Below are 277,763 nucleotides of genomic sequence, written 5' to 3' on the forward strand. Positions count from 1 at the left end.
CCTGCGTGGGGCTGGCTGGTGGCCTTTACCCGGAGCCCCTGCGCTGTGTACCGTGGCCCCAGGTCACTGACTGCGTTGTTGCGGCAGAGCGCGGGGCTGCCCGTGTCCTGCCTGCGCTGCGCTGCGCCGCGCCGGGAACCCCCGCCGGCACAGAAAAACTGCATTTCCAATACCTGTTCCTGATCCGCTCCGCTGCTTGTCTCATGAGGATTTACTGCAATGGTTCAGCGTAGTTGGGTAGGTACTCCATGTGTCTTTGACCCTGTCAACGGTCTCTTTGCCATCTCTGCCTTGTTACTGTCTCAGGGAAAGCCATCCTGTCATTGAAGCGAGGTCCGTGTCGGTGGCGTCTCTTGCAGCGTGCGGTGGCCGCAGTCTGACACCGCCTGGTAGGATGCTGGAGCTTTTACGGCCTGTTGTGCCTGCCGTTGGTGACGGAGTGCGCCTGAAGCATCCTGTTTTTGGAATGGTGGGCTTGCTGTGTGTTGTGACACAGGAGCACAACTGTTCTGTGGGGTTGAACAGTTCTGTGCCTTGGAGAGGCTACTGAGATTGCTTGCAACTGGGAGCCCTCCTTTCCTCAGGCACTCTCTGCTTTCAGCTGGCCTTGTGCTACTGTACATTCACTTCAATTGATTTCTGTAGTGCCTAGCTCGTGCCCCTCCTGTTCCCACACATTCAGGTGTGGAGTACATATCATCTTGCAGTTTGAGGTCTTAGCTGCTGAGATACTCCATCCTTGGCGAACGTCAGCGTGGCTTATGCACAAGCCTGTTCCTCAGAGGCTGCTCGTGGTGTGGTGGATCACGGCCCTGCCGCCTGTGGCTTCCTGTCCTGTTCAGCCTGTCAGTATGGGCACCACTGGCCTTGGGTGATGCTAAGATGCTCTGGCATCGTACACCCGACAAGTCCTTTGTATCTGCCAAGTGTTCCAATGATGTTGCACGCTTAAACTTGTGTGGGACAGCCAGAATCTCGCTCATGTTTGTAGTTATTTAGCTCATGTAAGTATTGGTTTCTTGTGAGATCTTTTAATGACACGTAGCTGGTCTGTGCATCCAGTGGGGCTGATGGAATTTGCCTGTGCCGGAGATGAGTCATTACTCTTTCTGCCTTAAAACTGCCTTTTTTTCCCAGGGCAGTTCACCCAGGATACACTCCCAGTGATAATGCAGCTAAATTTGATGTTTTATTGATCATCTGCGCTTGCCCGTTGCTCTCAGATGCGGACATCTCCAGCATCTGGGTGCACTTCTGACTTCAAACACTGCTGTTGAGGTGGCTTCTGGGCCCGCCTTGCAGTGCAGCTGGAATGGTGCAGGCAGCGGGTCGGGAAGCACTGCTGAACGCGCAGCGACTCCGCCTGCTCGCTGTGCAGCGTGGGCTGAAGGTCTCCGTGCCTGTTCTGTGTCTGTCGAAGTCCTTCTGCAGCACCATCCTTCGCCACTTCTTGCCAGTGATCTTCTCTGTCTGTGCAGTTGCTGTGCTGTCTTTGAGAGGTTTTTTTGGTTTTGTTCTAATCTGCTTGTCCATAGCAGCGGAGCATAACCTGTTTATTTTCCGCATCTGTCATGTTGCTACCTATGGACTGAACCCTTTGCATTTCACTTACAACAGCGTGTGTGTTGGATGGTGGTACCTGCGCCGCTCTGTCATCTCCCCTGCTGAGCGCCTGTGCACTTACGGTGAATTACTGCCCGGTACCGTACTGACCCTTGTCTTGGGGAGCTGGGCTTCAGAATCTCGGGAGGCATTTCTGTGCAGGATGAAGTCACTGGGTCTGGCACACAGTGTTTCTTGCTGGCTGGCACAGTATATCCATTGAATGGTCTTGTCTTTTGCTAGGGAGTACTTAAAGTCTTGAAATTAGGTGTAGATATCAGAATTCTCAGCCTCTTCATGTAAGTACCAATTTCCACTTCTGATTCTTGATTTCGGGGTGTTACGTTTTGGGGATTTTTGTTGGTTAGTATGTTCTGTTCTAAATCTTCAGTCTGCCTGTAAGGGAGCGCTGTGTTCATTGAATGCGGTCAGTCATTTGATGGTTTTTCAGGCATTACTCCGTGCAAAAGTGTCTCTTGTATATTTTTTTTCCCTTTATTTGTGTTGGAAGAAGGCTTTATTTATCCTGTTCTTACCTCCTGTGGCCAACTCGGCATATGGATTTCTAGGCAAGAAAGCCTAGCAGCCAACGTTACTGGCACGGTTTTGTCGCAACGTCCTGCCTTCCTGCTGTAGCGCTAGAGAACGGTTGTTACGCATCCCGTTAACTTAATGAGCTGCCAGAGTATTTCACTTAAAATACACCAGATAATGTGGTAGGACTCTATAAGTGCAACTGGCTTTTCTTATGTACCAGAAAACCTCAACTGCGGCACATCCACACAACTGAAAAAACTGTGCATTAGACGATGTGCATCTTTCGTGTGCTTTTGCACGGACGCTGTCAGTTTGGGCGCTGGCGTGACCCCCAGTGGAACCTCATCCTTGGTTTTCAGCGCTCTACCTACAGTACTGTTTAAACGGTGGCTGTCAGGACTGTATGCAGGTTTGGTTTTGTTTTCCTTTCTCAGGGCGCTGTGGACTGTTGATATGATCAGCCTTCGTCTGCAGTGAAACCAGAAGCGTTAGCGTTTGGAAGCCCTTGGTTCTGCCCTGGCTGCTGACAGTGTGTGGTCTGAGTTGCCGTTCTGAGGTGACCCGGGCAGCACCTGCGCTGCTGAGAGCAAGGGCTGCCCTAAGGGGTTTTTCTGCATTTGTAACCCTTGAACTGCTGTGTGATCGGTCGGGAGGATGGGAAGAGCTACAGGGGATTTCTTAGCAGTGTTTTAAAGAGAGGGAATTGAGACAGATGGTAAGGGAAAGAAATTTTGTGATGAACCTTGACGTAATTAATGTGTAGGTATACCTGAAATGAAAAGCAAGACGTAAACTGATAATGAATGGTAAGAGTGTAACTTCTTCCCTGAGTAAGACAGAACCCCAGCAGGAACCAGGACGTGGTCTCTGTAAAAAATGCTTGGCGCTCCGAAAAGATGCACATCTCAGAAATGCAAAAGGGGAAATAGTCGCATGGGAGTTAGCAAACCATATGGAAAAAGGTGACTGCACTTAAGAGTTCTACTAATACGATTTCTCCATGATTTTGTCTCTGGCAACGGAGACAGAAGACAAGTTGAAGAGCCCTGGGAGAAGCCCCTTCAAAAGGCAGCGTAGTCAGCCCTGCGAGCAGGAGGCTCAGAGAGCACCCGTCAGCAGGTGCTGTCCGTCTGAGCCGCTGCCAGCCGGGGCGGCGGGGTGCCCGCACGCCTTGGTGGTAGTGCCTGCGGCTGCCTCTGGGAACGGGGCAAGATGGGGAACCTGAGAGTTGAAGAACAACTTCTGGGTCAAGGGTTTTGGTGCAGCAGAAGCCGGGTGGGTGATGTGTGAAGACTGGTAACCATGGAACAAGAAGGACGGAGTGAGGGAGATATTACTCCAAAGAGGAGGCAGGTAAAGCCTTTAGTGTGTGTAACTGGCTATCAGTAAATAAATATAAATCAGAAAACAAATTAGCTCAGGCTGAAGATAAGTAAACTGGCAGGAAAAACATGGGAAGTTTAGAATATTTTGTGATTAATCCAATTTTGCCCTGATGCATTGTAAGTTTAGACACTTTCCATGGTATTCAGTGTATACTCTTTAATTGTGCTAGGCCAAGTATTTTGTGTATTGATTTTGATGTAAAAATCCGTAGACCTAGAGAGACGAGTGGTTTACTGGTATCACAGAGACCGACAAAGGCAGCTCGCTGAAGGTGCGCCTGTTGGGTCCCCGGGCTGGAGAGGCAGACGTGTTGGGAGGGATAGAGTCAGGTGGCAGAGCCGATTCTCCTCTGGCTGATACGGCTTCTGTCGTCGTGCTTGTCTGCCAGGCTGGGAGACAGAAGGAGGTGCCCTGGACTGCATCTTTGGCTGGTGTTTATTGTTGAAGCCTCATTTCAGAGAAGTTCCACAGAAATCCAAGTGACAAACAGATCACAAATGGAGATGGAGGGGAGAGGCTTTCTATCCTTACAGAAACAAGTGTGCTCTAATCCTGGGAGAGGGGGGTATTTGTGGGCTGGCTTTGAGGTAGGCTGTTGCTAAGTGGAGCCCATTGAGATCTCTGTGGCATGCACAATCCATCCAGAGCCTTGGGAGAAGAGACTGGTGACTCGCAGGCAGCGGTGGGGCTGGTGGGGCTGTGCTGTCAGCAGACAGACAGACAGACAGACACTGCGCTCGCCTCAGCAGCAGCCGGTACGATGTGGACGTTGCTTGTGCCGAACTGCGGCGTTTCATCAGCTCGCTTCTGCTTTGCACAAGTGACGAGGCGGGAGAATCGCGTCCCCAGGATGGTGGGTTTGTGTCCTTCAGTGGCCAAAACGAAGGTTGTGAGCTTTTTAGAGAGGCCCGGGATGGCTGGCGTATTCGGAACTTGTGGACCAGTGGTTCTTAGCACTGATTTAGGCCACGTACAACTTTTTGCTGGTGTGATCTTATGCTTTTATGGAAGAAATGTCAGCTTGCTTGTTCTGTTACTTTTGGGAATCCATTGGCCCTTGGCCTCAGGAGTCTGCGGTCTGTGTCTTAGAGTTGGTGTTGCAGACGACTGTGACTGGGTTGGCTGTTCCTGGGGGGCACCAGTTGTGTCAAGTGGCAGAATTCATAGACATTTTTATTGTGCATGTGGAAAATTATATGACTCTTAAGCTAGAATGGGGAAAGTAAATAATTTAGGACCATGTTATTTTAATGCACTGAAGGTGTTCTACGGAGCAGTGAAGCGGTACAGTCAAGTAAGCAAGTGTAGCATCTCCATACTATGTATACAAATTACCAGTCAAACTTGCACTATGCTAGTTAAGACATGTTTCATATGTTTGCTAAGGGACTGTCATATTTTATTACAGCAACAAAGCTGAGCTTGAGAAATGGTTTTTAAACCTACATCAAGTTTTTTTTGAAACTTAAATTCAGGAGTTACTAAGTTTGCCATTGCTAATGTGACAGTACATGACAAATAGCGGCAGTATTGCTGCCCCTTAGAGAGAATTGAGAGAGCGTGGAGTGGGTTGGTTATTGCTTGACCTTGGACATGGGAGGGGAACAGAATCTTTTTTGAGCTTGGACTATTGCTTTGGACTGGACTGAATTCCTCACTTGAAAGGACTGAGCGAGGAGTGGGAATGGGCAGTGACCTGAATAAAGCAGAGCACGTCACGTAACACGCTGAATGGATGAGTCAAGCAGAGGCTAAACTGGGTGGGTTTATAGATGTTAGAAGGAAACTGATGGAATTCTACTTCCAGGTTTGGAAGTCCAATGCTGAAAGGCCTGGTGAGTGGCGAGGTTCTTTGTTGTCGCTGAAGAAGAGGCACGTAAAAAATGAGCTGCTGTTCTGTAGGAGAAAACCGTACAAATGTGGGAAGGGCCACTTAAAGACAGGCCTGAAGAGCTGTTGCAGTATGCGAAGTTTACGTGCCGCACCCCGCAGGAGGCACCGGGGACGGTGCAGTTTAGGGAGATCCCGGCCCCGCGCAGCTGGGATGGCCGGTGCCGCTGCCCCGTCACCTGGAGCGCCGGCCCGTGACCACAAAACCACGGGGGACCGACTGTGGAGGAGGAAAATGAGGAGTGTAAATCGCTAGAGGAGCTGTAATATCCTTGCTTTTCTCCCTCCTGTCTCTGCCTGTGTAGGAAGTTTGTGTGCCCCGGGCCGCTTACCAACGAAGTGTTGGGTGTTTTGCTCCTTGTGGGTGACGGCCGATGGGGCTAAGCAGGCCCGCGGTGGGTGTACGGTGGCGATGGTCACACTGCCGTATCTGTTCCGTGTCTGGGCGCTGCAATGAGGGGACGGCGCTGCCACTAAAGGGTTATGAAAGCAGGAAGAAGCAGTTTTAAAGGGACTGAATGCTCCGGTGGTGGTAGGGTCAGATGTGTACACCTGATAGATTACACAATAAGAGCTTCCTTAAAGAGCATCTACAGATCCATTTTTTTTCCTCTGCCAAATAAACATAGATGACGGAATGCAGACAACCATTACAAATCCGGCAGGCCCTTTTGTCCTGCGTCTTTTGCTGGCACGGTTGTTTTGGTTAAAACGATGCTTAGGTTCAGGTTTTGCCTGTGGAGCCTGAAGTACCAAGGGCGCGTTTTCCCCGGGCAAGGCCGCGCTCACCCGCACGCGCGTGCCGGTGTCCCTCGGGGTGTAGGTGGCTGTGCTGGGCTCGCAGGGAGCTCGCCGTGGGCTGGGCAACGCTGGCTGCTGCAACTCTGGCTCAGCTAAAGCACTTCAGGGGTGAGGAGGAAGGTTGGGGTGTTTCTTGGCATGTGGCGTGTTGTCAAGGAGGAACCCGTCACGCGGCTGTGTGTATTTTGTTTGGTGGTGTGTTGCTTTGTTGTTGTTGTTAATAGCATCTCTCCGTTAGGAGAATGAGCTCAGAAGGGACTCAGAGAAGCTGAATTTTCGGCGCAAAGCTGGTGGTTGTTCAGAGCCTCTCTCCTCTGTCTCGTGGCTGCTTGGTGGGATGACGGGCCTGACCCACCGTCCAGCTGAGCGCGTCTGGCCGCAGACTCCACGTTGTTGGCCTGGGACGCAGATATGCGGATGAGCCGTCTGTAAATGTTTAATGAAAGGGGTCACGGGGGAGGTTTGCTCTGACAGTCAGGCCATATGAGGTGTTTGTATCGCGCTTGGGGTACGAGCTCTGTGGTTTTTTCTTTTTTCCTTCTTTGTATTTTACTTCTCCCGGGTTTGAGAAGAAGTGTATTCAGTTTTTAAAAGCCCCTGATGGTAGATGGAGAAATGTTTAACATAAAGCACAGCTTCTTGAAGGGAACATTTGTCCAAACTTCTCTTTAGCGAGAAAGTTGATTTTTGGAGTTTTTGTTTCTCTGCAGCAGAAGTGACCTCGTGAGGGGCAGAACCGGCCTGTCGCTGCCTTTGCAAAGATTACTTTAGGATGGTAGAACCGGGATTTTTAAGATAATAAGATGAAAGATATACTGCAAATGTAAGTCATGTGGAGACAAATGGCCTTTGTTTCTGAGAATGCATTGCTACAGTATTTGCAGATCATGTCCGTCAGAGCTCTCTGCTCAGACGCTCTGCCCGCGAGGGCTGGGTACGGTCGGGTGTTACCGAGGGAAGGACAGGGCGGTTGTGACTTGCCTGTAGTGGATGGTTGATGGTGATTCCCGTGGAGCAGCGCGTGCTTGTGGCCGGTGCAGAGCTGCCCTGCGCTCGTGCCGCCCGGCGGCTGTGGCACACGGCTGAGCGCGGTGTGCCCGGTGCCATCCGCAGCAATGCCGACAGGACGTGGTTTATCGCTCTTCACCTTCGTCCAAAGCTGAATGCTGTGCGAGTTAGACAGCAAGCTCAGAGGCAGTAGAACTTGTAGCATTTAAGGTTGTATTTATTCTAGGAACTTAAAAGTAGCTTTGCTGAACTGTGGATTTGTTTTCATAGAACAGGCTCCATCGAAAGAGTCGCTAATTATATTTTGGCCTAATCAGAGGGTGGCTTGAGTGAACTAATATGTGCTTGTAGCACAGAGTTTGCTATTTGCAAAGAGTTGTATCGTATCTGTTAGGAAGTTAGCATTTTCCTTGTCTTCTTCGTTTTGAAGGGGACCTGCAGCCTTTGTAATCTTTTCTGCAATTCCATCCTCCTGAATCCTTCAGCTTTTTCTTCTTTTTCCATTACTTGATGGCTTTGCCTGACATCTTCATGGAATTTGGCCTTCTGGGATCCAGGTGGTTGTATCTCAATATCTGATGGTGGGAACTCTGCCAAGGGACACACCGAGCACTTCTTGCTGGAGATGTTCTTCTTTTGTGTGCCACAGATAACATGGTGCAATCGTGGCCGGGCAGTTCCCCATCAGCTCGAGTAGATGGTGGGTACCAGCTAGGGCTGTAGCAAAGGGAGCGACATTCTCATTGAGTTTGCTTGAGCTTTGGTGGCAGCTCGTGTTTTTATGTGTCTTACTGTTGGGTTTGTTTTCCAGAATAATTTGGGAAAGCTGGTTGTTTTTTTTCTCCCGGTCCAGGAACAATTGCTCATTCTTTCCCGTCACTGCAGCTGCTGGCTGGACGTAGACAAGATTTCTCAGCCTGTAGAAGCCAACAGTATTCTTTCCTTGCTGAGAGCCCACTTACCATCTTAGAAGAAAAAATCAGCCTTCGTTAACGTGCTTCTTTTCATTGTTTTCTTGCACTGCACCTAACCAAGTGCAGTCCAGGATCATCCTTTACTCTTGCTGGAGGGCTTTGTGTGATGGGATCTACCTCTGCGTGCCTTTGTCATCGGGGATGTCATCTAACCCGCTCGACACTGTCAGTGCAAACTGTGGGTCTGTTTCCTCAGCCTTGCTTAGGTTTGCAAAGCACTGTTTGTGTGTGAGCCTGTGCGGTGAAGTCCCTGGGCTTTCAGAAATTCCCCCTGCCCGAGCCCCCTGGAGGTTTTGCTGTGTTCTGCATGGGCTTTAGAAGGAGGTGTTGGGTGCTGAACCGTTGATGGGAGAAGTGTGCCTGCAGCGTCCAGCACAGCGTGTAGCCAGCCAGTGACTCCAAACAGGGTTATTGCTCTGTAACCACACACAACATAGTTACTGCTCGGTAATCGTAACAGCTAATTATGGTTTCAGTTTTTGCTGTCATGTAGTTCCCTTTCCTGTAATGTCTTAGTATGTGGCATTGGCTTTTGGTTTTCTTACGCAGAAAGATTCTCTGAATGTTCTGTGCTGTGAAAGTCCGGCCAGTCTGTGTGGGTCCCGGCCAGCTGAGGACCAGCGGGTGTCATGGCACGCGTGCTGCTCCCTGGGCCGGCTCTGCTGCTGAGAGCGGCCCCGACGTCTCTGCGCGGCCGCTGCCACGTGTGCGGGCAGGCGCACCCTGCGGCTCTGCTGCCGCTGCTGGGGAGGAAGTACCTGGTATTGAGAGTTTCACCTTGTTGATTCGCAGCTGCAGTAATCGGGTACCCCACCTCGCAGCAAAGCATGGCTGCCCACCCGGGGCACTGCAGCGCCGGAGGAGACTGAAGTGAGGAGCCATTCCAAGGTTGTTCAGAGCTTTGGGGCTTACCGAACTGAGTTCGAGCTGTCCCAAGGTGAAAAGGAAAGATGGAAAGAGGCAAAGCTGTTTGTCTCAGCCCCGTGTGTTGCAAGCCTCCAGAGCTCGTTGTCTGTTACAGGGTGGCTAACTGAGGCAACTGTGGAGGGGAAAATCGTGCCCTGGGCTCCTTGCAGCTCACCTCCACTCCTGTTGGGGCTGCCAATTTCTTAATTGACTTCCTACGTGAATAGATTGTCAAGCTGCGGAGCTGCATATGTCCCTGTTTGGCCAGTCCTAACCTAAGACAAAAATCTTGTGTGTGTTTTTGAATGCCAGGCTAGTTTGCTGCTAGTTTCCATGGCAGTGCTTTCCATTGTGGTTGTCTGGTGAGCTGCAGTGGTTTACACGATGTCTTTGGTGCAAAGAGAGCACACTGCAGTACTGGTTAAAGGCTCACATCCTCCTGTTCTCCCCTGCTGCGTGTGCTGTACGGCTTCCTGCACAGGACACGGAGCAGGCGAGGTCCCCGGAGCTTGCCAGGCCGCCCGCGCCGCTGTGGTGCGCAGCACCACGCCAGCTTACCGTGCCGGAGTAGGGAGCTTGGGTAAGGCAGCGAGATGGGCAAGCCCGGCAGTAACTCCTGAGCCAGAAGATAGCTCTGTGTTTTGCTTGGTGTAAGCAAGCGTTTGAGACGCGTGGCAAAACGGGCCCTGCAGCCAGGTCCTGCGTGGTGAGGGTGCTGGAGGGGGCACAGGGTGCGCTGGCTCTGCGCCTGGGGCAGCGCTGTCATGGCGTGCTCCTGAAATGGTTCTCATGCTGACGTACTGATCCTTCCCAGAACTGACCTTGCTGTGCAGCTCCTGCATTTCCCAGGTCTGGCCACAGGCTGAACGGTTTTGGTTGTGTGCAAGTGTGTTGTGGTGGGTTGTGGTGTTGTTCTAATTGGCTCCTGCAGCCTTAGAGCTCTCTTGAACATTCACTTCTCACTTTTTCCACTGAGTGTGGAATTTAGGAGTAGACTATTCTATTTAGGAATAGACTGGCTAATCTGATGCTTTAATGTCGACCAAAGTAATCTTGGTATCCCTGGTCACTGTTGAAGTTGTAGTGGCACAAAGCACCTGATACATCGTTCTCCCTGAGAGTCCCTCACACCTTTCCTACTTGTGAAGAAAGGAGGGGAGAGCATTTGCTTTTTAAGCAAGGACAGGTAGGAGCAGAAGCCCTGTGCTTATCATAGAATAACGATATAACCGCCTTAAGTCCTGCAGTTGCTTGTCTTGGCCACACAGAAGGAACACCGCCGTGGTGTTCTCTGGTAAGCTGGCCGGGTGTCCTGGCGCGAATCCGCCTTGCGCAGAGCCCCCGGGCCTGCGCGGCTCATGGGGAGGGGTTTTCAGCTGAAGCCTGGCTGAAAGGGCTGCTGACAGTATCCCTGGCCACTAACAGCCCTTTTCTGTGCTGCAGTCAGGCCCTGGGCCCTGTCAGAGGCCTCTGGGCACAGATAAATGATTTCTTTTGTTTGTCATAGGCACCTGTACAGCTCCTGCTATGGCTGGCAGTACCCGAGACTCTTGCAATCCTCCGGTGTATGGTGCTGTAAATCTGGAAGGTGACCTATTCCAGAAGGAACCAAGAGCAAGCAGGAATGTGTCAAAGGTAAAGCAGGAAGTCTGTGGCCATGGCTGTGGCGGTTTCCTTCTGACCGGTCCCCAGCCAAACGTGTGCTTCGGCCGTGCACACAGCTTGGTTCCTGGGCTGGGCACTCGGGGCTCACGGTTGTCTGACAGGAAGAGAAGCAGGCATTGGTTCTGTGGTGTCAAGGCAAGCAGGCGTCCTCCAGCGTGCCCAGGAGGCGGCTGTGGGCTGAGCCGGCCTGCCCTGCGTTGCAGACGGGTGGAAGAACCTCGAGGAAAGCGGTACTAGGCTCTGGGGCTGTGCCGTGCCCGAGGAGTGCCGCAGGAGGAAAGGAAAAGTGCTTCCTGCAGAGTGTCAAATGTGGTGGTGACAGTGGGACACTGTCCATGCTACTGTTGGAAACAGGTTTTAGCTCAGAGACCTGTCGGCATTTGATTACAGCTGACTTTTAAACAGCCTTTCGTGTAGGTAAAAGAACATCTTAGTATTAAATCTGCACTTACCTTCGCAGACTCAGGAATGCTGAGTGCTTGAGTGTGTTGCAGAGGCAGTTAAACATCTAAAACCCTTTAGAGGGATCCCCATCATGCCAGTTCTTTCCAAAGGAGGGGTGCACAGTGTTTATTCCTGCTTTTTATCCAACTGACATTTGTGTTGGGGGGGGTTGCCTTTTTTCTTTTTTTTTTTCTATTTTTTTTTCAGTGGTCCTTTGGCTCAGGTAACCAAAGCTGGGCTCTCTTGTTCTGCTGCCACAGCCCTGTGACTGTTGCCTTGTAAGGCACCTGGGAGAATTTAGTCTGTGATCTTCCTTGAACACGTTGTTACATTACCCATGACAAGATCAGATAACCCTTTGCCCTGGGTAAATGACAGAAAGCAGAGCAGCATAAGCAAGCTGGAATAACTGTTTCGCAAAAACAATGCGTGGGCTGGCTCGGGAGCGGGCTGGGTGACCCGGAGGCGGCTTACCTCTCGGGCAAAGGAGGTGTCCACCGGCCGAGTCCAGCCTTTGAAACCAGAATTCCCAGAAGCTCAGGCTGGTTCTGCTTAAGCCTCGGTGGCCTCCTGAGGCTGTGTCGTGAGGTGGAAGCAGGGAGAGCTCCCCAAGTTAAGCTGCTGTTTAAAGTTTCCCTTGGTGACAGCTGAGGTGAGCCGTGCTCTCCTCACGGCTCTGTGATTGCCGTGGGAGCAGACACCTGAAGACGTGTGCCTGGGCGTTCACCGAGGTCTGGGAAGGCTGACCCGTGCGCCTGGTGAGTGCTGAGTACCGCGGTGCTCGCGGTCTGCGGGGAGCGCAGGGTGCTCGGTGCTGTGCAGGCAGAGGCCCCGGGGGCTGGCGGGGCAGCCCGTGCGTTCTGCTTCAGCCTCGAACCAGCTGAGCCCAGCACGCCGCCTGTGCGTTAATGCCATCTGAAAATCAGGGTGTTTGTCTTGAAACGGGAGTGCTGCAGTGTGCTCTGTGGTCTGAAGCACTTTGGGACCAGCAGATGGGAAATGACCCATTTGAAGTGTGTTCTGGCTCTTTCAGCTTTTTATCTGGTAAGCAATGTGCAAGTTGCCTTGGTCACCAAGAGGTTTCAGATCAGTGGCCCTCAGTGCTGAAGGGAGCGGCTGACACTTAGTGCTGTTGGAAGCTGGCTGATCTGCTTTTCGTTAACTTCATTTCTGGGTGTTTATGAGTGTACATTTTAATATGGGCTTAGGTTTGTCAGTCAGTGCTGGATTGTGTAAAACCTGGAGCTGTGCAATCAAGTAATATGAGGAGATGCCTCACGTTGCGTGATTTGCTTTTTTTAAATATAAACAACTGTCAATGCATAGATTCACTTAAATTATAGTATTTTTTCCCTGAAACTTGTTGTTTGCACATTATTTAACAACAATATTGCTGTGCAGCCCTACTACCGACTACAGGTGGCTCACAAGCATTTGGCTACGAAGCCTGGTTGTTTCTTGAAGAACATGGAACCCCACTGTCCCAGGTTCATATGCAGCTCTCTCTGGCAGGTTCTTGCTCGGAGACTGCTGACAGCATGAGAGAGAAAATACATAGTACAAGGGGTATCTGTAGAAGGCAGTTGCAATGATGTTTGCAAACAAGAGGCTCCTACAGTTTCAGAAGTGACCATCATCTGTGGTGACGTGTGTTGGTGCAGCTTGTCCCCTTCAGAAATGAAGTCTCACTTTTTTGGGAAATAAACTACGGGATTGAAAGCGGTGAGGTGAAGCCCCTTGGTGTCCCTGAGAAGCGCTGCGGCAGCCTGGCCGGGTGCGCGCCCTTTGGGAGTGCGGGGAGTTCACAGCTCCCACAGCCTTGAATGAAGAAGGGACCGCTGGGCGGGGCTCTCGTCCTGCGCTTGGCCAGCGTGGAAAGCGGTTGCTGAAGGGACATGACTTGGGCTGCTAAGGAATGCCACAAGAACACTGGTAACTTTTCAAGTTAAGGAGGCTGGGATTCACGACTGAGAAGCATGGTGGTGATGTGTAATAAAATGATGCCATTTTTTGAGACATTTATGTCTTTGGTTAAGAAGGGAAGTTGCAGTAGTCTGGCCAGTCTTGAGCTTTTGGGTGATCAAACAGGAAAGCAACACCACCATTCTGGATAAGAGCCCCAGCGCTCAGAGGCAGTAGGTGAAGGTTTGGTTTAACGAGATGTCTTGGAGCTTCCACTAAGTTTTACATTTTTATTTCAAATAAGCTGCTCACCTGAAAAACGGAGAAGCGATGAGGAGTTGAAAGGAAAGGAGAAGTCAGCAGTCGCTTTAGGAAGACAGCTTATCCCAGAGAACACGAGTGAGCCTGCGTATCCACGCATCGCAGGAGGGAGTCCACGCAGGCTTGTCTGGAGGTAAGGAGTCCTCAATCCAAAAGGCAAGCTACAGTGTGTACAGGGGATGTAGTTACTGAGCTCCGAACAGCAGCATTTCCCAGAAGCACAGTGCTGTGCTCTGCGAAGACGGGCATGTCTGAATTCATTCCTGTCCTTGCCCCGGAGGAGCAGAATTGCAGTTTGAGCGTCAGATCTGCTGAGGCAAACGCTGTTGGGGATCACACAGGGTCGGGGTTCGAAGCAACGAGACCAGGTTATTCTGTCTGGTGCTGGGTGGTGGTTTGAAGCTGTGTCCGGAAGGAAAGTGCTTTTTAGCAGAAGGGTTTCTAAACCGAGTTTGCTCTAGGGTTGAGACAAAGGTGTTGATCAAGAGGGGTTTTCAGTACGATTGGTTCTTTGAGTACCGTTGTTTTCAGGCACACAATCTCAGGTGTTTTAAGGGATCTGTGCTTTTGTTCTCTCTACAAGTGAAGGAGAGAAGACTCAAAACCTATTCATGTTTAAAAAAAAAGAAAAAGAGGCCAAGTGTAATGTTTGACTTGACCTTTGGGCTTCCTTGAACTTCAACAGGCCACTTTATATCATTTTTATCTGCCTTTTGCTATGTTTAAAATAGTGTTATTGCTAGTTGCCTGCCTGGTAAAGCGGTAAAATTAAGTAGTGTTTGTGATGTACTGTACAAGTTTAAGGCATGGAGTTCTGTCAGAGGAAAATACTAGAATTAGCTTCCAAATTCCAGTTTAAGTAACCTGTGTGTCACTTCAGAAAGGAACAATTTCCTCCTTCATTTTGTTGCTGTTCTCATTAAAAGCAATGTCTGCGCATATATGCCTACCTACCTGAACGTGCCCTGTTTCGTCAACGCTTTCAGCAAGGTTTTAGCGTAGTGATTGTTGTGGCCTCCGAGCCGTGAACTCAGGTTGAAGAATGAACTGGTGTGAGGATTGAATTGCCCCCTCTTCCCTCCCCCGTTTGCACTCGCTATCTGCACGTGAATCCCAGCAGCGTTTGTGGAGCGTGAGAGGACAGAGGGTTAAGCGTTCTCTGCAGGACCTGGGCGTGAGCTCCTTGCCCGAGATGATGCTCAGAGGCAGCGGCCCTTCCAGCGCTTTGCTTTCTCAGCAGAAGCTGTTGAGGATGTCATTCGTGGCTGTTCTGCCTCCTGGCATTCGGGGAAGAGCAAACTCTGCCTTTTCGGCTCACAGCCCTGGCATTCCTCGTTAAAAATGCCTGACTCTGGCTACTCAAAGCTTTCCGTGTTCGTGTCTGTGCAAAGATTTAACCAAGTTAGTAGAAGGTAGCGAGAGCCAGAGGCTGGATGAGTAGATGGTGCCAGGTGTCACTCTTGGTGCTTTTACAGTGTGCTACTGGCTGTTTTGCCTGCATGGTGGCGTTTGGACCAGACACGGCGCATTCCCCTACAAGAGGGCAGTGCTTAGTGGTACGAGCAGTATCGTGTTATTTATTGCCTAAGTTTTGTGTTCTCTGTTCTCAAATGAGAATCTTGGGCTATGTGTGGTGTTGTCACTCTGCCTTTTGTGACCTTGTAAATAGAGTCAGCATGTCTAACTACAAGAGAGCGCCTTGAATTTGCTGTGGGAACACATACAAAGTATGGTGTGTTCGGACTAGCAGCGGGATGGTAAAGATTCTACTCAGCCAAGCAGAAATACTGATCTCACAGGAGGGCAGGTTCAACCATATAGCTATGAGCTCGTTGTGCCTTCTGGTGAAAGAATTTCAAGTCGTTTCACGTTTAGCTGGTGCCTGAAAGATAACGCTGAGTAAGGAAAGCAGCCGGAGTGCATCAGGATGTGCGGTGATGGCCGCGCGTTTCTGTCTCCGTCGGGGCAGGGGGTGTCCGTGCTGTACGGAGCAGCCTCCCAAAGCCGCTCGGGCTGCTGCGTGGGGGCGGAGAGGTGCTGCTGGTGCAGTGGTGAGGAACTGAAGGAGGATGTGGGTCACATTCGTTGGAAATTCTGGATCGCATATGGCTTCTGGCATGATGCCACTGGAAAAGTCGACAGCGCTTCAGGTTTAGTCATGCCCTGTGCTTATTATAGCTCTGTTGTGGGATTCCAGCAGCGTGCCAGCTGCGAGCAGCTCTCACGCGCCATGGCTCCAGCGGCAGAGCACCGTGCCCCGTGGGGCTGAGCTGGTGCGCGGGCAGACACGCCGGTCCCGCAGAGGTGAGGTGGTTGCCAGGCAGGTGTCCGCAGACCTGGTGGCTACACAGAACAAGTACTTCTCTGCCTGAGTCCTGGGCTTGCCCAAAGGAGTAAGCACCTGGGGAAAGCATGGCTAGAAATAACATAGCTGGGAGTCTAACTCCGCGATGCTTAGGTGCGTAGGAGCATCCTCGGGAAGGTTAATGCGGTGTTTTTGCAGCGTAAGCTGTGTGCAGGAAAACTCTTCGCCCAAATTCCTGCTTGCTTGCTGAGCTTTGACTGCAGAAAGAGCTGATAGAAAGCTCTCCAGGGAATGAGCAGCAGGACGGGCTTGGAAGGAGGAAGCACAAGGCTGAAGCTTGGCTTTCAGCAGCAGCATCTTCTGATATGAAATTACAGCCCAAAACGTAGACAAAAAATACAGAAATACAGTGGTGAAAGTAACTTTTCGATGCTAACAGCTAGTTTTGCTTTCCATGTTTAACTCTGTCCAGAGATAACTTGGAATTTACTTACTTGATGAGCACATCGTAATTGCCTATTTGGAGAATGAGACTTGCGTTTGATCATCAGTTTAATTCTACTGATGTAAGCGTCATGCACAGTATTCTCACCAAACTGTTAGAATTTCCTAGTAACTGTGTTAATTTATGGCCAGCTGCATTTCAGAATGAGCTCTTTCTTATATGGTATTTAGTGACTCTAATTTGTTTTCTAGCGTTTTAGTAGATAAACTGCCGAACGTGGTAGTATGAAATCTGTCTTCCTTGCACAGTATCATAAAACCCCATTAAAACGGAAAGAAACCCGTAACTATTTGATAATTTTGATTTATTAGCTTGGAGTAGTTACAAACTCTTCGTGTCTTAATGCTGATAATGTTTGTCATTAAATGAGCTGCTGGCACATAGGTATGGGTGACCTGTAGTAAGTGCAAAGCCCCTTAATGTTTAAGGCCTCATTTACATTCTGTTCAACCTTTAACACATCCTTCAGTACTATTAAGCTGAAAATGAAGCAGATCCGGGAAAACAGCTTAAAATAAGTCTGGGAAACTCCGTTCATTACAGAAAAGGGAAATGAGGTTCTAAGACAGCGCAAACCATCTCGGTGTTACCTTACACCATTTGATTCATCGGCAGGCACTTCACACAGCAACACTTGGAATGGCTGAGACCAGAACAAGCTGAACCATTTCTGGCTGGGCCGTCCCCTGTCCCCCTCTCCTGCCAGCCCGGCTGGGCCGTCCCCTGTCCCCCTCGCCTGCCAGCCCGGCTGGGCCGTCCCCTGTCCCCCTCGCCTGCCAGCCCGGCTGGGCCGTCCCCTGTCCCCCTCGCCTGCCAGCCCGGCTGGGCCGTCCCCTGTCCCCCTCTCCAGCCAGCCCGGCTGGGCCGTCCCCTGTCCCCCTCACCTGCCAGCCCGGCTGGGCCGTCCCCTGTCCCCCTCTCCAGCCAGCCCGGCTGGGCCGTCCCCTGTCCCCCTCTCCTGCCAGCCCGGCTGGGCCGTCCCCTGTCCCCCTCTCCTGCCAGCCCGGCTGGGCCGTCCCCTGTCCCCCTCTCCTGCCAGCCCGGCTGGGCCGTCCCCTGTCCCCCTCTCCTGCCAGCCCGGCTGGGCCACCCCCTGTCCCCCTCTCCAGCCAGCCCGGCTGGGCCGTCCCCTGTCCCCCTCTCCAGCCAGCCCGGCTGGGCCGTCCCCTGTCCCCCTCACCTGCCAGCCCGGCTGGGCCGTCCCCTGTCCCCCTCACCTGCCAGCCCGGCTGGGCCGTCCCCTGTCCCCCTCTCCTGCCAGCCCGGCTGGGCCGTCCCCTGTCCCCCTCTCCTGCCAGCCCGGCTGGGCCGTCCCCTGTCCCCCTCTCCTGCCAGCCCGGCTGGGCCGTCCCCTGTCCCCCTCTCCTGCCAGCCCGGCTGGGCCGTCCCCTGTCCCACTCACCTGCCAGCCCGGCTGGGCTGTCCCCTGTCCCCCTGGGCCACCTGGGCCGGGCGGGGGCCTCGGCGCTGGCCGTGGTGCTGAAGGGCGGCGGTGGCGACTGGTTCAGCCCTCTTCTCCCACTGGGAGGGACGGGGAGATGGGGGCAGGCTGGCTGGGTATGGTGGGTGTCCGTCCCGGAGTCATCTTGAAGGGAACCTCTTGGTCTGCCTGAGATGCCTTTGCCAAGGATCCATTTCCTAACACGGACCTGCGGCAGCAGTGAGAGCCTGTGTCCCACTGGTGGTCAGAGCTGCCTTTGGAGCAGTGAAGCTCCAAGCCGGGGGCACACTGACATGTGGTTATGACACTGGCTAATGACACCAAGAGTGTTCAGAGCAGCTCGAAGGAATACAGGGCTGCTTCCTTGTACGTCTTGTTTCCTGCTTTTACTTGAAGTTTTGAGAGAGATCCTCCCTCAAACCCAACTAAAACCTACTGCTCTTGTGAGTTGATAGCACAAGGTGCGAGTGGTTTACACAGAAGGATGATGGGGTGGAAGAGGATCCTTTCAAAGAGATGTCCAGGTTTGTTTTCCACTTCAAAACCATCTGGGTAGGTTCAGGTGAGTTTATAGCAAGCAGGAGAACATACCTATAGTTCTTGAGCCTGCAGGACTGTGAACACCTGATATCCATGGTCACTGTCGGGAGCTCATGGAGCAGCTGCGGTCCTCCTGTTGTACAAGGCTGCAGTACGATCAAGTGACTGAGTGAGCAAGAATCACCCTCCCTGCTTCAGTTACCTTTGAGGTTTTTTTAACTGGTACTTCTCATGCTTGTAGAGCTCTGCTGGTATCACAGGGGAGCTGTGCTGTGCTCATGAGAACAGTTTGTGGCAGGTTCTGAAAGGGCTTGACGCTGGTATTATCCCTATACCTGTGGCGGGGTGCTGCCATGCAGAACGTATCGTGCCTATAGCTACCGGTCTTTGTGTCACGGCTCAATGTACGTGGTGGTGCTGTAGTTTTTATCAAATCATCCAGGGACAGCACAGATTCTTTATGTTTTCCTGCAGAACTTCTGCAGTCTTTGTTTGACCATGGTGTTCTTTATGGCTCTGTAGACTCAGAGGAGCTTTTCTGAACCCAAACGTAAAGGGTTTTGGTCTGCCTTTTACGAATGCGCAATGGAATGTGGTGAGCACATTTGGATTTTACTTGGTGTGGTTGCCATGTAGTGTCTTCTGTTCCCACTCTTCGGATTTGTAAATGGTATTGCGTGGCCATCATACATGAAATTCTATGGGTTGCAATGCGTGTGACACATTCTTTTTGCTTCCTGGTATTCAGGAAAACCAGTGGACTCGAAATAAATAATGTTCAACTGCTCTAATTTTAGCGTAAAATGAAGCGAACTTGTTGGCTGGCATTATTGTTCTAAAGAGAGTAACACTGCCCAGGAGACCAGCAGGACTCATAGACGTGTCCTGCTGGAGCGGGTTCACACAAAATTCACCATAAACTGTTGTCTGTTGCTATGATACAATCAGAGATGATCAGATGGTGGGTAAACATTGCGTAACTCATCAAAGAGATCAAGTAACCTGTATAGGTAAGGGATGGCAGCAGTTGTGGCATTGCAGAGAGCTCAGGCTGGAGAACGTTCTCAGAAATACCTTGTGCTGGGGGCACAACCAAGGTAGATACCTGACAGTAGAGGAAAAGAGGACGACAAAGCGTTAAAGCTGCATGTGCAGGATGGAATAGACATCCTAGTTAAAACAGTGGCAGAAGTTCTTGTAGGGCATCTATGCACGGCACTTTTGTTTTTATCCCATGTTACCTTAGAAGGATTTCATCTGCTTCCCACACAAAGGAGTCTGGAGAGCTTCCTCAGGAAATATTTATGGGATATTTTTTATTAGTATTTGGAATAATTTTTCTTAGTTTATTCCCTCTTCTGTTTAGTCAGGTGCTTCTTCATCTTAAGAAGGTGACCACTCTCTGTGTGCTGATGTGAATTCTTCACTGTGCCAGAGCAGCCACTTAGCAGCAGAGTCATCTTCATTTCCCAAATCACCTCATTCTCCTGACAGTTGTTTGGTTCTTTCATGTATTGATGCAGATTTATTACGTCCATTCTTGTCTTCCCTTAGTAGAAGATCAAACAGAAGATAAGCAGCCGTGCCTGCAGCGGTGCTCCCTCGTTGCCTAAGTGTTCTCATTCTTCCTCCAGCCGCACCTCGCTGCATCCCACGCTGTAAATGGATCAGCTTGGTGCTGTGTTCTCAGGGTCAACACGTGGGGAGGCTGGCAGGCTGACCCAGGAGGGAGGACAAGCTGATAAATCACCACTGGGAATGTCTTGCCGCTCAAACCCAAGTACGAGGGAGTCATCTGTACTCTGTGGCTGATTAGTAAGAAAAGGGTTGGGCAGGTTTTTCAACCTGGTGCTTCCCTGAGTTAGCAAAGAATTTCGAGTGATTTTGGAAGAAGTGAATTCGTTCCCCCACTCCGAATTTCACCTGACTCTGCCAGGTCAGGCTTGGAGAAAATGCGTATTGAATTGAGTTAAACTTCACTGCTTTTCAGTACAGGAAGGAGGAGAAAGATCTCTTAAAAACCTGCGGAGACCAGTTTAGAGCTCTCGTTTCTGGTGACCTTTCAATAATGCACAGCAGGACTGAAAGTAGCAGTGCTCAGGTACCCGGGATTCAGGAAAATGAAACCTGTTTTCCAAGGCTGGGCAACTTCAGCCAGTCACGTTTATGGCGTGTAACACTTTACAGCGTCCTGGTGGCAGTTCCACAAGTGTGACAACTGCGTGCCAGCTCAGAGAGGAAGAAGCCTTTTGGATGCCTTTGCATCACAGATGAATTCCCCTGTTTGAGCTTTGGCATCTTTAGTTGATTACTCACATTCAAGTGTGAGAAGAGATAGTACAGAGATAATAGTTTTAAAGTAGATCCTGCAGCAACTCCTGCAAAAATTTTAAAGAGACAAAATCTACAGGACCAACAAGGACAGAGTGAAGCTTTGTACCTGTAGCTACAAGGGAATTGAAAACAAAGGTAGAAAACAGTAATACTTGGTGTAGAGCAGCACAGGAGTGCGATATGGATGGGACACACAGAGGACTGGAGATGGCTAATGGTGCACAGGAGGTGCTGTTTCTGTCTCTTCCTGCATAGCCCCAGAGGTCCGTGTGCTGAGGTGAGAGCTGCCTCTGCCGTCCCCTCCGCACGCGGCTCCGCGCGGCTTTCGGTGCTGAGCTGACCGGGAGGACGGCGGCTGGGCCGACCGGGAGGACGGCGGCTGGGCCGGGAGGACGGCGGCTGGGCTGACCGGGAGGACGGCGGCTGGGCCGACTGGGAGGACGGCGGCTGGGCCGACCGGGAGGACGGCGGGCAGTGTGCTGGTGGCGCACGGCCTCACGTTGCACTGCCCGTGGGTAACCTGAGACCTGGAAGCGGAGGCAGGCGATGTGGCGATATTACACCAGAGCCACTGCGGTGAGGACAGCTCATTGCTATAAATACAAGCTGCAGATGCCTGACCCTAATGGGAACTCGAGCAGTCCCTATAGTCCATAAGGGATTCTGGTTGTTTCTGAAGGGCTGGGAGAAGTCTCTCCTTTGGCAAGCACAACCTGTCACTTGGAGTCTCAATGTTCTTCTCGTGTCCTTTTCTTTGAATACCATTTTCCCTCACCAGTACTGATTTTGGGGCCTTATGTCCCTGCTTTCTCTCCTCCCAGCTGCTTCCTTCGCACCTCTTTCGCTGCTGGGGTGGGAACCGGCCGGGGTGTCTGAGTCATCTCCAAAGCCTAACTCCGCATCCTGTCGCTTGGAGCTGTCTCTGATGGCGACGGGTCCTCCTTAGAGCTCTTGGCAATCCTCACCCTAATACTGACCAAGAACCAGATGAATGGAATATGTTCAGGAAGTGCATGGTACAAGTCTTCAGACTTGTAGACTAGAGTGTGTATAAACTAGTAATTTTATAACATACGCGTGTAATAGTGCATTTTAAAGAGATTCCCAGTGCTCCCTCAACACTCAACAATGACAACAGATGAAACAGATAATTTTTTTCTTTTTTGAACACCTCTAAGAGGACGAGAGGGACACGGGTGGGGTGTCTTGCGCGGCTGTGAGCAGAGCGGGTGGGCGGCTGTGCCCGCCGCTCTGCCCGTGCGTTCCAGCGCCCCTTGTCGTGGTGGCTGTGAGCAGAGCGGGTGGGCGGCTGTGCCCGCCGCTCTGCCCGGGCGTTCCAGCGCCCCTTGTCGTGGTGGCTGTGAGCAGAGCGGGTGGGCGGCTGTGCCCCCAGCTCTGCCCGGGCGTTCCAGCGCCCCTTGTCGTGGTGGCTGTGAGCAGAGCGGGTGGGCGGCTGTGCCCGCCGCTCTGCCCGGGCGTTCCAGCGCCCCTTGTCGTGGTGGCTGTGAGCAGAGCGGGTGGGCGGCTGTGCCCCCAGCTCTGCCCGGGCGTTCCAGCGCCCCTTGTCGTGGTGGCTGTGAGCAGAGCGGGTGGGCGGCTGTGCCCCCAGCTCTGCCCGGGCGTTCCAGCGCCCCTTGTCGTGGTGGCTGTGAGCAGAGCGGGTGGGCGGCTGTGCCCCCAGCTCTGCCCGGGCGTTCCAGCGCCCCTTGTCGTGGTGGCTGTGAGCAGAGCGGGTGGGCGGCTGTGCCCGCCGCTCTGCCCGGGCGTTCCAGCGCCCCTTGTCGTGGTGGCTGTGAGCAGAGCGGGTGGGCGGCTGTGCCCGCCGCTCTGCCCGGGCGTTCCAGCGCCCCTTGTCGTGGTGGCTGTGAGCAGAGCGGGTGGGCGGCTGTGCCCCCAGCTCTGCCCGGGCGTTCCAGCGCCCCTTGTCGTGGTGGCTGTGAGCAGAGCGGGTGGGCGGCTGTGCCCCCAGCTCTGCCCGGGCGTTCCAGCGCCCCTTGTCGTGGTGGCTGTGCCGCAGCCCTGGGCCCACGGCCCGGCACAGCAGGACAGGTCTGTGCGTCCCGCGTGGCAGAGCGGGCTCTGGAGCGGAATTGGCTTTCACTTAACCTTTTTATCTCCTCCTGCCATTTACCTTTAAAGACACAGCTCAAGCCTTCAGAGCCACTGTGCTTCGGTGTGTCCTCTTACTCGTCCGAAAGCTCTGCTAGCTGTAGAAGACAGAAATGTGTATTTTAACATGCAGCTAAAAATAGCTTTTTTGTTTTAAAGCACTCTCCCCTACCTGGTATTAATTTCCATGGAGCTGAAGAATTTCAAGTTCTCTTGGTTCTGTGATGGCAGCACGCTGAGTTTGGAACATTAGCGCTTCCCAGCAGAGTTTTAATGACATCGGCAGTGAGTTGTTTCCAACACACTGAAATCCTCCCAAACCACTGTGTCTTCCAGCAGAGGTAACCGCTGAGTACTCTGCCATGGGGTTCCTCTGTGTTTTTTCATTCTTCTTCTTTTTGCATGTTTGAATTGAACACAATTCAGTTCTTGACTAGGTGTTCTTGGGCTGGTAGCGGTACTGCTTTGGCTTTCTTCCTAAGTAAAAGTTAATGTAAGGGCACCACAGCTTTCCAAAGGGAAAAAATGAAACAGACTAACCCGACAGGCTAGTGATCAGGCTGTGGTTACGTGCGCAGGTCTGTCAGACCTGTGCGTTAGCGGATAATTTGGCAGTGCCAGCTTCTTCTGGACCAGGTGTGAAAATGCAGCCGTGTTTCTGTCCCATAAACCAGAATGTGTTAGAGCACACGGCAGCTGGGCCGGCTGCAGGGGAACAGGTGGTGTCTTGTCAGCCAGAAACACGGTTCTGCGAAATGCTGAAGAAGTCGCATTGGTAGGGCCAGCTTGTGCACTCTGGAGCTTTGTGCTGTGCCACGTGCCACAACGCTTCCCAAAAATGCTGGTTTGGCACTACAGCTCCTGTTCCTGGTTCGCTCTAGGTTGACAAGTTTAACCGTTTGCTTGGAGAGCTTGAAGCAGGGAGATGTAGTGATGGTGTTGAGAGAAACCTCCTTGGAGGAAGGGCGTGCATGTGAACAGCTGCGTTAGATCTGAGGTACGCATAAGGACCCTGTTAAAATGTGTTGGGTAAGTAGGCTCTGGGAGATGAGAGATACTTCTGGGTGGCTATGGCTGCACATCCAGGCTTGGGGAGGAGCTGGAATGACTCTGACACGTATGGCGACTGGCCTAACAAACTGCGGAAATGAGAAAATAAAAGGATTCGGAGTGTCTGCAAACTAGGGACACAGCGAGGCTACCAGCATAACCAAGTGCTGAGCCGGTGGTGGGCTTGGAGCTGGATAGAGTGACCTGTGAGGCTGACGGGCAGAGCTGCTCGGCGCCAGCTGCTGTCTGAAGGACACCGCCGGCTCCAAAGCTGCCTCCTCTGGTTGGATTCTGCCGTGCTTAGGGGAGCCACGTGTTGAGTGGCTTGGTCAGCGAAAGGCCTTGTAATCACAGTGTTCGATCCTGTTCCATGTTTGTCTTCCTGCAGAAACTATCCGTTGGTTAACATCTTGGGGCAAAAACGGCCAGAGTTTTCTGCACTGCACAGTCAACATGCTGCTCTGAATGTTACTGCTATCGCTTGTTACCATCCTTCAAAGCAAAAACTTGGAAAAACGTTTAAAACTTGATTCCTTCTGTCTCTCAAAAGTCCTAGCAAAAAGGAAAGAAAGAGAAGGAGAGGGAAAAAGTGTTTTGAAGAGTTAATTATGGAAGAAAAATCTCTTCTCAGGCTTAGCTGGAGGCTACTGATGAGTTCCTATTGCCCGGAGCTATGTCGGGATATACTGGACAAGAAAATAGTTAAGGCACTAGAGTGGGGCTCAACGTGGTTTTGTTGTATCCCCATTGCAGATGGCAGATAAGTAGGTCAGTTCCTCTTTATACCTTCATGTGCAAGTCACAGATGATGGCCCCTTCTCTATGTGCCTGTTCCACTCAGATACTGAACGTTTTGGAGCAGAGGCTGTCTCTGAATCGGTCTTTGTACGGCACAGCGGGGTCTCAGCCAGAGCAGGATGCTGCCAAGTGCAGCGCAAGAATATCCAAATCCCACAGTCAAAGCTGTCGTTACCACAGCTACGCTTGCTACAACAACTTCAAAAAAATACGTGATCCCAGCTCATTAATGCTGGGAATGAAATAATTTCCAGAAGGCTTGCAGTGTCCAAGATGGAGGGGAGAACGGATTTCCCTGGGGACAGCTTTTGGGTGTTGTATTTTATCTCGTACGCTTGCCTTGAGAAGGAAGGCAAATGTGCTCTGTTCGTGTGTCTACCTGGAGAAGTCACTGCCAAGTGAGGTACGTGATGCATTTAGGCAGAACTGGAAGTCGGGTGTACTCAGGGTTCTGAGGGACTCGTCCGTGGGGAGTTAGAAAGTATTATCCATCCTAGCATCTGTGACACAAGTTTTATGGGGGCACACCTCACTTTTTGGGTGAGTAGTAAAGACCTTGCTTTTGGGTACAGAACCACGATGAGGATGCAATTAGGAGTAAGTGAAGTGATGTAAGGGAGGAGCAGGGAACCCAAAGGGTGCCAAGGTGTTCAATGCTTACTGGGGACATCAAGAAACAGGGAGGCTCTTCACTTGCTCCTTGGTTGTGAAGACTCCTGCTGCTCGTCTCCTGGGGTGGAAACAAGGACGCGCACGTGTCAGGGTTGGCTGGGCGGCAGGCGCGCTGTGGCCCGGCTGCTGCGCGCTGCGGGGAGGGTGGGCAGCGCGTGGCGGCCGGCACTGCTTCCTCCCCAGCACCCGGACCGGCGAGCTCAGGGCTCCTGGCTTCACGTCCCAGCTCTGCATCTTCCTCTCCTTTTTTTCTTTGGTGGCAGGTACGGTCTGCTCTTCATCCAGAGCTGGACATGGCTCTTGCTTCTCGGCACAGCTAAACTGGTTATTGTTTCTGGCTACGATTGCATTCTGTGGTTCGAGGCAGGAGTATGGGTTGGGGATTAGAAGTAAGTTAACAAGAAGTTGCTTGTTAAGGGAATGTGATTCCAGGAGAAGGGATTAAATGAGGTGAGTGGGATGAAGGGTCAGGTGGAGGGATGGTTCTCCAGTCAGCCCCAAGATGGGAAGCTTGGACCACAGACAGATAGCTGACTCGTATTAGTTACAGCGTCACTAGGTGAAGGGCTCAGCTTACACCCAGATACGTGCAAGGCAGATTGTAGTAGTGGGATACTTGTATTTGTTGTGGACCCCACGCCCTCTCTCCTGGCAGCAGAAAGGTTAAGCCTTGCCAGTGTTGCCCCTGCTTTTGTGCTCGCCCCGATGCTGGCTGGCATCCCCGCTCTTGCCTGGCCCCGGTGGCTTTAACCGGGACGCTCCCGCAGTCGATTGGTCAAATGAAGCAAAATGTCACAGGGGGGAACTATTTTGATCCCTTTCACTGGGGGGGCAGAGGGGAGGGATAAAGGGGGCCATAGTAAATGTCATAACAGACCTGAGGTTTAGAAAGTGCTGCTCCAAGCGCAGACGATGTTTGCAGGGCTCTGCCTCTCTCCGTGAGCCGGGTCGAATGTGGAAGGTGAGCTGCTGCAAAGCGCCGTGTCTCGTGCTGCGCGGGGAAGCCGATGGAACAGGTGGTGCTGTGGACAGACTGGAGGTAGGTCTGGGCAGCACGGCGCGGGGCGGCCCGAGGGGCAGCCTCCCTCGGGAGGTGCACTGGCCTCCGCTGGGCCCTGACGCTGCCTTTTCCTGCTGCGGCAAACCGGGTATTTCCCAGAGATTCCGCTGTGGTTATGGGACAGGAGGAGTGGAGACCTCTCAGGTGTGACGCGTTTTGCACCAGGTTCTGTTATTGTAGTGCTGGAGAGTTTTCTAGGAGTGGGAGAGTGCTCAGCAAGCGAGCTCTGGGGGTTTCCTGAGCGGCTGTAAGATCCCGTGTCTTGCCTTTGAAAGAGTACAAATGTCCAGTGGGAACCTGTCCACTTTGCCCCATGTTATTGCTTGCTTGATGGATGCTATGTGGGTGATTACAGAGTGATTTCGTGAAAACTGGCTTTATCCTGCGTGTGATCTGTCTAGCCTGTGCTAGCACATTACGGTTACTTCTTGGATAACATCAGCATTGTGGTTTGTTGTCAGTGGCAAATGCTCTTGCTGAGCCAACTTTTTCATCTGTTTAAATCGTTAAGATAAATGGCATAACATCTCCCTGGAACGTTGCGATAGCCAGATAAACTGCGTTCGGTGTTAGGAAAAGAAAGGTTGTATGTTTGCCTGTATCTCTCGGAAACAGTTGAATGTTTTTAGGCCTTAATCTGCAGCCATAACTACCTGGCTACAACCTGCAATTATTAATTGGGAGCAGAGCCAGTAAGTGCTGCCGAGCTGGAACTGGTGTTCTGGGAACTGTGGAAAACAAAGCTGGGGAGCGAAGCAGCACAAGGAGTTGGTTGTGAAAACTGCGTGTACAAGAAGCAGTGGGAGACGGAGGAGGACAGGGGCTGCACGTCAGGGCTCCGTGTTTGTCAGACCTAGTTACAACGGAAAGATGTGGAATAAGAGTCCTTGAGTCATTCCCTTCTCCATATTGGAAAGCTTGCTAATCATGTCATCACAAAGCATTTGCATGGTGAAGATGTGCAGCTTGATAAGGCCTGATAGATTGTGTTGTAAGTGTGACAATGATAAGAGCATGTCTAAACACGCAGCACATCTTTTCTTCTCCTGTGGAAAACGTTTACATGTAAAAGCAGAGTTTAGGTTTTGTGAGCCAAAGTGGTAGATGATGATAGCAAGAGCCGATGCCTCTAGTAAAGTTGATTTAGTAAAAAGTGAATAGCTGGTTTGTGCAAACGTACAGGTGGGAGGAAAAATGTAGGGAGTCTGTTGCTATCTCTGCAAGAGTACTGTAACTCACTAGTGCAAGAAGGTGAGTGACTTTGCCAAATGCGAGTCGGTGTGCAGCCAGGTAAGAAGGAAGCAGCTGGTGATGGTTAGTTTTCAATTGGAGGAGCAGCTGGTGGTTAGTTTTCGATTTAAGAAGCAGCTGATGATGGTTAGTTTTCGATTGGAGGAGCAGCTGACGGTTAGTTTTTGATTCAAGAAGCAGCTGATGGTGGCTGGTTTTGCATTGGAGGAGCCCCACTGGGTGCTCAGGCCCAGCCAGCGCTCCTCGGGGAGCCCTGCCCCGTCCCCTGCTTCCACCCTGCGGCGCGGAGCGGCGCGGAGCGGCACGGCGCGAGGCGCGGGCTCCGGGCAGAGCTGCCCTAGCACCAAGCCCGTGCCTCCCCGGGAGCGGCCTGTGGAGCAGCGACTCGATCTGCGCGCGCGGGCTGCTGGCGCTGCAGCACAGGTGAGAAAGCCAGAGGCATAGAGCTGGCTTCTGGCCAGGGGCATTGCTTCTTGCCATTCTTCCTCCTTTCATTTTCTTTCCCCACTCCAAAGCATGGGAATGTGGTAATTGCATTTTGACCCAGTTTCCAAAATCACTGTAGTATAGACTTTGAAAGGGAAAAGAAAGACAGGGACTTAAGAATGAAAACCAGCCCTGAGCTCGTACCAGTGGGGCAGGAATGTGAGCACGCTGTTAGAAGTACGCACTAACGGGCCGGTGGAACAACTGCTGTCCTGCATGTTTTTACGGGGGAAAAAAGTAATTGCATTTACAGTTCTTGATATTTGATCCCTGCTATGCAAACCTTATAAGACTGAGCTCGGGTTGTCTTCAGATGAAGTGCTCTAAGCATAGGTGCTTGTGTAAAGTGCTTGGATTTTCAAAACTTGGCCGAAGATCCATGGCAGCCTTTCTTGTGGTTATTTCTGGCAGCTCTGGCTGCCAGTTGGAACGTGGGGCTGGAGATATGTGTGGAAGTGGAGAGGAATGGGTGCGAGTGCTTGTGTGGAGTAGGAGCCTTTTAATAGAAACAGGCTTGATTTAAGATGGGGTTTTGAAATTGCTGGAGCAAAGACTTGGGGAGCAGATGTAAGTATGAAACCCAAACCCGTTTCCTCATTCCTGCTATTAATACAAGGGGGGAAGTGGTCCTTTGAAGTGATTTCAAACGCCAATTAATTGCCCTTGGAATCTCCCTGTCAGTTTGCTAAGAAGTCTTGGTGTGAGGAGGAAGCTGGAATGAAAGCAGGGCAGGGAAGGTAGAGGGACAAGGCCTCAGACACTGTCCTGAGTGAGGGGAACGCAGGATGCTCCGACCGGCGCTGCACCTCTGTCCTCGCTGCCTCTGCTCTCCGGGACCGGGGGCTGCCCTGGCCCTGGCCCCGGCGACAGCCCCTGCTCCTTTTGGGCACGGAGGGGAGGAGCAGCGTGCTCAGAAGTCTCCTGACCGAGTGGTGGGGCCTCTCAGCACAAGTGTTGTTCCCCTGCCCTCCTGGTGGAACAGGCAGCTCAGAACTTGGTGTTGTCTTTGCTCGTTTCTGTTTGCGGGCCTTTCTCTGGCTTGGGCTGCCCCTGGGCTCTGTGTGCGCGGGTTGTGCCAGGAGGGGGTCCCACGAGTGCGTGTTCCAGGTGGAGGATTTGTTTCTGCAGTTGTACGCGTTGTTCCGCAGCGTGACCCCTCACCCTTTGGGGTTCTCGCCATAATATACTCCACGTGCCGATACATTTCAGGGGAAAAAGGGTTGAGCGAATGCTGCTTGGAGGGTGTCGGTAGCGCCTGGAATAGTTGCACCGCAGGCCCAGGAATACCAGGGCGCTTGGGTGTGTGTTGGGCTGCAGCTGCTGCGGAGGGGAAACCGGGGATGTCAGGGCACTGGAGGCTGGAGATGAAGAAAAAAATGATGCGCTGGAAGGCAACTGCAGATGGTAGCGTGGTAAGAAAATGCTCTGTTCTCAGAGGAAGAGCTACTCGGTGCCGTGAGGGTGTCCTCTCCACGGTGGGGAAGGAGAGCAGCGTTTAGATGGGACCGTGAGCGTGGGGAGGAAATGCCGGTGAAAAGTGCAGGGCTCTAAGAGATGGAGATGATCTCTGTGTGTTTGCAGGATTAAAACGACGTGTGCGATTCTCCAAAGGAAATATTTTATTCTGGTGTTGTATAAGCACAAAATGAAAGCTTGCCCTTTGACAGCATTGCTATTTTCTTAAAATGCTCCACCAGAACACGCGGTGCCTTCATATCTGTCAATACTCCGTCGTGCCCTGAGCCCCGTAAAGCACACAGAACAGAATGTTGTCTCAAGACAGTCGTCTCCTGTTGCTACATAAATGTTGAGGTGAAGCCTGAGTTTATTAGTTTTTAAGGCAGAAGATATTGTTTCTGCACATTTTTACTTCATACAGTGCCTTAATTTCTATTAGTCTTAAGCTGATATGGCTTGGAATTTATTTTGCTTACTGGAAATTGGTAGAAGTTGAGTCCAATTGCATACTTGGTCTCTTTTCCTGTACGTGGGGGCCTAGCTGCCTGAGCTGTTCTTGCAGATGGGAGGTTCTGACGTGCTCAGGCTCCCCTCTCTCCACACTGGTTCTCGCAGGGCTCCAGGGGGTCCTTGCCCTTGCACTGTGGACCAGTTGTCTCCTTCCCGTGGAGAGCGGACAGGGGTTTGCTCTGCCGTGGGCCGTTGGCTGCATCCTTCTCAGGGATTGCTGCTGGAGGAACACGAGCTGCTGTGAGCAGGTCCGTGGGCAGACCTCTCCTCCGTGCCGTTCTCTGAACTCGCTGGTGGGTCCCGTGAAGCACATGGGAGCAACGGTCAGGGTTGGTCAGGGGCGGTTTTCATACCTGAGGGCATCTCTCCAAAGTTCTTGGGATGCAGGGCACTGCCTCTGGGTGATGGCGGGCCTGGCCGCCTCTCCCTTTGGAGCGGTCCCTGCGGCTGGGGCTGCACACGGGCTGCTCCCCGTCCGCCCGGGCTGCTCCCCGTCCGCCCGGGCTGCTCCCCGTCCGCCCGGGCTGCTCCCCGTCCGCCCGGGCTGCTCCCCGTCCGCCCGGGCTGCTCCCCGTCCGCCCGGGCTGCTCCCCGTCCGCCCGGGCTGGCCAGGCTGCCGGGCGGGAGGGCGCTGGCAGCGCCCGCTCTGCCGCTGTCCCCGTCCAGCCCCGCGGCTCTGGAGCAGCCGTCTGGCCACCAGTGTTCCCTGAGTTCTGCTCCTCCCGTGGCTCCTGCCCGTCACGAAGCGGCGTTCTGGTCAGAGAGGCCTCTGACAGCCGCGCCGCTCGCTCGTGCGGTGCCGTGGTGAGGAGGGGCGGCTGTCGGCAGTGTTGTCAGGACTGTGCCATGGCAGAGGTACTTGGCACCTGAACTTGTGGTGGGGACACTGCCTGCAGTGGGAACAAAGGTGTCCATGGCTTGCGCGAGGGGACGGCAAACCCTTTGCTAGCAACGCTTGTGGTTGTGTCTGCTGCCATTGTGTGTGATCTCCAACTGGAAGAGCAAGGGCTTTCTGTGAGCAGTTGGGGTTTTGTTTGGTGGTGTGTGTTTGGAGTTTTTGGCCCTGTTTTGGCTTGGACAGCACATTTCTCCAGTTTCACTTTCACTCTGCTTTTGTCCCCAAGACACTTTGCTCTTCAGACTGTCCTAAGAGGCAAGGACCTTTTGGAGTTGTGTGCTGCTGGGGAACCGTTGTTTGTTATGAAATTGTCTCTTTCTTTTGGAATTGCCCCAAACATAATTTAAAAATCATTATGTCCTCAAAGCTTTATTTCTAGAACACCAATTTCTGGCTAAATATGATCTGCCCATGTTTGGTTTTCAATGTTTTGTTTAGGATATGTTTAGATAAAAGACTAAAGAAACAGCAAGAGATGTGAAAATCTAAAGTAGTGAATGATAATGCTGCTTAATTATTTGGAAAGAAAAGCAAACTTTTCTGATGACCCACAGCAGAGCATGGGACAACACACTGAAGCCTTTCCCGGAGGGAAAAAGGTGAACAAACCTTTGGTGTGTGGCTTTAGAAATCGTATTCCACATGAAAATGGCCTGGAGTTGAGAAATGAAATGAGAGAGGGGAAAATATGATGGAGTTAGTGGAGGTTTATTGCAAGTACCAGTTGTTCCTGTGCAGCCTCTTTCTCCATTTCAAAAGAGGTGTCCCCCCAGGGAAAAACAGGCAGCCCTGGAAAAGCCCATCAGTGGAGCAGCTGCTGCTCGCTGCCAATGAACAGTATGTGTTAGTGAAAATAGGAAACGGGTGCAGGCAAAGAGCTGAGGTGAACTGAGAAAAGAAGACATTTTAGATGATTATCTGTTGGTTAAATTGGCTCAGTAAGGGAAAAACAACGTTCAAAGAGCAATAACCCAAACAGTATTGGATATCATTTAAGGGCTAATTGTCTGGAGTGAGGTAATGTAGGTCTCCATGGACTTTACTAGGTGGGTTCTTGTTTTGGTAGTTTTATAGCTTTTTTTGCAAATATCTGTCCCAAGATAAGGCCTGAGAAGGACAACCAGGTGCACTTGTGGGGGGATTAGAGAGTTTTGTAGTTTATCAATATCGCACCCATATCTTGACTTCATGGTTGCTGAGATGGCAAACGTGCTTATCACAGGCGTTTCCTATAAATACGCAGTTTGTGGCCTGTACTGTCCGAACAGCTTTGTCGGTGTGATCAGGGGAAGCCGTGAGCAAAGCCTTTGAGGTTCCGCGGCGCAGGTCGGGCTGCGCTCGCCTCGTGAAGAGGGCGCTTCCCAGCCCGCGGGGCTTCACGACGGACTCGCCTTGCTGTGGTGTTCCGGGCGTTCTGCTGCTGCCGTTTGGTGTCTCCAAAGCCCTGTGGAGATGTCCGCAGAGCATTTCATCTTGATGGAGGCTGTCAGATAGAGGACGCTTTTTGAAGACGTTAACGTCTGATCTGGGCTGTCAGCAGCTGGAGAGCTGTTGGATCAGGATCCCTCAGCACAGCGCAGAGCTGCCCTCTACCTCTTGTGAACAACTGCACTGGGAGGAGAGTCCTGGTGCACAGCCACCTTGTCCCGTTCCGCCTTGGAACCAGGAACTTGTTTGTATCAGGAAAAGATGGAGTCTGGGATTAAGAGGATCATCGTGACCTGCTATTCAAGGTACTCTTTCCTGCTCGATGCTCAAGATGAGATGCCATCTGTGTAGGAGAGGCAAGGGTTAAGTTTTGCAGAAGCAGGCAGTTTGTTTTCCTGATGTACGCTGCCTCCCAACACCAATGCCCGTCACCATCTGCTCGTTGGACGGTATCTGCAACCAGAGGGTGAGAAGGTTCATTGAGGGCGCTGCTGCTGTTTTGGTAGCAAGTTGCAAGCTTTGCCCGTGTCCGTGGTGCTGGTGGCCTTGGCCGTACACTGAGAGTGGGGGAGATTTCTCCATGTCCTTCCAGTCAGTGCTAAAATATTAGAGGCTTTCCGAAGGTGGCGCACCCTGAGAAGGATTTTGATAAAGGTGACGGTCAGTACTTTGTGAGGATTTGGTGCTCAGACAAATGGGTCTGGGCCGCTGTACCGGTGCTGTACGAACGGACCGAAGGGCCTGTTGGCCCATGCCTCTCACCTTTCTTTTTTCCTTTTGGCCTTGGATGGCAGTAGCTGAGGAATGAGGAAGCCAAAGAAACACATCTTGATGACAGCTGGAGAGAGACTGGGGAAAACCAAACCCTCCTGACAACAATACCGCCCCTCTCCTGAGCAGCCTGTCCATAGCACAGCGGGGAAGTGCTTCCGGTTCTCTACCCCATTTCGTGTAGACACAACCAGCGTTGAGCTAAAGGGGGTTGAATTTAGCCCTGTGATTTCTCTCCCGTCCCGAGAAGTGAGAGAAATCTGCGTCCCTGCTGACCTGCCGTCTGTAGGTACTCGCTCTGAAGCCAAGAGGCCGTGTGTTCAGAAGCGCACAAGTGCTTCAGTCGGCTGGGCTGCTCCGTTCTTCTCTAGGCCTCTCCTCCTTCACTCGGTCTAGGGGGGTGAGTAGCTGTTGTTTCAATATCCCAACAGTTGTAGGAGGCAGAAGTGTGTGTTTCAGCATCCTATGCTCTGGAGCTTCTGGTGGGCGTATAAACAAACCTACTTTATTTTGACACAGCCCCGTGTTTTTGGCTCTTTGACCAAAGACGGGTTTGGCCTCTCGCCCTCCAGCACGGAGCAGGACGCAGCGCAAGGCGTGTGGACCGAGGTGGCTCCCTTGGCCTGGGAGGCTTCGGGAGAGGGTCTGGCGCGGCCGCCGCCCCGGGCAGCCCCCGTTGCTGCCAGACAGGCAGGGCCGCGCGTGGGGAGCTGCTCTCACTGCAGAGATCAGGGCATGGTGTTGGAAGGGAGGATGGGATCCTGGACGTGGTAGCTGGTAAGGGGCCGGCAGGTGTTCTTGCAGGTCTGTGCGAAGCACAAACTTGTGCTGCTTCGCAGTCAGGTAGAACACAACACTTAGTTTTTATATTCTGGTCTCCTGGTGGTTAACCTTCCAACCTGAACTAGGGATCTGTTGAAAAAGCTTTTGAGGAGAAGGCACTGTGCTATCAGAAGTGATGGGGTGAGGTACCAGAAGCGACTGGCCCAGACTCCGAAGTTCTCATAGCGCTCTCCTGTTTTGGATGTGCATGAAGAGTCTTGTGGCCTGCATGGCTGCCCAAGTGATCCAGGATCGCTCATTGCTCTCAAGCAGACTTGATGTATTATTGATGATAAGCACATCTAGTGCATGTTGCAAAATAAAAACCCAAACCTCGGTCCTCCGGCATTCAGATGTGTCACCTCGCACAGTGCTGTTCAGCACCTCGTGTCTGTGCCTCCTTGGGCAGGAGCCGCCGCGGGGAGCTCAGCCGCAGCTGGGCCGCGGGGCGGAGGATCGCAGGGGGCTGAATGAGGGTGCCTTTGGGCTCGGGGAAATCGGCTCCCTGGTGAGTGCTGTTAGCACAGCTGAGGCAGGGCTGTTAGAGAAATGGAGAACCTGCTGACCCAGCTTCAACAGCCAGCAGGTTTACTTACACTAGATGTTCAATAACCAGGTTATCTGGTAATGCTTGCTGAGGTGTTATGTTCTGTCCAGATCTCCTGGGGAGCGCATGGAAAGGATGGCCAAGTCCTGATTCTTGGTGACCTGAGTGCAAGGAGGGAATACAAATGTGAGAGCTACACAAGTGGTGTTTGTGGCTGCCCTTAGAAATCGGTGCTAGTGGATGAGCCCAACTCTAGTGGAGGAGTTTGTTGCATTGAGGTCAACAGCTAGAATGAGCCGCATAACTCTATCTTTTTGAAACAAAACAACCCAAAAAAAACCTCAAAACCAGAGGTCCTTCGGAGTAGCCACGGTCAAGGATTGGGTCCTGAAAATATGCAGGCTTGATTTTGTTGATGTAAAGAGGATTACTTGGATGCACAAGTGTTTTCAGGGTTGAGCCTGCTTTTGTAAGTGATGACTTGGCACTGACCGTTTTTCAACAAAGGAAGAAGATATAAAAAGAATCTGAGACAAGCATGACTGTGGTCTCTCTGCACCTAGTTCTTTCTGTTGAAATAGCTTTATCCTCTGAAACTTCCTGACTTAGACAGAATTACTCCCGGCCTAATCCAGTGCAAATATTTTATCATTCGGTAGTCTGCACAAGCCCCTGGAAGTGCAGGAGCTGCCAGTTTCCATCTAGTTCAGTGTCATCTGTGACAGTGCTGTGGTCAGCAGGAGCGGCTTCCGAGGCGCCTACCAGAAACGCTGCGAGATGTATTTATGGAATAACGGGCCAGCGGGGCAGTTTTGCCCTACCCATTCGGCTGAGCGTGTGTGTTTGTTCTGTAGTCCTTATGGTCTCAACTTGGGCTGTTCTCTTTAGCCGTATACGTGCCAAAAGCTGTCACTAAATACCCGGTGGGACGCGCAGGAGGAGCGCGCGCCGGCCGAGGAAGCAGAGCGCTGACGTGCGCGAGTGCCGAGGCAGGGCCCGTCGCGCTGGTGGAGCCGGGGGCTGGTGTTCGGGGAGCCCGCTGGCACCCCTCTGTCCTCTGAGTCGGGCACCCAGCTGAAGCCAAGGGACTCAAGGACAGCCAGAGACTGCCCCAGCAAAGCTGTGTCTTCAGCAGCCGTTCTGTGAGTGGAAAGTTAGCGGGCTTTGGGTCCTGAGTGACGAGCTGATCTCTGTATGTTACATCCAACAGAAGAGTACTGGAAGTGACTGGATAATTTTTTTAGAGGGACTGTGTGGCCCAGGTGTGTAAGTCACGCCGAAGTACATGTATGCGGCGTGTCGGACGAGTCGGCTCCTGCTGATGGGTTTTATTTTGTCAGTCACAATGACAGGGTTGCCAGGTCACGTCACTTAGGCATTTTCTGTATGCGAGGTTCGCTGACTGTCAAACTTGGCTGAGATAACTGCCCTGGCTCTCGATTTAAGGACTCCTGGAAGTGATTTTGGTAGGGTTTTAGATCATGATGTGTAGTGATGGTATATTTAAAGACAGACTTAAAATCATGCATCCTAATGTAAAAACATTTATTAGGTGGAAAATGAAATGCATAGGTTTAGGATGACAGTGGTTTGAGTTAGAATGAATTGTGAGCAAATGGAATCGGTATGGGAGTTATTTAGATGCGTTACTGAAGTAGCGAGCTAGGAGCCAGCTGCTGAGGAGCATCCAAGAGATGCTTTCACTGCGGAATCCGAACGCTTGGGAGGGATCCCGGAACCCCCATTAGTTGTCAAAGTGGCAAGAAGCAACAGCGATTTTCTGAAGGAGCTCATATGTTTTCCTTCAAGAGCTTCCCAGTTGATTTATAAATACAAGTGAAGTTGAAAGTATGAACTAACCAGAACGTCATTAAACCATGAAGAGAGCAGTCCTTGATCCTGAGCGCTGCGTCCGTCTTTGGAAGAGGGGTAGGTGTGTAGTTATCTGGGTTAGTTGACTGTACCAAGCTTCTCAACTGATTTAGTGTTCTGCTTTTATGGGGACTGCCTTAGTTCAAATGAAATATAGCTCTAAGTGATGAAAGTCATTGCTATGCTGTCAGTGTCACACTGGAAACCCACCAATTATTTAACAACAGGGACTTAAGGCATGTGATTTATTAGAGGAAGCAGAGGAGCCCAACTCCTGACCAATTTTGTCCAGAGTGTAGCTCTGAGGTGTTTCACGAGCACAAAGAGATGAGGGGACAGCAGGTGAGGGCAGCTCCCCGTGCCCGGGGCTGGGGAGGCGCGGAGGTGACGGCGGCAGAAGGGGAGGGGGCTCTGCGGGGAGGTCACTCCTGCAGCGCCGTCCCCCCCGTCTGCGAGCGCTGTGGTTTCTGGTGCTGCTCCTTTTTTGTGCCTGTAGAAAGGGTTGCACGTTATTGTTCCCTAATACAGAATTTGGCCGGGTGACAGAAGTGGAGCTTGGCAGTTGAGTAGCTGAAGAGGCAGTTGCCGTGTGGGTAACCCTAAACCTTGCTGAAGAAGTGGAGCTTTTCCTCCACAGACCTGCGTACAATAGTCACCTTTGTTCCCTCGGGCATCCATGTCCTTTCTCTGGATGGATCGCTGCTCTGCCGTGTTCCTTGTGAGCTGTTTGCAGAGTCCTGTTGTTTGAAAGTATTTTGTGTGTCTTGTGACCCTGACCTGGACAGTCGAGCTGGGCACAAGAGCCCCAGCCTGCTGCACGACGTTGTGCGTGTTGGTGTTGGTGCTCTCCTCAGATACCAGCCTGGGAAGAGCTCTGGAAGGGCAGGTGGTCAGGAGCAGAGTGTGTGAGAAACGGGAACTAAGCTACGCATGTGGACAGCAACGACTGTCCTGTAAATAATTGGTGACAGGTGAGCCTTGTCGTGCAAGAAGATGAGGAGGAGCACCACCTGAGCTGTTATTTCTGTGCAAAATTATAATTAACTGATGTTTTCTGTGCTTTTTCCTGGGTTTTTTTGTTGGTTTTTCTTGCTCTGTAGTATTTTGTTTGGTCGAAGGTGCTACCGCTGTGGTGTTAGCACAGGCGGGGCTGGTGCCGCGGGAGCACGGTGTGCCCGGTGCGGGGCCGCAGTCTGCGCTGAGCCGCGCGGGAACCCCGCTCGCGCTGGCCCGCGGGGCCGTCCCTCCGCGTCCCGGTGCAAGCGTCCGTGCTGGGCATGGCCTGGGCTGCGGAGCAGGGGAGCCGGGGAGGCGCCGTTTGCCTGCGGTGGCTGGAGAGGTAGCTATAAAAAGCCGGCCAGCGAGTGCAGACCTGACGGAAAAAAGGTGACTCGGCTGTTGGGGAGCGCGCCCTCAGCCCCCGGTGCGGCGGGCGGGCCGGTGCGGTTCCCACGGGGACACCTGGCAAACCCTCCGCGGGCCTTCCTTGTCGTCCCTCCGCGCCCGGGAGCCGCCGGCCGTGTCTCCCCGACGCACCGGCCCGCGAAGCACCTGCCTCGGCGGGGCTCGGGGCGGCCGGTGCCGGGCAGCGGGGCGGGGACAGCGGGCGAGCCCGGAGCCCCAGCAGCCCCGGCCCCCGCAGGCTCCTCCTCCGGTCTCCCCGCCCCGGGGCCCCGTGACGCCGAGCGGCGGCCGAGCTCCCGGGGAGGGGAGCGGGGGCTGGGATGGGACGGGATGGGAGCGGGCGAGGGGACGTCCGAGCCTGCGGGCGGCTTTAAATGCGGGCCGGGGCGGGCGCCGCCAGCAGAGCCGCTCCTGGCTGCCGCCGCCCGGCCGTGGGGGCTTCTGGCGGGCGCTGCGCTCCCCGGGGCAGACCGGCGCCAGCGGGTAGCGAGGCAGGCAGGCGAGGGTGCGCGCATACATAGATATATAGACGGATAAACAGGTGTATATACATTGTGCGGGCGGGCAGCCATGCCCCGCACCGCCTGCTGAAGCCGCCGCGCCCAGCCCGCTGCTCCCCGACTGGTCCGCGTCCCCCGCCCGCTGCTCGCCGGCTGCCCCGCAGCCCCCGCCCGCCGCCAAGCTGGAGGAACGCCGCAAGCCCGAGCCCCGGAGGTGAGCGGGCCGGGGGGCCGGGGAGCGGGAGGGTCAGCGGGGGCCCCGAGTCACCTGCCCGGCCGCCCGCCGGTGCCTTCGGCTCCTTCACGGGTGCTCGGCTGAGCATCCGCGCCCGCGGCGGTCTGTCCGCGTTCCCGGCCGGGCCGGGAGTCCAGCCGCTCCGCCTGGCGTGGCGGCCGCCGGGGTGAAGTACCGCCAGCTTTCGGGGGGAAGTACGTTTCCCGCCCCCCCGCCTCGATTTTCTTTCATACAGCTTAAAAATAGAGCTTGTCCCGATAAGCGTCCTTATCTGGTGCTTGGTGGTAACTTTAAAAACGCTTCACCGAGTTTGAAAAGTTTTTGTATGGTTTCAATTTCTCTTTAGTTTAGTAAATTGTCAGCAGCACCCGGTTCGAGGAAATTCTATTTCCTCTGGAGTTGTTAATGTTCCACCTGGTAGTGGCCGCATGGGGATATTTTCCCAGCTGAGACGAGCTCCTTGCCTTTTGTGTTCCCTGTTGTGAGCTTCCTGCTCGGCGCTGCCGTCCGGAGCGAACGTGGAAACGAGAGTTAATCAGCCTTTGTTCGCATACCCGTGTGTTTTTTCTTTTCAGACAACGTTAATAATTGATGTATTTCCCCGTCGTTAGAAGCGCATCCCTGTAGTTCTTGTATTCGGGAGGCTTTCCCGGTGCTGCACGACTGAAAGAGGCGCGGGCTTTGTGCTTGCAATTGCTGCCCGAGCGCCCGTTCGCGCCGCGGGCCGAGCCGCGGGTCTGTGCGCAGCGAGCGCTCTGCGCGGCGCAGGGCAGGGGGCAGGGGCCGAGCCGCGGGTCTGTGCGCAGCGAGCGCTCTGCGCGGCGCAGGGCAGGGGCCGAGCCGCGGGTCTGTGCGCAGCGAGCGCTCTGCGCGGCGCGGGGCAGGGAGCAGGGGGGCAGGGGCCGAGCCGCGGGTCTGTGCGCAGCGAGCGCTCTGCGCGGTGCCGGGCAGGGGGGCAGGGGGCAGGGGCCGAGCCGCGGGTCTGTGCGCAGCGAGCGCTCTGCGCGGCGCCGGGCAGGGGGGCAGGGGGCAGGGGCCGAGCCGCGGGTCTGTGCGCAGCGAGCGCTCTGCGCGGCGCAGGGCAGGGGGCAGGGGCCGAGCCGCGGGTTTGTGCGCAGCGAGCGCTCTGCGCGGCGCCGGGCAGGGGGCAGGGGCCGAGCCGGGGGGCAGGGCCCGGGGCACGACCCGCGTTACAGCTCCACGGGAGAAGGGCGCACGGCACGTAGGTGCTCGCGCTTTTCTTTCGGGGAGGCGCAGTTTACTTTGCATCTAAAAATGACTTTGTGCTGAGGCTGCTCGCTGCGTAGCGGCTGAAGCTACATAGCCGCTGGTTAGTCCCGAAATGTACATGTTCTACTTTTTTTTTTCCTTTTGAAAGGAAGAAACTTGGCTAGCAGGGTTTAAGAAAATGTGAAGAGCTGTGTATTGTGTGTGGGAATAGAATTTGCTACTTAGTGATTGGAGATGTGATAGTCAGCAGAAATACGCCTGGTTCTTATTTTGGTTAATAATCAGAAGGCAATTTTTTGAGCATTAAAAGTGAGGTACAGAGATGCCCCCTGCCCCGAGAAAAACAAACCTGACCCAAATCCCTACTTAAGGCTCTGAAACCCCAGCAACTGTTTTGTGATAGACTTAATTTTGTTGTAGTAGTTACCACTCAATATGCAGAATGATTAAATGTGATTGTTTGCATCTGTACGTGTGCTTGTTCCCATGCTTGTGCGTGTGAACCAACCCGTTGGTAATAGTCTGTGTCCTGGTCTGTCGTTCAGTGCTGAAGCAAGTGCTGAAAGACCTTTCCTAGGGACTTGGATGTCTCAGAAGAGGTTAGAGTTTGGTTTTGCAAGGCTTCGTTTGAGCTGGTGATGTTAGTCCTCAGTAACTCACCTGCCCGTGAGTGTCAGTATCCTCTGAAGGGCAAACATTAGTACAGTCTGCAGTGATGCTGCTCTGTGATTCCCCCTCGCCCCGTCAAATGCGAATGTGGGGTAAAACCAAACCTGGACATTTCCAAAGAAACCAACATGGGCGGGATTTGCGTGTCAGTTGTGCTCTGTTCCTGCCCAGTGTGAGTTTCACGTGTAGAAGCAGTGGCTGCACTTGAGGGCAGAGGCTGCTCCAGGCTGTGTTTCCCGGGCCCCCGGAGCTGGCGGCCCCGGAGCTGGCGGCTCGGGGCGCTGCCGCCGGCTGCTGCCGCGGACCGCGAGGAACAAACCTCCCAGCAGGGCCCGGCTGCTTGTTTCTGCAACTCGTAACTCTGAAGATCTTTCTTTTAAACTTGCATGCTGTTATTTTAGATCTTGAAACTTCTCTGCAGTCATAAAACACCCTCAGGTAATAGTGTTGTATTGTGGTATTCCTCACAATAAGTTGTTCAAGGGAGTTCTATAGGGGAACTTTCATGTGCTTTCACAGTCCCACTGTCAGTGTAGGGCAAACGCTTCAGTTCCTGATGTCTTAGGTTGATAACAGAATGTTGAACTGGTGCACAAGGGCAGTGCAGAGAAAAATATCCCTGTGAGGAGGGAAAATCCGTAACTCCTTTTGTTTTCTGATCTGCCTGCTTATGAGAGAGGGCGCCTTGCTCGCCGCACAAGTGTTCTTGCACAAGTGTTCTTGCACAAGTATTCTGCAGCAGCGGTGGAGAAGCCGTTGTGCTTGTCTGAAGGATTTTTAGCAGCCACCTTGAAGAGCCATGATAAACAAGCCTGAAGGAGTTTTGGGCAAGGCTGTGAATGAAAATTGCAGTGTGGAAGGGTAAAGGGAAGACGTGTGTTTATTTTTATGCCGCTAAGTTTGCGAGTGGCGATGCTCAGGTAGCGGTTCTTAGAGATGGTGCTCAGCCAGAGAGAGCCCATCGCAAGGCGAGGTGTTGGTGAAGCAGCCGCCGTGTGAAAGTGCTCATTCCTTGGGTTCACAAGGGGCTGCTCCCGTGTGCCTGCACGTGGTCTGTTAGCATGCATTTACCACTCATCTGATTTTAAAAAATACCCCGTTTTTTTCCCTATTACTGTACTGCAGAGTACGTGTCCCTATCAAAAATAGCATAGCTTTTACTGGTTGCACTCTAATTCCTTCTAACAGGCTGAGCACACTGGAGGACTTTAGGCGGGGTTTAAAGACGCCTCGTTGAAGACGGGGTGCTCGGTGCTGGAACTCTGCTGTGGGATCAGGTTGTCTCTCCTGTGGCCCTGGTAAAAGCGTCTTGATTGCTTTGTGAGATAGCATCCTTGTCATGCTCCAGTGACCCGCCTTGCACGTGTTTTCTGTGTGCATTAGACTTCGAGTTGGAACGCTTTCTTTGAGCAAATTAAAAAGGTTCTGATAACTACTGTCATGTTCTCCGGTTCTAAGTCAATTAGCTGCTTCCAGCCTCTAGTCCATTTAGAGGGCTCAAAAGGGAGTGCTCTTTAGAAAGGCGGTAACAGCAGGTTCCAGCTCATATTGACAGAGCGCGTCTCGGTGCCGTCCTGCGACCTCGGGGAAGGAGAGCTGCTCTTTGTGCTCCTGCAAGCAACAGAACCTGAGTGGGGAGGCAGATGTCTTTCTCTTCAGTGTGTTTCACTGTGCGACTTGAAATGAAAATACAGTAATAAAGTAATCGAGGTTGTGGTGAAGTCCCACTGCCATTCAAAGCAGTGCTTCCTCCCCCTGCCCTTGAACTTTGAGTTGCTGTAGCATCTCGTTTCTACTCAGTCTGCTCAGAATTGTGTGCAGTTTGTGGCAGGAATGCTTTTTATTGCTCTTGGACAGTGCTGGGGACAATTATGGCACCCATAATTGGGTGATGAAACGGCGTGTGGCTTCAGTGAAAAACTACAGAACTGGAAGCCTGCTTAGTTACGTGTGTGCTGCAGTCCCTGCCGGGCAGGCCCGTGCGGCCTCCCTCTGGCCCCCGTGACTCAGTGTGGACCAGCGGCTGTCGGGTCAGAGCTTGCACGGAGATCGAGCTCAAAGATACTGTGGAGTTAACTGTCGAGCTTTGAAAATTGCCGTATGACACGAGTTATCAAGAAGATACCTCCTATGAAATGAAACCATTTAGTGGAGGACCATGTACCTGTAGTCTTGGACCAGTCCAGGTGAATGTTGCCTGAGAGCCCACCAGCCCTTTGGGGGCTGGGAGGGTGCACGTTGTCCCTTGGCTCTGGGGTGACCTGCCGAACCAGGACGACCCATGGTATTGTTCGTCCTCTGGATTTTTAATTGCCTAATTACATTAACTGAGAAGAAGAGACAGAAACATCTTGGAATTACTCTCGCAATTATTTGTTTTTCAAATAAGTAACTCTCAAAGTTAACACAGTTATCATTGGGGAGAGTTTGCGTTAGTTTTATGGGAGAAACAGCAGAGAACTGGAGAGACCTCCATGTCAGTTCTTGGCGTTGAGTTGTGTTTTGGGAGCATGGACGGGGCCTGATGAATGATATCATGTTCTCGCCTTGTAAACCAGGTGCAGTGCATAGTGAGTGCTTTCCCCGAGTTCCAGAGGGGAAAAGCCAGAGACCAAAACAGATTGCATTTCTGCGTGAGCTGGAGCAGGCCTGGCCATAGCTGCTCGTTTTAGACGTGTTTCGAGGGCTGCTGTTTCCTTTACTCCGCTATTTTCACTTCTACTAGCTACAGAACTCCTTGCTGCTGTTTTTCTTTGGAGTGGTTCTGAACATGGGTAGTTCTGCTCCATTTGAGCAGTGGTGTCCGGCAGTGGGTGTTGGGGATGTGCCAGGCTATGGGCGCCGGGGGCTGTGTCCCGAAAGCCGTGCTCGCAGCTCTGGGCCGTGCTGGGATGGTACCTGGTGTCCGGCAGTGGGTGTTGGGGATGTGCCAGGCTATGGGCACTGGGGGCTGTGTCCCGAAAGCCGTGCTCGCAGCTCTGGGCCGTGCTGGGATGGTACCTGGTGTCCGGCAGTGGGTGGTGGGGATGTGCCAGGCTATGGGCGCCGGGGGCTGTGTCCCGAAAGCCGTGCTCGCAGCTCTGGGCCGTGCTGGGATGGTACCTGGTGTCCGGCAGTGGGTGGTGGGGATGTGCCAGGCTATGGGCGCCGGGGGCTGTGTCCCGAAAGCCGTGCTCGCAGCTCTGGGCCGTGCTGGGATGGTACCTGGTGTCCGGCAGTGGGTGGTGGGGATGTGCCAGGCTATGGGCACCGGGGGCTGTGTCCCGAAAGCCGTGCTCGCAGCTCTGGGCCGTGCTGGGATGGTACCTGGTGTCCGGCAGTGGGTGGTGGGGATGTGCCAGGCTATGGGCACTGGGGGCTGTGTCCCGAAAGCCGTGCTCGCAGCTCTGGGCCGTGCTGGGATGGTACCTGGTGTCCGGCAGTGGGTGGTGGGGATGTGCCAGGCTATGGGCACTGGGGGCTGTGTCCCGAAAGCCGTGCTCGCAGCTCTGGGCCGTGCTGGGATGGTACCTGGTGTCCGGCAGTGGGTGGTGGGGATGTGCCAGGCTATGGGCACTGGGGGCTGTGTCCCGAAAGCCGTGCTCGCAGCTCTGGGCCGTGCTGGGATGGTACCTGGTGTCCGGCAGTGGGTGGTGGGGATGTGCCAGGCTATGGGCACTGGGGGCTGTGTCCCGAAAGCCGTGCTCGCAGCTCTGGGCCGTGCTGGGATGGTACCTGGTGTCCGGCAGTGGGTGGTGGGGATGTGCCAGGCTATGGGCACTGGGGGCTGTGTCCCGAAAGCCGTGCTCGCAGCTCTGGGCCGTGCTGGGATGGTACCTGGTGTCCGGCAGTGGGTGGTGGGGATGTGCCAGGCTATGGGCACCGGGGGCTGTGTCCCGAAAGCCGTGCTCGCAGCTCTGGGCCGTGCTGGGATGGTACCTGGTGTCCGGCAGTGGGTGTTGGGGATGTGCCAGGCTATGGGCACTGGGGGCTGTGTCCCGAAAGCCGTGCTCGCAGCTCTGGGCCGTGCTGGGATGGTACCTGGTGTCCGGCAGTGGGTGGTGGGGATGTGCCAGGCTATGGGCACCGGGGGCTGTGTCCCGAAAGCCGTGCTCGCAGCTCTGGGCCGTGCTGGGATGGTACCTGGTGTCCGGTCCTCTGGGGTTTGACTTGTGCAAGGTGGCTGCTGCTGATCCGTGGGATTAGTGAAACCACCCAGAATCCGATGCGATTGCTCCCCAATACAGATTGGATTTGTTTTATTATTTTTTACTCTATTTTACAAGTTATCCTGGGAGCTGCTCCTGCATCAGAAATCCTGGTGGGTTTGCATGTGCAAGTTTTTCTTCCCCCCACTTAAATGCAACTCCTCTGGTATATTGTATCTTTTTCAGCTACTGCTTTCTGACCAGAACGTGCAGACTCTGATTTTGATGGTTGTGCTGATGTATAATCCTAAGTCAAAGGTGGTAACTGGAGTCCTGCATGGCAAGTAATGGTTTTTATTGAAGTTTTCGTGGTCTATTTTGTTTAGTAAGTGCAGAAACAGAATTTGCCCATCTTTTTCTATGGTATGTGCAATTTGAAGAATACAGCATTTCTGCTTTCAGGTTTCTTATGCTTTTACTTAGTTTTAATCACTTATTGAAGGCTGACTGATACCAGTCTCTAATTTCAACTCTTAACCTTGAACAGAGGGTTGCAAAAGTTAACTGTTTTTATTGTACTTGTGACTATACAACACTTCAGATACGTTGTCAACCCTTACACGTAAGTGTAAAGATCTTTCAAGGTTGCCAAATATGACTCTGTTTGGAATGAGGTTGGGAAATAGTTGCTCAGTAGCTCAAGGAAAAGTAGCGTTTGACTGTATTAAACCAGCTTTGTTGCACTGGAGTTTAATGCAAGTGTATTTCTCATATATGGGAATTGTACAGGCAAGTTTTTTTAGGTCTCATAGTTGGCAAAATCTGTGCTTATGAAGTGGGTGTCAGCCAAAGTCTCGTTGAATTTGAATCGTGTGATATCATTTCCACAAGGGACAGTCCCCGCATTCAGCGGACAGGCAGCACAAGCTGAGAACAGTAGCTCTGTTCAGCGGGCCGGCCTGGGTATCTTTCTAGGCAGAAACAATAATTGTAATGAGAAAATAGATGGGCGCTTGTTCTCCTGTGTCCCAGCGAAGCCTGGTTCCGAAGCCTCGATGGCACGGCAGGGCAGCGTGGAAGGGTCCTGCGGTGATTCCACGTGAATTCTCTACAGCTCATGATCTGGCAGGCTGCTGTCCGTGAGTTATAAAAGCAAGTCTGAGGAGCCGTGTCCTGGGTGAAGCGCAGATGTGGACGTGGTGCCAGATCCCTGGCCATGCTGGTGACAGGTGGGCTCCAGACGCCCTGAGATAGATAGAGCTGGAGCGCAGAAAGCATCCGCATCAGTGCGTAAGGCTCGGAAGTGCGGAGCTGTGCCGTCGGAGTGTGACATGGTTTACGTTGCCGGGGAGGTACAGCGGGCTCTGACTCCGGCACCTCTGTTACCATTCATGTGTGGGGCTTTTCCTTAATCGCACAAAGCACTTGAGCACCGGTGACTTGTGGCCCTGAAGCGGTTGAACCGATGGAGCCGTGCTGGCTGAGCCCGGTGCGAGCAGCTCCCCTGGTACGAACAGGAGAGGGTGGACTGAGATAGTACCAGTGGGGAATTGATCGAGCGGGGGCCTCGGGGGTGCCGGAACAAAGTCTGGATTACAAACGCAAGCTGCTGGTGGGGTGGGGTTGGAAATCAGTTGAGGACCAGTGCAAAGTCTTCAGTGCATCTTTGATAGGGCTCGGGGTGGTGGGGAGGTGGTGCTCGGAGCCAGAGTTCACCGCAGCCCCGTCGGAGCGCGCTGCTGGTTTTGCTGGATGTCCTGAGTAGACAGCTGTTGTTAGCGGAGTGTTGAGTACGGTGCTTTCCGTCTCAGACGGGGCGTATGCCTCCGGTCTGTTGCTGCCACATACATCACCGGAATGTGCCTGGAAAGAGAAGATGGTTCTTGCCTAAGAGCAAGTACATCTTCTACAGGAATGTGATATATGCTAAGGTTTTCCCATAACTGTGTAAATGCTTTTCTCACTCAGGAAGAAATAGCATTTGGCATTTTCTTCGTTTTTGTGAACGGTAATTGGCCATTTTATATACCAAAAAGCTGCGGTTGGGACTGTAGAAGGAAAGCGTGTCTCCCACAGCTTAGGCCTCCGGTGTCACACGAGCTCTGAACGCTCTCCGTGACCCTCGGGTGGCTCCTTCACACCCAGCCCTGCCTGGAGGAGTGGATTTTTACATCCGCTAGAGTAAAGCTCAGTCCTGAAGATGCTCTCATGTCAGACACAGAATGCTTTTAGTCAGCTTGGTAGAAGAGGAGGTGAGTATGTGCCCTTCTTTATGTTTTGAATTTGGAAAATACCTTCTTTGACCAGTGTATTCATCTGCCATGGATAGCTCATAAAAGTGTAGAAAGAATTAAAGTTTTGAGAAACACTTATACTGGAAATAGATCCGTTCCAAAAGAGAAAGTGCTCTTTTAAACGCTGTGTTGTGTGGATGGAGATGTAAGATCCATTTGAAGTAGATTTAGCTAAGGCTGGAATACAGAACGACGGCTGAATGCCCAGTGAAGTTCAGTAGGTGGCTTGTGTCGCTGGGGTGCGTGACCGACAGCGCGGGAGGGCGGCTGTGCGGGTGTGCTGCGGCGGCAGGGCGGCCCTGTCCCGTCCCCGGCCGTGTCACCGTTCCTCCCGAAGCGCAGGTCTGCGCGTGGCTTGGGCGACCCGATGGCTCGGAGCGTGGCTGGCTCGCAGCCCTGTGCTGTGCACAGGGAGCATCCTTGCCGTAAGCCTGCTCAAAGCCTGCCTTGTGGCTTCTGCTGCTGTACTCCTTGTACGTCTGGCCTTGCTGGTGTCCAGTGGCGAGAAGGAGAAGCTGCGTCTGCTGGGCTTTGTGGTGGGTCTTGAATTTTCCGTCGTACAGTGCTGGGAAGCTCAGCGCGCGCCTGCCCGCGTGGAGGCGGAGAGCGGGCCCGGGCCCCGCGGGCGTGGGCTGCTCGGGCGCGCTGCGGGACGGGGGTGTTGCGGTCGTTGTGCAGGAGGTTAGCCTGGGACAGACACTCCGGACTGATGAATTAGACGGTGAAACAGCAGGAATTACTGCAAAAGGAAGAACTCCCTATTTTGTAAGTTTTGTTTGGGTCACTCCTCTTTCCTCTTTGCCAGAAAAGTAATGTATAATTTTTGTTGAAAGAGAATATGCTGCGGAACAACTCCATGGTGATCCCAGCTATATCTTACAGTGTCAGAATCCTCTCCAGGCACTGAATAAAGGGTGATCATGTCTCCAGCTTTTAAAATAATTACTGAAATTAAAGATCAAGCTTAGAAGAGCCCAGAGCCAATGCAGTTCAGTGAACATTAGGTATACAACTTAATTTATTAAAAAGCCTTGCAAAACCAACTTATGTTCATTGTGCTCAAAATATATCTCATGGCAAGGAACCTGAATGTCCCCCGAAGCTTCAGCGGCACAGAAATGTGGGAGCGCTTGAGGTTTCCGTCAACTCTAAACGTTTCTGTAGGTATTTTTCTATAAATCAAGTGATCTTTCTTGAACCTGTTTCTGCCTTTTTAATTCTAGATGATGAATAAGACACCCTTGCATTAAGTATTCCTCATACCGTGACGCTTAGTGTTACGAACAGGTTGGTGTTTGCTGGGGAGGCTGGAGTCGTAGCTCACTGAAGGTCACCACCGTTCTTCACGTCAGGTCATGGCACTTCGGGATGTGACCCTTACTTGGAAATTCTCAGTAATGTCTGTGAAGTCTTGAACTGCGCTATCAGCCCAACTTCTCTGGCTCTGTTCCCGGACCAATCGTTCTACTGAGTAATAAAAAAGTGCAAGATAATGGGTGCAGATAACTGGGGTTTGATATTCCTGTAGGCTCTTTTCCTTTTACCTTTAAACAGCCCTGTTGCAGTTAGGCGCTGGGCACAAAGCAGCTCTTTGTTCGCAGGTGTCTCTGAGAAATGCCTGGTGACGGGGGGGTTTACAAGCGGGGTTCAGTGACCGGCGGCTGCAGTTAACGAAGTGCCTGCTGCTGATGGGCAAGGCGTCTGGGACCAGGTCACCAGGCACTGCCTTGATCTCTTTTGCTTATTGCCAAAAGGACAAAAGACAGCGTTGTATCCCAGTCCGTTGAAGGTTAACTGGAACGGGGCATGGGTGCACCCTCTATGTCCTGGAGGTCTCTGGTTGGAGACGGCCGGTGAGGTGTGCAGGCGCGGACGGCTCTGGGCGCAGGAGCCTTCTGTTGAGTTGGGGTGAACGGGAGCGGCTCGGGCAGGCCAGGTGATGCAGGCTGCACAACTCTCTCAATATATAAAGGGTGAATGCCACGAGGATGGAGTCAGGCTCTTCTCAGTGGCAAACAATGATAGGACAAGGGGCAATGGGATCAAGCTGGAACACAAGAGGTTCCACTGAAATTTGAGAAAGAACTTCTTCTCAGTGAGGGTGTCAGAGCCTGGCCCAGGCTGCCCAGGGAGGTTGTGGAGTCTCCTTCCCTGGAGACATTCAAACCCGTCTGGACACATTCCTGTGCGACCTCACCTGGGCGTTCCTGCTCCAGCAGGGGGATTGGACTGGATGATCTTTTGAGGTCCCTTCCAATCCCAAACATACTGTGATACTGTGATCTCTGATGTCTCTCTCTCCTTTTTTTATCAGTAGGCCAGTAAAACATTTTGTTGCCTTTGCCAGCCTGAAGAAGAGTGTAGAAGTCACTTTAGCCTTCCGTACTTCTATGAGTACATGTTAGCAAAGCAAAAAAAGTGTTTGGGGCCTGGTTTAAAAAGCTGTTTCCCTGAGGTTTCTCCCTGAAGAACATCTGCCTTTGGGTTTTTAAGCAGCAGCAAGTGAAAAAGAGGATGAAAGCAGAACAGCGGGTGATGGAGATGAGCAAGTGAGCCTGGTCCGTTGTGCTTTAGATCAGACGGTGTTGTCCAGTTCCGGGCCTGTTAACCTGTGTAAGCTGACTCTGGGCACCGCACACTAATACCAGTGCTCTGCTTAAAACTGACCTGCACGTGCATCACGTGGAGGGTGTTCCTGTTAATTTTGGCTCCTCGATATGGTTTTGAGTTTATGGTTGATAAAGCAGAAGTAGAAACTCTTACCGTCTCTTCCTGAACTCTGCAAAGGAAGAGAATGAGGGAACCATAAAATATTTTTCCCTGTCTTGCTCGTGGTGAAATGCCATGGCTTGAACGCCTTATCCAGAGGCTGTTCCACGTGGCCTGGGAGGTCTGTCCAGGAGCGCTCGGGCACGTCTGGGTCCGTGTGCGTGGCCTGGTCCCTGCGCGCTGCTGCGGTCGGACGGAGCCGGGTGCTGGCGCGGGGACAGCAGCTCGTTCTGGTGACAGCCTCGAGGGCGGTGCGGGTGCTACGGGGTCAGAGGAGCCCCAGTCGCCTCTCTTTGCTAAAGGAACGTTCAAATGCACTCGTTTTTTAGGCTGTCTCTATCTAGAAGAAAAAATGTTTTCAAAGTCCGTTCCTAGAGCGGATGAGGTTTTTCAGACGACATCTGAAGGAAATACCTGTGCTATAGCAATATTGTCTTTTCCAGAAACCTGCTTGGTGCTCTGGACAAGCTGATGAGTCATGACACCAGTTCTCGGGTGACGGTGGAGGACCCAGGACTGTGCGGCAGTGCCGCTGGTCAGCATTGCGCTGCTGCCAGGCTTTGCCGTGGCAGGGGTCACCCTGAAGGAGCTTGTGAGAAGCAAGAAGCTGCTCTTCAGCTGTGGTTATGGTTTTGTTCTCAGGCTGTTTTAGGCTCATTATGAGTAAGTCTGTTTGGGGCTGCCCTTGGATGGATGTTGTCTAGAGGACAGTCTTGTTAAAACTTGGGAGCTGCCTGCTCAGCAGTTCAGTTCTGTGCGTTTGGCTGTGGTTGGAAGATGCAGTAAATTCAGCTTTAGGGCACTTAGAACCAAATTAAGAGCATGACTTTCCCATGAAGGAAAACGCCAATCCAGTAGCAAGCTGATGGTGCTGGTGAAGTGAGTTGAACATTTCTAAATGGGTTGACCTTATGCAGGATCATGCGTTGTCTGCTTATACCAATCTGCTTTTATGCCGTGTCATGTTCCTTCTGTGGAAGTTGGTGTCCTGGTGGCAGAACAACCCGTATCGCTTGTTCGATGACTAATGCAGCCTAACCGCAGCAAATCAGGTGTCCCTGCGCGGTGTGGGCCAGACTTTTATTCATGGCTAATTGATGGTCTACAGGTCCGGGCTGAAAGGTCACGGGCTTGGTCTGCTGTGCGCGGGCGCCGTGTAGAGCTCTGGGCACTGAACGGGTCACTGCGATGTGTGGCTCTCGTGGCTCTATCAGCTGGGTTCTGCTGTGACGCAGGTCGTTGTGACACACCGTAATCCCTGGACTGTCTTTTGTCCCCGTGGCCCTTGGTACCCCATGATTGTTATTTTCTTTGTCTGATAATACTGGCAAAAGCGCGTAGATACCTGCCCGTCTGACATCATGACATCAAATTTTGAGTGGTAGAAAGGTTGCTCTGTGTGTAAGCATTATTCTGATTAGTGATATCTGGGAATCGATCACACCTGGTTCTGTCCCAACAGCACGAAGAAGGCAGCTCCCCGAAGGCACAATGCAGGGTGCTTCAAAAGATGGACCTGCCTTGAGGCCGGGTCCGTCCTTGCAGAGTGCCCCGTAGACTGCTGTCCTTGAACAGGGTCCCGCATCGGCTGTGGCCACGCGCGAAGGAGCTGTCACTCGCAGTCCCGTTCCAGCCCAGTGGTCCTCGTGGGTGTCGTTGTAAGGGACCCGCCGCCTCGGGGTGCTGGCGTGGGGGGCTTGGCGCCCTGCCGAGGCGGAGCAGCCCGGGGTGCGCGGTGCTGCGGGCTGCGGCTGACGTGCTGTATTTCAGTTCGTTCTCAGGTGGCTTTAAAATAGCTTCGGTTTGCATTGCTCTCTGCTCTTCTTTCTGGAAATGTTGTTTCTTCATCTTCAGCACACTTGCGTCGCTATTGTGTTTCTGTGTGGGTTTTTTTCCCGTGTTCGGTTTTGTCTTTTTTCCACCCCATTGCAGTTGGTGAAGGCAAACAGGGCACTTAGGTTGAAAATTGGCTGTTTGCTTTTCTGGCTATCAGGTCTGCATTAGTTCTGATTGACTGTTATTAAATTAGCGTTTTATGTGTGCACTGGGACCGCTGCCAGTGACCTTCTCCAGCAGAAATCCTGCCTCATCCCCGGGGCACAGGCGCTATAACGTCTTCTGAACAAGCGCTCCAGGCCACTCGAGTAAGGATGGGGTTACCCGGGGTGCTCCAGCCTCTGTCAGCCCGCTGCTTTGCTTTGCCGGTTCATTTTGGGAGAGGTTTTCATTCCTCCACCTGGGTTATGTGTGCGTGCTGGCGGTTGGATTTGGTGCCGCTGGCGGTTGGATTTGGTGCCGCTGCCTGTTCTACAGCTGTGAGCTCCGAGCACGCTCCTTTTGATGCGCTCTCTGATGTGTTCACATCCCTTCTTTTGATTAACTTGTCTAAGTAACTTGTAGAAATCACATAATCTTACAAGGTCTTTTATCTAGTGACAGTTAAAGTTTGCAGAGATGGACGCTCATAGAAAGCCCTGAGGTGGTGCTGTTCCCGGCCGCGCTCCCTGCAGGTCTCGGCCGCCGCTGGCAGCTCACGCCGTGGCTGCACGGGGCTCTGGGCGATGAACGCGCTGCGAGCTCCTGCGCGGGTGGCGCGGCTCCGCGCTGCTCCGTTTTGCCGCATGACTCTGTATAAGGTTAAGAGTTAGAGCAGATTACTGACATCATCCTTGTTAAAAATATCCTTTCTGCTCTATCCTTTCTGAAACTGGCAGATCATGAAACCGCTCATCGCTTCCGAACGCCGAGAACTGGATCAGAAATGCTGTGACTGCACTCTTTGAAGTGCTGAAAGTGCATCAGCTCCCTTGGCTGCTTCAGACGTGTTCAAAACGTTTTCTCCAGCCCGGTTTTCTGCCCTGGTGGGGCCGAGCTCTGCCAGCTGAGCTTTGTGCCGGGTCCGGTGCTGCGCCGCCTGTTGGTCGGGCCTGGCGGGATGGTCGTGTCAGTGCTCCAGAGGTTTGTGATGCTTTTAGAATGACTTGGGGAGGTGCTGGGGAGGAAAACGTGTGGCTCTAGGAGTTGTGGATTTGAGAGTATGAAACCTGAAGGCAGGGAAAACGCTCCAAGCTATAATTGCAGAAGTGAAATGATGATGTAAACTGGTCTGGTGCATTTAGTGTACCGGGGGTTACTGTGATGAAGAAGAGACTTTCCCCCAAAACAGTCCCACGGGAGGAGGAGTGCAGGACCTCCTTGCTGGGCAGCCGGGGTTGAAAGGGCTTGGTTGTTAAAACCAGGTCTGGGTTTAACGGTGGCGCTGGCCGTGCTGCCCCACCCCGCATTGTACACACCTGCCTGTTCTTGTGCTACACGGGAACAGGACTTAAACCCAGGAACTGCCGTTTCACATCACCTTTTGCTTTGAAAAGGCAGCCCGGTAGGGCCCAGACCCGCTTTGACATCCTTGTGTACAGGTAGCAGACACTGTGTCGGGTCCGTTCGAGCCATACCTTGCTTTTTGAGGCTCTGTGAGGGCAATATTCAGCAGATGCTGGAAAGGTTTCCTGTAGCTGCTGTTGCGTTGTCTAGGTTTATATATCTGTGTATATTTATACATAAGCGTGTGCAGATCCCCTCTCTGTTAGATATTTTTACAGTCTGCACCCATTTTAATGTTGTGTGCTGAGCTGATGTAAAATACATGCTTGTAATATTGCAGGTGGTGCTCAGTCCTTGGTACCTGATCTTAGGACACAGTACACTTAGGCACAGGTTTCTTTAGGAGAGCTCTTACATGAGGCTTGAACCAAGAGCAGATGGTTTTGAATGGACATGGGTTTACCTGAAGAGCACGAGCGCTCACGTGAAGCAGCACTCTGGAGCAGGTTCACCCAAGGTTTGTGGAGCCTTGAGTCGTGCACTCTGTTACAAATCTGTTGTACGCTACCTCATTTTCTAAGCGGGACAGACGTGCCCCGTGTGGCTCGCGGTCGTCTGGCCACGTTAGCCTTGTTCCCTCTCGTTGCGCCCGCGCCCGGAGCGCGCTCTTCCCTGCTGCCGCCTCCCGCTTCTTGAGCCACTGCTAAGAATTTGCCAGCCCTGTTTGTCCAAGCAGATCATTTGAAGCAGGTGGGGAGCTTAAAAAACCTCTTTGTGCCAAAATTGATCTCTGTTCTTGTTTTCTATTAGTATGCGAAACTGAAAAAAGTATTTAGGGATGGATAGGCAATTGAATGTGTAAAAACGTATTTGAGTTAAAAGTTGTCTGTAAGGCATGAAACTACAGCAAAAATATTGCAGGATGTGACATTGTCATGTTTATAAATGGCAAAAAAACCCAGATCCTGCAGGCTGTTTTGAAATAATTATTTTTAGGAAAAATCCGCTACTCCTTGTGGGTTTGAAGCCTGACACCGTTCTGCCTCTAGAGAACACGTGGTGATGTGTATTCCGTGCTCTGCCGAAAAAGGGCTACAAAGCCGGCTGGCTGGTGTCAGCCCCGGACAGGTCTGTTCATAGCATTTGCAGTGAGAAACCTCTGCTTCCCACGGGGTCAGCCCGGGAAGCTCCCCCGTAGGTGCCATCCTCAACTCCTTTCGGGGGGCTCCTCGCCGGTGCCGGCGCTGCCGCCACGGTCACGCGGATGGACAGGAGGGTGTCGGGACCAGCGCCGCCGTGGAACGTGGCTTCTCCTTGCTGGCTGTGCCCAGGTCACGGCTCCACGGCTGAAATGAGAACGACCGGGCACCTGACTCGATTAGTTTTTATCGAGTTGTGTCATTTTACGGTAGGTCATCTAAGCGTAAGCAAGCAGTGGCTTCTGTTGCTCCACCTGCCCCAGGTCCAGTGCCAGTCTCCTCCTTGTCCCTCCCGATAGCTCCCTCTGTTGTGATGATGTTGCTTTCTTGTTTGTGCTAATGAGAGGACTTTTCTCGCTGGCACTGTGGGAGTTGAACGGGCCAACCTCTCCACTTTGTAAAGCCCAGATTCTTTGTGAACCAAAGAGAAGCTGCTTCATTTCATTTGTTCCTTTTTTTTTAATAGTAGTTATTTAATTTCTGAAATGTATCCAAGTTAAAGAGTTGTTCTGAAGTTGTCGGACATCTAAATCGAAATATAAATGATATAACTTACTTTGTGAAAATAAACGTGACGGAGCCTTGCCGTGGTTCCTGCGGGGCGCTCTCGTGGGCTCCGCCTGTGAGCCGAGATACCGAGTTCTGTGTGTTCCCGACTGTGAGAGCTTTGAGAACGAGATCCAGTCAAGAACTGGGACTCACGTTTACATCCTCTAATGGGACTTAATTCCAGTCCCTGAGAACACTTCTCTAGAGTTGAATATTTCACATAACAGTGGGGTAACTTAACTGAGAATTTATTAAAAAACAAGACCTATGTAAGTTGCCCCCCAGCTTTAAAAAATGTCTCATTAATACTAACCCTGCTTTTTGTAATCCAAATAGCAGGCACAGTGTTACCGGATGCGTGGGCTGCGTTTTCCTGGGTGAAAGCCACGTAACTGGGGCATTGCAGGCGAACGGCCTCTGTCGAGCTTTGTACACCTGCCGCTGCCCGACGGACCAGAGGTAGCGGGGCCTTGTTCTGTGCTTTTCTCTAGGTCTTCCTGACCTGCTGACAGGGCAGATAGTGGAGCCGAATGAACGGGCAGCGCTGCGAAGGCGTGGAAAATGCCGTCTCAAATAACGGTGCGGGGGCAGCCTTGCAGAAATGAGGTTTCTGAGGGACACCCAGGCACTGAGCAGAGAATATGTCTATTTAAATGCTTTGTTCTCGCGAACATGCTGAGCATGAGGATGGTTTTAAGCGAGGTGGAAAAGCAGCATGCTCCGTGAAAAGCGGCCTTGTAGCTGTTTGCGAGGAGCATGTTAACTGCTGACGGGTGCCGGGTGAGCGCGGCTCTGGCGGCGGTGCTTGGCCGGCCTGGGCTCTGTGTGCAGCGGAGAGCTCGCTGGGCTGGCTTGGCCGGCCTGGGCTCCGTGCGCTGCGGAGAGCTCGCTGGGCTGGCTTGGCCGGCCTGGGCTCCGTGCGCTGCGGAGAGCTCGCTGGGCTGGCTTGGCTGGCCTGGGCTCCGTGCGCTGCGGAGAGCTCGCTGGGCTGGCTTGGCCGGCCTGGGCTCCGTGCGCTGCGGAGAGCTTGCTGGGCTGGCTTGGCTGGCCTGGGCTCCGTGCGCTGCGGAGAGCTCGCTGGGCTGGCTTGGCTGGCCTGGGCTCCGTGCGCTGCGGAGAGCTCGCTGGGCTGGCTTGGCTGGCCTGGGCTCCGTGCGCTGCGGAGAGCTCGCTGGGCTGGCTTGGCTGGCCTGGGCTCCGTGCGCTGCGGAGAGCTCGCTGGGCTGGCCAGCGGCTGGTCCTGCGTGTCAGAACGCTGACCTGCGTGGGCTTTCATGGAGGGACCTCGAGGGAGGAAGCCAGGGAGCGTAGCCTCCATGATTTACGTGCCCTGTGTTTTGCTCTTGCTTTCTCCAAAGCCCCTTTAGCAACTGTCAGGTAACAAAAGGCTTATGTCACTGTCACGCTTGAGAGACACGAGCAAGCGACAGCAAACCTCGGAGCTGTCACACACCCTTTGAAAAGGCGAGTAATCCAGAACGTGCAGTTGCTTGCACGTTGGTAGTAAGATGGTAAACTTGCAAAGCTTCCTCCTTTTCTCACTTGAGCATGCACGAATAATCTGGAACCGTGTCGCATGTGTCGTGGTCCAACACGTGCTGGCATGTCGTAGGGAGCTAGAAAATAGGAGCCAGGGCTGCAAAAAGTGAAGCACAGCCCCAAAGAAATGAACAGGCAACGCTGCTTTGAGGTTGTGGGCCAACCTTCTCCCGTGGGCCCCACGCTGTCCGAGAGAAGGGCGCTTCTGCACCTGGCATGCGTTCACGGGTTTCAGTCCGGCATTTCCGTCGGTGCCTCTGGGTTCTGCCCAGCAGATGATCGGCGTTGCTCTGGAGAGAGGAAACCGTGCTCTCCGTCCAGACACGAGCGCTGGGAGGGCAGCGCTGAGCTGGGCCTTCCTGCCTGCGCGGTGCGCGGTGCGCGGCAGGCACCTGGGGCATCGCTGCCCTGGCCAGAGTCCTTCAAACACCAGGTGTGTGTTTGGATGTGAAAACTTCGTAGTGCCAGTTATTGCTGCAGAAAGCAGGGGCTTCTGTCCTTCTCTGCTCCTGCTGACTGTGCAGTTTTGCTGAGAAAGCACGTAAGAAAATGCTGGTTTAGAGTGATGGGGGAAGCGCATCCAAGATCAGTCTGGCTATGTGTTCTAAAAGTGCATCAACCAGACCATGCTGAGTATAGTCAGAAGCTCATTTTTCTGTGTGATAGAGCCCATATGCAATTGTGTGGGAAAAACAAGATGCGTGAAGCCTGCGAAGAGGAAATGGTCATATTAAGACTGTTTATTCAAGCATTTGTGTATGCGAGAGAATCAGGTCTCCTTCCTAGGTTCCTGCTCGCTTGGCCACTGTCATTGCAGCACCTGAATGCGCCTCAGGTTGCACGGGAGAAGTCCTGTTCTTTCTCTCTCTCTGCAGCCTGTTTAGCTTATTGAATCACAGAGTGCCAGCCTGGTTGGGGTTGCAGGCCCTCTGCAGGTCCCCAGCCCTGCTCACGCAGGGTCACAGGGCAGATGGCACAGGTCGGCCCATTGGGTTTGAATGCGGGCGGCTGGTGCGCGGCGGCTGCGGAGCCGCGGGCCGGGCCGGCGCAGCGGGCCGTGCCGGGCAGCTCTGGCCAGCCCCTCGCAGCCCTGTGCCGGGGCTGCCGCTCGGCCGCTGCTGCGCTGTGACCGCCGTGTCTGCCGTCCCCTCTGCTCCCTGGAGCTGCTGACACGCTCTGTACCCTGGGTATTGCAAAAGGGTTGCTCTTCAGACTTGACTTTCGCGTGGGCTGTGCGTTACGCAGTCCGTTTCAGTTACAGAGCTGGCTCCGGTTTGTGTGCGTTTGGGGTTTTTTGTGGTTTTTTTATTCTTTGTTCAGTCCAGAGTTTGGAGTTTCTTCCTGATTGCAAAAGGCATTTGAAATGGGCAGAATCGTAAAGGCTTATCAGCAGGTAATAGCTCTTGTTTCTCACTCCCCAGCTATGTTATGTGTTTATTCACTTGAGCGAGTTGTATCTCTGTGCAACAGCTCGCGTTGCCACATGAGCCGTTCTGCTTTATTTATGCCAAACAGTGGTTTCGCTCCTGTCGTCCCGTAAATCACGGAGTTATAAAAAGCGCTGGAGGGGCCGGCTGTCGGCGGGAGCCCCGGGAGGGGGCAGCACCCGGCTCCCTGCGCCCGCCCCGGGACGCTGAGCCAGGCGCCTGGTGCTGCGCTCCGCTTAGGGACGCGCTGCAGGTGTTGGTGCTGCAGCAAGGGACCTAGAGGAGGAACTTGTAATGCGAGGAGCGAGGCAGAGACCCTCAGACCAGTGTAGCAAATGAGGAAGAGACAAGGAGATTAAGTCGGTTATGTGTGATGTTGCGTTTTCTTCAGTTTTTGTAACCTACCACAAATAATTTGGTCTTGAATCACAGCAGTTTCCTTCAGAAACTAAGTGAGGTTTGTTCTATCAATGTTCATCGATGCTGTTACCTCAAAAGTCATATGGAGCTGGGGGGCAAATCTGCTTTCTTGTTTCTTAGGTTGCGCTCTGCTTGTTCTGGAATAGCTGGGTAACAGACTTTTCATCTTCTCTCCTGCTTTGTGCTGATTAGTTTCCTTCACTTTGCCCGCCTTATACGGAAGTTTCTCGGTTACGAAGGCTGGGAGCCGTTAGCGCTGGGTGGCCGCGTTGCCCGAGCGGGCAGGCGGTGTTGGTGTGAGCCGTCTGCGGGCGGGCGCTGGCTCGCGTTAAAGCCCCGCTGACGCCTACTGTCGCTCCTACAAGTGCTGGGTAGAGATCTAATTATCTACCCGGGAGGCCAATTACTCAAGCAGCTCTTATTTTTCGCTTATCTTCAGTCAGGGTACATGACTTGCTCAGATCTGGACCCTGAAAATAGAAACTCAATATTTTTTTAATTGTTTTTTTTAGGTTTGTTTCTAAAAGCTTGCAGAATAGCAGTAATGAGGATGTGGGTCTAGGTAAAAAGTGTCTCAATGTCTTATGCTTTTACATCACTGGAAGGAGCTAGTGAAACGAGCTTAAACTAAGTCACATTTTTGTTCAGAGGCCTTGAAAACATTTCCACCCTTTGATACCCGTATCCAGCCTGTGCCTTTCTCCTCCCGGTGTTGAGAACACCTGTTCTTGCTGCCGTGCTTCACCCACAGGGCTGTGCCAGCTTTCCCCTGGGGGCCTAAGTGAAGATTTCCCTGTTGCTTCTTGTGATTTATTATTTTGCTTTTAATTTCTGCAACTCACATTTCATGTTATTTGAAAAATCCCAGGAGGCTGAAATATTTCCCCTGTGCAAAATTCATAAAGGATGTTTCTTGCTCGATTTTGGCCCCAAGAAATCCTGCAGTAATCTGAGAAGGGCAGAGAAGCCCAAGTCAAGGGAGGTGGCGCTTGGGAGTCTAATCACTAACTCCTGCGGATTAGAGCGGGGCGCCGTGCCAAGGCCACCAGCGCTCTATTCCTGGCCCTCTAAACCCTCCAGCTCCTTCGGATCCGCTCTGCGCGCATTTCGGGGAAAGCGTCAGGCTTGTGGTGCGGCGGGAGCGCTCTCCCGACCCTCCGCGCTGAAAGCGCAGCTCTGGTCCGAGGAGCCAGGTGCCCTCAGTGTAACAGGCAAAAGGCTCGACAGAGCTGTACGTGGAACGTTACTGCGCTTTTGTGCCTTGAGTGGCTTGACTAAGTGTGTGGGGAAAGCATGGGGTCCCACAGGTGGGGCGCTGCCGTGGATATTGGGCAGCGTAGGGGGCAGTTTGCGGCAGGGGATGCGGGAGGGCGCGCTGCAGTGTGGGGTGCAGGGTGGCACTGGGGCTCTGGGGGTGCGGGCAGCACCCGCGCTCCTGTCTGACGCTCAGGGTTGCCGCGGTGGGCAATTTCAGCGAAGGTTTTACTGGGTGGGTGGCACCCGGTGCATTTTCAGCACCGCGTTCCTCGCAGGCGGTGGAAATTGCATCTGCCGCAAAGCAGGTGTTTGTGCAGGAGCTGTGGTTGCACACGCACAGCTGTGGTTGCACACGTACAGATGTGCTGAGGGGCCCGAATGTGCCGGTGCTCGGGGAATAAAGGCAAATGCCGGGGCATGTTGAGTGCGAAACTGTAAGAACAGACTTGACGGAGTAATGAAACGCGTGCGGTTTGTGTTTGGTCTGGAAATCCAGCCCCATCTGTTCCAGATGTTTTTAGTTGTGTTCCTAGCAAGCAGCTACTGTGCTGCTTTGGGGGAATAAAAAGAATTAAAAACTGGGGTGTGCCTTCACAAGGGTTGCAAACAGGCAGGAGCAGCCATGAAATATGTTCCCTTTTGTTGCCCTAGAGCAGATGCATAAATAGCCTTGAATAATTGAATGAAGAACTCGTGCTCTCAGGGAAGGCTTCTGTGTGCATGCCTGGGTGCTGGCTTTGTGAGCTTCGTTGGCAGCAAGTATCACGCGTCCAACCCTCCGCACAGGGCAGCAGCTGCTTGGACAACGGTGCTTTCCTTAGGTCTCCGGAATCCATTCTTCCAGTGGTGCGGTTTGCAGGTCCCTTGCAGACAGCGTGGGCAGGAACAGCCCGTGTGAAGGAGAGGTGGGCTGGGTTGGAGATGTCTGAGCTGGACCTAACTTAGTCAGGAGCTTACACTCACGGGTTTCTGCTGGGTGTGGAGCTGCAGTGTTTGCTGCCATCCAACAATCCAAATGAAAAACATTTGTTTCTGTATGGTGAGTTAGTGGTTGTGAATGTGACCTGGTTTCGCTTTGTTCTTTCTTATCTGAAGTATCTCAGACTCATTCATGGGAGCTGAGCTGTGGACGTGGAGCCAAGGATGAGGCCAGCGACGTGTTAGTGGAGGAAAACTCGGCCAGGGTGGGAGAGCGGTTGCTGCTGTGGGAAAGTGAGGGCTTGTGAGAAAGGTGTCAGGTTTTGATCATTACCCGCACTTGCCTGCAACAAGCAGCAAATGTGTGCTTAGCCTCTAAGCGATACGAAAGAAGATTATTCAATACAGCTAGATTTGTTTTTCTCTGTTATTTTACCAGTTTTGTGTTTGCTTGTCCAAAGCGTGTTTGCAGATGGAGGGAAGCACCCAGGGTCTTGTTTTGTGTGTGGAATCCAGCGGCGGGGGCTCCGGGCAGTGCCATGGCAGGACTGACGGACACAGAGAACGGGGAGTCTGTTCTACACAGAGGAGCGGATGAGAGGTGGAGGGAAAGAAGGCAACTACTAAAATCCGTCCCCAAAAGGATGAATGAATGGGTGACACATATAAATGACTGCTGTGATGGTCTGACTTAACTGTAGCTTGGTCTCTGGATAATCCCCGTATGTCAGATTTCTGTAAGGCCAACATGTGACACAAAGCTTGCCTCTCAACAGAACAGACAAGTGTGCTTTGCTGGAATTAAGAGCCCGGCTAAAGCCCGGGCTCGCACTGAGCGCTGGCTCGAACGCGTGTCTGTGTATTTGTGTGCGCTCGTGTGCGTGGCTCTGCGGCCGGGGTCTTGTAGGAGAACTTGAAAGGAAGCCGGAAGTCCCCCGGCTCTGGGCTGCTGCACGGCAGCCCCGCCTCGCCCTGCCTGCGATACGGCCTCTGCTGGGGGGAGATAAAGAAGGAAGAGCGAGGAGGGGGGAAAAAGGAAGCAGGAAAAAAGCTTCTAGCTGGGATTACCTTGGTCACACCTGTCACCACCGATGTCCTGTCAAGGTTAGAATTGGAGCTACGTGAGGCCGGCTTAAAGCAGCGGCGCTGGAGAGGAGCTCTATGAAGGAACAGCGGGCACCGGACGGAGCGCAGGAGAGCCCCCGGGAACATGAACAGCAGCTTGCACGTTAACCTGCCCGGGAGCTGGGCTGGCTCCAGCGCCTCGCTGCAGGAGAAGTCTGAGCATTCCTTTTTTCTCTTCTATTACTACAGGATGGAGGACGAGGCGGTACTGGATAGAGGGGCTTCCTTCCTTAAACACGTGTGCGATGAAGAAGAGGTGGAAGGTAAGAGACCTGGGACTGTGGGGGCGAAAGGGCATGGTCACAGCCGGGGTGAGAGCACAGCTGGGCGGCAGGGACAGGGCACCTTTGCTGTGCTGGGCAATTGATCCTAAAGCTGACCCAAACACCGTCAGCTTAACTGGGGTGAAACCGACTTGTAAAATGTGGAGAAATCCTCTTTTTCAATTCAGGAGTGAGTGCTGTATGCTGCTGGTGCACGTTTCCGCGTCCCGCAAAATCCTCTGTGCGTTGCCTTGCATGGATAGGGGCTGTGAAATACCGGGGCTATTCGTTTTTCTTTACCATCTGAAAGTTGTGTGTCTCGGTGACACTTGCACGTCACCAGGACACCGAAGTGCTGGAGTACGGTGGCAGGTGTCACAGGTGGAGCAGTGAACGAGAAGGACCAGCAGAATTTGTAGGGTCGGGTGGACGTTTTCCTGGGTTATCCCTTTAGCTGAGGAGGCAGAAAGGGAAGGGTTTCCCCGTGGAAGAGGAGCTTTTGGACAGAGTGACCCGTTTCCTTAGCTGTTAGAAGAGTGGATTCCTTTGCAAGTAGTTTGATTTTTTTCTCTTGCTAAAAATATTGTGAAATCCCAAAGATTAAAGGAATTTGAAGGAGTTTAGGTATTTAAGGTTGGCTGTGGGAAATTACTGAGCTGATAGGAATGAAATATTTGCAGCAGATACTTGCGGTTTTTGTTTTGTGAGGGTCAGTTGAGCGTGGGCTCGATAAAGCAGTGGGGCGGGGGGGGCCGGTGGGTCCGCGCCGGGGAGGGCAGGGGCGCAGCGCCTCTGCTCGCGGTGCTGGCCTTCCCCCGACTCTCTATGTGCAGACACACACCTGCGGCTTTTTGGTTTGAAACGTTTCCGAAGGTGTGGGGTTACCGCCCTGTCGTGGTCACCGCTGGCGGACAGTAAAGGATCAAACGGTAGGAAGGAAAATCATCTCCAAAAGGTGGATGTGAGCACCTCCAGCAAATCAAAGCAGCCATTTCCAGGAAACAGCCTACGTCTTCTTCCCCTCGTGTGTGCAGCGATCTGTGCTCGGTAGCTGAAAATCACGGTTTTGGGTTTAATGAGGCCATTTGCTGTCTGCAGCGTGAGGATGATGGGTTTTGTATCAGCCCTTGGCTTGTAGAATAATTGATACTTTGGCACAGCAAAAACGTTTGAGAGGGGAGAGAAGGGAGAGAGTTTATTGTATTCTGCTGTCCAGAACGTTGCCACGTGCTGTTGCGGTGCCTATGGCCCGTACGTAGCACTCCGGGAATGTGATACAGATGGTGGTTTGTGGAGAACATTGCGGGGCTGTCCTTTTAAACTGCCTGCAGGTGCTGTGAAAGTGGTGATATTGGAGATGTGGTGTGTTTTGGTGTGATTTGCAGCGCACCTGCAAATCTGGGGCACGGCCACCACGCAAACCAGGGTTCAGAGCTTGAATGTATGTGTGTATCTAATATACACGCACCCCACGTACAGTCACAGTCTGCATATATAGGAGGAACTGCAGAATCACGGAACGGTTTGTGCTGGAGGGACCTTCCCAGCTCCCCAGTGCCACCATGACAGGGACATCTTCACAGCTCAGGTTGCTCAGAGCCTGTCCAGCCTGGCCTGGGATGTCTCCAGGGATGGTTCAGCCACCCCCTCTCTGGGTACCTGGGCCAGGCTCTAAAACTGCCCCCTTTCAGTTCAGGATCCAATGGAAGGGCTGAAATACCAGGCTGAAGACTTTAGATTGGCACTCGGTGCAGAGGCTTTTGAAGGATCTTTGCTGGATTTTGCACAGCAGGTGGGGTTCCCGGGGGAGATCTCGTGTCTGGAGACCTGGAGGTGTTGGCTCTGGAGCACTCTCCGTTCCTTCAGCCGCTTCTGTGGTGTGGTTAGAAATTACATTTCAAAGCAGCTTGTAGTAGTTACATCCTCTGCAGGACCAGGTAACAGCAAGTGGGAATCGTTAGCTCTAGCTGTATTTTATTTTTCTTATACTTTGTATTTTTAGCCTGCTTTCATGAGGAAACAACATACTTACCATAGAGCCGTTTGCTTCTCTTGCCTCTTCTCTCTCTCCCAATAATTTTTTTCACCCAGCAGTTAATTTGATCAACTTTCTCAGGAAGGGTGTTTGGAGCTATTAATTTCACCAAACTTGCAGGGGAAAAAAACAGAGGAGAGAGGAGAGATGGTTTCCTTTTCCCTCTGCTGGGGAAGGGAGAACTGTGGCCGTGATGGGAAGGGAGCTGGCAGTGCCGGTTTAGGGCAGCGGCACCGGGGGAACGAAACACCCCGTGACCCACGCTGACCTGCTGAGGGGGCAGGCTGCTCTTGGGGTGCTGAGCCTGCTTTTGTGAGATGGAGACGGAGTTTTGGGGTTGTCCCTGTGACCCACGCTGACCTGCTGAGGGGGCAGGCTGCTCTTGGGGTGCTGAGCCTGCTTTTGTGAGATGGAGACGGAGTTTTGGAGTTGTCCCTGTGTCCCTGTGACCCACGCTGACCTGCTGAGGGGGCAGGCTGCTCTTGGGGCTGCTGAACCTGCTTTTGTGAGATGGAGACGGAGTTTTGGAGTTGTCCCTGTGTCCCTGTGACCCACGCTGACCTGCTGAGGGGGCAGGCTGCTCTTGGGGTGCTGAGCCTGCTTTTGTGAGATGGAGTTGGAGTTTTGGAGTTGTCCCTGTGTCCCTGTGACCCACGCTGACCTGCTGAGGGGGCAGGCTGCTCTTGGGGTGCTGAGCCTGCTTTTGTGAGATGGAGTCGGAGTTTTGGGGTTGTCCCTGTGTCCCTGTGACCCACGCTGACCTGCTGAGGGGGCAGGCTGCTCTTGGGGTGCTGAGCCTGCTTTTGTGAGATGGAGACGGAGTTTTGGGGTTGTCCCTGTGTCCCTGTGACCCACGCTGACCTGCTGAGGGGGCAGGCTGCTCTTGGGGCTGCTGAGCCTGCTTTTGTGAGATGGAGACGGAGTTTTGGGGTTGTCCCTGTGTCCCTGTGACCCACGCTGACCTGCTGAGGGGGCAGGCTGCTCTTGGGGCTGCTGAGCCTGCTTTTGTGAGATGGAGACGGAGTTTTGGAGTTGTCCCTGTGTCCCTGTGACCCACGCTGACCTGCTGAGGGGGCAGGCTGCTCTTGGGGCTGGTGAGCCTGCTTTTGTGAAATGGAGACGGAGTTTTGGAGTTGTCCCTGTGACCCACGCTGACCTGCTGAGGGGGCAGGCTGCTCTTGGGGTGCTGAGCCTGCTTTTGTGAGATGGAGTCGGAGTTTTGGGGTTGTCCCTGTGTCCCTGTGACCCACGCTGACCTGCTGAGGGGGCAGGCTGCTCTTGGGGCTGCTGAGCCTGCTTTTGTGAGATGGAGACGGAGTTTTGGAGTTGTCCCTGTGTCCCTGTGACCCACGCTGACCTGCTGAGGGGGCAGGCTGCTCTTGGGGCTGGTGAGCCTGCTTTTGTGAAATGGAGACGGAGTTTTGGAGTTGTCCCTGTGACCCACGCTGACCTGCTGAGGGGGCAGGCTGCTCTTGGGGTGCTGAGCCTGCTTTTGTGAGATGGAGTCGGAGTTTTGGGGTTGTCCCTGTGTCCCTGTGACCCACGCTGACCTGCTGAGGGGGCAGGCTGCTCTTGGGGCTGCTGAGCCTGCTTTTGTGAGATGGAGACGGAGTTTTGGGGTTGTCCCTGTGACCCACGCTGACCTGCTGAGGGGGCAGGCTGCTCTTGGGGCTGCTGAGCCTGCTTTTGTGAGATGGAGACGGAGTTTTGGGGTTGTCCTTGTGTCCCTGTGACCCACGCTGACCTGCTGAGGGGGCAGGCTGCTCTTGGGGCTGCTGAGCCTGCTTTTGTGAGATGGAGATGGAGTTTTGGGGTTGTCCCTGTGACCCACGCTGACCTGCTGAGGGGGCAGGCTGCTCTTGGGGCTGCTGAGCCTGCTTTTGTGAGATGGAGACGGAGTTTTGGGGTTGTCCCTGTGTCCCTGTGACCCACGCTGACCTGCTGAGGGGGCAGGCTGCTCTTGGGGCTGCTGAGCCTGCTTTTGTGAGATGGAGACGGAGTTTTGGAGTTGTCCCTGTGTCCCTGTGACCCACGCTGACCTGCTGAGGGGGCAGGCTGCTCTTGGGGTGCTGAGCCTGCTTTTGTGAGATGGAGACGGAGTTTTGGGGTTGTCCCTGTGTCCCTGTGACCCACGCTGACCTGCTGAGGGGGCAGGCTGCTCTTGGGGTGCTGAGCCTGCTTTTGTGAGATGGAGACGGAGTTTTGGGGTTGTCCCTGTGTCCCTGTGACCCACGCTGACCTGCTGAGGGGGCAGGCTGCTCTTGGGGTGCTGAGCCTGCTTTTGTGAAATGGAGACGGAGTTTTGGGGTTGTCCCTGTGACCCACGCTGACCTGCTGAGGGGGCAGGCTGCTCTTGGGGCTGCTGAGCCTGCTTTTGTGAGATGGAGACGGAGTTTTGGGGTTGTCCCTGTGTCCCTGTGACCCACGCTGACCTGCTGAGGGGGCAGGCTGCTCTTGGGGCTGCTGAGCCTGCTTTTGTGAAATGGAGACGGAGTTTTGGAGTTGTCCACGTTTGTGTATTGCTCTCGAGAAGGGAGGAACAGCGTGGTGTTCCGTTGGTAGCTGAGACCCTCCCGTTGTGTCTGTGGGATGGAGACGGGGCTCTCATTACCACATTGATGGCTGATCTGATTTTCTGGGGGTGTGGGGGAGAGGGAAGGACTTGGCTTTTTGAGAACAGGGAAATACAGGCGTTTCTGGTCTGCAGGATGCCGAGACACTTCCAGCGTGGGGCACCTGTCAGCCACGCCCTCGCTGAGTAAACGTGATGTTAATAGAAACCATGCATACCTGACAAAAGTGTGTCCTTCGGCTTAGCTCCAGAGATTGTTTAGTGCTTCGCCAAGATGGCACCTCAGTGTGTCCTGCGCTGGAGTGCGCTGCTGTTTTATCGGGCACAAAGAGCTGCTTTGTGGCCGGCACCAGGGCTGCACAGAAGGGCCCCAGGAGCGGGGCTCGGTGGGACGAGGGATCCGCCTGGGTCGGGTCCGGAGCGGGGCAGGAAAGCAAGTGAGAAAGTGCGGGCTCGACTGGGCAGAAAGGAAGAGACGCTGCCCCGAGCTGAACCTCCCGTGCGAGAGAACCGTTCCCATTCATTCAGGGCACTGCACGTTCCTTTCCTTGAAGGCAATGACATATTGCTGTAATGCCACTGTTAGGAGTGCTGGTATGTGTGACATAAACAGATTACTTAATAACCAACTTTGCAAGAGGGGAAAAGTAAAGCTCCACCTTATCCTTTGAGATAAGGTATTCCCGGCTCCCCCAGCGTCACGTCCTGGGGCTCGTGGCGGCGGGGGGGCAGCCGCGGCTCCTCCTGGGGCCGCCCGCCGCGGGACAGCGGGCGCGGGGCCCGTGGCACGGCCTTCGGATTAGTTTACAGGCAAGGCATCTAGATTGTCTCCTAGGTACCACCGCTGTAACAAAGGCTTCAGGAAAAAACATCCGTTACAGTGGAAACTTGTTAGTAGATCCTGTTATCTTTATGGGATTTACTACCTAGAGAGCCGAAAACAAGGATTTTCTAACAGTTTTCAGTAACTGCTTTCTCCATTGTAATGGACCGTTCCCCACGCTGCTGCTCCTTGCTTTCTATTCTTGACCCTGTTATGTCATTACAGTTGGGTAGAAAGCTGTGTGATGCCATAAGCCTGAGATTATTACCTGATGGCTGGATCAATGAGGAGAGAGGTTGAAAGGGCAAAGATAACTGCAGACCTCTATTAACAGCAAGCAGAAGGTGGGAGAAATGCGCTATATTTGCCCATTTACTTGTTTTCTTTTTCTCATCCCCTAGTTTTTGATCACTGGCTTTAGGTAGACAGTCTCCCAAAAAACAGAAGACCCGTTTCCTATCGCAGTTTTTGGTTGCTACTGAAGTAAATATGATTTAAATATTTGTCAGGTAAAATCTCAGCACAGAGTGTCCTTCATTAATTTTCATTGGCCCCTTTAGTTGATATGTGAGACAGAGTAGGCCGGTATTTGCTTTGGTGAAACTGACTCACCTTGCTCCCACAGGAGCAGAAGGATGGGGGTTCAGGGGCCGCTGTTCTGGTCCCTGTGCGCACAGCAGCGGGCGCAGCTCAGGACCGGGCGCTGCCCCCCGCAGCGCAGGTCGAGATGGTGCTCGGGTCTCCTCAGCTTTGAACGTCTTATCCAAGGCTGCACATGAGGTTCTCCCCGGCTTTAGTTCTCCATGATGCTTTGCGGGATACCGAAATGTGCCGTTATCTAGTGCTGTGACTTGGCTGAAGACTTTGGATGATACGGTAAATCCTTGTGCCCAAGTGGAGAGCGTTTTTTGTGTGTGTGGATTAATTAAGTCAGTAGCATAAATGCTGTGAGGTCTGTGAAATGCAAATCACTCACGGAGTGGTTCGCACAGAAGGTTTTGTCGTTAAGATAGCATTAGTTTTTAGTCACGTATTAGCTCGGTGCCGGTGGCTCTGGGAGCAGGGTTACCGCTGGCGGTGTCCAGCAGGGATCAGCTGTTCCCATCGCGGCGTGGGGGGCCGTTCTGGTCGTCCCGTCTCTCGGGGGGCGGGTGGCAGGGATCAGCATTGGCTTGGCGAAGGTGCTCGGGTTGTGTGAGCAGCTCCGTGAGAAAAACTGCGGTCCCGGTTCAAGCGGCGATCGACTAACTCTACGTAAGGTACTGTTAAGTTCGCTGTGCGCGCAGGAGAAATCAAGAAAATGCCCTAAGAACGGCTGAGTCAATATATGATGTGGTTTGCCTGTTGAGAAGGAAAGGTGTTTTCTTTTAAGCAATGATTCTTTTGCACGGATGCTGCGAGTGCAAGGTACGTGGCAGCGAAAGAAGGTGTTCCATACCATTCTGACAGTGCCTGGCTTTCTTCCCTCTTCGATAGGTTAGGAACAATCAGCTTCTGCCCTGGTGATGGCACGTTTGGCTGAGGCCCTTCCGGAGTAGGAAGGCCACCCTCGCGTTGCACACCTCTACCCTTCAGCCTCTGATGGGAGCTACCTCAGAGGGTGGGTGTTTCCAGTCCCGGGGGCCGTCCTGGAGCTGCTGGTCCTACCGGAGAGCGGCCGGCACTTGGACGGGCGCTCGGGGCAGGGGCTTCCGTTCCCTTGGTGCTCTCAGGATAACCACTCCACAAAAGCCACTTGCAAAGACCTCTTTTGTCCTGGTTTTGTCCTCTTATGGGCCATTTAAACTTGTCTGACTCTCTTTTTCCACCCGTTGTAGATACCTTCCTCTGCCCAAGAGCTCTTTTTTAAGGTACGGTGATACTTGATGTGACCATTGAGGATGGAGATGGAAGATACAGCCTTTCTTCAGAGTTCAGATGTGAACCTTAGGTGTGCTCATTACCCTTCCCGATTTTTTTTGTCTGTGACACATTTAAAATCAAACAGGGTAACACTGGCCATCGCTGGTGCTGGGGAGCCCCAGTCACAGCTGTAAAACGTGTGATGCAAGGGTTTGATCTCTTTGGCTGCATTTAGCACACTGTTGTGACAGATTTCTCAGGGCCACGTTACGTGCTGTGAGCGAGGGCACGGAGGGTCAGGGGACGCCTGTTAGAGCTGCGGTGGAGGGCGAAGGGCAGAGCCCACTTGGCAAACAGGTGCAGCCCCAGGCAGGAGGCGCCTGGCGTGGCGTCGGGCTGGGCCGGCCAGGGCAGGCACGCGCGGCCTCGGAGCCGGGAGCACAGGAGTGCCCTTCTTCTCTTATCTGCGCACCAGAGCCAGCAGAACGGGCCTTAATCTGGAAACCGATGCTGTTTGTACAGCGTGGTAGGATAGGTGCAGTCTTTACACTGGCGCAGTCACCGCCGCAGCCCTCGCGAAGGGTATCCCCTCCTTTCCGTTGGGCGATATTCCTCATCTGGTTGCACAACGCTGTGGGGACTTCCAGAGCAGTAAAAGGGGCCGAGGCGGGAGGGAGGGAACCTCGGCCGTTCCTGGGGGGAGAGGCGTCAGGAGGCCTCGCGGTGAGCACCGCCAGGTACGGTTCCGCCACGGTCCCTGCGGGCAGGAGCTCGGCCTTCCCGCCACCCCGGCTCCCGCCGCGATCTGCCTTGCGTAAAACACAGCATGGCCTCGCTGTGTCATGAAACGGCAGCCTTGGAACCGGCGTTCAGTCCCAGCAGGGCTGTCCTGTCCCGTGGTGCGGCGCTGCGGGGGCAGGGGGTGGCGAGGGCTGCTCTGCCGTGCCTGGCGCTTGGCAACCCCGTGGAAAGGCGATGGAGGTTTGGTTGATCCCTGCTGGCATGATGCACCTGTACACCTGTTTCTGCTGCTGACCTGTGTCAGACATTGGCTGTTTGTTCTTCAGGCTTTGGACAACGTGCTGCTACTCCGTGTGGTCGCTGGCGGTCACCAGGAGCTCAGGCGTTAGAAAGACACAGCGCTTATGTCAGGAGGTCACAGTGCAGAACCCCAGGTCGGTGGCTGCAAGCGTGCAGTTCAGCAGCTGTGAAAGTCAAGGCTCTTGTTTTCTTCGGAGGGTGGTCTGAAACCCACCTGCCTGTATGAACTTGGTAGAGCCAAGTACAGCTTGGTATTCTGTTGGTCAGCCGTGGGAATTAATGGGGTGAAATCTTTTGCTCAGATGGGCTGTTTTGGGCTTCAGCCATTTCCAGTGGTAATTTGGGGCATTCTGAAAGGGGACATGATTTAAAGGATCTGTGGTCCGTGCTCAGGGCAGACGTCTGGAAGTCCAGAGGCGCAGTGCTTCCAAACAGCTTGGCCTCAAGCGTGAAGCAGGCAGCGCAGCGCAGCACAGCGAAGCTCCCCCGCGGCCCCGCTCCCAGAGCCGTGCTGCTGAAATTCGCCTTTCTTTCCGTGGGATCCAGTCAGTGCCGGCCAGATTAGATCAGATCACAGCCGGACAGCTTTGGTGGCTCCTGTAACCTCACCCAGCCCGAAGAAGAGAGAAAGAAAAGCAGCTTATGTGGTTGTGGGTAAGAGTCTGGCAGTGGCTTATGTAAAGCTCAGCGCAAGTACCCCAAACACGTTCATTGCTCTGTGTGAACACCGTCCAGCTTCCCTGTGTTTTCATGGAGCGGTACCTTTTAACAACCGTCATCATGTATCTCCCGGGCTTCGTGGCCTGTTCTGATCCTTCCCTGGCAATTCAGTAGGTTTTGGTGAATTCACTCCTTAATGAACAGGGTCCAGAAAACAAATGAAGACTTCATTTTATTTTTTCATTTTCTCTTCCCGTTTAGGTTTTCTTGGCTTCGCGAGCTCTGTCTTCTGGAGCTGTCCTGCTCCTCAGGGTGTTGATGCTGGGTCCTCTCTTGAATGCTTTATCTTAGCCGTGGATTGAGGGCCCTTTCACAGAGCCGACAGAACCGTTGTTTGCAGTCTCGTCCCTTCCCGTTTCACCTGTCAGCGGCGTGGCCGCCGGGGTTTGTGTCTCTTGCAGCCTCTGTTTTCTCTTTGGCCCTGTACTGCATCTCTCGGGTTGCAGGCTGTTCTCGTGAGGACCTTTATTGGGTTGTGAACCCCCTACCCAACCTTACGGTTGTCCTTCCACAAGTATTTGGTCCCATCCCCCAAGGTCCATCACCTGATGGGTTCGCATTGGCCCTTTTCTTTAGCTGTCTGCCACATACCACGGAGTAATTAGTTTATGGCATGTTACTATTGTTTTAAAGACCTTTACGCCTGAAGAGCTTTCCTGATCTCAGTTTTTTCAGCTACCTGGTTATGGACTTAGGGTACTTTTTTCCAGTCTTTTCCATACAGACAGGATTTCCTCTGCTTGTCCCAGCGGGTCTCAGCCAGCGTCCTTTGTGCAGCTCTGGGCATGCCCTGCTCTTGCTGCTCCGGTCACAGTCTGCGCTGGGCCCTTCGAGGACCTTTGGTCCCCTTTGTGGGAGCCTCTTGCCGAGAGGTGATTCCGTGCCTGAGCATCCCCCTTGTAAGACATACATGCGTGTTTCTGCACTAGTAAAATCATGCCTGTGACACAAAGAGCCACGTCTGTGCCAGCTGTGTAGGCTGCCCATCTTTTCTGTGGTTCTGCTGCTTGATGGAGTTATTTTACTGGGGGAAACAGAAGTGATTTGGATCCGATTTGTCTCTTAACTGGTATGTTAGGTTGTTCAGATTACAACCAGATTGCAAAAAACGAAGTGCTCAATGAAACCTTCTGTTCTTTACCTGATCAGTAAGTTTTGATTTGCCTGGAAGAGCAGTTAGTTGAATACGAGGATGTTCTGCACGCCCTGTGGGGTCGGAGTGGCGTGCCCAGGAGTCAGCGTGGTCAGCGTGTCTGCAGGGTGGCTGTGGCTTTTTCTTTCTAGCTTCAGGATCTGTGTTCGGATGCATTGATGGCAATAGCGCTCGGCGCTTACGGTGTGCTCGAGGAAACAGTGCGTTCTTTGTTTCCAGTGCGTGAACCAGCCAGGCTCACTGACAGGTCTTGGGAATTTCATCCTACCCAGAATTTACACCTTTACAATGCATCTTGAAAACGTTCTGGTCGGTTTGTTGTTCTGTAGCTCATGTTTTCCTGGGTGTGGAAATGGATGCTCTTTGGGATGGCTGCTGGGAAGCCCCCAGGTGCTGGGCGGTGCCTGTACAGGAGGGCCCGGCAGCGGGCTCTGGCGCCCGGCGCTCGCTGCTCTCGGAAGCAGGTGTCACACGGGCCGTGCGTCCGTCCTGTGCCTGCGCGGGCCTGGAGCGCGGCAGCCGAGTCTGGGGTGCCGGAGTCGCTCGGGTCGGGGAGCCCGCGTGTGCTCCTCTGCGAGGTGGTTGGCACCTGTAACGCCTCTAAAATCAGGTGAAGGCCCTGGGCACGTGACGGTGTGGCCTTTTGTTCTTATTTCTTGAGCTGATTTGAAACTAAGCAGGGCTTAGTTTGGGGCTTGCTTAGTGCTACTTTTATTATCTCCCCTTTAAAATGGATCATCCCTGTGATTTATTTGTCCTTCTGGGTTACCAGTCATTTATTTCTTCGGATTCTCACACAAAATGAGATGTGCCCTTTGGCTGCCCCCCCAGGTTGGTGAAGCAGCCCCCAGAAGCTGCGCTGCGCTCAGCCCGGTCCCGCGGCGCCTGGGCCGGGACTCCGGCCGCTCTCGGCGGTCAGACGCGGTGTCCCGCGCGCTGTCCCGCTGTCCCTGCCCGTCCGTGTGGTGCAGGTTCCTGCAGGTCAGGCACAGCTGCGGAGCAGGTTTTCGTACAGGTGTTCTAGCACCTCGTTAGCAGCGGCAGTGAAAGCCACATGCTCTAAGAATGTGTCAGAAGCCACATAAATAGCCAAAGCTTCCCTGCCCCGGGGTGTGCTGTGTTTCAGTTCCATCCAGGTGTGAGACTGATTGCTTGGCTGGGAAAACGGGCAGAGAAGGGCACAGCTTGACCTGTTTCTGTGTTACAGTAGACCAGCTGTGCCCCAGAGGTGGCCTGAGGCACCGGTGCTGTCTGAGCGCCCGGGTAACATGGTGCGGGGACAGGAGAGCCCAGAGCATACAGAGCACAGGTCGGGTGTGCAGACACGTCCGTCGCGGCCACAGGAGCCTGTCCAAGCCTGACTGGGTTTTATGTGACTCTCCCTTGAAAGTAAAAATAAGAGCCAGCTGAAAACTGCTAATACTCAGCTCGTTTTTCTCTGCTTCATAAATTTTTAATGTTAGGTTTTGATCTTGTTTCCTTCTAAGGTGCTGGTCTGGGATTCTTTATGGTTCACCCTGACCCGGCTCTGAGTCCCAGCAGCCCTGCTCGTGTGGAAGGGACTCCTTCTCGGACACCGTGCGCTGGGCAGGCTTTGTCCTTTCGGCTCTAACTTTGGGCTCCTCTCTCCAAGTGACCAAGTTCGGCTTTTGCTCAGCCAAAGCCATTCAGCTGTCACTGTTTGTTCAGGAGAGTCAGCGTTTAGAAAGGAAGTGTGTCATAAATAAGTGATCTCTTTCTGCTTGTTTGTTTGCCTGTAGATAGTCTGGAGTGAAAGAACTTGAGTCTTGCACGGTGTGAGGCTCAAAGCCTGCACTTGGTCCTGCACTAAGATTGCAGAAAGCTGTGGGCTCAGCTCAGTGTCCAGATTAAGGCAGAGACCTCAGCCACAGAGGTTATCACCACGCTTAAATAGTTTAATAATATCTGCTGATTGTTTTATTTTAAGTGATTTTTTCCTTCTCTTGTGCTAAGGCGCTGGTTTCAGGTTGTGTTTCCTGTCACACAGGTTTGCTGGTAGGATCCTGTGCTGGGATTACTGCCGTGGCCCCGATGCCGTGTTACATGTGGGTGTTGAGATACGCAACACGCAGGGCTTTGGGTGAAGACCCTTGTTGCAGGATGAAGCTCCCCAGAGCCACCCAGATTCCAGTGTCTAAGGAGTAACTGCCCTGCTCCCGGCACACCTGCGGTGCAGGCGCAGCCCGGGTCTGCTGCACGGCCTGAGGTTCGGCAGCTTCACCCCGGGTGTGAGCCAGGCTGTGCTGGGCAGGGGACGAGGGACGAGCCGGTGCTCGTGAGGCAGGGAGCGCCGCGGTTTGCAGCACTTGGACTTGGGATACACGAGTGGGTTTTCACAAGTGACACCGGTTCAAGGAGTTTCCTGTGCCCAAGCTCTACATTTGGACTCTGAATCGTGAGCTGCTATTCTTTAATATCTTAATAAAAGCAGAAGACATGATTTCAACCCAGGTTTTTCCAGGGGAAAAATAGCTTTGCGATGATGGCTGCTCCTTGTTCTCTTAGTGAACAGATGAGGCAGTTTTGCTCTGCCTGGGTGCACAGTCAGGCGTTGCCTTGGCGCGGAAGTGGCGCGGTCGCAAGCGGTGGCTGCGGCCGGTGCGGAGGAGGCAGGGCCGGCACTGCCCGCCAACAGAAGGTGCCGCCTTCCCCGCAGGCCTCGCTCTGCGTCTGACCTCTGGGACTGTACCGTCTTGTGAAATACACGCCTCTGGCCAACCGAAACAGCTCTGACAGTTAACGAGGTGCACACGGAGGCTGGTGATTTCCCTGGGGACAGCGGGAAGGAGATGGGATTAGCAGGAGGAGTTTCGCACTCGGCTCCGCTCTTCCCGTCCTGCACCAAACTGCAGGATAACAGTGTGGTGCATGTGGTGTTAATTTTATCAGGCATTACCATTAGTAGTAAATGGTTCTCATGGGAAAGGCTCTGTTACCTCAGCAAGTAGGAAATGTCTCAGAAACCCGGTACATTGAGAGTACGTGTCAATTGTTTCCTTCCAGGCGCTTTGGGAAGGGAGCCTAGAAGTTTATCTCAGCGTGTACAACAATCTAAACAGATGCCAAGCACTTCAAGTACTCAGAAAAGGAAAATGTCTTGCTTGGCTTCCCTGAACAGACCGGGAGGGGGGAAGACAAAAAGCAGCGTTAGTAAGTCTCTTCCTTGCGGAGCAGGGAGAAAAGCAGCTAAGTCATGCAGATGTTCGCCCGCATATATGCAACTTAGTTTTATATTACCAAAATCTGCACTGTGCACACGTGGTCAGAAGATTAAAGAGATTGTCCAGTATGTTGGCAGCATATTAAAGTATTAAGACTACGGGCTTACTATGATGTGTTTCTGCTGTCAAGCTGACCGCAGAATGAAAGCGATTCGAAGGAGGACACAGATTTAACACAGATGCTGGAACCACCCCGTCCTTTCGCGTCTGGTTTGGGTGCGATCCCGCTGTGCGAGAGCTGCCCCCCGTGTGTGCCGGTCCCCTCTGCCCAGCTGGGGTCTCCCCGTCCCCGTCCCTGCCCAGCTTGTCCAGACCGTGGTTTTGCCAAGAAAGGTTGGACCGGGTGATCCTGGAGGTGCCTTCTGACCTGGTATTCTAATTTTTATGAAGTACTTAGAAATTTCCAGTGACTGACGTTAAAGTCCTTTCTCATGTGCCGTGTTATAATAATACCCCAATGGTACTTTGGCACTCGTTAGACAATGGATTTCCGAAGTCAGGGGATGTACATTTGGTTGCTCTAAGGTCTCCGGTTAAGCTGGATCAGTTTGCGCAAGGGTAGGTGTCAAATCCAGGCGATGGACTTGGTAAAACAAATGGAAAAAGTAACACAGGAAGTTTTGAAGAGCAATGTGTTCTGTATTGCAAAACTGGTATGATGGCCCTCCGTGGTTTTTGTTATTGTTGTTTCTAAATGAGTCGCAAGGACAGAAAATTATCAGTGAGTCTGCACTGACTTACACTCTCAGAAATGATTGTAAAAAATACCTTTCCAAATGGTAGCTAAAGAGCTCCTATCTTGCATTTGGAGACAAGAAACATAGCACTAATTAATGTTAGCTTGATGAAGAAAGATACTTTGCTTGCCTGTTTATTTGAATTAAACGCAACATGAACTGTGCTGGCCAGTGATACATAAAATACACGCAATCAGAGTTAATATTGCCTGTGTTTGTGTTCTGCAGGTCACCACACTATTTACATTGGGGTCCATGTGCCGAAGAGCTATAGGAGAAGGCGGCGCCACAGGAGACGACCCGGGCACAAAGAAAAGAAAGAGAAAGAGAAAATCTCCGAGAACTACTCTGACAAATCAGACGTAGAAAACGCGGACGAGACGAGCAGCAGCATCCTTAAACCCCTCAGTAAGTACGGGTGTCACTCGTCGCTCACCGCGGTGCTCTGCCGTCTTGTGATGTGCTCCTGATCTGGTGATGGAGGACCCTGGGCCGACAGAAACGGGCAGCTCGTGTTGCAGGGTCAGGGTCGTGGTGGCTGCTCTGGCTCGGAGGAGGCACGGGCTGGGCGGACATTTCACCCCCCGTGTCACCCGAGCCGCTCCTGAGTTAACGCCAGCCGGGAACAGGCCGCGTTTTTAACAGGGGCTTGATGGTGTGCGTAGAAAGGTAGCGAAGAAACACAAAGACTCCCTAGAAATCAGGCACCCTGTGGTTTCAGCTACAACAGGAGCAGTCTCTCGGGAGCAGGGTGGTGAGAAGCACCAACCCACTGTGTAGGCTGCGGCAAATACACCTGCTTGGGATTTGGCTTCGTTGTATCGGTAACTTCTGGTGCTAATAAGACTTTTCCCTTCAGTAATCAATCAGTTCCAAGTTTTGCAAACAAAAAAAAGGAGTAAAATGTAGCATTACTTGGTGTTTCATTACCTGTAGGGGTTGCATATCTAAATTCAGTAGGCAAATGAGGTCTGGTTAGATGCCTTGTGCATACATTCCTGCTGAAACTGTTGCCCAGAGGAGGCAGATGTTACCGTGCAGCTCTTGAGCGGCACCCTGGGGCACGGTCCTGCAGTCCCGCTCCCCTCGCTCCGTTCTGTGCCCACGAGCTGGTGCTGAAGTCTGGGGGTGGCTGCTTAAACACAAGTGGGGGGAGCCCGTGACAGCCTGCTGAAATGGGAACGTGCCAGCGCCGTTTGAATATGGGAGAACAGCCCGCCATATGATGTATAATAACTCAGATTATTAAGGCTAATTCCACACGGTTGGACTTTGAGTAAGCAACTTATTTTTAAGTGGGGAAAACACTTCCTGCACTTGAGAGGAGCGAGCAGGAGCCCTACAACCCGATCTTGGGCTGAAGAAACAGGTGAATGTTTCATTTGCAGTTTGCTGCTGCGTGTACAGACAGCACCCCGGATGGACCGCCCGTGTCTGCAGCCCCTGTTGCGCTCAGCGGTGCAGGTGTTTGTGAGGGTGACTCTGCAGACAGCAGTGGTCTCCAGCCCCTGTTGCTCTCAGCGCTGCGGGTGTTCCTGAGGGTGACTCTGCAGACAGCAGTGGTCTCCAGCCCCTGTTGCTCTCAGCGGTGCGGGTGTTCCTGAGGGTGACTCTGCAGACAGCAGTGGTCTCCAGCCCCTGTTGCTCTCAGTGCTGCGGGTGTTTCTGAGGGTGACTCTGCAGACAGCAGTGGTCTCCAGCCCCTGTTGCTCTCAGCGGTCTCCAGCCCCTGTTGCTGTCAGCGGTGCGGGTGTTTCCGAGGGTGACTCTGCAGACAACAGTGGTCTCCAGCCCCTGTTGCTCTCAGCGCTGCGGGTGTTTCTGAGGGTGACTCTGCAGACAGCAGTGGTCTCCAGCCCCTGTTGCTCTCAGCGGTGCGGGTGTTCCTGAGGGTGACTCTGCAGACAGCAGTGGTCTCCAGCCCCTGTTGCTCTCAGCGGTGCGGGTGTTCCTGAGGGTGACTCTGCAGACAGCAGTGGTCTCCAGCCTCTGTTGCTCTCAGCGGTGCGGGTGTTCCTGAGGGTGACTCTGCAGACAGCAGTGGTCTCCAGCCCCTGTTGCGCTCGGCGGTGCGGGTGTTTCCGAGGGTGACTCTGCAGACAGCAGTGGTCTCCAGCCCCTGTTGCTCTCAGCGGTGCGGGTGTTCCTGAGAGGGTGACTCTGCAGACAGCGCAGGGCACGGGGTCCATTTGCGCTTCATAGCTCTGGTTCTCTGAATGTGCTAAGGAAGTTTTCGTGTCATCGCCTAGAAACCAGGAGATAGTTTTACACTGAAAGACATAATTACCTGTCCCCAAGCACTCTAGGTATTTTGTGTTTAATATTTCATTTACATCTCTGTCACCGGGTCTGTAGAAATCCCCTGTTGGCATCGGGATCTATCGATATCCTGGGGGAGTCATTACCTTGGGCTAATTGTGCCCATGGTTGAAAACACATTTTTCCATCAGATTTTATCTTTTGCCTTTCATTTTGTTCGTTGTTGTTTCTGTTTCGTGTCACTTGAAAAGAGTTAATGGTATTTTTTTCCTCCATTGTTCCTGCAGTTCAACGTGTGCTCGTGTGCTCTTGATCTGCATGTAAAAATATGCAGTCCTTTCATTTCTCCCTGTCTGAGAATTTTCCCATAGTCTTCTCCACCCTGACCTCTTGGCACTTGGTATTTTTGGAATGAGTTCGCTTAAATACCACACAATATTCCAGGTGTCCCATGCAACAGCATTAATGCTGCATGGTATGCAACTTCTTCTGTGTTGTTCACCGTCTCGGGTATCCAGATACCTTACCAGGGCCTTGCAGGGACTTGCTGCTTGCACCGGTGGCCAGGTCTTTTTACGAGCTGGCACGGTTAATTTAGAACGCTGTAAGCGATCGGAGTGGTTCAGATTACTGTCTTGAATTTCCAAACATTAAATTACATGTTGCCTCATCTCCCCAGTTTTTTTCCCTTCTGAAACTCCTGTCTTCATTGCTTACCTGAATTATTTGTTTTCTGTGCTTTTCTTGGCTTCCCAGCAACCCTTTCTCCTCCAGTCCCGCACATGCGGTAGTGCCAGGCTTCTTCACAAATTCCTGGCAGTCTGCTTTTGCCATTCTCCGTCTTAAGCGGCTCGATTTCCATTTAGTTTTCTGTGTGCTGGGTGGTTGCTGGTCTGGGACAGCAGCTGGACAGGCGGGTGGTGCCAGCTCGGGATGACTGTCAGTGCAAGCGTGAAGGCGGTGCTGGGGTGTGCGTGGTTGGTGTGTGCGGTGTGTGCGGTGCTGGGGTGTGCGTGGTTGGTGTGTGCGGTGGAGGTGGCGCTGGGGTGTGCGTGGTTGGTGTGTGCGGTGGAGGCGGTGCTGGGGTGTGCGTGGTTGGTGTGTGCGGTGGAGGCGGTGCTGGGGTGTGCGTGGTTGGTGTGTGCGGTGTGTGCGGTGCTGGGGTCTGCGTGGTTGGTGTGTGCGGTGGAGGCGGTGCTGGGGTGTGCGTGGTTGGTGTGTGCGGTGTGTGCGGCGCTGGGGTGTGCGTGGTTGGTGTGTGCGGTGGAGGCGGCGCTGGGGTGTGCGTGGTTGGTGTGTGCGGTGGAGGCGGCGCTGGGGTGTGCGTGGTTGGTGTGTGCGGTGGAGGTGGTGCTGGGGTGTGCGTGGTTGGTGTGTGCGGTGGAGGCGGTGCTGGGGTGTGCGTGGTTGGTGTGTGCGGTGGAGGCGGTGCTGGGGTGTGCGTGGTTGGTGTGTGCGGTGTGTGCGGTGCTGGGGTGTGCGTGGTTGGTGTGTGCGGTGGAGGCGGTGCTGGGGTGTGCGTGGTTGGTGTGTGCGGTGGAGGCGGCGCTGGGGTGTGCGTGGTTGGTGTGTGCGGTGGAGGCGGCGCTGGGGTGTGCGTGGTTGGTGTGTGCGGTGGAGGCGGCGCTGGGGTGTGCGTGGTTGGTGTGTGCGGTGGAGGCGGCGCTGGGGTGTGCGTGGTTGGTGTGTGCGGTGGAGGCTGGACGGTCGTGTGGGACCGTGTCTGTCCGAGTGGGGCAGGCCCTGCGGGGTCCCGGGTCTGCGCGTGGGGACGCGTGTCTGCTGTCGTCAGGAGACGGGAGATCTGACCCCTGCGCTGCCCTACGCGGCTCAGCACCCTTCTTGTGAGGGGACCCGAGAATAGAAGGGCGAGGGTGTTGCCGACCCGGGATTAAGGGCTGTCGGGACAGCTGCGTTAATGACCTTTGCATAACACCGCTTTGCGTGGCGCCCGCGACCAGGGACCGCGCTCAGTGCTGCAGAGGTGCCGGACCCACGCGCGGATGTGTCAGAGGCTGAGGTTTGGTGCACACCGTGAATATAACGTGTGGGGCGCTTTCCTGCCAGGCTTCGGAGGTGGCGATAGATGTATCAGAGACGATAAATGACGTGCTGCTTGTGCAGCTGTTGGTGGGACGAAGGGACTGAACTGAAAGACATTTCAATCATTTCCTTAGAACTGGAAGACTTCGATAAGTACTGGTTTTTTTTAAACCATGTTTTAAAGTAAGCAAAACCCAATTTTAAATTAAGAAAACCCAAAACATCTTGAGGAATTGTACAATGTGTCTTATTCTATACAATCCAGAATTTTTATTGCTCCTTCTCTTTGACTTGTTGCAATTAGGAACTTGGCCAAGTATTAAACACTGTCAGTTCAGCTTGTATATAATCCGTAGTTTATTTCATCGTCACATATAAGGACAAGTGTTTAAAGTTTGATTTGCAAAATCTTTAGTAATGTAATTATTCAAGTAGTTCCTAGAAGTTTAGGAAACTACTTGATTGTCCCTGTTATACTGAGAACTTTGGTTTTACTGAGTAGAAAGCTTAAGCTCCTTCTATTTTTTAATCTGTCCCTAAGACACCTAAACCTAAACGTAGGTGTCTTAGCTGAAGATGATTCCTCAGCTGCTTTGGTGAAAACTCTGCCATCAGATTTCGACACTATCTGGATTTGACTCACCAGCCCAAGCTGCCTGTTCCACAAAAAAGTAACCTGGTGAAACACATCTGTGGATACGGGGAAGACAGCAGACAGGTCGGTGAACGCGAGCCTTGCCTATAAAGGGTTAGTTCTGGTTCAACGCTGACCTGGTTGCGCTGTGGATTTGGGAATTGGTGCAGTCTGGAAATGTCAGTAGTTTTTTCTAATGTGTGTCCAGTTCAGTCAAACAGTTTATAAACAGTTTATAAACAACCTTCAGCTCTCCCATGTGGAGAGAGGTGTGGAAATTGAACCTGTATGGGTGCGTTTTATCCCCAGTCGAGTGTTGCTGCGGAAGACGCCTCGTCCCGAAGTGCACACGGGGTGTTCTGTGATGGGCTGAGGAGCAGGCACCAGCCGCTCCCCCTGCAGCGCCTGCGGGGCCGTGTCCGCGCCCGGGGGGCCAGCGGGGCCGTGTCCGCGCCCGGGGGGCCAGCGGGGCCGTGTCCGCGCCCGGGGGGCCAGCGGGGCCGTGTCCGCGCCCGGGGGGCCAGCGGGGCCGTGTCCGCGCCCGGGGGGCCAGCGGGGCCGTGTCCGCGCCCGGGGGGCCAGCGGGGCCGTGTCCGCGCCCGGGGGCCAGCGGGGCCTGGCAGCCTTGTTCTCGGGCAGGGCTCTGGCACCGCTGCTCGCAGCGCAGGTGCCTTCAGCTGCAGAGTGTTACAAACCCGTGTTCCAGGTGAAGCACCTTCTTTCCAAAGCACCTCCTTTAACCAGCCTGGCCCTGCTTTGCAGTTATGACCAGTAAGAGGGAAGCATTTTTAGCAGAGGTTATTCTGGCAATCTAGTGGTTTGCTTGTTTTGGGGGGGGGTGGGGGGGTGGGGATTACTGCGTTATTAGTGAGTGAGCTTTGGATACCCTTTTCTTACCTGCCTAAAGCACACCCGAAGGTTGGAAAATCGAGTTTTATGCTGTCAGCACACTGCAGAAGGGGACGAGTAGCATATCGAGAGACAACGGGTAAAATGTGCTTTTCAGAGAGAAGGCTTAGTGCTTTCTGTAGCGCCCGTGGTGGGAGCAGTGAGCTGTTTGAATGTAGGCATGTCCCGTTGGTCCGTGCTGGCTGATCCATGCAGAGGGTGACGGAAGGACAGCCGGCAGAGCAGAGGCTGGCGGAGGAAGGCGCAGGAGGCTCGTCAGCGGCACGCGGAGGGTCGGACCCGCGGCTGCCTGCTCAGTGGCTCTGTGTGACGCGCAAGCTACAGTTTGCTCTTACTTGCAAGGGAGGAACAAGGAAGGCAGATAGGAGGTGGTTCTTGAGGACAAGCTGAGATCTGAACCCATTTCCCTCTTCTTCATTCCTCGTTACAGATGTGTGGAGATCTTCCCATCAGGAAGCGAATCGCTGCTTCATCTGGGAAGAGGTTTCTTGTTGTCTGATGGCCCTCCAAGTTAATTTGGCTCACGTCCCCGGCTCAAACTCGGTGAGCTCTGTCTCTCGTGAGCCCCGCGGTAGCAGGCAGCACGCGGACGTGGTGCTGATGGGCACAGCCACACGCGGTGCCTGCGCTGCTGCGGAACCCGCGGGGGTTGTCCTTGTCCTGGCCCAGCTCCGTGCCCTAGACACACAGCATGTGTGCAACGTACATCTTAAGGAAGGTTTGAATCTCTCTGTTGTGGAGCTCTGGTAGCGCTAGCTGGCAATAAACATCCCCAAACCTTGTGTTCAGGGAGTTAACCAGAGACCTGGCTTTTGAATTTTTCTTGGTTTTCTGCTTCAAATGCAGGGTGTGAAGGCGTGGGCAGGGCACCGGTGCGCTCCGTGTCCGTGCGGCGGGCGCTCCTCTGCCGTGCTGGGGACGGCTTGGCGGAGCCGCGGTGCAGCCGCGAGCCTGCCGCGCCGCTCGGGGAGGAGCGCAGTAGCCAGCTGTGCGGCAGCGTCTCACCTCCCTGAGGTCTTTCCCCTCCGAACCACAGAGTCACTTGGGCTGCCTGGCTTCAGCCTCTGCACGTTTCATTTTTAACAACGTTACGTGCAGGTGGGATTAAGAAGGAATTTACTTTGCAGGGACAGTAAGCTGCACGCTGCCGTGGCTCTTCAGCTGCAAACACAGGATGTCTTCATCCTCCTCCTTGCAGCAGCGTGGTTTTTGGAGGTGGGTTGGAGCCGGAGCCGTCGTGGCTGCAGCGTCTGCGGCGGGGCCGGGGAGCCGTGGTCCGGGCGGCTCGGAGCGCGGCGCAGGCAGCCGCTGTCACCGCGGCATCCCCGACACTGGTTAGCGTGCGGCTTCTAACAAGTCTAGCTTAAATGGCAGCTTTCTCTCACAAGCAAGTTCTGTGCGATCTGGGGCCAGGAAAGCTGGAACCTGAGCAGAATCCTGCTTAATTGAAGCCTGCTGTCACTTCGAGTATGTATGCTAAGGCTTGGCTGCTGAATACAGGCAGTTCAGTAGTTCTCAGTAGGATGTGTTTGGTGCAGAAAGAACTGTAATTATCTTTAAGAGACTGTCTGAACCTGACACATCCTGTAACATCAGTTGGCACCAATTTTTTTGGAAACTGATTAATCTGTGCTTGGTTTATTGAGATGCCTAGGGATATAAAAGACTTTGTGGTGAGCAGTCTTGTAGCATGAATTCACCATACTGATCGGTTTAGTGGAGGCTTTTTCATTTTCAGTCCAAGTACAACGTTTGTCTGTGGGTTCTGGTGGATGCGGGACACACCGAAGGTGATGACCTGAGTATCCTTAGGTTCCTTTACAGTACGGTTAGCTTTTTGCAAAACCAGTAGGGTGCTTTTTTGGCCCTTTCAGGTTCTTCAGATCTTCTAGTGGGGCTGTAAGTGCCCAGATAAGAGGGTGGTGCTGTGTTTGTGTACAGAGCATTTTCTGACATCTGTCTGTCCAGTACGTTGAGATGTACGTCTGCCCCTTTGCTCAATACGAGCGCATCTGAACAGCTTGCCTGCACAGGGCCTGAAGTAACGTTCCGCATCTACCGTGTGAAATGGAGCACTGAATTACGTGAATCAGTCTCGTGAATGCAGTAGTGAAATACCCAGAGCAAGTGTGGCAAGGGAGCAGGAGTCTGCCCTGGGACAGAGCGGCCTTCGCATCCCGGGAGCGCCCCGCGTGAGCTGGGGAACAGGGAGAGGGCTCCGGAACTAAGACGCGGCTCTGTTTGAAACCACCCATGGAAAGAACAATCTGAGCCCACTGGCGTGGAAGCCCTTCCCTTTCTGGCTTTGACCGCAGTCCGTTGGACACGTGCGGTGTGCGGCGGGTTCCCGCGGCAGGCTCTGCGGCTCCGGCGGGTTCCCGCGGCAGGCTCTGCGGCTCCGGCGGGTTCCCGCGGCAGGCTCTGCGGCTCCGGCGGGTTTCTGTGGCTCCAGCAGGTTCCTGCGGCAGGCTCTGTAGCTCCAGCGTGTTTCTGTGGCTCCAGCAGGTTCCTGCAGCAGGCTCTGCGGCTGCAGCAGGCTCTGCGGCTCCAGCAGGTTCCTGCAGCAGGCTCTGTGGCTCCAGAGGGTTTCTGCGCTCCAGCGGGTTCCGGCGGCAGGGCTCTGCGGCTCCGGCGGGTTCCGGCGGCAGGGCTCTGCGGCTCGGCTCTGTGGCTCCAGCACGCGCGGCCTGTGCTCGGAGCGGGAAGTGCGCTGCGCGGGGTCGCTGCGCCGCGGCAGCCCCGGCACGGCCTCGACCGGCGTGCCCGCCTGCAGCCCGGGCCACGGGGCTCCCTGCTCCTGCTGCCACGATACCTGTGCCCGTGGCGCATAGAACTGCTCCGGCTTGTCCCACCGCTGAGCCTCAGGTGCTTATTTGCTTTTACCTTTCTTAAACGTGTATTTGTGATCTCTTCGCCTGTTCTTAAACCGTCTTCCTCCGTCTCTGTCTGCAGTCTGATTTACTCTGAGGTTTCTGGTGTTGGGTCCCACCTCAGAGTCCCTGCACTGCAGGAACAGATCCTGTATCATGGAGAATGTCCCCATTGATTTCCCGTGAGGAGTGGGACTCCTGTCCAACTGTGGAACAGCCCGTTCATAATGAGGCAGAATTAAATCAACAAGGATATTTAAACATTAGTTGTCTGTTCTGAAAGTTCATTAAACTAGTGGCTATAAATAGCGAGAGACAGCTACAGGATTGAAATAAATGTATGTACTTAGCAGAGCAGATGCAGCACGGTTGGAGGGCATGCCAGGAGCCCTCTTGCTATTAGTGTGGCTGCATTTTTCAGCAATCTAATTTCTTTTCTGGCTCTTGAAGACACGGGATGGGATTTTCCGAAAGCTTTTAGCTCCAGCTCAGCACACTAAGAGCAGCGCAGGCCGGTGTTGGAGCCTTTGGACAATGCTGGCAACTAAAACCAGCGTCTTTTCCCCATGAATGGCTCCAGCCCTCGCTGGTGGGCGATGGTCTGGGTGGTTTTTCTCGTGGTGCTTGGGTTCCGCTCTCAGACCTGCAGACTCCCAGCTCCCACTGAAGCACCTGGGTCGAATGAAGGCACACGGTGTAGGAGGTTGGGTCTGGATGTGAACTGTCACCCTTTCTCCCTGGCAAGAATAGAGGGTTTTTCTCAGAGAATTAAAACAATTGCTTTCTTGGCAACACCTCTTGGTTGAAGTGTTGGGGTTTTTCTTTTTTGACTTGTGCGTATGCTGAGCACATAAGGGCTTCTTATGGACATGGAGGTTGGTTTAAAACATTTTGTGCTTTCCTTATGCTTCACATCCCCTTTCTGTAGGTGAGTGGGTGGCTGAAACTGGGCTTGGAGCACAGCGTGGCGGTCCTGGTTCTCCTGGCAGTGCAGGGGCCCAGTGCGGTGGTCCTGGTTGGCCTGGCGGTGCAGCCGAGGGCCCAGCGCGGTGGTCCTGGTTGGCCCGGCGGTGCAGGAGCTCAGCGCGGTGGTCCTGGTAGGCCCGGCGGTGCGGGGGCTCAGCGCGGTGGTCCTGGTAGGCCCGGCAGTGCGGGGGCTCAGCGCGGTGGTCCTGGTTGGCCCGGCGGTGCGGGGGCTCAGCGCGGTGGTCCTGGTTGGCCCGGCGGTGCGGGGGCTCAGCGCGGTGGTCCTGGTTGGCCCGGCGGTGCGGGGGCTCAGCGCGGTGGTCCTGGTTGGCCCGGCGGTGCGGGGGCTCAGCGCGGTGGTCCTGGTTGGCCCGGTGGTGCCGGGGCTCAGCGCGGTGGTCCTGGTTGGCCCGGTGGTGCCGGGGCTCAGCGCGGTGGTCCTGGCAACCGTCCCACGCAGGATGGCGGTGCCAGCGGGCGAGCTGTGTTTGGGGAGCTGAGGGAGTGAGGGGCTGCTTTGTGTTCGGCTTTTCTGGGTGAGCAAACAGCGCTGTCTTTTATCACTGCCAATTATATTTCCCTGCTCTTTCCTACAGCCCCCTGCTTTGTGTTCTCTTTTTCCCTCCTTTCAGTATGTTTTCTAAATAATTGCTGAAGTGCATTTTTACTATCTTGTTCTGACATAGACCAAAATTCTTAGGTCTTTGCCAGCTTTCATTCCTTGCTTCTGACAGCTGAGAAACAAGGTTTCTTTTCTCTTGGAACCCCGGGTTTGAGTAGGTGTGATGAAGGTGATGAAGGGCAGGGCTGGGCTGTTCCTCCCTCACAAGGTGTGCACACGCACAGTGGCACAGAGCGGTGTTTCTTGGCAGTGCTGGTTGTTGAGGAACAGCGAGTGCCTGTGGTGCAGCGGTTTGGTTCACATAGCGGTCGTGCTTTTCCCTCTCGGGTGGTTTCTGAAGCCGTTTCTGCGAGCGAGGGCTGGGGAGAGGAAGCAGTGTCCCCGGTGAGTTGCAGGCCGGGTTATTTGGGCGTCAGCGGCGTGCCCGTGGGAAGGGCTCGAGCGCGCTGTTTGGGCGCCACGCGCGGTGGCCGTGCTGTGCCACCAGCTGCCCTGCGTGCCCTCGGCCAGGCCCGGCAGCCTGCTGCTGAAAGCCTTCACAGGGACAGTTATGTCAGGGATCTCGTGCGGGTGAAAACAGATCCCATCCTAGTCTGACAGCATTTCCTGCCTTAGCCTGCCCGGTTGGCAGCCTCGGTAGCCACAGCTCTGCGTCTCCCTCTGGCCAGGCCTTGGCCGAGAGGCTCCTGCCCAAGTCAAGACCCAGGCTCGCTTCCCCCTTTTCTGCCTTCTCTCCTCTGCTGTGGCATCGGAGGCTCTGCCACCTGCTGCTGCTCTGCGCTGGGGGGCAAGGACAAGAGGCCCAAAACCAAGGAAATAGGAACTCCATCTCTTTATTTGGATTCCGTTGTTCCCGAGTGCTGTGAGCGGCCGGGGCCGAGGGCGCTGTGCCCGTGGCTGTGAGCACACAGGTCCTTTCCTGACTCAAAGTCTGGCTGGCCTCCAGCATCCTTCTCTATTCCCCAATATCATAACTGTTTTTCTTTTCCAGCAGCAATTCTTTAATGTATTTCCACGTATCCCCAGCCCCTGCAGCGCCACAGACGCGTCTGGAGGGAAGGGCACACCAGGCACACCAGCATAGCCAGCCGGGGCTTTGTGGTTGTGAGGGCTTCCTCCGAAAAACGTGCAGCAGGGACTGAAATGTCGTACTCAAACCTTTCTCACCTGGTGTCTGTGGTGTTTCAGACAGCAGTCACAGCGTCTGCTCTTCTTGTTGCCTTTAACTGTGCCAAGGCTGGTAGCCACTGTGATAGAGTTTGCCAGCTTATGAAACTTCATTGAAGTGATTTAGGACTGTGTCGCATAGGATTTAGAAAGCATCTTGTGTTTCGAGGATTTCCTTTGGTTCAGATGCGGTCAGTCTGGTGCTGAAAAGTGGTTTGAGTTTGAAGAAGGTAAAGTATTGAGCACTGCAGTGTGCCTTTGTGAAGCCGTGGCAAATACCTGGGCCTGGAATAACGCAATACCCAGGGGGGAGTTTTGCACGAAGGCAGAGAGCAGGGCCGCGCTGCGGAGACCTGCGTTCTGCTCTCGGGACTGCTGCGCGTGTCCGAAACAGCAGCCGCTGCGGCGGGAGGACAGGCGATGGACGCGGTCGTTTCGCTCTCGAGAGAAGGGTGGTGTGCTTTGGTAAGGATTGCTTACAGGGGTGGTTCATTTAAAGGCAGCGTCATCTCTTCAGATATTTTTTTGAAGCCTGCCTCCACTGTTTTTGTTGTTTAAAAACCAAGCCAACCAAACAGCACAAAATTGCCCTGGTATTGACACCAATACAGAGGTGTTAGTCAGTTCCGCTTATGTCATTGTCACCTTGAAGCCGTCAAAATTCATGACCTGAATGAAAGAAATCACTTTGAATATGCAGCATAGGAAGCAGAAATAGCAGAGCGGTGTTGTGGGAGCGTGCCTGGTGGTTTTCGCACCCTGTGCCGCCGCGCTCCCGACTTGTACGTTTTCTCTGCACATTGAGGAACTGATATGAATACATTTTGTTTAAGGGAAAGCTCAGGTTCTTCTGTAGCTTTACCTTGTTCTTGAGAGGAGAGTTAAAACTTGTGAACCACATCAGATTAATACCGAACTAATTGTTGTGAAGTTTGAGATAAAATTATAAGAACCGACCATTGTGCACTTGTTCAACGAGGTCTGCGTGGGAGAGAGAAAATGGCCTGCGAAGTGAAGTGATGAATCAGTCCCCAAACAGCTTCGTTCGGAGGCAGGTATGAGTGATACAAAGCGTTTTAATTCACTGGTCTCTTCTACCTTGAGGAACTGCGTGTTTGCCTGCAGCTTTCCACGTAGGACAGTTTCAATTGGGAATGGTCTTGGGTGCTTTTTTCATTACCACGCAGTTTTTATTAGGAATGGTGACACAATTTATCGTGCTCGATGTAGAGGAAAAAATTCCAAGAAACTTCGCTTTGGGTTTAAAACCACGGGGCGAATAGAGGTGTACTTTGTGGATTCAAAGTGGTTCTTCGTCTGGAAACCTGAGTTTTTAGGTACCAGGTGAGCGCTCCCGGGAAGTCCTTGCGCGGTGTATTCGTGGGTCGTGCGTTAGGTGGACACCGCACAAAGGGGGGAAGACCTCCTTTAACTGGAGCTCACCGTGCTAATCCTGTCTCCAGCTGATAGCATGTGCCGCTATAATTACCTAAGCCACCTTAATTCTTCGCCTAATTCTACTCTCTGCGTTCACGTGAAACTGCTAAGGGACAGAAAAGTCTAAGGAATTTACCATGTGGGGAAAAAAAACCTCTCATTTAGAAGCATTTTGATTTTAAGCCAGAGCTATTTCCACAGCTGAGAAGGGCTGATTGCGGAGGGGATGGTTGGTACCGTAAAGCTGCCCTCCTGGATTAAGCGCGATGCAAATCCGTTGGACAGTGTGGAATGAGCCATCCCAAAGCTCTGGGGTCCTGACTGACTTTACGTAAACAAGGGTCTGAAGTTCTTCAAAACGTGAATAGTGGACCTGTCCATTGAGCCTGGTAGGTGTTTAAAAATTCCCCACGTGTCTCATACACGACATTTCATGCAGTGATTTTTCTGACTCACTTTTACCAGGAAGTGTCCCTTGGTTCAAATGAGGCTCAGTCTTCCTGATCACCAGGCGAACTGGTCGGCAGCGCTGTGATAGCGCTTCTGTGTGTTTGTTTTGTAGGTGTACGTCGCGCAGGTGCTGTTTGCAGTTGGGTGGCAGGCACTGTACTTACAAGGAGAGGAAAAGTTGCTGTCATTGAGGTCCGTGCTAACTGGGTGGAAATGTCGTATATTAGATGCTCTCTGCTGTCACTGTTCAGCCGTTATCGAGCGACCGGGGACATGGGGAGTGGGGCTGCGAGCTGGAAGGATCTCATTCCCTCTGACGGCCGAGAGTCGTTGCTTCATTCTGACGGAGCCTTGATGCAGGCTCTGTGAAATCCTCTCATGTAAATCTAACCAGCGTCTGTCTGCTTTTTTCTGTAAGCCCTGCTTTGTGTTTTTTGTTGCCTTCTGTGAATCTCACTGAAATGTTCCTGTTGTACCATTTTAAATGTTGATTTGTAGTCTGGTTATTCTTGAAGCTGATGTCCTCTTTTCCTTTCTGCTTATCCATCAGCAGAGCTACTGTAAACTTGCGTTGCCTGTCACTTGGTGCTTCTGCGCTAGGACAAGGCAGGTGAGCCGCTTTAGGGCATCGCCTGTCACTTGGTGCTTCTGCGCTAGGACAAGGCAGGTGAGCCGCTTTAGGAGGGACTGAAACCTGGAGCTGGGTCTCCTGTGGTCCCAGGGGGCGAGAAGAGCTCTGTCCGTGACCCACTAACCCCCTCCCGGCAGGATCGCGGTGCGGGAGATGAACGCGCAGATGGCGGCTGTCGGACGGCAGCAGATGCTGCAGGTCTAACGAGGGAGACCGATGGGCGTGCAGCGGAGCGGGGCCGCATGTGGAACTGCGGTCGAGCAGCAGCCCCTGCTGCGCCCGGCCCTGCGCGTCCCCCTCCGCCTCCTCCGGAGCGGGCTGGCACAGGCAGCGCGGGTAGATGGTGATTGCACAAGGAAGCTGTTAGGGAATTAGATGATGAAGAAATGCGTGGAGGGAGAACCAGAGATCTTGAGGCCAAAAACCTGTTTTACTCAGTTGCTGGTGGATTGGTATGAAAAAATTGGAGTGTTATTAAAAAGAACAAGTGAATCAATCATATCCAGAATGCCCTGCTGATAGCGGAGGTCTCCCTACAGAGTATCAGTCCAGTGTGTGCTTTGCTGGAACTCTAGATTGCATAAAAATGAACCCTGAAATAAACAGGTTTCTGTCACCAAAAAAAACCCAACCCAAACTTTTTCTACCCTTGGAAAAGCTTTTGAGGAAATAACTTCTCCTCGGGTTGAGTTTCCTGCAGCTGGGGGTCTTGTCCGAGCACCCCTCCTGCGTTTCGCGTTCCGTCAGGATTGCTTTGGGATGGTGAACGTGCTTTGAGGGTGCCATTACCTTAGAGCAGATGCTGTGTCGTGAGTGTGTTTGTGCCTGGAGAAACAAGGCCCTACCGAGAGGCAAGAACTGCCTTTCTCTATCCCTCTTTGACTTTTGGATAAGCCAAGATGAACTGTTCCATCTGTGACCTGAAGGACTGGAAGCCCAAGAACCACCACCAAAGGAAATGGAAATCTAATGACATTGAAATTCCAATGTCATAAACCTGAAAAATAAACAAGGTAGGGTGGAAACAGCCTCAGTCCTGGTACATTAATCACTGCAAACGATTTCCTTTCTTCTTGGTTAACGTCAGCCATTTTCCAGAAAAGAAATCTACGTGATATCTGAAACAAAAGCTTTGAGAGCTGTGGTGTATTCTGCTCATCTTAGAATCCCGATCCAACCTCTGGTCAAGATGGGAGAGTGTTTGGGTGTATTTGCTGATTTCTTACCCACTGGCTGAACTTCAGTTCTATGAAGTGCATCATATGGCTGTGTAGGAAGAGCTGGGTGTGTTTGTACTTGTCAGACTGATGTCTGTAAAAGCACAGATCACTTTAGGTGTGTTTTGTATGTTTATTGGAAGGGTAGCATAGACCTCAGCAGTTAGATGGAGATAAAGTATGCGTACATCGGCAAAGCCTTTCCTTGTGCTGGTAGAGAAACATACAGACGGACTAGTCTCAGCCTGAAGGTGGTATCAGGCTCGTGTTCAAGTCTCACTTCCAACTCGAGACCTCGATATTTAAATATAGCAATGGGACTGGGTTCATCCAGCTGAGGAGGGGTGTTTGACATAGCTCTGAGCTATGGCTCCGTAATACCCTGTGAATTACACGAGTGCGCGTGGGGGATATTTAGAGCAGCCTGATCTGTGGAGACCTCCAGCAGTCGCTCTGCGGTGTTGATGCTCCAAAGCGGTTTTGTGACGGTATGACTTACTGGGCTTGGATTTCGGGCTCTGATTGATAACGTGGCTGCTCCGTGCTGGAGCGGCGTGGGAGGGTTTCTGCTGGGTGAAGTGCCTGTCCTTGTTTCGTGCTTGTCCTCTGCCGGGGGAGCCTGGGACCCGCAGCAGGAGCCTGTGGCTGTGAAACCCGCGCTCCTGCCTGCCTGGAGCCACACGGTTTTCCTGGTTTGCAAGTGGTGGCTGGTGGCAGGATGCCGGGACATGGAAACACAGCAGAAAACATCTGTGTCGACACCTGTGTGCACGCAGGAGGGAAGAGCTGGGCTGTGCGTTCAGCCGCAGGAGCCGCCCGTCGCGATAGAAGCATCGTGGGGTTTAGTTTTGTGTTGGCTTTGTGTTTAAAAAGGATAAGTAGCTCTTACGATGTGAATCATCAGTGAGGAAAAAGGGTACACACTAAAACAGCACCCACAGAAAAGAGCAAGCAGGAAGGATTCGCTCTAGGCAGGAAAGCTTAGTGTGCCTGGCTTGTTGTGCAGAGGTCAGAAAAGCTGTGTGGAAAACAGACATTTTGAATATCAAGACGTTTACCAGAAGTCTTGCTCCACATCCGAGCAGAGATGAGTGTCACACAGCCTGGGGGAGGCTAAATGGAGGTTTTGCCATCACCAGATGAGCGATCTCTGTGCGATCTCCAGGGAGTGGAGGCTGATGAGCCGCTGTGAGTTCCCTGGCTGAGTTAGAGGTGGGCTTGGAGAGTCTGCCATGGGCAGCACTGTAGCGCGCGTCCCCGGCAGCAACGCTGCACCTCTCTCTGCCCAGAAAGGGCTGAACGTGATGTGCGAAGCACCTACAGCTTCTCAGTAAGAGGATGGTCATTGTGTCCTGCGGGAGCGGTTCGGTTTCAGAGCCAAACGCTTCTTGGTCACCGTGGTCCGTGGATGGTGGTGAGACTGGCTCGTCACCACCATGTGGAATGAATGAGCTCAGGAGATGGCGAACGATGGATCCACAAAGCTGCAGCAGCTGTTTGGGGGAAGTGACCTGCTGGGGTGGGTCTGCTCCTCATGAGGAAATGGGCACCGAACTGCGCGGTTTCAGGTCCCTGAAGGCAATGGAACCTTTGAGACTGGAAAAGAGTTCCCTAGATACGGGAAGCTTTTGGTGTGTGACTTTGGCCGATTGGCTCTTGGACCCTGAGAAGCCTTTTCCGGGGACACGCTGCAAAGCGGCGGGTGCTGGTGTCTCCGCGGCAGGCGCTGGGAGCAGAGGAGCCCTTGGTGCCGCTCCGCTCGCCGCCCGGCGCTGACCGCAGCGCTCCCAGCGCCGCTGGCCTGCGTGCTCCTGGAGAACGTGTCTGACCCCGTCCTGTGGGACTCGCTCTGCTTGGGCTTCCCTTTATCTGTCTGGGACTTGTTCTGCCTACTTGGTATATCATGGTTTTCGTGTTCCAGCCTGTTTCTGTGTGAATTGCCGAGGAAACCTCAGAAGGATGAGTCCATAGAAAAAAGAAGTGTAGTCAAGTGACTTCATTCCAGCATGCATTTCCTCGTGGGAATAAGAACTCACTCTGCACAAAGAAAATGCTCACCACCAAACAGTGTCAGCTTATTTAACGGCAACAATTGTTCCTTTGGCAATGTCTGGCTTAAGCTCTCTGGGGAGATTAGTCTAGGCTTTGCATTAGAGCTGGGCTAAAACATACCCAGCATTCCTAGTGACAGAAGAGTGGTGCCATCCAGAAGAGGTGTTTCATGTCTGTATCAAGAAATGGGGATTATTTGTGGATGGACTCTTTCAGATAAATGACTGTTATGTCTTACAGGTTCACATTTGCTAATTGGAGGTGAAGGAAACAGTGATGTAACCACAAGATATGCAGATTTAAATTATTGATGTGGATTTTTAGCGATAGTGCCGGCTGTATAGTTCAGATGTGGGGCCCGTGCTCGGGGCTCCCGCTGGGAGCCGTGTTCTGTGCCTGCTCGCGGAGCTCGGCGCGTGGGCGCGGAGCCGGGGAACGGGCGGCTGCCCGAGCCCCGCCGATGAGCGGCGTGTCTTGGGAGCTGGGCGGATAAACGCTGCTCTAGTCGTTTTGCTAACAGCAATCTGGTCTGCCTTACAAACATGTCAGTGTGACTTCTGTTCGGTGATGAAAAGCAAAGATTTCTGATTCTTTTGCCTGGTCTACTTAAAATGTATATGTATATGTAAAACAGGCAGTGTTTTTAAATTGCTTGCCTTCAAAATGAGATTGCTCTCTGTCTTGTGGGTTCCTTAATGCTTTGGCAATGAATTAAGAGGCTTCCAGCTGCAGACAAACCTACATTTGGGGTTAAGTGTGTGCTGGTTTGGACTGCTGGGCCTTTCATTAGGGAAGAGAGCTAATGTCCCGGTGTCATCTTCTCCGAGGGCTCGGTCTCGCTTGGCCACGGGGGCTGGCGGGAGGTGAGCGGCACAGGACCGGAGCCGGTCCGTCTGGCAGCACGGGGGGACCGGCGCGGGCAGGGTGGCCGAGGACAGCACCAAGCAGCAACTGGAACCTGAAGCATATATTTAGCCTGGGTGTTTTCAAGCAGATTTAAATCTGTATTTAAAGCTGTTGATGCGCCGTGCCAGTCACTGATATAAATAGGTTTGTGAAGTGAAGCTGCTTGTTCCTGTGGGGAAGCCGGGAGCAGGCTGGGTTTCAGGGGATGCTTTGGGTGCTGCGAGGGGCACGGCTTGGCCAGGTCACTGTTTCTGGGATCCGTTCCTGCTGGCCTTTTGCCTTGTCTTTAGCTCGCCTTCCACTCACCACAGCCTTTTCGAGCCATGAGCGGGTGAAACGGGGCGCAGGCGGGAGCAGGGTTTGGCGGTCAGCCCCGCGCGCTGGCCCTGCGGAGCGTTCCCGAGCGCGGCTGTGCCGGAGTCCCCGCCGGCCCGCCGGGGAGGAGGAGCAGGCGGTGTGTTCACCGGGAGCTGCCGGCGTGCTCCCGTCGCTCACCCCATCTCCGTCTGAGCGGCGCGGAAGGGCCTGCTTCTCCCGCTGTTCCTTTCAAGGAGCATTCTCATTTTCCCCATGAGTGGTTTGGGTTTTTTGGTTTCTATGCCCGATAAGCTGTCACTAAGTTCAGTGCTGGGTGTTTTCATAGTTTCTCACTGTGGTTGTGGAAAAGGAGTTGTAAAAATAAGGGAAACTTAGTGGCCAGATGCCTGTGTGCTGGGATCCTTCTGGATCTGGAGGAGGATGGGGCGACGAGCAGCTTCGAGGTCCCCATGGTGAGGTCCCCGTGGTGCTGCCAATGTCCCCCTGAGTCACCGGTTGGCGCAGCTGCTGGGCTGTGCTCCGCACCACGGCCGAACCGCGCGAGAGCCGGGGCTCAGCGCGCCCTGCCCGCCCTCCCGCCTGGAGCCGCCCGGTTCTCGCGTTTGGTGTTCGCTCCCGGTCTCAGAATGCGTCCTCTTGTTCCGTGTGGAAGTGGTAAATGTGGATTGTAGTCCAGACCCGGTGCTTGCAGAATGTAAAGCATTTTTCACACTTGCGGAGTGCAAGGTGCTTTTTAATTATTGGAAGGTTAAATATTAAGCTAATGAAGACAGCGACTGGGTGAGGTTTGCTAATGAAGAAGGTTGTGTTACCAGGCTTTTGCACAGTGTCGTGGTTCAGTTGCCAGAGCAAACCAGATATTGGCGAGCTGCATCCTCGTTAATTCCTCCCTGCGGAGGACTGGAGCTCCGTTAACAGCCCGCACTGGTACCATCTGTGCCGAGTGTTGGCTTCCAGAACACCCGTATTGCACAACAGCTGGCGCTGCAGCCTCCTAACCCGAGTTTGGCAGCGTTTGGGAAGCCGTGAATGTGTTCTCTTTCGCTTTGTTTTTGGAAAGTAGATATGATACCTGTTATCACTCTCGAGGGTGAGGGTTTTTGCCCTTCTGGAGAAGAGAATATAGATTGTTTGCAGTAAAAAATAGTCCAGTGGATCCATGTCTTACATTTTCCCAAAGCGCCACCCCGCGCCAGGAGCGGACCTTCCTCTTGGTGGCTTAGCTCTCTCTCCGTGGCTCGTTCCGGATGCTCTGGAAGACTCTGGATAGCCCTCAAGTGCTACTGAGTGTTATTTTGGGGTTGGGACAGTAGTTCGCTTGACCTCTTTACATGTACAGCTCATCAAAGATTTGTGACTCAACTCTTTTCAGTACTGTCCCATGACTGATCTTGTAGTTTTGTTGTTTGTTTACATAGTTGCATAATCTTTTTAAAATGGAAAAATACTAGGATATTTGCTTCATCATGCTGCAGCAGTTATTTTTTAATGTCCAAAAACCTGTTGATCAAAGGTCCAATGTTTATAGCCATTTCTGCCAAGGAATTTGGCACAGAAGTGAGCGGGGCAGGGAACTGGAAGCTGTAGCGCTTTGGGGAAGAACCTGTTCATTCCTGTTGTCAGAAGGGAATGTCTTGGCTTTAATCAAAGGGACGAGCTTTGAAGATACGGAGAACTATCAAAACGTGCAGCAATATCAACGTGCACGTGTGAGGAGCCCCACGGGGATCGCTGTGCGTTTGTGGACGGCAGGAGTGCTGTGGAGGTTTGTCCCACACGTGTAACACTCCGTTGATACGTGCCTGTATCGGCTCTTCAATTTTGAACACCCGGTAATGATTATTTTACGACAGCCTTTGGATTGTGAAGCTGAGACTGACCAGAAAAGGCATTGTATTTCTTTTCATCCGTTGGCTTGGAATGGAGAAGTGCAGTGTTTACTTTCGGCTTATTTGGGAGTTTGGAGACTTAGGAAGTTGATTTTGGTGTTGGCTGAGCCTCCTGGTCTCAGGCACCTTGTGGAGCTGCTTGTTTGAGTTGTTCGGGGTTTCCGGTGGGAAGGGGTGTCGGGGCAGCGCTTCGGAGGCGCTGCGGCCGGGTTCCCGCTGCGCGGGGGCGCTGGTGGAGGTCCCAGCGGCGGCAGCACCGCGGGACCTGTCAGTGGCTTCAGCCGGGGTCGCGCTGTTGTCATCGCTCCATCCTTGGGTTGAACCGCTGGTGCAGAGATCAGCGCCTTTCTGCTTTTTCACTAGCGTTAACAGATGCTGCATTTTAATGACCTAAGTTTTCTTTCTCGTGAAATATTTATTAGCAAATACAGCTTTTTGAAGCGTTTAAAGCTCCTTCTGGTAATCACAGCAAGTGATTTTTTTTTAAGCCCCGTTTGATGAGAATAACATTTATGAACTGTTTTGTACGTTTAAAAATGGCAACTGCTGAAGTCTGAGATCGCAGTATGTGTAGCCACAGGCCTCCCCTTTGATTGTCTTCTTCAATTCTGCATCTTCTTTTAGACTATGGGACCGTGGGTCAGGCTCATGGTGTTTGCTGCAGGCGGTTGCACTCGCTGCCTGTACTTGTCCAGGGCGTTTGGAAGCGGTGGTGACGCCGTGGTTTTCTGCGAGCGTTTTAACCAGCGCTGGTGAGGAAATGGAAGGATGGCTGGATTTTGCCTGGTCAGCTTCCCTGTGGCCAGGCCGAGTGCAGGAGCTGCTGCCACCGCTGCCTCGTTCGCAGAGGCCGGTCGTGGGGACACTGCTGCCACCAGAGCTCCAGGGCGCGGGAGAGACCTGGGACAAGTTTTAGGAGAGTTTGAGACTTGTCTTGGTGCAGGACAGCATTGGGTGATATCGGTGCACTGTCAGATGCCCTCGATGCACAAGTGGTGGTACCTGTGAAAGAACATCCAAGAGAGCTGTTCGAGAGGGGTGCCAGGAGCTGCCGCCCTGCTCCCCATCAGGGGCGCGGTTTCTGCAGGTGACCCCTGCTGCGGACACCAGCGCGGGCCTTGGGGACGAGGCAGGGAAGGGGGCAGGTACCCCGGGTCTCTGCAGGGAGTTTCGGAGGCACGACGAGGAGCGGGCGGTCGTGCCGGAGTGCCCAGGGTAGGCAGGATCCCGCTGGAGGAGGACGCGGGGGTGCAGCAGTGGGAGCAGCGCTTTGTTCCACACACGGTGTCGTGGAGACAGCATCCTAACACTGGTATCTCTGAGCTGGGGAAGTATCCCAGGAGTGAGCCAGCACGCCTACTTGTTCGGGTGCTTATCTGACAGGTTATCTGCCTGCTTGTTTGAACGCTTATCTGACAGCTTATCTGCCTGCTTCAGGTTTTGCACTGAGTGCTATTTCTTCAAAACAAAACATAACAAGGACGTCTCTATGGAAAGCAAGGAAGTTGGAACGGTGAATCCTCTTCCAGAGCTTCTCTCAAGACCAAAGCACATCAGTGTGGGGGTGACTGTGTTCTCTGCTCCACCTGGCACCCGAAGGCAGACTGGTCCTGGTTTTCCAAGACCCGCGTGTGGGTTTAGCTGCAGGCACACAGAGATGAACCAGCTTCGCATATACGGTTCCCAGGCAGTACACGTGCCATTAATTCCCGTGCCGCTCCTATGGCTGTCTGCATTTTTCCCTACTCTGAGTTCTGCTGTTAGGCAGTCATTTACAGAATGCAGTTCTGGGCTTTAGTTTTTTCTTCCTTTTTTCCTTTGTTGTGGCAGTGTATTTTAATACCTTTGCAAGCGCGTGAGCAGGAGGGAAGTGTTCATCGCGGGAAGAAAGGGAGCGCCCGTTCCCGGAGCGTACCAGCTGTGTTCTTAGGGCTGGGCCGGAGGTGAGACCAGTTTTCCGGCTTGTTCTGGAGCAGCTCCACGCGGGTCTCTGGCGTTGGGCTGTTGAAGCCGTTAGCTCTGCCTGCGCTCGTTCCGAGCCGAGCCTGGTGTTGCTGTAGGTGTGATGCTCTTGCGGTCAATGACGCGTTCGTTCTTAAGCTGGCCGGGATGAGCTGGGCAGTGCCAGAGGGATCCGGTGGCCTCCCCGCGGTCCTGGGGCCACGAGGTCCCTTGCACATGGGGCCGGTGACTCCGAGCTGTCTTTTTCCAACACGTGGAGAGGTCAGAGCAGCTCGGCCCGGGCTGCGGAGGTGCTGACGCTGGCAGGAGCTGCCCGTTAAAGGCCACGTAGCCAAGACACCACTTGCATCGGAGAAGAAGGCGCTCTGTTCTGGGAAGCCCACGGCTTGAGGAACATAGGTCAGTGCTTCACTTGTTGTAAAAATATCCTTCTCCAGTGAGATCCTGTTTGACATTTCTACAAGTAGTGTGGGTTTGGTGCCCTTCATTTAGGAAGGACAGATTTTTACACAGCAAGAGGAAGAGTAAGTGTTTTGCAAGAAATATTTTGCTTCCTCCCAAGGTCATGTATTTTATTTCAGTTATGCAAAACATGCTTAAAATGGGAATCTCCAGTGGAGGGCAGCTTTCAAATGCAGTAATCTTAGCAAAACAGTCCTTGAGCTTTATTGCTCACAATTTCCTGTCTCTTTGGGGGATATATAACATTCGTGTGTTGAAGAAAATCCTTTTTTATCTAGATCAGGTCCTCCTTTGCCCGTGAACCTGCAGCAAACTGAGCCATTCCTGTGATGCTGCTCACAGACATCTGATTTCACCTCGGAATCAAGCAGAAGAACCTGGGTTGTGGTTGAGGGCAGAGGTATCTGGAAGAGATTGGCTGCTTCACTGTGGCTTCCTGACTGCCACGAAGTCAAGAAACACCTGGAAAACGGCTTATGACATGTTTCTGCGTGTTCCTTTATTTAGTGCGTTTGATAGTTACACGTGGCAAATAGTCCCTGCCCGTTTCTCCCGAAGGCGCTTGCCCTTCGGGTGGGCTGGGACATCGTGAAGCGCAGAGCGGTCCCACTGCAGCCCACGGGTGCGGGAGCTGGTGTCGCAGTCCACGTACAGCAGGTGATGCACAGCGCGTCACTACCAGGTTTCTGTCTTTCTTTCTCTCTCTCCTCTGTTTCTCTAAAGTTGCTGCTGCGTGAGATCCATTTACTACCAACTCAGGGAAGACAACAGATTGATGTTGTTACATGAGCACATACGCTGTCCTCAGTTTGCACACACGCCAAGGTTTCGTAATTGTTCTAGCTCTTCTCTTAAAGCCAGAAGGCAGCGAAGACTTGGTGAGGTTTCCTTTGCAAGTGCTGTAGCAAGGCTCTCCCAGCTTGCTTGTGGCACCTCACAGCTGTTCTGCCTCTTGCATCCTCGGCTGGCTCTGAAGTACATATGAAGGCCCACAGGAAATCCATGTTCTTTCTTGGAAGCGTCTCCGGCGTGCGTGGCGGGGCCGGCACGAGGGCTCCCGGAGAGGGTGTCGGTGGCGCTGTATCCCTGGCAAGGTTTGCGCAGCGCTTGGTTGTGGAGGACGGGGACATGAGGAGGTCCCTCTCTGTGCGGCAGCTTGGGTTCGCACGCAGCTTCAGGCAAACGCTGGGACTGGCGGGCAGGGGAAGGAATTGAATTTCCCAGAAAATCAGCTGCATATTTCTAAAGATGATTTCCCCATCTCTTTTTAGAAGTTCAATAGGTTTTATCCAAGGTATTGTTTTGTTTTCACATCACCCCTTCTCTGCGTGTGTTTTGCGTTCACGAGCAGCACTGCTATAGGTCTACAATCCGAAGCGGACGAGGTGAATCCAGAGCATCCTGGCGTGTGTTGCTCATCCCCAGTGAATTCCTTCCCCGCTGCCTCTTGCCTGCGGGGTTGTTCCTTCCTTGGTGGCTGGGGCAACGGTTCTTTGTTCCTGGGACCATGGGAATGGGCATCTTGCTGTGAAGAAATTAAATCAGTGGTCCAGGTATGAGGGAGTTCATCAGGGAGCATGCTTTGCCTTAGAAATAACACCAAATCTTGTGTCGTCAGTGATTTGAACCGGCTAGTAGGAAGCTTTAATTTAAATAATGGATCTTAATCTGGCTGTGTACTTCTCATGATTTTCTAAAGGAAAGTTGGTTCTCAGCTATTGATTTATGTTAATATTTCTTTCACACTGGATCTGTCAGTCCATTTTGGCAGCCAAGTCTCACTTACACATACTTGGTTTAATTCTATAATGTAACCTGCAGTTATTCAGCATCTTAGTTTTTGTGCATTAGAAAGCAGTAACCAATGTGGTTTTTATTTGCTGGAGGAGAACACGAACACGTAAGCGTAGGCATCTCTGCGCAGCTGTGGGCGTACGACATGGGCATTTGTGCGTGGCCTTTGCGGTCACCAGCGACGGAGTCACTGGCAGTACCTGATTTATTACCAGCTGTTGGCAAGAGCCAAGCGAGGATCACTGTTGGAAAGGTGAATTGGTAAGAACATTTAAAGCTTATAAAGTAGCCTGTATGCACATTAGATATGTTTTAGAAGCCATTTCTGCTTAGGCACATTAAAGTTAATCGGTGCTGTTGTCACGTGTGCAGAACCGCAGCTGTGCCGAAGCCGTGCTGGGGGCTGGGAGGGACCGGCAGTTTGTGTTTGGATGAGGGACAGTGACCCGCGTTCAGAACAGGAGCTGGGTTTGCTTCCTTCAGCCTCTGCGTTCATCAGCAGCGCAACGGCTGCAGCGAGCAGCCCGGCCTGCGCGGTTCCGCGGGACACGGCCGGGAGGCGATTGTCGCGGGTGGGGGGCCACGGGCGCCGGGGGCCGCTCTGGGTGGTGTACTGGCCGTGGCACAGGTCATGTGTCGCCCCGGTGTCCCCGCACAACATGCTGTGACAGGAGGACACGTGTGCGGCGTTGGGTGACCCGGGGCTGCTGCCACCGTCCGCGAGCGGAGTCCCTATTAATAGGGCCAAGAACCACATGTTCGTGCTGTTACGTGAGTGCCGCCTCCGGAGATTATGGGGGATGGCGTTTCGAGGTATCAGGAAAGCAGCTCCAGGGATGTGCACGTTTGCAAGAGAGCTGGCATTTCCAGTACCAGAGTCTTGAAACTGTCTGTAAGCTAAAAAACACGGTAACCTGAAAACACACGTGGATATGGTGGAGAGAGTTTGCCCCTGATGTGCAAGCTGATTAAACTCATTCTGGGTGGCACAGTAGCTGCTACTTCTCGGTGCTTTGTTAAACTGCTGGTTTGAGGACTTGCTGATACTGGCCTAGTGCACGAAAGACAGAACCAGCGCATCAGAACTTGTTTCCCGTGGATGGTGCTGCGTGCTGCCCGTACCAGTGTGTTCGTGACTGCGCTGTGAGTTACTGGCCGAGCCTCTTTCCTGCTCCGCACTTCTAGGGATGCTGTAGCGCCAAAATGTCCAACAGAGAGGCTGCAAGAGATACGGTTTTAAGCATTTCTTCCTGATAAGGCTGTATTATTGTTGTGGGGTAGAGCAAGTGCATGCGAGCAGTCTCATCTATGTTGACCTGTAAAGCTATTACTGGTGACATTCCAAAGATTGTGTCATCAATTCACTGTGTGCTTCGGCTCTTGTAGTGTGTATTTCAGAGCAATTAAAAAAAAGTCGTGAAGGGCACGGTTTGCTGTTTCCTGCCCCAAAAGTCGCATGACGTATGGCTTTGGGGTGTAAAGCAAGCTGAGCCACAGCAGTCACTTTCAAGCTATTTGGGACTTGGAGAAGTGAAAAAGTGACTGCCCCGATGGCAGAACATAAATGCTATCCGTAGCTACCAGGAAGTACGTCAGTATTGCTGGAATCTTCAGACATTACCACTGTTTCTAATGGGCTGCCATAGCATAAAGGTTTCAGTTTTGGTTGTGGCTTGGTTCATTGTTTCTGCCAGTTAATTTTTGTTAGCTCGTTAGGCTGAATTGTTTCCAGCTTGCTCTTGTTAGTGTAGTCTTGAGTATACGACCAAACTGTTTGCAGCTGTGCTTCACAGACGAGTTGGCATTAGGTGCCTGATGGTTGCTGATTGCCATGAGTAGCATCTGCTGGTTTAGGGTGTCTGTGTGCTCACTGCTGCGTTTGTTCCGTGCTGCTGGGTCAGGGGGTCTCCAAATCCACAGCATGCGGGAGCTGCGAGCTGCCGCTGCAGTTCTCTCCTGTGCTCGGGGACACCTGCCACTGGGCCATCGAGGAAAAGCTCAACAGGACCATAAAGTCATAGCAAAGGTAACCTGAATTTCCAAGTATTTGCTTACATCACTGTCTTTGGGTGTGAAATCCTTCCATCGTAGCTGCCTATGCAGTGAACATAACACTGAACCAATTGCTGAACTCTTTTCTTACAGTTGTGCGATAGCACGTAGGCAGTTAAAAGAGAGAGTCTAAGGAGGGTAACAGAGCACTGGAACAGGCTGCCCAGGGAGGTTGTGGAGTCCCCTTCCCTGGAGACATTCAAACCCGCCTGGACACCTTCCTGTGGAACCTCAGCTGGGTGTTCCTGCTCCAGCAGGGGGATTGGACTGGATGATCTTTTGAGGTCCCTTCCAATCCCAAACATACTGTGATACTGTGACCTGACTGTTTTCAGTTGCCTGTGTCTTTGCCAAAATGTAACTGTTAGGACTGGAATTTTCCATTTAGGTATCTACAGTGGGCTCACGTTTCTTCTGGGGAAGGGGAGGACCAAGGAAAGCGGGGGTGAGGGGTTTCACAGAGCCTAACCAAAGTGATTTCTGGTGGTCCTCATCTCTGAACTGGGTCCTGCCCGTGTCCTACATGGGACACTGGCGATGGAGGCAGCGGGCGGGCCGCGTCCCAGCCCGAGCGCGGTGCAGCCTGCCTGCGGGACACGGGCCATTCGCTTCGCAGCCGGGCTCCTCACGGCCTCTTATCTGCCCTGGGGGTGACTCGGCCTGCTCCCACAGCCCTGATCCTGTCCAGGCGCGGGAGAAATGATATCATCCGAGAGCAAACAGGGAAGCAAGAAGTGGTGGAGTTCCCTTGGCTGCAAATGTTCAAAATCTGGCTTGGTAGGGCCCTGGATGCCCCATCCACGGCCCTGCTTTCCACACCAGGTTGGAACAGATCATTTCCAGAGGTTTCTTCCAACCTTGGCTCATCTGTGATCGTGTCATCTACGGGTGAGAACCTGGAAGAGAAGGATCAGATGAGTGGTTTGTGACAGCGATGCTGTTGTTCTGAGCAATGAGAAGTGCTTCCTTGTTCAGGTGGCTGTGCTGTGTTAGATGTATTTTTTCCCCCAAAGATTGTAGCCTCTTAATTCTGTGCTATAGGGAGGATTCTCTGAAGTGCGTATTTTCCCTTCAGTCTCACGTTGTATTCCAGTAGCTGGGTTCTGGGTGTCTGCTTTGTCACAAAGTGTAAACGTTTCCAGTTAGGAACTTGTTTCGTGCAAAGAAATCCGTGGATAGGTGGGCTATCTGTACTGTTCATTGGTTTAAAAGGTGGAACGTTGGTATCTCTGACAGCATGTTTTTCAGGGTGAATGGTGCCAGTTCTAGCGCGGGGAGGGGTTTTCAAACACCCGGCTTTGGCTCCTCGACGTACGCTGTGATTTCAAGGAAGGCAGAAATCGGTCAACACCGGCAGCTCTTCCGAGATCTAACCAAGGCTGCTTGTGGGCTGTGGTTTATATACAGACACTGTCTGCACACGGAAGGTCTTTGGCCAGCATGGCTAGAGCAGAGTTTCTGAATAGCAGGTGAGAACTTTAAGTCAAGTTGTTGGAGAAAAAGACAAGCTTTTGGAGTTGCAGACAGTCCTGCAGGTCTCTTAGATCGTCGCAGGAGATGATTTGCTGGCTGAGGAGCTGTGGTTCTGAACAGGGCAGCGTGTGGTCTGAAGGACTTGCCTTCTGACGGTGGTGACTGCCAGGCGGGTTAGCCTTGTCCTGCCCGGGCAATCGTATTGCTTGAACTGAACCTGTTTGCTCCTCTTGCTGCGGGAGCAAACCGTGTGCGCCGAGAGCGGCGCCCGTGCCGCGGGAGCAAACCGCGTGCGCCGAGAGCAGCGCCCGTGCCGCGGGAGCCAACCGCGTGCGCCGAGAGCAGCGCCCGTGCCGCGGGAGCCAACCGCGTGCGCCGAGAGCAGCGCCCGTGCCGCGGGAGCCAACCGCGTGCGCCGAGAGCAGCGCCCGTGCCGCGGGAGCCAACCGCGTGCGCCGAGAGCAGCGCCCGTGCCGCGGGAGCCAACCGCGTGCGCCGAGAGCAGCGCCCGTGCCGCGGGAGCCAACCGCGTGCGCCGAGAGCAGCGCCCGTGCCGCGGGAGCAAACCACGTGCACCAGGAGCCCGCAGTGCTGGTCCTGCCTTTTCATCAGCCTGCACACAAGGAAGTTGCCCGGGTGTCCTGCAGAAGTTATAGACAGCGGGACGTTGTCTTTTAATGACATCCCACCCATTCGTATCTCTTGCAGTCGTAGGTATTACCCACCTGAGTAATGTGTCAGTTATCGTCTTTATTCCAGCACCTTCAGCTTTTCCCTCGGCTACCGTCTGATCTGGAATGTGAAGACTGTACAGCTGCTATACGTGTAGCGACCCTTTGCAAAGGCCAGTGCAGCCTGTTACAGAAGGCTCCACGTTTCGCTGGCAGTGACTTGGCAAGCGTGGCTCATTGCCGTCTAGGCGAGCAGGGCGTCCAGCGCCGCGGCCGCTCCCCTTGCAGCGGTTCTGTGCTGCCCTGGCTCCCGTGGGAAGGTACCGTGCAGGTCTGGGCACAGGGAACAGGTGATGGGCTAGTTCAGCATGTCTTGAGCCAAAATGTTGTTTTCTTCTCTATCGTCACAGCTATAATCTCGTTAATCCCCCAAGTCTAAACCTGTGACTTCCCAGAGGACCTGGAGCCTTTTGTTGATTTTGATTTACAGCCTTATTATAGACAAATTAAAGGACATGAGTGACAGCATGCCAACAAGAGACAAGAACAAAATGAGTAATTAACATATATTGGGTATTACTGATTGCTTTTATGATTATCTGGATTTTAAGGTATTAGCTGGAAAAATAACTCCTAATCCCTTATTAAAGATAAAAGGCAAGTCATAAAAAGCAGAAGGTTGTTTTCAGTCCTGAGAAGCACTGGAAATATGTCTTGGCTCAAGCAGCAAATGAACCTTGGAACCTGTAATTCCGAGTTCCTCAGCTCAGCTGTTCTCGGCGAGGGAATTTCTGAAGTTTCCCATGTGCTGGGAGGTGGAGGGGGATGCGGGACAAAGCGACCCTTGTCACATTAGCTGAGTGCTTGGCGCCGGATCCTTTGGGAATCGGCATTAACGGGGCTCCGAACTCGGCCAGCGCGGTCCGAGGTCGCTTTCCTTGCGCGGGAACGCTTGTAGCCGGAGCTGCTGGGGTTTCCACCTGGACTTGGCGCTGCTGTCGGCAGCACCTGCGGCCGCATCCTGGCTGGTCCCTGCCCCCGGCGCCAGCGCCGGCCCTGGCCGCTGCGGTCCCGTGTCCATCGGTGGCTGCTCACCAACCCACGCCTGCTAAACCCCCTGGTCCGAGCACAGCGCGCTGATCCCGGCGGGGCAGGGGAGCGAGCGGCGAAGCCCTGGGGGAAAAGAGCCTCAGATCTCAAATGGGTCACATCTCCATGTTGCTGTTCTTAAACCCGCCCGGCGTGTGCGTCTTGCTGGGGTCAGAAGGAGAGCAGCAGCACCCCTTGCTGAGTGACGGTAATTAATGGTTTGCGGAGATTCCGTGCACACTGAGACTTTCCTAATAATCAAGTGTGGTTTTGAAAAAAAGCCAACACAAGTAGATTCCTTATTTCTGGACAATTTAATTTGAGAAGCAGTGAGGCTACAGGGTTTTTAACTTTAATTCCTGTATTTTAACAGTTTGATGTTTCAGCACATCGTATTAAAATGCAGCAGGACCAATTAAAAAGAAATAAAGCATTTGGAGGCTCTAAGGAGATCAGTACCTGTAAAGAGACTTTCATTGGAAGAAATGTTCTGAGGAAACAGGTTTTTGAAAACATTGCTCATGTCTGGTTTGCCCCTTCCATCCCACTTGTTGGAAGGATTGTCATTAATACCTGGCTGATTTGTTCTCTGTCTCTCCCCCCGTTTCTTTTTGTTTGTTGGTTGAGGTCCCGAAGGCCCCTTCGCGCTCGCTGCGTGCTCCGTGCTCCTGCAGACGGAGGCCGCCTTTCTGAGCTGGGTCTGCAGCAGCTCCAGTCTGGATGTATGCGATGAAAGTCACTTGAGTTTTGAATGAGGATGTCCGTGCAAGAAATGCATGTGTTTTGTCCAACCCATTTTAAACCCAAGCCTGTCAGGCTGGTTGAGCTGCTGGGGTCTGTGTCTGCGCAGGATCCAGAACAATCTGCCGTGGGCTCCTGGGTGGAGCGTTTGGGGCTGCCGCAGGACTCGTTACTGATGGCTCCGTGTCGCTGAGGGCTGCAGAGGCTGGGGCGCTGGGTGAGGGCAGCACGGGAACGCTGTGCATGGAGAAGGCAGCACATACTTTTTTCAAGCTGGATGCAATATTTTGCAGATATTTCTAATATACAAAGTTGGCTTTTTTGTTTCTGTAGTTTCTGATCTCAGCTTCCAGACCACTGTGCCAAGCAGATCATTAAAAACAGCATGGGGTTTCCAGTCCGTTCATTACTAAGTTGTTCTGAAAACCTGGCAGTGTGCTCACGTTCGGGCAGCAGATGTGATAACCAGAGTGGAGATTGGATATATGTGGAGATCACTAATGGAATAGAATAAATTGGGTTGGAAGGCACCTATGGAGGTCATCTGGGCCAAACTCTGCTCAAAGCGGGGCCAGCTTGGTAATTAAGTTATTAATGTTGGTTTCTGAGTTAGGATGGCGTGTCCAAAGCACTCTTTCGTTACCGATTTTTGTGTTTTCCCTCACAAATCGTTCTGGTCTCTTTGGGTGCATCTCGGGCTGACAGTGCTCAGAGCAGAGAACACTGAGGTGTCCTGGGGCTCCCTTGAGCACGTGTGGTGCAGAACAGTTCTCACCCCCGCACAGTGTGGAGGTGGGGCCTGGCTGTGCTCCCATCCAGAAACGGGGCCCTTTGGGTGCTGGCCTTGGCCCGCGTGGGCACAGCCCAGGGAAACATCCTCTGGACGCTCTCGTGTTCCTTGCTCCACTCGTGTTTAATAACGTCCATCGTCCCTGTTCTGTTATTCATGCCAAGCACAAGGAATTGCATCTTTTCTCCTCCCCCTGCTACAGTTTTGTCTTGGTGTCACTCGCCCCTGCCAGAGCCGCGCGTGCTGCTGGATGCTCCTGGCGGCGGAGCACAGGAGGGACCCGGTGCTGGGGAACACGCCGGTCACTCATGACCCGCCCGCTTTGGGGCTGAGCCTGGGCTTGATCGTTGGGAAGGTCAATGCTTACGCAAAAATCACCCCGTGCGTTTTGCTCATTACAAGAAGTCATTCTGTTCAGTGCAAGCCATCCTCAAACTGACCTCCTGCTTATTTTTTCCTTCCAACTGTCTAATAATTAACAAGCTATTTAATGCACAACAAAAGACTAATTAACCCTACAGCATTTAGTGAACTACATGTAAATTAGTTGTAAAATGTTGCTGTAAACATTAAATGTTAGGCAATTACATAACACAATAATTGCTACAGTTGCATTTAGGAGCTTGAAAGAAAGAAAAAAAACCTGCTTAAGTAGCAGTTTGTTGTGAGAATTCTGGTAATGGTTTTGTTTTTAACCACGCGGCCCTGGTCCGAGTGGGTCCGAACAGGCCGAGTCAGCCCAGGTCTGCAGTGCTGGCTGTGGGGGAGCAGGGCCGCGCCAACCTTGGGCGCCCGCGGAGCCGCGGCGGGGCAGAGGCCCCCACGGGCAGCGCCTGCAGCCGGGAAACTGTCGGAGGTCGCATGCATTAATTGCTCTCTCTGTGGGGCGGTAGGTGGTGCCCCATGGTGCTGAGTCAGTTGAGTACCAATTCGTGGCATTTTCATGGACCGATTATTCGTTCTTTAGTTTCAGGCTGTATGGAATGTTCCAGAGCTCACTAAAACCTCGGGGCCGGACGAGCTTTGGTTGGGTGTGAGCACAAGGGTCCCGGCCACCCACTGCTCTTGAGTTTGTTTCCATCTGTTCTCCTTCCTGCAGACGCCGTCGCGTCCTGGCTGCCCCACGCGCTGGCCTTTGTGCCACAAAACCTCAGCGCTGCGGTGAGGGTCACAGCAGAGGCTGGCCCGCTGTGCCACAAAACCTCAGCGCTGCGGTGAGGGTCGCACCAGAGGCTGGCCCGCTGTGCCACAAAACCTCAGCGCTGCGGTGAGGGTCACACCAGAGGCTGGCCCGCTGTGTCACAAAACCTCAGCGCTGCGGTGAGGGTCACACCAGAGGCTGGCCCGCTGTGCCACAAAACCTCAGCGCTGCGGTGAGGGTCACAGCAGAGGCTGGCTCGCTGTGTCACAAAACCTCAGCGCTGCGGTGAGGGTCACACCAGAGGCTGGCCCGCTGTGTCACAAAACCTCAGCGCTGCGGTGAGGGTCACAGCAGAGGCTGGCCCGCTGTGCCACAAAACCTCAGCGCTGCGGTGAGGGTCACACCAGAGGCTGGCCCGCTGTGCCACAAAACCTCAGCGCTGCGGTGAGGGTCACACCAGAGGCTGGCCCGCTGTGCCACAAAACCTCAGCGCTGCGGTGAGGGTCACACCAGAGGCTGGCCCGCTGTGCCACAAAACCTCAGCGCTGTGGTGAGGGTCACAGCAGAGGCTGGCCCGCTGTGCCACAAAACCTCAGCGCTGTGGTGAGGGTCACAGCAGAGGCTGGCCCGCTGTGCCACAAAACCTCAGCGCTGCGGTGAGGGTCACACCAGAGGCTGGCCCGCTGTGCCACAAAACCTCAGCGCTGCGGTGAGGGTCACACCAGAGGCTGGCCCGCTGTGTCACAAAACCTCAGCGCTGCGGTGAGGGTCACACCAGAGGCTGGCCCGCTGTGCCACAAAACCTCAGCGCTGCGGTGAGGGTCACACCAGAGGCTGGCCCGCTGTGCCACAAAACCTCAGCGCTGCGGTGAGGGTCACACCAGAGGCTGGCCCGCTGTGCTGTAAAACCTCTGATCCTCTTAATTGGCTCGCTCCGAGGTGGTCCCGTTCACCCACCCGCTCTCAGGCTCCTGCTGCTGGTGTTCAATAATTCATTTTCCTTTTACGTCTTGTGTGCTTACTGTTCAGGTTTTGATCGAGCCTTCCTTCAGGTTTGCTGGCTTTGCTTTGGCACAGGCTTGCATTGGACCACGATGTTCTTAGATAGTACAGGCAAGTGGGCTTTGCCGCCTTATTCTGCATATCTGTGCTTCCTTACTGATTTGGGGCCTCTCTTGTTGTGGTAGAAGTCTGTCTTTTGTGGCTCGCTTTGCATTCCATGAGCAGTCTCCAAACGTGTCTCAAGATACCAGAGTTTTCACCTGTTAGTGAAAAAAGAAGTTTGTTTTGTTTGGAGCGGCTGTCTCCGTCCCTCGGTTTTGGCAGTATCCCTCTCCTGGGTGTATTGGTCTTAGAGTACAGACACTGAAAGCTGCCCTGTGCCGTTTTGCTGTATTGGATAATGGTCTATTATTTTTTTTGCACGCAATTTCACTGCTATAGATTCTATTTGTATTCCTTGCCCAGAAATGGGAATATTTTATAATTGATCGATTTAATTACAGGAATACAATTAAAACATCGGGAGTGCCGTCCAGTATAGGTGAGTTCTTAGCAAACCCGCTGAAGTTGCTGCCTGGCTGGGTTCTCCTCGTGCACCGTGGGTCCGGTGACCAGCTCCGTGCTCCCGCGCAGCAGCCGCCGGGGCGGCCGCAGGACACGGCCAGGTGGCTCGTGGCCAGGGCAGGGTCTGCGTTGCCCGCCTGCCGTTGTCGCTCGTGAGCACATCTCTGGCCTTCTCTGGTTTTTATGTTTTCTTGTTACACACTTCTGTTATCTCAGCTCGTTTCCCTTTCTCCAGCATTCGTGCTTGCTGTTGGCGTTTGCTGCGCTGCCTGCTGTGTGACCCCTGCCGGCTTACCTGCCCTTCCTCTGGCTCACGAGATCATCTGCCGTTTGGGAGCTTAGGTAAAATGGATCAGAATAGGTACCTGTACGCACCTCTTGTTAGTACCTCTAGCTATGCAGCCTTTAAAGCTCGCTGTGCTAGGGTACCAACCAACTGAGTTCTTCCATGGAGGGATGCGTTTGCAGGTCTCGCTGTGTCTGGGTTCTCTTCCAGGGCGCTGGGGTCCACGTGAAGGTGTAGACCTTCTTCTTGAACCAACAAGCCTGTTTGTTTTTCAGCATAATCATGTTTTGTGGAGGTTTAGTGCAGATGTAGGAGATGGGGGTGAGTTTGTGAAGCTGAGAGCACGAAGGAGGCAGAAGCTTGAACTCTACGTGCCGTTGCAAGGGGAAACCGATGAAGAGCAAGAGCTGCCAAAATGTCACCGGGCTTTTGAGAACCAGCTAAATCAGGAGTTTCTTTCTGGGAAGCCAGTTGGAGGAGAGTGCTGCTGGCAGCTCGGAGCCCGGAGCTAATGGTGGTTAATTTTTAAAGGCAGGAGCAAAACTGCTTGTTGTGTCTGTATCTCAATAGGGTCTTTCTGCTACTGAAATGCCATTGCAAAAGTTATTTTCTGAATTGTTCTGACTCAGAGAAAGAAAATGCCCTCAGAGAGGTGATTTATCCACCAAAAGCTTGCTTTGCCACGCTGCTCTCAGTGACCATTTCATCAGGGTGATGGTAACGTCTGCAGTGGTGCCGAGTGAGGGAGTGCCGAGGATGGGCTTTGGTCAGGATGTGCAGTACGGGTCAGTGCAGTCTCCTGAAGCGCAGGTCTGAAGGGATGGGTCTACCTGATCTAACGTGCTTTGCTGCAAGCAAGGCAGCGTGAGGAAAACCAGCGTTCAACATGGAAGCAGCTGGTTTTGTAACCGCTCTGTCAGGCCAGATCCTGCTGCTCTCCAAGTCAGTGAAAGCATTGTCTGAGTTTCACAGCAGCTCTGTAGCTTTTTAGATAGGTGGCTGCTAACCTTTAAGAACCAGAAGGGCAGTTTGTCACTGAATGAAGCTTTCCAGAAGGTGACGGACGAAAAGAAAAGCTGAGCATTTTTGAAAGCATCTCAAAAGAGGCTGGTGCCTTATACCTGCGGATATTCAAGGGGAGATGGGCTGCAGGTCAGTTCACACTACAGGATACACACGTTAGTGCTTATGGCATGGAGGTGTGCCCTTGTGAGAACAGCCAGCGCGTTTCGGTCCCGGAGAAAGGTGACACATGTTAGTGCTTATGGCATGGAGGTGTGCCCTTGTGAGAACAGCCAGCGCCTTCCACGTTACACCTGTGCAAAATGAAACCCCGCAGGCAGGACCCAGCCGTCGATAGCCCTGTCGCAAATAAGGGTCCTGTGTGTGCAGAGCAATGGAAAAGCCAGGCCTAACTGAGTGAGCTCTCCCCCGTTCCCCTCCTCCAGCGGTGATTCGCGCTCCCGAGGCTGGTGGGAGCCCGGGCCATCCCTCCCATACACCATCTCTGGAGCGGGCCCACGATCGTGAAGAAATAACAACGTGCGGGACCCTCTTAGCACGTACGTGTTGCTCTCCTGCGCCCCTTGGTCTCCTGCAGTGATTGTATGGGATAACGGGGCGCTTTTCTCTCCGTGCCTAAAGTGGACGAGGTGTCTGGCAACATTCAAAATGGAGGGGACAGAATGAAAAGAGTTGAAAGCAGTAAGTGTTGGATGCCAGAGAAGTTAAATGCTCCTTGAAATGCTGCCTGGCAACCGAGGTGGGCTCCGTTTCAGCCAGAGACACTGCCTGGAAACCGCACGGGACGAAGGGCTCTGCGCTCGCTGTAGAACGTGGGGCTCCTCTTGTCCTCGTGTCTGTCCTTCCCCCGCGGGTCCGGTCGTGGGTCGAGCCCTCGCTGGAGAATTCAAAGTGCTGAAATGGTCAGAGCTGATGTGGAGATTGATTGAAGGGGACAGATAGACAGGGATGAGACCCTGCTTGTGAGAAGAGCTTAATAGGCATAAAATTGTCTATTGCAGCTGGAGGGCTGGTTTCAAAATGCAGAGAGGGAAGTTTCTCCTTGTCACTGCATGGAAGCTTAAATTCAGAGAAAGAACCCAGAGTCATTATGGCTGTGTCCTTAAAAATGTCACTGTGTTCCTACCATTAACTGGAAAAGGGGATGCAGGCAGATGATCAGTGATAAACTAAAACATGAATTAGTAGTTTGGCTGGAGGGCTTGTAGCCGATGCAAGGAAATGATGGGACTTAGGGACTGCACCACTTCACAATAGCTTTAAAATTGTCTTTGGGGAGCCGCGTTACAGTGTTGAGGAGGACAGTGGGACCTTTCTCTGCTCTCAAAGAGCAGCGGTTTTCTCCTGTGCTGGCTTACAGGAGCAGTCACTTGGTGCCCACGTTGTGCTGCTGATGCCAGTGGAAGTTGAGGGGAGTTGAGCCTCATCACGTCCATCAGTGTGATTGAGATGGTGAAGGTACCCAGGCCCCAGCAGGATTCCGGAGAGCTGAGCAGCACACGTCTCTGCAGCCCCACCGTGAGAGCCATACTGCTTTTAAAAGGGAAACAGAAAAGACAAAGAAGAAACACTGAGAAACGGGGCAACTTCTGAATGTTGTTGTACGCGGCAGCCGCGGTGCTGCTGGCTGAGCGTGCCGGAGACGCGGGTCCTCGCCGAGGCCCGAGGGAGCCGTGGTGCCCGTCCTGGCCTGACGGGCAGCGCTCAGGAGCCCGGAGGAGAGCCAGGCGCTTGCGAGATGCTGCTTTTTCTCTGTTAAAGTCTTTTTGGCAACCGCACAGTAATAGCTCCTTAAAAATGTGCTGCGGTAGCAGTTTTGCACAACTTTAAGCGAGATGGCTGCCCTCCAGGACTAGTCAGAAAACAGCGCCGTGGTCCGTGTTGGTAACCAGCTGCTCGTTACGGGGTTTGTATCGTGCCAGGGCCTACAAACAGTGTGTGGTACAGGCGTGTGCTGGTTGTTCCGTGAAAATAAGTGTAAAAGGCATCGCTGCCACCCGTGTAATGAAAAACGGCACTTGGTGAATCTGGAAAGTTCTAAAAATTAAGTGTTTTCTTGTTTTTCTAGCGGTTGGGAGGCTATTGGAGAATTGTGTGACACGTGTGCACCTGAAATGAGACTCAGGTGGTTAATACATTAAATATTCAGTCTGGCTGGACTTGCTAATCACATAGCGGCGGGAGGCTATCAATAATGCATTGCGTTTGGAAGGCAGAGCTGCTGCTGCTCCTGACGCCTTACATAGATGCTGTTAAGAACGGAGGTGGTTTTTGAAGACAGTTATTGGCAGTTTAAATGGAATGATGTTGGGGAAAGGTCACAGTTAGACACGAGGTTTCGGATGCGGTGGTCCCTCTACCATGATTGTGCATTTGGAATTAGCTGTGGCGTGTTGTTGGTGTTGTTTTTGGTTGTTTTCGAGGCAGTGCCTTTTCTGTTAAAGCTGACCGGCTCTTTGATTAGACGGTGCTGGTTTTGTTTGAAAGGTTGCTGGGCCGATGGTCCACGTCGCTCACCTTGTCCATGTGAGCCGTCTGCTATAAATGAGCTGATTTGAGACGTTTTTGGAAGAAGGGTCTTTTTTCTGCCCCTGTATCTCCAAGGAATGTTTCAATAAGATAGCTGTAGATAACGCGGCCCTGAAAACGAAAGGAGCTGGGAACGCTCAGCAGATCGTTACGTAAAAGCTGCCATTCTTCTGGCACTTGAGAGAACATGCTGTTAGTAAGCATTTGTCTAATACTGAAGATTTTTTGCAGATCAAAGACTTAATATACGCCACATGTTGCAGAGGAGCTTACAGTGGAACATGTACAATCATGCAGTACAATAATCCGGCACGCAGTTGGTGGTTGAGGAGGCAGCCGAGGCCGTTCGTGGTGTGGTGGGAAGGGTCGCGCTCAAGGGACGGGGACGTCTGCTTCCGGACGGATGGCGCGGCCTGGCCAGCGCTCTCTGGCTTTGCCCCCGCACCCGGGCCGGGAGCGGCGCGGGGGGGCCGGAGGAGTCGCTTCTGTGGGAGCGAAGACGTCCCTGGTGCTCGCTCAGGGTGCTCAGCTGCAGGGCTGGTCGGCAGAGGTGGGCTTGTCGAGACCTGGGAAGTGGGGTGGTTTTTAGAGCCTCCTGGTGCCGGGTGTGGCTCCGTCTGTGTTGGTCGTTCGAGGGAGCCGGCACAACTGCGGCGTGGCAGCCGTGACCACCTGCGTTTGGACGGCGCTCTCAGGTCTCGTCTCACACGCTCGCTTTCACATCTTCCTGCTTTTGACTCAGAAACTATTCTCCGCAATTGTTGCCGATCTGAGTAGCCGAACTAGCTCTTGCCTGTATTAATCAAGCCAAGTAGGTGCAGAGCAACGATCCTGCTGCAGAATCAAGGTGGCGTGAGTGCTGTTGTTATCAGCGGTGTGTTAGCTGCGGTCTGGGTTCCTGCTGTGACGGGGGTGGCGGCCAGGGGCCCTGCGGCTGCCGTCTGCCCCGTGGCTGCAGGTTGTACAAAGGGACAGTCAAAATTAGAGCAAATCGCCGTGTTTTTCCTGTTCTCGTGGCCTTAGGAGCAGTTTTTGCGCTGTGTTTGTAATCTGCAGAACTCTGCCCTCGTGTTTCGTTTTTTGCAATGTGCACGGCGTGACTCCGAGCTAGAAGAGGGTTGTGCTGTTGGTGGGATCGGGATGGCCGAACTGCCTGGTGTGCTGCTCTCCTCAGTCATGCTGACTGAGTGCCGGATTTTGCCATCGGTTACCCCAGTGGAAATTCACCCCCAGTGGTGCCTTGAATTGTGTGTACAAGTGCCCAGACTCTGGGGCTTGTCCATGCACGAATGGCCAGGAAAGGTATAAATCATAAGGGAAGTGTTTATACTGCATGAGGTCTTGTATAGACATTGGCACACAATTAAAGTTGCTTCATGTAATTGATGCATTTTGGAAGCAAAGTCACCTGAACTAGAAAGAAAACCACTTCAAATCTGATAAAAGTGTCTGCACAGCTCCACCAACTCACTCTGACTTCACACGGGTTTGAACCCGGTTTTGACTGAGTCAGGACAACCTCGGAAATGAATGGGAATAGGATCGTGTCCTATTTAAATCAGTGCATTTGGAAAACACATTTATTACAAATAACCTTGATTGATAATGTTACCACAGGCTTGGAGTCAGGATTCACGCCAAGTCTCTTGGGGATTCTTGTGGCTGTTAAAGGACCTGAAGGAAAGGAGAGCTTTGTATTAAATGTCTCTGTGGCCTTGAGTGGAGGAGCGGTTGGCTGCGGTGCCAGTCCCCGGGGTTTTCGGAGGTGCCAGCTAACAGCAAGCTGAAAAAAACACAGGTGGGAAAAACATGTTGTTCGATTTGAGAAGAGGGTGGTTTAGTTGTGCGTCAACCCAAACGAGTCCGTCCCGATCCCCGCGTTCCAGGACGGCCTGGTCCACCTCGAGAGCCGGGCTGCTGCCATCTTCTGCCCGTGACCAGCGAGGCGCCCGTGTCCGCGACTGGAGGAGGAGGTGACCTGGGTACGCTGTCGGTACCGCCGAGGCCCGGGGCAGCGCCCCGTGTCCCCGCAGCGCGGGGGCGCCCCAGCCGTGCTCGCGGGGGCTCGCGTCGGCCTGGCGCTCGGCGGGGCTGGCAGGAGCCCGTCCTGCCCCAGTCGTGTCTCCGCCTATTTCTGAGCTGCCGGAGATCTCTCTGTGTTGATGGAGATTGATTTTGCCTTTGGGAACCCGAGGGATAAGTTGTACTCGTAATTGGCCTGAACTGAACTGCGAGAAACTGCTGATGTGTTCGTTCTTTTTGCAAGTGATGTGTTTTATAAGCGGCTTCCTGGACCACTTGTGACTAAACTAAGAGCAGGAAAGGCTGGGGGGTAAGAGGTGTCCTTTGTGGGTGGCAATACCTGTGCTTAAGTGTTGTGCTCGAGCATTTTACCATAGACAATGGCTTAATTCCTCTCCCATCCAGGGAAAGCTATAGTGCTAGCTACATGAATCTGTTACTTCTGTCTGTTGATGATCAGGTCGTTTCTTGAACGAGACAGCAAGGAAATTAAGGTTAGAAAGGCATTAGCGGCAGCAGATCCGGCCGTCAATGCTGCTGGTTCCAGCAGCCCTGGCCGGGCTGACTGGGGCACAGAGGCCGGGGTCATAGCCAAGGCCAGGGTTGCCTGGTCTGGGGCACAGAGGCCGGGATGATGGCCAAGGCCGGGGTTGCCTGGGCTGGGGCACAGAGGCTGGGGTGATGGCCAAGGCTGGGGCTGACTGGGGCACAGAGGCCGGAGTGATGGCCAAGGCTGGGGTTGCCTGGTCTGGGGCACAGAGGCCGGGGTGATGGCCAAGGCCGGGGTTGCCTGGTCTGGGGCACAGAGGCCGGGGTGATGGCCAAGGCCGGGGCTGGCTGGGCTGGGGCACAGAGGCCGGGGTGATGGCCAAGGCCGGGGCTGGCTGGGCTGGGGCACAGAGGCCGGGGTGATGGCCAAGGCCGGGGTTGCCTGGTCTGGAGCACAGAGGCTGGGGTGATGGCCAAGGTCGGGGCTGGCTGGGGCACAGAGGCCGGGGTGATGGCCAAGGTCGGGCCTGACTGGGGCACAGAGGCCGGGGTGATGGCCAAGGCCGGGGCTGGCTGGGGCACAGAGGGCGGGGTGATGGCCAAGGCCGGGGCTGGCTGGGGCACAGAGGGCGGGGTGATGGCCAAGGCCGGGGCTGACTGGGGCACAGAGGCCGGGGTGATGGCCAAGGTCGGGGCTGACTGGGGCACAGAGGCCGGGGTGATGGCCAAGGTCGGGGCTGACTGGGGCACAGAGGCCGGGGTGATGGCCAAGGCCGGGGCTGGCTGGGGCACAGAGGCCGGGGTGATGGCCAAGGTCGGGGCTGGCTGGGGCACAGAGGCCGGGGTGATGGCCAAGGCCGGGGCTGGCTGGGGCACAGAGGCCGGGGTGATGGCCAAGGCCGGGGCTGGCTGGGGCACAGAGGCCGGGGTGATGGCCAAGGTCGGGGCTGGCTGGGGCACAGAGGCCGGGGTGATGGCCAAGGCCGGGGCTGACTGGGGCACAGAGGCCGGGGTGATGGCCAAGGCCGGGGCTGACTGGGGCACAGAGGCCGGGGTGATGGCCAAGGCCGGGGCTGACTGGGGCACAGAGGCCGGGGTGATGGCCAAGGCCGGGGCTGACTGGGGCACAGAGGCCGGGGTGATGGCCAAGGTCGGGGCTGGCTGGGGCACAGAGGCCGGGGTGATGGCCAAGGCCGGGGCTGGCTGGGGCACAGAGGCCGGGGTGATGGCCAAGGCCGGGGCTGACTGGGGCACAGAGGCCGGGGTGATGGCCAAGGCCGGGGCTGGCTGGGGCACAGAGGCCGGGGTGATGGCCAAGGTCGGGGCTGACTGGGGCACAGAGGCCGGGGTGATGGCCAAGGCCGGGGCTGGCTGGGGCACAGAGGCCGGGGTGATGGCCAAGGCCGGGGCTGGCTGGGGCACAGAGGCCGGGGTGATGGCCAAGGCCGGGGCTGACTGGGGCACAGAGGCCGGGGTGATGGCCAAGGCCGGGGCTGACTGGGGCACAATGGCCGGGGGGTCTGCAGGGTCCAGCCCCGGGTTAATTGTTCTCCAGTTTTAAGCCTGAGACTCGGCTGTCGCTCTACACTTAGCACACAGTGTTCGTTCAGATTAAGATGAAAATATGTTCTCCTTGCTAAAGAGAGCGCATAAACAACCCATAAACGGCCCATTAACCTACAAAATTTGCAGTAAAGAGCATGTGGTGAAGCAAGCCATAAGAGACCTGTGACCCAGCAAATGCCTTAATTGGATTTTGAACCTTATCGTCTGTGCTAAATGCAACTAATAGGAAATTAGTAAAAACGAAAGAATACAAGAAAGAAGGGGAGACCTGAGATGCACATCCCGGTTTGGTGGGAGCATTTCTGTAATTCCTGTCCTGACACACTTCAGCGAGCAAAATATTGTAGGTGGTGGTTGTGGAATGATTGTGTTACCGGCTCGGGTGTCAGAGCAACGCATCCATGTAATAGAGCCTGCTTGAGAATGACTGGAAATAGGTGATTTTCCCATCAGCTGCAACCACTGCTTTGAGCAGCTCCGGCAGCTCTGCCGTCACCTCGGACGGGCTGCTCCAGGCACCATCGCGTGCTGCACTCCAAGCTGCTTTTTGAGGCTACAGGACGTGCATTTATTTATTGTGTTTCTGGCTGTGAGACCACCAAACGCCTGGAGAATGGCAGTCAGTTAGTGGTGCTTTTCAACTAAATTTAAACAAATTAAGTAAAGAAGCAGCAGTAGATGATAGAAGTTTGCAGGCTCATGCAGTGAGCTGGTTTGTGTTCTTTTGGCCAGGCATCATCTTTTAATTTTCTGTGTGATGCGTTGTGTAGGGACACATGTCCATGTCCAGAGCATTACTGCGATAGAAGTAAGTGCTGTTGTGTTATGTACGGTCCGCTGCAATAGTGCTATTTAACGCCTTAGCTGAGTCTTTGGCTCCTGTTCTAATAGGTGTTGTTTATACGTGCGCCTGGCGAGAGGTTCGTGCCCGCGGCCCGTGTGTCCGGACAAGGCTGCGGGATTCGGGCTGCGACGCTGCCCAGGGGCGGTTCGGCCCAGCTGGGCTGCGTTTGGCACTGAGCTGGAACCTCCTGGTGCTCGGGTGCGTTGGTTTAAGCACGGAATCCTGGCACCAGCGGCTGAGTGGGGTTGACTGTGTAAGGCTGAGCTCCAGCGTTATGCCTAATTGCACTTCTGGAATAGGATAATCTTCATTATTTACTCTAATGTTTGTTTTCAGCATGTTTTAGAGGCAGATTTTGAGTCCAAATTGCTTTTAGAAGTGCAAGGACAAAAAACCCCACAAACAAAAAACCAACCAACCAAACAAACCCAATACATTTTTATTAAATTATTTCTGTTAATATACTTTAAATAGAAATCCATTTTATATTATGATATAATGAATTTACATCAACTTTTGCTTAACAACCTAAGGTGAAAGCTGTGAAGGTGTCTTAAAAAACAATAACGGGAAGGTATGAGAGGGCACGTTTCTTATTGGTTCTTTTTCTCATATTCCAAAATGAGACCTGTTTACCCGGGAAAAACCAATGGTGATTGGATACCTGGTGTAATTAATTGTTTTGCAACAGACAGCTGATGTTTTGGAAAGAAACGAGTTTTTAGCAGAGCTGTCCAAAGGTCAGTCTGCTGTGTGACGGTGACAAACGCGGCGGACGGGCGTCTGTCCGGGAGCCGCGCGTGGCCCCGCGTCCGCTGCAGGGCGGAGGGGTCCCCTGGAGCCCCAGCAGCGCCGCGCAGAGCGGCTCCCGAGCTCCGGGTCCCGGGATCTGCACAACCACGGACTCGCTTGTTAGATGTTTGGTCACCTGTGTTTCCTAACCAGGGAGGGCTTTCTGCTCATTTTTCTTGAGCTATTAATGCAAATGGATGTGGCGTGTGCCATCCAAAGAACCCACGTTGAATGTAGTTTCTTGGGCGGCCTTTTCCTGATGGGAGCAGTTGTTGTTTTTCAGTGCATTGGTGCCTGACTAAATGCATTGGGTTGCATTCTTCATGTATAGATGACCCAACCTTTCTGTTAAATATTCCTGTATTTTCCAGCAGTGGGTCTGGGAGGGTTTCAGCCTGCCCGGGCAGGCCAATGGCAGCCGAGCCTTGGGGACAGGGAGGGGACAGCAGCCATGGGATGCTGTCGCAGCAAGCCCCAAGAGAGTTTGGCTCGAACTGGTTTTACGTCATATAAAAAAGGGGGCGAAGGATCCCAGGTGATCAGAGTACGAAAGGTCCTTGGGCACGCACCATAGAGCATATTGGTTTTGAGCTTGATAGCACTTTTTTTTTTTACAAGGGCTGCAAATTGCTGTCAGATAGGGCTGTAGGAAGAGCCGAGCTTTCTTGAACTTTACTCCCAGCTTGAACTTTTAAGGAGTGAGTGAGAGGCGAGGAAGGGGAGAGAGGGAGGCAGACGTACCCTCGCGCCCCTCTGTCCGCAGCCACTAGGATGTCAGATGGAGAGGAGAGCCTGGAGAAGCAGCCGAATGGCTTTGGGGAGACGGGCAGGGAGCGGAGCCGCACGTCCCTGGTCATCTCGCAGGCTCTTAACCGCAGTATTTTCACCTCCGCAGTCTCCCCCGCTGCCGAACGCATCCGCTTCATCCTCGGAGAGGAAGATGACAGCCCCGCACCCCCTCAGCTCTTCACGGAGCTGGATGAGCTCCTGGCCGTCGATGGACAAGAGATGGAGTGGAAGGAGACCGCAAGGTGGGTTGGTTTTCCTTCACCCTGCGAGGGAAGGGAAGCTGCACAGGGCTCCTGCGGGAAATTGCTTTTTAATGTTCAGCAGAGGCGGTATCTGCACTACGGAACGGCTGAGGGAGCCCACAGAAAGGAGCCCGTGAAGTTGAAATTATCTTCCTGCTGAGAACCAAAGTGTTTGTTTAAATATTCCTTTAGAGCAAAAGCTAGAAAAATTAGAGTGCCAAATGTATTTGAAAAGGTTGCCTTTGGAGACCTAACAGATTCATGGGCTTTTTGGTGCTTTGCAGAGAATGACAATATCTTGGCCAGAACTGTCGGAAATTGGTGCCTGAATAAAGCTGCTGCAAATGCATTAAACCTACTTGAGTTCTGTTGCCCAAAAGTATATTTGAGCCCGACTCCCCCCCACAGCACACGTTGGAAGGCTTTGACTGTCTCTTTCCTATTGAGTTACTGATGAGATTAATTTTAAATAGGCAAAAAAACCGAAAGGTTTTTTTTCTTTAGAGTGTTATTCAAGGGGTGTGTTAAATGCTGGATCAGGTCACTCACATTCAGTGTTGGTCCTCTGCCTGTTTCCTTCATGGTGCTGTTTTAGGACTGGCATGGTTTTTGACCTAGTTGACCCAATTTATATGTAGTTTATTTTTGAACAAATCCGAAAGAGCCTTTGGATTGGATTCATGATCTAAAGGCAGCTGTTTAGCCCTTAAACCTTATAAAATGGTAACTTTTTTTTATATAATGGAAATGTTTATCCTGGGCTTGCGTTAAAAGGTGAACCCCTAATTACAGTGTGGTTGCTGCGAAGGCCTGAATCGTCCCACTAGAAAGAGGCGCTCGCCCAGGCGGAGGGCGGCGGGGGCTTCACCTTCCCTGTTCCAGTCCCCTCTTCACCCGGGGCTCCTCGTTTTCTTTGTTGTGGCTGGGCTAAGCTCTTTCCCCACCTTCCAGCCCTAAGGGCACCTACTGTGTTGGTAGTTAGCCCGTGTTGTTTGGTTACCGTAATCTTCTTTACCTGCCATTTAACGAACCGCTCCACCACCTACCCCTTTACCCCCTTATCTTTATTTTTACTCCTCGGTCACTTGGAGAGCCTATTTAAAGACTTTTCACCTTTTACTCTTTAACTTCTGACTTATTGGTCATCCTTTTCTCCCTTTATTGCTGTTCTGCCCTCTTATCATTTGTTTGGTGTTTGCGTTGTGTGATCTGCACTGCTCACCTCTGCTTTTTGCAGCCAGTTACGCTTCCTCTGCCCATGTGTAGACCTTCGAGAAGGCTTTTTGAATTCTAGTTTGTCAAAGCTTTGGCACAGTTCAGACCCTCGTGGTGTGTTTCGTCTCAGGCAGTCTCTTTGGTTTCCCCTTTGTAGTGAACGTTAGCAAGCTTTGTTGTCCTCAGGTTCACCGATGTCAGCCGTCAGAAGAAAGGTGCCCGCGTCCTGCGTGACGGCTCGCGAAGCGCTGCTGGCTGCTGGGGGACGTTTGTCACGCGCCCTCCGCTGCGGCGCTCGAGGAAGCTCCTAGCGGGACGTGCTTACGCGCTTTGTGCTACCGGGTGGCTGTAGAGAAAAAGGGAGGTTTTCTTCTCCTCTGGCAGATGCTTCTGGTTTTGTGTGTTTCCACAGATTTTGGTAGAAGTGCTAGATGGAGCTGCATATATAATTCTCTCCCTTTAAATAGCTGGTAGATGTCACAGAAAATTTCTTACAGGAACCTTAAAGGTGCTCATTTAAAGATGTTTTCAGAGGGGACCTTTAGTTGCCCATCTTGGTTCTGGATTCATGTCGGTTGAGCCGTCTGTGCTGCAGCCGCTGTGCGAACAGGCCGCGGTTGTCACCCGCGCGTGGTGGCAGGTCTGAGGGTGGGTGAGATCAGCCCGCGACCTGGGCTGGATCGTGGCCGTGGACCTTTGCGTGGTCCGTTCCCCAGTAGCACATGGTGCTATCAGGACACGGCCAACAATGAAGGGCCACTTGGAAAAAACATCCTCAGTGCAGAGCAACTTTCTCCCAGCAAAGCCCTGTAAATACGGTAGAAAGAGAGCAGTAAAAGGGAAGGTTTACTGCCGTTAAAAGGTAACCCGGAGATTTGGGTCACTGGGTGGTTCATTTTGTTGGTGCTTGTCGTTATTTCACCTGGTGCAGATGGACAAGTTCTTGCACTAGCATGGGAATATTGGCGTTTCAGCGATAGTTACCGGATACAGAGCAAACCAGCAACGGGAGAAGACCTGAAACAGCTTGAGGGCACCGGTCTGTGCCGAGGCTCGGTACAGAACACCTGGCAGCCACAGTGTGCACACCGTAGTGGGGATCGTCTTTCTGCGAGACGAGACAAGGGTGGTAGAAAGGTCACGAGATGACAGTGGAAAGGAATGAAAGGATGGTGGACAGGTGTCTTTTAAATCTTTCATTGGGGTCATCTTTATGTGAACTCGGTCAGACAGTGCATTTACACCCTCCAGTCTGTGCACATTGTAGGGCTTTGGGCTTGCTTGCTAAACCTTAACAGGCTGCAGCTACCTGATGATAACTTTATAGCGGCATCCTTGCCTTCTGGTAGGTCAGTTGTGACACTTGCACCAAGGGTGAGTCTTCCCACGATCTGTGATCCCAGAGCCACGTTTGCTCCCCAGGGGACACGTTTGGCCCTGGGAGGTGAAAGGGGCTTTCTTCGCTTCAGCTTGGGCTCGTTCTTGTCACCACAGGCAGCAGCTACAAGTGAAGTGGCGCACCAAATCAATTCCATTTCACTCAAAATGAAGATTTCTGCTTGCCTGTAAGCCTCTGTTTACCTTGTGTGCTTGCTGGCAGCTGGAGTAGTTAATGAGGTGAAGCGGAGAACAGTAACTAAAAAACCATGAAGGAGAAGACACTAATTAGATGTATAGAAGGCCACTTGGACAGCTTAGCTTAACTACGTACTGCAGGTTTGTGTGCAAGGTGGTTTTCCATTGGGACTTCAGAATGAAATGTCTGGATGGGCTTGAAGTCTGCTGAGGAGAAGAGTTGCTCCAGGAACCGTGCTGAGAACAGCAGGGGATGGTTCAGAGAGGCGTGCAAGTCAAAAGTAGTTTTATTGTGTTTGTATTGTGGATTATCGTCAGCAAAGTAAACAGAAAGCAAATATTGATAATCCTGAATAGTACACCTTCACTGAAAAGATCAACCCTTTGTGATTTGCAGCCTTTATGTTGTTGTTACAGGCTAAACTGCAGCTCAGTGGCACGTTTGTGTACATAACATAGATCCTGGGAAATTCACAGATTTGCAGCTGCCCAAGTCCCTGCATTGTCTGCGCTATAGAGAACCTTATAACCTTATTATTCTGAGACCAAAACCAGTTCTTTAGCTTGGGTTAAAAAAAAATAGTGTAAAAAGAGATTACTGCAATTGAAAAATGTAATTGATGAGTCCTCAAGTAACACATTTTTCAGGCTTAAATATAATTTCACTTGGCGATAATAATAGTCCTTAGAACCAATTAACGAAATAACCACCTTACCTTTATACACACGGTTTTTGTTTTAATAATCCCCTTACATTAGTCACTGGAATTTTAATTTTCCACCTATATTGAAATAGTATCTCAAGACAGGATTAAAAGGCGCTTCAACTTGGCAATCAGATGATATTAAACCCCCCCTTTGTCGGCACCCCGAGCGTTTAGCGAAGCCGCGGCTGGGTGCTGCGATGCTGACATGAGGGCCGAGGTGCTGCTTTCCCTGTTCTTGGGGAGGTTTCCTGCCCCGCGTCCCGCAGGAGGAGCAGTTTGCTCTGCAGACCCTGGGGGTGCCTGGGAGCCCCCTCGGGTTAAACCTCCGGCTCACCTGCTGCCAGGACACAGGCTTAGGGGTGCAAAGAGTGCTTTGCCCAGCACGGGATTCAACCTTTGCTCTAATCTTCAACTAGACATGAGCTTTCTGGGTTTTTTCAGACATGCTTGGTTAAATCATTAATGGTCAGAGAGTGGAGGGAAACAACGAACCCCTTAATTAGTGTCTTCTCCTTGGGCGTCTCGCTCCTGCTAAGAACGTGTCGGGATTGCTGGGCTGAGCTTCTCGCCTTCGCCTCGTGCAGCCCGTTGCTCGTGGGCAGTGTTACTCAGCGCTGCCGGCTGTCGTCAAGGCTGCCGAGCTTTGGCAGTGCCTCAAGTTGTCAGATGTTATGGCCTGGATGTGAATACGTGAAAGCAAGTCATACTTCCAGAAAGGCTGATTTATTTTAATTATATTTTTTTTAAGTTTTGGAGCTGTGGTGCTCAGCGCTTCTCCTGGCCAGGTGCTTGAGATGAGTTGTCAAGGGTGGATGTAGAGGCCTGGCTTTCCCTCCCTGGGGTCCATGGCGCGTCGGTCGAGCCGTTGCGCTCGGTTTGGTGCAGTGTCAGGTTAGACCCGGTTGTGCAAACTGCGGAGGGAATTACCAAGGCTCAGCTGACTTGGTGAGACCACCCGTGTACTCTTGGGCTGGAGCAAACATCAGGTAAGCTGTGTTAGTTTAAGTCTAGGTGAAAGGTATTAAAGATAACACGTTTTACTTGACATTCGCAATAGTTTGCAGGCAGGTGGAGCGTTATCGCCGCTCAGCTGACACATACCAATTTGTTAAGCCTTTGCGACTTGATCGTGGATTTGTGGCTGCGGGAAAATGCGTGTGCTTGAACTTGTCGATAGCCGGGGTGGTTCAGCTGTCTTGCTTCTTCCAGAGACGTGTGTCTGGAAGGAGCCAACAAGTTTAATGTGGTCTTGTTGCTCTGCCCTCTCGTAGGTGGATAAAGTTTGAGGAGAAGGTAGAACAAGGTGGGGAGCGATGGAGTAAACCTCACGTGGCCACGTTGTCCCTGCACAGCTTGTTTGAGTTGAGGACATGCATAGAGAAGGGGTCCATAATGCTGGATATGGAGGCCTCTTCTCTCCCGCAGGTGGTGGGTAAGTAAAGCTACCTTGGTTCTTCCCCGCAACTCTTCCTGCCGCTTTTTGATAACCCTGATGACAGATTTACTGATAGTTTCAATGAAAAAATGCTGCTTGTTCATTAGAAGGGGAAAATAAAGAAGTAATCCTCCAGGGAATGACAGGGAAAGCTAGAAAGGACCTGGGGAAGAAGGATAAGAGATAAATGAAAGGAGTTCTTCTCAATTCAGCAAGACGAGCAGAAGAATCGACTTGACTGATGATCACATTTACTTCTGACTGTTTTTTGGCGATTATATAGAATCATTTGGATCCTGAAGTAGATATCCTAAGTTATATCTGATATCCTACGGTATCACTACGCGTGTGTGAGCGCAATAGCGTACACTGACTTAGTTAATGTTTGAGGTCAGAAACACACCGTTCTCCAAGGCCCCCTCTTCCAGGACAGCGCCGTCTGCCGGGCGCGGCTTCTGGCCATGGCTGGTTTTGGGGAGCTCGGGGGCACTGGGAGCAGGTGGGGGGTGTTGGACGTGGGGAGCTCCCCGCCGGCAGCGGGGCTGAGCAGCAGTCACAGGACCAGGGGTGCCTCACTCTGCAGGATGGGATGGCCGTTTTTTTGTGGTCAAATAACGGTGGCCCGGAATGACAGTTAGTGACATTGCTGAGAGCTGCACCGTGTTCCTGGTGATGCGCGAGAACACTTAAAAAATACAGGTTCAAAGTGAGCCGTCCAGTGGAGGTACATTCAAACAGTGCGCTGGGTTTGGAAGCCCTTATGTGGAGAGGTGAAGAGGAAAATGAAATACAAACCACTCAGAACTTGGAGATTTGAATCGTAATCTCCGGAGGCAGGCTCAGCGTTGGCCTGGCTGCAGTTCCCAAATGACGAGCATTGCACTACTTTGTAAGAGTTCAAAGTACAAAAGCTGCCTCTGATGTTGTCTTCAGAGTTTTAAGCTTAGTTTTGTAGGTGCTTAGGGTGACATTTTCTGTATTTTTGTGTCCGTGTGTGCAAATGCACAGCTTTACAAAACCTTTTTTCTTTTTGATATTCTGAAGTTTTATGCTGAAGTTGAGTGTACCGGAGAAGATAATGTCTCATGTCAGAGGTCCAAAACTTTAACCTTCAGATATTAAGTTTCTTTCTGAAGGCACTTGAAGAAGTTGCCTTCAATATCCTCCCTCAACCACCCCAATCAAACCTAATTGCTAGGGGACTATGGAAGAATAGCACTTTGCAAAACTGAAACTTGTGCCCACGTTTGTGTCACCACACCTGCCTGCACCTAATCGCGCTTTGCTGACTTTGGGTGGAAGAGCTGGGCGTTCATCCTGGCGATTTGAGGAGGCAGCCTAGAGGAGACGACTGTCTGACTCACCGAGCTAGCAAATGTGACGCGTGTTCTGCCTCCCGTGTCCCGTAACTTTTATTATTAGCACAAATAAAAGTTACTGGTAGACAAATAAGAGCTGCCACTTTCCCTTGGGGGACAGCATGTTAACTGATGAAATCAAGTGAGCAACCTAACGTGAGATTCGTGATAGATCTGGCTACCGTGTTTTGGGACAGAGGAACAGAAAGGAGGGAACCGATGGGAAGTGAGCGGTCTTTGCGGTGACTTGGAAGATTTATTTTTTCTCATGGTACAGTTGAAAGCAAAGCCACTTAATATGTCATGTGAAAATGGGAGCAAATTCTGCCTTTTGTAGTTACTGTCACTTTACTGTAGTTCTGAGAGTGAATGATTTAATTAGTTACTCATCTCCAGGACATTTTTCTGTGGTTATAAGATTAGGTTTTATTTGGGGCCTGTGAGGTGAACTCGGTCCTTGTTGAACCTCGGAAGTTTTGCCGTGTTATTTTTGGAGCGTACTGGAACCTGCGGTGCAGTTGGAGCTTCATCACAGAAACTCGGGGCAGATTCCTTCTCCGAACTAAGAACCGGCTGGTCCTGGGTGCACTTGGTTTGAAATACGCTCCATGGCGTGTGTGCAAAGAACAGAAGGGAGTCTCGGGGCGATAGGTGCGTGTTGGTGGCTGGTGGGTTTTGCTGGATGGGAATGCATTCCGCTTCAAAATAGGTGTCTGAAAGACATTCCCATTAAAAATAAAATGGCCAAGTCCAGTGGTGGTTTTGAGATGGGAAGGAAAACTTTCAGAAAGGTAGGGTGAAAATCATCCATCTCTCTCCCCCTGCTCTCCCTCGATGCAGCTGAGTTTGGTGCTTCGTGATTAATGTGTCTCTCTTCTCCCTCTCCCCTTGCCTTGTGCCCAACAGAAATGATCGTCGACAATCAGATCGAGACGGGGCTTTTGAAATTAGAGCTGAAGGACAAAGTCACCTACACGCTGCTCAGGAAGCACCGGCACCAGACCAAGAAGTCCAACCTGCGCTCTCTGGCTGACATTGGAAAGACCGTCTCCAGTGCAAGTAGGATGTTTTCCAACCCCGATAATGGTAATGCAGAGGCTAACTGGCTATAGCCTTCCGTTCTAAAGCAACCCACCAACCTTGCCCGCCGAAAACTAACTTTGTGGCCATGACGACGCTTTTCTAACCCACGATTACCGTAGCGAGACCCCGTGCTGATGGCACATCAGTGGTGGGCTCTGGAGGCTGCTTCTGCCGTGGCACGTTGCTCTAACCGTAAATATCTTCACTGGACGGAGTGGGAGAGGAGGGGAGGGACGGGCAGGGAACAGGCAGGCTGCAGGCAGGGACGGGCAGGCTGCAGGCAGGGAACGGGCAGGGGCAGGCAGGGAACAGGCAGGGGCAAAGGCAGAGCAGCAATCCAGCAGCTGGCGGGGAGGAGATGAAGTAGGAACATTAGGAAAGAGATTTACAAAAAACCCTAAACAGGCCTGAACCTAAAAGGCTGATCATTTGACACATTTGTGCGGAGGTGAAGCTTTCGTACGTGTGCCATTGACACTTCCTGTTACGGAAATGGAACTCTTAATCGAAAATTATATGATAGTGGCATTTAGCTTGCATTTTATTGCCATACAATCATTGTCCAGTGTGGGTAGAGCTGATTTCCATCTTGCTTATTCATCCTAAAATTGTTTGGTGGTGTGTGCTGTGAATGTGTCTGTCCCTCTGTCTAACAATGGCTTGACAATGCAGTGCCGTGTTTGTAGCCGTGTGGTGATACACGTGTGTGCCGTGGCTGCAGACAGCTGTAGAGGCCTTGGCAGTGGCTCCGCACTCACCCAGACATGGACATTGGCAATCTTCTTACTAGCAGTGATCCAAAAAGAGCAGGTTGAAGCCTGTTGTCATGTCTCGGAGTTCTGTAAGCTGTCTCATGCTGCTCTATGGAAATACGACTAAAAGTTGCTATTCTAAAATATCCAGAAATGAAAGCAAGCAGAGAAATTGTTCTTCTTGCTGCATGTAAGGCCTCTTAGCTTTCTGTGTTCTGCCTCTAAAACTCACCCTAGCATTTCTGCCTAACCTGTTTTCACACTTGGTTAATGTGTCCTACTTTTTATCATCCTTTGCTTTTGTAGCAGGTGTATATGTGCATGTAAAGCATATTTGTTGTTCTTGATGATGTATCTTTGCATGTGTGAGTGCCTTGATCACGCGGTGATTGAATGAACAAGACGAAGGAGCAGTACCGTGAACCAAGGGGGGGCCCTGGGTGTGCGGTTTGTTGGTGAACGTCCCCGCAGGAGCCCCGTGGCGCACAGAGCGGGGCCGTGCTTTGGAGAGCACTGGCGAGAGGTCCCGGTTCTGGGGAGGCCCGATCCGGTTGAGGGCGCCTTGCTAAAGGTGCGGGAGCCTCTTCAGGGAGCGCCGTGCAGGCAGGGGAAAGGCTCTCTCGGCCATCTCCATTTCCCAGTAGCCTCAGGCATCAGGCTTGTAGGTTCCTCAGGTTTTTGCTCTCAGATCAGCCAGGCACTTCAGATTCTCAGAGGATGCCTCAGTCATGGCACCCAGCAAATAACTCACGTTTGTTGTCAGTTGGAATCACAAGATCGTGTCCTGCCCAGCACGTTGTGGGCATCTCCCATCTCCTCTCTGGCCTCCCACGAGCTCCCCGCTTTGTGTGGGAGGCCACTCCAGGGAAGATGCACACGCACTATTTGCGGTGGTGTCTGTAGGTATCTGTTGTCGCCTCCGTGGCTACTTCTTGTCCTGGGCCTTTGGAGGAGATGAGCAGGCTTGCTCTGAGATGCGGGAGGCAAAACCTGAGACAGACATGCGTTCGGCACGTGTCACTGGGGTGCTGCAGCTCCAGGGAGCCCCTGCGTGCCAGGAGTGCCGGTGTCGGGCCGTGGCGTGCTTTCTCCTGCCTCGTGGTTGAACCAGCAATCAGACCCAGTGGTCTGTTCTCAGTGCGTGTCTCAGTGACTTCCTAGGGTGTAGAAATGTGAAGGAACCTTTAGGACTGAGTGCACAGCATTGCTGTGATCTGTGCCTCCTTCGGCCAAGATGGGAGTCTAACCAAAGGGTTTATAATGTGCTCTGTCTTGTGTCTGTTTTTACTGAACTCTGCTGGTAACAGCCTTCTCTTTTTCAACAGCTTCTGAATGTCAAATTCTTCTTTTCCGCACTTAAAATCACTCCTTGAGGAGCCATCAAAACCTCTGGGTGTTCAGGGCAAATTAAAACGTACTTAGGAGGTTTGAAGGTAAATCATGCACGGTGCATTATTTAACTATCCCATGGATGGTAAGCCGTGTCTCCTGGCTGTACGGAGCCAGACTGTCAGGGCTGCTTAACGAGAAGATAATAGCGTGCTCATCCTGGGAGGGCGATGCTGACAGAGGCCATTCATCTCATGTTCTCACTGCTTGTTTTCTGTGGCTAAGGGCGCCCTTGACTCGGGCCCTGGGTGACTTCTGCGTGTTTGAAGGCGCTGTGCGGGTCCTGATTCTCCAGGAATTCTGTGCTGGCTCTGCTTCCCCGCTGGCTGACATTCAGCCACTCCTTCCCTGGTGTTTGGCCTCTGTTTCCCCACCTGGGATGTTTCCGTGTTAGGAGAATACATAATGCATTATGTTCCATGGCAGCTCAAGTGCTCTGAGATTTAAGGAGGGAGAGACTTTTATACAAAGGGAAATACTTCATGAATAGTTGTTGCTGTTATTTATTATTTACACTTTAATGAACAAGTGGCTGCAGAATGTGTTTGATTGAGTTATACCGTGCTCCCTGGAGTTCAATGAGTGCCTCTCATGTGCTTCTAAAGGCAGAGTTTGTCCTTTAGAGAGATGAAACTTTAATGAGGCCGCAGGAGCGCAGCTGTCTCTCGACAGGGCTGATCCCCGTAATGAAAATGCCATCAGCCCCAAGCGCTTACAGATCTCCCTGGAGGCTTTTTTCCAGGTAGGTATTTCCTTTCGGTGTCTGCCTTTCATTTCAGCATCGGGGGACTTTGGTGCAATATTCATGTTGCAGGCAGGTTAACGAGAGCAGCAGCCCCGGGGACACGAGACTCGCGCCTTGCTGACTGGTTGCCCTGCAGAATGAGTTTACGGGCCAGTATATTTAGGGAGCAGCTTGGCGTTCTGCTCCACAGACCTTTACTGCCGTTGTTAAAAGGGGTGACTCTCATCTTAGTTTAAGATTTAACCGTAGTTTAGCCATAGTTTTTTTAGTTTAACCGTAAAGCACACGGATGTAAATTAGAAAGCACCCTGCTAATGTAGTGTGCAGAGTTATTGTGTGTTCATTAAGGGTCGTTAATGAAACGAACCCCACTGAAGCTGAACCAGACCCTGCTGTAGGTTATGTATAAGAATATTATGCAACTTCCCAACTCTTACTGGGCAAGCACAACTAATTTGGAACTTATGATTTTGATAAGTACCTAATTGTATTAGATTACTTTCAAGAACATTTCTTTAGGAAACACTTTGCCATAGTATCATTAACATGGATTCTGCCCATGATTTTCCTTCGTTATTTTTGCAAGGAAGTTAGACTTAAAACCCAGTTTAAATAATGACAGTTTTCTTCAAGCATATTCATGTGGAATCTGGAAACAACCCCTGGCCATGGTGCTCAGAGATGTTTAGGTGCCTGTACCTCACTTAGCTCAGAGAGCTTCAATAACTAGGTATTAGGGACTCTAAAGATTTCTATACCTTTCTTAGTTTCGTTGTAGACTTGTTATAAACTCGTGTTCTGATATTATGTTTAATCATAGTTAAAGCTTTTGGATGTGTCTGAGGATACTCTTTCTGCGTAAATCAGGAAGAAGGTGAAGAAGCAGAAGCTGCTAACACTTAGCCCAGGAAAACGCGCGCATTTTCACTCGGTTGTGGGTGTCAGTAAAGCGGCTCAGCCGGTGCCCGTTGCCGCGTCGTGTGCGCCTCCTGCGTGCAGGGCCCCGGCAGTGGTGTGAAGCGGCTACAGAAGCGCGGCAGCCCCAGGACGGCGTTCGGCGTCCGTCCCGGCGGCTCGCGGGGGCTGGGCAGAGCTCCCGGGGCGGCCGCGGGGCCTCAGCTTCCCCTGCTCTGCCGTTTCTGCTCCTTTTGGAGATCAACACCCGACAGCAATCTGATTGGCACAAACACCCAACTTTTAAGCGGGCAAGGTGTGCACCGAATGGTTTTACTCATCGCTGTGTCATAAAGATTGATATTTGAATCACGTTTCTGGGAGGATGTTTTCTCAGAAATGTTTTTGCTCTTGGGAAAGAAATAGTGCAGAAGATGGCAGTTTCTTGTGTGACATAGGATGGAGGAGGACAAATCAAAGCACTGCTTTGCTCTCTGTTCCACAGGGAAAAGATGATTATCAAACAGCCAAGCAGACGAAGCTGTACTGTGTAATTGCTGAAAGTTCCCTTCCAGACACCACCCTTCTTGTTTCTTTTATTGGTGGAAGGTTGTGAGCTGGATGAAGTGTTCAACCGGGACGTTTCAGCTGAACTCCTGCGGGCTCTCTGGCCATATTTGTGTCTTGTCTCGTGACCTGGCTCTCCGAGAGTTCTTGGTGTCCTTTCCTGGCGCGGGGCGCCCTGCGGCAGGCGGTGTGCGCGGGGCTCCGCAGCAGCCCTGGCGCCGCTCCGGCTGCAGCGCCGCTCTGCCCTGCTGTGCCTCTCGACGTGAGAGCCATGGTCCCCCTTCCTGGTGCAGCTGTCTGAGGACTCTCTAATACATGTTCACCTGTACTTTGGTTATGATAGTTGCTCTGCATTACTTCTGCTATTTTTTGTTTAAAAGCCTCTTCCCTGCTGGTGTTTTGTATAATGTAACACCTGTGAGAGCCTGTGGCAAAAGCGTTTAAGAGAAGCAGTCAAATCATACTAAACCCGAGCTGGCAGAGGCTGCAGAAAACAGCGATGTGTGAGCGTTTGACCCTCACAACGAATGGCATGCCACCCGTCACCGTGGCGTTATTGATCTTGGCTGTGCTGACAGGAGGGTTTGGGAGCAGCGGGGATGGAGCGGCGCTGGGGCCGTCTGCAGCGCTGTGCCTGCTACGGTCACACTTGACAACTTTCTCCTCTGTGGTTTTTATTCTACATTAGAGTTCAGCTTGATTCAGTTACGGTGTTTTTCGTACAAATGGCATCCTCAGTCCCTTAGGAGAGTTGATTGATGGTGTCAGCTGGGTGATAACAGCACAGGAGCAGAGCAGTTTTAAGTCAGAAATGAGATCTTTTCAAGAGATTTCTGAAGAAACCCAGCAGTGCATTTAGCTGTTTGCTTTGTTTGAAGCATTGCAGAATAAGGTTTGGGTTTCCACCCTTAACTGGTGGTATATACATAGTTGGGATGCTCAGAGTTGGCTCCTACAGGGAAGTGACCCGAGTAACTGACTAACGCTCCACGCGTCTGCTGTTCTTAGTGACTGCACCGCAACTCGGGAGCGCTCAGCACCACCAGAACCGCAGCTGCCTCGTCCCGTTGCTGGAAATCCGCTCCTAATCTGCCTGAATTTGAGACACCAGGGATGAAAAACCAGTTCCAGACCTGCCAACTGAGTGCTGAGAGGCGGATGTTGTGTTGTGCTCCAAATGAGTAGACTTAACCGCTTTAGTCACCGACGTATGCACAAAGGTGCACGTGTGTGTGTAACTGTGCATGTTCAGACACTCTTATCTCCCAGCTGGCTTGCTTGTGCAATTGCTGGAGCTTTTCTTTCTTTGTTTCTTTAACTTTTGTTTTACTTCTCGCCTCTGCTCTGTCCCCTGCTGCCCGCCTGCCGGCCCGTGAAGCGCGCAGCCCGCTGGAGAGCTCGGTGCCCTGCCTCGCCACGCGCTCGCCGCGCCACGACGCCCCGGTGCCGCGCAGCCCCAGCCTGGGCTGGATCAGTAAGTGCGGGCGGGACGGGGCGGCGGGAGCCCGGCGGACACCAAGGGTAACGCGCGCCGGTCCGGCTCGTTAGCTCACACCCGTCTGTCTCGTTACCGCTTGCTGCCGCGTTAGCGGGGGAGGAGGGCACGCGCGTTCTGGGTGGAGCGGCCGCTGCTCTGGCTGCCCCGGTACCCCTGTGCTCCTTTTCACTCTTTTGCTTTTTTCTTCTCATGTCTGTCCCTTCAGGCAGCAGTCTCCTGAGCCGTCAAGGGACATTTCATGTGTTGAAATACCCTTTGGCTTTATGAATTTTGCCACCAATGCAGTATTATAAATGCCACGAGCTTAAATATGTTAATTTCCATAGAAACAAAATGCGAAAATCGGCTCCCTTTGTCTCGCAGCCAGCAGGCCCCACCAGCTTTATCTCTCAGTGAGGGGCTGGACGTGTCTCAGACTCCGCTTCTCTCTCACGGTCCTTCGTGACATGTTCCTGGTTGGGAGCGGTGCTGACCAGAGCGGCTGTTCCCAGGGCGTGCAGCTTACTGCACCGGTGGCACAGCGGTGCTCTTCGCAGGCCACAGCAGTGCACGGGAATCTGAATTTCAGGTATTCACTGTGAAGGATGGTTATTGAACCTTTTAGTAGAAAAAGATAATAACGTGGAGAGGTTTGGACTGACTGCCTGGCTTCGTGCACCAGTACTTGTGTGAGCACAGCCAAGGAGACACTGTTGGCCAGAGAGACTGTAATTTAAATTAGGCCTGAATTGAGAAATTACCATTAGTTAGCAGACTGTGTAAGGGTGAACATCATGTGCTGAAGTCTCTGGCTGAGGTCTCAGCAGCAGAAACTTTTTACTCCCCTGGTGTATTGAAGGCATAGAGCACTTATAGACTAGGTGTCTTGTGTCCTCCTGCTCCCGTGTTCCCCCGTAGTCAGAGAAGCCACTCATCTGAGGATTCCCCAGCTCTTCAGGGCTTTTTTCCCCTCTTTGAGGTCTTTCTCAGGAGGGGTATTGCTAGGCCTACCGCGGAGACCCACATTACCTTGTGTCACTGTGGTCTCCAAATCGTTCTGTCTGCTGCAGTCCCTCTTACAAGCTGGCCTGTCGTACAAGCATTAACAGCTGACTGTTGGAGCTGACTGTTCCTGGCTCTGGATCTCCGCAGAGCGCAACCATTAGAAACCTGAGTTAGAAGGCTGAACTGACTTGGGCCACTGTGACCACGGAGCCAAATGGCTTTTGAACCAATGCTGGACAAGTTGCATCTTGCATTTCTAGCAGCATCTCTCTGTTACTGCCTTGGCTTGGCAGCCAAGGTGCACACAGGGATTTGGGAAGATGCTAAATGCAAGCCGAGACACTGCAAGTTCCTTAGGTCAGCAGAGCTGGTGAGAAGACAATGCTTGTGGTTTCCAGCCGGTGTTCGAGCATTATCAGAGTCCGTACTGAGCGGGACTAGTCTGAACCTGAAGGCTTTGTAAAGTGTCTCCAGAAGATGAGCTGCACAGACACCGAACTTCAGGGGAAAATAATCACATTGTGTGCTCTAGAGGTTTGGGCTGTCAGCATTAAGTGTAAAAGTTGTTGCAAGGAAATGGAGATACGAATCATCTTAGCCTGAGAGCTCTGTTTAGGTTGGGATTATGAGGCGCTTTCTACCTCCAAAGAACAAAGATTCCTTTTAACTTTCTGGTGCTCGTTTCTCTTAATTCAAGGCCAGTCTGGTGACGGAAAAGCGGGGTGGACAGGGTCTGTGTGCCGTGCCAGGAGGCTGGGGCTGCGGCCGAGCTGCTCGCAGCTCTTGCAGGGGTGGTGTGGGGCAGCCGTGCAGGGCGGGCTGGCCCTGTGCTCCTGCTCAGGTCCTGCTGGGAGCTTCGTCGCTGGCCAAAATGAGCCTGTTATATTGTTCCTGTTAAATGTGACTGTCGTACAGGCAGCTTCTGTAGAGAAAACACCCGAGCAGCGCTGACTTGCCAGTTAGGGATTTCTGGGCAGGAGGGGAACGTTCCTCATCCAAAGGGCCTTACCTGTGACACGAGGAGCTTCCTGAGAGCCCTTTGCCCAGAGAAGCCCTTTGCTTCTTGCCGTACAGAGTTTTGTCTGAGATTTCTCCCCCGTAGGCTCCATACACGCGTCTTTGCTCACTCCGGGAGTGCTGCTGCAGCCGTGGTGGGTCAGTACAGTCAAGTGCTGTCTGTAGGGCAGCGTGGTACCTTGAGTAAAGCAGCGGGTACCACTGGAAAAGGCAAACAAGCTTTTTGGCACGTTGGTCTGTCCGAATGTGCAATAAAAATGGGAAACCTCAAGCCAAGGATGCCTGGAGAAGAACTGCCGTGGGTTTGATGTGGTTACGTTGATCGGGTTGGGAGAAAGAGGCTGCTAGCGAGTTGTGATAAAGTCATTAGCGGCTTTCTATTGAAAGAAGGGCACTTAGCTCCTAAGGGTCATTCGGAAGCCTTTGACTTCTAATAAACAAAGCAAACAAATGTCATAATCTGGAACAATCCTGTGTATGGAAGACCCCCGGTATTCCCATCTCTGCAGGTCTTACCATTTCTCCAGGTCCATTTAACTCTGCCTAAGACTTGTTTAATTCCTCTTGGTTGCGCTCAGGTGAACCCACAGCAACTTGAGTCACCCAGCTGTGTGACACCAATTATCAGCGTGAACCAGCTTTGGTTTTGAAGAAACTGCTTCCCTCCGGCTGTATTTGATTTTATTGGCTCAGGTTTGCAAAGCAGCCCTGTGTATCTCTGCATCGAGCTTTGTCATTTTAATCTACGGGTACATTATATGCTTGTCCAAGATTTCCCAGAATTGGCAGTCTTTGCAACCTCTAAAAGATAATTAATTGCACCGTACAAGAAAAAGGAGCCCTAGATTTCAATAATTTGCTTCAGGTTTACAGTAACTCGGGTTTATTTTGGGGTTCTTCTGTCCAGCTTTGCTTTTACCGAGTACAAATATCATCACAGAAGGTTTTCCCAACGAAGTGATGTGTGTGCCGTGTAACAGGCACAGCGTACGTGAGCGAGCCTCATCGCTTCTTCCTTTGTACTGATGTGTTTATCTGCTATCTACAGAGCCACATCAAACATTCCATCGAATTTGTAGGCATTTCTAAGTCTGGCTTCCTAGTAATTGATTAGGAGAATGGTTACTAAAACACGCAGCTGAAACCAGTCTGCCAAGAGGCGTTTCTCACTCTGTGGGTAACTCTGTTGGTAAAAACTTGGTACAGACAGGTGAGGTCTTAAATCTGCCTCGTGGTAACAGCCGGAGAGGAAAAGCTGGAGATCCCCCGTTTATAACATCTAACTGTCTTCTGATGTAGCGGTGACACGCAGCAGTTACAGTGTGATTCCAGGACGTTCCGGTGTGGCAGTGACACACAGCAGTTACAGTGTGATTGCAGGACGTTCCGGTGTAGCGGTGACACACAGCAGTTACAGTGTGATTGCAGGATGTTCCGGTGTAGCGGTGACACACAACAGTTACGGTGTGATTCCAGGACGTTCCGGTGTGGCAGTGACACACAGCAGTTACAGTGTGATTGCAGGACGTTCCGGTGTAGCGGTGACACACAGCAGTTACGGTGTGATTGCAGGACGTTCCGGTGTAGCGGTGACACACAGCAGTTTCGGTGTGATTGCAGGACGTTCCGGTGTAGCGGTGACACACAGCAGTTACGGTGTGATTGCAGGACGTTCCGGTGTAGCGGTGACACACAGCAGTTACGGTGTGATTGCAGGACGTTCGGTGTAGCGGTGACACACAGCAGTTACGGTGTGATTGCAGGACGTTCCGGTGTGGCAGTGACACACAGCAGTTACAGTGTGATTGCAGGACGTTCCGGTGTAGCGGTGACACACAGCAGTTACGGTGTGATTCCAGGATCTTGGGGTGTAGCGGTGACACACAGCAGTTACAGAGTGATTCCAGGACGTTCTGGTGTAGCGGTGACACGCAGCAGTTACAGTGTGATTCCAGGACGTTCCGGTGTAGCGGTGACACGCAGCAGTTACAGAGTGATTCCAGGACGTTCTGGTGTAGCGGTGACACGCAGCAGTTACAGTGTGATTCCAGGACGTTCCGGTGTAGCGGTGACACGCAGCAGTTACAGTGTGATTCCAGGACGTTCCGGTGTAGCGGTGACACACAGCAGTTACAGTGTGATTCCAGGACGTTCCGGTGTAGCGGTGACACGCAGCAGTTACAGTGTGATTCCAGGATGTTCCGGTGTAGCGGTGACACGCAGCAGTTACAGTGTGATTCCAGGACGTTCCGGTGTAGCGGTGACACGCAGCAGTTACAGTGTGATTCCAGGACGTTCCGGTGTAGCGGTGACACGCAGCAGTTACAGTGTGATTCCAGGACGTTCCGGTGTAGCGGTGACACGCAGCAGTTACAGTGTGATTCCAGGACGTTCTGGTGTAGCGGTGACACGCAGCAGTTACAGTGTGATTCCAGGACGTTCCGGTGTAGCGGTGACACGCAGCAGTTACAGTGTGATTCCAGGACGTTCCGGTGTAGCGGTGACACACAGCAGTTACAGTGTGATTCCAGGACGTTCTGGTGTAGCGGTGACACACAGCAGTTACAGTGTGATTCCAGCGGCTCAGGAGGGAAAATGCTCTGAGTCTGTTTGCACAGACATTGAATGTGTTGTAGAGGAAACCCAGCTCTGAGAGTCCAGATCTTTCTCTTGCTATTCCCATCCTTATGCGGATCTGTTGTAGAGCTTGTTCGCACTGGGAGCTGATGAACACTGGAAACTTGGACTTGAATTTCAGCGTGAATAGCAGCGCATAAGTCGTCTCTAAACACAGCCTACATTGGGAAAGGCCTCAGTGCCATTACTTTTGGAGCGTTTTCTGTCTTTGCAGTTACACTCATGGTCAGAAGCGGTGCTCACGGCTCCTGTTGCTCTCTGCTGGTTCCTGCGGGAGTGGATTTCGGAACGGTTTAGAACCGCGTGCTGGCTGCTGTGGTTTTCAGTGCCGCTTCCGTCCCACAACTCTCCTTTCAAAAACTGAAATCTGTTCTTCTGTGATCATGGCTGTTTCTGGTTTCTCCAGTTCAAAGGCTTGTGGTGGCATTGTAAAACTGATTTCTGGAATCATGGGGCTTTTCCCCCAAGCTGTTAAGAACCATTTTCCTAAGTTCTGTCTGTGAACATACAAATAAGTAGGGAGAGCAGTGAATAAGAGAGCGAGCAGCTGCTTGGTGGCCGGTTTGCGGTGCTTGAACGCCAGTGTCAGGTGTGCAGACGAGCAGTGGGTGTTGGAAAGGGGACGGAGCTGCTGCAGCTCTTTGGTTTTCTTCATCCCTAGAGTATTCAGGGTCAGGAATCGGTGACTTTTGGCCAATCAAGTTGGTGCACACATTGGTTTAATCGGTGAAATCAGTAAGGTTCGTAGGTTTAGTTAAGGAGATTACTTGAAGAAAGAAGCGTTTGATGTTCGTTGGCTGTTTAGAAGGACCCGGAGCTGCGTGAGCTGCGCAGCCGCTCCGGGACGCTGAGCCGTGTGGCTGGGAACGTGCGCGCAGGAGCCACCGCCGGGGCCCCGCGGCCCTGTACCCAGGCCCTGGCTGGCCCAGCAGCATCAGCCCCGCTGACAGGAGCTACAGAGGCCCTTAGTCAGGAGGAGGCGTTAGCGTCTCCATCCCACGTGCCACGGGAAGCCAGGGAAGCAGCCTGTCAGGGCCTCGGGTTCCCCCGTCAGCCTCCCTTGTGCACGGAAGGGTGTCGCTGTAGCCTGAGCCTCTGTGTTCTGACTGGGCCTGGACAGGTGCTTTAACTGGTGTTGGCATTGTTCTTACAGGCAGCCCAGCCATGGCTCACAGAAACCTGACTTCCACCAGCCTGAATGACATCTCTGACAAGCCTGAGAAGGACCAGGTAAGCTGCAGGTCCAGGCCTCGCTTGGTCCTGTGTGTGGTTAGGAGCTGGATGTTGGGGAAAGAGACTTTACACCATAAAACTGCAGCAGCAGAAGAGGTCGAACAAGGTGAGTAGAGTATTTCCGAGTCTCATGACTGAATTTTCTGTGTTTTAAGCACCATCCCTTGGAAGGAGCAGGTTAAACTCTGGCTAGTCCTGAAGCAAGAAACATCATCTGTGTGGGAACGGGAACACATCTCCATTCTCCATGAGAACGGGGTGGGGAATTTCCAGATACTGAGAGGATTCCCATGTTCCTCCTGCTGACAAGAGGGCTTTCAGGGGTTCCAGCAAGGGCCCCCTGCGCAGGGCGCGTGTTCGGGGCACGAGCATTTAAGGGAATGTGTCCCTGCTGCAGCAGGTGGTGTAAGAGAAGGTGTTCTTGGGTCACATCCCTGGAGGGGTTGAACCGGCGCGGAGATGAGGTGCTCTTAGGGACATGGGTTAGTGACAGGGTTGGGTTAACAATTGATCTCGGTGATCTTGAGGGTCTCTTCCAACCAAAGTGATTCTGTGATTCTGTGTTACCTCACCCTGTGCAACTGTGCTGAAAGGGAACCGTGGCGGAACAGCTTCAGGGTGAAGATGAGTGATGAAGTTAAAATTGGCCTGTAGTGCCCACAGAACCGAGCTCTTTCTTACAAGTGTCCCTGAATTTGACTGGTTTCTTAGGCTAGGGTGGTGTTTCTGGAGTATGTCATATGGCTTGCTCTGTGTTCTCATCCTTCCCCAGAGTTTCGGAGTCTGAGGGGTAGAGTGAGTGTTCTTGAACTCTCAGGAAACTGTTGGCTGAATAAGGTCTCTGTGCAAATTCAAAAAACCTTTGTCTTGTTTCAAAACGTGGGTTATTCTCAAAGCATGACTGTTTCTTTTGGAGGATTTGTTTTTAACATCTTCCAGCGTTCCGTAGTGCCATGGTTATTCTGAATGCAAATCAGAGTCCCTTTAGAAAGCGTTGTGGGTAGCTCAGTAACGCTGAGAATGACTCTCGTCCCTGGAGCAATGGCTGGTTACAACCTTCTGTAGGTGCAGCTCTGCCGTAAAGGGGCACAGCAACGTAATCCGTGTAGAAAAGGGAGGTCAGAGTGATTAAATATTTTAAATATGTATTTAGACAAATAAAAGTAGTTCTTTGGAAAGGGACGGGAGGGAATGTGGTTTGCGTTGACCTCGGCGTCATTCGGAGTTGCAGCATACTTCTGTCTTGGCTGGCTGGCTGGGCGAAATACCCATGTCTTTTAATACGTGCAGCCACACCTGAGGTGCGAGTAGGACTGTAAAATAGCTTATATTGTTGGGCAGGCTGCTATGTTTTACATTTTTAATCACATTGTAATTGGGGTCTTAGGGACAGGCTGGCAGAAAACCAGGTCTGAATGTTGCAGCAGGCCTCAGCGGTACAAACAGCCCCAGTCACCCCTCCTGCTGTCTCTGGACATGTAAAATTGGGTATAAAAATAGGTGTTCTGGCAGTGCCAATAGTGAGTTCTGTTAGTAAATCCAGTTTGGAAGGGCACTCCAAAGTCTCTAGCTTTCAATGTAAATAATGCCTGACTGTTTATAGCGAAAACCGTTACTTGAAAACTACAGAGCTTCAAAAAGCTGCTTAATTAATTAGCCCGTGTCCTGCCGATGAACTTTGCACAATGGAACCCTTGTACTGCACGCATTGCAAAGCCAGCCTGAGAAAACCACCTTGGATCTCAGTTCTTGTTACTGATTGACTGAAGCTGGTGTCTCGGTAAAGTTTGTGAAATTGTGATGATGCCGGGCAAGTTTGCTGAGCGGAGCTCAGCATTGTGTACGGGAGACGAGGCAGTAACGCACGGTGGGATGACAACAGAAGCTGGGAAGAGAGCAGGTTTTCGTGCCTGGGCAGCAGAGTGACTGGCTGTCGTTGTTTGGGTATCCCATCTGGAAGCTTGGCGATTAACGAGGCCATATAGTGAAATACGGATTTGCTGCAGAAAGAAGCTGTTCCGTGTTTTATTTCTTTGTGAGAGAGGCCAGCCTGGCTCTGACCTGCGGCAGGCGGCACTCAGCTTAGACCCCTTGCTTGGAGCGGGGCTGGACCCGAGCTCTATTATCAGTCGCTGGTTTTGCAAAGGTGAAGGAGACAGGCTTTGTACAGACTTCTACATACCTTCAGTGGCTTTTCTGCCCACCTAGATCTTTATTTTCTGTTCTGCAACCTTCAATACTGACTGGAATGATGCGGTCAACAATGTAATGACATTATAAGCAGAATACTCATTTAATCTGTATTTCAGTAGGTTCTTATTGAGCGGAATTGGTAAAATTCAAGTAGTAGAGCTTCTGGATGATCTCTCTTCAAAACGTGAAACGTGCTCCTCAGGAAACATTTTGCGTTTTATTTCTGTCTCTCCCTTTGCCAGAGCAGTGCTGGTGGCCAGCGCCTTGTAGGTGCAGCATGACCTCAGGCCCTCCCTTTATTTAGCCTGGCAGAGTGGGGTTTGTGATCGTCACCTGCGTGATGAGGAGGGGGACGCGGGACCGTGCCCTGGAGCAGCTCTTGCCCTGTGCAGCCCTGCCAGCGGGAGCGGGACGCTCACCCCGCCGCAGCAGCTGCAGGGTTTGCAGGCTGCCATCCTTTCCAGCGTTTGTAGCGTACCTGCGGATCTTACCCAGCTGCCAGCCTCCACCCGCCGTGATCTTTGACTTCCTCCTTCCCGAGACACTGTCTGCTTGGCAGCAGTTCCCTTGCATACTTGTGGAACAGCCAGCTGGTCCTGAGCATCACCCTCTGGCTTCCCTGCTCCTTTCCCCTGTGTGTTGTAAGGTCTAGGCTGAAAACCACTGTCTCTTGTCGTAGGACCCCGATGTGTCTTTGCCGGGTTGGTTTGGGGTCATTCTCCGTTGGAGCTGAAGCAGGAGCAGACCTCGGCACGCTGCGGTTGCCTCACCGCTCGTGGGTCGTTTGCCTGGCGTGTGGATCCGCCGGGGTTGGGTCCTGTGCAGGTTCTGTGCGGGTCCTGTGCAGGTGCAGGGCAGCACTAAGACGAGCATTACCGCAGCCACTCAGGTTCACTGAGTGGGGACTGTGACTCTCAAAAGTGCTGAATTGTTCCATTTATTTCCATGTTCCTGACAACTGGGGATTTCCAAGGATGGACTTGGGGTAGAGGGAACAAAACCAGGCCGGAAAGGGCCAGGGGACGCTCAGGACGGGGGAAGCTCTCTGCAGGAGAGTGGAATGTGTTGGCGTGTTATCTAATACACTTGCCCGCTTCTGTCTCCTCTTGGAGTGGCAGTGCTTGGGCTGGTCACCCCGGCAAGGCTGCTTTCAGCTGGCTTGGGTTTGGGTTCATTTTCTAGATAATCCATGAACGGGGCAGTAAGCGGCTGGGATGTCAGCTACAAAGGCAGAAGCCCATATGGATTCCTCCACATACAGGCACTTCTCTGTGTCCAGCCTGTTCTGAGCTGATTTTTCGGTCCCTGCAGAGAGCTGGAGTTGCAGAGTTGGTTGAGGTTGCAGGTGGGCCACTTGCCTTTTGGCCAGTTGCCTGGCTGTCTGCAGCAGCCCTCCTAACACAGACGCTTCTGTTAAGAGGTTTAAGCTCGGACAGGTACACTCATGCCTTCACAGGTCCGTGCCATGGCAGCACCGGGGTGAGGTGGGTGCTTCTGGCGCAGCGGGACGGAGAGGTGTTGAACCTGCTCGGGACCAGCTGAGGGCACAGCACTGCGGGGTCCCGGAGAGCACTGGACATGCTTTGGTGCTCCCCGAGATCTGCGAGAGGCTCCTCGCTGGGGGCGCCCTCCGTGGGGTCTGCGAGGACCGGTTCCGTCCTGTCCCGCAGAACGCTTGCGGGGGTCGCGGGTAAGCTGCCGGGTTCCCAGGGCAGACGCGTGCCGGAGGTGGTGGCAGCTGGACCGGCCTCCTCCAGGGACAGGGAACAGTGAGCGGCCGGGGAGGCGAGCAGCGCCAGCAGCCCCCAGCACGCCCGGGACTGAGGCACCGATGCTGAGCGGCTGGTCTCCGCTTCAGTACGCGGATGCAGGACCTGGTGAGATGGCCCCGTCAGCTCAGTGGCTTTCTTGCTGAGGGCAGAGATGAGCTGGAAGACAGAACGGAGGAGACCCACGCAGAAAGAAGATATTTACAGTGGTCTCAGACACAGCGACAGCAGGTGGTAATAACGAGATGTGGTTTTATGAAAGTCATAGACAGCACTCAGATTTACCCATGTTAAGCTTTGTGAGGTTGGTTCCTCTACCCTTAGGGAAGGGCTGGGTTTTATGCTTTCTTTGGATTTACTTTGATCTTGCATTTGTTTTGTTTTTCTCATACCCTTTGCCTTCTTAATACACTTTTCAGATTTAATCTTCTTACAGGGTAACCATTAAGCTCTTTTCACAAAGAAAATGAACTTAGGATCCCTCTTGGGAAAGGGCAGAGAACCCTGAGCTCTTTCCAAAGGACCAGCCGTGAAAGTGCTGCCTGTTCCGTAAATGCCGGAGCTAAGAGGGTCCAAGCTCGGGGCTCTGCAGCCGACCCCGCTGTCCTGCGGCAGGAGTTCAGACGTGTGTGCTTGGCTTGTTCTTCGATGACTTTAGGACCATTGTACCATTTCTTAATGTCATTTTGTCCTCTAAAACCAGTTCACTTCTTTATTCCGTCTTTCCCCATTGATATGAAGTCTTTATGAGCATGTGATAAGCAGTTGTATTAGTGGCTTTAGTGGAGGAGAGATTGCTTCATGGAAAATTGTGAGGTTAGAGCATGTCCTTTGGCTTTGTGTGATTCTCTTCCTTGTGTTTGAGACTGGATGAAAAAGAGTTTGCTGGCAGAATAAGACTGCATCACATCATGAAATGATGCGGAATTCTGAAAGTCATGAAGTCCTGGGTTGCTTGTAAGGCTGGGCTGTCTGCTAAATGTAAAATGTCATGTTACTCTTCTTCACCTTTAACTTAGGGAAAGCAAATGATTGTAAAGCCAAACCAAAAGGGCCAATTTCCAGAATGCGGAGTTTGCAGAAAATCTTCAGCTGCGGATTACTATCACGAAAGTTGCATCAGTAATATTGATTCTCGTGTGCCTGGGACAGGAAACACGGTGACCCCGCGCAGCCCGCGGCTGCTCTCGGTGCGCTGGTGGTCACCCCTGGTGGCCGAAGGAAAGGACAGTTCAATACAGCGGTGTTGTGTCATTGATTTTGGCAGTGTGGGGCCGGTTATGGTCAGTGGCAACACCGTGTGGACACCATATTGGATGGTGTGAAACTGAAAGACTTGATTAAGGTTCCTTGAGCCTCGTGGTTTAGCCAAATCTGGTCTACAGAAGAGGTGGGTCTAGAAGAAGCAGGTGCTTCGGATGAGCTCTGCAGCAAACTGGACATGTCCACGTGTGTGTACGTTTCCACAGCTTGTTTGGGTCGGGCTGGCTGGTTCCTGGCACTTTTCCTGCTGCGCTGAGCTTGCCCGTACGTGGTCCAAAAGTTTGCGTTAGCGTACTGCAGGAAAAGGGACAGGCGTGTTGAAAATGCACGGTAAGAATTCAGCTTAGATAAATTTGAAGTGGTCATCTTCATGCCTTGAGTTGTTAAACCAGGTATACGTAGAAAGGATTGAACACATCTGCTTTTTTACAAGTGTCTTTGCCAAGTTGCACATCTATACATGTAATGCAAATAAGCTTTTCTGGTATGGCTATGCTCTGAGCCACGTGCTACTTCTGGTTGCTCTTGTCTGAACTGCTGCCAGCTCACAAGCAGCGTTTTGTCCGAGAGGGCTCCCGGGGCGGGAACGGAGGAAGAGCGCGGTACGGCTGCGCGGCAGCGTCCCGGCCATCGCGCCTCCCCTGCTGCCGGTGCCACCCCGCCCGAGGCTGGTTCTGTTCGTTGAAGGCGCTCCTTCCTCAGCTCCAGGAGCATCCTTTCTCCGCTTGAGCGGCCTTTTGGAGGGGACAAGGTTTTAATCCTCTTTGCAATACTCAGGGGTCGGGTTGCTGTTGATGGCGTTACAGCACGGCTTGTGAGTTAGCTTTTGATTCACATCAGGTTTAATCATTTGAGAATAGTTTGAAATTATTTTTGCAGCTCAAAGGTCAGAGGTTTATCAGTGAATGGAGGTTACTTGAAGAGCGGAAGTGCAGCCTTGAGCAGCCCCGCGTTGCTGCGCCGCCAGCGGGCAGCCGGGCGCCTGTTCCCAGTGCTGAGAGCATTTCCGTTCCCTGTCCTGGGAGAAATCCTTCGGTTGGGCTTTGTGAGGGTGTCCTTGGCAGCTCCAAATGGCTCAGGCACTGTGACTTCCTTAATACTCAAGCTGTGAAATGAAGAAGGCATTTAAAGAAATACAATCTGTTTTATCAGACACCTGTTGCCACTGAATTGATGCAGTAGCAGGTAGAAAATGAATATATGTTGGTATAAGAGAAGTTAACTAACCTGGTGTTATCACATATGCAAGGGCTTGTATATGGGACAAAGAACAGCTCTGAATGAATATGGTCAGTCAGAGAGAGGCACAAACCTCTTCTTATTTGTTGTGCTGTGTGCACTGTTTATTCCAAACGGTGTTTCCATATCAACGGGGAATCCCTGCCAAAGCCAGCTCGAAAGCCAAAACAGAAACGGGCCTTGTTGAGAGGAACGCTCCTGCCTTTCCTGGGGACACATGGGCAGGGTGCTGAGGGCTCCCACTGTGGGGAGCGAGGTCCGGTGATTAATGGTGGGAGTGGTTGGCTGCTTCCCCTGCTGGAACAGGGTCTCCCCGTCCCTGCCGTCACAAGCAGAGATCCCCAGGTTCTGGGTCTGTCGGCCTGGGTGACCTACTTTCGCTGCATGGAGCTGCAATGAAAGTGACTTGTCTTCCCGTACAGCTCGCTGCCACTTTTCTGAAGGAAAGGAGATGTTTCTAGGAAGTTTAGTTAACTGGAATTTCATTTACTTTGGCCCTTTTTCTGGATGCAGAGGGCAGTTCTGCGTGTGAGGTTTCTCCGCGCAGAGTATCCGCGTGCTGGCTGGTGGAGCTCCGCGCGTACACGAAGTGCAGAGCGCTGGAGGTTCCCCTCTAGGTAAGGACAGCCCACGGGAAGGCTGTCGTGAGCACACATCTGAACAGACGTGGGAGAGCAGAGCTTAGAGGGTGGGATTCCTGGGGGATTAGCCTTTCTCTGGTACAGGAACACCATGTGTTTGTGCTCAAGTGCAGGAACCCCACAAGGATTACAGAACCAGATCCCTCGTGTTGTCCTTGGCTGCAATGTAACAGGAGTTTGGGGCCTGGATCCCTTCTCCCCAGATTAGGGAGCACGAAGCCTTCCGTCAGTTACACAAAGCACCGCGAATGCAGCTAGGCTTGTGACGGTGATCTGTATGATCAGGGCTTATTCTAACTGCTCGGTCTTGCCGTTTGCCGCGTTCGGCGGGTTGGTTTGTGCCAGGGCTGTGTTGTGCCCCCCAGGCTTCTCGCGGGAGCTGCAGCCCGCAGCAGAGCCAGGGCCCGGCCTCCCCGGGCTGCCCCCCCGCCTCCGCGTCCCCGCAGCCGAGCCCGGGCTGGTTTTACCACTGCGGTGTTGAAGGACCGTGAGTGTAGTGAAGGCAGAAATGGTGTGTGGCAGGGTGAAGAGGATGGGCGTGGGATGGACTCTGTTGGAGACATTCAATATAATCTGGGGGTCTTCAGCTCAAAAACGGGTGGCTTGGGGAAGAGGAGGAAGATTTCTAAAATGATGAAGGGCATGATGGAGACGAGGAGGAGTGGAAGATTTTCCCTGCTGGATGGGGATAACCCCAGTAGCTTTGCTTTTCCAAGCCTGGAAACCACAAGTTTGTTTTTTGCCAAATAGACGGCATTCTCAATTTTTCATGCGGTGGTGTTTGCTTTGGTCGCTTTGTTCCACTGACGACAGCAATTAAAGGCTGACAATGGGAAGGGGAATTCAAGTTCACACCTCAGGTCCTTCACGGCTACAGGGTGGCGGGTTATGAAATATATATCTCTTCATAGCTTCCTTGGGTGGAATGAATGAGGGGTTTGTTTTGATTTTGGTTTATTAATATTGTTGCTGTAGGGATGAGACAGGGGTTATTAGTTTTGTGCTGTACCTGTGCAATGCTGTCAGACCCAGTCTGTTGTTTGTCCCTCTGCTGAGAGCACACGGGGCTGCCCGGCTGCAGACGGCGGGTGCTCTCAGGTGGGAGCAGCGGGGATGTCCCATCGGGGACAGCTCGTCAGCTCACGCTTTGCTAATGCGTTTTCTTCTGTCCTTACCCTTCTTTCTTATAGGCTGGTTTTTCAAGCAAGGCCTTGCTGCAGAAGCTTTACCTTGAGGTACAACAGGTGTAAGGTGTCACGTGAATGTGCCAGCTGTGTCCCGTATCGGTTAATCAGCCCCGTTAATGTGGCTGGTACTTAGAAGGAAGCAGGATGACGGGGTGAGGAGTGGGAGCGCAGACAGCAGTGGCAGCACCGAGGTGTCCGTGCAGGGGCAGGGGTCGTCGTTGCTGCTGTCCTGCTGCAGAGCTCAGTCCCCAAGGAGCAGTTCGTTTCAGGCTTTCACAGCTTGTAACCTCGGTTTCAAAGGAGACTGATCCCGGGCAGGTGGGTGTTTTACCTGGACTTCAGCTCACACAGCCAGAGGCTTTAGTCGGGGAACAACCAGATTTTTCCAAAGGTCAGCGCCTGCATGTTTCTTGCAGGCTGTTTAGCAAAGCCTGGAGCATCATTACAGTAATGTGGCTAGCTAAAGGGCTTCTCTGGTTTTAATTTTAGTGCTGCATCATGGGTTTCTGGTTAGCTTTGGTTTCTGATGCTTTAGCTAATGACTCATTTAATGGAGTTTCACTTGCCTTGGGTATTCTCTGGCCTTGGACAAGCTCGCAAATTGCTTTGCACGGTTTGCCAGGGGTCACAGGCAGGAGCCATGTGGGTTTTTTCCAGATGCTCCTCGCCTTCTCATGCTCCTGGTCTTTGGGCAGCTGTGCACTTGGCTGTGCCGCCGTTTCTTCTGCAGGGGACGCAGCGTCGCGAGGACGGGGCAGCGAGGTCTGCGGCACGGTGACGTGACCGGGAGCGAACCAGAGGTGCAGAGAAAGCAGCGTGTGCTTCAGAATCGCTTTCATTCCCGATAAATCTTAAGTGTCTGATGATAATAACAGTGTTAAAATACATTTAGGGAGACTGTGATTTTCAGGTTGCCGTGCCTTTTCGCAAGTACCGTGTTTGAGATCTGTGGCCTTTAACGTAACATTAGAGGTCAGGTTAGGATGATACTCGGTTTAGCAGAGAGCGGGGCAAGTGAACCTGGTGCTCGCGCTGCGTGGCCTCCCCACCGCTTTGCCCCCCTCCCTGTTCTCGGGCTGCTGAGAGCTCGAATGCTTATGAAGCTTCTTCAGGGAATGGTTCAGGATGGATTCTAAGTGCTGGCTGCACCGTTCCAGCACCTGTCTGATAAATGATTCAGGACAATGTTGAGTGGTGCTGCAAAACTAATTTGGAGGAGAAGAAAGCCCCGCACTGTAATGGTTATCTTTTGAAAATCAGTCATGCGGTTTGATGTGCTGGGCAGAGGGGCCGGTACCCTCAGCCTCAGGAGCCGGGCGGCCGCGGGACCTGAGGAACCTGTGTGTCGGTTCTGGTTCGGGAAGGCACGTGGGGCTGGGCGAATACAGGCTTGTTCAGCAAAGCTGAACGTTATTGCAGAGTTGCCACCTTCCCAGTATCATTTATTCCTGGTTTCCTCCAAAAATGCTATTCATGGGAGAGCTAGTAGTGCTTTTCCAAGGCTTCCTCCACAGGCCTCCTTGATGCATATTTGATATATTCTCTGGTGGGAATCCTGACTGAAGCATATAGGAATAGGATTGTTCCAACAGTTTTCTTCCTGCTGCATCAATAATTCATGCTTTTTCATGAGACTTTTTTGCTTTTTGGAGTTCCTCAAGTCGCCCAGCAAAGCTCAGCACAATACTCGTTGTGGATTCATAGCCCAGCTTCACGTTACCCGGTTTGTGCTCCTGGCAGGACATTCACTCTTAGCCGGAAAACACCGAGCGTCTCCAAAGATCACCCAGGGCAACGGGGAGAGGTTTGGGAACCGACTGAGGGCAGCATTTTCAAAAGCCTTCAACTTCAAATGAATGCTGCTGCTGAAGTTAAAGACAAAGCCATCTCGGGTCTGGGCGCACTCGGAAATCCCTCCCGGGCTGCGAGGACGCAGGCGGAGCGCTGGGCCAGGCGGAGGACTTAAGCAGCCTGGGATGACGATGGGGACAGTGGTGCCCCCAGGAGTGTGGCCAAGGCTATGGGAGCCTTGCTGGGGCTGCTTGACCTAATTTAATAATTTAGGGGAAAGTCAATCCCATGCCTCTGCACAGGATGTGCCGGGTGCCAGGAAGATGGCAGAAAAGAGCCGGGACAGGCTGGTGGTTTTGGTTTTAAACTCAGCTGCTGGTGCGGTGTTTTCCCGCTATGGAGTCAGAAGCGATTGATGACTTTTCTCCATGGTTTGACTTAGGTCATATTTGGTCAACTCGCCGGTGCGTGGTGCAGAGCCCGGTGAGCCTGCTCCATCCGCTGCGGTGCGATTGTAGAGGGTGGGTGAGGACAGGAGAGGAGACAAACAACCTTCAGGCTGTAAGGAGCTGTCTTCAGCGTGACGCTGTAGCTACACTTTGGGAGAAGAGGCGTGGAAGAGTGTAGCTCTGGAAGCTGGCTGATGGGAAAGGTGCTGGTCAGCAGATTTCTTCCAGCACTCTGATTTATCAGTGATGAGCACAGAATTGGCCCTCAGATACCATGTGGGTGTCTGGGGAAGGGTTGCTGGAAATCAGTGAAGACAACTTCATGGGTGGCTTTCTGAGGTGCATTTCCTGCAGTTTGAGCCCCGCTGTTCAAGTACCAGAACAGGCGCTTTCCTGCGTTTCTAGAAGTGCTGTTTGTGTTGTGATGCTCCTTTTCGAGCCCGAAAAGGGCTCCGTGCGTGTCCTGGAGCTGGGGGAGCTCTGTCTAGATCAGGTGCTCTGAGGTTGTTTCCGCTGCGCTGTGACAGGCTGCGGTGACACCATGGTGACACAGTGGTGACACGGGGCTGCAGGAGGTAGGAGGGGATGCGCATACACGATGTTGACAGCCACAGTTCGCAGTGGGCTTGCCATGAAGGAAGAGTTAAACTGCAGATATGATGAAAATACGCATATTGCTGTGTGCTTTTCTTGCTCATCAGGCAGCAAAAACTGATAGGAGAGTCTGTTAAATACCTAATTTTTTTAATATGACACAATATAGCAAAAAAATACATTGTTTTGCTTTGAGATACAGCCTTTTTTTGAAATAAAAAACGAAGTGGTGGTGTATTTCAAAGACTGAAATCTGGAGCTGAAGCACGAGCCAGCCCGAGGGCGAGCAGTGCGTTTGCACCGGTGTTTGCTCACGGCGGCTTCACGGCTCCTTGTGTCGTGTTTCTGGCACAACTTTGGTCATTGTTAATGAGGAAGAAGTCATTAAGAAAAAAGAACAAGGCTAGAAAGGCATCCTGGGAATCACAGGTCAAAATAACCCGGGTAAGAAAATGAGATTACCAGAGCAATCAGAAAGTGACATTTTGGTGTCTTAGGTGAATTTCTTTTACTACAAAATATTTGCTGAACTGTGTAAGTACTTCATATACCGTTATCTGTATTTACCTGGTTGCGTTTCAGCGGAACCTGTCCTCTGCCCCAGCGAGGTCTCTCAAAGCAGCCTCTGTGCCCTCGGATCTCGGGTGTTCCCTCAGGGCCGGTCTGTCCGGTTGCTCTCCAGGAAGCGTCGTCGTGGTTGAAAGTGAAGGCAGAACACTTAGAGACGCGGGGATGTTTTCTCCAGTAACTCCTCGTGCGCTGGCCTGCACAGGCAGTGGGAACAACGGCTCTGGACAACCTCGAGCAAATTTTAGATGAGGGCAGGAGCTGCAGGCATAGGAAATGTACTCCTAAAAGCTTGTGCTAAGCTCAGTGTTTCCTTTGGAACTTGAGAAGACGTGTGCCCGGAGGAAAGCAGGCAGCCTGGCGTGCTGTGCTGGAGGATGTTGGTCCTCGGGCTGGTGTGGCTGTAGCAGCAGCCGCAGATCCTGGAGTTGTGCTTTCCCTTGTGAAAAGCACCTGCCCTTCCTCGTTGTCCAGGCAGCAGGTGGGTGCAGGGCTTCCTCCTGAAACCCTGCCCAGATAGACCCGTCTCCCTCAGCGATGTGCTCCTTTTTCTCCCCAAAATAACACCCTTATTTCGGGGCCGTAGGTGGAAACCACAGCTTCGAGAGGCATAGTCTTCTCAGCATCGTCTTGGCTCCAAGCACCATTACTAGCATTGTTCCTCTGAGAATGATCTTCTTAGCATTTGTATCTCAGTAGACTACGTGGGGATGATACGTATTGGACAAAAATAGGCTCAGGTTGATATATTATGACCAAGGAGGAAACGCGGGTGAAAACGGGCTGAATTTTGTTGCATGTTCCCTGTCTGCATACCTAACAAGATGTAATTTTCCTCTTCCCCCTGACGCAGCTGAAGAATAAATTCATGAAGAAGCTGCCCCGCGATGCCGAGGCCTCCAACGTGCTGGTGGGGGAGGTGGACTTCCTGGAGAGCCCGTTCATCGCCTTCGTCCGGCTGCAGCAGGCCGTCATGCTGGGCGCGCTCACCGAGGTCCCGGTGCCCACCCGGTAAGAGCGCAGCCCCGGCGCGGGGAGCGAGGTCGGGGGATTCCGTCACATAAAGCGCCAGGCCAGAAGAAGATATTCTCCGTGGCCTTCCATCGTGAGACTTGCGCAGCAGTCATCTGTTTTTTCAGGATTATTGGTTTTAAAGTAACAAAACTCACGGTAGCTGCTTAACCGTATTCAGGTCCTGAATTTGGCTATAAGATATAAGCTGTGAAATCCACAAACACACCAACTTTATGACTCAGTGGTAGAGAGCACTATCAATGTGAAATTTAACTACTGGGGCTTTTTACCTGCACCTTACGATTCCTCCCCCAGCACATAGGGTACGTACCTCAGATTTGCTCTGCACATTTTTGCAGGACATACCGTTCCTCTTAAAATCTCCCATTAGGCAAAGGGTGCAATTCTGGCCCTGCTGGCAGAGGGCAAGTCAGTCAGAGGAACTTGGGGATAGAACTCTGTTGTGCTGGTTGCACTATATGTTGCTTTGTAATTCAGAATGGTCCAGAGGAAAATGTCATATGAATATTTTATTTATTGTAACCGGTGTTGCAAATTAATCTACAGTCTGACAAGTATTAACATATCTTATGTTCGTAAATATTTGAATTCACTGCTTGAATATGCATAGCTGCCTGTACATTGAGTGTAAAAATCTACCAGAATAGAAAAGCTGAAGTCTTGCTTAAATTCTTAGTAATATTACCCTTAGTTATACAGTTGCGTATTGTTTATTGTGTAACATAGTAGAGTGAAACTATCGCCATAGATGCCCAGAGTATCTGCTGTATGTGAGCATTATGTAGTAGTACTGGATGTAATAATATATAATATCTTTGTTTCACACACACGCTCAGGCCCGCCCCCCCGGTAAGAACTGCACAGATTCTGCCTTTGGTGTCGCCTCAGAGAGGATTTGCCTTGCATTTCAAATCGTGCCTTTGACGTCACTGACGTGCACATCTGAGGCTGTATCGATTGATTTGCTGTAGGAAGGGATGTGGTACCCCAACAGAAGTCCGTGACTAGTGCGTTACCAAGACTGGCATGAATCACAGCCGTTGTATGGAAGGAAAGTTGCATGGCTGTTATAAACAGTACTGCATTTAAATGTACAAAACAAAGGAAAAAATGGTCTAGTTTTGCCATTAGTTTAATTACCTTCTAGTAACACAGCAGTGTCTGTATATTTGGGTTACTTTAAGTGACTCCCATCGATAACCGTGTCAACATCTGTTTGCATACATGGGGGTATTCTGTTTGGAGTATGGGGAGGTAGAAGTGGCTTAACTGTGTAGAAGTTTATTCTTCATTGCTCCGCATTACTGGGCTCCGTGTGCCTCAGTATTTCCTTTAAGTCTAAGCCCACTGACTCTTTTTCTAAACACGTTTCCAAATGCTTTTCAGCAGACGTAGAATTAAATACTGTTTGTTTTGGTAGAGGGAGCCAGGAAGTAACATCTAGGATTGCTGAACGACCTCATTACTCAGTAGCATTAATCAAGACAATATGTCCTTCCGCGCCAACGTTTTTTTCCAGGAAATAGTATTATCCATTTGCCGTCCTCCAAACCAAATGCGAGCCCTAATCAGAGCAGGGAGGCTCATTAGATTGCTTTTGTGAGTAATGAAGAGCCATTTGCAGTGGCTGCATCCTGCGAAATTCGATCACGGAAATCCCGGCGGGGCCGGTCGGGTGGTGATGAACATCTCTCTGCGCAGCGCTGGGTCTCGGCCATCTCACGTGGCCGGTGTTCCTGGCGTGGACCTGCCCTTAGTGACCCACGGGCTCCACAAGATGCGGGGCCTTGGCGTGTCCGCCCTCTGTCCCTTGGGGCTTCTCCTTTTGTTTCGTTAGATGATGAAGTTCCCGGTAAGCTCATCCAGACCACGCCGTCAGAGCTCGGCTCTGCGAACCCCCTGGGGTTTCTGAAGAAGCGCGAGGTGCCGTTCCAGCGCTGCGGGTTTCGGGGGTATTGTGTGCGCTGAGTAGCGGCAGCGTGACCCGCGGCTGTCGCTGTTTAGCGAGCAGGTTGTTTTCCTGTGGGCAGGCAGGGGATTAAACACCCGGGCTTCGGCACACGGTCTGTGCCATGGAGGAGAGGTGGCCTTCGTGTGAACACCTATTCCTGCGGTGACGTTGCTGCAGGTACGTTTGCACCGCAGTTGAGTTTGTGTTTCTGATGTGCTACGTTAGTTAAGGCATCTTGTGCTTTTCAGCAACTACAGATATACTGAGTACTTCCCAGGAACCACGAAGCACCTTGGCCTGAAGAGGTGGCGGTCACAGGGCTTGTCACATTGGTGGCAGAAAGATGAGGAAGGCCCGTCCAGGAGGCTGGAAGAAGATGAGAAGGGAGAAAGTGTTCCCAGCCATAGGACTGTGTCACACAGCTTTCATAGGATCACAGACGGTTTGGGTTGGAGGGACCTTCCCAGCTCCCCAGTGCCCCCCCCTGCCATGACAGGGACATCTGCACCAGCTCAGGTTGCTCAGAGCCCCGTCCAGCCTGGCCTGGGATGTCTCCAGGGATGGTTCATCCACCACCTCTCTGGGAACCTGGGCCAGGCTCTCACCACCCTCAGGGCCAACAATTCCTTCCTCATGTCCAGCCCGAATCTCCCTCCTTTAGTTTAAACCATCACCCCTTGTCCTGTCTTGATGTTTCGCTTTTCAAGGCACTAACCCAGCAGGGTTTGCAGGCGAAGGGCAGCAGTAGCTTCTGTTAGACCAGCTGATAATCGGTGTATCCACTGTAACCATTAGCCGGACGGGTCAGAAATGGCCACAGTCGTGCCATGCAGAGCAAATATGACACCAAGCCCTGCAGAGGTGAAAGGCTCGTGATATCTCTAGGCCCTGCCCTCTTCTTGATTTATTCATGTTGACCTAGTGCTGTAGAAAGGAGGATTATTGTGTGCAAAGGTAGACAGTATTCAACACATAGACTTACAGTTAAATAGGTTACTTATTTCTGCTATTTCTTTCCCCTCCACACATTCTTTGCTTGAATTTCTCTTGTAAGTTATAGGATTTTGGACGCTTTGTAGAAATAAGATTTCCTGTGTTGAAATGACTCTTTCATGGATTCATAAATTTCCTATGTATTTTTCCGTTTACACTTCCTTGCTGAGTATTTTAATATTTCCTTTGCTTAAAAGTAAATTTTTACTTAAAAGCAACCTGAAAGGTCTTATGAACGTTCCAGGAGAAGTTTCTCAGCAGGGTGTTTCCATACAGCCCTAGTAACGAAAACTGGGGCCCTGAAATGGCATCGGAGATCCCGGCCTTTCTCTGGGTCGTGTTTTCTTTTCACTTAATCAGACTGAAAACATCTTTCAGGGCTTTGTTTTTCTCGTGTTGAATTTAGTTCCACAGTGCTATGAAATCCTCGTTCTGGCAAGAACTTGGTTACTGTCCTTGCTCCATGGCTGTGGTATGGCTGCTTCTCCTCTGGACAGTGCAGTAGATGTAGCTCTTTATTTCATAAAAGAAATGTGCAATTATGTGTTCTGGTCTGCTGCATTAATGTAATGTTGATGGGAAAAAAGAAAAGATGAAGACTAAGCAAGGGAAAGATGTTTTTGGAGATAAGCTGTACAGACTTGCAGAGTCTAATATGTAGTGCTGGGAATTTGCCTGTGTCTACAAGCCTCAAATGAAATGAGGTAACTTGCCCAAAGGTCAGTTAGGAAGTTTGTAGCAGAACCAGGAGTTGGCTTCTCCTCGCTTCCCTCCTAACTTCAGCTTTTAACTGCAAAGGCATCTTTTCTTCTTGGTAGGTGAGGATGAAACGTGCGTCCTGATCATTGATTGCAGCCTTGAAATGGTTTCCAGGGCTGTGTCCTTCAGCAGCTTTCCCAGCACAAGGACCGGCGCTGGGAAACGGGAGCTCTGGCAGCCTCAGTCTGTCTGTCCGTGCGCTGGACACCCTGCGAGACGCCTGCGGCGTTGGGGCATTGCCCAAAACTGGAACGATGTGAAGCAGAAGGAAGGACCACAGGCTCCACGGTCTCCTTTGGTTACTGCGGTCTCAGGCTGTACTCGTTTCATCAGACGAGCGAGCCTCAGATTCTGCTGGGAAAGGACATCATGAGGGCGTCCTCCCAGCGCTCGAGTCCGTCAGCGTGTGTCTCCTTTGGGAATGCTGGATGACTTGCAGCATCACACGTGGTGTCCCACAGCAAGAGGACTGTTTCCCCCCACCCCTCCCCAAAACCCCAGTGTTTTCTCTGGGACCTTGCTGAGTTTTCCATCACGCAGGTGCCTTTCACCCTTCTGGAGCTGCTGCTCTTGGTTTCTGCGGATCTGGGAGCAGGCCTGGCTGAGCAGGCTGAATTTCCGTCGTGGTTCAGTTGCTCTTCCTTTCTGTTTTTCATGTGTGTGTGAGGGACCTTGTCTCCTGCATTGGTGGTCAGCCTGCCAAGAGGCCTTGGTGAAGCTTGTCTTGGCCCTTTGGCAGTCTGCACTGCAGCCCTTACCCCATAGGGGATTTGATATTCATGGGCATGACAGATTTCTAGTAGGGTGTCCCAAATGGATGGAAAACATTAGTTCTACGCTGGCTTTAGAGCCTGTGTTGTATTCACTCCCCACCTTCTTGGAGTGCTTTTCATGGGATTCGATGGAGATTTCTAGCCAGATTGCTCACAGGCACAGCATACAAAGCTTTGTCGCTTCCTGAGCAAACCAGGTGGAAGTTCTGTCCCAGACTGCGGAGTGACCTCGTGCCAAGGTGCAGAGTTGTGTCCCCCATAGCGGATGTTGGGTCTGGTTGCTGGGCTTGTGCACAGTACTGCTATGGTGCTTCCTTCGGATCTTGCAGGCGCGTTGCCTGGCTCTGCAGTGCGATGGGCAGTGCAGATTTGTCCACTGGGCACTGGAATTACTCATCTGTGAGGATTTGTTCTTGTTGGGCTTGGTGGCATGGTCCGTATTAGAAGGTGAGTCGTGCGTAGTCAGTGAAGGGTGAGGCCTGCAACAGTGACAGGAGGAATAGTGCTTTAGGTGAAACAAGTTACTGAGGCTCTGGCTCATTGTCAGCTTGGAAACAGAGGATTGGGGGTGCTTTGAGTACGCTGGCGTGCACAGTTTGAGAGCAGAGGCCCTGTCGGTGAACCGGTGCCCAGAGCGTTCCGCAGAAACGCCGAACTCTGCGGACGGCTTCCGAGAGGCTTGGAGCCGAGCAGCACCAGAGCACCTCGCGTTCTCTGCCCTGGGGCATCCGCAGCAATGCCAGATGCCGGAGGGGGACACCTGCCAGCCCGGCATGTGTTGTGTGCAGCACAGAGCAGTCGTGAGGGGCTTCCCGCTGGAGAGGAGCAGCGTGGCAGAGCTGCAGGTGCGGGCTTTCTTACCTGGAAGTGTTGGTAACTAAATGATGTTAAATGCATGCAGACATTATCTAGTCCAAACCGCTGAAATGCATTGAATTTTTGTATGTTTATAATATTTGTTCCTTTAAAAGGTCTCGTTCTGCATGCTGAAGGCAATTCTGAGCTGGGCCAGGCAGGACAAAGGATTTAGAAAGTGTCACAAACCTACTTGTTTTTAGGAACGTTTTAGTAAATGCAGGAGCAGTCAGGTGCTCGTCTGTTGGAAACGAGCCAGCTGATGTAAATGTTTCAGATGGTTAGGAAAATGCCTCGTTCCCCTGGAAAGTCAGGAGAATGCCAGACAGCAATTTCTGCAGTCATGGACCTTTTTAAAATCCATATATTTGGATAATTTGCATCCTAGAGTTTTCTAAAGAGTTGGCCACGGAACAGTTTCTCTTTAATGTTGTTTTACAGTAGTTGGTGAAACACAGGGAAGGATCCCGGAGGAAGGAGGAGAGCGAAGGACGTGACCTAGGCCTGTATGGCTTAGTCGCCTCTGTGTGACCCTTACGTAAAACACTTATAAGCCTCATGAAGAACTTGGTTAGAAAGTGTTGCAGTTAGTAGTGGCAATTAATATATATTTATGGATCCCATCCTACTAACTTCATGCCTTTTTTTTTAACAGGGTCTAGATTTTTTAAATAGTAAATATTAATACTTGTTTGGATATAATACACTATATGAGACATTTGACTTAGTATCTCATGATATTTTGATTTAGGAAGCTAAAGTAACGTTTAATAGAATGCTTGTAAGAGCAGAGGTACTTCTGGTGGGGCGTCACGCCTCTAAACCCTGCTCTGTTTCAATTTCACCAGCAGCTCTGCGGAGATGTGTAGTTAGCGTGGCGGAGGTTGGCGAATAACAGAGGGTGTCTGTGCGACCCGGGGCGCTCGGGGCGCCTGTGCTGAACCTGCCCCGTGGGCGCGGGCAGAGCCGAGCTCAGGCCGTCCTGGTGCTGCAGGTGCGGGTGTCGCAGACGGCTCCGTCAGCGCTGGGGCGCCCGAAGCCCGGTTCCTAGAAGCAGCGTTCTCCCAGCTCTGCGTCATCCCGCCGCGTTTCCTGAGACCGCCCGTATTGTCCGTACCTGAAGTCCTGTCCCGGACTTGGCGATCCCAGCTTTGTTTTCTCAGGAAAGCAGGCTCACGTGAAGTTCCTGAGGAGCAAAAGGTTATTCCATCTACGCATTTGCGCTGACAGAACTGCCTGCTCTTGGACCGTTTCCCTGAGGAAGACTCTGATTCATCAGGGGAGGGTCACAGAAACGCTCCTCAAGTGACTGGAAAGAGGAGAAAAGCCTAAATGACTTAACCTAACTGGCAGATGGCTAAGGGTGACTGGGTCGATAGGGGAGGATGTTGAAAGGAATTTAATTATCAAGGGTTCTTCAATCTAACTGTGGGAGACAATGAGGATTTATGGCTGCAAGTTGAAGCGAACACAATTCGCACTGGAAGTAACGCAAGCGGTTTTAGATGAGATGACTTACCAAAGGTTATTGAGTGCTTATGTTCCATTACTGACGGAAAGGTCCGGCTGTACTTGGAAAAAAGCTTCATTTGGGAAGCTTTAAAGTTGTTTTGAGCGGCTATTAGTGTTTCTGTTTGAGACACACGCTGATACGGAGTTTGCTGGTAATTACCCGAATAATTTCCAGTCTTGACTAAATTAGGTGAGATGGAGAAGTTGATCTCCTACCACGTGACGTCTTCGGTTGGGGATTGCAAGGGTGAGTTGGTGTGAGAGACTCGTACCCCAGGGTCACTCGTTGAAGCGCGGCGCAGGCCGCACGCTTGGGATGCCACGCCTGGCGGCGGGGCGCCCTGGCGGGTGGGCGGGGCGCTCTGGAGGGTCGTCGCGGCGCCCTGGAGGGTGGGCGGGGCGCCCTGGAGGGTGGGCGGGGCGCCCTGGCGGGTGGGCGCGGCGCCCTGGAGGGTCGTCGCGGCGCTCTGGAGGGTGGGCGGGGCGCCCTGGAGGGTCATCGCGGTGCGGGGTCACCCGCAGAACGAGCAGGGCCGGTTGGCGAGGCAGAGATGAGCAGGACACAGGTGTATTTCCACAGCCCTTCTTCTGGGGCAGACACGACAGAGGATTGACAGGACACTTGTGTTTCGGCAGGCGCGCTGTGCAGGTCCCGTGTGAGTGAGTAGCTGTCAGCTTGGTACCCGTCTTACTGCATGAAATCAGCTTGAAAGTAATAGTATTTCTGCAAGAGGTAACAGGGTTTACCACTGCAGCACAGATACCCTGGGCTTGCATATGAAACTTGGTTTAGCCACTGGGAGTGTCAAAGATAAGGCTTAGATACTTTTTCTGATGAGTGCCAGGTAAGAGGTTTGAGAACGCAGAGGCCTTTCACCAGCTTCCCGCTCTTCTGGCACCACTGGCAGACAGTTTTATTGGCAGAAGCATCCTTTCTTCCACATAGAGCCTTTTCCTTTGAGCAATCTCGTTAGAACATATTGTCATGTGAACCGTGGCTGGTAGGAAGGGCTGTGTGGGCAAGTCCTGATTCATAGCACCTTGGCGCTGACGAGAGCAAGGGCAGAAAAGACAAAGAACAGTGATTTCCTGTCTCTAAAGGTTTCATACAATGGTATTTTTGAAACTGATTAGCAGTGACTTGCACATAGTTGCTGACCAAAGAGATTGTGTAAGAAATTAACTCGTACTGCCTTGCAGATGCAGTCCCCACCTCTGGTGGTGCCTACCAGAGCAATACGTTTACAACTGCAGAACTGTGTTTCAGGCTTAGCAATTAAGCTGTGACTATGGAGCCATCAGACGGGACTACAGGTCTCTGATATGGATTGTACAGTTAGAGCGGAAGTTCAGGGCATACAAGTTGGGCTTAATTATTCATCGCAAAAGCCCTGTTTCAGATTAGTGGTTTCCCTTCTCTTGTGGGTCACCGCTCTGTGTGCTAAAGCGTAACAGAGATTTCAGTCCCAGCAGGTTGTTAATAAACACGTAGAGTGCTGTCAGATAGCTCGGGGAGCGATGTAGAATATAGTGAGCAACGTGGATATTTCGTAGCATCATAACTCTTCACTCTTATCTCGTCCCTCCTTAGAGCAGAGGGTGTCACCTGTATTCCCAGGTTAGCTGGAGTGGTGCATACCTCGTTACTTGGGAATAAATGCATTGGATGTGAAATTTGTACAAGTCTTGCGTTCAGTGTCTGCTCCGGATGCCGGGTCTGGCTGTCAGGGTTCTGAACCCCACTGGATTTTGAGGGGAGGTGGCGCTTCTGAAAACTCGCGTAGGGTATAAATGCTGCTTGTGCGACCGCTGGTGTTTCAGGTGCTGCTTCCCTGCGTTTGCAGTGGATTGAAATGGAGGAGTTTCACCGTGTGTAGCCCGCGTGCTCCTCTGGATTCACACAGAGACTGTCTGGGCTGCTCTCCACCAACCTCCGTGGTTGCTCACGGCAGTGGGAGATCTCACCTTCCACACCGGTGAGACCGAGAAGCCCCTGGCAACCTCTGCATCTCTAAGGGACAAAACTTACCTTTTTCAAAGCTGAATTTCTGTTCAGGTCTTCTATAAGGAATTAGCGGTCCATTTTGCTATCCTAAATGGGAACAATCTGTTTGTTTCGTCAGATTTCTCTTCATTCTACTGGGACCTAAGGGCAAAGCCAAGTCCTACCATGAGATCGGCCGAGCCATCGCCACTCTGATGTCAGATGAGGTGGGTGTCTTGACGTCTGCGGTGTGAAATGGGCTCTCCCAGGTTTCAGTTCATCAGCTGGCATCGATGGCCTTTCCTCCAGCGTGGCGGACTGGAACAACCACATGGGTGCGATGCACGTGAAGATGAAATATCCACGTCACCTCTTAGTTCCATCTGTTTATGTTATTATTTAATCTGCCTTCATGCACGACTATAGATAGTTTTTGTCCATCGTGTGTATATATCATGTGTATGTTATATGTGTGGTTTCCCTGCTAGCGATCCCTCTTTCAGGTAGACGTTGAGTTAATGTTGTCCCGGTGTGTGTCTGGTGTCGCGTTGCGCAGTCGCGGTGACGCGCAGCTGCGCTCCAGGTAGTTACCGCAGGAATGGCTAAACCAGGACGTAGCTCTGTGCGTCGCACTGTGTCCCAGACGTCCTAATTCAGGCTGTGCTTATATATTATCCATTAGTAGCTAGCAATTAGTCGCTAATCACACACCTCAATGAGATGGTAACTTTACTTTCTATATTCATTTACAGCCTCTTTCTCCCAGTGTCCCTCGGGCTCTGTGCATCTGTGGCTGATTTATGTTGTGCTGTTTCTTGCCTTCTCCTCCTGTTTTCCTGTTCCTGTGCAATTCCCTCAGTGACTGCTCCCCTGGCCTCGGCTCCTCCGGGTTCCGTCGCCCCGCTGCTCGCAGCAGTGGTGTTTGCCACGGCCCGGCGCCCTTCCCACCGCTGCCTGCTGTTTCTGAGTCTCACGGGTGCTGATCTGCCCTCACACCAAGCGCTCCAAGAGATTTCCCTGAAATTCAGCATTAGTGCTCTTTTTCCTCTATGCTCTCATTTGCTCTTCCTCACTAAGAGTAGGTGTTTCAGTAAAACTAGTTTGAGCTTCTTGTTACGATTTTTGAGTAGTTGTTGTCATTGTTCCTGCGTCACAGGGTTTAAAACTAAGCTATTTTTGACAGACTGAAGCAGGTAAGAAAAGAGGGCTGACACTTTTTTGTGGCTTTGTAAAACTGTTTTCTCAAAGTATAATTGAAACTCCCTAATTATAGGAAAACTTGTTTTGGTTGAATGAAATGGATAATTGCTTTGGTAATATTTTTAATAAAGATTAGAAATCCATGTTTTGCAAAAAATTAGAAATGCCTGCAGGAAAACAATATCATTAAACCACCTTTCCTGAGCCCCACACACCCTTGTGCCAAGTGTCCTGGAACCTTCTTGATAACAAACGAGTTGGTTTTGGTGGAATAGAACTCGGTAGCTGCCTCTGGAGCCTGTGCTACAGAAAACACGAACCTTCTCTACAGGGAGTTCCTCTTGCTCACAGGTGTTCCATGACATCGCCTATAAAGCCAAGGACCGGCAGGACCTGATCGCTGGCATCGATGAGTTTCTGGATGAAGTCATTGTGCTCCCCCCCGGGGAATGGGATCCCGCCATTCGGATAGAGCCCCCCAAGTCTCTCCCGTCGTCGGACAAAAGGTACCAGCGGGGAACGGCAGGTGTAGCTCCGTGAGGAAGGGCGGTGTGCGTCGGTTCTGGAGGGGTGGTGGGAAGAGCTGCTGCTGTGGGTGCGTCACGCTATTGAGCAGCTGCAGAGTGACCTGCATCTGTCTGCTGTCTCCATTTGGAAAGTACTAGAAATATTTTTGCATCTGTTTTTATAGCTGGAGGGAGGTTGTTCTTGCACTCCGGTGCCCTTTAAGATGATGTTGTAGGCACATGATAACATGTTTATAGTTATCCAGACTTTTTTTGGGGGTTCTGCTTGGTCTTTTTAACATGCAGCATTGCAGTCTGGCTGCTGGCAGGTCAGCCTTCTAGTCTCCTTTCAACAGCATGGCTTTAGGGAAGGCTGCGTCACACTTGTTTGGAGGAACTGTATGTGGGTTTTGTTGTGTGGAGCCATCGGGCCATGCAGTGACCCTCGGCTTGCTTTCTTGCCTAGGAAAAACATGTACTCTGGTGGAGAGAATCTACAGATGAATGGCGATACGCCTCACGATGGAGGACACGGCGGAGGGGGCCACGGGGACTGCGAAGAACTGCAGCGAACGGGCAGGTCAGTGTCCCATACCTGCTGTGATCCACCCAAGGGGCAGCGTTTCCTTCCAGAACCGTTTTGGCCCTTCCGCTTTCCATGCCAACATGCTGTTTGTATAGGCTGAGCTGTCCTCCCATAACGTGTCCTGTGGTTCTTAGTGCCCAGCCTGGGACTGTCCGATTACAAAGGATCTTAAATGAGGCGCTCAAAAACGCCAGAAGGCCAAGGTGGAGGTGTTGAAAGTCAGCGTACCTGTCAAGTTGGATCGGAAGGGATGTGAATGTGGCAGGCAAAGCTACGTTTTCCATTCCAATCACTGGAAGTGCTTTAGCCAAAGCAGAGACATTCTCTTTTCCAGACATTCCTGTTGTAGTTGAATTGCATAGATGAAGAGTTTTATGGGGTAGAAATAGAGAAGGTGACGAGGCCCCAGGCCTCACTCTGCTGTGTTGCTCTACTTGCGTGCCGTGCAGAAGTCCACCAGCGTGGGAATGCAGTTCACATGGCCATAAAACAGGTTTTTGTGGGGGTATTGTGCCCTCCCTCCCACTCTATAGGTTTTTTGTTTGTAGCAGAGTATCTGAATCCCAGGAGAGAAGTCCGCGAGTGCGGTGACACCCGGTGCGAACAGGGCGGGTCACACGTCCGGACGCTGGGTCCGGCAGTCCCGCGTGCCCCTGCTGGGCGGGGCGTGTGGGCGGCCTTGGCCGCGTCGACTGTGCGAGGGAAACAGGCACAAGGAAAAGGGGCTTGTGCTGGCAGTGTCGGAGCCACACGGGGCTGATGCGGGTTGAATTGTGTCTTGTCCGTGATTGTGCAAAAAGAGTGTGTCTGCAAGCGGGGCTCTCTTGTTCTCCAAGATGATTTCACTTCATTGTGTTTTGACTTCCAGTTCTTTTTCTGGGTAACAGTTTGAAGCATTTTTCCATTTAGCAGATTCTTTGGCTCACTCGACCATTGCGTCTGCCATGTGGGCAAATTTAGACAGGGATTTAGATGAGAGGTAACGTATTTTATTACATCAACCAACATAGTTGTGAGGAAAAAAAGACCAGTTTCCTGAACTGCAAACTTTTGTGATCTGTGTCAGCAGAAGAAGGACTTGTGCTCCTGAAATGTGTCTCTCCCCAGCTGCATCACATGTTCAAGATATTATCTGATATTATCTTTCTTTACAGCATTTCTCAGCGATATCCCTGGACCATCGCAGCTGCAGTAAGACTATTATGTAATGTGATGATCTCACTCTTTTCAGATAACGCTTCATTTCTGGAAATGTTTCTGATTACTTATCATGGTGACTTTCACTGTAGAGCATTCTGTACAAGTCTTCTCTTGCTTGTCTTTTCAGATTCTGTGGTGGCTTAATCAAAGATATAAAGAGGAAAGCACCGTTCTTCGCCAGTGACTTCTACGATGCTTTAAATATTCAAGCCCTTTCAGCCATTCTTTTCATCTACCTGGCCACAGTGACCAACGCCATCACCTTTGGAGGTTTGCTTGGTGACGCTACAGAAAACATGCAGGTTAGCAATTGCTTTCAGAAGCAACAAAATGAGTCATTGGCCTTTTGCTGTCGACAGTCACATAGATGGGTGTTTGGCCACAGACAAAGCTTGGATTCTGGGTACGGCTAGTGTAGGTAGCCTGTGTTTCTGCTGGAAGCTGGCGTGTTTCTCTGCTCTCGGGCAGCTGACCTTTGAAGAACTTTGTGAGCAGTTACCTGGAATGGTGTCTGAAAGGTGCCAGGCAGCAGGGAAGGTCCTTGCTCCTTCGGTACGGAGAGGTTTCTTTGGTCTGCTCTCGATGTGTGTGTGTCTCACTTGGACCATTTCAGTCCAATTAAATTTACTAAGTGTGCTTTGGATTTTGCATGGCATCAGAGCGTAACTCTGTATCCTCTGAAGAAGTCTTAAGATCCCCGCACTTCTGCCTCTCTGATGAAAAGAAAATACTAAGATTCACAGGAAAGCAAGTGAATTGGGAGATGTGACACAGGAGAAAAACACAAGTTCTTTAGAAAGACGGATGTCATAACAGTGGAAGGTCAGGTCCTGGGAAGCACATTGCAAATCCAGACAGGCTGGATCAGCGGTAAAGGCAGAAGTAGGGGCTTCATGACATGACGCAGTTTTAGATGAAGCCTGTGAAGAAGGGATTCTCTACTAACGCTGCTGTAGTTTACTCGTGTTGGACTGGAGCAGAATTATGCTCAAGCGGTGTGCTCTGGATTTCCTTTGTCGTTCTGAATAGGAAGAAAACATAGGAGGTTGTATTTAGATAGATTCAGTGCAGCCACGCTGAGTGTCAAAACAATAATTAAGCTCATAGTGACAATGACTTCTTTATTAATTTATGCAGGTTTAATGAAAGCAAACACAGAAAAGGCGGGCACATAGCTAGAGCTCTCCTCGTCCCTATCATAAACTACAGGCTAGAGTAAGTCAGTGGCTCGGTGGAGTACCGAACTTCCCTCTCCCCTGTGCAAATGTGATTTACCTCTTCCAAAACTCAGCTCTGCAGTAGTCACAAACATTTCCTCTCCGTTTTATTTGTTTTAAGAAGCGCCTTGTGTTTCAGGAACTTGGAGATGTGTTGTTCCTGTGACCAGCGCTCAGACTCCTGCTGCATTGGCCGTGGCAGTCCTGTGGCTTGCGCGGGGTTGAGCTGCTTGAGCAAGACTCGTGCCTTTGCTGTCTTTGGTTTTGGCTGCTGGACCCACAGCCCCTGCCCCGCACGGGGAGGAGGTTCCTGCCTTTGACCCCATCTTTCTGCCAAGGACCTCATGAAACTGCTCTATAATTATACCTGAGACCTGAGTCCTGTCGAAATCTTGATCCCTCGCTTCTCAGCGGTTTGTTCTCAGTGCGGATGGATCTGGGGGTGCGGCCAGAGATGAGGGCTGACAGCAAGGGGGGGTCTGTGGATGCGCCCCCCAGCTGCTCGCTCTGTGTAGCCATTTCACATGAAATTTCAGTTCACAAAAGTGGAGCAAATGCAGGAAAATCAAGTTGCTAGAAAAACCCAGTACCTCCAGTGAGTTCGTAACATGGCCAAGGCTCAACACAGGACAGTGCTGTCTGTTATTTTCTGATCTGTGCACTTCAACATTTACTTGCTGCTCACATACAACAACCACTTGAATTTCTGGGGTTCTATTTACGTACCGATTTAAAATTGAAGCACCAACAGTTTTTTTCTGAACAATTCAGCAGTGGATCAGAGGCTTAGGGAGTTTGGGCACAACTGGCTTTTCTTTTGCTGTCTCTGTTCAGCAGTCCTTTACTCACCGCCCTTGTTTGAAAAGGCCTCAGTTCCCTTGGCTGGTGTGGGAGCCTGGAGAGGTGTTTGGCTGGTAGTTTTCAAGAGAGAGGGAAATGGCGAGTTCTTCGTGCTCAGGTGCCTCGGTGTCGTTGGAGAAGGATTGGTGCGTTCCGAGGTGCCCAGTTCAGGTTGTTCTTCCAGGTTCATGTCAAGTGTTGCCCAAAGCCTTGTGCGTTCCTGCCCTGGATGGAGTTTGGAAGCACGGGGTCCTGTAAGACCTCCAAGAGCACGAGCTGCCCTGAGTCTCTGTGCTCAGAGGAGTGAGGGGAGGAGAGGAACTTGGTCCTCACAGGAAAAGTAAAATTGGGGGTTACCACATCAGAGTTTCTGCTGCCTGTTCCCTGTAAACAATTACGTGACTGTCACCGGGCCAGGAGCTCAAACCCGCCCGTGCCGTGGTGCCTGCCCCGCAGAGCTCTGTAAAGCTCACCTCAGAGCTGGATGTTTCTGAGAAAAGACACTATTCTTAGCTGCAGACCCGTGGAAGAATGCAGGGAAAAGAGGTTCCAGATGTGCTGGCTGCGAGGGCCCGGGGTGAGTAATGCGGGAGGAGCGGAGGGGATCAACTGTGCCCAGGAGCTACTGTCCCGTCCTCAGGGTCCCCGAGGGCAGCCAGGCATGGGTTTGGCAGCTGCCGTCCGCACCCCCGCAACACCCACGCGGATCCCCTGGCGCTGGTCCCCTGGTGCTGGTCCCCTGGCACTGGTCCCCTGGTGCTGGTCCCCGCGAGGCGCGGCTGTTAGCGATGGGCATCACTGCAGGGCACCAGGGACGTCTCCACCTGCCAAGTAACAATGGTTTTTGTCAGCTCTACAGCAGCTTGTTTGGATTGACAAGTGGCTGACTGTGTGTCAGGAACAGGCAGCTTATGAACCTTCCTTATGTCTTGCTTCTCTGCGCAGCTGCCGTACTGATGCTTTCATCACCCAGCAATAGCAGTGCTTGGCCGTTAGGATTTGGAGAACAAGTTTGTGGCCGGAAAAATTGGTTTTGATTACTTTAGAGAAAATTCTGCTAGTAATTTAGTAGATTAAAAAGATATATACTCTGCTCTACTGTCATATGGTTTGACATATGACAGTATGAACGTACTTTCCTCAGTGTAAACAGTAACTTGGGTCTTTCCAAGAAAGACACAAACCTTAAACTTGGTTTCTTCATGTTACCCCTGATAAGTCAGGAGAACTGCAGCCCCAGCCCTGCAGTTTGTCATGGGTGGGAAGGAGATTCTGCCCGTTTATTTGCCATGAACTGCTGGTCGCACACCCGTGCAAGGTGGATGAGGCCGCTGATTGAGGCACAGCCACACCAGAGCTCGTAACCACGGCCCTGGTTCCCGGGTGAGGGTGGCGCTGGCGACCGCGCACCTGGTGCAGGAGAAAACGGTGCTCTTGTTCCTTTAAAACTCAGGCAAGTGTAAACAGAAATGAGGTATGGTGAAACTAATTATGCCATTTTTGGTTTATTGGCAAGAAAATATGTCATTTATATTGCATTTGTGTTTGGCACTTTAACAGTAGATACTGTCCAGCTATAGTTTACATGAAAATCCAGGAGTCCATCAAGCACGATCTTTTGTCGTTCTCCAGTGAAGCTGTTTTGCCACACGTGCTGCAGGTAATTGTAGCGCCCAAGATGTGGGAGATCCTCAGTGAGCTCTCAGCTCCTTCAGGTGCTCGTTGAAAACACTCTCTTCACCTTGTCCAACATAGAACACAGTGTGGTGTTACTAAACGCTGGGCTGCGGAAATAACTGGGAGGGTTGCTGCTTATCCCGAGTAACTATGAACCGGGTGGGATGAGCACGCCTTTGTGTGCCGCTGCAGGAGAGGGCAGAAGATGTTCTTCACTTCCTCGTGGACATACCAGCATACAGCTGGTGGTTGCTGATATAACCACTCGTTTTCTTGCAACAGTGCACATGGAAAGGTTATTGGATGGAACTAACGTCTCTCCTGTGTCTACCGCAGGGCGTGCTGGAGAGCTTTCTGGGCACTGCAGTCACCGGAGCGATATTTTGCCTTTTTGCTGGTCAGCCACTCACAATTTTGAGCAGCACAGGACCTGTCCTTGTCTTTGAACGGCTTCTCTTTAATTTCAGCAAGTAAGTAGAGGAGCGGAGGAGGGAGGAAGGGAAGGAATGTCTCGCACTAATCACGTCCCAGCTAGGGAATGAGATGGCTAGCTGGGAAGGAGGGGATTTAGCGCATGAGATGAAATGTCTCTGTGTTCCTTGTCAAGACCGCAGTGCGATCACCTCTGGGGTTTCCACAGACACGCGTGTCCCGGAGCGCTGCCGGGGGGGTGCCTGTTCCATTGCGGCCTCTTGGAAATTCTTGGCCAAGTCTGTCCCCAGTTGCTGTGTATTGCCCAGAGGAGCAAAGAAAGAATCCAGCTCTTGGTGGTTACACCAACAAAATCCTGCAGGTCTCAAGGTTACCAAGAATTTGTCCTTTAATCAATATGATTTTGAAATAGTTATTGTTAGTTATAGAAGTACCTGTGATAGAAACAGCTGTTAATTTCTGTTTGTCCCCTGGATTCTTCAGTGGAGCTTTGCTGCCTTACGTGCTCTTGGTTTGGTTTGATTTGGTTTGGTTTTCTTCGCTGGGATGCAGAAGTTTCGCTCCCTCCCCTCCACGCTGACGTGGATGCAGTGGTGGCAGCTGAAACCCGGAGCTAAAGGGAGCCCATTTTATTAGGTGTTCTCAGTCATTATGCCCATAACTGCGGTGCTGACAAAATATAATGAGAGTCGCTAAGGGATCAGCGTATTCATTGATGATGTTACGTTTATATTAATTGATGATTCTTCGTGTGGGACTACTAATACATTGGATGGTGTTGTGCAGGGAGATCATTGAGGTTATACAGAGACCACCCCAAATCAGATCTGGTCCTCACTTCCCCCACCAGGGAGTGTCCACAGCTTTGTGGGCTGTGAACGACCTGGATTTCAGTGCACAAAACCAGGAGCTTTTGGACTGACTGCGTTCTTTCAGAAGCAGTCGCCTGTGATGTGGAACAGCTCTTTGGCCATTTGTGGTTATTTTTAGGAAAGGTCTATTGAATTATTAAGCTGAACGTGGCTGTAGGTTGCAATGAGGCAGGAGACATGGTGTATGTTTGGTTGTTTAATTGTATCTCCTTCCTCATTATATATAATCTCTGTGGGTAGGTACTCAGAAATAATTGAGAGCAGATAATGATGTCTTTGCCTACATGTTGCAGAGGTCTCTTGGGGCACAGAGCTTCTCCTGGGCAGACAGGGTGTTCTTATGTGGCCACACGTACACAGCGCTGCACTGGCCTCTTCTGCCGTGGGATGATTTTGTTTGGTTACTGAACTCACTTTGTAATATTGCAGCAGCTCCTCCGCTGACCGGAAGGACGGAGGCTAAAACCATGGCTAGAAAATGAGACTAGGCCAGGGAGGGTAACGGGACGCCTCGGAGCGGCGAGGGCAGCGCAGCAGGGCGGGACAGGGACACCGTGCCTTTCTTTCTTCGGCTGGAATCAGTGAGCAAAGTCAGGAGTAAACGTGCCGTAGCTGTTCGCGTCTGGCAGGCAGGCCAGAGCCCAGGTACGGCGCTCGGGAGGAAAGCGGCACGGCAGAAAAACACTTTCTGCCATTTCGAGCGGGAGGAGGTTGGGTTTGTTAAGCCGAGGAGGAGGTGGTGGTTATGAAAGCTGTTGTCCTAGCGACCGGCTGGAGCAGAACGGCAGGGCTTTTTGAGGGAGTCTTTTCACAAGGAAATTGGAATCAAATACCGTGATTGTTCAATAATGCATTTGTGATTGTTCATATTCACAACCCCCTGTTCCCTACTGAGAGCAAAATTAGAAAGACTTCCCATCTATGGATTCATTTAAAGTTTGACCCTGCGTGTGTGTACGGAGAAACATCTAAAAACCTGGCGTACATGTGGGTGCCGTGCAGCTTTGGTGTCTGCAGGGACAGCGCTTCCGCGCCACTGTCAGAGCGGGGGGTGCCGCGGCAGACCCGGCTGGGCTGGTTCTGTCAGAGCGGGGGGTGCCGCGGCAGACCCGGCTGGGCTGGTTCTGTCAGAGCGGGGGGTGCCATGGCAGACCCGGCTGGGCTGGGTCTGTCAGAGCGGGGGGTGCCGCGGCAGACCCGGCTGGGCTGGGTCTGTCAGAGCGGGGGGTGCCGCGGCAGACCCGGCTGGGCTGGTTCTGTCAGAGCGGGGGGTGCCGCGGCAGACCCGGTTGGGCTGGTTCTGTCAGAGCGGGGGGTGCCGCGGCAGACCCGGTTGGGCTGGTTCTGTCAGAGCGGGGGGTGCCATGGCAGCCCCGGCTGGGCTGGTTCTGTCAGAGCAGGGGGTGCCATGGCAGACCCGGGGTCTGCCCGGCGCCCCTGGTGAGCCGAGGCTGGGTTTCCGAGCGGGGGTCGGAGGGGAGCGCGGCCCTGGGCTCCGGGACGGCAGGACCCCAGCCCTCCTGTCCTGCAGCCGCGAGACCGGGCTGCCGGGCGAGGTTCCCCTCCAGAGACCCCAGGAAGAAAGTTAATCACAGCCTGTTCCGTTCTGTGTGTGAAATGTCCTGTGCTGTCTCGTTTGCTCTGTGAGCTCCACAAGTGCTGCAGGAGCTGGAGGGGTGAAAAAGAAATACATATTTTGAAACGTTCTGAAGTCGTGCAGTGGTGTGCAGTCAGGATGGCATCCGGGCTTCTGCCGGCCGTGTCCTCCGTGTCAGTCAGACGAATGGCAGCTCCTTCCCTCAAGGCACCGACTCCGGATGTTTCCAAGAGCTCTCACTGGGGTCTTTCATTTTTTGGGGTTTTTTTTATTATTACTTTTTCATCTTTTTCTAAACCATGACTTGGTTTCTGTGGTGCTCCTCACCCCTCCTGTAGGTCAGACTCTGGGTGGGGAGGGCCACGGGGCTGTGGTTCCCTCGCTCGGGCACTCTCTCCTCCTCTGCTCTGCAGCTTTACCCCATGCACTGGGAAGGCACCTCGAGCCCTGCCGTTCCCGGGATTTCTGGTGTTTGGTTTCTGCAGATAGTGCGGTATGGAGACAGGGAAGTGCAGGCTCCTCAGTGTGTGCCTTGGCAGGAAATGGCTTTGCTGAAGGAGCTTTGTAAACTGTGGTTACACCTTCAGCTGCTGGCAAGCCGTCCGTGTTGAGGACAGCTGGATGTTTGATCCTTTACAGTTCTGTGCGTGTTTGCCAGGGAGCATTTTTACTGGGAAGCCTAGAAAGAGCTTGAGTTAATTGGTAATGTTTATTAGTGGAGGTGTAAGCAAGACTGATCTTTTCTGCCACCTCGACTATTAAACTGCGCCGTGTACGTTGATGGAGTTGGCTGCCTGAAAGCAGAGCTCGGCACTTGGGAACGCTCTCATTGAGTCTGAGTTAGGTGCCAGAAGCTGTGTTTTCACCGCGGTGTGCTGTGAAGTCATGATCCTGTCTGCATTTACCTAACCCCCAGTCTTTTCCCTTCCCGCCGCCCCTCTCTGGTTGCAGAGACAATGACTTCGACTACCTGGAGTTTCGGCTCTGGATCGGCCTTTGGTCAGCCTTCCAGTGTCTCGTTCTCGTGGCTACCGACGCCAGCTTCCTGGTCAAGTACTTCACCCGCTTCACCGAAGAAGGTTTTTCCTCCCTTATTAGCTTCATCTTCATTTACGACGCTTTTAAGAAGATGATCAAGCTGGCAGATCATTACCCGATCAACTCCGAGTTCAAGGTGGACTATATCACGCATTACTCTTGTGCCTGTGAACCATTAGATCCAGGTAAGGAATGTTTTATTAGCTCTCCAGTTTGCAGGTAGGAGGTGGCATTTGCCTCCTTGCTCTATTGTGCTGGGCCCCAGATAATATATGGGTAGATTAATCCTTCTGTATCAGTTTTCTGCAGATATCCTATCTTAGCCCCATTTTGAAGCTGAGGGGTGAATTTCACCCACAGTGCCAACTGGAATGTCTTTCTAGCCAGACGTTCCGAGACTCCTCCTGTGAGCGTTGTGGCGAGTAGAGAAGCTGTGTCTGTCCCTTGTCTCCTTGCATCCCCGTGGCTGTTCGTTCCAGACGGCGTTCCCCTGAGGAGTTGGTGGAGGGGCGGAAGTGGAAGTGGTGGCCAGGTCGCTGCTGTGGTCCTTAGGTCACTCCTGGTATCCGCTGGTGCCATTTTGTCAGGTGCTGGAACCAGGTTTGTTCAGGGTGTTGCCAAACGTGGGAGGTTGTGCCCCTCCTGGCTGTGTGTGTGAGTGGAAAAGCACCAACAATCCCAGCAGTTCAGCCTGTCGCTGGAGCAAGTGTAGCCAGGGTGTCTGTAGATCTGGCAACGCAACCGGGAACAAGAGCTTACAAAACCCAAATACAAACAGAAGAATGCTGGCTCGTACCAGTGGGGAAGCTGTGGCCACTCCTAGGACCCTTCAGACAATGGGCACTGAGTAAGAAACTTGGTTTGTGCTCAAAGTAAACTTGAGGTTATCTCAACATACCTGTCAAACAGGAAGAGCTTCTGGTTGCTGCTGGCCACCTCTGTGCAGGAGGTGTCGGGAACCGGATCCATAGGAACCTTCTGCTGATGTTCGTTATTAAACGTAGGATCTGTGCAAGCACTGGGATGTTGGTCCAGGTCTGTCTTTGTTTGAATGGCAGGGTGTTTTCTCTTGACGAAACTCTGAGGAGTTGGTACAGTGGGGTTCGGTCTCTGATGTCTCTCTTTAGCGAGGCAATGCCAAAATCAAAGTTTCCACTTCCCATGTAAACGCCCGGAGGCGCGACCTTACCGCACAGGGCAAACTCAGCGGCGCGGCTGGAATGCGCAGGGAGCCGAGCGCCTGGCAGAAGCCCACACGGTGTTTCGTAAGAGATTTATGCCTGGAAGTACAAGCTGGTCTTTACCTTTGTTAGCACGTGGCGGGAGGATTAGCAGGTGTGGTTTGATAAAGTTCACAAACCCTCACTGCCGTGGTTCTCTTTTTACCTGATTTGCCTCTTACCCGGATGTTTGTTTTGGAGGGTAAAGATGACCTTATCATTATCATCTCCAAATCTTTCTTCCTGGTTTTTTCAAATAGCATTGAACAAACCTTGAGTAGGAGGAGTGGCCAGGCAGCGCTGGAGGTGCTGACAGCAATCTGTCCAGATGGCCCTTGGGGACTTGGCGCCAGCCACACCAACCGCGAGTCCGAGGCACCTCGGGCATGAGGCCTCGGGAGCTGCCCAAGTTGGGGGAGAAGCTTTGTAAGAGCAAACTGTCTGGGAATGGAGCAGCTGACAGAGATTCCCTATTGAAACTCAGTCCAGGACAGGCTCGGAAAATAATCTGGGACTCCTGTGTGCAAAGGTGGTGCCAGGGTTACAGAGTTTTCAGAGCAAGTGGCATGAGCTGCGTCCTCTGCCTGTTCTCAGCACTTGCTTGGTGGCGTCTCCTTCCACGGTGGATTTCATGCACAATAGCAAGGAATTTTCCAGAGGAACAAGTGGCCTGTTTGCTGCTGGCGTGTTGGTCTCGACGCTGACGGTTTGGCCTTTCACAGGTCCGAAATACACTGACGCATGCATGTGTCTGCATAGCTGCGTGTCTGCGTAAGCCCAGACAGCATCCATCAGCAAAAGACAGCACAGATTTAATTCTTCCTCCTTAAGTAAACAGGTTTCCACGTCAGCTGCTCATCACGGCTGCAGAGGAAATTTTTCTCCAACGGTAAATCAGAAGAACGTAGCAAGCAGCAGCCAGGACAGCCTAAGCTGAGCGCTTTTACGAAGGGCTCTGCAGCTGCTCTCAGTGGGCTCGTTTCTAAAGGTGGTGCATTGCTCTGTGGACATGGTTGTGGCCACACGGTCAGAGCCAGTCTGTAACAATTTGCCCACAAAGCGTCAGCAGCCTCACTCTCCACGTCTTGCGGCGTTAAAAGCCCTGTATGATATTTGCTTCCCGCTCAACATGGTGCGAGTGGCCGGGGGCTCGGGGAGCGGATGGATTTTGTCCCGGGAGCCGGGGTTGCTCTTTGTCCCTCGCTCTGGCTGAATGCCGCAGGAGGACGGCACAGCGTCAGACGAGCGAGGAGTTCGGAGCTCAGCCCGAGGAAAGCCGAAATCCCAGACTATCGGGACTGTCTTTGCAACAAAGCTGAAGGCTACCAAGTCTTGCTGCGGAAAGTTTTGTGAGCAGATACCAAGAGACCGTTAGGACATGAGTTATTCTTTATGCTCGTATTTCCTCCCAGAAGTCTGCACACCTTCTCCCATGCCTCGGGGAGTGGAATAAAAATGCAAATGGCAGATGAGCAGGGTTGTTTCCTGGTTCTAGGAAACAACGCGTAATGCGGTAGCAAGTGCTTTCTTTCCAGTGGTTTTCCTGCAGAGCAGGGGATGTCTGTTGCCGCGGTGGTGTTGTTAGTGGTGGTGGATGAGCTCTTGGGGTTGTCCTGGCGTGGGTGGATACATTTGTTGGCTTTTTAGCAAGTGTTTTATGATTGATGCTTCTGACTCGGTCTGAAACAATAGTTCAGACTCACTTCAGTTGAGCAAAGAGATTGCAAACGGTTTGATGGGTTTGGTTGTTTTCTTTAGAAAGATGGAGTAACAAATAATAGTTGCAATTTATTTTCCTTCCTCTGGCACCGTGCTCATGGTGTTTCTTCTTCTGTCCTCTCTTGCAGTTAATAGTTCATTGTTTAACAGGACACCGGTGCCGTCAGCCGATGAGCTGTTCCGTCCCTCGACGGACATGGTAAGTGCCCTTTGCAAGGCCTCTGAGGCCTGCCAGTGCCCCGTGTTTCTGCTGAGCCGTGCCAATAGATGAATAATCGGTCACATGAAGAAGATCTTCACTGTGAAACTCCCCCGTTGCCCCTGACACAGGGAAAATAGGAAGCTGCCCCTTTTGGCATGCTCACTTGGTCCTCCAAGGATTTCTCAGAGGATATGGGCTACTGTGCACACAATTTGATAATGTGAATTACTTGCTAATAGCGGCAGCCTCATCTGTGTGTGCTGGCAGGATGAAAATGTTTCTCCTGGGGCATTAGTTAGATCCTCGTGTCCAGGACTGTAACAGCAGGAGTGCTGTGGCCAGTCCTTCCTTGGGAAGGTCCTGGTTCCATGACCTTCTGCAGCTTTTCCACAGGTCACTCCGGTGGCGAGCTTTGGGTGATGAGGAAAAGGAGAATAGCGCTCGATGGGGTCAGATAGGTTTGTGTTTTGTGCACCTCGTGTGCCCTTTGCCGCTCCCCGTTTCCTCACTGCCCACCCCTGTGGTCGGGCTGCGGTCCCTTGGCACAGGCTGTCAGGAAAATAACGCCCAGGGCAGCGATGAGCAGCCCCAAGCTCTGATGCAGTGCCAGCCGTCAGGAGAAAAGTGCCCCCACCGCCTGGTGGGCTCTGCCGGGTCAGCATTTGATTGCCCATCTTGGGAGTGGGGAGGCACGCGTGAGAGGAAGGCAAAGAACTGAACTGAGGGCTGGAGACAAGAAAACAACCCAACAGGTTGCATTTCCAGACTGTTCTTTCTTGGAACACTAATCTCAGCCCTTCTCCCCTAGAATCCAAATTATGGAGGTGCGGGAGGGTGAAGAGACGCTCGCACAGGCTCTGCTCCGCCACAGGCGTTAGGGAACAGATGATTGTCTGACATGTCCTGTGCGGCTCTGGATTGCACAAAGAGAGTTTAAATCCCAATAGGGCCTCCCTATCTGGCCATTGCAATCAGCATCATTAGTAATGAAGTATGCATATCAGAACAGAATTCATTAAAGGGAATTCAAAAGCAGGTTCTTCACTGGCAGGATCATGGGGAGGAGACCCTCAGCTCTTGCTGAAATCCGTGGAAATGATGGTATTTGTGGGTGTCGCATTGAGCGCAGGCAGGTGAGCGGGGCCGCAGGGCTTTTCTGCGGCTCGGGGCACGTTACCAGCTTGGCAGAGGGCGGCTCTGCCACCGGGCTCCTTCAGTGACCTGGGGACAGATGGCTGCATCGGCCACAGCTGAACCTCAGCATCCTTCCGACTGCTCTTCTGAAAAACGGAGCGGGTTTTGGTAACCCCGGTTGTGTGGAACAGCACAGCCAAGATGGAAAGTTCACAGTATGGGTGAGTTCAAGCCTTGTTTCCAGAAAGGACAAGGAGGGAGATGATCTGCCGTGGAAACAGTGCTGCTCTTGATGGGAGAGAAGCGGGTTTGGTTTTGGTGTTGCTTGCGGTGGTCGAGCAGTGGGGAGTGGACGTAGAGGTGGTCTCGGGCCACTCCAGCTTCGACGTGAGGTTTCCAACAGCCCCCGTCCACCGGAGACAACGCAGAGCGTGTCAGGGCACAGCAGAGGTCGTGAGATCTCTGTCTTCTTTCGGAGGCCCAGACTGTCCTCAGCGCCCAAGTAATACCATCCCCGCGTTAAAACCTGTGCCATCTGCGCACAAGCAGAGGGGTTTTAGCCTCTCCTCCACGCCTCCCTCTGCCTCCTGGTGTTTTTCCTGATGCTCTGTCCCTGTTCGGTCGTAGCCTGAGCAGTGTTGACATGAGCAGCGCTTCATGGAGATGCTCTCTTCTTTTCTGCAGTACAATACCACCATTGACTGGTCATCTCTGACAACGAAGGAGTGCTTGAAATACGGAGGACAACTTGTGGGCAACAACTGTGAATATGTCCCCGACATCACCCTCATGTCGTTCATCCTCTTTTTTGGCACTTACACCTGCTCCATGGCCCTGAAGAAATTCAAGACCAGTCGGTATTTTCCAACCACTGTAAGTATGTCTTTTCACCCTAGCAGGCTCTTTTCTTTACTCTTTCAGAGTGTTAAGATAAGCCTTCCTTTTGGTAAAGCTGTCATACAGATGGGGACAAACACTTTGCAGGGAGGACGGATTGCATTTGTAGAGAGAAAAGCATGGTACTGGTTAACCAAGGGAGGCATGTCCTGGGATGGCTTGGCTTTCACTCTTTCAGTGTTTCTGGAGGGCACAGGCAAGGCAGCAAAAGAGCCAAAATGAGCCATGATCTGTCATGGGGATGTGACAGTGATTTTAGAAGTGCTGAAAGCAACAGTTCTGAGCTGAGACCTGCAATAATGTAGTTTATCAGCCTTAAAAATCACAAGAGTCCTTCAGGCCTTTTACCTGGCCATTTTCCACGTGATGTACCACAGTGACACTGGGGCAGAATATGTGACCGGTTGACAGCAATGAAACGACTAAAAGGGACTGTTAATCATTAGGGCAGAAGTCTGCCTGCTTACAGCCAGAGAAGGCATTTGGAGAGGACAAAAGAAAGCTTTTGCTCGGTCAGTGAGCGAATGCGAATAAGTGAGCTGTCTGTGTAGAAGGAGAAGAGACACACATCTTTCTTGTTACCGCGTAGTATGTCAAATAGTCAGAAATCAATGCAAAAAAGTTGAACTCCGGTACAGTGCACATCTGGCCTACCTGTTACAGTGGGGGCCTAAAGCAGAAATTCCCTTTGTCTCTGAGGATCAGCTGTAAAATAGAGATGACCTGGGAAACTGCTGCGTTGATTTAAACAAGGTTTTGCTCAGACTTGCAGCCACCTTGTGTGAATCTTGTAGGTGCAGCTGCCTGGTTTTTCTCGCAGCCCAAGCTGCCGTGACACGAGTGGGAGCGGGTGGATTCTGTGTGTAACAGAGCCGTGTTTCTCCCCAGTACCTGCCCCCCCCGGTTTTGGCTTTCTGACATGCAGGGATTTATTCCCTGTGGATGTTTTCTGTCCTGCTGCGTTACGATTGAACCTCTATTATTTTTAATAAAAAGGAAACAAATTCCATCCAGATTGGAATGCAGCTCAATTTATCTTGTAACCATGTGAACCCGAGAAATCTGGAAGGAACAACAGCACCGAAGAGATCACAGTTACAGACCAGCAGAGTGGGTCCTGCCCTGCCGAATTTCAGGGACTGACAGCTCTGGGCCCCTCATGCCAAGAAAGGCCTTGAGGTGCTGGAGCGAGCGGAGAGAAGGGAGCGGAGCTGGTGAGGGGCTGGAGCACAAGTGTGATGGGAGCGGCTGAGGGACCTGGGGGTTCAGCTGGAGAACAGGAGCTGAGGGGAAACCTCATCAGCTCAAGTTGCCCAGGGGAGGTTGAGGTTGGATCTGGGGAACAATTTCTTCCCCAAAGGGCTGTGGGGCATTGGAACAGGCTGCCCAGGGCAGTGCTGGAGCCATCATCCCTGGAGGGTTGGACAGATGGACATGAGGTTCTCAGGACATGAGTTAGTGGTGGACTTGACAGTGTTAGGTTAATGGTTGGGATCAGTGGTCTTGAAGGGTCTTTTCCAACCTAAAGGATTTTGTGATTCTCATTTTCTAAAGGGAAGTTCATTACTATTTTCATTGTCAGGTGTATAATAGCAGATCTTTTCCTTCCATATTTTTTTTTTTTAATCTACATTGCAAAATCAGTCATATTAAAAGAATGGAGTTTGGGGATAACACAGCATTTTTCGGTAAAGCCACATACCTTAGGAATCCTGTGAGAACACAAGAAGCTCGACTTTTGTCAGAGGAACTGCCTCTGTCCCTGCATAGAAAAACATGAGTATGTGAACCCTAAAGAACCAGAGATCAGAAGGCAAACAGAAGGAGACAATATTTTGTATGTCTAAAAAAAGTCACTACTTTTTTAGATTCATTTCTAAATGTTCAATATCTGTTTATATTGCATGCTGATCCTGAAAAGTCTCCTAAGGCACTGCTGCTGGTCTCCGTACCAGGGGCTGTTGGCTGCTGTCGGCTGTGACATCAGTGAGGCTGCCTTGAAGAACTCAGAGGGGCGTTTCTTACAAAAGCAGTTTTCTTTTTCCTTAGACTTGTTTTCATACCTCCATTTAGGCTTAATTGTTTGGCTTTCAGACTGCACAGTGAAGTACCAAGGCACATTTAGGAAAATGGCATCGGCCATTACAATGTGCACCTTTGTTTCTATGAAATAATAGATTATTGGCTTGTATTGCTACCAAGCACAAGGCTGGAGATCACATAGAAATTAAAGCTTGGGTGAAATGGTGTTTCATAGTGCTAACTACTTATGGCATTGACTTCTGTTTCAGGCCCGGAAGCTCATCAGTGATTTTGCCATTATCTTGTCCATTTTGATTTTCTGTGGAATAGATGCCCTGGTAGGTGTGGACACACCAAAACTAATTGTGCCAAGTGAATTCAAGGTACGTTGTTGTCTGCTTGTTCTGTGGTCTTTGGAATAGGTTCCCTTTTCCCCCCATCTGGCTGGTATCAAATGACTTGCCATTGAAACAGGAAAGTAGTCAACTGTCTGGGAAGGACCATTTTAATCAGATTATACCCTTTTTATTGGCAACATCTTGGTTGGCTGCTGTGTCTCCTAGATTCCGCTTCCACACATTGAACACAGACCCAGCTTCTCCCAGCTCCTTTGGGTGGCGCAGGCTCGGGCATCCAGGGCTCACGAGCTGGGCTGCGTCCCCAGCCACCCCAGGGACCACACGTCCCCCCTTCAGGTCCGTGGAAGCACTCCAGAGAAGCTGCTCGAGCATGCTTAGCCACAAGCCTCTCCTCCTAACCTTGCTGCCATCGTCTTGCAAAAGCTAGACCTTCATAAGCAATGCCTGATCTTTAAGAACCTTTTGTTGCTGCTTACGGGAAGGATGAAGTTGTCAGAAACCTCTCCCTGTAGCCATTCAAAGGAAGTACCAGTATATTCAGAGTGTCCTCTCTCCTGTGTTGTGGCTCTAACGCATCCTTTCCTTTCTTTGCCCTTCAAAGCCAACCAGTCCCGAGAGGGGCTGGTTCATCCCGCCTTTCGGGGGGAACCCGTGGTGGGTGTACCTGGCAGCAGCCATCCCTGCCCTGCTGGTGACTATCCTCATCTTCATGGACCAGCAGATCACGGCCGTCATCGTCAACAGGAAGGAGCACAAGCTCAAGGTGGGTGCGCTTCGCGCCTTGCACGCGTTTGCCAGTGTTAGCTTATGTGCCACCTCAGAAACGTCGTTGCTGGTGTTTAATGACTGTATTTTGTTGATTAAGGCAGAGGTTTTGACAGGAAAACCATTGATTCGTTTTAAAATCTCAAGCATTGTGCAAACAGCATTTTCCTTTCTCCTCAAGCAAGAACCCTGTGGAGGGCCAATTTGCAATGTCTCGTTCAGGAAGCGCTTAACTAATTTTGATTGGTTTCACCATGGTGCGGCCTGAAGTGTCCCCGCACTGAGCAGCTTTGGGACCGCTCCTCCCTTTTCCTCTGCAAACAGGCCCCACGCCAGGGGCAGCCGGATGTCACAGAGCAGCCCGCTGCCCCTTCCCTCCGGGGGAGAAAGGACTTGGACCCGTCGCGTCCCACCTGCTGCTCAGAGACGTGGCTAGGGCCAGAAGAAGTTGGAGCAGCCTTCGTTGGAGGGGTGGAACTGTTGTTAAAAGCCCTTTTTCATGTCAATGTAAACCCAAGTTTCTTAAAATCTTTACAATATTTTGATACTTCCTCACAAGAACTTCACTCTCTAAGTGTAAACATTGAGGAAGGACAAAGGAGACTTTTATTACTTGTAAATATAGGCTAGTCAAAAATTCTCTTGTAAAGAATACTGATCTAAACCTTGTCTAGCTGCCTTCCTAACCTTGCTGCCCCTCCAACTCTATTTGTGGTGGTAGTGCTGGTCTACCTTAGTAGAGGGCTGGATGAACATTGTTCCAGAATCCACCAGCCCTGACCCCAGAGGTGTCATTTGCTGTGCTAATTCTGCCAGACTCTGCCATTTGAAGAATTAGAAGAGTAACAAGGATGTACGTCTAGCCATAAATGTGAAGTTCTGTGCTTGTCTGCTTGTCCATCTGGCATGCTCTGCTTTTCCAGATGAGAAATCATTCAACTAAACACAGAAACTGGGAAGAAAAGTTGATGTCTGTCATTCCCAGTGTTTGCTTGTATAAATATGTTGTCCACTATGTCCAGCAAATACATATTACCCAAGCTGATAATTCCTTTAAAAGAGATCCCCAGGCCTGTCGTTAAGGAACGCCTAGGAAGGATAGCATGTCTTCCAGTGAGGATGCTTGGCAGACATTCTTTGTGATGTTTTCTTATCTGGAATACAATCACAGAATCCCAGAATGTCAGGGGTTGAAGGGCCCTGGAAAGCTCATCCAGTGCAATCCCCCATGGAGCAGGAACACCCAGCTGAGGTTCCACAGGAAGGTGTCCAGGCGGGTTTGAATGTCTGCAGAGAAGGAGACTCCACAACCTCCCTGGGCAGCCTGGGCCAGGCTCTGACACCCTCACCAGGAAGAAGTTTCTTCTCAGTTTTAAGTGGAACCTCTTGTGTTCCAGTTTGCACCCATTGCCCCTTGTCCTATCATCGATTGTCACCCAGAAGAGCCTGGCTCCATCCTCCTGACACTCCCCCTTTCCATATTGATCCCCAGGAATGAGTCCCCCCTCAGTCTCCTCTTCTCCAGCTCCAGAGCCCCAGCTCCCTCAGCCTTTCCTCACACGGGAGATGCTCCACTCCCTTCAGCATCTTGGTGGCTGCGCTGGACTCTCTCCAGCAGTTCCCTGTCCTTCTGGAGCTTGTGGTGTTTCTGAATGGCCGTTCTCTTCACAGACTCTATTCTGTGGTTCACAAGAGAAGTTAGTCCCAAACTCAAGTCCAGTTAACTCACACCTTGCCTCTAGCATCGGAGGGCTCATCTCATTTTCCTACCACCACCTTTGTCCTTCAAAGACCCGGGCCTATCCCCTGTCATCTACTGCTGTTTTTAAGGCAAGCTGCTTTGCGATGGTGGTCAGCTTTCTTCCTGCACTTCTGTCATACGATCTAAGGACCATAACAGGTACAAAGAGCCGGGTGGGCAGGTTTTTGTGCCCTGAACCCTGGCATTAGGCTGTGTTTTCTGGCTGACTAATGACATCCTTGTGCATCCTCTTCTGTCACCATGTCAGGAAGGGAGAGGAGGAAGGCTAATTGTGAGGTAGGACCCCAGGGAGTGGCAGGAGATGAGCCAGGGAGGGTCAGTGGGACATAAGGAAAGGGTTCTTCTCCCAGAGGTGCTGGACACTAAGCAGGCTCCCAGGGAGGTGTCGCGACCCCAAGAAGAGACTGGACAACGTCCTCAGACACGGGGTGACCTGTGGGGTGTCCTGTGCAGGGACAGAAGCTGGACGTGATGATCCTTATGGGTCCCTTCCAGCTCAGGATGTTTTGTGATTCTATTCTATGAAATAAATGGATGTGCCCGATTTTGGGAGCAGAGGCTTCTTGTGGGGAGAAGCTGCGTGCCTGGATGGACCTCCTGTCCCAGGAGCTCTGCTTTAGCCTGACCGTGACCTGATTTTATTTTGGACAACACTGAGTGATTGCGTCCAAGCCAAAATCTCTCTCGCCTCATCACAGCGGGCAGAGTTTCTCTAGGTCTGACCAGCCCTCACAACTGTTGGTCGTGCAAGACGATCGCTGCAGATGTTCCAGCAACCCGCAGAACAGGGTCTCCTTGTGTCGCGGCCGCCCCAGCGGGCCCAGCCGCTCGGCGTGGCTGGCAGACACTCTACGGCAATTTTGGGGTGTCGGACCCCGCTTGTGATGGATGTGGCCAGAGGTGGCCCAGGTGAGACAGCTGTGCTGGCTTTGCCGTGCTGTGAAAGACAGGCAGTAAGCTGGAGGCATTTGGTACATACCAAGGGCATAGCCACAATTGGATGTTATTTAAAGACGATTTTTATATCCGCTGACATATAACAGCCTAGGATGTAGTAATGTTTTTAAAATAAACTTTCCAGACTGGTGCTATGCAGTTTTTCATCCCTGTAGGGTTTTTCCTTTCCCTGCATAGTCAGTTCTGTTGAAAGATATTAAATTCCTGTGAACGCAGACTCTCCCTTCCTGCTAACGGGGCACGTTTCAGGTGGTCCAGCCCCTGAGAGGAAAGACTGGCTTGAGACACAGGTAATGCAGGGTCATTATTTAGATAGCTGAGCCACCAGTCGTATGGAGAGCTGTTGGAAATGTTCCTCTTGCGCGAATGGAGCTTTTACGTGAAAAAGAGAGCGATGTTTGATTTTTGTGTGGTCGCTGTGGGCGTTAGACACAGATGTGTGATTTGAGACCGTACCTGGAGGAGGATGTCAGGGTAGCAGGGAGTGGGAGAGGTTTGTTGTGTGCAGGAACAAGTTCTCTGTCCTTCCCCCGTGAAGAAGAGGCCCCTCATCTCTCAGCTTACAGACACGAGTGTGGTTATGCTATCAACACCAGGCGTACTTTTGTCAGTGACACACTATAAACACTCCAGCAAAGTACTGTTTAATATTAAAAAAATGATTTCCTGCTTCCTTTGTTATGGTTGTGAGCACATGCTCTTGTTTAACTGGGGGTCTCAACTCTGATCCTGCCACTCTGCACATGCAGTGCACTGTAGGCCAAAGCGAAGGCTGTTTTTCCCTGCTCGTGCCCGGTTACAGCGCCGTCAGGTGCGATGGAGGGGCTGTCCCGCGGCTGTCCCGCGGCTGCCCCGCCGGCCAAGGGAAGCCGCACACATATTAGGGAAACAATGGGTACCATTCAAGACGAGCTGGGCTGCTTTCCCTCCTGGGTCACCAAGTAGGTCCGGATCACTTGTTCTTTCCAATAAAATCAAATAGAACAGGATTAAAAAAAGGTTAATCATCTTTAAAATAGCAAACCTTAGGGATTTCTCTGGTATTTTTCTGAAGATCCCTTTCACTGGTGGCTCTCTTGTTTTCTTCACTTCTCTTGGCGCTTGTAGCTGGTGGATTTCCTGTGCTAGTTTATGAAGGGATTTGGCAAATAGGAGATCAGAGGGCTTAAAAAAGGGGTAAGGAACGAGGGCAGCCTTCTCCTGTGGATGGGCTATGGGCCTGTGAGCTGCCTTTGTTGGTCCCCCCGAGGCAGCAGGGGTTGGGTGCTGAGGAAAATGCCCCCAGCACCAGGCACGGCTGGCACGGCTCAGAACATTTTCACATCTCAACTGTGAGATTTTTAAATCTCAGCTGTGATGCTGGGCTTGCATCAGTGGGGCAGCACGCTCGAGTCGGTGAAGGCTGTGAGTGAAATCAGTGTGCTCGGCTTGCTCTCTGAAATGCCCGCACACCAGTGCACAGCGTGGGGAACAAGCAGGAGGGGTCAGAAACCTGTGTTAGGGCAGGAGATGATGACCTGGTGGCAGTTCCGGAGGCATGGTGGGACAGCACACGTGGCTGGAATGTGGTCATGGATGGCTGTGTCCTGGTCAGGACAGACAGGCCAGCCAGGCGTGCTGAGAGAGCAACTACAATGTATTGAGTATTGTGCAGGCACGGATGAGGAGCGAGCTGAGAGTCCGTGGGTGAGAATTAAGGGGCAGGCTGGCAGGGGTGTGTGTGTGTGTATGTATATGTATATATATGTATATATATATAAAAATATGTAGAGAGGTATATAATGAAAGCTTGATCATAGGATTTCCAAGATATGAAGTGTACCTCACCAGATGTTTCTTGGTGAACGTGGTGCTCTGGTAGTGTGTAACACCCGCTCTGCTGTGTCAGGTAACTCTGCAAAGAGCTATGTGACGGGTCACAGGCTTGGCGTGCACCACTGCCCCTCCCAGGACCATGGAGTGTACGCAAGGTGCTTGGTCTTTCCCCAAACTGCTTGCGAGTCTGCTGCGCTTTTATTGCACGCTGCTGTTTTGAGAGCTTGCCAAAACTGTAGCATTTCCTTGTTTTCCCCGTGGAGGCAGGTAGTTCATACTTGAAGAGCAACATCTCCTACTCTGCTATTCCTTAAGACAATTTCTGTCGGCCAGAAGATAGCGTAGAAGGAACTGGTGTTTACGTGGTGTGCCTGTGCCAGAGCCCTGGCTGCTCCGTGGGTGTTTAGGATAATTAAACTGAAGGTTGTCTTGTCTCCCTTCACAGAAAGGTGCTGGATATCATCTGGATTTGTTCTGGGTGGCCATTCTGATGATTATATGCTCCTTTATGGGTCTGCCCTGGTATGTTGCTGCTACCGTCATCTCCATTGCTCATATCGACAGCTTGAAGATGGAGACAGAAACTTCAGCCCCTGGAGAACAGCCCAAGTTTTTGGGAGTGAGGTATGTCAAACCAGAAGGGCCTTAGTTGCTTTGTTTGCCTGTGAAGATCCGTTTGTGCTGTAATGGCTTTGCTTTGAGCAGAACACGTGCAGAGGGCACAGCTCTTAGATTTGCAGTAAATCTGCAGGTCAGCTGTGTTTCTTTACAGCTTTTTTTTGTCTGCAGAGATCTAACCAGTTAGAAGTTTATCTGGCGTAGCCCTTCTGCAAATTCCCTTTGTTGAAAAGGAAGAAAACTGGTCTGCGTGCGCGCCCGTGGACGGGGAGAGCCTGGGCAGACGTGTGGGGAGAGGGGGGAGAAGGAAGGAAACTTTGCACCCCGATTCAGACCTTGTTCTGTGTCTGCTTAGAGCACATGCACTCGAGCCACCCCTGAGCGCACAAAGCTTTATGGAGCGAGTTCAGTGCCTGCAAAGGTGTCATGGAGAATTTCCTGCTGCTTCATTTGTATTTCCAGACCTGGCTGTGAGATTTAGCAGAGCAGCTCTCTGGCAGTTCCGTGGACAAATCCCCATGTAACTCCTCAAAAGTTTATTCAGCCAGGTTAGGCACAGTTTTCCAGTGTCGAAAAAAGGAAATATGTAATAAGTTTACCTGCAATCGATGGAATTTAGACAGACATTGATTAGCAAACGTAATGGTAAAAAATATAAACTTGTCATGCCTAGAGCAATCAATTCGACCTGCAAAAGTATTTTTTTCTGTATTGGGTTGCCTTAATTAAGTGTTTTTAAGTACTCTGAAAGAGAATAAAACCAGAAGGAAAGCCGAAGCCGTAGTGCTAACCCAGCGCTCTTGTTGCAGGGAGCAGAGGGTGACGGGATTCATCGTGTTCATTCTGACCGGTGTGTCTGTCTTCATGGCTCCCATCCTCAAGGTAGGCACCGCGCCCCCGCCTCCTTCCGCACGGGCTGCGGCGCCAGGGCCACGGCCACTGCCGGGCGGGCTCTGCGCTGCCGAAACCCCATCGCCCGAGTGTGGAAAAGGGCATCAGTGAGAACTACTGATGCAGTTCTGTAGTTTTATGGATGCTTAAATACAAACTTTTTGGAAGGAAGAAGTAAGACATCCTTGTAGTGTGCTGGATAGTCACAGTGACGCGGTTCAGAACTGGTGGTTTTGGGGGCTGTGATTTTTTTCATTTTAAGATTTTTCTTCCGTGTTTGCACAAAGTTTTCTTTTATCTGGCACTCTTGTGCTTCTGCTGTGCCTGTGTTTTATGGAACCATACTGTAAATAAATCTTGAGAACCTGCTGGTGACGTGATGGCAGGATGTTTGGCAACGCAGCAGAGTCGCTGTGTGGAAGACACAGGTTGACGGATGAATACGTAGGCAAGAAAAGTACATCTGCATTTGTTTGTGTGGGCTTGCACGTCTCAACACACGCACGAGAGTTGGGTCTGCGCACTCGTACACGAAGCCGAGCGTTCACGTGCTGGATCTGTCCCTGCGTGCTGAGCTGCTGAGAGGCGCAGGAACAGCGCTGCGGCACCAGCTCTCGGACACGTTCGCTCCCGGGACTCCTGGCAGCCAAAATGGGCTTTGCTTTCGTCCTCTGGGGAAGCTGCTGAGTTCAGAGAGGGGAGCGCTCCTGCACCACGAGTCAGGGCCGGGCCTGTTGGAGGGTGTTTTGGAGGGAGTGGTGCAGCCTGCGCTTATCTCTGTTTCTCACCCCTCCTGAAGCCTGGCTGTTTCTGGAGGAGAGAACAAATACTGCAGACACCAATCCCATTGCCGTAGTGGGGAGCCCAGTCCCTGCAGTGTGCATTAATCGTCATAGCCATGTTTTCAGCATCTCTTACATGTACCTGAACGAAAATCTTCATTTGGTGGTTGCTCGTGGGCTGCGTGCGTGCCCATGTCCACAAGAGAGAATCCGCAGTGCTGACGACGAGCAGAGCCTGCAGCTGACGGTGTTAGCCCGCGTGTACGGTTTTGGGCAGAAGCCTTAGGGACGGCTCGGCTGCCGTGGCGGAGCTGCGCCCTGCCCGCGCCTCGGCCGCGCGGCCCCGGCAGCGTGCCCAGCGCTCTTGGGAAGAGCCAGCACGACAGTCAGGTTTCCATTCGTTTTGTCTGTGTCCTCCTGAACTAGCACGTCTCCTGTCGCTCAGAAGCAGTGTCCAGCTCAGCAGTATGGAAAACACGTTTCTGGAGGAAGAAGTGCAATGAAATCTGATTTCTGAATCTCTTGATGGTTTTTTTTCTTGTGAATTTAGCCCAGGCTCTGGGCAGGTGAGCTGCTGATGTACCGTTCGATCTAGGTAGGCAGCTCTTTCCCAAGACCTGAAATTTGTTGGCACAGAGCCACAGAGAAAGGCATCCTTAGCGGGTCGTGGAATAAACCATGAGAAGTTGCTTGTCTGTTCCCTGTGGAGGATCCTGCCTTTTCCAGGGACAGCGATTCCAGTGGTGTCCAACAGGAGATGTCAGCTGCAGAACCCCATCTCCATGGCTCCATAGATTGATGGTGTGAGCAGAAGATGTCAAAACAGTGGCACACGGACTTAACCAGTGGCACTGTCCATCATAACTCTGTGGCAGAGCGGACGGGTGTCCAGAGAAGTGTGTCTGGAGGAGGCAGGCAAGTTTTTGGCAGGCAGAGCAATGATGTTGCCTGTGTATAACATGGAGAAAGTGGCTTTAAAAAATTTGGTGCGTTCCTACTCTTGATTTCTAAGGTTGTTTTTGCAGCTAGCAAAATTTTGTGTCCTGGTAACCGTTTCTTCCTCTGCAGAAATCGGCATTTCCGTGCCCTTAATTTAATGCCTGCTTGTAATTAATTCTGTTTGTTAGTTCCATGTGCCCTTTCCTTGCAAGATCCCTCTTGGGTTCCTCTGGGGTCTGTTATTTCCCCTGCCATTGTTTTGTTCATTAGCGGTTGCCTGTGCTTCCCCAGCGGAGCGGGCCCTGCCAGGAGGGCGCAGGATGACCCGCACGCTCCTGCCCGCGCCCCCCGCACGCCTGGCAGCGCTCCGGGGCCTCGGCGAGCCGCGGGGCAGGGTCTCCTGCCAGAGAGCTGCTCCGCTGGACGCGCTGCCCATCGTGGAGCCTTGTCCTGCCAGTGACAAACAACACTGATAACACCAACGCAGTAACACAGGCAAGCCACACAGTAACCCCATCCCTGTTTTTTGTGGGGCTTGCGGTGTTTGTGCTGGTTCTGAACAGCAGTGATCGTTCTGCTGGGTTGCGGCAGATCTCCACAGAAACGTTCTTCGCCCCGCTCGGAGAACGGCAGGCGCTTTCCTATAAATCCACTGTAGTTCTGCTGGCCAGCAGCAGGTTTGCTCTGAGTGCCCAACCCAGCAGCCCCAGAGTCAGGGAACAGTCTGCCAATAGAAAATCTTCCAAAATGAAAGTGCTACTTGCTACTCTGCAGGATAATTAATGTACTGAAGTTTCACCTAGAGATGATTTACAGGATTAATTAACGTGGAATGATGAAATAATATTTGGACGCTTTGCTTTTTTTTTGAAAAGCAGAAAGAAATAGAAGGGGAGGGGACAAGAGCAATGTAAATGAACTAGAGAGCTGAACTCAAAGTGCCTACCCAGCTCACCAGAGGAGATCTTGTCTTGTCTCATCTGATCCCCTGGATCCACTGAGGGCTTCGAGTCCCGTGGACACCCAGCGATTCCTGACCTGCTCCCGTCCCTCCGCTCTGGGCGCGTGATGACAGCAGGTGGCTGAAGCTGCAGAAAAAACACCTGGCTTTTAATGTGAAATACCAAGGCAGCTCTTTCAGTGAAGCAAATAAAGCCAATAGAAGGATGAACTAGAAACTGAGAAGCTCACAGGTGGTGATGGGCAATGAGACTCGTGTGAGGGAAGGGAAAAATGAAGGTGGAAAAGCTTTGGTTAGCATTATGGCCAGGGACCAGTGACTTGGGTGCTTGTGTACTCCGGGTGAAATTCATGTGTTCGGGATCAAAGCCTCAAAGGATGTGTGTGTGGCACTGTGTTTCTCACCTGGTAAACTATCGATAGTGTGGTGGGAATAGGGTAAACACTGAGAAAGGGCTGTGTTGCTTGGCTGCTTGGCGAGCTCCACGCGCAGGTCAGGAGCAGGCGTCCTGCCGCAGCGGCGCTGGCGATGGGCGGCACGGCGCTCCGGCCGAGCGGCGCCTGCCGTTGCGTGGCCGCGGCCCGTCACGGCGCCGAGGCGCTGCCCGCCGCGCGCGTCCTCCCGCTGCAGCACGCTGCGCAAAGGGCGCTTTCAGCTCCCGCGCCTGCTTTGTGTCCCGCGCTCCCGTTCGCGTCACGCTGGGCTGGCTGCGCAGTTTGATGTTCGGCTGGGGAACGCTTCCCCCTCTTGGCAGCCGCGCTTTGTGCTTCAGGTCCGAGGGCCGGATACTGGTTCTGGGGAGCACACGTGGTGTTCCCGTGCGCAGGCAGCCCCTGCTTTTGAGCCTCCCTCCCTCGGAGGGCAGGTGTCCCCAGTCACGTGAGCGGTGATGGAGGAACGGGCAGCGCTGTGCGCTGGAGGGAGCAGAAGCTGATGGTTTAAAAGGCAGTTCCTGGCATTAAATAATGTAGCTCACGGTCCAGTATCTGTGAATAGCTATGAATTAGTGTCAGTGAAAGACTGAGCGGTCGGATTTGGTCGGCATGACTGCCATTGCTTAGCTGGGACTGAGGAGCCTCTCTGGACGGGTTTCCTCAGCTTACCAAGTCGGACGTACCGCAGCATCGTACTGCCTTTTCTTGTTCTCTGCCTTCTGGTTCTCCTCTTAGCAGGACAAGAGGTGAAAAGCAGTCGAAAGCTTATGGGAATAGTGGTTTACCCTGCCTGTTCTTTCGTTTGCTAACTGGCCCTGGTTGGCCTCGCTCCATTTGTCTCCTGGAGAGGCGTCCAAGTCCCAGAGCACCGAGGAAGCCCAGGGCTTGTTCGGCCCTGCTCTGCTCTTCAGCCATCCAGCCATAGCGCAAATGTTCTTGCAGCTCTTGAAACACCGCAGAAGGTTTATTTGCTTTATCACTCTGCGTTATCCACTCGTGGGTGCAATTTGAGTTTATTGCAGGTTGGGGATTGTGCCAGCCCAGCGTTAACAAGTGTATTGTGTACGGGAAGGTTATTCACTGGGTTTCTTCTGCTCTTCCCCCCACAGTTCATTCCCATGCCGGTGCTCTACGGCGTGTTCCTCTACATGGGGGTCGCTTCCCTCAACGGTGTGCAGGTGAGTCCCCTGAAAGCCTGGGAGCAGCCTCCCCGCGGACCTTCTCCAGAAGGTGGCCATCGTGAACCAGTGCGGGGCTTCACAGCTCTCCAGCCTCTCCCTTCTCCTTCGCCGCCTCTGTTTCCTTCCCGAGGAGAGGGTAGCGACTCTTCCCAAATATTGCCGAACACAAAGGGGAGCGATCTGCTCGGCGGCACTGGGGGCTGCTTTGTGAAGACCCGGAGTCCATCTTTTCCCCCAGCTCAGCGATCCTGAGGGCAGCGTGTTTTGGCAGAGGCCCCGTGTTTGTCCCCGGGTGGTTCGGGTCCTTTGCTGGGATGTCTGTCGCAGACTGAAGGAAAACAAGGGAAGATGACTTACGGTGGCAGCGGCGCTATTCGGCAATGTTAACGAGTGGGAACATTGGTGTTTGCCAGGGGAGGGAAGCCAAGCCCCTTTTCTTTGTCATTGAGGAAATATTACATAAGGAGCCTTTCTAACAGCACAGTATCTTTAATTTGCCCTAGGAAGCTGGAAGTGTTTTTGTTGCTTTTCTGGCACCCTCTTAATTGTGGCCTTTCTTTTTAGCGCTTGGTCGTGCTCTAATGGGAAAAGACTCGCTGTTTTGTGAGCACCATGAGAATTTACTTGGGTATTTTATAAACCGGCCCTGACTTTGATTCACTCGTTTGGGATGAATGCGGCTGCGGCAGCGGGCAGCCAGCCCGCGTTCGGGCAGGGGACAGACGGGGATTGTCGTGCTCGCCCGGGGGTCCGTTCTGCTGGGGGAGATCTCCCCTGCTTCCTGGCCCAGGTGGTCAGGGAACTGGGCAGCTTGTTCTCCCCTGATCGAGGGTGTTTTTCACTCCATGAGAAACCCTGGTTTTGGTTTAACTCCAAGTCCATCGAGTCCAGCATGGGGCAAGGGACGCTGCCCATCTCCCTCCCCCTTTGGTCGGTGCTTTTCTGTTCTCTGGTGATGTGATGTCTGCCCTCACCTCTGCTGACCTCTGCTCCCAATTTATTTGGAAAAAAAAGCTTTGTTTTGAAATGCTGAATGTCCTTCCCTTGGTATCAACAGGGCTGGGGAGGGTGGCAGAAGTGGCCCAGAGTTTGAGGCTGGCCCCTGTTTGGGAATTCACCTCGTTTGTTCTGGTTTTTGGGTAATGAGGTGTGCTTCCTTCACGAGAAAATTCCCCACAGCGGGTCAGGCTCTTCCTTTCAAAGCCAGCAGAATGACTTACGCCAACACCTTAGTTTCTTGCTTTGTGCACACCGAGTCTTGCTCCTTAAAATAAAGGCACCTTAAGGCCTTGCTTCGAGAGATGCTTCACTCCTGTGTCTCTGTTCAGGTGCCAAATGCAGTGTAGACTGAGGACTTCCATTTCAGACAGCTCAGTTAGTGTGTATAGCCCACCCTGCGTGAGGCTCAAGTCAGTCGGGACAGAGGAACCGTGATGGGTTTTCTGCCAGGTTTCCTTTCAGAAAGGAAAGCAAATTGATTCAAGGTCACACTTCGTCGTTCAACAATGCTTTTGTGTCTCTCTTTTGTGTATCCTGGGTTTCATTTCAATGTCCTGTTTCTTTTCCTCCCCAGTTCATGGATCGTCTGAAGCTGCTCCTGATGCCTCTGAAACACCAGCCCGACTTCATCTACCTGCGCCACGTCCCGCTGCGCAGGGTCCACCTCTTCACCTTCCTGCAGGTGGTGTGCCTGGCCCTCCTCTGGATCCTCAAGTCCACCGTGGCTGCCATCATCTTCCCTGTCATGGTAGGTGACGTTCTCCTCGGCCTTCCCCACACCGCAGACCCTCCCACAAACGGGCACATCCCTCCCCCGGGGCTCTGCGCCCCGTGTCCGTGGCTCTGGTGTAAGACGACGTTGCCGTGGCTGCCGTTACGGAAATCCTTTGGAGGAAAACAAACCTGGAAAGTTGATTTTTTCTAGAAAGGTGTACATAATTTTTGACAGTTCTGACTGCCAAGGTCAGGTTTGCTATGTTTGCTGTGTTTTCTCCTTGAGCTGCACGAGTGAATGAGAGGTGCATGCTTTTCTTTTTTAATCCACGCTAATTACTGTACAGAAAATGTCTCCCTTGCTTTTAAGAACACAAATCACCAAACCCAAGAATGAGCCTCACTGCTAAGGGCACATCAGATGGAGGGAGGTTATTAGCTAAAGCAAGAGAAATAAATCAATGTCTTTTTCCTTAAACTTCAGTAGAAAGACAACACAGTTGTCTCATAAGGTTTCGCTTCTGAGGATGCTGTATAGGTTTGTAGGATGTGTGTCCTCTTTCTAGTAATGCGTATCAGAGTCGCATTGAAACTTATTTTGGTGTTGAATGATAAAATGTTCATCACATTTAATGGTGCAAACCGAGGGAAGGTGCAGTCCAGATGTAGCTGCATCTGAGGACAAAACCTCAGTTGTTTACCCTGGTGAACTTAGTTGTAGGAAAAGCACTTTTAATACGGACATAATTCATAATGGGTTAATCACAGGCACCTACATGGCATCTTTCCTCCACCTGAGTCATTTCTGACTTCTGTAATCACGTCTTAAGTTGCACAAGTCAAAGCTTGAGATCCATTCCTAGGAATCATTTGTGCCGTTGATCGTTGTTGCTCAGCACAAACTCTTCATCTTAAAGGCAGTTTCTTAGTAGCCAAGCAGAGCTTTCCGCCTGTCGACGTACCCCTTGGGCGAGCGTAGCTCTGATCTCGGTGTGCGCCTGGGCGTCGTGATAAACCCGGTGTGGATGGAAACGCTTATTTGGGCACGTCCCTTGTTTTTCTCACAGCGCCTTCAGTGCAGTCCCACACAGACAAAGCTTTTCCTCCACTTTGACAGTAAGGTTTACTCTGCAAACTCTGAGGATGCACTTTGGCCCTTGTCTAATTTGTAAAGAGTTCTTACATCTGGGAAAACGGTGAGGAAAAAGTAAAGAGAATTTCCGGGACTGACGTGGTGAACCTGGGTGTGTGGACTGAATCCAAAAAGAGTTGAAAATATACATCTTTTGTCTCTTCAGTTGGTTATTTTGCCTGATGCCTGGGAGTTGGATGTTAGAGGTGTCCTTTGTCTCTACAGGACCAGTTAGTGATTACATGCTTTTGGTTTTTTGTACATTACTCCTGTTCATTCTGACACAAAATAGTCACAGTTCAGATTGTCAGTTTGACGGGGATATCCTGGGTGTTCACCTTGTTCTGCATATGTTCATTCACAACCAGAATTCAGGTGTTTGGGTCCAGGAATGTCTGGAGTGTCCACAATTCAAGATGGATGAGACTGACAGTCCCCCTCTGCCGTTCCAGATCCTGGCCCTTGTGGCAGTCAGAAAAGCCATGGACTACCTCTTCTCGCAGCACGACCTGAGCTTCCTTGACGACGTCATTCCAGAAAAGGACAAGAAGAAGAAAGAGGACGAGAAGAAGAAGAAAAAGAAGAAGGGCAGTGTGGACAGCGACAATGACGATGTAAGGACCTTTCTGCTCTCGGCAAATGGCTCGTTTCTAGCTAGTTAATGCTGGGTGACGGTCCGTGTCCTCTCCAGCTCTGGGCAGGGGGTTTTCCAGCCTCTTTTGAAGCCGGCCCGCTCAGTCTTTTGCTGCTACAGCAAACTGGCCCCATCCAAAACTTCTTTTTGCGTTGCCTTCCCTTTTCCAGACGCCACCAGCCTGCGGTGGGTGGTACTCACACTACCGAGAAAGAAATCACACTTTCCACGAGCACTAGGTGCCTGCTGAGATGTCGCACCCGCTAGAATGCCTTCTGTCACCTGTCCCGTTGTCTTTCCCTCGTCCTCCTTTCTCTCCCCCGTCATTGTCTTTTATATTTTAGGAGGAGAATGGTTTTCGTGAGGAGCTGTGTTACTTCTCAATGTATTCTGGGTTTCTTTTTTGCCTCTCTTTTTTAATTGCTCGTTCTAAGAACACAAAAAGATGTGACTTGTCATATCGCAGGGAAGACTGTTTGCTGTTGATAATACTCATGACCTTAACATTTTAAAAGCATACGTGCCCTTCTGCAGTGTACTCTTTGGTCCTACCTCAGGTTGCAGCATGTCCTAAAATAGCGAGTAGATCAGATCCACGTGCCTTAGACTATTCTACTTTTTGTTGTATATATAATATGCAGAAATCTAGTCCTGCTGCCTTTCAACATTCTCCTGCCCAGGCCTGACCTGAACTCAAGTCCTGTAAATTTGCAGTGATGTGCTAAATCTATAGCAGCTGACACAGTGAGTGTGAACTGCCTTCGGAGAGCTGTCTGCTTCAGTCCGCACCGCCTTCTGCTCCAGCTGGATGACAACGTGAAAAAGGAGCTGGGCTTTACTGATTTTAGGCTACATGGAGAGGACTGAGCACAGTGTCGCTTGTTCTGCTTGTCCGTCTGTCCAGGGGTAACAAGGAAAGGCTCTTCCTGTGAGGCAGGCAGAGGTACGACCACCTGAACTGGGGAAAAAAGGAAACGAAACCCCGCATTTCAACATGGCTGGGAGAAGAAAGGCAGCAGGACAAGTCAGGTGGCCCTTTCTCGAGCACCCATGCCCTGGTCACAACCTGCAGCGACCGCCTTTTGGCCTCTGCTCTGGTTCAGTCTGGCAGAACAGTAGCAACACCAGTTGCTGGTCCATTTGCTCCATGGCTTACCCAGAATCACAGAATCGTTTTGGTTGCAAGAGACGCGCAAGATCATCGAGTCCAACCATTAACCCAGCCCTGGCAGTAACCCGTGATACCTCTGCACATCCGTGTTAGAGGAAACAACGTCCGGCTGCGCGGATGAGAAAATGCATCGAGGTCTTTCTCTGAAGAACACATGCCGTATGAAGTAGAGCATGTACACTGCAAGACACAAAGCCAGGACTTTCCTAGGTGAGGGTGCAGGGCTGTAGGTTGTAGCCCGGATCCATGCCTTAGCAAATCAGGCTGAATCGCAGCTCAGAGGAATTGACTCTTATTTCAGCAGCAGACTCCCTTTCCCGTCGTTCCCCCAGCACCTGGGAGGCCAGGCCAGGGCCAAGGCTTTCCTTCAGATGGTGACTTTGTACAAAAACAAAACCAGAATGCCCCCCTAGCAAATAGCCAGCAATGGTTCGACTCCATCCCTTCCGCCTGACGGGTTTGAACCCAGCAGCGTTACATCCTAAGCCACGACTCCTGTATCTCTGCTGTGTTTTAAGTTACTGCTTCTCTTCTCAGGCTTTTAATGAATTTCAGGTACAGTACTTGATCTAACGGGTAAGAGAATTTCTGCAAAATGTCGGTTCTTAACTCATCCTGTTTCTTTTTCAGCACTTGCTTTTACCAGCTTCCTGAACGTGAAGCTCTCGGCGTCGCTGGTTCGATCCCTTTCGCCCCTTCCCTTCCAGAAACGTGTCCCAGAAGCCGGGGCCGGCGGGCAGGGCGCGGGTGGCAGTGCAGCCAGGAGCAGCGCTGGGCCGTGCTGGGGGACGGGCCAGCGTGGCAAAGCCCGGCCTTAGCGCTAGTTAGGGCAAGCTTAAAGCTCTCACCGGGGGCTCGCCAGCCAGCAGGGGCAGCGATACGGGACCTGCGGAGATTTTCTATAGGTCCTCCAGTTCTCCTCGGGCTTGTCTTTATGAAGGATGAATTAATGCAACCGGTTGCTGCATTTGCCTAATCAAAAATGAAGTGCTTTGTTTTACTCTCTGATTTTATGTCCAGAATAAATGGTCCAAGAAAGGCCAGACAATTCTTTTATGTATATATTTTATTTTTTTTAAAATCATGGCCTGCTATATTTAGCGGTGCGCAATAGTCTCTTCTTCCCTTTGGGGCGTTTTGACCAGCTGCGGGTACTTTCTGTGTCTCTGTTCATTTTACACGGTGAGGTGTCAATCTGAGTTGCCGCTGCACAGATCCGTCCCGTTCATTTGTTAGCACTGCAGCGGTGACACATTGGAGGGGGTACCCAGGTCTCGTGCTCTGCTTAACACAGAGTCCCAAACACATTTTGGGGTGGTTTTATTGCCTCTCTGGTTTTCTACTGGGTCTTCTTTATTTAAGCTATGTTGGTCCCTCAGCCACATAAAAATACTTCTGAGGAAACGTGTTGCTGTTGGAATATGAAACATTGCTCTGGTTATGTTAAAGAATCATGAGAAACAAACAGCCTCGTGCAGCCGAGTCACGCTGAGCCGAGCCGGGCGGTGTCGTGAGCAGAGGAGCTGGGGAGGGGGGCAGAGGGAAGGTAAAACTCACCCCCGGTTGCTCTTCCAGAGGGGAAGCGGCGGGAGCTGGTGGAAATCTGCAGGAAAACGCTGGACAGTGCTTGCTTTTTTCCTACATCTTTTTCTCATTCCTACAGAACTAAATAAAGGATAATTTGAATTTGTAGGAGACAATAAGAGAGAGAGCAGTGAATATGTTCTAAGACGTTTTGCACGTTTCTTTCACAGTCTGACTGCCCCTACCCAGAAAAAGTCCCAAGTATTAAAATACCAATGGACATCATGGAGCAGGAACCTTTCCTAAGTGATAGCAAACCTGCCGACAGTGAGTAGAACCAACCTCTTGCATGCCTGCTTGACTCTGACTTGCAGTACAAATAGAGATACATATATATATAAAAATATATATTTTTTTAGACCATTGATTTAAAAAAAAAGCTTTCCTATTACTTGAGAAGTACTTGTTCTTGTTTTCCTCTTTTTTTAATTTCCCAGGCTTCTGATTTATGACAAATAATGGTTTTGTGGGTTTTTTCTTGGCTTGTTACAAAAGAGATGTTGTTCCTTCTGGTGCCTCCAGCCTAAACGCCGTCATCCAGCTGCCAGCGGGTCTCTGCTCGCTGCCCCTCTCCCCCTCTCTTTTCCCATTTCGTGTGAGCTGCGCTGATGCCGTGGTTTATTTTTCCCTCGAGCCTGGCGTTCTGGATTTGCAGCATGTCTACACTGCATTGCTGTCCCGTTATGTTCCTTTCCTTAGGTGCCAACCAGTTGCACAGATCAGTGCTTTAAACAGTAATTAAGTGTGTCATTAATCAGCATGACACATTAAGCTGACAAGCAGTGATCAGTTGACCATTAACATATTTCCCTTCTTAGGTGATTTGCTTTTGTGCTTTTCTGTTTCTTTTTAATTTCTTGACGCTAATATCCATAATAGATGATTATAATCTTCATTTTCAGTAGTTTTTACTTCTCGTGTTATAGTCGTTTAAGTGAGGCATCGGGATTAACGATTGACCTGAATATTTAGGCTTTTGCGCAGCTTTTGAGTGCTGCGGGCGGTGCGTTCCGCCCGGAGCTGAATGCGCTGCCGTGTCCCGGGACAGGAGGGGGCGGCGCTGGCTCGGCACCGCGGCAGCGCTGCTGCCGAGATCTGGAGGAGCGTAGTTGAGATCCCTGAACTGAAATTTGAGTACTGGCGTTTAAGTCCCTTGCCTTTTGGGTGCATTTAGATACATTTGACAATCCTAGGCTGTTTTCTGCGGTTTGTAGATAAAGGAACCCTTAGAGGCTGGCACTATATAACAAAGCCAAAGAGAAAGAAGAGATTCCCTCGCTATTTAGATATTCTCAGTGTTTTACTGATGAGGAAACAGAGTGAAGTCAAACTCAGATAACCACACAAACCCTCCTCATTTTTGTGTGAAAATCCCCTGATGTGCTGAAAACAAATTACGTCCTAGATACTGTTACGTGGGATTTTGTGGTCAGGTGCGTAGTTTCCGACGTCCCTGAGGCCAAATAATTAGAAGTTAAGTTAATTCTTGTGCCACAGACCCGCACGGGGTAGATCACCCATGAGCTGAGCAGTAGCTTCTTGGCATATTTATACATTTCAGAAATTGATTTGCTGTCTTTTATTTAGAAACATGACAAAAAAGAAATCGGGCTCCTTTACTAGAAAAAGTAGCTGGAATCTGCTCTGCAATTCCAAGTAAATTCATAATAATGGTACTACCATCCAGTACTCAAGCATATTTTGCATGTCCTGAGTGCTCGCCAACACTGCAGCAGCCGAGGCAGAGGTGGATTCCAGCCCAGCTGTTTCTTGATCCGAACACCAAATGCATTTTTCAGTCCCGAGCTTTTCCTCAGCAGCAGCCCGAGCGGGGTTGTTGTGACTGATAACAGAACGTGCACCGGGCCCCGCGCGCCCGGGAGGGAGCGATGGCGGGCGGCCTGTCCTCACGCCAGGGCTGGGCTCTGAGGAGCACGGGGTCGCTGAAGGGGTAGGTGAACGGTAAGTATCCTAAGGGTGGTGAAAGTCTTGGGAAAAGAGTCTTTTTTGTCCTGTTGGCAGTTCAAGGGTTTTTATCTCAACGGAGAGATGTAAATTTAGTCTTTTTATTTACAAGCTGTGAAATTCATCTGACAGGCAGTCAGCATTAGAAAGTGTTGCCTAATGTGCCAGAATTTGCTGGGGAAGCTGAGGCTTGAGATGCCATCAGTGCTGCGGGCAGTGACCAACTGGGCTTTCCTCCCTCCCCAACAGGAGAAAAATCACCAACATTCCTTGAACGCCACACGTCGTGCTGATACGATTCCTTTCCTTCAGTCATACGCCATGCCAAGGTAAGAACCCATAATATAGATCTATAAGTTATATATAAAATTTGTAATGACTCCTCTAAAGCGTCTCAGCTACCCCTCAGTACACCAGAGGTCAATGGGGCAGAGTTCCGTCCCCCGTAGGAAACTCTTCAGGGCGCTGGGGAGAGCTCCCTAGCGAGGGCTGCCCCGTGCCAGATCCACCAGCGTGGCCCTGGGAGGGGCGTGGGAGCCCGTGGACGCTGCGCTGTTCACCAGCTCCAGTGTTGGTGTCTTTTTTGGGGTGTAAAGCAGAAGGAAGATGTGGAACAACTGTAAGGAGTCTAGAAAACACATCTACAGGGGAAAAATAAATGAATTGGGATTGTTCAACCTTTAAGAAGAACAAAAGAGATAGTAAGAGAAAATTACTATTACAGTTACCTTGGGTCGTGTAACAGGGTGTTGCAAGAAGGAAGTAATCTGACTTCCCTTATCTGTGGTAGTTAATAGAGTAAATAATGACCTTAAATTGCAGCAAGGGAGAGTTTACTAAAAATGTGTGAGAGCTCCACTGTGGCTCAGCCCCTCGGGGCCCCCGTGGGCCGCACAGCGCCGGGTCTAGGCTGGCATGGCCTTCTGAAGTGTCGAACGATATCTACACACCCAGGTGTTAGACAGTGTGTGAAATTCATCTCCGTGGATGTAACCGGAGCATTTCCAAGGCAGTTACCGAGTGTGGCCGCAGCTTGGCGTGAAGCACAAGTGCTGGATACGTGGAGCACCTCGGTCAATGAGAGGGGTGGCTTTTCTCTTGTGGGCTGTAGATCTGGGGGGAATTGCTCCCTGGGGGCTGGGCTAGCAGAACTCCCACGGGCACGGCGGGCGGTGTCGGGAATCACGAGGAAGGCGCCCACTCTCACCTTGTCTCCCTTTTCTTCACAGCCCTCCACGAACTCCAGTCAAAGTCGTGCCTCAAATTAGAATAGAACTTGAGCCTGAAGACAATGTTTTTTTCTGGAGGAGCAAGGGAACAGAAACTACTTTGTAATTTGTCTGTCTGTTCAATCTTTTCTGGGATTTTTATCTTTTTGTCACTAGCCAAATATTAAAACGCTGTAATGCTCTGTGCTTCCCACCGGCACAGGTACCTGAGGCGTCAGCGCGCCCCCCTCAGCGCCGCTGCCGGCGCGCTCGCCCCGTCCCGCGCTGACCAAGACTCCTCTTTGCCTTCTCTGCCGCTTCTCTTTCGTTTTCCAGCAGGGGGCAGAGGTGTTAAGGATGTGATGCAGGACCTGCGGGAGATGTCAGAGGAGCTGGCGTCACCGTAGTTGTGTAACTGTGTTTGTTTGTCTGAACAAAACTGACCTCCAGGCTAATGCAATGTCTTTCTTATACTGCTCAAAGATGCTGGAAAGTGCTGCTAATCCTAATTTGCTCTTAAAGCCTGTACTTGTAGTTAACACGAGAAGGAAAAGGAAAAGGTACTTCACTCCCAGCAAAGACAAACTGTTTCCATCGTTGTAGCGTGTGTTTTGAAATGTCCCTTTCCTATGCAATTTTTTTTAAAGAAACACTTTAATGGACTTAATCTGTCAGGTACATGGAAGAGTGTTATTTTCCTAGATTATTTTGTTTAAATTATGGGGGCCTAACCTACAACTTTTTTTTTGTCAATTTTTTTAACCTTTTTTTTAATTACTGTAAAGAAGAAATGAATTTTTCCTGCAGCAGGAAACATATAGTTATGAGTAGTTCTACCTCTTATTTCTAGACGCCAGGCTTTCTGTAAAAATGTATTGTACAATATATAATGTGATTTTTACAAGAAAAACAAAACAGAACAAACACCACCACACCACGATCTCCAGGACATGGCACAGGGCCGGATCGGTTTGATGAACACCTTCTGCTCTGCAGCGTCTGTTCTCCTTAGGGCTATGGACGTTTGATTTTTGTTGGTTGTTTTTTTTATAAATAATCTAGCGTTGCTATGAAGGAGACAGATTGTAACTTAAATCTCTTGCGATCTAGGAAGAGTCTTAAATATAATGGTGGTGAGCAAAGCACTGACTGGCTAAGGATGTCAGTGGACAGATGCTGATTGTATTCACGCCGATTTGCTACGCGGCATAGTTAGAATTCTTCTGACACGTCCGTGTGTGCACGTCTGTGTGTGTGTAGCCGCGAGAAGACCCGTGTGCAGTTCAGGCGCAGGACGGCCCCGCTGAGGGCACAGCCGAGGTGACCCCAGGGTGTCCGTCCCGGCGCCCAGGGTGCCGAGGATCACAAGCGTCTGCATCCTCCGGCATCCCCGATCTCTTTACCGTCATCTGCAAGCATTTACCCTAAATCTTGACGGCTCGGCCCTAGGCCTGTGGTCCGTGCAAGGTCAGTACCGAGCAGGCTGGGCATGGCCGCGCAGAGGCTTTTGGTTTTACACCAGAGGAGCTAAACTCACCCTGTGAGATGCGATTTTCTCTCTGCAGCACGTACACGTTACGTACTCCTCTGTGCCTATAAACGTGCATCTGGGAAATTGGGCTTCACCAAGACATTGCTTTGATGGAGCGTGAGGGTTACGTGTAAAACACTGTAAAGGCTTCATCAGAAAAAAGAGGGGGGAAAAATAGAAGTCCAGCTGTAAGGCCTAATTCCCCAATTTGGAAAATTTCCCCCCCAGGTACCGACACCTTGCCGCAGCTTCTGTTGTTCCAAAACCAAAGTCTGTGTTGATTAAGAAGACAGAATTTCTTGATGTGCTGAGACCTTATATGCCAAATTCAGCATCTACTCACTAGTAACGGCCCTATCAGCTCCTGGAGCTGCAGAGCAGGTTGTTCTTTTCGTTCCCTGCCGTACTGCAGAAGCTCCTGCCCACAGTGCGCACGTTTAAAGATGGGCCGATAGTTTTAGTCTGATCTCCTGCAAGCGGTCACCCCTGCGTAAAGATGGAGTTGAAGGGGCACCTACACAGCACCCACACGTGCACACACGTCCCTACATTCCCCAGTGACTCGTTACCGAGGGATCTCAATCTCTGCATACGCAAAATGTGCATGGACTGAAAGCGTGAACGCGGTGATGGGCACTGGAGCGAGCATGGCTTCTCCTCTCTGCTGCCCTCGGGGATCGGCGTCCCGGGAACACGGCCCTAACCGCTTGGGAAAGGCTGGGACGGCATGAGAAACGACCAGAAAAGGCTCTGTGATCCCGTCTGAGCCGGAGGACAGATCACCTGCCAAGTGCAGTGGCAGCGTAAAGGGTTTCGGCTCTTCGGTGAGCATCAGTCCCTGACCGCCAAAGGGAGACCGACTCGCGTGTCACCTACGGAGTACACAAGAGCCTTTTATGTTTTGCCCTGAGCTTTTATTTGTAGGGATCCAAATAACTGACAAAGGAGAGGTCACAACAGATGGCCAGGGAGAACGGGCTGTTCTGCGGGAGTGCGGCGGGGCTCCCGGGGCCCGGGTCCTGCGGCTTCCGTCCGCTGCCACCTGCTGATTCGTCTCCACAAAAACGAGGTCTTCCACTTTCAACCATGGTAAATGTACTTGAAATGTATTGACTGCTGATCTAGATCTTTCTCTCTTTATTTTTGGTATTTAACCTGAGCGAGCTGTGGTACAGAGGCTAGTGTTGCTGAGGTGACGCGACAAAGATTTCGGTAGCTTTTCTTGGAAAAACGCAGAACGCTGGGGACAGGAGCTGGAATTCTTTCCTTTCCTGGCCCCTGACAATAGTGCTTCATGGGTGGCTGTGTCTCCCTGTTTGGTTTTTCCTTGGAAATTACAAAAAAGCCGCAGACAACACAGGGATGTTAAGCAGGATCTCTGCTGGCATCAGAGAGCAGGCAGGGAGAGGGGCTGGAGTCACCGCAAGGAGAGTTTCACTGCACTTAGGCCTTTGATGAGAAAACTCACGCTCATTTTGAACCAGAACTGGGTATTTTGGGGCAGGTGCTTCTGGGAATATGTGTGGACTCTGAAGTCAGGGGAAGGTGCAGAGAAATGACCTCCCCGGGGCGGCAGAGCAGGGCCGTGCCCCATGTCACCCCGAGAGGCACGGAGCCGCGGCCGGCGTGTCCCGTGGCGCGGTGGCTCTCCCCGTGGCGCGGTGGCTCTCCCCGTGGCGCGGTGGCTCTCCATGCGGCGCGGTGGCTCTCCATGCGGCACGGTGGCTCTCCCCGTGGCGCGGTGGCTCTCCCCGTGGCGCGGTGGCTCTCCCCGTGGCGCGGTGGCTCTCCCCGCGGCGCGGTGGCTCTCCCCGCAGCACGGTGGCTCTCCCCGCGGCGCGGTGGCTCTCCCCGCGGCGCGGTGGCTCTCCCCGCGGCGCGGTGGCTCTCCCCGCGGCGCGGTGGCTCTCCCCGCAGCACGGTGGCTCTCCCCGCGGCGCGGTGGCTCTCCCCGCGGCGCGGTGGCTCTCCCCGTGGCGCGGTGGCTCTCCCCGTGGCGCGGTGGCTCTCCCCGCTGTGGCTCTCCCTGTGGCCCACGCTCGCTTGTCATTGCGGCTGAGGCTTCTTTGCATTCATTACTGGTTTTTTAATCAACACGCACTTTCAGATAGTTTTATTATTGTTTTTAATTCTCTTGAGTCTCTATTTGCTTTGGAGGAAAGAATAAAAAATAGTATAAAATGAAGTGGATCAAGATGGTGGAACAAAGAGGAAAAAAAGCAGAAACATTTCAATATATTAAAATCATTTTTTTTCCCAGTAATATAAAACGTGAAATTCCTTATAACATTATAGTGTTTTACAGTTTTATGGAGCTTTCTATTGTGACTTTTATGGAATCAAAAGATAAAGATGATGAGATATTTTAGCATTTCTATTTTTCAAAATTAAATGTATACTGAAAATAAAGTAACTTTATGCATTTATGGGCGAGTGTGTGTGTTTGTTTTCCCTGGTTAGTCGCGTTTGGATGAAGGTTCTGCATGGCTGTTGTGTAATTGCCAGCTCAAGGGAGAACGCGTGGCAGCTCCGTGAGCAGATGCAGGGAAGGTGTTCGGGGGGCTGGGGAGAGATGTGGGGGTAGAAAGGGGAGTTTCATGGTAGAAACACCTTCTCCCAAGGTAAGATATTGAAGCTTTTTGGGGAGTGAAGTACAATTGTTCACAAATAAAGGCGGGCAGGCCATGCCGGTGACAGAAATGGGTTATTTTGAGCTGAGTTTTTGGTGAGGAATACGGGTCGTGTGCTGCGGCTGCGATGGCGGCGCTGGAGCCGGCCGCGGGTCTCTGACCTGTCCCGCCGGGCAGGCTCCGTTCAGGCAGCACCAAGCTCTGCGCGCTTAGACCGGCGCCAAAAGCCGTTTATTGTCCAAGTCTTTCCCACCGTGTCAGAGTGCAAAGTCTTTTGTGGGTGACGCCCGGACCAGGCATTTTGGGGACTCTGCTACATTTTGAGTAGCTACTTCTTGGCCAGGATAACAGCATTGTCACCTGTGGAAATTACTCAACCTGTTGCACCTGCTGAAGCCCCAGGGCTTGAGCTGAGTGACATGAAAATCACCTGTGAGCGGCTCCTCTCCCCCTTAAATTGCTGCCCCCCCCCAGCCGGGAGACTCTGCTGAGCTTTGAGTGTGAGGAGTGGAGGAGAATCCTTGCTGCTCCTTTTGGGAACATCCTTGCTGCTCCTTTTGGGAACATCCTGCACACAGAACAGAAGAAGAGTGAAGGTATGAGCCTGGGTACTTGGGGTGGGTGCGGGTGGCCCGGAGGAGCAGCCGGTGGCGTTGAGGGCTGGGGTGAGTCCCTGGGAAAGCAAACAGCCCAGGGGTTCTCTGGGGCAGGGGCACGGAGAGCAGACAAAAGCAGCACTTTCAGCTCTTTTGAAATGTTGGTATGGGTTTAGTCACTGGGTTTTTTTGAAAGAAAAAAGGACGGAAGTTGGTCACCTTACTCATTTCTGAACTTGGTTAACATGTTCTCCAGAAGTAAATCCCTTGCCCAGGTGCCAGGCACCTGGCAGGGAGGTGGAAAATGCCGTGCATGGTGCCACAGGCAATCCACGGCAGCTTTTGGGAGTTTTTTCCCATTTTAGAAACCCTACCCTGCTGCTAGTCAATTAACTAACGCTTATGACTTTGATCCCTGCAGGACCCTGGGAGCCCCTCGCGCGGACCGTCGTTGTCAGAAAGGTAAATGCCAGGAGCTGCTCTATCAGGTGGTTTTAGTGTCCGGAGCAGTTTGTGGGACACCTTTCCCATAGCAGCTTTCCCCTGGTTGGAAACTATTACCAGTGTTGCTCCCACCATGCTGCTGTGCCTGCAATGTATTGCTGCTTAATTATTGTTGCAACAGCTCTGCAATTAGTATGAAGAGCCATTTTGCAGCTTGTGACAGCTGTGGTGGGGAATGATATCTGCCTAGCGGAAGTTTTTGAGGTGGGAGGGGAGCTTGATCCGTTCTTGTTGCATTGCGTGCTGCGTCCTCCCCGCTGTCCGACTTCCCGAGGTGCTGTGCAGAAAGGTGCTGGGGGTGAGGATTGCCAGCTGGGTTTGCATCCTCGTGTTTTGGCGATCAGCAGATAGGCAGGACTTGCTTATTCTTCCAAATGTTTCAAAATGAGGAAGCGAGTTATAGAGCTGCTGGGAGAAACTCAGGAGGCAAAACCAGCCTGCACCCTCGGCCGTGCACAGTGGCTGCGGCAGCTCCGAGGGCAGGAGGAGGGAGACCGATAAACACGTTGAAAAAACAAACAACGAACCAAAACCCACAGTGCAGTGGGGAGTGAAAAATGGCAGCAGTTTCTGTCTGGGTTGGCAGAGGGCTGGGTGGGGAACGCCTCGGGGGGTGCTTTGCTGGATGGGGAACGCCTCGGGAGGTGCTTTGCTGTCCAGGTCCCTGCCCGCAGGTTGCACTGGCCCCCCAAGCTTTCTCAGAAGTCAACCAGTTTTAGTAAAAACGGCTGTTTTGTTCTGTTTCTCTGTGCGAGGCCCCGCTGGCCCCTGTGTAAGCAGAGACAGCCGCAGTGGCTTTGCCACCGTGGGTGCGTTTGCCCGCGTGATGCCCGTGGCTCCCGGAGCGCTTGCCGCCGGACCCCGGGGATTTCCTGGTGTTTGCTTTGTTTTCCTTTGCCGTGTGTGGTGCCAGGTGTAGCTCCTCCTTCCCAAAAAGGTGGAAGCTCCCAGGCAAGGTTCTGGCGCAAAGCAAGTGGACGTGTCCTCTGCACCGGGCTGCGACGGAAAGAGCTGCTGGCTCCGTGGGGAGGGTCCGGAGCTATTTTGGAGGAGTGGCTCATTTCTAAAATGAGGTCCTTAATAATGGGTGCAATATCTTTGACGGCATGGTGTAATCACTTGTCTAATTAGTTGGCAGGGAGGAGGGTGTGGCAGAATTAGGTTTTCCCGTACATAACGAAGGGTAGCGGGAGCCCAACACCAATGCCGATAACCGCAGAGGGCAGAGCACGTGTGTTACGGCCCCAAGCCCCGTGCCAGGTCAGCAGCGTTTCTCCCAGGCTTTTAGGATCGGAATCCGTGGAGCGTGGGTGTGTTTCTGCGGGTCAGCCGCGTCCCAGGTGCCCTTTGCTCAGGACAGAAGGCCCTACGTGTCCGCTGGACCGGCACGTGGGCAGACATGAGGCGTTTCTGTCACGGTGTTTTGTGCATGCTGAGTCTGCCCGTGGTCCCAGGAGATAAGCCAGGGGGTTGCTTTTTGTCTGTTTTAGCTGTTCTTTCCCTGCTTGGTTTGGGGTGCAGGGCTTGAGAAGGGTCGCTCTCAGGCGAGATAGTAGCAAACATCTGAACAAAATTATGCCATTTGATTTCACCTTCCGATTACTGACAAGACTTAATTCTTTGTTAAGCTCCCACAAGCAAGAAGGTTGGGACATTACAGCAGAAAGTGATGCCCACTCCAAAAAATACTTTGTGTGCAGAGCAAATCCCATGCCCGAAGTTTTGAGCCGTGAGCCGGAGGGGGTCACGACCCAGGCTGCTCCGGGGAGAGCCCGGCCTTGCCTTCCCGCTCCCGCCAGCGCTGGGGCTTCCAGGGTTAGGAAATGCCCTGGGGGTGCAGCAGCGCGCTTATCACCCCGGAAGCTGCTATGAGAATACGTAGATTTTGTTTGTTTGTTTTATATCGGCACATTTCCTGGAAACGCAGAAGGTCGCATCCTGAATTTGACAGATGTGGAGGTGCCACTGTAAGGGAGTGAAGGCTCAGAGACTTGGTGGCCGGTGGAGACTCGAGCGCTTGTCAGGGCACGTTGGGACAGACCTGTGTCCAGCCGGACCCACAGCCGTGGACATGACCATGGCTGGTGCCAGGGACCTTGAGCCAAGAGCTGCTGTCTTGGGCACCACCAGGAACGAGAAGCTGAAATAAACACATCTCGATATGTCCACGAACATCGGAGAGTCTGCTGGTCACATGAGGTGTATGAATGAGATGCGGGTCTATCACCACCACTGAAATTATAAAACAAACAAGCAAACAGGTTTCGATAATTTTGGAAAGTAAATGCTGACAGCGCGCCGTGCCGTGGTGGCGGGCGGTTGAGCTGCCGTCTCGGGGTCTGGTTTTGCTGTGGGGGCGCGGGTTAGCACCGTGTGTGGTGGATGCTGTACTCGCAAAGCGTTTCACACCTGGGTGCTGGAGCTGAGAGTTTCTCTTGCCCGGTACCACAGTCCTTGCACAAAGATAGAAGGTTCCTTATTTTTCCACTTCGAAATGCAGTCTGTGTCTGGGTATGGCCTCGTGGTATTTCTAGCGGGGTTCTGGGGTCTCGGGGACCCCAAAGCATGGGGCTTGCACTGTCCTTAGGTAAAGTTTACTAGCAAAGATAACCGTGGCCGGAGAAAGGGTGGAGAGAACTCTCCATGTCTAGCTTTTTTCCCGATTTTAAGGATTTCTGTCGCCTCAGAGCAGGGGCTTTTTCCAGAGATGAGGCTGCCGGTGTCACAGCTGCCAGGGGACCGGCGGTGACCGGCGGCCCGGGTGCCATCCCTGCGTCCTTCAAGCCAAAGCCAGGCAAGTCCACCCTGTGTCTCCCATCCTGGGGAAAATGAGCAGAGACCTGGAGGCTGCTGGTGCTCTCCAGTACACAGGGTAACCCAAGTGAACGTGGGGTTGCTGCTCGTTTTCAGCATGAACCCCATTCAAGCTTACATAGATTAATTTTCTTACTTTGAAAGATATTTCCAGTCAAACATCAAATAGAGAAGGTTTTAGCTACACAGTCTTGTGCCGGGATGGACACGTTGGGAGAAGGAAATAGAGGCGAAGCTGCCTTGATGTGGGACGCGGGGCTTCAGCGCAGATGCTGGGGCGGGCCTGGGGCGTCCTGCCGAGGCTGTGGGTACAGCAGACCCGCCTCCGAAACACGGCTGTCGTGTGAGGCCGTTATGTGTTCTCTGCAATTAGTGCCGCATTTCTGAACGAAACCAGCCTGCGTGCTGCCGGAACGGCTGTGCCGTGGGTTTTCCTTGCTTTGTGACCAGCAGTAGTGCATGGGTGACCTTGTTTGCTTTATCCTGCGTCGCATTTGGGGCTTTTTTCCTTTTTTTCTTAAAATCCCCCGCTCGTCCCAACCCAGCCCTTCCTGGAGCTGTGCCAGATAAGCAACCAGCGCCTGTGGGTGCAGGGTTATTGCCGGGAGCATCCCCCCAGTGCCAAAGAGCCATTAAATGCGGGTGATTAGCGTTGGTTGTGCCACTTGGTAGCTGTGGTGCTCCTGGCAGAGGAGCATTGTCCCCCTGGAGCTGCTTCCCCAGCTGGGTCTGGTGACTGCAAAGTCATTACTCGGGGTTCTTGATTAGTTTTAACATCAGCTCACCCCAATTCTGCCCATGATTCCTAGGCCTCTTGCAGAGTTTCCCCTTTTGGAGGGAGTCCCTCTGCCCTGTTGGTAAGAAAATTGCACCTTCTGTATACACTTATTTCATTTGTTGTTTTGGAGCAGATCTGAGCTCGGATGCCTTCTGTACAGTAACTTCCTTTGACCATCGCTTCAGGTCTCCCGGGTTTTGTTGCCGGCGCGCCGACTGTGTCCATTTCCGGTTTGTCTTTGCTGGAGCTGCCCAGGCTCGGGAGCCTCGGGGGTCTTTGTTTTGCCTGGTGCCACAGAAGCTGATAGTGGAAAAAGTCAAGAGGCTTCACCATCCCTTTCTAATACCACGGGTTTGGTGTCAAAACTGCAAAATTTAATGTCAGGACAGTTTTGTGTCGCTTTCCAGGAGAACAGGTGCCGTCTGCTGAGCATCATCCTTGGGGGCTTGGGGCAGCTGGCTGGGCGGCTTCTCCCGTGCTCCCCAAAGCGCAGCGGGGCTCAGCTCCCCCCACGCTGGGCACACAGGAGGGCTGTGGGGGTTCCGCGCTGGCAGGGACGCTGCGTTTGGGGCGGGGGGCAGTGAAGTCGGGGCTGCTCTTCTGCCACACAGGTCCGCAGAGGTCCCACCTCGGGTGAATATCCAAATACCCGCAGAGTATTTGTGAGCGCTCGATGAGTGGTTCGGGGTTTGTTTGGTTAGTTGTTCAGACAGCTCCTGGATGAGCGCTGCCACCCCCTCGTCCTGCCTGCAGAGCCGGACCTGCGCCCCTTCCCAGCCCACCCCAGGGATGCCCCAGCCCCATGCTTGTCCCCCTCCATCCTCCCCACCCTGCCCCAGTGGGATGAAGAAAAAACCCTTTCCAGCAGCAACGAGGGTGCTTGTTTCAGGCTTTATTGCAGCTGCAGGAATACATGGGCGCTGTTGCCGCTGGGCAGGCGGGAGCCGCGAACTCGGTGGCACCTTCCTCTCCCGGTGCGAGGCAAAGCGGCCGTCTGCCAGGCGTGCCCTCGGTGCTCCTTCGCACGTCCCCCTTCCCTGCGCGCCCTGCAGAGCTCAGCCTGGGCGGGTGGCCAGGGCCCTTTCCCCTGAACCGCCCCCTCCATCCCTGCACGACTGGAGAGGCGCTGCCCGCCCCGGCCGTGCCAGGCCCCCCCGCCCCGGCCGCTCACCTCGGGGTGCTCACACCAGCAGGCAGGAGCTGCCCTTGCACGTGTCACCCAGCACCACGCTCACCTGCAAGAGAGGGGGAAGGAGCCGAGGGGCACGGGTTTGCCATGGGCACAGCACGGCAAGGCAAGGAGGGGCTGGGGCTTTACCTTGGAGGTGCAGTAGAGGGGGGGCGAGGTGGCGGGGCAGCAGGCGGAGGCGAATTCTGCTCGCTGCTCCACCAGCAGCCCCAGCTGCTCGGGGCTGGCGCCCGGCGCTGTCCGCATCAAGCTCTCCCGCAGCCTGCAGTGTGGGGCCGGGAGGTTTTAGCAGGGACCCAGGGACATGAAATCCCCAGGCCATGTTTTGAGGGGGTGGGATCACACATGAGAGCAGGGCTGGGCACCACGCAAGGGATTTGTGATGTTTCCCTGTACTTTGCTGCTACTTAGGCTTCGAGGGAGACCTTGCTCGAAACAGTGGGTGACTCTGCATCTCTCCCAGCAGATGCTCTGTTTGTGTATCCCTTGCGTTGGCTAGATTTGGATTGTAGCTGCCAATGCACAGCCCCAGATGGGCAGTTCTGGGGTGAAAAGTCTTACTTCTTCTTGAAGTCGAGGAAGTTTAACTCGTTGTACTCCCCGCAGAGCTGGTTGGCCTTTTCCAGGAAGGGAGGCAGCTCTCCATCCATCTGCTGGCGCTGCATGGCAGAGGAAGATGGCTCTAACCACGGACAAAACCTGTGCAGAGGGGCTTGGGGATGCAGGGCCGGCGAGGGAGAGCCGGTCACCTTGCTGTCGAGGCAGGCAGGGGCATCCTTGGCAGAGCAGCACTCCCTGATGACCTTTTCAGAGGCGTCATACAGCTTGCCGAGGAAGATGTCGGGGATGCTGGTGTGCCTCCGCCCCAGCTCGAACAGGTACCTGGGGTGGAGTGGGCAAAACGAGTCACCGTACGGGTTCTTATAATAATTATTTCAATGATTACTATAATATCTATTATATAATATATCATAATATCGTAATTATTATAATATTTTTTCTGTGATTAAAACCAGATAACCAAGAGCAGGGGAGTGCGCCGGCTGCAGCGGTACTGCCGGGGTCTCACCTCTTGACATGGCGGGCCCCGTCCTCCCCGCACAGCTGCTTGTTCGTCGGCTTTGACGCCTCTGGCAGCCTGGGGGAAGGTGCAGGTTGCAAGGCAGAGATGCAGAAGTAGTTGTTGATGATGTTTTTCCCCTGGCAGCAGTCAGCCAGTCTCTGGTCTTGAGCTGACAGCACGCTGCAGATTTTGGTGGTGTGCTCTGATAACTGCATGAATGGGAGGAGAGGGTGCGTGGGGAGAGGCTGTGGACCCTTTTTCAGAGGACTGGGGGTCCTGCCACCCCTTCACCAGGCTAGGATTCGCTTCTGGTGCCCCTGCTGTGACTCTGGAGGTGTTTTTTAGGGTTGGCTCCTGGCTCTCCTACCTTCTTCTGCATGCAATCCTCAGCCACCGAGTCACAGCACTGGGAAAACACCTCAGCAGCGTCTTCTGCCAGAGGGAAGAGGTCCTCAAACGAAGCACCGGGCGTCTTCTGTGCAAGCATGGCCAGGTAGCTGGGCAGGCACAAGGTGTACGAGGGGCTCAGGGAGCTCAGCTTCTCCCTTGCCCTATTACCAGGTCACAGCGGGGATTTTGCCAGGTACTGTGCCCAAGGGACGCGATGAGGACTCGCAGGGCTGCCTTTGCGTCTCTGCTATATGCAGAGAATTCCTATGGGATGCTACAGCCAACTTGTTTTTTATATCTTAGTTAAAAATCGGCTTTGTGAACACTTCCTGCGAGATGCATCCACAGCTTGAAATAGGAAAGATCTCCCAGCCCAAGCCATGTTAAAGGAGAGAAAAGGCCATTTTCCCCTTTTACCTGAAGGTGACTTTGTCCTTCCCGTATGCTATGAAGCGGGAGCAAACTCGGTTTGACATCAAGGTGAGGAGGGAGAGGTTTTTCCTCTGCAGTTTCTGCCGCAGAAGGAAGACACAGGTGTCCTCCCAGGGGAACGCAAGCATCGTGCCCCCACCTCTCCTGGAGCCATCGGTGTGCCGCTCACCCTGCTTCCCACACAGCGGGGACAGGGACGAGCCCGGTGGCTCCGAGGGACCTCACCTCCTTCAGGAAGCAGATGGTGGGCGCGGGGGAGATGCAGCAGGTGGAGACCATGGAGAGGAAGGTCCTGGTGGAGCCCAGGAGCACAGGCAGGGGTGCCTGGCTGTAGCTGCTCGCGTATTCGTACAGGAACCTGCAGCAGAGGTGGGTTGGAGAGAACCGGTGCTGCTGGACCAGGTGCTGGGGTGCAGGAGATGTGGGGTTTGGGGGGGTCAGGGCTGTGCTGGGGATGTGAGCCCTCTCCAGGCGTCCCCTGTGCTGCCGGCTTAGCGCGTCGTGCCACGGAGTGGGCTGATAGCACCGCTTGTCCCTTATCGCGCTCTACAACTGTCTGGAAGGAGGCTGTAGCATGGAGGGGGTTGCTCTCTTCTGCCAAGTAACAAGCGGTAGGACGAGAGGAAATGACCTCAAGTTGCCAGGGGAGGTTTAGATTGGATATTAGGAAAAAATTCTTCACAGAGAAAGGGCTGTGGGGCACTGGAACAGGCTGCCCAGGGCGCTGGAGGAGTCACCGTCCCTGGAGGGGTTGGACAGACTTGTAGATGTGGTGCTTAGGGACATGGCTTAGTGCCACTGTTGGGTTAATGGTTGGACTCGATGATCTTGAGGGTCTCTTCCAACCAGAATTATGATTCTGTGATTTGGTAAAGTCCTGTTCTTGGGGTCTGTGCAAATGCAGGATATCCCCACCTTTCATTCCAATGCACTGGTAGCCCCACGACTCAGTTGCTCGTGGGTGCCGAGAGCCGTGGCGGCGATTGCCGCTGCCCGGGAGAGGTTTGGTCGGTGGGTACCCAGATGCCGCCAGTGCTGGCATGCACCCAGGCTTGGCACAGTGTTATCGCAGAATCGCAGAGAGGCTGGGGTAACAAGGGATCTCTAGAGACCATCTAGTCCAACCCCCTGCTAATGCAGGTTCACCAGAGCCGATCACACAGTCGCATCCAGGCGGGTTTGCATGTCTCCAGAGAACGTCTCCACAACCTCTCTGGGCAGCCTGGTCCAGGCTCTGGCACCCTCAAGGTAAACAACATTCTCCTTGAAACCTCCTGTGTTTCAATCTGTGTCTGTTGCCCCTCATCATGTCATGGGGCACCACTGAACAGAGTCTGGTCCATCCTCTTGACACCCACCCTTGAGATATTTATAACCATTGACAAGAGCCCTCTCAGCTTCTCTTCTCCAGCTGAACAGCCCCATCTCTCTCAGTCTCTCCTCACAAGAAAGATGCTCCAGACCCGTCAGCATCTTCGTAGCCCGCCACTGTACTCTCCAGTAATTCCTTATCCTTCTTAAACTGCGCAGCCCAGAACTGGACACAGCGTTATCAGCGACACCGAGTGCTGTCCCCAGCCTGGCTTACCTGTCCGCAAAGTCCTTGGGGTCCTTCTTGAAGGCCTGGCAGATCTCCTCGTTGGAGGGCTGGAGGTATTTGGGCACGGGCTGGGGCGGGTGCCGCAGGGCAGCCAGACACAGCTTCCGCTCCAGCCCCTCGTGGGCGCAGCACTCGGCCGTGCCGGGGTGGGCCGGGAAGGGCGACCGGCTGCTGCAGGATTTGGCTGACAGAGCCGAGGACTGTGGGGGAGGGAAGGAGGTTACGTGCCGGGGGGCGTGCTGTGTGCGCGTCCCCTCCCCGCCTTGGTTTTGGGGTCCGGTGCCTGGTTTGGGTCAGCCTCACCCCAGCGTCGTAGCAGGAGGGGTCGGTGCCTTCGGCACAGCAGGTTTCGGCCAGAGAGACGATTTCATGGACGAGGTGGTTGATCTCCTCGAAGGTGGCATTGGAGAATTTCCTGCTGTTGGCAATGATGGTCCTGGGAGTGTGAGAAAGGAGGCAATGAGCCCGGGGAATTGTAGAATCACAGAATAGTTTGGCTTGGAAGGCATTTCCAGAGCTCATCTAGTCCACCCCCGCTGCCACAAGCAGGGACATCTTCAACCGGATCAGGTTGCGCTCTCAAAGCAAAAACCACAGCACAGCATCGTTCTGTCAAAATGAGGTTTAACGGCATCGGCCGGAGAGGAGCAGCTGCGAGAAGCAGCAGCGTGTTCCTCGGACAGCGCGGCCGGAGAGGAGCAGCTGTGAGAAGCAGCAGCGTGTTCCTCGGACAGCGCGGCCGGAGAGGAGCAGCTGCGAGAAGCAGCAGCATGTTCCTCGGACAGCGCGGCCGGAGAGCGCGGCGGGTCTGGCCGGGCCGCCCTTCCCGAGGGCACCCGCTCTGCTGCGGCTTCTCGTTATTTGGGCACCTGATTGGTTTTGAGGACTCCAACCGCAAAGCAAACTTTTCTCCTGTGGGCAGGCCTGTTAAGAGCACTTGGAGCCCTCATTTGCAGGGAGTGAATAAATCTTCCCCTTTCTAAGATAACTTTTATTCACTTGTTTTTGGTCTTGACTTTTGCACGGAGCGTCCTGGGAAGGCAAATACGGCAGGAGGTACCTACAGGGTTCGGAATTGGTCCTTCCCCAGGGTCTTGAACTCCTGGCAGACTTTGTCCCGGACATAAGCCCTACCTGCAAGAGCAGAAAGAGGAGGATTGTGACTCGGCTTACTGAAGCACAGCTGGCGGTGCCCGGGGAGCGGGGGCTGCGGCGTTGTGCCTGGGTTTCCCCACACCCGCTGGCTTCCCCTGTTTCCCGGGAGAGCGAGTTCGTTTTCCCAGTGTTACAGCTCGGGCTGGTTCTGGTTGGGGAGGACTACTAGAAGGGGTAGGAAAACGAGGTAGCAAATTGGCAACCCAACAAAAGCCACTAAACCAGCACTGCTCTGCTCAATTGATTCTACTGTGGAAAATAACTTGCGTCTTCCTCTTTTTGCCAGGGAAAATGATCATTTATGGACCAGCCAGTTCTCACTTGTCCTCTGTTTTGCTCTCGCTTTCCACTTCTCTCCTGGGCAGCAGCAGTGTGGGAATAAGGGTCGCAACACCACTATAAGCCACGGTCAAAATGCTGACAGGCTTTCCCTTTATTGACTGGAGAGTTGCTTTTGTTGTTGTTTGCTTTGTTTTGTTTCAATGCAGTGGCTTCTTTTCTCAAGCCAGACTCGTTGCAGTCCCCGCGAAGGCGCTGGTGCTGTGCTGGAAACCAGCAGAGGCTGCTGCCGCGCTGCGGGTGTTGGAGCCACATCTGGTACCTGAGCTGCTGCTCCAGCTCTGCAGACAAAGCGAGGGCGCGGAGGAAAAAACCCTATGGCTACAGGTAAAACATCAGGCGCATTCCCCCTTCTCCTAATCCACGTTTTTGTGAGTTTGAAACAAGCACTGTTGGTTTCTTCGGGAGGGTTTGCAGACTGTAGTGACTGGGAGTTCTGTGGAGATGTGACTGTGGTGCTCAGAACATCCCCAGCGACTCTTTCGTCCCAGGGAAAACACTATTTATTTTTGCTACAGACCACATTGGTTAGACTTTGGTACAGGCAGGGTAGATACTGATACCAGTATTTACTGGTATCGCATTGCAGAACGGGGTCGTTTCCCAAAACCGCGGGGTTATATGCTGCCACGCCAGCCAAAGGTCACGTTGCTTCTGGACGCGGCTCTGAGCAAACTGATCTGGGTGAAGATGTCCCTGCTCCGAGCAGGGGTAGGACTGGGTGACCTCTGAAGGTCACTTCCCACCCAAACTGTTCCATGATTCTGTAATTGCTTTGATGGGAAAGAAAGAATGAGGGGCCTTCTGCAAGGTAGTTGCACCAGGGAAAAGGGGAAGCCACGGTAAAAGGTAATTTGCTTTCCTCAGAGGACCCGTGCCTGTTAGTCCTGCTTTAAGTGCCGCCATGTTGCGTGTCTTTTCATTTTCCTAAAGCAGTATGGGAGAAATAAGCTGAAGAGGTTCTTTAGGCGGGTGGAAGATTCCCTGTGGGGCTGTGTGGGACACAAGAGGTTGCACAGAACATGGTTTTTAGATGAGGGGTGGCTTTTGCAGTGCGATAGTGCTTGTGAAGGGGGTTATGAAATCTCATTTTCCCTTGAAATTGTAATAAATCAGGCCCTGCCACACTGTCCTCTTCTCCTCTCTGCACCCCCAACCACAGTCCAGCCTCTTCCCCTCCCCACTCCTCCAGCACCTCCAGAAAGGGGGGTCCCGGGTACCGAAACGTCACCCCACGCCTCCGCTTTTCCATTTCTCGTTCCTGCCCAGCAGTTTGGCCATGGGCTGAGAAGTGGGGAGGTGGCTGGGAGCTGGCAGACCCCAACCTCGTACCCTCATCTCCAGGGGAGAGCAAAGCCCCATTCGTGCCATTCGCTTGGCTGTGGGGTGGAAAGCCCCATTTTGAGTTTACTGATGTGAACATGTGTGGTGTCGTGGGCCCCATTTAGTAAGTAGCAAAACCGTGCGGTGCTGTATCTACCAGAACTGGGTCTCGGGGAGGGACGCCCGTGATACGCGCTCTTACCTCGGTGCTCGGCGCGCGCGGCGGCGAGGAGCAGCAGCAGGGTGACAGCCGCTCTCATGGTGCTGCTGGTTTTCCTCCTGCCTCCAAAAAACCGTGCTGGGAAACCCCTCTCGGCATTTATATGAAGGAACTGCCGATTGCCAGATGAATGATTAATCCCGGCGGCGGGGCGGAGGGTGAGCATCCTTGGCCTGCCTGCTGTTGTCTGGGTGCCAGAGCCTCCAAAATCGTCCTGATTTTAATCATTAACCTGGCAAAACTGGAAGGCGTTGCATTGGGAGCTCGGGCAGGGTTTTTCTGCCTGTGATGGGTTTAACATGAATGGCAAGAGGAGGTTGGCTGGGGGCAGTGTCCCCGTGCATCGCGCGGGTGTCACGTCGTGTGCTGCTGTGCGAGAAACGGTCCTCGCAGCCCGCGCGAGGGAGCAGGCGGCACTGTTGGGAGCCCTTTGGGTGCACGCGCGCCAGACACCCCTGCGGTGGCCACAGGGAGGTGATGAGGTGGGGACAGCCTCTCCACCGTGACTGCGTGGCACCAGCACAGGGGCACAGTGACTCCCACCCGAAATGACTCGTGGCTGGGTGTCGAGCACACGTGTGCCCCGAGATTTGCTGCTTTCTGAGAGTGTAAGTGGCTTTTTTCCCCCCTCATTCGGCTGATGGGGGCATCTCTGGAGCCCCCTAGGACCTGCAGCAAGAGGGGCAGTGGGTGCTGGTGAGATACCAGGCTGGTGCTTGGGGAAAAAGGACCACGAAGCCACCAGGGTCAGCAGCAGCTTATTTATTCAGCCTTAGAAAGACAGACAATGGGCGTCACAGACAGAGTCCGCTGTGGAATAAATACCAGTGAATACTGCCCTGGGTTAGCGCTGTTTGCTGAAGCGACCGACTCCTCTCCGGTGGCTTCACGTGTGTGGACAGACCGGTGCTGCCCTGAGGATCACAACTAGAGCAATCAAATCTCAGATATCCTCTTTTTTTCTGCCTAGGTGAGGGTATGGAGTTCTGCAGCTGTTTGGGGCAAGTGCTGCTGTATCTGGCTGCTGCTGGTCCCGGGCCGCGCTCCCAAGCTGGCAGGGCTGGGGCTGTTTCTGGGGAACAGTCCTTCAACACTCGTGGTCTGGAAATGGCTCTGAGTGAACAAAAGGGATGGCTGGGACCCAATGTGTGTCCAAAGATGTGAGAGAGTGGGTTTTTTCACTTTACTGCAGCTAAAGGTGCTTTTCCGCGGTGAGCAGCCCCCACCGAGGTGAACATGCCCGCTGAAGTGCTCTTCAGGCCAGGAATTATTTTCATAGCCTTGGAGAATAATATCAGAAACCGTGGCACAATGTGGATAGTCCAGAGGATTCAGGGCCGTTAGAGATCAGGTATGATTACAGTGTGCTTGTGGAAAGAAACCTAGATAATGGCCCATTTGGCTATAAACACAGATATTCGGTCTCTTTTGTGACTCCCCTCTGGGAGTCAACCTGTAATTTCTCAGCAATGCACTGCTGAATCGCCACCTATTCAGCCTATTTTCGACAAAAACTTCGGTATCTGTTAAACTAAATTGAAGATAATTGCTTGTAAAAAAACTCTGCAAATCAGGGGGTGCTTAACGGCTCATCAGCCGTGGCTTACAGCACGCAGGATTCTGGAGGTACAATTTAGCTGGCTGTGCCATTGCTCACCCCAGTTTCGTGCTCCCCAGTGCCATTTAGGATGGCACCCACCAAAGGTGCCTGCTGGGGCCAAACCATTCGGCGTTCCTGGTGACTTTCTCTGCCGTTCACGCACCTTTTGCTGTCGTTTCTCCCCTTGCCCCAGGCGGCTGACCACGGTTTTGGCATCGGCAGATCCGATTTGTCGGTTCTTGTTTACCCTCCTCCAGAGCTGCTGAGCTGCTAAGCTCCTGTGGCTCTTCGCAGAGGTCCCTGCCCGGCCCGTGCAAACATCCCGGGGGTCACCGTGCCTCGGTGTGCCCCCCAGCCCTTTGAACCGCTTGCACAACATCCCTCGTCAGGCATAATCATTGATCAGGCCCTGGGTTCGGTCACTGGAGACATCCCAGGCCAGGCTGGACGGACGGGGCTCTGAGCACCCTGAACTGGTGAAGATGTCCCTGCTCATGGCAGGGGGGAACTGGGAAGATGGGAAGGGCCCTCCGACCCAAACCACTCTGTGATTCAAAATGAAGGCTGTTACCAGGGGAAGCTTAACTTCAGAAAGTACCTTAGTGGGTTTTACGTCTTCAGGTTAAATTCCTGCTCTGTTCCACCTGCAGCTGTCGGGTTTGGTCTCTGGCTGTGGGAGGAGAACGCAGCGGCACCTGCAAGCACATTGGATGAGCCCAAAAAGTGCCAAGGAGGGTCCCCGAGCCATCCTGTGCTCCTGGAAGAGCGGGTCCCTGAAACTAGACAGAGGTGATGCTGGGAACGGGAAGAAATCAAGCTGAAATTATCACCACCGCTTCTGTTCGGGGACTGTGCTGCTGAGAGAGACACAGGTATGGAGGGATGGAAATCCAACCGCTGTGCTGTGCCCTGGACCCCAAATCTGCCTGGCCCCCTGGCTCTGTGGCCCCACTGCCCTTTAAATCAGATGTTCCCCCTTTAAACTAGATACTCTGGGGTAGAGGCAGACAGAGTTTAAAAGACAGAAAATGGAACAAGGTGCACAAGAGGTAGCTAGGCATCTCACAGATCTTTCTTTGCCCCCAAAACAAGCTGGTCAATTAATCCAGGCAAAACCCCAGTACAGCAGATTTATGCGTGTGTGCACAAGTGGGACGAGTGCCAGCAATTTACTGGATTTACTGCTGCCAAGTTGAAACATGCTGAAAATGTAATTATGGGAGGATACTTGCAGATACAGGTGTGATGGAGGCAGGTGCTCAGTCGTATTTTCCTGGCCCTTTTTGTTCACTCCTCGGGTACCTGTTGCAGAAGTGACGCCACCCGCGGCCGCCGTGCTCCTGCCCAGCAGCGTGGGCCCGCGCCAGCCCCGCGTCCTTCAGCAGCGGCTCACGGTGCCCTGCGCCCGTTTGGTGACCGAATCCCGCAGACACTGACCCACAGCAGCGTCCCTGAGCCTGCACGCACCGCTGCGTGCCACTCAGGAGAGGAGGTTTTGGCATATCTGGGGCTGCAGGACGCGGTCTGGCCCCTGTCGACCTCCTGGGCCTCTGGGCATCAGCAGCCCCGGAGCCGTGGCGGCTGCACCGAGCGCTGGCTTTGCCCATCACGGCCACTTCTGCTGGGCACGTGTACACAGGCTGGGGAGAGAAAAATGTCGTTTTTCTGTGTTGAAATCAGCTGTGGGAGTGAATGGCACCTCTGCTTTTGGGTTTTGCAGGCTCCTTTTAAAGATTCACCTTTTTGTAGATGGTAATAATCTATGTGGTGATTTGGTTCTGGAAGCAGCAGTGAGAGGGACAGCTCTTTTCCTGACAGAAATGTTCAAGTCAGGATCTTAAAAACAAATAAGAGGAAGCTCAAGAAGCTGGTGTGATGGGAATGGATAGCTAATAGTATTTTCTGGTGAGTCTCTTAATGTTACTGGCCTAATGCTGGTCTGTCATCAAGTAACAGCTTTCTGTTTGAAACTGCTTTCTGAATGTGTTGAAAGCACAAATTAGAGACCAGCAGGCAAACGCGTGTGCTGAGGTTCATCTTCCCGCGTGAAGGGAGAAGCGTGCAGCTCCTGGCGTGCGAGAAGATGTGAGGTTACCTCAGAAAACCTGCTTGGGAGTAGCTCTGTGACAGGGATGTGATGACACTGACATCCTGGTTGGTAGCTTAGTAGTGTGGGTGGTGGTTTTTTTTTTTTGGTTTTGTTTTGTTTTGTTTTTACTTGAAGCTCTCAAAATAACAATGGAATAGTGTTTATGTACCATTTGAAAACCACTTAGCAAGATAAATTATATAATTGTATCTTTTATCCTGCTTTCTACTTCTCTCAATGATATCCTTAAGCAATAAGGCTAAAGCCACTAATGTCTGTGTGATTAGAGCATTGTCTGTGTGCAGCTGGGTAATTCACTGGATGTCTCAAGGAACGATCTATGAGGGATGTGAATTCCAGGTGAGGGCTGCAGACTCCTTGGTCACCGAAAGCTGGACTAACAGCCCTTCCCTTCTTCCTGGCCTGGCTGGACATCAGAGCTGTTCTGGTAAGCACAAGAAGCTGGTGCGGGACAGGGGTCAAAAGTGATTCTGGAGATCATTTCACAGTAGTTTAGGTAACCAGTGCTTGAACTACCTCTAACTCCGTTGTCTCAGCAGCTTTTCCTTAAGGTTTTTATGAACTTGGAAACATTCAGGCCCAAATACAGATGAAGAAATATGTTCACAGATTTCGGGTAGAGATTCTTTGACTTGGATTTCCAAGTTACAGAACAAGGTTACAGGCTTTTATCCTCAAGTAGACCAGTCCAAGAAAATGAATCAATGGCATTTAGGCTAACGAGGTTGCTTAATGTGTGCAAACTAGAAGCATTTAGGAGCAATGTACCTGGGCCTCTGAGATATTCCAAGGGAGCTCTCTGTACGTGCTGAGCTTTGCCAGGTTGAATGGGCCTCGAAGGTGTTCTCTCTCCTGCAAATATTGAAGTTACAGTCTTTGTAGGTGATTTACACCCGCCCCCTCCAAACAACAGACTTGAGATCCTACAAAAAATACACTGCAAAAGCCATTTTTCATCCTTTATTTTTCAATTTTTTACTCCTATTTATTTATTTGTATCACATTTATTTCTCATATCACAGGATTAACAAGAAAAGCAACCAGCAAGGGGAATAAATGGAATCTGACTGAAAATACATAGTTTTTGCCATTTGGGTAGGAACTGATTGTCATTCAAAATGTCCAGGCAGAAGCAACGTGAGCACAACCACATGAAGACCCGGGAACTGGTGAGTTCAGTTCAAATATTCAGACTATATCTCTGATATTTGACTTAATGACAGTCATAGATTAAGAGATGGACAAGTTCCAGGAACAGGCTTGCGCTTTAGAGGAGGAGCTGAAAGAGTAATATCAAGGACCCGTTGCTGAACAAAGAGAAATTTATTTTAAATCAAGAAACTAATTTATTGGATTAGTTTTGCCCACCGTTTAACACTTTCAGAACAGTGTTAGAGAGTCTTTTTTGCCGACTTTTTGGTATCTCTCCGCGTCCCGTGGTTCCTCGCCGTGTCCCCGTGTCCCGCTCCCTGCCCGTGGTCGCGTTCCTCTCTGTCCCGTTGACCGTGCCAGGTTTTTTTCCTCCGTCTCCGCGCCGCTGCCGCCGCGCCGATTTGTTTCTTTCTGTGCCCTGTTCCTGGTGCTCTTCCGGCCTCTTTTCCTCTGTCCCCCCCGCTGCTTTGATCTCTGCCTTGTTTTTTCAGAGCCCTGTCCCTTTTTTCTCTTCTCGCTTTTGAAGAGAAGCTGCCAAGTTAACGTATACTGCGATGAAGTTGTAGAAGGTGTACCCGTCATTAACCAGTTGACATGAGGTAAATGCTTTCTGACCGCCTGCACGATGAGGGGATATTTTTCACCTTTTAGATCCTTCTGCACGACAAGAGGGAGATGGAACGTTAAGTAACACGTTGTTTAGAAGCTGAGAGCTTAGTTTATATTTGACTAATAATTAACAGATGTATTGTCAGCGAGAAACTAAACGATTATAACTAACATCGTCAAATGAAATAAAGAACGTGGCTCAGCAGTGCTGCTGACTCTGCCGTCCCGTTTCTTTCCCCGTTTCAGGCGGTGAGCCAGCCGGAGGACCCGCTCTGTCCGGCCGCAGGGCCCGTGGAGCCGAGGACTCTCTTGGCGCACCCCGGGGATGTCTCTGGAGAGACTCCTCGTCTCGGTCGGATCGCCGCGGGGACGGACGAGGACCTCTGGTGAGAAGTCTTTCTTCTCTGAAATTTGGGACCGGTCACGTGCTCGGGAACTGTCCGTAAGTCGTGGTACGGAATTTCGGCAGGATAGCGTGGACGGGGTTGCGAGCACCTTAGAGGTATACAGTAGTTGCTGTGGAGTTGTTTGTGCGGCCAGCTTTTGGTGTTGGTTGTTCCCGTGCTCCGTTGTGGTGCAAAGCTGGCTCTGTATGTAGCTGTGAAGAGTACCGTAGTTGGGTTTAATTCTTGGATGTGCCTTGGTTCTGACTATGCACTTGAACACCAAAAACTACAGCAGGAGCTGCTGTGGCTTTAACTTGCAAGGAGTGTGAGCGTTGTGGAGCCATCTGTGTTGCAGAGTGTCCTAATTGCGGTGCTGAGTGTTAGAGAGATTTGAGCTGGGTACCGGAATTGTTTTGTTTTGGAGACGGTGGGATAAACTTGGAGTACAACTTGTGAGGGCGGTGTGTCGTGGGTAGGTTTGAGTATTATCTGTGGAGTACTGCTGTAGGTGTTAATAGTTATTTGCTCGTATTTGTTACAAGATGAGCCGTGTCGTTCCGTGTGACGCATAATGGGAGGACGGCGTAGTAGCGGTATTCTGAAAAAGAGCCCGTTAGGGTGTATTTTAGCTCACAGGAAAGAGATTGAGGAACCACCTGGTGATAATGTGAATAGAGCAACCTTGATGAAATCTTGTGAGCAGAGGCCATTGTATAAATCGGACAAGGAAGGAAAGCCTGTGCGCAAAGCGCGGTGCTGCACCCGGGCGCCCCAATGCCGTGCCGCAGCGCGCCTCAGTGCTGCCGCCCTGTGGCGAAACTCGGGTACTGCAGCGCACGGCCGGGGGCAGAGGCGCTGTTCGCCCCGCAGGGCTCGCGGCCAGGTATCTGCGTGTCAGTGTCCGTCCCCATTTGTGTAAAAACGACATCCCTGCCTCGGTGGCTCCTTAGAACGTTTAAAGATGTAAATATTGCTACCACTAACATTGTCGATCCGGCTTCTTTCCTCAGTGTAAAGCAAAGGAGCGCGGTTTGTTGTTTCCTTTTAAAGGCGGCTGTTGGAAGCCGCGCGGGCAAAGGGCGTGGGGGTCCCGGCAGGGTGGCGAGAAGGCGAGTGAGGATGCAGAGCGGGCCAATCAGATCTCTCGGGAGGGCTGGAGGGGCGGAGCGCTGATAGGCGGGGAGAATGGCAATTGATGTGCGCAGGCAGCCAATCAGATTGCCAGAGGGGCGGGCGTTGAGGCCTCAGTACTGCGCATGCCCAAATTGCGCAGTCCTCAGTCAGGTCTGACCCTGTGGCGGGCACCTGGGCGCGGAGCGCGGGAAGGAGCATCCAATAGGAGGACGGCGCGCTGGGGTGAAAAGCAGCCAATCAGAGCGCACCGACTCAATCCTGTTTGAACAGCTGCCTCCCTGGCAAGCGCGTCCGTGGTGTCTCGGGGCGGGCACCGGGAGTTAACGGGGAAACGGGGGTCGAGGCGAGGGAGGGGAGGCTGCGGAGCGCTCATTTTGGCCTCTCCTTCCCCTTGCCCTGCCTCTCCGTCCCTTTTGCCTCTCTCTCCCTCTCTCTGTGTCACCTTGTCTTGCTCCCTGTCCCTATCTTTCTCTGACAAGCTGACCTGCTCCTTGCCCTCCTTTTGTATGGAATCACAGGCTCATTCTGCTTGGAGAAGACATGTGCAATTTTCTAATGACTTGACGGTTTAGAGAAACGGCCTGGAAGAGATCATTCCTTTGTCTTTTTTTGGTGTGTGTTTTTTTTTTTTTCCCCACGTGGGGAAAAAAATAAAAAAAAAAAAAAAAGAAGAGGCAAATTCAGTGCCTCTGCGGAGAAGCTGGCGACCATTTTTAGTTAAGAACGCACACCCCGTTGGCGAACGGGTCCCGCGGCAGTTCCACGTATTGCAGGTAAAAGAAGGAAGTTTGATCTGCCATAGAGGAACAGCCGCCTCTTTCCCTCCTTAGGGTCGAGCGTTGCCCTTGTCTTTGTTCACATGAATTTATGGGCACGCTGGAAATAGCCTTTAAGATTTATATGTAGAGTTTAATCTAAGTGGTAAGTGGCATGGGCATAGTTAATTTTTGAACACCTTGCTGCCAGTTGAAATGTAAGGGATGAAATGTGATGGGAAGTAATAAGTAAATTTGGGTTTGACTTCTAGGGTGTTTTTTTCCCCATTAGTGTAAATCAATGGCACCGTTGTCCTGTGGCTCAATCTCCGTTCTGTTCCGTGGAGTCTTCAATTTAGGATGTTCAGGTAAGAAAGTTTGTCCTTCCAAAGAATGACCAGCCATTGGTAGGACAGAGAGAGGCTTTTAAGTGCATGATCAGAATTTAAGCCAAATTCCACTTGACGTTGCTGCTGTTGGTTTTGGCTTTCACTGGTTTCCCCACAGCTCCCTAGTGTTTGGGAGCTCGGAGTGGGCATTTTTTTCCCCCAGGGAGAGGCTATGCTTAAGAATGAATTTGTTTCCTTAGAGGAGTGAGAGTCCGTTTGTGTAACACAAAGAGAAACCCCAGCCTAGTCGAGTTCTGAGTGTGTGTCTGTGAGATGGCTGCTTTACTTTTATGAGTTCACACCTGTGCAGTTGTAATGCCAAAGAGCAATGCAAGATAGGAGGGTTTTTTCCGCTGTGGGGGGGGATGCATAAAACCAGAGCTAAGGTGCGGTTGCAGGCTTGGTGGTGTGGCGAGTGGGGCGCTGCTTCAGTGGGAGCTCGGGGTGAGGCCCAGCGGGTTCTGTGTCCTGTACGCGTGGCTTTCGTGCCGCGGCTCTCTGTGTGCGTTTTTGTTTTGTTGTGTTTGTTTTTTGTTTATTTTTCTGCGGGATTCCCGCGAAACGCGGCGCAACCGCTCGGCCCGGGCTGCCGCGGCGGTCTCAGTGCTGCCGTCCTGTGGGCAAAGCGCGGTGCTGCACCCGGGCGCCCCAATGCCGTGCCGCAGCGCGCCTCAGTGCTGCCGCCCTGTGGCGAAACTCGGGTACTGCAGCGCACGGCCGGGGGCAGAGGCGCTGTTCGCCCCGCAGGGCTCGCGGCCAGGTATCTGTGTGTCAGTGTCCGTCCCCGTTTGTGTAAAAACGACATCCCTCCCTCGGTGGCTCCTTAGAACGTTTAAAGATGTAAATATTTCTACCACTAACGTTGTCGATCCGGCTTCTTTCCTCAGTGGATCCGTTTTGCAGTCGGTGACCCACGATTGCTTGGAAACAGCAGAAGCTGTTCGCTCCGGCGGAGCGGATTGAAAGGACCAGCCGCTGGAGGATGCTGAAGACTCCTGGGTCGCTGATGGAAGCAGCTTTGCATAAAGCAAGGGGTACGTGAACATGGGCATGCAGTGACGACTGCCCAGCAGGTAACGGAAGCTAAACCTTTACCTCCAACGCCCGACAAAAATAACACCAAGAAATGCCACTGAAAAAAACACAGTCAGGGAGGGTTTTTTTAAAATTTCCTTTAGTTCCCCCCCCCTCTCCCCCGCCCTGCTGCGTTTAGTGCAGTGAATGACCCATTGGGAGATGACTGTGGATCTGGCTGTTGAAGGGTGTCTGAAGGAGAAGGAGATGTGTGTAGGGCAGGATTGGTTGTGGGGGTGAGTGTAACTGGTTTGGCTGTGGGGTTGTAAATTCTTTTTGGAGGCTTCCTAGTTTCTGGTGTCATCTGTGGGGTGAAGCGTCTTTCTGTGTGCAGGTTTGAAAGGTGCGACGTACGGAGCTCCATCATTTGCCACCAGAACTCCAAATCACAGAGACAACGTTGCTGTGCAGCTGCTAAGGACAGTGTGTGTCTCAGGTAGAGTAACGTCCTTTGTGCTCTGTGTGCGTGTTCCTCCCTTGAAACGAAGGCGCGCTGCCCGGAGTTTCACGTTCCGTGTGGTACCTGCTGGGCTGAGTCTCCTCCCTACGCTCGGCCGTTTTAGCCACGTCTCTGCTCCAGCCCAGTTCGGGAGCAGAGTGGGTCATCACTGACTGCAGGGCGGTTGCACCTTCTTCAAGCTGCTAACACAGGAGGATGAATTTGGCTTTCTGCTCACATCACACATTCAGATACTGGGCAAGTTGTGTATCTCCTTCAAAAAAGAAACACTGTCAAGGGGCTGACAGAGCGTGAGTTTCACAACACAACAAACCAACTCTGCTAGGCTTACATCGTTTTGGTAGTGCATAGCATGTTTCACTTAATCCCGTCATTGCAGGTCCCTTCTAGAGCCTCCATTGTCAAATCTTGCTGGTTATTCACCCAATTTCCTTTCCTAACTGTCTTCCCTTTTCCCTTAGCGTCTTGAGAAGCTTGATCCTGGGGTGTCTGGGGGTTGCCAGCTGACAAAATGACATTGCTGTGGCCTTGCTGAGAACAGGTGTCCCTGTGAGCCACCTCCCGGGAGCAGAGCTGAAGTTGAAAGGCGGCCTGAAAGCCCCGGTGAGAGTTTTCGTTAAAGAAACCGGAGATGATGGGGTTGACGCTGCTATTGAAAAAGGCCAGCCGGTGAGCAAAGGGATAGATATAAATGTGAAAGAACTGCAACTGGACATCTGAAAGGTTGACATAGTCAGAAAGCATCATCAGAGTCCACAAGGGAAGCCAGGAGAGGGTGAAAAGCAAAACCACAATAATGAGCATTTTGATTACTCTTTGTTTCTTCTTTGACGTGCTGTGCCATCGCTCCTGGCTGTGCTTTCCCACCGTGGGCATCGCAGTGTTGAAGAGAGCAATGCTTATCCTGGCGTACATGATAACAGTGAGCGACAGGGGAGCCAGATAGATGTTCGCAAAGAGACCTGTTGTGTAGATCTTTCTCATTCCTGGGTCAGGCCAGTCCTCTCGGCACCAGTATACGGGGTGGGTTTCGTTGCCGTAGCCGAGGATCACCCTGAAATGTTTCTCTTCTTGTACGTGCAGCATGACGGCAGAAGGACACGTGATTGCGATGGCCAGAATCCAAGTGACGGCTATGATGATGACTGCAGTTGAAACGGTCAGCTTCTGCTCGAACGGATGAACGATGCAGCGAAACCTGCAGCAAAGATATCCGGCGACGTACGTAGAGAAGCTGTTTAAGGAACGCTCACTCAAACAGGCAAGCATACGTTCACTTCTTCAATTGCATGCTTTTTAAACAGATTAAACATGATACTCCAGTTGTTGGAAGCTGTGCTGTTGCTGGAAAAGTTACCATCGTGCGTTGCAAAGGGCCTCAGAAGGGAAACACTGATCAGGAAACTGGAAATAAGTTAGCAGATGCCAGTGTGAAACCAGCCACCGAAAGGACAGAGACCGATACAAAAGCCACATCTCTGATCCCAGGTGGCTGTCTCCTCCAGCCAACATCAGGAAACCGCAACAAAGAGGATAAGAAATTAATAGGAGATTTATAGCCGAATTAGAATTAGGGTCCAAAGAAGCTGTCACTGGTGACGGGAGAGCAGTGGTACCTCGCAGCGCAAGGAGCTGATGCGCTCTATTAAGATTAGGTGAAAAGGTAAGAGTGAATTTATAAACTGTTTGCGAAGGAGTGACCCAGCAATGTGAAATGTGTCTAGAAAACCATCATCTTAATACTGTATACAGGGTATAAATAAGAACAATTGGACGAGGGAAATGTCCCAGGACAACACTGGCAAATAGGGTTCTCCAAGCTGCCTAGAAAAGAGGGGTATGGCTATTGGGTGGCACTCACAGCAGCTCCCTTCTCAGGTTGGCCAGGAGCATTCCCGTGCCGGGGGGCGGCTGCCGGCCTGTGGGCCGGGGGCTGCGGCTGTTTGGGGCGCTGCCCCCGCTTTGTTTTCCTAGGGGAGCCCCCCCCTGCTTTTTGGGGGTTGTGGTACGTGCACGTGTAAATGACACAATGAGAGTAAATGACACAATGAGCTGCCTGTCGGGGCCGTTTCCCTCGTGTCGCGTGACGGTGTCACTTGTGGCGCCCCAGCGTGAGCAGGGGCCGGCGATGCGGGTGGGGGATGCGGGGGTCAAAAGGGAGTCCCCCTGAAAAGAGGGGGTCACAGTCCAAACGTGCCTGAAAATTCCCGGGGGAGGAGAACACGTGTTCGACCTGTAAACACGAGTGTGGGAATTGCAAACAGAGAAATCTGTCCTTGGTATTTATATATTGCAGGATGGCATTCACGTGTATATCAAATGCTTTTATATCAACGCCCTTTTCTACTCTATTATATAAAGGATTTTTAGAATGTAAAAAATTCCTGTTGATGGTTTTAAAAATACCAATATCTTGTCTATATGTAAATTAAAAAATGAAGGACTCGAAAATGAGAAAAAATTATATAGAAAGCAATTTAAAATAGAGAAAAGTGTGAGTAGGTAGAGCTACCTGTAATGACTGTGCGTTACATAATCTAAACGGATATTAAATATCATCTCTATGTATTCACTCATACCCGTGTACGTATTTTTTTAGTAAGTGCAAATAGATATCTCCGTCTAAACCTATGTAATTGTAAATATGTCAAAATCTGTAGATCTGGAAAGATCCTGAAGCAACGCGGGGCCGTGGGCCCGACGTCCGCTTCCTGCGGCAGGCAAGAGAGCGAGCCCCTCTCTCCGGGTGGCGAAGGCTCCCTCTGCGCGGCGTGCGGCGGGCCGGGGGCCAACGTGCGCGGCAGGGTCCGTGCGCGTATCCTGGAGCGGGACGGCTGCCTGGCGAGCGAGCCAGCGAGGCTCCATGTCCCCGAAGCCTCGTCTCGTAGGAGCCCTGACACCCCACCGTGTTCTCCTAGGCTGAGGACGGCCGAGCGCCCCGAGTTACCGGAGAGGAAGGGAGGAGAGAAGGAGACGGGAGCGTCTGAGCTGTTAGAAGCCTCCTGGCAGCCACCGAAAGCGAGAGCCGCTGTGAGTCCCTGGCCCTCGGGGCCTCGTCCCCGGCTTGTGTGTCCTGGTGCCTCCCTGCCCCTCCGTCTCCTTTTTCCCCACGCTTTCTCTGGCCCGTTCTTTTCCCTGCCATTAGTTTCCTCTCTGTGTCTGTATGTGCTGCTCTGTCTCTTTCCTTCCTCCCTCCCTTCGCCGTCTCTCTCTCTGTGCCTTTGTCGTGCTCGGCGTTGCCGGCTTTCTTCATTCCGTACGGCGCTGTTCCCGTCCTCGTTCACGTTCTGAGCCTTTGTGCTGCCCCCCGCCCCGTTTTTTTTCTCTCTTTTTATTTTCTTTTTTCCTGTCCTCCGTCTCTCCGCGGGGCTCCTCATTCCTCTCTTTCTTCCTCCAAGCCCCTGTGTTCCCCGCGGTCTCTCGCTCTGCCATCGTTTTTGCCTGTTGCCCTCTCTCTTGCTTCCCGTTGATAGGAGGAACAAAAATCTTGTAGAAAGCCCTTGGCATAAGGCAGCAAGACCAGGCCTAACGGAACAGAAACCTAACAGAGAAACACTAGCTCTGTAGGGACTGGAGGTGGGGAAAGCGGGATGTCCTTGGCTCGCAGGCTGGGAAAATGGGACGTTCCACTAAATGGAGAAGGAGCTACTTGAGTAGCAGCACAAAATGGCAGCGGGCGTGCTCAAGACATGAGGTCGAGGAGCCGACACCGGGGCAGGGGGCACCGGGCTGCAGGGGCACCGGGGACTGCTGGAGACCCTTGATGGACACTGGCATACCAGAGATGGACTGCCAGCGAAGGGTGGGGTTATGGAAAGAACTTCTGTTTAATGCACTAACTAAGCGGTAGAAGCAAATGAATATGCAATAGGTGTATGTAAAGAATACCAAGAAGCGTGAATCACACGTACGCTCAAATACAGGGGCCATCCTCTGAGCGTGCGGTGCGCTGTATTGAAATTGCCCGCCGTTTAACACTTTCAGAACAGTGTTAGAGAGTCTTTTTTGCCGACTTTTTGGTATCTCTCCGCGTCCCGTGGTTCCTCGCCGTGTCCCCGTGTCCCGCTCCCTGCCCGTGGTCGCGTTCCTCTCTGTCCCGTTGACCGTGCCGGGTTTTTTTCCTCCGTCTCCGCGCCGCTGCCGCCGCGCCGATTTGTTTCTTTCTGTGCCCTGTTCCTGGTGCTCTTCCGGCCTCTTTTCCTCTGTCCCCCCCGCTGCTTTGATCTCTGCCTTGTTTTTTCAGAGCCCTGTCCCTTTTTTCTCTTCTCGCTTTTGAAGAGAAGCTGCCAAGTTAACGTATACTGCGATGAAGTTGTAGAAGGTGTACCCGTCATTAACCAGTTGACATGAGGTAAATGCTTTCTGACCGCCTGCACGATGAGGGGATATTTTTCACCTTTTAGATCCTTCTGCACGACAAGAGGGAGATGGAACGTTAAGTAACACGTTGTTTAGAAGCTGAGAGCTTAGTTTATATTTGACTAATAATTAACAGATGTATTGTCAGCGAGAAACTAAACGATTATAACTAACATCGTCAAATGAAATAAAGAACGTGGCTTAGCAGTGCTGCTGACTCTGCCGTCCCGTTTCTTTCCCCGTTTCAGGCGGTGAGCCAGCCGGAGGACCCGCTCCGTCCGGCCGCAGGGCCCGTGGAGCCGAGGACTCTCTTGGCGCACCCCGGGGATGTCTCTGGAGAGACTCCTCGTCTCGGTCGGATCGCCGCGGGGACGGACGAGGACCTCTGGTGAGAAGTCTTTCTTCTCTGAAATTTGGGACCGGTCACGTGCTCGGGAACTGTCCGTAAGTCGTGGTACGGAATTTCGGCAGGATAGCGTGGACGGGGTTGCGAGCACCTTAGAGGTATACAGTAGTTGCTGTGGAGTTGTTTGTGCGGCCAGCTTTTGGTGTTGGTTGTTCCCGTGCTCCGTTGTGGTGCAAAGCTGGCTCTGTATGTAGCCGTGAAGTGTACCGTAGTTGGGTTTAATTCTTGGATGTGCCTTGGTTCTGACTATGCACTTGAACACCAAAAACTACAGCAGGAGCTGCTGTGGCTTTAACTTGCAAGGAGTGTGAGCGTTGTGGAGCCATCTGTGTTGCAGAGTGTCCTAATTGCGGTGCTGAGTGTTAGAGAGATTTGAGCTGGGTACCGGAATTGTTTTGTTTTGGAGACGGTGGGATAAACTTGGAGTACAACTTGTGAGGGCGGTGTGTCGTGGGTAGGTTTGAGTATTATCTGTGGAGTACTGCTGTAGGTGTTAATAGTTATTTGCTCGTATTTGTTACAAGATGAGCCGTGTCGTTCCGTGTGACGCATAATGGGAGGACGGCGTAGTAGTGGTATTCTGAAAAAGAGCCCGTTAGGGTGTATTTTAGCTCACAGGAAAGAGATTGAGGAACCACCTGGTGATAATGTGAATAGAGCAACCTTGATGAAATCTTGTGAGCAGAGGCCATTGTATAAATTGGACAAGGAAGGAAAGGCTGTGCGCAAAGCGCGGTGCTGCACCCGGGCGCCCCAATGCCGTGCCGCAGCGCGCCTCAGTGCTGCCGCCCTGTGGCGAAACTCGGGTACTGCAGCGCACGGCCGGGGGCAGAGGCGCTGTTCGCCCCGCAGGGCTCGCGGCCAGGTATCTGTGTGTCAGTGTCCGTCCCCATTTGTGTAAAAACGACATCCCTGCCTCGGTGGCTCCTTAGAACGTTTAAAGATGTAAATATTGCTACCACTAACATTGTCGATCCGGCTTCTTTCCTCAGTGTAAAGCAAAGGAGCGCGGTTTGTTGTTTCCTTTTAAAGGCGGCTGTTGGAAGCCGCGCGGGCAAAGGGCGTGGGGGTCCCGGCAGGGTGGCGAGAAGGCGAGTGAGGGTGCAGAGCGGGCCAATCAGATCTCTCGGGAGGGCTGGAAGGCGGAGCGCTGATAGGCGGGGAGAATGGCAATTGATGTGCGCAGGCAGCCAATCAGATTGCCAGAGGGGCGGGCGTTGAGGCCTCAGTACTGCGCATGCCCAAATTGCGCAGTCCTCAGTCAGGTCTGACCCTGTGGCGGGCACCTGGGCGCGGAGCGCGGGAAGGAGCATCCAATAGGAGGACGGCGCGCTGGGGTGAAAAGCAGCCAATCAGAGCGCACCGACTCAATCCTGTTTGAACAGCTGCCTCCCTGGCAAGCGCGTCCGTGGTGTCTCGGGGCGGGCACCGGGAGTTAACGGGGAAACGGGGGTCGAGGCGAGGGAGGGGAGGCTGCGGAGCGCTCATTTTGGCCTCTCCTTCCCCTTGCCCTGCCTCTCCGTCCCTTTTGCCTCTCTCTCCCTCTCTCTGTGTCACCTTGTCTTGCTCCCTGTCCCTATCTTTCTCTGACAAGCTGACCTGCTCCTTGCCCTCCTTTTGTATGGAATCACAGGCTCATTCTGCTTGGAGAAGACATGTGCAATTTTCTAATGACTTGACGGTTTAGAGAAACGGCCTGGAAGAGATCATTCCTTTGTCTTTTTTTGGTGTGTGGTTTTTTTTTTTTCCCCACGTGGGGAAAAAAATAAAAAAAAAAAAAAAAAAAGAAGAGGCAAATTCAGTGCCTCTGCGGAGAAGCTGGCGACCAGTTTTAGTTAAGAACGCACACCCCGTTGGCGAACGGGTCCCGCGGCAGTTCCACGTATTGCAGGTAAAAGAAGGAAGTTTGATCTGCCATAGAGGAACAGCCGCCTCTTTCCCTCCTTAGGGTCGAGCGTTGCCCTTGTCTTTGTTCACATGAATTTATGGGCACGCTGGAAATAGCCTTTAAGATTTATATGTAGAGTTTAATCTAAGTGGTAAGTGGCATGGGCATAGTTAATTTTTGAACACCTTGCTGCCAGTTGAAATGTAAGGGATGAAATGTGATGGGAAGTAATAAGTAAATTTGGGTTTGACTTCTAGGGTGTTTTTTTCCCCATTAGTGTAAATCAATGGCACCGTTGTCCTGTGGCTCAATCTCCGTTCTGTTCCGTGGAGTCTTCAATTTAGGATGTTCAGGTAAGAAAGTTTGTCCTTCCAAAGAATGACCAGCCATTGGTAGGACAGAGAGAGGCTTTTAAGTGCATGATCAGAATTTAAGCCAAATTCCACTTGACGTTGCTGCTGTTGGTTTTGGCTTTCACTGGTTTCCCCACAGCTCCCTAGTGTTTGGGAGCTCGGAGTGGGCATTTTTTTCCCCCAGGGAGAGGCTATGCTTAAGAATGAATTTGTTTCCTTAGAGGAGTGAGAGTCCGTTTGTGTAACACAAAGAGAAACCCCAGCCTAGTCGAGTTCTGAGTGTGTGTCTGTGAGATGGCTGCTTTACTTTTATGAGTTCACACCTGTGCAGTTGTAATGCCAAAGAGCAATGCAAGATAGGAGGGTTTTTTCCGCTGTGGGGGGGGATGCATAAAACCAGAGCTAAGGTGCGGTTGCAGGCTTGGTGGTGTGGCGAGTGGGGCGCCGCTTCAGTGGGAGCTCGGGGTGAGGCCCAGCGGGTTCTGTGTCCTGTACGCGTGGCTTTCGTGCCGCGGCTCTCTGTGTGCGTTTTTGTTTTGTTGTGTTTGTTTTTTGTTTATTTTTCTGCGGGATTCCCGCGAAACGCGGCGCAACCGCTCGGCCCGGGCTGCCGCGGCGGTCTCAGTGCTGCCGTCCTGTGGGCAAAGCGCGGTGCTGCACCCGGGCGCCCCAATGCCGTGCCGCAGCGCGCCTCAGTGCTGCCGCCCTGTGGCGAAACTCGGGTACTGCAGCGCACGGCCGGGGGCAGAGGCGCTGTTCGCCCCGCAGGGCTCGCGGCCAGGTATCTGTGTGTCAGTGTCCGTCCCCATTTGTGTAAAAACGACATCCCTCCCTCGGTGGCTCCTTAGAACGTTTAAAGATGTAAATATTTCTACCACTAACGTTGTCGATCCGGCTTCTTTCCTCAGTGGATCCGTTTTGCAGTCGGTGACCCACGATTGCTTGGAAACAGCAGAAGCTGTTCGCTCCGGCGGAGCGGATTGAAAGGACCAGCCGCTGGAGGATGCTGAAGACTCCTGGGTCGCTGATGGAAGCAGCTTTGCATAAAGCAAGGGGTACGTGAACATGGGCATGCAGTGACGACTGCCCAGCAGGTAACGGAAGCTAAACCTTTACCTCCAACGCCCGACAAAAATAACGCCAAGAAATGCCACTGAAAAAAACACAGTCAGGGAGGGTTTTTTTAAAATTTCCTTTAGTTCCCCCCCCCTCTCCCCCGCCCTGCTGCGTTTAGTGCAGTGAATGACCCATTGGGAGATGACTGTGGATCTGGCTGTTGAAGGGTGTCTGAAGGAGAAGGAGATGTGTGTAGGGCAGGATTGGTTGTGGGGGTGAGTGTAACTGGTTTGGCTGTGGGGTTGTAAATTCTTTTTGGAGGCTTCCTAGTTTCTGGTGTCATCTGTGGGGTGAAGCGTCTTTCTGTGTGCAGGTTTGAAAGGTGCGACGTACGGAGCTCCATCATTTGCCACCAGAACTCCAAATCACAGAGACAACGTTGCTGTGCAGCTGCTAAGGACAGTGTGTGTCTCAGGTAGAGTAACGTCCTTTGTGCTCTGTGTGTGTGTTCCTCCCTTGAAACGAAGGTGCGCTGCCCGGAGTTTCACGTTCCGTGTGGTACCTGCTGGGCTGAGTCTCCTCCCTACGCTCGGCCGTTTTAGCCACGTCTCTGCTCCAGCCCAGTTCGGGAGCAGAGTGGGTCATCACTGACTGCAGGGCGGTTGCACCTTCTTCAAGCTGCTAACACAGGAGGATGAATTTGGCTTTCTGCTCACATCACACATTCAGATACTGGGCAAGTTGTGTATCTCCTTCAAAAAAGAAACACTGTCAAGGGGCTGACAGAGCGTGAGTTTCACAACACAACAAACCAACTCTGCTAGGCTTACATCGTTTTGGTAGTGCATAGCATGTTTCACTTAATCCCGTCATTGCAGGTCCCTTCTAGAGCCTCCATTGTCAAATCTTGCTGGTTATTCACCCAATTTCCTTTCCTAACTGTCTTCCCTTTTCCCTTAGCGTCTTGAGAAGCTTGATCCTGGGGTGTCTGGGGGTTGCCAGCTGACAAAATGACATTGCTGTGGCCTTGCTGAGAACAGGTGTCCCTGTGAGCCACCTCCCGGGAGCAGAGCTGAAGTTGAAAGGCGGCCTGAAAGCCCCGGTGAGAGTTTTCGTTAAAGAAACCGGAGATGATGGGGTTGACGCTGCTATTGAAAAAGGCCAGCCGGTGAGCAAAGGGATAGATATAAATGTGAAAGAACTGCAACTGGACATCTGAAAGGTTGACATAGTCAGAAAGCATCATCAGAGTCCACAAGGGAAGCCAGGAGAGGGTGAAAAGCAAAACCACAATAATGAGCATTTTGATTACTCTTTGTTTCTTCTTTGACGTGCTGTGCCATCGCTCCTGGCTGTGCTTTCCCACCGTGGGCATCGCAGTGTTGAAGAGAGCAATGCTTATCCTGGCGTACATGATAACAGTGAGCGACAGGGGAGCCAGATAGATGTTCGCAAAGAGACCTGTTGTGTAGATCTTTCTCATTCCTGGGTCAGGCCAGTCCTCTCGGCACCAGTATACGGGGCGGGTTTCGTTGCCGTAGCCGAGGATCACCCTGAAATGTTTCTCTTCTTGTACGTGCAGCATGACGGCAGAAGGACACGTGATTGCGATGGCCAGAATCCAAGTGACGGCTATGATGATGACTGCAGTTGAAACAGTCAGCTTCTGCTCGAACGGATGAACGATGCAGCGAAACCTGCAGCAAAGATATCCGGCGACGTACGTAGAGAAGCTGTTTAAGGAACGCTCACTCAAACAGGCAAGCATACGTTCACTTCTTCAATTGCATGCTTTTTAAACAGATTAAACATGATACTCCAGTTGTTGGAAGCTGTGCTGTTGCTGGAAAAGTTACCATCGTGCGTTGCAAAGGGCCTCAGAAGGGAAACACTGATCAGGAAACTGGAAATAAGTTAGCAGATGCCAGTGTGAAACCAGCCACCGAAAGGACAGAGACCGATACAAAAGCCACATCTCTGATCCCAGGTGGCTGTCTCCTCCAGCCAACATCAGGAAACCGCAACAAAGAGGGTAAGAAATTAATAGGAGATTTATAGCCGAATTAGAATTAGGGTCCAAAGAAGCTGTCACTGGTGACGGGAGAGCAGTGGTACCTCGCAGCGCAAGGAGCTGATGCGCTCTATTAAGATTAGGTGAAAAGGTAAGAGTGAATTTATAAACTGTTTGCGAAGGAGTGACCCAGCAATGTGAAATGTGTCTAGAAAACCATCATCTTAATACTGTATACAGGGTATAAATAAGAACAATTGGACGAGGGAAATGTCCCAGGACAACACTGGCAAATAGGGTTCTCCAAGCTGCCTAGAAAAGAGGGGTATGGCTATTGGGTGGCACTCACAGCAGCTCCCTTCTCAGGTTGGCCAGGAGCATTCCCGTGCCGGGGGGCGGCTGCCGGCCTGTGGGCCGGGGGCTGCGGCTGTTTGGGGCGCTGCCCCCGCTTTGTTTTCCTAGGGGAGCCCCCCCCTGCTTTTTGGGGGTTGTGGTACGTGCACGTGTAAATGACACAATGAGAGTAAATGACACAATGAGCTGCCTGTCGGGGCCGTTTCCCTCGTGTCGCGTGACGGTGTCACTTGTGGCGCCCCAGCGTGAGCAGGGGCCGGCGATGCGGGTGGGGGATGCGGGGGTCAAAAGGGAGTCCCCCTGAAAAGAGGGGGTCACAGTCCAAACGTGCCTGAAAATTCCCGGGGGAGGAGAACACGTGTTCGACCTGTAAACACGAGTGTGGGAATTGCAAACAGAGAAATCTGTCCTTGGTATTTATATATTGCAGGATGGCATTCACGTGTATATCAAATGCTTTTATATCAACGCCCTTTTCTACTCTATTATATAAAGGATTTTTAGAATGTAAAAAATTCCTGTTGATGGTTTTAAAAATACCAATATCTTGTCTATATGTAAATTAAAAAATGAAGGACTCGAAAATGAGAAAAAATTATATAGAAAGCAATTTAAAATAGAGAAAAGTGTGAGTAGGTAGAGCTACCTGTAATGACTGTGCGTTACATAATCTAAACGGATATTAAATATCATCTCTATGTATTCACTCATACCCGTGTACGTATTTTTTTAGTAAGTGCAAATAGATATCTCCGTCTAAACCTATGTAATTGTAAATATGTCAAAATCTGTAGATCTGGAAAGATCCTGAAGCAACGCGGGGCCGTGGGCCCGACGTCCGCTTCCTGCGGCAGGCAAGAGAGCGAGCCCCTCTCTCCGGGTGGCGAAGGCTCCCTCTGCGCGGCGTGCGGCGGGCCGGGGGCCAACGTGCGCGGCAGGGTCCGTGCGCGTATCCTGGAGCGGGACGGCTGCCTGGCGAGCGAGCCAGCGAGGCTCCATGTCCCCGAAGCCTCGTCTCGTAGGAGCCCTGACACCCCACCGTGTTCTCCTAGGCTGAGGACGGCCGAGCGCCCCGAGTTACCGGAGAGGAAGGGAGGAGAGAAGGAGACGGGAGCGTCTGAGCTGTTAGAAGCCTCCTGGCAGCCACCGAAAGCGAGAGCCGCTGTGAGTCCCTGGCCCTCGGGGCCTCGTCCCCGGCTTGTGTGTCCTGGTGCCTCCCTGCCCCTCCGTCTCCTTTTTCCCCACGCTTTCTCTGGCCCGTTCTTTTCCCTGCCATTAGTTTCCTCTCTGTGTCTGTATGTGCTGCTCTGTCTCTTTCCTTCCTCCCTCCCTTCGCCGTCTCTCTCTCTGTGCCTTTGTCGTGCTCGGCGTTGCCGGCTTTCTTCATTCCGTACGGCGCTGTTCCCGTCCTCGTTCACGTTCTGAGCCTTTGTGCTGCCCCCCGCCCCGTTTTTTTTCTCTCTTTTTATTTTCTTTTTTCCTGTCCTCCGTCTCTCCGCGGGGCTCCTCATTCCTCTCTTTCTTCCTCCAAGCCCCTGTGTTCCCCGCGGTCTCTCGCTCTGCCATCGTTTTTGCCTGTTGCCCTCTCTCTTGCTTCCCGTTGATAGGAGGAACAAAAATCTTGTAGAAAGCCCTTGGCATAAGGCAGCAAGACCAGGCCTAACGGAACAGAAACCTAACAGAGAAACACTAGCTCTGTAGGGACTGGAGGTGGGGCAAAGCGGGATGTCCTTGGCTCGCAGGCTGGGAAAATGGGACGTTCCACTAAATGGAGAAGGAGCTACTTGAGTAGCAGCACAAAATGGCAGCGGGCGTGCTCAAGACATGAGGTCGAGGAGCCGACACCGGGGCAGGGGGCACCGGGCTGCAGGGGCACCGGGGACTGCTGGAGACCCTTGATGGACACTGGCATACCAGAGATGGACTGCCAGCGAAGGGTGGGGTTATGGAAAGAACTTCTGTTTAATGCACTAACTAAGCGGTAGAAGCAAATGAATATGCAATAGGTGTATGTAAAGAATACCAAGAAGCGTGAATCACACGTACGCTCAAATACAGGGGCCATCCTCTGAGCGTGCGGTGCGCTGTATTGAAATTGCCCGCCGTTTAACACTTTCAGAACAGTGTTAGAGAGTCTTTTTTGCCGACTTTTTGGTATCTCTCCGCGTCCCGTGGTTCCTCGCCGTGTCCCCGTGTCCCGCTCCCTGCCCGTGGTCGCGTTCCTCTCTGTCCCGTTGACCGTGCCGGGTTTTTTTCCTCCGTCTCCGCGCCGCTGCCGCCGCGCCGATTTGTTTCTTTCTGTGCCCTGTTCCTGGTGCTCTTCCGGCCTCTTTTCCTCTGTCCCCCCCGCTGCTTTGATCTCTGCCTTGTTTTTTCAGAGCCCTGTCCCTTTTTTCTCTTCTCGCTTTTGAAGAGAAGCTGCCAAGTTAACGTATACTGCGATGAAGTTGTAGAAGGTGTACCCGTCATTAACCAGTTGACATGAGGTAAATGCTTTCTGACCGCCTGCACGATGAGGGGATATTTTTCACCTTTTAGATCCTTCTGCACGACAAGAGGGAGATGGAACGTTAAGTAACACGTTGTTTAGAAGCTGAGAGCTTAGTTTATATTTGACTAATAATTAACAGATGTATTGTCAGCGAGAAACTAAACGATTATAACTAACATCGTCAAATGAAATAAAGAACGTGGCTTAGCAGTGCTGCTGACTCTGCCGTCCCGTTTCTTTCCCCGTTTCAGGCGGTGAGCCAGCCGGAGGACCCGCTCTGTCCGGCCGCAGGGCCCGTGGAGCCGAGGACTCTCTTGGCGCACCCCGGGGATGTCTCTGGAGAGACTCCTCGTCTCGGTCGGATCGCCGCGGGGACGGACGAGGACCTCTGGTGAGAAGTCTTTCTTCTCTGAAATTTGGGACCGGTCACGTGCTCGGGAACTGTCCGTAAGTCGTGGTACGGAATTTCGGCAGGATAGCGTGGACGGGGTTGCGAGCACCTTAGAGGTATACAGTAGTTGCTGTGGAGTTGTTTGTGCGGCCAGCTTTTGGTGTTGGTTGTTCCCGTGCTCCGTTGTGGTGCAAAGCTGGCTCTGTATGTAGCTGTGAAGAGTACCGTAGTTGGGTTTAATTCTTGGATGTGCCTTGGTTCTGACTATGCACTTGAACACCAAAAACTACAGCAGGAGCTGCTGTGGCTTTAACTTGCAAGGAGTGTGAGCGTTGTGGAGCCATCTGTGTTGCAGAGTGTCCTAATTGCGGTGCTGAGTGTTAGAGAGATTTGAGCTGGGTACCGGAATTGTTTTGTTTTGGAGACGGTGGGATAAACTTGGAGTACAACTTGTGAGGGCGGTGTGTCGTGGGTAGGTTTGAGTATTATCTGTGGAGTACTGCTGTAGGTGTTAATAGTTATTTGCTCGTATTTGTTACAAGATGAGCCGTGTCGTTCCGTGTGACGCATAATGGGAGGACGGCGTAGTAGCGGTATTCTGAAAAAGAGCCCGTTAGGGTGTATTTTAGCTCACAGGAAAGAGATTGAGGAACCACCTGGTGATAATGTGAATAGAGCAACCTTGATGAAATCTTGTGAGCAGAGGCCATTGTATAAATTGGACAAGGAAGGAAAGCCTGTGCGCAAAGCGCGGTGCTGCACCCGGGCGCCCCAATGCCGTGCCGCAGCGCGCCTCAGTGCTGCCGCCCTGTGGCGAAACTCGGGTACTGCAGCGCACGGCCGGGGGCAGAGGCGCTGTTCGCCCCGCAGGGCTCGCGGCCAGGTATCTGTGTGTCAGTGTCCGTCCCCATTTGTGTAAAAACGACATCCCTGCCTCGGTGGCTCCTTAGAACGTTTAAAGATGTAAATATTGCTACCACTAACATTGTCGATCCGGCTTCTTTCCTCAGTGTAAAGCAAAGGAGCGCGGTTTGTTGTTTCCTTTTAAAGGCGGCTGTTGGAAGCCGCGCGGGCAAAGGGCGTGGGGGTCCCGGCAGGGTGGCGAGAAGGCGAGTGAGGATGCAGAGCGGGCCAATCAGATCTCTCGGGAGGGCTGGAAGGCGGAGCGCTGATAGGCGGGGAGAATGGCAATTGATGTGCGCAGGCAGCCAATCAGATTGCCAGAGGGGCGGGCGTTGAGGCCTCAGTACTGCGCATGCCCAAATTGCGCAGTCCTCAGTCAGGTCTGACCCTGTGGCGGGCACCTGGGCGCGGAGCGCGGGAAGGAGCATCCAATAGGAGGACGGCGCGCTGGGGTGAAAAGCAGCCAATCAGAGCGCACCGACTCAATCCTGTTTGAACAGCTGCCTCCCTGGCAAGCGCGTCCGTGGTGTCTCGGGGCGGGCACCGGGAGTTAACGGGGAAACGGGGGTCGAGGCGAGGGAGGGGAGGCTGCGGAGCGCTCATTTTGGCCTCTCCTTCCCCTTGCCCTGCCTCTCCGTCCCTTTTGCCTCTCTCTCCCTCTCTCTGTGTCACCTTGTCTTGCTCCCTGTCCCTATCTTTCTCTGACAAGCTGACCTGCTCCTTGCCCTCCTTTTGTATGGAATCACAGGCTCATTCTGCTTGGAGAAGACATGTGCAATTTTCTAATGACTTGACGGTTTAGAGAAACGGCCTGGAAGAGATCATTCCTTTGTCTTTTTTTGGTGTGTGGTTTTTTTTTTTTTCCCCACGTGGGGAAAAAAATAAAAAAAAAAAAAAGAAGAGGCAAATTCAGTGCCTCTGCGGAGAAGCTGGCGACCAGTTTTAGTTAAGAACGCACACCCCGTTGGCGAACGGGTCCCGCGGCAGTTCCACGTATTGCAGGTAAAAGAAGGAAGTTTGATCTGCCATAGAGGAACAGCCGCCTCTTTCCCTCCTTAGGGTCGAGCGTTGCCCTTGTCTTTGTTCACATGAATTTATGGGCACGCTGGAAATAGCCTTTAAGATTTATATGTAGAGTTTAATCTAAGTGGTAAGTGGCATGGGCATAGTTAATTTTTGAACACCTTGCTGCCAGTTGAAATGTAAGGGATGAAATGTGATGGGAAGTAATAAGTAAATTTGGGTTTGACTTCTAGGGTGTTTTTTTCCCCATTAGTGTAAATCAATGGCACCGTTGTCCTGTGGCTCAATCTCCGTTCTGTTCCGTGGAGTCTTCAATTTAGGATGTTCAGGTAAGAAAGTTTGTCCTTCCAAAGAATGACCAGCCATTGGTAGGACAGAGAGAGGCTTTTAAGTGCATGATCAGAATTTAAGCCAAATTCCACTTGACGTTGCTGCTGTTGGTTTTGGCTTTCACTGGTTTCCCCACAGCTCCCTAGTGTTTGGGAGCTCGGAGTGGGCATTTTTTTCCCCCAGGGAGAGGCTATGCTTAAGAATGAATTTGTTTCCTTAGAGGAGTGAGAGTCCGTTTGTGTAACACAAAGAGAAACCCCAGCCTAGTCGAGTTCTGAGTGTGTGTCTGTGAGATGGCTGCTTTACTTTTATGAGTTCACACCTGTGCAGTTGTAATGCCAAAGAGCAATGCAAGATAGGAGGGTTTTTTCCGCTGTGGGGGGGGATGCATAAAACCAGAGCTAAGGTGCGGTTGCAGGCTTGGTGGTGTGGCGAGTGGGGCGCCGCTTCAGTGGGAGCTCGGGGTGAGGCCCAGCGGGTTCTGTGTCCTGTACGCGTGGCTTTCGTGCCGCGGCTCTCTGTGTGCGTTTTTGTTTTGTTGTGTTTGTTTTTTGTTTATTTTTCTGCGGGATTCCCGCGAAACGCGGCGCAACCGCTCGGCCCGGGCTGCCGCGGCGGTCTCAGTGCTGCCGTCCTGTGGGCAAAGCGCGGTGCTGCACCCGGGCGCCCCAATGCCGTGCCGCAGCGCGCCTCAGTGCTGCCGCCCTGTGGCGAAACTCGGGTACTGCAGCGCACGGCCGGGGGCAGAGGCGCTGTTCGCCCCGCAGGGCTCGCGGCCAGGTATCTGTGTGTCAGTGTCCGTCCCCATTTGTGTAAAAACGACATCCCTGCCTCGGTGGCTCCTTAGAACGTTTAAAGATGTAAATATTGCTACCACTAACATTGTCGATCCGGCTTCTTTCCTCAGTGTAAAGCAAAGGAGCGCGGTTTGTTGTTTCCTTTTAAAGGCGGCTGTTGGAAGCCGCGCGGGCAAAGGGCGTGGGGGTCCCGGCAGGGTGGCGAGAAGGCGAGTGAGGATGCAGAGCGGGCCAATCAGATCTCTCGGGAGGGCTGGAAGGCGGAGCGCTGATAGGCGGGGAGAATGGCAATTGATGTGCGCAGGCAGCCAATCAGATTGCCAGAGGGGCGGGCGTTGAGGCCTCAGTACTGCGCATGCCCAAATTGCGCAGTCCTCAGTCAGGTCTGACCCTGTGGCGGGCACCTGGGCGCGGAGCGCGGGAAGGAGCATCCAATAGGAGGACGGCGCGCTGGGGTGAAAAGCAGCCAATCAGAGCGCACCGACTCAATCCTGTTTGAACAGCTGCCTCCCTGGCAAGCGCGTCCGTGGTGTCTCGGGGCGGGCACCGGGAGTTAACGGGGAAACGGGGGTCGAGGCGAGGGAGGGGAGGCTGCGGAGCGCTCATTTTGGCCTCTCCTTCCCCTTGCCCTGCCTCTCCGTCCCTTTTGCCTCTCTCTCCCTCTCTCTGTGTCACCTTGTCTTGCTCCCTGTCCCTATCTTTCTCTGACAAGCTGACCTGCTCCTTGCCCTCCTTTTGTATGGAATCACAGGCTCATTCTGCTTGGAGAAGACATGTGCAATTTTCTAATGACTTGACGGTTTAGAGAAACGGCCTGGAAGAGATCATTCCTTTGTCTTTTTTTGGTGTGTGGTTTTTTTTTTTTCCCCACGTGGGGAAAAAAATAAAAAAAAAAAAAAAAAGAAGAGGCAAATTCAGTGCCTCTGCGGAGAAGCTGGCGACCAGTTTTAGTTAAGAACGCACACCCCGTTGGCGAACGGGTCCCGCGGCAGTTCCACGTATTGCAGGTAAAAGAAGGAAGTTTGATCTGCCATAGAGGAACAGCCGCCTCTTTCCCTCCTTAGGGTCGAGCGTTGCCCTTGTCTTTGTTCACATGAATTTATGGGCACGCTGGAAATAGCCTTTAAGATTTATATGTAGAGTTTAATCTAAGTGGTAAGTGGCATGGGCATAGTTAATTTTTGAACACCTTGCTGCCAGTTGAAATGTAAGGGATGAAATGTGATGGGAAGTAATAAGTAAATTTGGGTTTGACTTCTAGGGTGTTTTTTTCCCCATTAGTGTAAATCAATGGCACCGTTGTCCTGTGGCTCAATCTCCGTTCTGTTCCGTGGAGTCTTCAATTTAGGATGTTCAGGTAAGAAAGTTTGTCCTTCCAAAGAATGACCAGCCATTGGTAGGACAGAGAGAGGCTTTTAAGTGCATGATCAGAATTTAAGCCAAATTCCACTTGACGTTGCTGCTGTTGGTTTTGGCTTTCACTGGTTTCCCCACAGCTCCCTAGTGTTTGGGAGCTCGGAGTGGGCATTTTTTTCCCCCAGGGAGAGGCTATGCTTAAGAATGAATTTGTTTCCTTAGAGGAGTGAGAGTCCGTTTGTGTAACACAAAGAGAAACCCCAGCCTAGTCGAGTTCTGAGTGTGTGTCTGTGAGATGGCTGCTTTACTTTTATGAGTTCACACCTGTGCAGTTGTAATGCCAAAGAGCAATGCAAGATAGGAGGGTTTTTTCCGCTGTGGGGGGGGATGCATAAAACCAGAGCTAAGGTGCGGTTGCAGGCTTGGTGGTGTGGCGAGTGGGGCGCCGCTTCAGTGGGAGCTCGGGGTGAGGCCCAGCGGGTTCTGTGTCCTGTACGCGTGGCTTTCGTGCCGCGGCTCTCTGTGTGCGTTTTTGTTTTGTTGTGTTTGTTTTTTGTTTATTTTTCTGCGGGATTCCCGCGAAACGCGGCGCAACCGCTCGGCCCGGGCTGCCGCGGCGGTCTCAGTGCTGCCGTCCTGTGGGCAAAGCGCGGTGCTGCACCCGGGCGCCCCAATGCCGTGCCGCAGCGCGCCTCAGTGCTGCCGCCCTGTGGCGAAACTCGGGTACTGCAGCGCACGGCCGGGGGCAGAGGCGCTGTTCGCCCCGCAGGGCTCGCGGCCAGGTATCTGTGTGTCAGTGTCCGTCCCCATTTGTGTAAAAACGACATCCCTGCCTCGGTGGCTCCTTAGAACGTTTAAAGATGTAAATATTTCTACCACTAACGTTGTCGATCCGGCTTCTTTCCTCAGTGGATCCGTTTTGCAGTCGGTGACCCACGATTGCTTGGAAACAGCAGAAGCTGTTCGCTCCGGCGGAGCGGATTGAAAGGACCAGCCGCTGGAGGATGCTGAAGACTCCTGGGTCGCTGATGGAAGCAGCTTTGCATAAAGCAAGGGGTACGTGAACCTGGGCATGCAGTGACGACTGCCCAGCAGGTAACGGAAGCTAAACCTTTACCTCCAACGCCCGACAAAAATAACGCCAAGAAATGCCACTGAAAAAAACACAGTCAGGGAGGGTTTTTTTAAAATTTCCTTTAGTTCCCCCCCCCTCTCCCCCGCCCTGCTGCGTTTAGTGCAGTGAATGACCCATTGGGAGATGACTGTGGATCTGGCTGTTGAAGGGTGTCTGAAGGAGAAGGAGATGTGTGTAGGGCAGGATTGGTTGTGGGGGTGAGTGTAACTGGTTTGGCTGTGGGGTTGTAAATTCTTTTTGGAGGCTTCCATGTTTCTGGTGTCACCTGTGGGGTGAAGCGTCTTTCTGTGTGCAGGTTTGATAGGTGCGACGTACGGAGCTCCATCATTTGCCACCAGAACTCCAAATCACAGAGACAACGTTGCTGTGCAGCTGCTAAGGACAGTGTGTGTCTCAGGTAGAGTAACGTCCTTTGTGCTCTTTGTGTGTTTCTCCCTTGAAAGAAGGTGCGCTGCTCGATGTTCCACGTTCCGTGCGATCCCTGCTGGGCTGAGTCTCCTCCCCACGCTCGCGGTCGGTTCCCTCGCGCTGCCGCAGCCTCGGCAGCACCGTGGGGCTCGTTGGACGCGTTGTTGGCGGAGCCGGCACCGACAAACTCTGGACACGTTGAGGCGCCATGGTGGGTTTTCCTGGAAATTCCAAGGTCCTTGTGTTTTATTATTTTAACTACTTACTTACTGTAAGACATTTAGAATTAAAACTTAAGAGTAACCAGAAGAGTCTTTGGGAGTAAATAATGCCTATAATCTACTCTAGCTGTTACTCAAAATTCTGCAGACAGTAATAATCCCAAATTTATATAGTAAAATTTAAAAGAGTGAATATAAATACTGGAGCACTAATTGGAAGTAATACCTGTAGAGAAAAAATCTCTAGTTTATATCTATAATAAAAAATAATGTGTGCTAGTTAATTCGCCTGGTCGTAATGTAATGATAAAAATGTTGAAGTGTAAATGAAATTATTTAGGCGTGATCAATAAGTAAATTTAATTTCAGCTATTACTTGGTGAACTAGGCAGCAATTATTCCCAATCTGTATGATAGTTTAAAAAACACATTGTTTGGAATTCCTTTTAAATGATAAAGGCAGAAAACTAAATTGGAGTCATTAGTAGCTACATTTGAGGAACCGTTATAAAATAAACTGCAGACACGAATGACTGCATAGGAAACCAAGTAAGGAAGCTTTAGATTTTAAACAGCATTGGAAAGTAATCGGGAGTGTTTAGTATTTAAATTACAACAGAGCCCTGAGATTGGAGGCAACAACGCTCAGAACCAAACAGAGTCAAAACGTTACATTTTTTTTTTTCCAAAGAGAGGTAAAAAGGAACCACTAGATAGTGGCTGTTTATAAATGGAGGTATTAAAAAGTTCCCAGGCAGTAATGATTCCCAACAGAACATGAGAAGATATTTAGATGTAAAATAAAATTAGAAAACAGTGTTATGACTGTCTAAATTTAACTACAGCTTTTTTGGGGTTGTGTGAAAACATGATCGGTATTAATTACCTTTGAGTTAAAATAAAAAGACAGCAACCTCCATCTGATTACCAACAGTTAATTTTAATGTTTCAGTGTGTTGTCCAGTCTGGCTTCTCCCTCCAAGGGCGTGGTCTGAGAAAACCACACCCCAAGTCCACCCCGTCCAAGCTCCGCCCCTGCCAGTCTGTGCCCTCCCCCAGGGGCGTGTCCCTTACAGACCCCTCCCCTTCTGTCGCACCCCCCCACAGCAGCACAGTGCACCGAAGCCCCGCCCCCAGCTCCACCCCTCCCTTTCTAAGCCACGCCCCCTTCGGGCGTGTCCCATGCTGACCCCACCACGAGAGGCTTCTCCTACGGGGGCGTGACACACGGAGGCTCCACCCCCTGCTCTCTTTTCCCAGGCGGCCTCCCCGTGGGCGTATCCTCCCCGTTCCCGCCCCTCAGCATTAACCCCCCCCCCGTAGGTGAGGCCACTGTTCAGCTGCACCCCCCCCCCCCCCCCCCTGCCCCGCAATACGTGACCCCTAAGTAACCCCACAGCAACCCTATGGCTGTCGTACAGGTACCGCTGTAGCAGCCCTGTACCTGCCCCCTAAGAGCCCCAGACGTGCCTCTCACGAGCCCCCACTTAAGTGCCCACAGGTACGGCCACAGCCGCCCCATCCCGCCCCACGGCCGCCGCTGCGGGACCCCCGGAGCCCCCGGTTCCGCACCCGCCCCGCAGCCCCGCAGCACGCGGTCTCGCGCCCCCGGTGCCCGTGAAGCCACGTCCTGGCCGCGGCCGGAGGAGCCGCCGCTTTTCCGCCCCCCACATTCCCCGATCCCTGCTGCTGCTGCTGCTTGAGGAGCCGCCGCTTTTCCGCCCCCCACATTCCCCGATCCCTGCTGCTGCTGCTGCTGCCGCCTGAGGAGCCGCCGCTTTTCCGCCCCCCACATCCCCCGATGGCTGCTGCCGCTGCCTGAGGAGCCGCCGCTTTTCCGCCCCCCACATCCAACGATGGCTGCTGCCGCTGCCTGAGGAGCCGCCGCTTTTCCGCCCCCCACATCCCCCGATCGCTGCTGCCGCTGCCTGAGGAGCCGCCGCTTTTCCGCCCCCCACATCCCCCGATCGCTGCTGCCGCTGCCTGAGGAGCCGCCGCTTTTCCGCCCCCCACATCCCCCGATCGCTGCTGCCGCTGCCTGAGGAGCCGCCGCTTTTCCGCCCATTACATCCCCCGATGGCTGCTGCCGCTGCCTGAGGAGCCGCCGCTTTTCCGCCCCCCACATCCCCCGATCGCTGCTGCCGCTGCCTGAGGAGCCGCTGCTTTTCCGCCCATTACATCCCCCGATGGCTGCTGCCGCTGCCTGAGGAGCCGCCGCTTTTCCGCCCCCCACATCGCCCGATCGTTGCCGCTGCCCAAAGAGCAGCCGCTTTTTTTGCCCAGCCCCGACTCCCCCCCTTTCTCCTCAATCACTGCCGTCATGACACCTCCTCTTCCGCCATCTTGTTTCCCCTTTCCCGTCACATTCGCTGTTTTATACTGAGGGAGGGAGGAGGCGCTCGCTGATTGGCTAACGGTGTCAGCGGCGGAAGTCGCCCATTGGCTCATCCCCACGCGGGGTTCTCTCAGGGGATGGGAGAAAGGCGCTGATTGGTCACCGTATAGCTGAGGAGAGGAAGGCACTGATTGGTCACTACCTTCCCGCCGAAGTTCGGCTTCCCAGTGTCAGGCGCTGATTCGCTAGCGCACCTGAGGTAGAAAAGGCGCTGATTGGTCGCCGTTTTCCCGCCGACGTTCGCCCACAGCAACGAAGCGCTGATTGGGCAGCGCGGCTGAGGCGGGCGGTTCGCCCATTGGCCGGAGGGCGGGCGGGGGGCAGGACCGGGCGGGACTACGAGGCGATAAATAGGGCGGCGCAGAGCGCTCGCAGGGCCAGAAAGGTGGATGCGTCGGCGGCTGCTCGAGGTCCTCAGCGCTGACGAACCGGTTGAGCACCCCCCCCCCCCCCCCCCCCCCATTCGCCGTGGGACCCCGGGAGCGGCGGGAACGGCGGCCGGAATCAGTGAGCAGGCGGGCTGGGGCGGTCGTTACCGTGCGGTGTTAACCGGGGCTCGGCGGGTTCATGAGGGACCGCGGGCTGGGCTGTGCTGGGGGTTCTAAAGCCGCGGGTTTGTGACGGGGGGCGGGGATTAAGGCTCCCGCAGCCGCTTTAGCGGTTTAAATCGTGTTTAAAGCGGGAGGAGCCGGTCCGGGGATTTTCTCAGCAATCGGGGCTGGTTTGGGTCGAATTCGGCTTGTAAAAGGTTTTTTTAGGTATTTTTTTGGTTTTTTTGGGCGCCGATTTGTGCCAAAAGGCGCCTTTAAAATCCGTTTATTGACGGTGTGTCAGGAGAATTAAAGTTTAAACCTCGGGGGATCTGGGGCTTTTCCCTGGGATTTTGAGTCCAAATCAGGGTTTTTTTAGAGCCCGTATTTATTGAAATTATTATGTTTAGAGGTTTTATTTGGAACATCTCGGGCGGGTTGAGGCTCCTAGAATGTAATTGTTGATTTATTAATGTCACATCGCTGTGTTTGACTCCCGAGGGCGCTGAGCGGGTTCAGTGCGGATCCGGGGGGGGGAGGAGCCGTTTTGGGGCCGTTTGGGTCTAAATCGGCTTTTAAAAAGTTTATGTAATGCGGTTAAAGTTTGAGGAGCCGAATTGCGACTTCAAAGGTTTTTGAATCTACTTATTGATAAGAATTTATACAGTGGATTAATATTTAAAGACCGGGGGGCGATCTGGGGAGTCCAAATGCGGCTTTTTCCTTTAACCACTTGTTAATTTAAACTATTACATTGAAACGGGGCTTTCTGAGATTTTGAGTTCGTTTTTTTTTTTTTGAGCATTTTGGGCGGTTCTGAGGCTCCTAAAGCCGCTTAATTGTTTAAATTATTAATTTTGGAAACAATTTAAATAGTTTTTGAGATAAGTGTGTGAATTATTGTATTTAAAGTCGGGAGGGGCATTTCGTTGCTTTTTGAGGGGTTTTGGGGCTGAATTCACTTTACTGAACGTGTCCGGAGCTGGAGGTCCCAGATCTGGTGCTGATTTGGACCCCAAAAAAAGCTTTTAAAATCTATTTATGGATAATTTACTGAATTAATATTTAAGCGGGAACAAATTCGGCTTTTTTAACCCGCCGCCGTTTTGTCTCCCCCTCCGGTTCTCCCCTCACGCTGAGGGGGCCGAGGAGGCGCTCGCTGATTGGCCGGTGCCGTCTGGCGGGAAAGCCTCCACTGACTGCGCCCCGCGCGGCTGTCTCCGAGGTGAGAAAGGTGCTGATTGGTCGCTGCCTCTGAGGAGAGGAAGGTGCTGATTGGTCGCCGCCTCCCTAAACCCACTTAATTGTTTACATTGTATTTTAAAATTTATTTTTATTTTTAATTTAATTCAATTTACATTTAAATTCTTTAATTTAATTTAATATATTTCAATTTAATTTATTTATTAAATAATATATTAACATTAAATATATAAAATCAATATAGTAATATACTAATATAAATGATATTATTTGATGAATAGTAGAAATATATATAATATATAATCTGATATAATGAACTAATCAACTAATATTCATTGATATTACTTAATGTAATTAATATTTAATATATAATGACATATATAACATAATGTATTAATAATTATATTCATTATATAATATTAATGTCTATATTAATATATATAATTACTATGTAATGTATCTAATCTATTTTTACATATATATCTTATTATACAAAGCTGTGAGGGACCATATTTGGGTGGGTCTTTGAGATTTTTAAGGCTGTTTGGTCTCAAATTCAATTTACTTGATTTTGGGGCTGTTTTTAGGATTATTTGTTGTCAAGGAAGCTTTTAAGATCCATTTTTTGGCAAATAATTTGCCCACTAAGTTAAGATTGAAGCGGGGGGATTTGAGGCTGTTTGACAGGACTGTGACACAAATAACGGCCCTTTCCTTCCCTTTCCTCCTGCAGCTCCTGCTCAGAGAACAGCGAAGGCAGCCTGGCCGCTCCCCGCTCCGTCAGACCGCGCCCCCCCCGCCCCGCTCCGGCTGACCACGCCCCCCCCGCCCCGCTCCGGCTGACCGCGCCCCCCCCGCCCCGCTCCGGCTGACCGCGCCCCCCCCCCCCCCTCCGCTCCGGCTGACCGCGCCCCCCCCTGCTCCGGCTGACCGCGCCCACCCCCCCCCAACTCCGGCTGACCGCGCCCACCCCCCCCCCAACTCCGGCTGACTGCGCCCCTTCCCCCCGCCTCTGGCTGACCGCGCCCGCCCCCCCCCCCCGCCTGACTCTTCCTCCACTGCACACCATGGTGGGGAAGCGGAGGGGATCACAAGGGTCTATCGGGTGGTGTGGGTGTCAGGGGGGCTGTGGGGGCAATGGGGCTGTTGTGGGATGAAAGAAGCTGAACCCCCTGCAGGTGACTGACCCACATACTGACCCACAGCACCCCATAGCACCTCCACTCTGCCCTATAGATCCACAGCACTGCCCCACAGCACCCTATAGCTCTTGCTTGCTATCCCACAGCACCCCATAGCTTCTCCACTCTGCCCCATACATCTACAGCAGTGCCACAGAGTACCTGATTTGTCTTCAGTCTGCCCCATGGATGCAGAGTGCTGCCCTACAGAACCCTATAGCTCCTGTACTCTGCCCTATAGACCCACAGTACTGCCCCACAATGCTCCATAGCTCCTACACTCTGCCCCATAGACCCACAACACTGCCTCACAGGACCCCAGACATCGTCCGCTCTGCCCCATAGATCCACAGAAGTGCCCAACACCCCACAGCTGCTCCATTCTGCCCCATAGAGCCACAGTGCTGCCCCACAACACTCCATTGCTCCTGCACTCTGCCCCATAGATGCCCAGTACTGCCCCACAGCACCATATAGCTCCTGTGCTCTGCCCCATACATCCACAGCAGTGCCCCAGAGTACCTCATTTCTTCCACTCTGCCCTATAGATGCCCAGTACTGCCCCACAGCACCAAATAGCTGCTGTACTCTGCCCCATACATCCATAGCAGTGCCTCACAGCACCCCATACTGACCTTGCCCCATAGACCCACAGTACTGCCTCACAGGACCCCATAGGACTCTGCCCCTTAGACCCAGAGAGCTGCCCCATAGCAGCCTTTAGGTGCTGCATTCTGCCCCATAGGTGCAAAGTGCTGCCCCACAGTACCCCACACCTCTGTCCACCTGACCACCCTTTCCCCCTGACCACGCCTGCACTGCCTACTATGGGTGGGTCACAAGGGTCTGTGGGGTGGCTGTGGGGATCAGGGGGGCTATGGGGTCAATGGTGCTGTTGTGGGGTGAAACACCCCTGAAGAGGCTGAAACCCTGCAGGTGAGTGACCCACACACTGACCCACAGCACCCCATAGCACCTCTACTCTGCCCTGTAGATCCACAGCACCCTGTAGCCGCTCTAATCTGCCCTATACAGACACACCACCCCGTAGCTGATTTTACTCTGCCCCATAAATGGACAGCACTGCTCCACAGCACCCTATGTCTCCACTCTGCCCCATAGATGCACAGTGCTGTTCCACAGCACCCCATATCTTGTTCACTCTGCCCTATAGACCCACAGTGTAACCCCACAGCACCCCATGGCTCCTCTGCCCTATAGGTCAACAGCACTGTCCCAGAAAACACCATAGCTGCTTCACACTCGCCCATAGGCCAGCAATGCTGCCCCACAGCACACTGTAGCTCCTGCACTCTGCTGCATAGACCCACAGCAGTGCCCCACAGCACCCCACACATCTGGTCTACCCTATACATCCACAGCACTGCTCTGCAGCACCATATAGTTCCAGCACTGTGCCTCATTAATATTTAGCACCCTGCAGTTTCTGCATTCTGCCCATAGATCCACATTCCTGGGTCCCCTCACCCCACCAGATGTCCTGGGTTGCGATGCTGTGTGGGGCCCTGCACACAACGGAGACAATGAGGATAGCATGGCTGCTGGGCTCCACCCTGCTTGGAATCTGAGATGACTGGGGGGTGAGGCTGGTGCCCATGCTGGCACTGCTGCAGGGGCTGTTTTTCTGGGCTGTGCTCTGGTGGCACCTCCTGGCTGTATCAGCTGCTCCCATTGGCTACCCCTGTGGCCCTGCACTGTGCTTTGCCCTGTGCCCTCCCTGCCAATGGGAACAAGATTGCAACCCTGATGGGCGTGGCCACCTTGGCTGCTGTGTCTCCGCTGGTGGCTGGGGCTATGGATGTCGTGGCTGCCAAGCCTGTACTGGGAGGGTGGGGCTGAGGTGGGCGGAGCCTGCATAGTGTGGCCATTTTGGGGCCCAAGGTGGGTGGTGGGACTCATGACTCTGGTTACCCATGGGGGCCATCTTGGAAAAGGGCAGCACTGTGCTGCTGCCATCCTCACTTGGCTCACCCATGGCCATGTTGGGGGATTTTTAACTTGGTTTTGGGGCCAATTCTCACCCAATAAAATTTAAAAATGTAAAAAAACTGTAAGCGTGTGGTTTGTTCTGTTTCCAGTGAATGATTTGGGGCTGGGGTTTGGGGTTGAGGGTGGGGCTGAAGATGTGGGTGGGGCTACTGCCAACTCCACCCTCCCCCAAGCTCGGTCCCCCCAATGTGCCTCCCTCGAGGGGTGTGTCCCAACCAGGCCCCACCCCCTTTCTAAGCACCCCGCCCTCCCTGTTGGGCTCCTCCCCCTTGACCCATGTTTCAACCCCCATTCGTGGGCTCCCTGACAGGGCATGACAGGGACTTACAAAATTCCAGAAAGCCCAACAGAGCCCGACAGGTCTCGACACTGCCTGACAAAGCCCGAGAGAGTTTGACGGATCCTCACAGAGCCTGACAAAGCTTGACAGAGGCCAACAGGACGCGTCAGGGCCTGACAAATCTTGTCAGTTCCTGATAGAGCCTTGATATGTATGACAGAGCCCTGGGGGTCTCAACAGAGCCTGAGAAATCTTGACAGGGCTCAGCAGAGCCCAACAGGTCTCGACAGAGCCCTACAGAGCCCATCAAAGCCTGACAGAGTCTGACAGACCCCAAGAGGTCTCGACAGGGCTTGACAAAAACCGACAGGGCTTGACAAAAACCGACAGTGTCTGACAGAGCCTGACAGGAGTGCAGGTGCTGTCATTTCCAGTGAGGGCCCAGGTGATTTGATAAGGGTGGTGGATGGGCCCTGGGGTGATTGACACCCTCCTCTTTCTCAGGGGATTGTGGGAAGGGGGTGGGTGGGGCTCAGAGTAGTTGAGCCCCAGCCCCTGAGCAGGGAGCTCATTCTGCTCCAGGACTGCTTGGGTGCTGGTTGTTTGCTACTCCTTCAACAGTCGGCAGCTGTTGAGCTGTTTAAGGTACATAGGCCGATGTGTTTAGAGAAGTGGAGGTGCCTGTTTGACGTAAGATCTTCAGGAGCAGCAAAGGTTCAGCAGCAGCTATAGTAGAAGGTATGTTTGTAACTATGTTTCATTTATTGAATCAATGCCTGGTGCTTTGCGTTTTCCCAAAATTCTTGACTGCTATGAAGACGGAGCGTTCTTTTTTGGTTTGTATTGCTGTATTAATAGTTGCTGGTATAATCTTTCCTCCTAGGACTGATGCTCAGGTTATCTAGCAGGGGTTAGGATGAGCACCTTGTATCTACAGGTGGAGTTTTACCATTTCTGAAGGAAGCAGCAGGGCCATAGGGCAGAGTGTCTTTCAGGCTATGGGGTGGCTCATCGCCTCCCTGATCACCCACAGAACAGTGTGTTGTCCGCAGAACCTTTGCACTGTGTGGTGGTCCCTGGTAGATCATTCAAATGTACCTCCAGGAACTCAGCCAAGGTGAGCAATGCCTCGTGGACTAGTACTGATAAACATCATCTGAGTGCTCATTATTGTGTGTGTGTTTTCTTATTGCGGGTGGTGAAGGGGAAAGCGGCAACTGCAGGAAGATCCCTGTGAGCTCACGTGGTGTTTTCCTCTGTTGGGGATGAATTCAGTCCCTTGGCCCTCTGAAAGCTAAGTGGAGGCACGAGGGCTGGGAAGGGGGTGGGAATTGCAGGGAGGGAGTTTAAAGCTCTCATAGGGGAAAGGGCTGTCCAGGAACAGTCCCCTTTGGGAGGGCAAAGGGTGCAGGTTTTCGGCTCCTTTGTATTCTAGGGTTGTAGGAGAGGGTCCTCGCCTCACCAGTGTCTCCCTGTAGATTATTTTGATTGATGCCTCTCTGGTCTTGGAGTCGTTTTCGTTGCGGAGCGTTTTTGGCGCCATTGCCGTCGCGTTGTCCGTAACGTTCTGTGGAGCGTGTGTCTGCGCGCGTGCGCATTTGGCTCGGAGCTGCTCTGCCCGGAGGTGTGGAGTCAGGGCTGGGTGCACTGAGCTCTAGGAGTCCATGGTGTCACGGTCTGTTCGGTGATGGACTCGTGATGCTTTTTTAACCTTCATCTCAGAGTGGAAAATTAAGGTGACCAAAAAGCCAAGGGGTTATAATTCAATCAAGCAGTGTTACTTTATCAATTTGCCTGTAAAGCGGCACGTGATAGAGAGAGAATAAGAAAAGAAAGGGGAAAGAAACAGGGAAAAGTAAAGGAAAATATGAGAAATGAGGTTGGATTTATCACCAGTCCAGTTCCAGAAGCGTTCCTCTGGTCTCCAGTCCTGTAGAGTCCTGCCGGTCCTACGCGGTGGTTCGGGATCCTCTGGCGGTAAGACCTTCAACGGTGTCCATTCTGGTCTCATCTTTTATGTTTCTTCAACCCCCCTTGCTCCCATTGTTTTAGGTCAGTCTCCAACTTGATTTCGCAGACCAGGCTCGTGCTGCGCAGGCTCGAGAGATTCACGCTTTCTTTTACCAACGCTTACGTGTCCAGCATTCAGGGGTCTTTCTCTGGTCCATCGGGTGACCTCAGGACCCTTGGCAAGCTTCTGGGCATGCTCCTTTTTGTGGACCATTGTTTGGGGGAGCAGGTGGGGGGCACATGTAACTGAGGCTGCAGGTCCTCAGCTACGTGGGCAGATGTCTTTGGAGAAGTGGAGGTGTCCATTTGAGGTAAGAGCTTCAGGGGCAGCAAAGGTTTAGTAGCAGCTGTGGTGGAAAGTATGTTTGTAACTATGTTTCATTAATTGATTCAATTCCAGGTGCTTTGCATTTTTGCAAAATTCCTGATTGTAATGAAAATGGAGTGTTGGTTATTGTATTTCATTTTCTATCTGCTCCCTAGAAAATCTAAGTTGAAATCCATACTCAGTCCCATTGCAGGTGCAATAGCATCAATAAAGTGCAGGTGCTGTCACTTCCAGTGACATTCCAGGTAATTTGAAAAGGGTCCTGGGGGGGGCCTGGGGTGATTGACCCCCTCCCCTTTCCCCAGGGATTGTGGGAAGGGGGTGGGCGGGGCTCAGGATATTTGAGCCCCAGTCCCCAGGTAGGGAGCTCATTCTGCTCTAGGGCGGCTTGGGTGCTTGTTCTCTGCCCCTCCTTCAGCAGTCAGCAGCTTTTGAGCTGTTTAAGCTACATGGGCAGATGTCTTTGGACAAGCGGAGGTGTCTGTTTGAGGTAAGAGTTTCAGGGACAGTGAAGGTTTGACAATAGCTGTAGTAGAAAAGTTGTTTGTCATTATGTTTCATTTGTTGATTCATTTCCAGGTGCTTTGCATTTTCCCCAAATTCCTGACTACAATGAAGATGGCGTGTTATTTTTTGGTTTGTATTGCTGTATTAATAGTTGTTAATATAATCTCTTCTCCTGGAAGGGTGTCTTGTCTCCAGAACCTTTGCGGCGTGCAGTGGCCCCCGGTGGATCATTCAAATGTACCTCCCAGAACTCACCCAAGGTGAGCGATTACTTGTAGGCCACTACCGATAAATACTATTTGGATGCTCGATAGTGTGCGTGTCCTTGCTTTACTTAATGTAGGTGATGATGGAGAAAGTGACAACTGCAGGAAGATCCCTGTTAGCAGACGTTGTGTTTTCCTCTGTGAAGACGGATTCGGTCCCTTGGCCCTCTAAAAGTTAAGTGGAGGCACGAGGGCTGGGAAGGGGCTGGGAACTGCAGGGTGGGTTTAAACTTCTCAGACGGAAAAGGGCAGTCCAGGAACAGACCCCTTTGGGAGGGTAAGGGGTCCAGGGAACTGATGCCAGCTGGTGTGGGGCAGGGCACCTTCAGCCTGGGTCTGTTGTCGTGTACTTTGGGAAGCCTGCCTTGCGCCTGTCAGATGATCCTGGGGTCTCGTTGTGCTCCAGGGGCACAAAAGGCATATTTTTTTTTTTGTATTAGCAGCCGAACATGTGGATAGTCCTTGTATTTTAGACACTTCTGGTCAGTTGTGTTTATGGTGTAGTTCTGGGCTGCAACAGCAGCTCTGCTCTCTACCCATCCAGTCTCAGGGACTGGCGCTTCTTCCCAGCATCTTGAAGTTTTTAAGTCTTGCAGCAGTTTCTTGTGTGTGCCACCATCTCTGTTTGTTTGGTTTTGCCAGTACCACTGTCTCTGTTTGGTTGTGCCAGCGCTGCTGTCTCTGTCTGTGAAGTTTGGCCTCCTTTTTTTCCTGGGGTTGCAGTAGAGGCTCCTCGCCTCACCACTGCCTCCCTGCAGGTTCTTTTCATAGATGCAGTCTCTGGTTTGGAGTTGTTTAGTGCTGTTGCCATCGCATTGTCTATGACGTTCTGTGGAGCCTTTTTCTGCACATAGGCGCATTTGGCTTGGAGCTGCTCTGCCCGGAAATTTGTAGTCTGGGTTGGGTGGACTGAGCTCTAGGAGTCTATGATTGATCTGTGGACGTGTTAAATTGTGCAGGCAAAGGTTGTGCAGTCATCTGGGATGGGGCAGGAGAGGGGACAGTCCCTTCCCCAGTGTTTTAGGGACTTGATTAGAGCTTCTGGTGGGATTCCTGAATAGAAAGCAGACCTGTGGAATGGTCAAGCTGTAGATGAGCCCCTGGGTGACTTGTTGAACAACTTCATTTCAGATACAGAGGAACAACGTGGCACAAAAAGGCAACAGAAGAGGCGAGCAGAGCGCCGTAAGCAGGTGGGACGGTGCGTGGTGCCAGCGGGAAGACGTGCTGTGTGGCTCTATGTAACTTTGGTCGTTTGTCTATTTTATAGGTGTGAAGTAAAGAGGAAAGCTGGGTATCCGCACCGCAGCTCCTCGGGCAAGGGGAATAATGAGTGCTGGCCGAAGCATCAGCTCGTTTGAGGTCCCGTGTTGCTGCTGCAGGTATGAGCGTCCTTTGGTTGTGTTTTACAGGCGGTAGCTGAACCTCTTTGTGGTCAACAGCGTGGCAGTCCAAAGCAAGGGCGGGCAGGCGGGCGAGCGGCCCAGGTAAGGGAGGGGGAGGCGGGCCCGTCCGCGGGCAGGCTGTGCTTCCGGGCAGCGTCCGAGCGGGTGCCTTTGTTTTTGCAGGTGCCGCAGACGAGCTCGGAGGAGCGAAGCCGCACGCCGACCAGCAGCAGCCGAGAAGGTGAGGCGGCGGTGGGAGTTGAGGAGCCCAGTGTCGCGTGGTGACTCGGTTCAGTGTTTCTTTCTTATTTTGCAGGCCCCTTTTGGGCCCTTTGGGCTTGGAGGAGCGTTTTCGGTGAGCCGGGGTAGGGGCGAGGAGGAGCGTGGGGCAGGGTTCTCGTTCCAAGCGCTACGGTTCTTTTGTTTCTCGCTGTCTTAGGCGTCACGAGCCGTGCGGGTTTCTGACTGCGCCCGAGGCACCACACGCTGAGCGGAACGCCGTGGATCTTAGCAGGAGGTGGGTGCTGCGGAAGGGGTCGGCGTTCACCCCGCGATACTGTGTGCTGGCACGGCTCGGTGAGCGTGTGTTTTCTCGTGTTACTGTAGATGTTGAAGAGGAACCCGGCGATGTGGGGAGATCCCTGTTAGCGCACGTGGCGTTTTCTCTGTTGAAGATGGATTCGGTCCCTTGGCCCTCTTAAAGATAAGTGGAGGCACGGGGGCTGGGAAGAGGCTGGGAATCGCAGGGAGGGGGGTAAAGTTCTGATAAGGGAAAGGGCCGTCCAGGAAAAGTCCCCTTTGGGTGGGTAAAGGGCCCAGGGAATTTACAGTGCGATACCAGCATGTGCCGGGCAGGGCAGCTCCAGCCTCTGTGTGTGGTGTTGTGTAGCTCGGAAGCCTGCCTTGCGCCTGTCAGACGATCCTGGGGTCTCGTTGTGCTCGAGGGGCCCAAGAGGCATCTCGGGTGCCATCCTGGGATCTGGAATGCTGGTCCTAATTGGCATAGTGCCAATCGGGTGCTGGATTCTTGTATCAGCAGCAGAAAGCGTGGATGGTTCTTGCATTTTGGGTGTTTCTGGTCAGTTGTGATTTATGGTGTCATTCTGGCCTGCATCAGCAGCTCTGCTCTCTACCCGTCCAGTGTAAGGGACTGGCACTTCAAGATGTTGGGAAGAAGTTCTTAGGTCGTGCCGCCGTCTGTGTGTGTTTGCGCCAGTGCTGCTGTCTTGTAAGGGGCCGTGACGTTTGGCTCCTTTTTTTTCTGGGATTGTGATAGCGGCTCCTCGCCTTACTAATTGGGTGTAATAATTGGGTGCTGGTTTTCTTGTATCAGCAGACGAAAGTGTGGACGGTTCTTGTGCCTTGGAAGTCGCTGGTCAGTTGTGTTTTCTGGTATCGCTGAGGGCTGCGTCGGCAGCTCTGCTCTCTACCTATCCAGTCTCAGGGACTGGCACTTCAAGATGCTGGGAAGAAGTTATTAGTTCTTGCAGCAGCTTCTTGTGTTTGCGCTGTCTCTGTGTGTTTGCGCCAGTGCCGCCGTCTCACAAGGGGCCAAGACGATTGGCTCAGTTTTATTGTGGGGTTGTAGTAGAGACTCCTTGCCTCACCGCTGCCTCCCTGTAGGTTTTTGGACGGTGCCGTGTCTGCTTTTGGCGTCTTTGTTGTGGAGCGTTTTTTGGTGGCGTTTCCGTCGTGTTGTCTATTGCGTTCTGTGGAGCGTCTGTCTGCACGTGCGCACAGTTGGCTGAGAGCTGCTCTGCCCGGAGGTTTGGAGTCTGGGGTGGATGCACTGAGCTGTAGGAGTCCACGGTTAATCTGTGGACGTGTTAAATTGTGTAGGCAAAGGCTGTGCAGTCATCTGGGAAGGAGTAGCCGTGAACAGTGGGGGGGACAGTCCCTTCCCCAGTGTTTTAGGGACGCAATTAGAGCTTCTGATGGGATTCCTGAATAGAAAGCAGACCTGTGGAATGGTCAAGCTGTAGATGAGCTCCTGGGTGACTTGTTGAATAACGTGATTTCAGATGCAGAGGGACAACTTGGCACGAAAAAGCCATGGAAGAGGCGAGCAGAGCGCCGTCAGCAGGAGGCTTTTAAGTGCACCATCAGAATTTGAGCGAAATTCCACTTGACGTTGCTGCTGTCGGTCTTGGCTTTCACTGGTTTCCCCACGGCTCCCTAATGTTCGGGAGTTCAGAGTGGGCATTTTTTTTCCCCAAGGAGACGCTATGCTTAAAAATGAGTTTGTTTCCTCAAAGAAGTGCAAGTCCGTTTGTGTAACCCAAGCCTAGTCAGGTTGTGTTTTACGGGCGGTAGCTGAACCTCTTTGTGGTCAACAGCGTGGCAGTCCAAAGCAAGGGCGGGCAGGCGGGCGAGCGGCCCAGGTAAGGGAGGGGGAGGCGGGCCCGTCCGCGGGCAGGCTGTGCTTCCGGGCAGCGTCCGAGCGGGTGCCTTTGTTTTTGCAGGTGCCGCAGACGAGCTCGGAGGAGCGAAGCCGCACGCCGACCAGCAGCAGCCGAGAAGGTGAGGCGGCGGTGGGAGTTGAGGAGCCCAGTGTCGCGTGGTGACTCGGTTCAGCGTTTCTTTCTTATTTTGCAGGCCCCTTTTGGGCCCTTTGGGCTTGGAGGAGCGTTTTCGGTGAGCCGGGGTAGGGGCGAGGAGGAGCGTGGGGCAGGGTTCTCGTTCCAAGCGCTACGGTTCTTTTGTTTCTCGCTGTCTTAGGCGTCACGAGCCATGCGGGTTTCTGACTGCGCCCGAGGCACCACACACTGAGCGGAACGCCGTGGATCTTAGCAGGAGGTGGGTGCTGCGGAAGGGGTCGGCGTTCACCCCGCTATACTGTGTGCTGGCACGGCTCGGTGAGCGTGTGTTTTCTCGTGTTACTGTAGATGTTGAAGAGGAACCCGGCGATGTGGGGAGATCCCTGTTAGCGCACGTGGCGTTTTCTCTGTTGAAGATGGATTTGGTCCCTTGGCCCTCTTAAAGATAAGTGGAGGCACGGGGGCTGGGAAGAGTCTGGGAATCGCAGGGAGGGGGGTAAAGTTCTGATAAGGGAAAGGGCCGTCCAGGAAACGTCCCCTTTGGGTGGGTAAAGGGCCCAGGGAATTTACAGTGCGATACCAGCATGTGCCGGGCAGGGCAGCTCCAGCCTCTGTGTGTGGTGTCGTGTAGTTCGGGAAGCCTGCCTTGCGCCTGTCAGACGATCCTGGGGTCTCGTTGTGCTCGAGGGGCCCAAGAGGCATCTCGGGTGCCATCCTGGGATCTGGAATGCTGGTCCTAATTGGCATAGTGCCAATCGGGTGCTGGATTCTTGTATCAGCAGCAGAAAGCGTGGATGGTTCTTGCATTTTGGGTGTTTCTGGTCAGTTGTGATTTATGGTGTCATTCTGGGCTGCATCAGCAGCTCTGCTCTCTACCCGTCCAGTGTAAGGGACTGGCACTTCAAGATGTTGGGAAGAAGTTCTTAGGTCGTGCCGCCGTCTCTGTGTGTTTGCGCCAGTGCTGCTGTCTTGTAAGGGGCCGTGACGTTTGGCTCCTTTTTTTTCTGGGATTGTGATAGCGGCTCCTCGCCTTACTAATTGGGTGTAATAATTGGGTGCTGGTTTTCTTGTATCAGCAGACGAAAGTGTGGACGGTTCTTGTGCCTTGGAAGTCGCTGGTCAGTTGTGTTTTCTGGTATCGCTGAGGGCTGCGTCGGCAGCTCTGCTCTCTACCTATCCAGTCTCAGGGACTGGCACTTCAAGATGCTGGGAAGAAGTTATTAGTTCTTGCAGCAGCTTCTTGTGTTTGCGCTGTCTCTGTGTGTTTGCGCCAGTGCCGCCGTCTCACAAGGGGCCAAGACGATTGGCTCAGTTTTATTGTGGGGTTGTAGTAGAGACGCCTTGCCTCACCACTGCCTCCCTGTAGGTTTTTGGACGGTGCCGTGTCTGCTTTTGGCGTCTTTGTTGTGGAGCGTTTTTTGGTGGCGTTTCCGTCGTGTTGTCTATTGCGTTCTGTGGAGCGTCTGTCTGCACGTGCGCACAGTTGGCTGAGAGCTGCTCTGCCCGGAGGTTTGGAGTCTGGGGTGGATGCACTGAGCTGTAGGAGTCCACGGTTAATCTGTGGACGTGTTAAATTGTGTAGGCAAAGGCTGTGCAGTCGTCTGGGAAGGAGTAGCCGTGGGCAGTGGGGGGGACAGTCCCTTCCCCAGTGTTTTAGGGACGCAATTAGAGCTTCTGATGGGATTCCTGAATAGAAAGCAGACCTGTGGAATGGTCAAGCTGTAGATGAGCTCCTGGGTGACTTGTTGAATAACGTGATTTCAGATGCAGAGGGACAACTTGGCACGAAAAAGCCATGGAAGAGGCGAGCAGAGCGCCGTCAGCAGGAGGCTTTTAAGTGCACCATCAGAATTGGAGCGAAATTCCACTTGACGTTGCTGCTGTCGGTCTTGGCTTTCACTGGTTTCCCCACGGCTCCCTAGTGTTCGGGAGCTCAGAGTGGGCATTTTTTTTCCCCAAGGAGAGGCTCTGCTTAAAATGAGTCAAAGAAGTGCAAGTCCGTTTGTGTAACCCAAGCCTAGTCAGGTTGTGTTTTACGGGCGGTAGCTGAACCTCTTTGTGGTCAACAGCGTGGCAGTCCAAAGCAAGGGCGGGCAGGCGGGCGAGCGGCCCAGGTAAGGGAGGGGGAGGCGGGCCCGTCCGCGGGCAGGCTGTGCTTCCGGGCAGCGTCCGAGCGGGTGCCTTTGTTTTTGCAGGTGCCGCAGACGAGCTCGGAGGAGCGAAGCCGCACGCCGACCAGCAGCAGCCGAGAAGGTGAGGCGGCGGTGGGAGTTGAGGAGCCCAGTGTCGCGTGGTGACTCGGTTCAGTGTTTCTTTCTTATTTTGCAGGCCCCTTTTGGGCCCTTTGGGCTTGGAGGAGCGTTTTCGGTGAGCCGGGGTAGGGGCGAGGAGGAGCGTGGGGCAGGGTTCTCGTTCCAAGCGCTACGGTTCTTTTGTTTCTCGCTGTCTTAGGCGTCACGAGCCGTGCGGGTTTCTGACTGCGCCCGAGGCACCACACGCTGAGCGGAACGCCGTGGATCTTAGCAGGAGGTGGGTGCTGCGGAAGGGGTCGGGGTTCACCCCGCGATACTGTGTGCTGGCACGGCTCGGTGAGCGTGTGTTTTCTCGTGTTACTGTAGATGTTGAAGAGGAACCCGGCGATGTGGGGAGATCCCTGTTAGCGCACGTGGCGTTTTCTCTGTTGAAGATGGATTCGGTCCCTTGGCCCTCTTAAAGATAAGTGGAGGCACGGGGGCTGGGAAGAGGCTGTGAATCGCAGGGAGGGGGGTAAAGTTCTGATAAGGGAAAGGGCCGTCCAGGAAAAGTCCCCTTTGGGTGGGTAAAGGGCCCAGGGAATTTACAGTGCGATACCAGCATGTGCCGGGCAGGGCAGCTCCAGCCTCTGTGTGTGGTGTTGTGTAGCTCGGAAGCCTGCCTTGCGCCTGTCAGATGATCCTGGGGTCTCGTTGTGCTCGAGGGGCCCAAGAGGCATCTCGGGTGCCATCCTGGGATCTGGAATGCTGGTCCTAATTGGCATAGTGCCAATCGGGTGCTGGATTCTTGTATCAGCAGCAGAAAGCGTGGATGGTTCTTGCATTTTGGGTGTTTCTGGTCAGTTGTGATTTATGGTGTCATTCTGGGCTGCATCAGCAGCTCTGCTCTCTACCCGTCCAGTGTAAGGGACTGGCACTTCAAGATGTTGGGAAGAAGTTCTTAGGTCGTGCCGCCGTCTCTGTGTGTTTGCGCCAGTGCTGCTGTCTTGTAAGGGGCCGTGACGTTTGGCTCCTTTTTTTTCTGGGATTGTGATAGCGGCTCCTCACCTTACTAATTGGGTGTAATAATTGGGTGCTGGTTTTCTTGTATCAGCAGACGAAAGTGTGGACGGTTCTTGTGCCTTGGAAGTCGCTGGTCAGTTGTGTTTTCTGGTATCGCTGAGGGCTGCGTCGGCAGCTCTGCTCTCTACCTATCCAGTCTCAGGGACTGGCACTTCAAGATGCTGGGAAGAAGTTATTAGTTCTTGCAGCAGCTTCTTGTGTTTGCGCTGTCTCTGTGTGTTTGCGCCAGTGCCGCCGTCTCACAAGGGGCCAAGACGATTGGCTCAGTTTTATTGTGGGGTTGTAGTAGAGACTCCTTGCCTCACCACTGCCTCCCTGTAGGTTTTTGGACGGTGCCGTGTCTGCTTTTGGCGTCTTTGTTGTGGAGCGTTTTTTGGTGGCGTTTCCGTCGTGTTGTCTATTGCGTTCTGTGGAGCGTCTGTCTGCACGTGCGCACAGTTGGCTGAGAGCTGCTCTGCCCGGAGGTTTGGAGTCTGGGGTGGATGCACTGAGCTGTAGGAGTCCACGGTTAATCTGTGGACGTGTTAAATTGTGTAGGCAAAGGCTGTGCAGTCATCTGGGAAGGAGTAGCCGTGGGCAGTGGGGGGGACAGTCCCTTCCCCAGTGTTTTAGGGACGCAATTAGAGCTTCTGATGGGATTCCTGAATAGAAAGCAGACCTGTGGAATGGTCAAGCTGTAGATGAGCTCCTGGGTGACTTGTTGAATAACGTGATTTCAGATGCAGAGGGACAACTTGGCACGAAAAAGCCATGGAAGAGGCGAGCAGAGCGCCGTCAGCAGGAGGCTTTTAAGTGCACCATCAGAATTGGAGCGAAATTCCACTTGACGTTGCTGCTGTCGGTCTTGGCTTTCACTGGTTTCCCCACGGCTCCCTAATGTTCGGGAGTTCAGAGTGGGCATTTTTTTTCCCCAAGGAGACGCTATGCTTAAAAATGAGTTTGTTTCCTCAAAGAAGTGCAAGTCCGTTTGTGTAACCCAAGCCTAGTCAGGTTGTGTTTTACGGGCGGTAGCTGAACCTCTTTGTGGTCAACAGCGTGGCAGTCCAAAGCAAGGGCGGGCAGGCGGGCGAGCGGCCCAGGTAAGGGAGGGGGAGGCGGGCCCGTCCGCGGGCAGGCTGTGCTTCCGGGCAGCGTCCGAGCGGGTGCCTTTGTTTTTGCAGGTGCCGCAGACGAGCTCGGAGGAGCGAAGCCACACGCCGACCAGCAGCAGCCGAGAAGGTGAGGCGGCGGTGGGAGTTGAGGAGCCCAGTGTCGCGTGGTGACTCGGTTCAGTGTTTCTTTCTTATTTTGCAGGCCCCTTTTGGGCCCTTTGGGCTTGGAGGAGCGTTTTCGGTGAGCCGGGGTAGGGGCGAGGAGGAGCGTGGGGCAGGGTTCTCGTTCCAAGCGCTACGGTTCTTTTGTTTCTCGCTGTCTTAGGCGTCACGAGCCGTGCGGGTTTCTGACTGCGCCCGAGGCACCACACGCTGAGCGGAACGCCGTGGATCTTAGCAGGAGGTGGGTGCTGCGGAAGGGGTCGGCGTTCACCCCGCGATACTGTGTGCTGGCACGGCTCGGTGAGCGTGTGTTTTCTCGTGTTACTGTAGATGTTGAAGAGGAACCCGGCGATGTGGGGAGATCCCTGTTAGCGCACGTGGCGTTTTCTCTGTTGAAGATGGATTCGGTCCCTTGGCCGTCTTAAAGATAAGTGGAGGCACGGGGGCTGGGAAGAGGCTGTGAATCGCAGGGAGGGGGGTAAAGTTCTGATAAGGGAAAGGGCCGTCCAGGAAAAGTCCCCTTTGGGTGGGTAAAGGGCCCAGGGAATTTACAGTGCGATACCAGCATGTGCCGGGCAGGGCAGCTCCAGCCTCTGTGTGTGGTGTTGTTTAGCTCGGAAGCCTGCCTTGCGCCTGTCAGACGATCCTGGGGTCTCGTTGTGCTCGAGGGGCCCAAGAGGCATCTCGGGTGCCATCCTGGGATCTGGAATGCTGGTCCTAATTGGCATAGTGCCAATCGGGTGCTGGATTCTTGTATCAGCAGCAGAAAGCGTGGATGGTTCTTGCATTTTGGGTGTTTCTGGTCAGTTGTGATTTATGGTGTCATTCTGGGCTGCATCAGCAGCTCTGCTCTCTACCCGTCCAGTGTAAGGGACTGGCACTTCAAGATGTTGGGAAGAAGTTCTTAGGTCGTGCCGCCGTCTCTGTGTGTTTGCGCCAGTGCTGCTGTCTTGTAAGGGGCCGTGACGTTTGGCTCCTTTTTTTTCTGGGATTGTGATAGCGGCTCCTCGCCTTACTAATTGGGTGTAATAATTGGGTGCTGGTTTTCTTGTATCAGCAGACGAAAGTGTGGACGGTTCTTGTGCCTTGGAAGTCGCTGGTCAGTTGTGTTTTCTGGTATCGCTGAGGGCTGCGTCGGCAGCTCTGCTCTCTACCTATCCAGTCTCAGGGACTGGCACTTCAAGATGCTGGGAAGAAGTTATTAGTTCTTGCAGCAGCTTCTTGTGTTTGCGCTGTCTCTGTGTGTTTGCGCCAGTGCCGCCGTCTCACAAGGGGCCAAGACGATTGGCTCAGTTTTATTGTGGGGTTGTAGTAGAGACTCCTTGCCTCACCACTGCCTCCCTGTAGGTTTTTGGACGGTGCCGTGTCTGCTTTTGGCGTCTTTGTTGTGGAGCGTTTTTTGGTGGCGTTTCCGTCGTGTTGTCTATTGCGTTCTGTGGAGCGTCTGTCTGCACGTGCGCACAGTTGGCTGAGAGCTGCTCTGCCCGGAGGTTTGGAGTCTGGGGTGGATGCACTGAGCTGTAGGAGTCCACGGTTAATCTGTGGACGTGTTAAATTGTGTAGGCAAAGGCTGTGCAGTCATCTGGGAAGGAGTAGCCGTGGGCAGTGGGGGGGACAGTCCCTTCCCCAGTGTTTTAGGGACGCAATTAGAGCTTCTGATGGGATTCCTGAATAGAAAGCAGACCTGTGGAATGGTCAAGCTGTAGATGAGCTCCTGGGTGACTTGTTGAATAACGTGATTTCAGATGCAGAGGGACAACTTGGCACGAAAAAGCCATGGAAGAGGCGAGCAGAGCGCCGTCAGCAGGAGGCTTTTAAGTGCACCATCAGAATTGGAGCGAAATTCCACTTGACGTTGCTGCTGTCGGTCTTGGCTTTCACTGGTTTCCCCACGGCTCCCTAATGTTCGGGAGTTCAGAGTGGGCATTTTTTTTCCCCAAGGAGACGCTATGCTTAAAAATGAGTTTGTTTCCTCAAAGAAGTGCAAGTCCGTTTGTGTAACCCAAGCCTAGTCAGGTTGTGTTTTACGGGCGGTAGCTGAACCTCTTTGTGGTCAACAGCGTGGCAGTCCAAAGCAAGGGCGGGCAGGCGGGCGAGCGGCCCAGGTAAGGGAGGGGGAGGCGGGCCCGTCCGCGGGCAGGCTGTGCTTCCGGGCAGCGTCCGAGCGGGTGCCTTTGTTTTTGCAGGTGCCGCAGACGAGCTCGGAGGAGCGAAGCCGCACGCCGACCAGCAGCAGCCGAGAAGGTGAGGCGGCGGTGGGAGTTGAGGAGCCCAGTGTCGCGTGGTGACTCGGTTCAGCGTTTCTTTCTTATTTTGCAGGCCCCTTTTGGGCCCTTTGGGCTTGGAGGAGCGTTTTCGGTGAGCCGGGGTAGGGGCGAGGAGGAGCGTGGGGCAGGGTTCTCGTTCCAAGCGCTACGGTTCTTTTGTTTCTCGCTGTCTTAGGCGTCACGAGCCATGCGGGTTTCTGACTGCGCCCGAGGCACCACACGCTGAGCGGAACGCCGTGGATCTTAGCAGGAGGTGGGTGCTGCGGAAGGGGTCGGGGTTCACCCCGCGATACTGTGTGCTGGCACGGCTCGGTGAGCGTGTGTTTTCTCGTGTTACTGTAGATGTTGAAGAGGAACCCGGCGATGTGGGGAGATCCCTGTTAGCGCACGTGGCGTTTTCTCTGTTGAAGATGGATTTGGTCCCTTGGCCCTCTTAAAGATAAGTGGAGGCACGGGGGCTGGGAAGAGGCTGGGAATCGCAGGGAGGGGGGTAAAGTTCTGATAAGGGAAAGGGCCGTCCAGGAAACGTCCCCTTTGGGTGGGTAAAGGGCCCAGGGAATTTACAGTGCGATACCAGCATGTGCCGGGCAGGGCAGCTCCAGCCTCTGTGTGTGGTGTCGTGTAGTTCGGGAAGCCTGCCTTGCGCCTGTCAGACGATCCTGGGGTCTCGTTGTGCTCGAGGGGCCCAAGAGGCATCTCGGGTGCCATCCTGGGATCTGGAATGCTGGTCCTAATTGGCATAGTGCCAATCGGGTGCTGGATTCTTGTATCAGCAGCAGAAAGCGTGGATGGTTCTTGCATTTTGGGTGTTTCTGGTCAGTTGTGATTTATGGTGTCATTCTGGGCTGCATCAGCAGCTCTGCTCTCTACCCGTCCAGTGTAAGGGACTGGCACTTCAAGATGTTGGGAAGAAGTTCTTAGGTCGTGCCGCCGTCTCTGTGTGTTTGCGCCAGTGCTGCTGTCTTGTAAGGGGCCGTGACGTTTGGCTCCTTTTTTTTCTGGGATTGTGATAGCGGCTCCTCGCCTTACTAATTGGGTGTAATAATTGGGTGCTGGTTTTCTTGTATCAGCAGACGAAAGTGTGGACGGTTCTTGTGCCTTGGAAGTCGCTGGTCAGTTGTGTTTTCTGGTATCGCTGAGGGCTGCGTCGGCAGCTCTGCTCTCTACCTATCCAGTCTCAGGGACTGGCACTTCAAGGTGCTGGGAAGAAGTTATTAGTTCTTGCAGCAGCTTCTTGTGTTTGCGCTGTCTCTGTGTGTTTGCGCCAGTGCCGCCGTCTCACAAGGGGCCAAGACGATTGGCTCAGTTTTATTGTGGGGTTGTAGTAGAGACTCCTTGCCTCACCACTGCCTCCCTGTAGGTTTTTGGACGGTGCCGTGTCTGCTTTTGGCGTCTTTGTTGTGGAGCGTTTTTTGGTGGCGTTTCCGTCGTGTTGTCTATTGCGTTCTGTGGAGCGTCTGTCTGCACGTGTGCACAGTTGGCTGAGAGCTGCTCTGCCCGGAGGTTTGGAGTCTGGGGTGGATGCACTGAGCTGTAGGAGTCCACGGTTAATCTGTGGATGTGTTAAATTGTGTAGGCAAAGGCTGTGCAGTCATCTGGGAAGGAGTAGCCGTGGGCAGTGGGGGGGACAGTCCCTTCCCCAGTGTTTTAGGGACGCAATTAGAGCTTCTGATGGGATTCCTGAATAGAAAGCAGACCTGTGGAATGGTCAAGCTGTAGATGAGCTCCTGGGTGACTTGTTGAATAACGTGATTTCAGATGCAGAGGGACAACTTGGCACGAAAAAGCCATGGAAGAGGCGAGCAGAGCGCCGTCAGCAGGAGGCTTTTAAGTGCACCATCAGAATTGGAGCGAAATTCCACTTGACGTTGCTGCTGTCGGTCTTGGCTTTCACTGGTTTCCCCACGGCTCCCTAGTGTTCGGGAGCTCAGAGTGGGCATTTTTTTTCCCCAAGGAGAGGCTCTGCTTAAAATGAGTGAAAGAAGTGCAAGTCCGTTTGTGTAACCCAAGCCTAGTCAGGTTGTGTTTTACGGGCGGTAGCTGAACCTCTTTGTGGTCAACAGCGTGGCAGTCCAAAGCAAGGGCGGGCAGGCGGGCGAGCGGCCCAGGTAAGGGAGGGGGAGGCGGGCCCGTCCGCGGGCAGGCTGTGCTTCCGGGCAGCGTCCGAGCGGGTGCCTTTGTTTTTGCAGGTGCCGCAGACGAGCTCGGAGGAGCGAAGCCGCACGCCGACCAGCAGCAGCCGAGAAGGTGAGGCGGCGGTGGGAGTTGAGGAGCCCAGTGTCGCGTGGTGACTCGGTTCAGCGTTTCTTTCTTATTTTGCAGGCCCCTTTTGGGCCCTTTGGGCTTGGAGGAGCGTTTTCGGTGAGCCGGGGTAGGGGCGAGGAGGAGCGTGGGGCAGGGGACTCGTTCCAAGCGCTACGGTTCTTTTGTTTCTCGCTGTCTTAGGCGTCACGAGCGATGCGGGTTTCTGACTGCGCCCGAGGCACCACACGCTGAGCGGAACGCCGTGGATCTTAGCAGGAGGTGGGTGCTGCGGAAGGGGTCGGCGTTCACCCCGCGATACTGTGTGCTGGCACGGCTCGGTGAGCGTGTGTTTTCTCGTGTTACTGTAGATGTTGAAGAGGAACCCGGCGATGTGGGGAGATCCCTCTTAGCGCACGTGGCGTTTTCTCTGTTGAAGATGGATTTGGTCCCTTGGCCCTCTTAAAGATAAGTGGAGGCACGGGGGCTGGGAAGAGGCTGGGAATCGCAGGGAGGGGGGTAAAGTTCTGATAAGGGAAAGGGCCGTCCAGGAAACGTCCCCTTTGGGTGGGTAAAGGGCCCAGGGAATTTACAGTGCGATACCAGCATGTGCCGGGCAGGGCAGCTCCAGCCTCTGTGTGTGGTGTTGTGTAGCTCGGAAGCCTGCCTTGCGCCTGTCAGACGATCCTGGGGTCTCGTTGTGCTCGAGGGGCCCAAGAGGCATCTCGGGTGCCATCCTGGGATCTGGAATGCTGGTCCTAATTGGCATAGTGCCAATCGGGTGCTGGATTCTTGTATCAGCAGCAGAAAGCGTGGATGGTTCTTGCATTTTGGGTGTTTCTGGTCAGTTGTGATTTATGGTGTCATTCTGGGCTGCATCAGCAGCTCTGCTCTCTACCCGTCCAGTGTAAGGGACTGGCACTTCAAGATGTTGGGAAGAAGTTCTTAGGTCGTGCCGCCGTCTGTGTGTGTTTGCGCCAGTGCTGCTGTCTTGTAAGGGGCCGTGACGTTTGGCTCCTTTTTTTTCTGGGATTGTGATAGAGGCTCCTCGCCTTACTAATTGGGTGTAATAATTGGGTGCTGGTTTTCTTGTATCAGCAGACGAAAGTGTGGACGGTTCTTGTGCCTTGGAAGTCGCTGGTCAGTTGTGTTTTCTGGTATCGCTGAGGGCTGCGTCGGCAGCTCTGCTCTCTACCTATCCAGTCTCAGGGACTGGCACTTCAAGATGCTGGGAAGAAGTTATTAGTTCTTGCAGCAGCTTCTTGTGTTTGCGCTGTCTCTGTGTGTTTGCGCCAGTGCCGCCGTCTCACAAGGGGCCAAGATGATTGGCTCAGTTTTATTGTGGGGTTGTAGTAGAGACTCCTTGCCTCACCACTGCCTCCCTGTAGGTTTTTGGACGGTGCCGTGTCTGCTTTTGGCGTCTTTGTTGTGGAGCGTTTTTTGGTGGCGTTTCCGTCGTGTTGTCTATTGCGTTCTGTGGAGCGTCTGTCTGCACGTGTGCACAGTTGGCTGAGAGCTGCTCTGCCCGGAGGTTTGGAGTCTGGGGTGGATGCACTGAGCTGTAGGAGTCCACGGTTAATCTGTGGATGTGTTAAATTGTGTAGGCAAAGGCTGTGCAGTCATCTGGGAAGGAGTAGCCGTGGGCAGTGGGGGGGACAGTCCCTTCCCCAGTGTTTTAGGGACGCAATTAGAGCTTCTGATGGGATTCCTGAATAGAAAGCAGACCTGTGGAATGGTCAAGCTGTAGATGAGCTCCTGGGTGACTTGTTGAATAACGTGATTTCAGATGCAGAGGGACAACTTAGCACGAAAAAGCCATGGAAGAGGCGAGCAGAGCACCGTCAGCAGGAGGCTTTTAAGTGCACCATCAGAATTGGAGCGAAATTCCACTTGACGTTGCTGCTGTCGGTCTTGGCTTTCACTGGTTTCCCCACGGCTCCCTAGTGTTCGGGAGCTCAGAGTGGGCATTTTTTTTCCCCAAGGAGAGGCTCTGCTTAAAATGAGTCAAAGAAGTGCAAGTCCGTTTGTGTAACCCAAGCCTAGTCAGGTTGTGTTTTACGGGCGGTAGCTGAACCTCTTTGTGGTCAACAGCGTGGCAGTCCAAAGCAAGGGCGGGCAGGCGGGCGAGCGGCCCAGGTAAGGGAGGGGGAGGCGGGCCCGTCCGCGGGCAGGCTGTGCTTCCGGGCAGCGTCCGAGCGGGTGCCTTTGTTTTTGCAGGTGCCGCAGACGAGCTCGGAGGAGCGAAGCCGCACGCCGACCAGCAGCAGCCGAGAAGGTGAGGCGGCGGTGGGAGTTGAGGAGCCCAGTGTCGCGTGGTGACTCGGTTCAGTGTTTCTTTCTTATTTTGCAGGCCCCTTTTGGGCCCTTTGGGCTTGGAGGAGCGTTTTCGGTGAGCCGGGGTAGGGGCGAGGAGGAGCGTGGGGCAGGGTTCTCGTTCCAAGCGCTACGGTTCTTTTGTTTCTCGCTGTCTTAGGCGTCACGAGCCGTGCGGGTTTCTGACTGCGCCCGAGGCACCACACGCTGAGCGGAACGCCGTGGATCTTAGCAGGAGGTGGGTGCTGCGGAAGGGGTCGGGGTTCACCCCGCGATACTGTGTGCTGGCACGGCTCGGTGAGCGTGTGTTTTCTCGTGTTACTGTAGATGTTGAAGAGGAACCCGGCGATGTGGGGAGATCCCTGTTAGCGCACGTGGCGTTTTCTCTGTTGAAGATGGATTCGGTCCCTTGGCCCTCTTAAAGATAAGTGGAGGCACGGGGGCTGGGAAGAGGCTGTGAATCGCAGGGAGGGGGGTAAAGTTCTGATAAGGGAAAGGGCCGTCCAGGAAAAGTCCCCTTTGGGTGGGTAAAGGGCCCAGGGAATTTACAGTGCGATACCAGCATGTGCCGGGCAGGGCAGCTCCAGCCTCTGTGTGTGGTGTTGTGTAGCTCGGAAGCCTGCCTTGCGCCTGTCAGATGATCCTGGGGTCTCGTTGTGCTCGAGGGGCCCAAGAGGCATCTCGGGTGCCATCCTGGGATCTGGAATGCTGGTCCTAATTGGCATAGTGCCAATCGGGTGCTGGATTCTTGTATCAGCAGCAGAAAGCGTGGATGGTTCTTGCATTTTGGGTGTTTCTGGTCAGTTGTGATTTATGGTGTCATTCTGGGCTGCATCAGCAGCTCTGCTCTCTACCCGTCCAGTGTAAGGGACTGGCACTTCAAGATGTTGGGAAGAAGTTCTTAGGTCGTGCCGCCGTCTCTGTGTGTTTGCGCCAGTGCTGCTGTCTTGTAAGGGGCCGTGACGTTTGGCTCCTTTTTTTTCTGGGATTGTGATAGCGGCTCCTCACCTTACTAATTGGGTGTAATAATTGGGTGCTGGTTTTCTTGTATCAGCAGACGAAAGTGTGGACGGTTCTTGTGCCTTGGAAGTCGCTGGTCAGTTGTGTTTTCTGGTATCGCTGAGGGCTGCGTCGGCAGCTCTGCTCTCTACCTATCCAGTCTCAGGGACTGGCACTTCAAGATGCTGGGAAGAAGTTATTAGTTCTTGCAGCAGCTTCTTGTGTTTGCGCTGTCTCTGTGTGTTTGCGCCAGTGCCGCCGTCTCACAAGGGGCCAAGACGATTGGCTCAGTTTTATTGTGGGGTTGTAGTAGAGACTCCTTGCCTCACCACTGCCTCCCTGTAGGTTTTTGGACGGTGCCGTGTCTGCTTTTGGCGTCTTTGTTGTGGAGCGTTTTTTGGTGGCGTTTCCGTCGTGTTGTCTATTGCGTTCTGTGGAGCGTCTGTCTGCACGTGCGCACAGTTGGCTGAGAGCTGCTCTGCCCGGAGGTTTGGAGTCTGGGGTGGATGCACTGAGCTGTAGGAGTCCACGGTTAATCTGTGGACGTGTTAAATTGTGTAGGCAAAGGCTGTGCAGTCATCTGGGAAGGAGTAGCCGTGGGCAGTGGGGGGGACAGTCCCTTCCCCAGTGTTTTAGGGACGCAATTAGAGCTTCTGATGGGATTCCTGAATAGAAAGCAGACCTGTGGAATGGTCAAGCTGTAGATGAGCTCCTGGGTGACTTGTTGAATAACGTGATTTCAGATGCAGAGGGACAACTTGGCACGAAAAAGCCATGGAAGAGGCGAGCAGAGCGCCGTCAGCAGGAGGCTTTTAAGTGCACCATCAGAATTGGAGCGAAATTCCACTTGACGTTGCTGCTGTCGGTCTTGGCTTTCACTGGTTTCCCCACGGCTCCCTAATGTTCGGGAGTTCAGAGTGGGCATTTTTTTTCCCCAAGGAGACGCTATGCTTAAAAATGAGTTTGTTTCCTCAAAGAAGTGCAAGTCCGTTTGTGTAACCCAAGCCTAGTCAGGTTGTGTTTTACGGGCGGTAGCTGAACCTCTTTGTGGTCAACAGCGTGGCAGTCCAAAGCAAGGGCGGGCAGGCGGGCGAGCGGCCCAGGTAAGGGAGGGGGAGGCGGGCCCGTCCGCGGGCAGGCTGTGCTTCCGGGCAGCGTCCGAGCGGGTGCCTTTGTTTTTGCAGGTGCCGCAGACGAGCTCGGAGGAGCGAAGCCACACGCCGACCAGCAGCAGCCGAGAAGGTGAGGCGGCGGTGGGAGTTGAGGAGCCCAGTGTCGCGTGGTGACTCGGTTCAGTGTTTCTTTCTTATTTTGCAGGCCCCTTTTGGGCCCTTTGGGCTTGGAGGAGCGTTTTCGGTGAGCCGGGGTAGGGGCGAGGAGGAGCGTGGGGCAGGGTTCTCGTTCCAAGCGCTACGGTTCTTTTGTTTCTCGCTGTCTTAGGCGTCACGAGCCGTGCGGGTTTCTGACTGCGCCCGAGGCACCACACGCTGAGCGGAACGCCGTGGATCTTAGCAGGAGGTGGGTGCTGCGGAAGGGGTCGGCGTTCACCCCGCGATACTGTGTGCTGGCACGGCTCGGTGAGCGTGTGTTTTCTCGTGTTACTGTAGATGTTGAAGAGGAACCCGGCGATGTGGGGAGATCCCTGTTAGCGCACGTGGCGTTTTCTCTGTTGAAGATGGATTCGGTCCCTTGGCCGTCTTAAAGATAAGTGGAGGCACGGGGGCTGGGAAGAGGCTGTGAATCGCAGGGAGGGGGGTAAAGTTCTGATAAGGGAAAGGGCCGTCCAGGAAAAGTCCCCTTTGGGTGGGTAAAGGGCCCAGGGAATTTACAGTGCGATACCAGCATGTGCCGGGCAGGGCAGCTCCAGCCTCTGTGTGTGGTGTTGTTTAGCTCGGAAGCCTGCCTTGCGCCTGTCAGACGATCCTGGGGTCTCGTTGTGCTCGAGGGGCCCAAGAGGCATCTCGGGTGCCATCCTGGGATCTGGAATGCTGGTCCTAATTGGCATAGTGCCAATCGGGTGCTGGATTCTTGTATCAGCAGCAGAAAGCGTGGATGGTTCTTGCATTTTGGGTGTTTCTGGTCAGTTGTGATTTATGGTGTCATTCTGGGCTGCATCAGCAGCTCTGCTCTCTACCCGTCCAGTGTAAGGGACTGGCACTTCAAGATGTTGGGAAGAAGTTCTTAGGTCGTGCCGCCGTCTCTGTGTGTTTGCGCCAGTGCTGCTGTCTTGTAAGGGGCCGTGACGTTTGGCTCCTTTTTTTTCTGGGATTGTGATAGCGGCTCCTCGCCTTACTAATTGGGTGTAATAATTGGGTGCTGGTTTTCTTGTATCAGCAGACGAAAGTGTGGACGGTTCTTGTGCCTTGGAAGTCGCTGGTCAGTTGTGTTTTCTGGTATCGCTGAGGGCTGCGTCGGCAGCTCTGCTCTCTACCTATCCAGTCTCAGGGACTGGCACTTCAAGATGCTGGGAAGAAGTTATTAGTTCTTGCAGCAGCTTCTTGTGTTTGCGCTGTCTCTGTGTGTTTGCGCCAGTGCCGCCGTCTCACAAGGGGCCAAGACGATTGGCTCAGTTTTATTGTGGGGTTGTAGTAGAGACTCCTTGCCTCACCACTGCCTCCCTGTAGGTTTTTGGACGGTGCCGTGTCTGCTTTTGGCGTCTTTGTTGTGGAGCGTTTTTTGGTGGCGTTTCCGTCGTGTTGTCTATTGCGTTCTGTGGAGCGTCTGTCTGCACGTGCGCACAGTTGGCTGAGAGCTGCTCTGCCCGGAGGTTTGGAGTCTGGGGTGGATGCACTGAGCTGTAGGAGTCCACGGTTAATCTGTGGACGTGTTAAATTGTGTAGGCAAAGGCTGTGCAGTCATCTGGGAAGGAGTAGCCGTGGGCAGTGGGGGGGACAGTCCCTTCCCCAGTGTTTTAGGGACGCAATTAGAGCTTCTGATGGGATTCCTGAATAGAAAGCAGACCTGTGGAATGGTCAAGCTGTAGATGAGCTCCTGGGTGACTTGTTGAATAACGTGATTTCAGATGCAGAGGGACAACTTGGCACGAAAAAGCCATGGAAGAGGCGAGCAGAGCGCCGTCAGCAGGAGGCTTTTAAGTGCACCATCAGAATTGGAGCGAAATTCCACTTGACGTTGCTGCTGTCGGTCTTGGCTTTCACTGGTTTCCCCACGGCTCCCTAATGTTCGGGAGTTCAGAGTGGGCATTTTTTTTCCCCAAGGAGACGCTATGCTTAAAAATGAGTTTGTTTCCTCAAAGAAGTGCAAGTCCGTTTGTGTAACCCAAGCCTAGTCAGGTTGTGTTTTACGGGCGGTAGCTGAACCTCTTTGTGGTCAACAGCGTGGCAGTCCAAAGCAAGGGCGGGCAGGCGGGCGAGCGGCCCAGGTAAGGGAGGGGGAGGCGGGCCCGTCCGCGGGCAGGCTGTGCTTCCGGGCAGCGTCCGAGCGGGTGCCTTTGTTTTTGCAGGTGCCGCAGACGAGCTCGGAGGAGCGAAGCCGCACGCCGACCAGCAGCAGCCGAGAAGGTGAGGCGGCGGTGGGAGTTGAGGAGCCCAGTGTCGCGTGGTGACTCGGTTCAGCGTTTCTTTCTTATTTTGCAGGCCCCTTTTGGGCCCTTTGGGCTTGGAGGAGCGTTTTCGGTGAGCCGGGGTAGGGGCGAGGAGGAGCGTGGGGCAGGGTTCTCGTTCCAAGCGCTACGGTTCTTTTGTTTCTCGCTGTCTTAGGCGTCACGAGCCATGCGGGTTTCTGACTGCGCCCGAGGCACCACACGCTGAGCGGAACGCCGTGGATCTTAGCAGGAGGTGGGTGCTGCGGAAGGGGTCGGGGTTCACCCCGCGATACTGTGTGCTGGCACGGCTCGGTGAGCGTGTGTTTTCTCGTGTTACTGTAGATGTTGAAGAGGAACCCGGCGATGTGGGGAGATCCCTGTTAGCGCACGTGGCGTTTTCTCTGTTGAAGATGGATTTGGTCCCTTGGCCCTCTTAAAGATAAGTGGAGGCACGGGGGCTGGGAAGAGGCTGGGAATCGCAGGGAGGGGGGTAAAGTTCTGATAAGGGAAAGGGCCGTCCAGGAAACGTCCCCTTTGGGTGGGTAAAGGGCCCAGGGAATTTACAGTGCGATACCAGCATGTGCCGGGCAGGGCAGCTCCAGCCTCTGTGTGTGGTGTCGTGTAGTTCGGGAAGCCTGCCTTGCGCCTGTCAGACGATCCTGGGGTCTCGTTGTGCTCGAGGGGCCCAAGAGGCATCTCGGGTGCCATCCTGGGATCTGGAATGCTGGTCCTAATTGGCATAGTGCCAATCGGGTGCTGGATTCTTGTATCAGCAGCAGAAAGCGTGGATGGTTCTTGCATTTTGGGTGTTTCTGGTCAGTTGTGATTTATGGTGTCATTCTGGGCTGCATCAGCAGCTCTGCTCTCTACCCGTCCAGTGTAAGGGACTGGCACTTCAAGATGTTGGGAAGAAGTTCTTAGGTCGTGCCGCCGTCTCTGTGTGTTTGCGCCAGTGCTGCTGTCTTGTAAGGGGCCGTGACGTTTGGCTCCTTTTTTTTCTGGGATTGTGATAGCGGCTCCTCGCCTTACTAATTGGGTGTAATAATTGGGTGCTGGTTTTCTTGTATCAGCAGACGAAAGTGTGGACGGTTCTTGTGCCTTGGAAGTCGCTGGTCAGTTGTGTTTTCTGGTATCGCTGAGGGCTGCGTCGGCAGCTCTGCTCTCTACCTATCCAGTCTCAGGGACTGGCACTTCAAGGTGCTGGGAAGAAGTTA

The 277,763-nt window shown here is 52.6% G+C and overlaps 2 protein-coding genes and 4 long non-coding RNA genes across 23 annotated transcripts; 5 read left to right on the forward strand and 1 right to left on the reverse strand.

The window, feature by feature from the left end:
• The first annotated feature begins 218 nt into the window (after positions 1-218).
• SLC4A4 (solute carrier family 4 member 4) lies at positions 219-204,228 on the forward strand. 10 transcript variants are annotated; one of them, XM_071808329.1, is made up of 27 exons: positions 13,551-13,569; positions 61,466-61,539; positions 75,933-76,112; positions 120,262-120,397; positions 125,166-125,326; positions 127,594-127,773; positions 133,496-133,591; positions 139,407-139,483; positions 152,033-152,190; positions 161,181-161,268; positions 162,593-162,747; positions 163,214-163,327; positions 164,661-164,835; positions 168,604-168,737; positions 172,120-172,391; positions 175,274-175,344; positions 177,166-177,354; positions 179,670-179,783; positions 180,361-180,522; positions 185,504-185,682; positions 186,486-186,558; positions 190,793-190,861; positions 192,438-192,611; positions 194,162-194,323; positions 197,269-197,365; positions 199,313-199,392; positions 200,293-204,228. In XM_071808329.1, the coding sequence occupies exons 2-26, from the start codon at positions 61,467-61,469 to the stop codon at positions 199,354-199,356; spliced, it is 3,333 nt and encodes a 1,110-aa protein (XP_071664430.1). In that variant the 5' UTR covers positions 13,551-13,569; position 61,466; the 3' UTR covers positions 199,357-199,392; positions 200,293-204,228. The 10 variants fall into 10 exon arrangements, with proteins under 10 accessions (XP_071664436.1, XP_071664430.1, XP_071664428.1 ...); XM_071808335.1 differs by lacking the exons at positions 13,551-13,569; positions 197,269-197,365 and adding an exon at positions 219-237; XM_071808327.1 differs by lacking the exon at positions 197,269-197,365.
• Positions 204,229-210,001: 5,773 nt separating this feature from the next.
• GC (GC vitamin D binding protein) lies at positions 210,002-217,014 on the reverse strand. 2 transcript variants are annotated; one of them, XM_065837046.2, is made up of 13 exons: positions 216,818-217,014; positions 214,863-214,932; positions 214,102-214,234; positions 213,787-213,998; positions 212,424-212,556; positions 212,184-212,278; positions 211,744-211,873; positions 211,383-211,585; positions 211,063-211,195; positions 210,875-210,972; positions 210,443-210,575; positions 210,296-210,359; positions 210,002-210,161 (listed from the first exon to the last, which is right to left on the reverse strand). In XM_065837046.2, exons 1-12 carry the CDS (start codon positions 216,999-217,001, stop codon positions 210,306-210,308), a joined length of 1,578 nt encoding a protein of 525 aa, XP_065693118.2. In that variant the 5' UTR covers positions 217,002-217,014; the 3' UTR covers positions 210,002-210,161; positions 210,296-210,305. The 2 variants fall into 2 exon arrangements, with proteins under 2 accessions (XP_065693118.2, XP_065693119.2); XM_065837047.2 differs by having other exon boundaries at positions 210,002-210,170.
• A 1,864-nt stretch (positions 217,015-218,878) lies between these two features.
• On the forward strand, positions 218,879-228,534 carry LOC139827879 (uncharacterized). Of its 3 annotated transcripts, none has more exons than XR_011738997.1 (9): positions 218,879-219,307; positions 220,830-220,972; positions 221,568-221,714; positions 222,189-222,296; positions 222,553-222,692; positions 224,874-224,949; positions 225,858-226,004; positions 226,379-226,480; positions 226,966-228,534. It is a non-coding gene; the product is annotated as an uncharacterized lncRNA (long non-coding RNA). The 3 variants fall into 3 exon arrangements; XR_011738998.1 differs by having other exon boundaries at positions 222,224-222,296; XR_011738999.1 differs by lacking the exon at positions 224,874-224,949.
• Positions 228,535-231,115: 2,581 nt separating this feature from the next.
• LOC139827951 (uncharacterized) lies at positions 231,116-236,366 on the forward strand. 2 transcript variants are annotated; one of them, XR_011739093.1, is made up of 5 exons: positions 231,116-231,251; positions 233,435-233,510; positions 234,419-234,565; positions 234,940-235,041; positions 235,527-236,366. It is a non-coding gene; the product is annotated as an uncharacterized lncRNA (long non-coding RNA). The 2 variants fall into 2 exon arrangements; XR_011739094.1 differs by lacking the exon at positions 233,435-233,510 and having other exon boundaries at positions 235,527-236,364.
• Positions 236,367-237,851: 1,485 nt separating this feature from the next.
• On the forward strand, positions 237,852-246,905 carry LOC139827880 (uncharacterized). 5 transcript variants are annotated; one of them, XR_011739002.1, is made up of 5 exons: positions 237,852-238,095; positions 239,310-239,417; positions 239,674-239,813; positions 245,132-245,278; positions 245,653-246,905. It is a non-coding gene; the product is annotated as an uncharacterized lncRNA (long non-coding RNA). The 5 variants fall into 5 exon arrangements; XR_011739004.1 differs by having other exon boundaries at positions 245,804-246,905; XR_011739000.1 differs by having other exon boundaries at positions 237,853-238,095; positions 245,801-246,905.
• Positions 246,906-248,094: 1,189 nt separating this feature from the next.
• On the forward strand, positions 248,095-250,991 carry LOC136101277 (uncharacterized). Its single transcript, XR_010651327.2, has 3 exons — positions 248,095-248,888; positions 250,052-250,136; positions 250,848-250,991. It is a non-coding gene; the product is annotated as an uncharacterized lncRNA (long non-coding RNA).
• The last annotated feature ends 26,772 nt before the right edge of the window (positions 250,992-277,763 follow it).

The sequence above is a fragment of the Patagioenas fasciata genome, chromosome 4 (assembly GCF_037038585.1).
Source record: "Patagioenas fasciata isolate bPatFas1 chromosome 4, bPatFas1.hap1, whole genome shotgun sequence".
NCBI classification, from domain to species: domain Eukaryota; kingdom Metazoa; phylum Chordata; class Aves; order Columbiformes; family Columbidae; genus Patagioenas; species Patagioenas fasciata.

What these genes read in the sequence shown, in the direction of transcription:
- SLC4A4 (XM_071808331.1), top strand. Translation starts at nt 24,875, where the DNA reads ATGTGCTCTGTTCGTGTGTCTACCTGGAGAAGTCACTGCCAAGTGAG. An exon ending in GAACTGCAGCGAACGGGCAG is followed by an intron (nt 163,328 to 164,660) that starts GTCAGTGTCCCA and finishes TTGTCTTTTCAG; the next exon opens with ATTCTGTGGTGGCTTAATCA. An exon ending in TGGACAGCGACAATGACGAT is followed by an intron (nt 194,324 to 199,312) that starts GTAAGGACCTTT and finishes CCTCCCCAACAG; the next exon opens with GAGAAAAATCACCAACATTC.
- GC (XM_065837046.2), bottom strand. Translation starts at nt 217,001, where the DNA reads ATGCTCACCCTCCGCCCCGCCGCCGGGATTAATCATTCATCTGGCAAT. An exon ending in CCATCTGCTTCCTGAAGGAG is followed by an intron (nt 212,279 to 212,423) that starts GTGAGGTCCCTC and finishes CTTCTGCGGCAG; the next exon opens with AAACTGCAGAGGAAAAACCT. An exon ending in TTCCTCGACTTCAAGAAGAA is followed by an intron (nt 210,576 to 210,874) that starts GTAAGACTTTTC and finishes CCCACACTGCAG; the next exon opens with GCTGCGGGAGAGCTTGATGC.